At 36.7% G+C, this 288,358-nt stretch overlaps 1 protein-coding gene, 4 long non-coding RNA genes and 1 pseudogene across 6 annotated transcripts, besides 11 other annotated features; 4 read left to right on the top strand and 2 right to left on the bottom strand.

The window, feature by feature from the left end:
- Nucleotides 26,770-26,926: a silencer, noted in NCBI's record as "fragment chr4:121118839-121118995 (GRCh37/hg19 assembly coordinates)". NCBI's record gives its function as "represses an EF-1alpha promoter that drives an FKBP-Casp9 reporter gene in an ReSE screen in K562 erythroleukemia cells {active_cell/tissue: K562}" and the evidence as "EXISTENCE:reporter gene assay evidence [ECO:0000049][PMID:32094911]".
- On the bottom strand, nt 57,406-157,652 carry MAD2L1-DT (MAD2L1 divergent transcript). Its single transcript, NR_187429.1, has 4 exons — nt 157,609-157,652; nt 141,279-141,325; nt 73,989-74,067; nt 57,406-59,120 (listed from the first exon to the last, which is right to left on the bottom strand). It is a non-coding gene; the product is annotated as an MAD2L1 divergent transcript (long non-coding RNA).
- Nucleotides 132,349-133,561, top strand: LTV1P1 (LTV1 ribosome biogenesis factor pseudogene 1; annotated as a pseudogene).
- Nucleotides 157,147-157,586: an enhancer, noted in NCBI's record as "active region_21860". NCBI's record gives its function as "activates an Ori minimal core promoter by ATAC-STARR-seq in GM12878 lymphoblastoid cells {active_cell/tissue: GM12878}" and the evidence as "EXISTENCE:reporter gene assay evidence [ECO:0000049][PMID:35858748]".
- Nucleotides 157,679-158,184: an enhancer, noted in NCBI's record as "H3K27ac hESC enhancer chr4:120987581-120988086 (GRCh37/hg19 assembly coordinates)". NCBI's record gives its function as "activates a minimal SCP1, AML or CMV promoter by ChIP-STARR-seq in primed H9 embryonic stem cells {active_cell/tissue: H9 hESC(primed)}" and the evidence as "EXISTENCE:reporter gene assay evidence [ECO:0000049][PMID:30033119]".
- MAD2L1 (mitotic arrest deficient 2 like 1) lies at nt 157,762-168,987 on the top strand. Its single transcript, NM_002358.4, has 5 exons — nt 157,762-157,948; nt 158,792-158,938; nt 162,515-162,635; nt 163,633-163,736; nt 164,320-168,987. Exons 1-5 carry the CDS (start codon nt 157,876-157,878, stop codon nt 164,490-164,492), a joined length of 618 nt encoding a protein of 205 aa, NP_002349.1. The 5' UTR covers nt 157,762-157,875; the 3' UTR covers nt 164,493-168,987.
- Nucleotides 157,837-157,996: an enhancer, noted in NCBI's record as "active region_21859". NCBI's record gives its function as "activates an Ori minimal core promoter by ATAC-STARR-seq in GM12878 lymphoblastoid cells {active_cell/tissue: GM12878}" and the evidence as "EXISTENCE:reporter gene assay evidence [ECO:0000049][PMID:35858748]".
- Nucleotides 158,185-158,691: an enhancer, noted in NCBI's record as "H3K27ac hESC enhancer chr4:120987074-120987580 (GRCh37/hg19 assembly coordinates)". NCBI's record gives its function as "activates a minimal SCP1, AML or CMV promoter by ChIP-STARR-seq in primed H9 embryonic stem cells {active_cell/tissue: H9 hESC(primed)}" and the evidence as "EXISTENCE:reporter gene assay evidence [ECO:0000049][PMID:30033119]".
- Nucleotides 174,532-174,911: an enhancer, noted in NCBI's record as "active region_21858". NCBI's record gives its function as "activates an Ori minimal core promoter by ATAC-STARR-seq in GM12878 lymphoblastoid cells {active_cell/tissue: GM12878}" and the evidence as "EXISTENCE:reporter gene assay evidence [ECO:0000049][PMID:35858748]".
- LOC124900770 (uncharacterized) lies at nt 184,895-189,577 on the top strand. Of its 2 annotated transcripts, none has more exons than XR_007058254.1 (2): nt 184,895-184,992; nt 189,412-189,577. It is a non-coding gene; the product is annotated as an uncharacterized LOC124900770 (long non-coding RNA). The 2 variants fall into 2 exon arrangements; XR_007058253.1 differs by lacking the exon at nt 184,895-184,992 and adding an exon at nt 188,080-188,352.
- Nucleotides 189,578-216,896: 27,319 nt separating this feature from the next.
- LOC124900769 (uncharacterized) lies at nt 216,897-218,666 on the top strand. The gene is made up of 2 exons (XR_007058252.1): nt 216,897-216,979; nt 218,174-218,666. It is a non-coding gene; the product is annotated as an uncharacterized LOC124900769 (long non-coding RNA).
- Nucleotides 224,585-225,159: an enhancer, noted in NCBI's record as "OCT4-NANOG-H3K27ac hESC enhancer chr4:120920606-120921180 (GRCh37/hg19 assembly coordinates)". NCBI's record gives its function as "activates a minimal SCP1, AML or CMV promoter by ChIP-STARR-seq in primed H9 embryonic stem cells {active_cell/tissue: H9 hESC(primed)}" and the evidence as "EXISTENCE:reporter gene assay evidence [ECO:0000049][PMID:30033119]".
- Nucleotides 225,160-225,734: an enhancer, noted in NCBI's record as "OCT4-NANOG-H3K27ac hESC enhancer chr4:120920031-120920605 (GRCh37/hg19 assembly coordinates)". NCBI's record gives its function as "activates a minimal SCP1, AML or CMV promoter by ChIP-STARR-seq in naive and primed H9 embryonic stem cells {active_cell/tissue: H9 hESC(naive and primed)}" and the evidence as "EXISTENCE:reporter gene assay evidence [ECO:0000049][PMID:30033119]".
- Nucleotides 225,735-226,310: an enhancer, noted in NCBI's record as "H3K27ac hESC enhancer chr4:120919455-120920030 (GRCh37/hg19 assembly coordinates)". NCBI's record gives its function as "activates a minimal SCP1, AML or CMV promoter by ChIP-STARR-seq in primed H9 embryonic stem cells {active_cell/tissue: H9 hESC(primed)}" and the evidence as "EXISTENCE:reporter gene assay evidence [ECO:0000049][PMID:30033119]".
- Nucleotides 230,283-231,124: an enhancer, noted in NCBI's record as "OCT4-NANOG-H3K27ac hESC enhancer chr4:120914641-120915482 (GRCh37/hg19 assembly coordinates)". NCBI's record gives its function as "activates a minimal SCP1, AML or CMV promoter by ChIP-STARR-seq in primed H9 embryonic stem cells {active_cell/tissue: H9 hESC(primed)}" and the evidence as "EXISTENCE:reporter gene assay evidence [ECO:0000049][PMID:30033119]".
- On the bottom strand, nt 260,317-285,070 carry LINC02502 (long intergenic non-protein coding RNA 2502). Its single transcript, NR_121639.1, has 2 exons — nt 284,935-285,070; nt 260,317-260,822 (listed from the first exon to the last, which is right to left on the bottom strand). It is a non-coding gene; the product is annotated as a long intergenic non-protein coding RNA 2502 (long non-coding RNA).
- Nucleotides 269,595-270,169: an enhancer, noted in NCBI's record as "H3K27ac-H3K4me1 hESC enhancer chr4:120875596-120876170 (GRCh37/hg19 assembly coordinates)". NCBI's record gives its function as "activates a minimal SCP1, AML or CMV promoter by ChIP-STARR-seq in naive H9 embryonic stem cells {active_cell/tissue: H9 hESC(naive)}" and the evidence as "EXISTENCE:reporter gene assay evidence [ECO:0000049][PMID:30033119]".
- Nucleotides 285,071-288,358: the final 3,288 nt, after the last annotated feature.

Raw genomic sequence — 288,358 nt, 5'->3', positions numbered from 1 at the left:
GAGAGAGAAAGAGAGCAATTGAATGTCTATATGTATTAGCTGTTATTCTAAACACTAAGAATACAGTGACAACTAAAATCAGCAAATTCACTGGACAAACAGATGGGGCGGGGGAGGAGGAGACAGACAACAAGTAAAACAAGTCTAAAACAAGATGACTTATATTGTAATAATTGCTAGGACGCTATGAGTCAGATAAAACCAGGTGACATGACAGGCATGAAGGTGATAGTTACATTAGATTGGGGGTAGAAGGAATCACAGAAGACATCACAAGTGTCTTTTTAAGAATGTGATACGTGGCCGGGCATGGTGGCTCATGCCTGTAATCCCAGCAATTTGGGAGGCCAAGGCAGGTGGATCACCTGAGGTCAGGAGTTCAAGACCAGCCTGGCCAACATGGCAAAACCCCATCTCTACTAAAAATACCAAAATTAGCCAGGTGCAATGGCACATGCCTGTAATCCCAGCTACTTAGAGGCTGAGGCAGGAGAATCGCTTGAACCCAGGAGGCAGAGGTTGCAGTGAACCAAGGTCACGCCACTGCGCTCCAGCCTGGGCGATAGACTGAGACTCTGTCTCAAAAAGAAGAAAAAGAAGAAGAATAAGAAAAAAGAATGTCATACAATATGAGGCTGGCTTCTTTCACCCTGCATGCAGCCTTTGAGATTTGACTAAGTTGTTATATTTTTTATTTCAACCATCAGACATATTTTAAAGAAGAGAACCAATCTATTATATTTACACAGACAATTACCATTTCTGCTCTTCCTTCATCTTGATGGTCTAAATTTTCTTCTGGTAGTATTTCCCTTCTGTCTGAAGACTTTTTAAAATAATTATTTTAGAACAGCTTTGCTGCTGAATTACTTCTCCTAGTTTTCCTTCATCTGAAAATGTTTATATTTCAATTTCATTCCTGAAGGATATTTTACTGAATATGGAATTCTGGGTTGAGAGTTCACTCTTTCAGCTCCTTAAAAATTTTGTCCTACTTTTTTCTTGCCTCCATAGTTTCTAAAGACAAAACAAAATCACTTGAATTATTGTTCCCTATAAGTAGTGGGTCACTGTTCCTCAGTACCATTAAGGTTATATATATATAAGTATAACTTAATAAGGTTCTATATATATAACTAAATATATATATATATTTATTTCAAGAATTTAATTATTATTTAGTTCAAGAATTTAATTACTATGTGTCTGGGTTTGGATTTCTTTGAGTTTGTCCTGTTTAGGATTTGCTGAACTCCTAAAATCTGTAGATTCATCTCTTTACCCAAATTTGGAAAATTTTCAGCCATTATATCTCCAAATACTTTTTCAACATCATAGTCTTTCTCCTTTCCTCTGAGTTTTTAATGGCATAAATGTCTTACCTCCTGTTATTGTGCCATAGGTTCCATTTATATTTTTTCACTATTTTTCCTTAAATGTTCACATTGGATAATTTCTATTAATCTATCTTTGAGTTTACTGATGATTTCTTCTATCATCTTCATTCTGAAATTGAACCTGTTTATTAATGTTTTTGTTGCTATTATTGTATTTTCAGTTCTAAAATTTCCACTTATTTCTTCTTTGCATCTTCCATTTCTCTGCTGAGATTTTCTATCTTTTCATTCATTTTAAGAGCCTTCACCCTTACTTCTTCAAGCTTTTTTTTATGATAGCTGTTCTGAAGTATTTTTCAGATAATTTCAAAACATATGTCATCTTGGCATTGCCTTTTCCCATATAAGTAGAAGTTTTTATGTTCTTCATGTCCCAAATAATTTTAGATTCCATCTTGGAAGTTTCAATATTATGTTATGAGACTCCACTTCTTACTAAAATTCTATAAAGAATGTTCATATTGTAGTATTAACAGGTAATATATATAGTTAACATCCAGTCACAAGTTCCAACCAGATTTCTGTGAGTGTCAGTTCTGTTTTCTAACCTTTCCAATGATTACTCATATCTCTCCCCTGTGTAAGCCACTCAGTGGTCAGTCTGGTACCTGGATGATCATTGGTGATTTATCTGTTACTTCATTCTCAATGTCTTTGGCATGTGTTTATGATGAGATCTGATTCATGAATTTAGAGCTCAGGAGTGACCCCAGGTGTTTATAAATAACTTTATAGTTCTCTTTTCCAAGCCCCTTCCATTTTTGAGCCTTGGTCAAAAGCAGAGGTTCAGTTGCCCCCATTCTGCTGCACGCTTCTATGACTCTATGCCTGTATAGGGCCAATGGGTATAGGCCCTATCGGGGCCTGCATAGGGCCAACGAGCATAAGGCCAGTGGAAAGGGGTTTACTCAACCTTTTTGGAACCATAATTCCTCCAACTGGAGAAGATCTTCCCTTTGAATTTTTGATACCTCTAGGCTTCTGCTATCACCACTGTTGCTGCTGTTTCCATAGCCAATGTGGATTTATGTGTTAGAAAAATGGTAAAAGAACAAAAACAATGAAAAACAAATGGGGGCTTTTTCCCACTCTGAGCATTTGGAGACCCCTTTCTCATTGCTCAAGATACAGGATTTCTCCCAGAACTCTTCCTAACGACATGAGCATTTGGAGACCTCTTTCTCATTGTTCAAGATACAACTAGAGGCCTTCTCCCAGAACTCTCTCTAACTACATCTTGGTGCCCTCCTTTGAGTTTGGGACTTCTTTGCATCAGGCCAGGATATACCAGAAGAAAATGGGAAACTCACCACCAATTTGGTGTACTTTGAATTTGGGTCTTCTTTCCTTATCTGTCAGCTACTCCTTACTTTTCAAGGGCCTGAAATATATACTACATAATTCTGTCTAGGTTTTAGAGCTGTATTTGATGGAGATACAGATAAAATATACCTACTTCTCTACCCATGATCAGAACTTCCACTTACTCCTTTCAATTATTAGGTTTCAAATAATTTATGTACTTGCTGTTGATTTGAGTGAGTCTTTTTTTTCTTAATATAAAAATATAAGATATGGCCATGTCAAAAAAAAAAAAAAATAAACGAATGCACAGAGATCCAGTGAAATAAGTGGATCCTGGCTTCAAGGACCAAGGTGATATGTAGATTCGGAGTACCAGATCAAAAAGCTAAAGCTTACAAACCATGAGTTCCTCATGACAGATATGAAGGCATATCCATACTTGTGCATACAACACACAATCAATTTAAAGACACCAATATGATACTCAGCAAACAGCTGTTTCTTGTTCGATTGCTTCAAGATATGGTAAATGAGTATTGAGACAAAATGTGCTCCTAGAATTCCTGAGGTTTGGTACTCAATCACCTAATAATTTACCTAATCACATTATCATTGGACTGCATGGAAAATAAACTGGCTTCTGAATAACTTTTGGGCAACCAACAAAATTAAGGCAGAATTTTTCAAAAAACAATCTTTGAAATAAAGGAAAACAGAGACACAACATACCAAAATATCTGGGATGCAGCAAAAGCAGTGTTAAGAGGAAAGTTTATAGCACTAAACACCTACCTAAAAAGTTGAAAATATCTCAAATTAATGATCTAGAGGAACAAGAAAATCACACCTAGAGGAACAAGAAAAGCAACAACAAAGTAGCTCAAAACTAGCAGAAGAAAAGGAATAATGAAAATCGGAGAAGAAATGCATGAAATTAAGACTCCAAAATGCTTACAAAGAATTGATAAAATCAAAAGTTGGTTTTGTGAAAGCACAAACAAAATGGTTAGATCAGTAGCTAGATTAACAAAGAAAAAAGAGAGATGATACAAATAAGCACAATCGAAATGATAAAGGTGACATTACAATTGATCCTACTGAAATACAAAAGATCCTCAGAGGCTATTATGAACACTTCTATTCACAAAAACTAGGAAATCTAGAGGAAATGGATAAATTCCTGGAAACACACAGGAATCAAGAAGAAATTGAAACTCTGAACAGACCAAGATTGGGTCCCAAAATTGAATCAGTGATAAAAAACCTACAAACCAAAAACAGCCCTAGACCAGACGGATTCACAGCTGAATTCTACTAGATGTACAAAGGAGGAGCTAGTACCAATTCTACTGAAACTATTCAAAAATTCAAGGCTGAGGAACTTCCTAACTCATTCTACAAAGCCAGCATAATCCTGATACCAAAACCTGGGAAAGACACAAAGAAAAGAAAATTAGGCTGGGTATGGTGGCTCACAAATGTAATCCCAGCAATTTCAGAGGCCAAGGTAGAAGAATTCCTTGAGCCCAGGAGTTTGAAACCAATCTGGCAAGATAGAGAGACCCTAACACTACAAAAAATAAAAAATTAACCAGGTGTGGTGGCACATGCCTGTAGTCCCAGCTACTTGGGAGGCTGAAGTGGGAGGATTGCTTGAGCCTGGGAGGTCCAAGCTGAAGTGAGCCATGATTAGGCCACTGTACTCCAGCCTAGGCAACAAAGTGAGATCCTGTGTCAAAAACAAACAAACATACAAACAAACAAACAAAAAAAAAACAAGAAAGAAAAAAAACTGCAGGACAATGTCCCTGATAAACAAAGATGAAAAAATCCTCAAAAATTGCTAGCAAATCAAATCCAGTAGCACACATCTGTATTAGTCAGAGTACTCTTAGAGAACCCTGGAACCTAGAACTAATAGGATATATATAGATATATATATCTCTTGATATATATATCGGAGTTTATTAAATATTAGCTTATATGATCACAAGGTCCCACAATAGGCTGTCTGCAAGCTGAGGAGAAAGGAGAGACAGTCCACGTCTCAAAACTGAAGAACTTGGAGGCCAATGTTCCAGGGCAGGAAGCATCCAGCCTGGAAGAAAGATGTAGGCTGGGAGACTAGGCCCATCTCGGCTTTTCATGTTTTTCTGCCTGCTTTATATTCGTTGGAAGCTGATTAGATTGTGCCCACCAGATTAAGGGTGGATCTGCTTTCCCCAGCCCACTGACTCAAATGTTAATCTCTTTTGGGCAACACCCACACAGACACACCCAGGATTAATACTTTGTACCCCTCAATCCAATCAAGTTTACACTCAGTATTAACCATCACAACATCAAAAAGCGAATTCACTACAATCTAGTAGGCTTCATTCCTGGGATGTAAGGTAAGCTGAACACACACAAATCAGTGTGCTTCATCACATAAACAGAATTACAAGCAAAAACCATATGATCATCTCAATAGATATGGAAAAAGTTTTTGATAAAAATCCACCATTCCTTCATGATAAAAATTCCTAACAGACTAGGCATAGAAGAAACATACCTCAAAATAAAAAGTATTAAAAGAAAAAACCATATGATCATCTCAATAGACATGGAAAAGGTTTTAGATAAAAATCCAACATTCCTTCATGATAAAAATTCTTAACAGACTAGGCATAGTAGAAACAAACCTCAAAATAAAAGAAGCCAATTATGACAAACCCACAGCTGACATAATACTGAATGAGCAAAAGCTGGAGCATTCCTTTTGCGAACCAGAACAAAACAAGGATGCCCATTCTCACCACTCCTATTCAACATAGTACTGGAAGTCCTAGCCAGAGCAATGAGGCAAGAGAAAGAAATAAAAGGCATCCAAATAGGAAGGAAGAAGGCAAATTGTCTCTCTTCACTGACAATATGATCGTGACCTATAAAATCGTAAAGACTCTGCCAAAAGGCTCCTGAAACTGATAAATGACTTCAGGTAAGTTTTAGGATACAAAATCAATGTACAAAAATCAGGAGCATTTCGAGACTAATAACATTCAAGCTGAAAGCCAAATCAAGAACACAATCATATTTACAGTAGCCACAAAATAAATAAAATACTCAGGAATATATCTAACCATGGAGGTATGTATTAGGTCGTTCTTGCATTGCTATTAAAAAAACAAACAAAAAAAAAAACCCAAAAAACAAAAAACCTGATACTGGGTAATTTAAAAGGAAAAGAGGTTTAATTAGCTCATGGTTCTGCAGGCTGTCCAGGAAGCATGGCACCAGCCTCTGCTCAGCTTCTGGGGAGGCCTCAGGCAGCTTTTTCTCGTGACAGAAGCAGGAGTAGGCACTTTGCATGGTGAGAGCAAGCGCAAGAGGAGGGGGAGGTGCCACACACTTTCAAACAATCAGATCTTGTGATTCACTATTGCGAGGACAGCACCAACCCATGAGAGAATCTGCCCCCATGATCCAATCACCTCCCACCAATTCCCCCACCTCCAACACTGGGGATTACAATTCAACATCAGATTTGAGTGGAGACAAATATCCAAACTACATCAAGGTAAAAGATCTCCACAAGGAGAACTGCAAAACACTGCTCAAAGAAATCAAGGTGATACAAATGATATTGTTTGGCTCTGTGTCCTCGCCCAAATCTCACCTTGAATTTATAATAATTGGCTGGGCGTGGTGGCTCACACCTGTAATCCCAGCACTTTGGGAGGCCGAGCTGGGCAGATCACGAGGTCAGGAGAGCAAGACCATGCTGGCTAACAGGGTGAAACCTGGTCTCTACTAAAAATACAAAAAATTAGCTGGGCGTGGTGGCGGGCACCTGTGGTCCCAGCTACTCAGGAGGCTGAGGCAGGAGAATGGCACGAACCCGGAAGGAGGAGCTCGCAGTGAGTGGAGATAAAGCCACTGCATTCCAGCCTGGGTGACAGAGCAAGACTCTGTCTCAAAAATAAATAAATAAATAAATAATATAATAATCATCCCCATGTGCTGTGGGAGGGACCTGGTGGGAGGTAGTTGAATTATGGGGGCAATTTTTTCCTATGCTGTTCTTTTAATAGTGCATAAGTCTCACAAGATCTGATGGTTTTATAAAAGGGCAGTTCCCCTGCACATGCTCTCTTGTCTGCTGCCATGTAAGACATGGCTTTGCTTCTCCTTCACCTTCTGCCACGATTGTGAGGCCTCCCCAACCATGTGGAACCGTTAAGTCCATTAAATCTCTTTCCTTTAGAAATTACCCAGTCTTTGGGTATGCTTTTCATTAGCAGCATGAGAACAGACCAATATAACAAATAAAAGGAAAAACATTCCATGCTAATGGATTAGAAGAATCAATATCATTAAAATGGCCATATTGCCCAAAGTAATCTACAGATACAACACTATTCCTATGAAACTACCAACATCATTTTTCACAGCGTTAGACAAAAACTATTCTAAACTTCATATGGAACCAAAAAAGGAGAGCAGAAATAGCCAAAGCAATCCTGAGCAAAAAGAAAAAGCTGGAGGCATCACCCTATCTGACTTGAAACTATCCTATTAGGCTATAATAACTAAAACAGCATGGTACTGGTACAAAAACTGACACACAGGCCAATGGAACACAATAGAGAACCCAGAAATAAAGCTGCACATCCACAGTTATCTAATCTTCAACAAAGTTGACAAAAACAAGCAATGGAGAAAGGACTCCCTATTCAATAAATGGTGCTAGGATAGCTGGCTAGCCATATGCAGAAGAATGAAACTCCTCCCCTGCATTTCACCATATACAAAAACTAACAAAAAATGGATTGAAGATTTCAATGTAAGACCTCAAACTATAAGAATCCTAGAGGAAAATCTAGGAAACATAATTTTGGACATTGACATTGGAAAACAATATATGACTAAGACCTCAAAAGCAATTGCAACAGAAACAAAAATTGACAAGTGAGACCTAATGAAACTACAGAGCTTCTGCTTAGCAAAAGAAACTACCAACAGCGTAAGCAGACAACCTACAGAATGGGAGAAAATATTTTCAAACTATGCATCCAACAAAAGTCTAATATCCAGAATCTATGGGGAACTTAATTCAAGAAGCAAAAAGTAATATCCCGTTAGAAAGTGGGCAAAAGACATGAATAGGCATTCTCAAAAGAAGGCATAGGAGAAGACTATAAATATATAAGAAAATGTCAACATCATTACATCAGAGAAATGCAAATCAAAACCACAATGAGATACCATCTCACACCAGTCAGAATGGTTATTGTTAAAATGTCAAAAAAAAAAAAAAAGATACTGGTGAAGCTGTGGAGAAAATGGAATGTTTATACACTGTTCATGGAAGATTTCTCAAATAACTTAAAACAGAATGACTGTTCAGCTGAGCAATTTCATTACTAAGTATATATCCGAAACAAAATAAATCATTCTATAAAAAAGACACATGCACTCATATGTTCTTTGCAGCACTATTCACAATAGCAAAGACATGGAATCAACCTAGGTGCCCGTCGAGAATGTACTGGATAAAGAAAATGTGGTACATATACCCCATGGAATACCACATACCCATAAAAAAAATTATGTCCTTTGCAGCAACATGGATGCCGTTGGTTAGCTTCTTACATTACACTGATCATTTCTTCTCCAGTTTTCATAGACCATTGACCAAATATTTATCCATTTCTATTCTCTCCCAATTTAAAAATGCTTAGTTTCTTTTAGATTTGTACATTGTTATGAAAATAGATACATTTTTCTGATTTTGAAATTATTTATGTTTGCTTTAGTGTTAGCCTTAGCTTAGCCATTAGTTCTCCCCTCCCCCTTTGATGTAGAAATGATGAAAGGTAAAACGAATCTTGAGGAGCCCATTTATGTAAGTCTGAAATATTCAGGAATGGACAATGTTCCTTTTCAAGGCAATGACCCTTCCTGATTTATTAGCTTCTCCTTCTGGATTTATCCATGTGGGAAAACATTGCCAAAGCTCATTTGTCTTTTCCTGCCTGTATCCTTATGCCATGACATTGAGGAACTTTGTACTGCAAAAGTATTTTTAAAAGGTGACAAGCCTTTCCCTGTGGAACATTTAAATAATAATAAAAACCAGTTTTAATTAGGATCTGGAATAACTTCTAAGAAGGAAGTAGGAATGGAGCACAGCTCTCCACAGCTCTTACACATGATTGATTTTATGTTTCTTGAGTTATCCTTGTCTACACTTGAATGTAGCTCTGGTATATTTAAGATGTTTTTCTTTGAGAAAAATCCAGCTCTCTCTCTTCTCTCTTCTCTCTCTCTCTCTCTCTCTCTCTCTCTTTTTTCTTGGTAGGGTAAACAATCTCTTATGCAAGGCTGTGAAGATCACATTTCATTATTCCCAAAACTACTCACTAAGATAATTAAAAACATTTCCACTTTAGTTCTCAAAATCATAGTTCCTCACAATATTCAATTCAGAATATCAAGAAAACTAAATAGCCCAGATATTTTTTACCATTCTAATATTCGAAGCAATGTCTTCTTATAGGTATAGTTAAACATTTAGAATATTTTTGTTGGACAACATATTAACAATATTAACAAAATAATAACAAGATAATATAATCTATTTTACCCATTTTATGGAATACAAAGCCAACGACAAGAAACACAGAGTGGAAAATTTAGTATAAACAATGTTAAATCTCTTGCTTTCCATTGTAGTGCACACATTTGATGAGTATAATGATTTAAGACTGTATAATAATCTTTTGTTTCAAAAAAATTAACGATAGACAAAAGAACTTAGAAATAAGAAAATTCAGGAAATTCAGAAAAAAAAATAATAAAATTTTGGCCTTATCTATACAATAGTTTTATGAAGAACATTACTCAGAAATCTGCTTTTTCTTTATAAATGAAATTTTTTTCACACACATAAAAATAAGGTTTCTTACTTCTTACTCTCACCACTTGCATATATCTGATATCCCAAGCACAGACAATTGTCCTGTCATACACCTACCTGAAGAAGTTACTCAGTCTTTAGGAGGGAATGCAAATGATGCCTCATCTATGAAGTCTTCCCAGACACCCCAGTTTGTTCTGCCACTACACTTTGAACTTCCATCTGCTCATATTGTACTGTAATTATTGGTTCATATTTCAGTCTTTTCTATCAAAATGTGAGATTCTCCCAGGGAAGGGAACATATCATTACTTTTTCTATGGTGACAGCATTATGGTAGTCATTCAATTAGTATTTGCTAAGTGAATCAATATATAACTTATTGCTTTGTGGTAATTTCCCTGAAGTATTCTTGAGTCTCTCACATGCATAATTTTTGTTTTATTTTTCCAAAAATGTTCTGTGTTAATGAATCCACCTACCTAGGTTTTAGAACAATAAAACATCTATTTTCCATCCCCCTTCTCCCCTGCATATAACCATAATCTCAGCCTCCAAGGAGAATTATTAAAAGGTATTCACGCAGTAATTACACTTTAGCAAGCTATGGAATTTCAAATAGAGATATATTTAGGTTTGCTTCTCCCTTTATTATGTTGTCAAATTATTTCCAGTATGCTTCAAAAACTAATAAATTGCACTAATTGATATTCTGATGGTTTAAAAGGATTAATGTAACCTCAAAATTTTAATGTACTACCAGGGAATAACAAAGGTCCAAAGTAAAAACATATAGAATCATTATTAACAATACTACTAAGAAGATATTTTACTGAGTTGGGGTTTCACAATTTAGAGATACGAAGAATTTAGAAAGTTTACAAAAAAAAAAAAAAAAGAATTGTGATACCAGAAGATAAGAAATTAAAAACTAAAGAAGAGAACTGTTAAACAATATGGAGAAGCATGCCTAGGTATTTTTCTTTTTCCAGTGAGTATAGAACTAAAGAATATGATACCAACAGGAATTATTTTAGCTATACAGAAGTCACCAGTAGGATTATGAGAGTGGAGGTGTTAACTCCTTCCTTGTTAATTTCTGTACCTTTCAAAATATCAAATAAACATTTGTTATTTTTTATAATTATATGAAAATAAGATAAATAACTAGAGAAATTGTTCAGTACTCATGGTTCTTAAGCATTGAAACATTTTACTAAAAAATGTTCTGAAATATCCATCCCTGGAGATTATTAGAAATAGAATAGAGACAGATTAGATTGGAAAAGGTCAAGTAAAACTTGCTTAAATAGTGACCTCTACATCTGCCTTCCATTTCATAATGTCTATGATTGACTCTAAGTGTTGTTTAAAACAGTAAAATTGCTATTTAAAGATGCAATAGAAATAGATTTTTGTTTTGGGAACTAGTAAGATTTATAAATGCATACCTTACTGCATTATCAAATAAATCTTTTTTTCTCTTGTTTTCTGAGATTTTCCTAAATTTCAGATTGTCTTTTCCTTTTCTCCCTTTCAATAGATATTTCCTTTGAGAAAATTCAGGACAAATCATCATAAAACCATAATAATAATAGATTGTTTAATGCAAATCCCTATAAGGTACAACTATTGCCATAAAGTGGATAAATGGTCTTAGCCATTAGTTAACTTAAATTTACAAAATGCTGTGCATGAAAAATATTATGAGCCAAAGAAGTCAAAGATTTCCCAATACTCCCATACTACTACACAACGGAAATACAAAAAGAAAAAATGAAGCTCTGATACATACAAAGGTTGAATATTTTGAAATTGTTGGAACTTGGTTGTTTTGACTTAAACAAAAGTCATGTAATTTTTCATGTAATTCAACATAAGGCATGGCTCTTTCAAAAATAATTATTATACAATATCATATTTTACAAAATAAATAGCGTTAAGATAAATACTATACAGATGTGAAATAGGAAATTTTTGTTTGACTCTTTAGCTTTTTTCATGTGGAAATTTTGTTTTATCTTTTCTCTTAGCATTTTAACCAAAAATTGCTTTCTGATAAATCCTAAAAAAATAAGTAATAAAGAGAAAATACATGATTTAATAATTTTATAATAGATATAGATATATTAAAAATTAAAAAAATTAAATAAACCAGGCAAAATTTAGTTTTTATAAATAGGTAATTTGCACTTCCTATGGCATATTTTAGTTTTCAAATCCCAAATGAACCTTGGTTACGTTTCACTTTTCTGGTTATTTTCAGGTCTCTGATACTACTACTGCAAATATATATTTATCAAAACATGGAAATACATACATGCATGAGGATTTGTGTAAGGATTTAATCTAAATTTTTTTTCTGCATTTCTTTATTTCACATGTATATAACCTTAAAAATTTAAAATTTACAAAAGACATTCTAAATGAAAATTCTTAAAAAACAAAGTAAAGATATATTAATTCATTAAAATTTAATGTACTTTAAATATGCAACACAATTCCTCCTACATGGCAAGTAATATTCATAAGTAATGTTATTTTATCTTCAATTCATAGGAAATACATACTATACTTGACTTTGAGATTAACTAAAATTCTTCAGCTAGAGTAAGAGGTTAGAAGACTCAGCTCTTGTAAATTCACATATTGACAGCATCTTGCTTTATTTATAGAGAGGATACTTCTACCTCATCTATCAAAATGGAATCTGATTTCAATTATACTTGATCAGGTTCCTGTATCAAATGTTATTTCTGCCAAAAAGAGAAAGTATCTCAGAATATCTTGGCAAAATTCATACACCATATCAACTCCCGCCAGTACTTCTCAAACTGAAAGCATAAAGCCATTTGTTGACATTTAAATCTCCAAAAACTCAGGACAGGATAGGACACTAAATAAAACCAGGGAAAGGGAATATTGAACACATCCCTGCATTTATTAACCAACTCACCCTTATGACAAAGTTTGGGAACTCCGTTCAATTGCCTTTTTGATTTCCAATCTCCTTACGTTTTCTATTTTCTTCATGTGTGAGAAAAATAAAACAACTCTTCTGCCTGTTCTAAGTGACTCATTGTAATTTCATTACTTCTTTCGCACTATTTTTATTCCTGACATCTTGGTATATCCAAATTCTTTCCCCCCATAGAAATGCTGAAATTAGTCTCTTTCACCAATTACAGCAGGGCACGAGATAATGTCCAATCTCACTATTAAGCCAGAGATAAGCAAAATACCTAATGAAACACGACTCAAATAAAAGAAAGAGAGGGAGGAAGGAAAGAAGGAAGGAAGGAAGGGAGGGAGGGAGGGAGGGAGGGAGGGAGAAAGGAAGGGAAGGGGAAGGGGAAAGGGGGAAATGTGTAGGCAGTTTAAGTCTTCTTATTTTACTTGTATGTTGTATATGTGAAAACATCTACATTAAATGAATTACCTCAGACCAAAACTCCTTTATATGAAGCACAAAGATTTATGCAAAGTCATATGAAGTTACAGAATAACAACCACAGCAAACAAAATCAACCATAAAACTCCTTGAACACTTTGTCTGTAGCAGCTATGAGGCCAGAAATATTTTAGTGCAGACCTTTTACTTATCTCTTGCTTAGGTGAATACTGAATATCCAATTTATGCCAAACTGTAAATCCTCTTTCTAGGTTTCCATAGTCTCCACCCTTCTTTTCCTGTGTCCTTCCTCCTTTCGTTAAGATTTTAGCCCTCCCCAATGCCTTCTTGATCTTTTACTGTCTCCTGACCTTCCAGTATCAGTTTATACGTAAGGGCACGTTACCTGTGTAAAATAAACATCAGTCACAATAAGATGTTCCCTGAACCAGGTATTTGTAATTTGAGCCTTTTGATCTCATAAAGGAAGAAGTTATTTTTGTTTTTGATGTTGTATGTTTTTGTTTGAAGTATTTTTTTCTGTTCCTCATCATTCATTGAAAAACTTCTAGTCAACCTCAGCCTAAGAAAGTGAAGATAATTACACTTAGCTGGGCTGAAGAGAATAAGAAAAAAAATTCTATAATTTAAAAATGTTTCTCAATCACAGATCACTTCGATGAGGATTATCTGGAATATCTGTGAAAATGCAGATTACTGTGCTCTATCCCATACCCACTGAATCCTAATCTCCACTGGAATGGTCCAAGAACCTCCACATCTCATGAACAATCCAGATGATTCTCACATATTTGAATATGGAAAACTACTACCTGAGGGCAACTATTCAACTTGTATTCATATAAAAAGGCAATGTCACACTAAAGGCATTTCTTCTAACGTAAACTTTTTCTAAGATTGTGTTTTTCTTTAGTATGTTATTTCTATGTATTCTTTTTGAAGTGTACTGTTTAGTGCAGGAATATTGTTACTAATAATCCTCTCTTGATTAAAAAAATAAAAGAAAGAAGTCCCTCACTGGGTTGGTTTTATAATGGAAAAATGATGTCACTGGCAGCTCTTTTAGCATCTCTGATCTCAATATGTAATGGAAATCAAATTACTGAAAACAAAAGCCATGAAAGGGATTATAAATTAATTTTCTCTTCACTTAAATAAACAGCAAGAGAAAAATTTGTCCTGTGATTAAAAATGACATCATGCTATCTTCTACAAAATAATATCCCCCAAAGTAATTATATTTTTAAAAAATTTTATTTAGTCCTTTATTATTTAAACTACAATAGATTATTTCAAAAGATTCTTCATCTTTTAAATAAAGTTAAATATTACGGATTATACCATCTGGTGCCCAAAGTTGGAGAAATTAATGGGTTATTTGACTTTCTGCTATATTATTTCAAGCTGAAAGAAAACCACTTTATCTGTAATTAATTCCTTAGGTTAAAGAAAAAAACTAGTAAAAAAGATTGTTAAAAGCTTTACACAAAACAAAATGAGCAGAGCTTGAGCAAAGAATGATTTATAAATTGGGCAACTCTCAAAACTGGGAGTTTATTGAGCTCCACTAAGCACTGCAGGCAGGTAGTATTTATAAACAGAAAAAGGAAATGACATTCAGAAACAGCCAATGACATTCAGAAACACCACCGCGTGGTGTTTACCTTATTTGTGCATGGCGTGATGAGATATTTGCCTTATATGGACATGGTCTGATTGGGGGTTGCCAGCCTGTGATTGGCTGAAGCTCTGCTGCTGTGAGTGGCTGAAACTCAAGCTATTTGTTACAAGACTAAACTCTTAAGCTAGGTCGCAGTTGGCTATGTAGGAACTAAAAGTATGGGGGCAGCCTCAGACCAAATTTAGTTTAACAAGTGGTATGCAAGTATTTAGCAAAAATATACCTTCATCAGTTTATACTCAGGCTTCCACTTCTGTTGATTGACTGAAGAAATTACACATACCATTCCTGTTACACGAATTTGAAGAAAGTTAAAAATTCCACATTGCTCTCACTATAGTCTCTAATCATTTGCAACATAGGAAGTTTGTGATTATGACTCTGTGTGTGTGTGTGTCCATGTGTGTGTGTGTGAGAGAGAGACAGAGAGAGAGAGAGAGAGAGACAGAGACAGAGAGAGATCGTGGTGGGAACAAAGTAAGTAGGGAGGGGAGAGAGAAGTGAGTTGGAAAGGAGAAAGAAACAGATCTCTTTTCTCAAAGGAAGAAACTATTCAAAATCTGTACACTGAAAGTACTATCATCTCCTCATTCTATATGTGGTCAAAATCAAACTCTTGAATATAATGAAGTATGGACAATAGTGATATCCTAGAGCCATCCCATATGTTTGAAGACAAGGAAGAGGATCATGTGCATAGAAACTTCTCATGTGTTATCAGGGGAGCCACTCCCTGTGCTCTGCAGTGTTTCTATAGCTGGAGCATATATCACCTGCCCCCCACAAAACACACACACACACACACACACACACGTATGCACACAAAGTACACAAGCTGGGAAACAGTTATTTTAAGATCAATCGATAATTTTCTTCTTGGATTATTCCAGTGTTAGAGTCTGTGAAACTTTCTTCTCTGGCTAAATATTTGGGAACAGCTAATTTTACCCAGAGGCAGGTGAACTTAGAAAGGAGTTCCAGAAAGGCTAAAAATTTACCACTGTCTCAAACCAATAAGCTATCTTTAGAAGCAATTTAACACTAGCCCCAGACCTATATATCCCAGATATATAGCAAAGAGAAAATGCAGATGCTAACTGGACCCACATGCCTTATGAGGCAATTAAGTTGTAAGCTGATTGTTTATTGTTATTGCTGCAAGGTCTTTGAAGTTGTCTCAACCTTCCTTCATCCCTTCAACAACCCCAAGCCTCTTTTTGAATTATTTCTTCCAACACATCCCATGTTGGAAGGTTAATGTGTGATTTCTATTTTCAAATGTGCCTTCAATGCTGCATTAATCATGTTGTATTTATTTCCTTAATCTATTCACTATCTCTCCCATTCATTCAAGACAGACAATTACTGTGGCCTTCATGGAGCTTATATTCTACCATAGGAAGACAAATTAAAAATAAGTAAATTATATAATATACCAGAAAGATTTAAGTACTATAAAAACATTAAGTAAGAATGTGGAAATGAAATATATGTTTGTTGGGAGGAAACTATTTCCAAATTTAATAGTTATCTCAGGCACCTAGTTATGTCGACATCTGTGGGAAGTGGGTCAAACAGTGTGAAGGCCCTAAGGAAGAAACACATTATACATGTTCCAAAACATTAAGTGTCCAGTCAGCACGTGGGCCAGTAAGGGGTGATGCCTTAGAGGGAGCAGGGGCTGAGACCATGGAGGTCCCTGTAAGCCCATTGCAAAGCTTTGGTTCATGTTCTGAGTATGAAGGGAAGGCACTGGAGGCTTTGAACACAGGAATGATTTGATCTGACATATGCTTAAATGCTCTATTTGGCTGGTTTTATCAATAAGCAATAGAGGGACCAATGGTGAAAGCAAGGACACCAAGTAGGAGGCTACTGGAATAACCCAGGAGAAGAATAATATAGCTTGAACCAGTGAGGTAGTGGTATAAGTGGGTAAAATATGGTTGGATTTTAGGTGTATTTTGGCTCAGAATTTCATGAAGTATTGAAAATCTGTGAGAAGAGGAGTCAAAAATGCCTCCAATGTCCTTGGCCTGAGTGCTGGCTTTCTTCAAACCCAAACAAGACCAATCCACTCTCATTCTTTGTTGATGACATTACCTTCTATTTCACTGAAAATTTAGAGCACAACTAGCTTAAATTCTTACCAAATGTACGTCACTGCCTTTACCTGTGCTCATATTTCTCTGCCTTTCCTCCTGTTACTATGGATGAACTATCTGTGCTCCTAAGGCCAAACTTCGCATTGGCACAGGACGTCCCATTTCTTCGTGCTTACCTAAGAACATTGCTCCAGGTAATCTGTTCTTTCTCTCTCATCATTTTTTTCCCCCGTTTTTACATGATCTATCTCTTTCACATTCTTTTACCATTTTGATTCCCTCTCTCCCACCAGAGCCTCATTTCTTCCCTCTGGAAACCTATTTATTTACTCTCTTCAGCCCTCTTCTAAAACAGTTGTGCGCATTCATTGTTGGATTCTTCTTTCTCTCACCATTTCATGAACCCACTTCAATTATGTTTCCCCTCTACCACTCCATTGAAACTACTTCTATCAAGGTCCCCAGTTTCTTCCATTTCACTAAGTCCAAGGTCAACTTTCAGTCCATATTCCTCTGATATAACAAGTAAGCATTTCATAATTGGTAACTTCCTCCTTATTGGACCACTGCCTTCAACTGAATCATAACACCATACTCTCCTGATTTTCAAGCTGCTTGATGTCACAATGAATCCTTTCATTATCTGCTGGAACAATGACCCAAACTTAAAGCTATATATAGCTTTGATTTTTTTTTTTTTTTGAGAAGGAGTCTTGCTCTGTCACCCAGGCTGGAGCGCAGTAGCGTGATCTGGGCTCACTGCAAGCTCCGCCTCCCAGGTTCAGGCCATTCTCCTGCCTCAGCCTCCTGAGTAGCTGGGACTACAGGCGCCCGCCACCATGCCCGGCTAATTTTTGTATTTTATTTAGTAGAGACGGGGTTTCACCGTGCTAGCCAGGATGGTCTCAATCTCCTGACCTTGTAATCCACCCGTCTCGGCCTCCTAAAGTGCTGGGATTACAGGCGTGAGCCACTGCACCCAGCTTATAGCTCTGATTTTTACTGGGACTTTTATTTTGCCTCCTGGTAAGGGAAGGGAACAAAAACTTCTAGACCCATGAAGCTTAAAGTTGTAAAGATGGATATACAAATTCCTCCCAGTTGAGTCACTGAGGATAACGTGAGCAAAACGACTCCTATTTTCATTTTTTGGTTGCATCCAGGACAGCTCCTCTCCTTCATAAGGTGTTGACTCCAACTGTGCTACTCAGCAATTCCTCCAAGATGTTGATCCATAATTTATTTGGCTTCTGGGTGGTACAGGAGGTCATAGGACCATTGCAAATCATGATCCTCACTTTTTAGTCTACTTGTTCCTCTTTTGCTTTTTGATATCTTAATATTAAGGCATCTTTGAGATTCTTCTCAGTCCTTACATCTCTTTATCTACACCCTAGTCATTATAACCAGTCTCATGGCTTTACATACTATATTCTTTTCCAGATTCACATCTCAAGCTTAGACCTTTGCACTTAAATTTATATATCCAGGCTTGGATATATCTAAAGACATCTGAAATGTAATATGTAAAAAACTGAGTTTAGATGTTCCCTACTACCGCCAACAAAACAACAAGAGAAACAATCTGCTTAAAAAAAACACTCTCAGTTGACAGCCACCACATCCTTCATGACAAAAATCTGAGTCCTTGATTCCTCTTTCTTTCACATACTACATCTAATGTATTAGCAAATCCATGTAGATCCATCCCCAAAAATATATCTATAATCTGCCTAGTTCCTTTCAAGCTCACTACTACTACTCCTTAGATCCAAGTCACTGTCATCTGTCACATGGATTAGATAGCTTTCCAACTAATTTTTCAACTTCCACCCTCTTCCTCTTCAGTCTATTCTCAACATAGCAGCCAGAGTGGATTTGTAAGTCAGATCATTTTTCTCTGTTCAGAGTAAAATTCAAAGTCTTTACATTCAGTGCACAAGTCAAATCAGCCCCTTTTACTCTTCCATTAATGATGCCTGGTATGCTTCCTATCTCAGAGCCTACCTATCTGACATTCTCTAAGCCTGGATCACTCCTCTCTCAGATATCCTCATCACTAGCTCCCTCAGATCCTCAGATGTTTACTGAAATGTCTTCTTCTTAGTGAGGCTTTCGCTGACCACCATACTTAAAATTACCAGCTTTCTCCCCACAAATTCCCAATCCTACTCCGTTGGTTTTTCTCCATAGCACTTATTGCTAACATTCTACATATTTTACTATATTTTTACACTCTACATGTTTGTTTTTTTTAAACTAGAATGTAAGTTTCCTGAGGGCAGGTTATTTGCCTGTTTTGTTCCTTTCTGTATCTTTTATTCCTAGAAGAGAGACTGTATAGTAACTGTTCAATGTATGTTTGTTCAATGGATAAATATTGTTTGTTCAGTGGATAAATAATAAAATACCCTCCCCGAGAAATCAAATGAGGGTTTAGTTTTCTTACACCTCACCCACTACATTCCCTAATATCTTCCTCCCATTGAGTAATATTAAGCATATCATTAACTAACTAATCATTACTAACATTACTGTGACTATCTTAAAACCATTCACTACAGAGACCAACAGTGCACTATGACTGTGTTTCCCTTTTTGTTCAATACTGGAATTTTTGCTGGAGTAAATTACTTATTGTTTCTTCAATTTTCTTACTTATAAAAATATACTAACTAATACCAATTTGTTACCTTCTGCAATGCATCTGTCAAGCACCTATCCATATTATCATCTGAATGCTCACATAAATCAATGATCTATCATTGCTTTGTCTCTTTTTCATTTCCCTAAGATCTGCTCCCCAAAGTCTTATCTTCTTGCTCCAATTTGAACAGAATATTTCCTGAGCCTGTTGCTCAGCTGTCATTCTAGAATTACCTACAGTCTTCATCTTAGTTTTGGTTTACCACTTTGTGGTTTGGAATCTCCTGTTTTCCTGATAACCTATCTTCTTTCATCTTTGTTAACTTTATCATTTTGCTGGAGTCAATCCTTCAATAATTTCCTATGCTAAAATTCAATGGGAGGTTTAATCCTTGCATGCAATTGTTCTATTCTTATACTTGATTGGGAGTTTCGCTGGGTAAAGAATTACAAGATGAAAATGCTTTTCTATCCAAATTATGACATCATAACTCACTCTCTTCTATCTTCTCAATGATACTGTTAATGACATTATGATTCCCTATTCTTTGTATGCCTACCTGACTGTTTACTTTGGAAATATTCAGTAGATACTTTAGTCTGTATTCTAAAATTTCACAATTATGTGCTTTGGTGTCATTTATTATTATTATTTTATTTACATAATGAAGCTTTCCACCGACCCTTTAATTTGAAAAGTCAAGTCCTTCATTTCTGGAAGTATTTTTCTATTTCCTGTTTGAATAATTCTTCTCATCTGTTTTCTTTGATCGTCCTTACTAAAATTTTTATCACACCATTAGATTTCTTGGTGTTTTGTATTCTTCTATGAGATGGTCAGTCAAGAGAAGACAGGAAAGAGGTTCAGGAAAACAAAGTTTATTACACCAAGAGGTCTTAAACACAAGAGGCGCAACATGAGAAATACACCAGTGCAGCCAGATGGAAGAAGACAGAATCAAGGGGGAGGTCTAGGCCCGAGTCTTTATTATGGTTTCATGGGGAAATGCAAGGCAGGGTGAACAATTTAGGATTGGATAGTGAGACAATGCAGGGAACCCTACTTAGGGGAATGCAGCTCCCCTCCCTGCACAAAGCATGGAAATAAAAGAAAATCGTGAGTTCTTTCAAGTGAAATTCCAAGCACCTAGCTAGCCCTGAGAACTAAGTAAGCAACTTGATAAACTAGAACGTAATAGTAGCCTGAAACAGTAGCCAAGGAAGCTAGAATTGTTAGAGTAGATAGTCAGACATAAGCAGAACAGGGGAGAGGCCCTACCTCTCCCCTTTTTCCCCCACCAATAGGAATAGGAATGTCAGGCAACCATCAGGTAATGGTCAGGCAATTGTTAAATTGTCTCTCTAAAATAGTAATTGGTTGCAGCCAGCACCAGGGAAAGGCAGTCTCCCAACAGATTAAAAAAAAACAAAACAAACAAAAAAACACCTGAAACTGCTGAGCAGCAGCTTCCTGAAAAGATCTCAGGAGTTGGGTGAGTGGGCTCAAGCATGCACACTAAGATGCAAAATGGCAGAGTTTATCTGGTATATGAACTTCCTCCAGGAATACTTGACTGGTAAAGGAAAAACAACTCAAGTGAGCATGTGTAAAACTCCAGTAAACACACTGTGCATGCAGCCCCTCCCAAGTGTTGGTAGGCCACTATTCATGCGACAGCCCACCTCAAGGGAAGAATCAGGGAAGAAGTAATGCAAGACCCCAGAAACACGCCAACGCATAAAGCCCCAAGTCAAAGGTCAAACAGCATGCTTGAAGCTCTCAAGTCACCTGCTTGACCCACTTACAAGTATACTTTCCTTCCTTTCGTTTCTGCTCTAAAACTTTTTGATAAATGTTTACTCCTGCTCTAAAACTTGCCTTGGTCTCTCATTCTGCCTTATGCCCCTTGGCTGAATTCTTTCTTCTGAGGAGGCAAGAAATCAGGTTACTGCAGACCTGTAAGGATTCACCACTGCTAACACAATCAGCAGATGCTTGGTTTCCCTATATGGAGTAAAGATAGCATCTTCAAGTATGTCTCTGAGTTGTTTTCAGAAACCCCAACCTCCGTTAAACAGATCTAATGGCACATGGGCCTCAGATAAGGGGGAATGGGGGACTGAACTCTGACCAACATTCTTTGTTTTAAATTTCCTCCTGAGGTGCCTGGAGAAAGTCACACCCATGAGCCAGGCTAACATTCGTTTCTGCTGACCCTAATTTTTTAAACAAAGCTTTTCTTCCTAAACAAATTGAAAATCAGAAAATATTTGAATCTACCTACGACCTGTAAGCCCCAGCTTCAAGATATCCCACCCTTTTAGGCCAAAACCAATGTGTAACTTCCACGTTTTGATTTACAACTGTGCTTGTAACTTCTGCTTTCTGAAACTTACCCTTGCCTTTAAAAACCCTTACCTTAAGCCATCAGAGAGGCCAGGATTTAAGCATTAGCTGCCAGATCCTCCTTGTTAGGCACCCTACAAAGAAGCACTTTCCTGTATCTGGCTGCAAACCTCAGTGTGACTATCTGGTCTTACTGCACTGGGCGGATGAATCCCAGTTCAGTTCCATACCTATAGCGTGAATAATTTCTGTGGACTCTAAACTATAGAGGTGGTCCCTAGTTGCCTGGTATCTGTTCCTGGGATTATTAAAGCAGAGGAATATTGACTTCTGAGGGCCTCAGGCCAAATAGAGGAGGTATGACTCTGGATTGGTTAGTCTGCATAACAAAGACATGTTCCTGGTTGAGCCCTTTGCTGTCTCTAATTGGCTAGCCCCAGGAAAGGCAGTATCTCCCAGGCAGAAAGGTTGGGGTTTTCTTTGGAGGGGGGGGAGGGTTTTTTTTAAGATGTCAAAATATAATATAGAAAAAAAATATATATATATATATGTACTCTCTCTCTCTATCTATCTGTCTATCTATACCTGGTCTGATCTTTTAATATTCTGATATTCTCTCATCTGTTTTCTGCCTCTTTTTCTTTTCCATTTCTCTTTCTGGGGGAATATCTGCCATTATTTTCCAAAATTTCTGGCACTCAATTTTAATTTTCAAAGTGTTTTTACTGGTTATTTTTTATTTTCATGGCTTCAGATCTTGATTTATGGATAAAATACATTATGGGGATAGTAATTCAAGTTTTCCTTATTTATCCCAGATCTACTCTTCTATTTGTTTGTTTTGATCTCTTTGTCTCAGTGGAGGCTCTCCTAGAATATATGGTTATCTTTGTTTGCTCATTCGTATTTAAAAGTAAAGCATTAAGAACCTACTGGAAGTACTGTATTTGGAGTATTTGGAGGTGGTGATTGTTCACTTGGGGCTTCACTGTAAGATCTTAATGTGAAGCCATTTTTTTTCCTTTCTTTACTTCAGGGGTCCTTCTATGTCAGCATTTAAAGGCTGTTTTTTCTGTGATTATTAAAAGAAGATGCCTACTCTTTCTTACCTTGGGGGACATAGACCCTATTGCCACCTGATATTTTGAAATTTTATTAGTAAGAAAAAAGGGCTGATGTTCCCACTTTCAGACTGGCTCTTAATTCCCATTTTTAGAGATGTCATTTGGCCCTGCAGTATCTACTGTGGTTAATGTTTCTTCAACAACCAATCCGGATGAAGCCACTCAATCACTATAAACTTTCCTCTTAATACTGCTTTTGCTGTATCCCAGAGGTTTTGGTATGTTGTATTTCCATTATCATTTGTTTCAAGAATGTTTCAATTTCCTTCTTAATTTCTTCATTCACCTACTGTTTGCTCATTCATGAGCAAATTGCTTAATTGTTGTGTGTTTGTATAGTTTCCAAAGTTCCTCATTACTGATTTCTAGTTTTATTCCCTTGTGGTCAGAGAAGATATTTGATGTTATTTACATTATTTTTTAATGTTTTAAGACTTGTTTTGTCAGTGAGAACACATGGACACAGGAAGGGGAACATCACACTCTGGGGACTGTTGTGGGGTGGGGGGAGGGGGGAGGGATAGCATTAGGAGATATATCTAATGCTAAATGACGAGTTAATGGGTGTCGCACACCAGCATGGCACATGTATACATATGTAACTAACCTGCACATTGTGCACATGTACCCTAAAACTTAAAGTATAATAATAATAAAATAAAAAAAAAAATACACAGGAAAGTTATCACGGGTTACATACAGGGAAGGCAATTCGGCTAGATGCAGTGCTGCAATGGGCTTGTAATCTTGTTAAGACTATTGTTTCCAACACATGGGACACAATAGAAAGCAATTTACAACAGGCTAGGTCTGGTTGGTATAATGATGCAGGGGAAACACAAAAGAATAAAAAAAAAAAAAAAAAAAAAAAAAAAAAAAAGACTTGTTTTGTGACCTAACATGTGATCTATCCTTGACAATGATCCATGTACTAAGGAGAAAATGTGTATTGTGAAGCTGTTAGATGAAGTGTACTGTAAGTTTCTATTAGGTTCATTTGTTTTATAGTGCAGATTAAGTCTGATGTTTCTTTGTTCATTTTCCGTCTGGGAGATCTGTCTGATACTGAAAGTCGGGTATTGAATCTGCAACTATTATTGCATTGGGATCTATTTCTCTCTTTAGCTCTAAAAATATTTGCTTTATATGTCTGGGTGCTCAATTGCCGGGTGCATATACATTTAAAATTGTCATGTCCCTTTGCTTAATTGACCCCTTTATAATTATATAATGACCTATGTTGTCTCTTATTGTTCTGGTCTTAAAATCTATTTTGTCTGATATAAGTATATCTGTTCCTGCTTTTTTTTGTGTGTATTGGCCTGGAATGTCTTTTTCCATGCCTTTATTTGTAGTCTATGTGCCTCTTTAGAGGTGAAGTGTGTTTCTTGTAAGCAATAAATAATTGAATCATGTTTATGCATCTATTCAGCCACTCTATGTCTTTTGATTGCAGATTTTGGACCATTTACATTCAACGTTATTATTGAAAGACAGGGACTTACTCCTGTTATTTTATCATTTGTTTTCTGGTTGTTTTGTGGTCTTCTCTCTCTTCTTTTCTTCCTTCCTACTTCCTATCTTCGTTTTAGTAAAGGCGATTTTCTCTGGTGGTATGCTTTAATTTCTTGCTTTTTATTTTTTGTGTAATAAAAACTCTACATTTTGACTTCATCTCCCCTACTTTTTAACTGTTGTTTCTCCTTGTGTCTTATTGTACTGTCTATGTCTTGAAAAGTTGTTGTAGTTATTATTTTTGATTGGTTCATCATTTAGTCTTTCTACTTACATCAAGATGTTTACATACTGAAATTACACTGTTATACTATTCGTGTTTTCCTGTGTGCTTACTATTTCCAGTAAGTTTTGTACCTTCACATGATTTCTTATTGTTCAACCTTTTTTTTCAGATTGAAGAACTCCATTTAGCATTTTTTTGTAGAACATGTCTGGTGTTGATGAAATCCCTGTTTTGTTTGTCTGAGATCTTTATTTCTTTCATGCTTAAAGGATATTTTCACCAGATATACTATTCTAGGGAAAAGTTTTTTCTTTCGGCAATTTAAATACATCATGCCACCCTCTCGCGGCCTGTAAGATTTCCACTGAAAACTCTGTTGCCATATGTATTAGAGCTCTGTTGTATGTTGTTTGTTTTTTCTTCCTGCTTGAAAAATCCTTCTTTATCCTTGACTTTTGGGAGTTTGATTATTAAATGCCTTGAGGTAGTCTTCTTTGGCTTAAATCTACGTGGTGTTCTGAAACCTTCTTATATTTGAATGTTGATATCTTTCTCTAGGTTTGGGAAGTTCTCTGACATTATCCCTTTGAATAATCTTTCTACCCTCATATCTTTCTCTTTCTTCTCTTTAGGGCCAAAAACTCTTAGAATTGCCCTTTCGAGGCTATTTTCTAGATTCTGCAGGTGTGCTTCATTGTTTTTTTTGTCTTTCTCTCTCTCTTTTTTTTTTGTCTCCTCTGACTGTGTATTCCCAAATATCCTGTGTTTAAGGTCACTAATTCTTCTGCTTGATCAATTCTGCTACTAAAAGACTCTGATGTATTATTCAGCATGGCAACTGCATTTTTCAACTTTAGAATCTCTGCTTGACACTTCTGAATTATTTCAGTCACTTTGTTAAATTTATCTGATAGAATTCTGAATTGTTTACTCTGTGTTATCTTGAATTTCTTTCAGTTTCCTCAAAATGCTATTTTGAATTCTGTCTCCAAATGGTCTAAACAAATTCTGTTTCTCCAAGATTGGCCTCTCAGTGCCTTATTTAGTTCATTGAGTGAGGTCATGTTTTCCTGGATGGTGTTAATGGTTGTACATGTTCTTTGGTGTCTGGGCATTGAAGAGTTGGGTATTTACTGCAGCCTTCACAGTCTGGGCTTGTTTCTGCCTGTCCTTCTTGGGAAGGCTTTCCAGGTATTGAAGGGACTTGGGCCCCAAGCCCAAGAACGCTGTGGTTTTTGCAGACTCATAGAGATACCATTTGGTGGTCTTGGATAAGATCCGAGAGAATTCTCTAAATTACCAGACAGATTCTTGTTATTTTCCTTTACTTTCTCCCAAACATACAGAGTCTCTGTGTGCTGAACCACCTGGCACTGGGAATGTAGTGATGCAATCACCCCTGTGGTCCCCACCACTGGAACTTCACTGGATCAGACCAGAAGCCAGCACAGCACTGGGCCTTGTCCAAGGCCCTTCCCTTCAGGGTGGCAGGTTCCTCCAGGCCTTAGGCATGCCCAGAAATGCTGTCTGGGAGCTGGACATTCAAGTCAAAACCCTTACCAATTTACCTGATGTTCTATTCTACTGAGGCCAAGATGGCATGCAAACCACAATATAAAGTCCTTCCTGCTCTTCTGTCTTCATTCCACAGGCAGAAGAGCATCTCCCTGTGGTCACAACTATCCCCAGTGCATGGAGGTGGGGCATTCTGCCAGGCCATCACCAATGTTTGCTTAAAGGCCAAGAGCTCCTCTGTCAGCTTGTGGTGAATGCTGATAGACCTTGGACTCACCCTTCAAGGTAGTGGGATGCCCTCTGACCCAGAGAAGATCCAGTAATGTATCCAAGATCCTAGTCTGTACGCAGTGCCCCCAGGAGCCTGGTTGTTCCTCTACCCCACTATGGCCAAGTTGGTAGCTAGGATGCAAAACAAAGTCCCCTTTACTTTTCCTTCTGCTTTTCTCAAACAGAAGAAGTCTTTTGCCATAGCCACCAGAGCTGGGAATGTGCTGGGGCTCCCTTGAAGCCAGTATATCTCTGAACTTGAGGCTCAAGGCATGCTCCCTGGCTATTGCTGGTAGTTATCCAGGGCCCATGAGCTCTTCAGTAAGCACTTCATCAATCCTGCCAGGACCAGGTCTTTCTCTTCAAGGCAGTGGATTACCTTTTGGCCCAGGGTGTGTCTAGAAATGCCATTCAGGAGCTAGGGACTGGAATGGGGTCCTCATGACTATGCCCAGTGTCCTATTCTACTGTGGCTGAGCTGGCATCCAACAGGCAAGACAGAGTTTCTCTATTCTTCACTCTTCCCTCCTTAAGCAGAAAAATGAGTTCACTTTTGTTCGTACAAGCTGCACTGCCTGGGGTTGGGGGAGGAATGACACAAGCCCTCCCTTAGCCATGCCAGCTGGTGTCTCCCTAGGTCATGTGCTACTCTAATTCACCAGCTCTAAGCCCAGTCTAGCACTGGGAGTTGCCTAGGAATTAGAGTCCTTTTATCCTAGACTGCCTTTCAAGTTTATCTAGGACCCCAGAGCACTTCAGCCCACGATGACAAGGCCTCCTGAGAAACTCAAGTTTCGACCACTGGGAGAGCAATTTACCTCTTGCTAGGGTTGGTCCAAATATTCCCTCCATGTGCGGATGAGCGCATGCTGACTGAGCACAGCACAGCTTTATTCTCCACTATAACATGGCAGCGCTGAGTTCAGTGTAAAATCCCCCAGTGCCTGTACTTTCTCTCCCCAAAGTGCACAGATTCTCTCTCCACACTGCAGGCCTACTGCCAAGAGATTAGAAAGGGATATGTTGGTGCTTCAAGACTGTCTGTCCTGTTTTCCTGAATGCTTCTTTCCACAATGTGAAATTAAAACCAGGTACTGTGATTGCTCACCTGATTTTTGTTTCTTGTGACAGTGCTTTTCTGTGTACAGATGGTTGTTAAAATTTGGTGTCCCAGTGGCAAGGATGAATGGTGTAGGCTTCTATTCTTCCATCTTGCTTTGCCTCCACCTTTCCTTAGATTTGATTCAAAACAGGCACACGTTTTGAAACTGTTAGATTTGTTCATTTGTGGAACCAACAACCAAAGAAAATTAGCCCTAAATTTTTTAAATTGCTCAATTCTATCATTTCCACTATTATGTACCATTGCACCATTAGTCTCTCAAAGAAAGTCTTATTTGAATGATTTCCAAGAGTTCAAAAATGGGCCTGAGATGGTGATGTCAAGTATTTCATAATAGTGAATTAATTCTCATCTTAAAAAATACAGAATCTACTATTTTATTCCAAAATTAGAAGCAGAAGTCAATTTTGCTCCAGGGTACCATAGGAATTCATATCAGTACATCAGGTTGTCAACAATCTCACACTTCGTCTATCATATTTGGGGGAAAGTCCTCAGGTTTAAAATTCCCTTGTTGAAGAAGGTAATTTTCCTGCAGTGAAGAGTCTGGATGGTGTATTAGTCAGGGTTCTTCACAGGGGGTCAGAACCAATAGTATTAGTCAGGGTTCTTCACGGGGGGTCAGAACCAATAGGAAATATGTCTACATCAAAGGGAGTTTATTAGGAGGAATTGGTTCACATGATTAGAAGGCAAAGTCCCACAGTAGGCTGTCTGCAAGCTGAGGAAGAGAGAAGTTGGTAGTGGCTTAGTCCAAGTCTGAAAGCTTCGACACCAGGAAGTTGACAGTTCCCTGTGAAGCCAACAGTGCAGCCTTCAGTCTGTGGCCAAAGGCCCAAGAGGCTCCTGGAAGCCATTGGTGCAAGTCCCAGACTCCAAAGACAGAAGAACCTGGAGTCTGATGTCTAAGGGCAGGAAGAGTGGAAGCAAGCATCCAGTATGGGAAGAAGAAAGAGAGTCAGAAAGAGCCACACTTATTCCTCTTCTTCCCTCTGTTTTGTTGTAGCTGTGCTGGCAGCCTTTGGAAGGTGCTCTGAGGGTGGGTCTTTGTCTCCCAGTCCACAGACTCAAATGTCAGTCTCCTCTGGCAACAGCCTCACAGACACACCCAGTTCTTTACCAGCCACCTATGCATCCCTCAACCCAATCAAGTTGACACCTCATATTAACCATCACAGATGGTCATATGTTTACTATGTGAAATGAGTATACAAAATAGATCCAAGAAAAAAAAATTGTCTTTGATTAGGAAAGCTTTGGAAAGGGCTCTTCTTTTCTTGGTCTTTGTTTATTATTTATCATTTTATAAGAAATAAATGGATGAGTAAAATTGAAATGTAAACTTATTCAAGGAAGTCTCTGTTTTTAGGTATTTGCCTGGGTTTTGTTAATGAATATTTTGAACTAACAGAGACATTTTTGTGGTGATTATTTCCAGAATTTCCCCTGAATTACAAACAACCTTGCTTAGACCTTGACTTGAAGACATCTATGTGTAACTTGCCTTCAATATATGAGGTTCATACTTTGCCTATTTCATTAGTACATGATAATGCTATTCTTTTGTGAGACAGAAATCTTGAGTTCATTACAAGATACATGCTTAATAAATTAATAATAAGATCACTTGGGAATTATACTCAATGCTGAAGTCTTATATTTTAATAATGTAAATCATGTACTTGGCATGCTTTCATATAATCAGGTCTTAATCAGGCATGAAAAGAATAAATACCTAATTTGAAGGCTGATTTTTGAGCCACAGATGTATTTGTGTAATGCTCACAGCCTGATTTGAACACCTACCTATGAAATGACAGAGAATCATTGAAGTAGATTTCTTTGTTTCACCTTGAAGCTTTTCAGAATGTATAACTTTGACAATCATAAGAGAAAAAGAAACTGAGTTTGATTTGTGACTTTTATGTTATAGTTAAATAGCAACATGGTTCTTGAGTTCACTGGGGACTTGTAGGCCACTCTATCACTTTCCCATGCTGTCTGACATCTTAAAGGAAAGACAAAGAGTAGATGAAAGAAAGTACATGAACCGAGAACTCCAAGGAGAGTACCAAACGATGTTGACTTTCAAGGAAGGTGAAATATTATTTCTATGTAGATTTTTCTGATAAAATTCTGCCTTTCTAGTAACTCAGCACTTGATCGAGTAATCTGTCATTGTGCCCCCACAGTGATATTTTACCCAAATGCAGTGTATCATAAGAAAAACTAATTAATTTTGACTTCTCTGCATCTGTCCCCAGAAGACTCAGGTCTCTTGTTTGCATGGAATAATTAAAGAAAAATAAAATTTCCCCAAAGAGAAGAACTTTTGGTTCTGTTACTGTAAAACATAGAAATAAAATAATTTGTTACCTTGGAAAGAAATGAACTGCAAACTCTTTCCATCTGTTTATTTAGGAGGGAAGGCAGGTTACTTCATGCTCACTGCCATACATGATTAGCTTTTTTGCTCTGGCTTCTGCAGTATGGAGGATTATTCATCTATCAACAGCTTCACACACCAGGCCTGGCTATGCCTATCCTTACTACAGGATGGGCAAGTCATGTATGATGCCCAGAGTTGTAGGCAATAATGTTATCTAACCAGGCAAATTTGTTACATGTTAGCTGCAGCTCAGAGGGAGACATGAAAATTTAAACCTCCTAGGCAAGAGGCAATCACTGAATCTCCAGCCCAAAGCTTGACATGTCATCCCCAATCAATCAGTTGTAAGGGATCACAGAATATTTTCTAGGCTTTTATTCTGGAAGAGGTTAGAGACTGAGTATTACTTGAAGAAACCAGAGCTTATCACAAATTCCATCAACATCACTTTTGCAAGTAGGATAACAAATGAGTAAACTTTGTCATGGGTGGCCAAAGTCTCGTTAATTGGACAGAGGACTTACAGGTTGGGTAAAAGATAAATAATTATTCAAATTAGAAGCAGTTTCATAAAATTAACATTGACTTTGTAAAAAATACCTTTGAAAAGCTCTAATCCACTTTCACCAAGTCTCATGAATTGCAGGACTTTCTGGAATTGTTAATTTAAGATAATTGCAGCACTTTGGGAGGCCGAGGCAGGTGGATCACAAGGTCAGGAGATCGAGACCATCCTGGCTAACACAGTGAAACCCTGTCTCTACTAAAACTACAAAAAATTAGCCGGGCGTGGTGGCACATGCCTGTAATCCCAGATACTCAGGAGGCTGAGGCAGGAGAATCATTTGAACCTGGGATACAGAGGTTTCAATGAGCCAAGATCAAGCCACTGCACTCCAGCCTGGGCAACAGAGCAAGATTCTGTCTCAAAAAAAGATAATAGGAAAGGTTTATGAAACTAATGTCTTTGATTTACTTTTTATGCTATAAATAAAATGTATACAAAACAAACTTATCACTCACATTCAGAATGATTGGCAAGAGTGAATACAGAAGGATTAAAAATAAAATTACCCTGCACGTTTCAAAAGAATAAAAAGAATTTTTAAAACATGTTAAGCATTCTTATTGAGACTGGCAATGACTTGGGATAATCAGTTTTGACTTGAAAACAGATAGCAGGTTAGCAATTTTTTGTCTTCACATTCTGAAACTCATAAAGAGAAATGTGAGATCTCTGAATGACGAAATTTTATCATTTCAGTCAAATCATACTTGAGAAAAAATATAGTGCTTTTGATATTGCTGTGAACAGCTGAATTACAGGAAAGTTTGGTATTAAAATTCTCTTTCTTCTATATGTCACTTTTCCTTCATAGCTTAAACATGAAATAAATTTCCAGGCCTTCAAATAATTGAACAAAACATCATATGTCTTGCTTAGTGGACAGTGTTTTCGGTTTTTCTGTTCTTAATTTTAGCTGCATTTTATCAGGTGGGGCCTCATACCTGTGGAACCTCATTCGTTTGCTTTTGCTCACAGAACCAAGGACCCACTAAATGAATGTAGAAGGGAAACTAGAAATCAATGTTGGCAATATATAAACCAAGCACAGTTACAGGATATGTTAACTTCCAAAGACAAAAAATTGAAGAAAAGCCATGAGAATTTTTGGCTATCTGCCTATTTGGGAGATATGACAGGGAATATAACACATTCTACCTATATTCTTTTGTTTTGGGATTTAACATTAAATTCTGTACTCTTTTTTTTTTTTTGATAAGGAGTCTTGCTTGTTCTATCGCCCAGGCTGGAGTACAAGGACGCAATCTTGGCTCACTGCAACCTCTGCCTCCTGGGTTCAAGCGATTCTCCTGCCTCAGCCTCCCGAGTAGCTGGGATTACAGGCACCCACCACCGCACCTGGATAATTTTTGTATTTTCAGTAAAGATGGGGTTTCACCATGTTGGCCAGGCTGGTTTTGAACCCCTGACCTCAGGTGATCTGCCTGCCTCAGCCTCCCAAAGTGCTGGGATTACAGGCGTGAGCCACTGTGCCCGGACTTAAATTCTGTACTCTTAAGTAAAATGTTTCCAAGGCATTTTCCTGTGGATTTTGGAGTGTGCCTCAACTCACCATAAGCTGAGTGTACAACCATTCAACAAGGTACAGGGGCAGATACAGCTGTGCTATGTTAAGGTAATATACTAAGCTGAGGGATTATTTGTGGTCCCATTACTTTTTAACCCATTCACAGATAAGAGAAGGCCCAGTCTAGCTCCAGGATAGAATTTTTAAAACATTGTGCAGAGAGGAGTAAAAAAATAGAGCCTGTTTTCAGCTTCTGCCTTTCAAAATTGATATTGGAAACACAAAATGGGGCAATTATGTTAAAGTTTTTGAATCTCAGAAGGCTAGATGCTGAGGAAATCAAAGCATAAAATTAATGTCAAAAGAACATATTTGGAAGAATTTAAAAAATATAAGAGCAAGTTTTTACTACTCCAGTGATGAAAAAAAAATTCCTCTGAACTGGAAGTGAAGCATCAGTGAGGAAAACGGTCATGTGTGAGGGGGTGCTGTGGGCTCTGAGAAGAGGTTAGAGTGGGCAGCAGATCCCTTTCCAGGTTTGGGGTCCAAAAGTCGAGGACCCCTCGTGATCCCTGGAGATGGCAGCCCTGCAAGACTCCACCCACTACAGTGTGCAAGCTTCAGCATAAAGATGGCTGCATGCATGACAGTGCTAGAGAGTTTCTCATAATCCCAGTGGGGTATAGTAGAGCAAGTAAACATTCACAAACCTCCAAACAGAGTGGAATTTAGATAAGAAAGAGTTGGTGAGCTTGGAGAGGCCTCATAGTACAGATGACAGGTCTGTAGAAACAAACACAGCCATCACCAAAGATGAAACAGGGAACTGAAGTCCAGCACATCATCATGGTGAGTCAACAGTGACTGTGGACTAGAGGAGACATTTCAGCAGATGCAAGCATGGAGCAGTGCCACACAAGGCCCACAACACTCTGTTTTTATGCTCTGTGATCCTCCAGAATTTAGATATAACCTAGGACAAGGGGAAGAGGGAAGGTCTTGAACTACTCAAGATGAAGGAAGTGTTAGAGTTTTATGGAAAGGATTTTAAAATATGAAGAAAGTTCAGTCATAGAGAATATATTTCTCCTGAAACTGAAGTTTTGGCACACATGTGTTTGTGTCCCAAAATTTCACACCACTTTATATATGAAAGACTAACTTCAGCAAGATTAATTGCTGTCTAACTAGATACAGGAAGCAATTCCTAAAGTTTCAAAATTATAGAGATACAGGAAAAGGTTGACATCTGAGGAAGAAAATTGTGCTGTTTTCATTTATATAAAGTCTTTTCTATAAATGGTTACTTAACATATTTGCTCATCTAACACAGAGTTTAGCAATCTATGGCCCCTGGACCAAATCTGGCCCACAAGTTGCCTATTTCATTATAATTCACCAGCTAAGAATTAGCTGAGTATGTTTAAAGGATTAAAAACAAACCAAAAGAATAATAGTATCCTGTGATATTTGAAAATTATATTAAATTCAAAATTTCAATGCCCCCAAATAATGTTTTATTGGAACATGGCCAAATCTATGTGTTTATATAAAGTAGCAGTTTGCTACAATAGCAAAGTTAAATAGTTGCAACAGACCATATGACCCACACAAATATTTGCTACCTATCCATATATAGAATTAATTTGAAAACCCATGGACTAGTAGCAAACTTCCTGGCTGAACAGAGTCAGAGGACCCAGAATGCACCAACCAACTCTTAAAATACATTTGTTAGAATTCCCTAGTGGTTGCATATTAAATTAATTAAACCCATGCTTCCTTGAGTGAGCTACTGTGTGGAAAGGCCTTAGGTGAAGAATCTAAGTGATACATAGTGGTCTTCTCATTTGTGATTTTGCATAACCTGAAACTAGAGCTCTAGGTACTGCTAGTATTTTCTTCTATGGGTTCAATATTAATATTTTATTTTTTATTAAAATAAAATATTCTATTCTATTCAATGTATTTATCAATTAAAGTTAAAAAGTTACACCACTTTATAAGTAAAACCAGTACATTGTAATTATGCCTTGTTTGCCACTGAAATAAAGACCTACATTATTTTTTAAATGCCAGTATTTCTCCGTGATCAGTAATAGATAAATGCTTTGAGTTTTTTGTGTCCAATAAAATAACAGAAGTAATAATTAGAATTTATTGCATTCCTTCCATGTGTTAAGCATTTTAAATGCATATTTTCACTTAATTCTTATCACAACAGGTTAGTGCCATACCCACTCTATAAATGAGAAAATTTGAGCTCAGGGAGAAAAAGGAACTCGCTCATAATTATCAGTCATAAGCGGCAGATCCCAGACCCAAACATTAGTCATCTCTGCTTTCTCCACTGAACCATATCATGTTTCTTTATAATTTCTAGTGTATTTCTAATTTCTTCACATATCATTCACTCTTTCCTATTCAGTCTTCTTTTTGACCAAAAGCTCACATTTACAAGGTGGTTAAGGAGAGCCAATTGGTGACCTGCAAATTTAATTCTCTGAGTGAAGACCCTGGGTAGGACCTGAGCTCACAGCCTTGCCCCTTCCACACCATGTTTGTAAGAACTGCTTCCTTGGGCAGTAGCAGCAGTTTGTGTTGCCCATTGACTTCCTGTGATGACAGTTTGGAATATGGCAAATAAAGTACTTACTGTGATTTGTTTTGTGACTTCTACACAAAATTTTCCTGACCTTTGCTCACAGAGATGGTGCCACCATCGTTCTTTCAAAAAGGATAATTTGACTGAAAAAATTAATGAATATGCCTGTCTTTTGACTGTAAACATGAATTCTGGCTTCTCTTTGCTGAACATTTTCATTTTTATAACCCCATTTCTTTGATCCCCAGTCAGCATATTCCAGGCATGACAGGGGTCAATGTTCTTTTAAAAATTCACTACTTCAAAATGAAGACAACACAATAATTGCAACCTAATTTTCGAAGTTAGCCAACTTATTAGCCCATCTGAAAAAAAAACTCAACTGATAATTATTTTCTTCCTCACTCATACCTCCCAAAATTGAATTTGCCAGTCTCTGTTGGTGCATTTGAAACTTTTCTCTCTGCCAAATTGAGATTTTAAAAATGTGTTAATAACTACTTCCATATTTGAGGCTTTATAACATCTCACATATTATTGATGCTTAAAAATAAATATTTCATGGCATCCTCTGAATACTTTTGTGATCTTCCCAAATATGTTTAAATAAACAATTGGATTCAGTTCAGAAAAAAAGTTGAACAATGAGTAAATTTCATGTGCACAGCAGGTACAAAATGAAGATGATATCATTCCCATCCTGCAGGAGCTTTGCTAGTCAGAGTGGTAGTAAGGTAAAAATGAAGATGAAAGATGAAAAATGATGCAATGTTTATTCTCAAGTATGCTGCATATTACTTGAATTTTGTCCCCTCAAAAAAACACAGTGAGGTCCTAACCCCTCGGTACCTGTGAATGTGGCCTTATTTGAAAAACAAGGTCTTTGCAGATGTAATCACATTAAGACGAAGGCATTATAGTGGGTCCTAATCCAATATGGCTAGTACACTTTTAAAGGGGGGAAGTTTGGACACAGACACATAAGGGGAATGCCATGTGAAGTCAGAGACACACAGAGAGAACATTAAGTAAGGACAGAGATTGGAGTCATACTGTCACAAGCCGAGGAACACCTGGGTACTTTCAAAAGCTGAAAGAGGCAAGAAAGGATTTTCCCCTGGAGACTTCAGAGGAAAAGTGGCCCATCCAGTCCCTTGACTTTGGACTTCTTGCCTCCAGAACTGTGAGAGAATAAATTTCTTTTTTATTTTTAACTTTTATTTTAGGCTCTGGAGTACACGGGGGTTTGTTATATGGGTAGACTTGTGCCATGGGGGCTTATTGTACAGATTATTTTATCACCCAGGTACTAAGCCTAGTACCCAGTTGTTTTTTTCTGTTCTTTTCCCTCCTCTCATTCTCCACTCTCAAATAGGCCCCCATGTCTGTTGTTCCTTTCTGTGCTCATATGTTCTCATCATTTAGCTCCCACTTACAAGTGACAACATGCGGTATTTGGTTTTCTGTTCCTGCATTACTTTGCTAAGGATGTTGGCCTCCAGCTCATCCATGTTCCTGCAAACAACATGATCTCATTCTTTTTTTATGGCTATGTAGCATTCCACAATGTATATCTACCACCTTTTCTTTATCCAGTTTACCATTGATGGGCATTTAGCTTGATTCCATGTCTTTGCTATTGAGAATAGTGCTGTAATGAACAAACATGTACATGTGTTTTTATGGTAGAACAACTTATATTCCTTTGGGTATATATCCAGTAATGGGATTGCTGGGTCAAATGGTATTATTGTTTTTAGCTCGTTGAGGAATTGTCACACTGCCTTCCACAATGATTGAACTAATGTACACTCCCACCAACAGTGTATATGCATTCCTTTTTCTCTACAACCTCTCCAGCATCTGATATTTTTTGACTTTTTAATAATAGCCATTCTGACTGGTGTGAGATGGTATCTCATGAAGGTTTTGATTTGAATTAAGAGAATAAGTTTCTGTAGTTTTAACATGCCCAGTTTATGATACTTTATTACAGCAGCCCTAAGGACCAATATTGTGGAATATGCAAGTCTTCAGACATAAATGACTATGGTAAAAAGTGAGTGCTCAAGATTCTAAAGGTGGTATAAAAAATGTGAGGAAGACTCAGAATTGGGAATCAGATAAAGGTTTCTGGGGCACAGACACAAGATCTAGACATGCAGGAATGATAAAATCTAGACATCTGGAAATAGGGTGCAGGGCATTCTAGATGGAGGGAAGAGGATGTGCATTTGCTTAGATGTTTGATAGCAAAGAGGGGAAGAATAGTGTGGTAATGGAAAAGGAGAATTGAACAGGTAAGCAAGAAGGAATGTGGGACTAGATGACAGGTGTAGAGAGTTTCAATATTAGGCTGAGGATTTTGGTCTTAGGGAAATAAATCATTGAAGGCTTGGAAGAGATGAGTGGCAACACCAGTACTGTTTTAATAAAAATACCTAATCACTTTTATATAGATAGGTTGAAGAAGGGAGAGATTTGGAGGCAAGAACACCAGTTAATAAGCTACCACGATAGTCCAGAAAACAGGCAATGAGAAAATTGACTAGGGTAGTTGTAACAATAATTGAAAGGGAATGAAGTGTGAATGACAATAGCACAGAGATGTCATAGCTATCACCGAACAACTAATTGGACTTGGGAAATGAAATATGGATAGATAGGTGTTACATCTGTTATCCCTTGCCATAATCTATGTAACAAAAATTATAAAACTTTGGTGACATACAACAATAAGAATTTGTTTTTGCTCATGTGTCTATGGGTTGGCTGGATAAGTCAGCTCCCTGAGTTGGGCTGTGGAAACGAGGTGCTCACTCAGGAATCTGCTTATCTTGGCGGGGCTCTAGACTATGTATGGAGCCTATCTGGGACAGCAGGGCTGACTCTGCTCTTTCTAGTCTCTCATCCTCCAGCAGGCTGATGCAGGCATATCCTAGTAGTGAAGGCAAAGAAGCAGGAGTGTGAGCAGAAAGGCACAGAGAGCTTCTAATTCTATGTAGCATATTTGGTCTCATTAGTCAAAGCAAATTATGGGATGAAGCTCTGGGTCAGACTACAGAGATGAAGCTCTGTAGTCAGGAGGGGATTACAAAGTCAAGGAGTCAAGGATGATTTCAAAGTTTTGTGTCTTCCTTCAAAATTCAGTTCAAGCATCACTTCTGTAAAATCTTGCCCACAGCTCATCTGGGGTTTCACTGTTTCTTTTGCATGTTTGCAATATTTAAATGATCATACATTACACTTGTCCATTTGTGTGTCAGAGGGCAGAGACCATACTGCTCTGCAGTCCAAAGGTCTAGTTTCAAATGCCAGCTCTACCCCTTACTAGCTATGTGATTAGTTCTTCTTGTGTCTCTATCTGTAAAAGGGACATAAAAGCACTGCCAACCACATGGGTCATTTTGTGCATGACACAAAGTAATGTGTGAGAAGCCTAAGAAATGTAGATGGTTATTATGATTATGTGTTTTTATTTTCATTGATACATACTTTGTGCAGTGCTTAACACATAAAAGTCATTTTTTAAAAGACTTGAAGAAATGAATGGAGGAACAAGTAGATGAAATGTATGGGATGAAGCAGGTGATACTGAACATGAAACACAGCAGAGGGATATTTGATTAGATGGGCACTAAAGAGGCAGAAGGAGATTGAATTAAGAGAATCAAAGAAAAGGCTGGCCTTCAGTGAGGAAGAACATTTTTGCCTGAGCTAGCATGTTTATTTTGAAAGCCTCTTTCAATATCAAGCATTTTAATTAATCACAGTTATATTTTTGGTTTTTGATTTTTTTTTGCTGTCTTAATATGGTTTATGGTATAGAGTGCACATCAAGTGGTACTTTCTCTGGATCAGTTAAGATCAAGGAAACCCAATCTATCCCACCAGATAACACGTTGTTTTAATTTCTAAATGTAATGGGCTGGAGGAGATATTTATCAAGTTCACAGAATGTTTCTTAATAAACATGCCTAACTTAAAATATAAAGAAAATAATTTCTTTTTCCAAGATATTAAAATATTTCAGTCTTCTAAATCTGTACAGCAGATTTCACAAAACACAATGCAATAATTCCTTTGCTTGACTTGTTGAAACAGCCATTCTCTTGACTTGACCATTAGGGAATAAGTATGTTTATTCCCCATGTAATGAGGCCACAATGCTTATAACTAGGTGAGAAGTTACTTAAGAGCAATACTCCTGGATAATGGTCTGCTAGGAGCAATAAAATTTAACATAGCACATGAACAGTTGAGGTTCATGTATTAAAACGCAGTATCTAAGAGGAAAAAACCTACTACCTATTATCCAGGAAATGAGCACTAAGTGAATGGGAAGCCATATTGAACTTTCATCAGCTTCCTATTTTAGAAAAGGATTCCTATTAGAGTTAAATGTGTGATATTTGACAATCACAGGATAAAAGAAGTTACAGTTGGATAGGAACTTAAAGTGTCCCATCATTTCTCTGATAGTGTTAGGGCAGCCAGGCAATTTTTCCCAAGGACATGAAGAGAAAAAGCCAAGTAGGATTGTGCTAGTTGACTGTTGTAAGGCCAGCACCCCAACAATAGCTGGTGCTCAGTAAGTATTTAGAAAATAATTAAGTAAATAACTGACAAAAAACTATGTGTTAAAATAAAATATTAATATTAAAATATAATTCTATTGAAAAAATGAAGAGTTATAAAGAATATGTAATATGCCATCTTTTAATCAAGAAGAGATATTATTTCTCTAACTCAATATTTATCTCAATGATGCTTTAGGAAATAAGCTAAAATAGGAAAAGTGCAAAAGTGAATTTAAGGATAATTAGTTTGCCCCCAACAAAAGATCATTTTAAGTGAGTTCATAAACAGTGGAGATGAAGAATTTTATATTACATAGAGAAAAGAAATCAACTAGCCCTTAGCCTTGAAAATTGAAACTAAGAATTAAGAAAATGAGTTGATTTGGATCATATCTCTACAATCATGTTATAATAGAAATTTTGCAATAGTTTTTAGAACAAATCAGAAATGAATCATTGATTTGTGGAAGGAATATTTTTCTAAGAAAATTGTGTTATAGCACATTCTTCCCTTCAAATTTGAACTTCATATCACAGATGCCAACAGGCTCATTTTTGTTTCCTAGACTCATCTCTTCATCTTATCATTCTTAAATCATTGTATATTTTTATAGGATGTATCAGTCATTTAATTTTATTTTATTTTATTAATTTTTGTGGGTACATAGTAGGTATATATACTTATGGGTTACATAAGATATTTTGATACGGGCATACAATGCATACTAATCACATCAGGGTAAATGGGGTATCCATCACCTCAAGCATTTATCTCTTCTTTGTGTTACAAACAATCCAATTATACTATTTTAGTTATTTTTAAATGTATAATAAATTATTATTGACTGTAGTCATCTTGTTGTACTATCAAATACTAGATGTTCTTCATTCTACTTAACTATATTTTTGTAACCATTAACCATCCACATCACGCCTCCCCAACTACCCTTCTACACTCTATCTCCATGAGTTCAATTGTTTTAATTATTAGATCCAACAAATAAGTGAGAACATACAAAGCTTGTCTTTCTGTGCTGGGCTTATTTCACTTAATTTAATGACCTCCAGTTGCATCATGTTGTTGCAAATGACAGGATCTCATTCTTTTTTATGACTGAATAGTACTTGATTTTGTATATTACCACATTTTCTTTATCCATTCATCTGTTGATGGACCTTTAAGTTGCTTTCAAATCTTGCCTATTGTGAATAGTGCTGAAATAAACATGGGAGTGCACATATCTCTTTGATATACTGATTTTCTTTCTTTTGGTTATATACCTAGCAGTGGGATTACTGGATCATATGCTGGATCATATGGTATTTTTAGTTTTTAGTGGAACCTCCAAACTATTTTCCATGTGGTTGTATTAATCTACATTCCCACCAACAGTGTACAAGGGGTCCCTTTTCTCCACATCCTCGCCAGCATTTGTTACTGACTGTCTTTGGATAAAAGTCATATTAACTCAGGCGTGATGATACCTCATTGTAGTTTTGATATGCATTTTCTCAGGTAATGATCAATGATGTTGAGAACCTTCTCATATATGTTTGCCATTTGTATGTCTTCTTTTGAGAAATGTCTATTCAGATCTTTTGTCCATTTTTAAATCAAATTATTAGATTTTTTTCTGTAGAGATGTTTGAGCTCCTTATATATTCTAGTTATGAACCCTTTGTCAAATGGATAGTTTGCAAATATTTTCTCCCATTCTGTGGGTTGTCTTTTCACTTTGTTGATTGCTTCCTTTGCTGTGTGGAAGCTTTTTAACTTGATGTAATCTCATTTGTCCATTTTTGCTTTCGTTGCCTGTGCTTGTGTGGTATGGCTCAAGAAATCTTTCCCAGTCCAATGTCCTAGAGAATTTCCCCCAATAATTTCTTTTAGCAATTTCATAGTACAAGGTCTTAGATTTAAGGCTTTAATCTATTTCGATGTGATTTTTGTATGTGGTGAGAAATAGGGGTCTAGTTTCATTCTTCTGCGTATGGCTATCCAGTTTTCGCAGAACCCTTTATCGAAGAGACTGTCCTTTCCCCAGTGTACGTTCTTGGCACCTTTGTCAGAAATGAGCTCACTGTAGATGTATGGATTTGTTTCTGAGTTCTCTATTCTGATCCTAGGTCTGTATGTCTGCTTTTATGCCAATACCATGCTATTTTCATTACTATAGCTTTGTGGTATAATTTGAAGCCAGGTAATATGATGCCTCCAGCTTTTTTTCCCTTTGTTCGGGATAGCTTTGGCTATTCTGGGTCTTTTGCAGTTTCATATAAATTTTAGAATTTTTTTTCTATTTCTGTGAAGAATGTCCTTAAATTTTTGATAGGCATTGCATTGAATCTGTAGATTGCTTTAGGTAGTATGGACATTTTAACGATATTGATTCTTCCAATCCATGAACATGGAATATCTTTCTATTTTTTGTGTGTCCTTTTCACTTTCTTTCATCAATGTTGTATAGTTTTCATTGTAGAAACATTTCACTTCTTTGGTTAATTCCTAGCTATATTACTTAATTTGTAGATACTGCAAATGAGATTGCTCTATTGATTTGTCAGATTGTTCATTATTAACATATAGAAATGGTACTGATTTTTGTGTGTTAATTTTGTATCCTGCAACTTTACTGAATTTATCAGTTCTAACAGCTTTTTGGTGGAGTCTTTATGTTTTTTCAAGTAAATATAAAATCATATCACATGCAAACAAGGATTATTTGTCTTCTTCCTTTCCAATTTGTATGCTTTTTATTTCTTTCTCTTGTCTAATTGCTGTAGCTAGGACTCCCAGTACCATGTTGAATAACAGTGGTGAAAGGGGGCATCCTTGTCATGTTCTAGATCTTAGAGGAAAGGCTTTCACTTGGTCCCATTTAGTATGATACTAATTGTGGGTCTGTCACATATAGCTTTCATTATATTGGGGTATATTCTTTCTGTATCTATTTTTAGGGTTTTTAATATGAAGGGATGTTAAATTTTATCAAATGCTTGTGTAGCATTAATTGAAATGATCATATGGTTTTGCCTTTCATTCTGTTATGATGTATCATATTGATTGATTTGTGTATGTTGAAACACCCTTGCATCCCTGGAATAGAAGAATGATCTTCTTAATGTGCTGTTAAATGCAGTTTGCTAGTATTTGTTGAGGATTTTTGTATCCATATACATCAGGAATGTTGGCCTGTAGTTTTCTCTTTGTTTATGTGCCTTTGTCTGGTTTTAGTGTCAGGGTAATACTGGCCTGATAGAGTAACATTGTAAGTACTCACTCCTCTTCTAGTTTTTTGAATAGTTTTCAGTACACTTAGAATTAGTTCTTCTATAAATGTGTGGTAAAATTCAGCAGTGAAGCCATCAGGTCCTGGACTTTTATTTGCTGAGAGACTTTTTATTATGGTTTCGCTCTCAGTACTTGCTATTGATTGGTTCAGGTTTTGGACTTCTTCATGGTTCAATCATGGTAGGTTATATGTGTCTAGGAATTTATCTATTTTTTTCTGGGTTTTCCCATTTATTGGCATATCATCGCTCATAGTAGCCTTTAATGATCCTTCAAATTTTTGCTATAAAGATTGTAATGTCTAACTTTTCATCTTTGATTTTATTTATTTAGGTCTTCTCTTTTCTTAGTTACTCTGGCTAAAGGTTTGTTCATTTTATATTTAAAAAAAACAACTTTTCATTTCATTCATCTTTTACATTGTTTGTTTCCATTTAATTTATTTCTGCTCTGCTCTCTATGATTTCTTTTCTTTTGCTTATTTTGGGTTTGGTTTGTTCTTGCTTTTCTAGTTCATTAAATTGCATCCTTGGGTTGTTTATTTGAAGGTTTTCTACTTTTTGGATGTAAGTTTTTATAGCTATTAACTCTCATTTTAGGACTGCTGTCCTTGTATCCCATATGTTTGGGTATGTTGTGTTTCCATTATCATTTGTTTCAAGGAATTTTTTGCTTTCCTTCTTAATTGTTTTATTGGCCCACTGGTCATTCTGGAACATATTGTTTAATTTCCATGTGTTTGTACGGTTTCAAAAAATCCTGTTGTTATTGATTTCTAGTTTTATTCCATTGAGGTCAGAGAGGATACTTGATATACTATCAAGGTTTTTGAATTTTTTAGGCTATTTAGTGGCCTAAAATATGGCATATTCTTGAGAATGATCCATGTGCTGAGGAGAAGAATGTGTATTCTGCAGCCACTGGATGAAATGTTCTGTAAATATCTATTAGGTCAGTTTTGTCTACAGTGCAGAATAAGTCCATTTTTTTGTTAATTTTCTGTCTGGATGATTTGTCTAATGTTGAAAGTGTGGTGCTAAAGTCTCTTGCTATTTGTATATTGGTATCTATTTCTCTCTTTAGCTGTAATCATATTTCATTTATATGTCTGGATGTCTATATGTTTACCATTGTTATATCCTCTTGTTGAGTTGACCCCTTTATTATTATATGATAATCTTCTTTGTCTCTTCTGACAGTTTTTGTCATGAAATCTTTTTTGTCTAATATAAGTATAGGTACTCCTGTTCTTTTTCTGGTTTCCATTTGCATAGGATATCTTTCTCCATCCCTTTATTTTTAGTCTATGTGTGTCTTTATTGGTGAAGTGTTTTTCTTGTAGGTGACAGATCATTGGGTCTTTTCTTTTCTCTCCATTCAGCCACACTATGTGTTTTGACTGTGAGTTTAGTCCATTTATATTCAATGTTATTAGTAATAAGGGCTTACTCCTAGCATTTGATTATTTGTTTTGTGGTTGTTTTGTGATCTTCTCTTTCTTCTTTCCTTCCTTCCTATCTCCGTTTCAGTGATGGTGATTTTGTCTGATGGTGTATTTTGACTTCTTGCTTTTTATTTTTGTGTATCCATTGTATATTTTTTTATTTGCAGTTACCATGAGGCTTGCCAATGATATTTTATTTATTTATTTATTTATTTATTTATTTATTTATTTATTTATTCATTTTGAGCAGAGTCCTGCTCTGTCACCCAGGTTGAAGTGCAGTGTCATGATCTCGGCTCACTGCAACCTCTGCTTCCCAGGTTCAAGCAATTCTTCTGCCTCACCCTCCTGGGTAGCTGGGATTACAGGCATGCACCACCACTCCCAGTTAACTTTTGTATTTTTAGTAGAGATGGGGTTTCACTATGTTGGCCAGGCTGGTCTCGAACTCCTAACCTCAAGTGATCCACCTGCCTCAGCCTCCCAAAGTGCTGGAATTACAGGTATGAGCCACTGTGCCCAGCCACAAATGATATTCTATAACCAATTATTTTAAACTGATGATAGTTTAAACTGATTGCATGAGTAACAAACAAGCAAAGAGAAAACTATTAAAAACTCTACACTTTGTCTTCATTCTACTATTTTTTAACTTTTTGTTGTTTTTAGTTATATCTTATAGTAATAAGATATATGTCTTGAAAAGTTGTTGTAGTCATTATTTTTTTACCTTTAGTCTTTCTACTCAAGATATGAGTAGCTTGCAAGCCACAATTACAGTGTTACAATATTCTGTTTATTTACTATTACCAGTGAGTTTTGGACATTCAAATGATTTCTTATTGTTTATTAACATCCTTTTCCTTCAGATTGAGATACTTACTCCCTTCAGCATTTCTTGTAGGACAAGTCTGGTGTTGATGAAATCCCTCAGCTTTCATTTGTCTGGGAAGGTATTTCTCCTTCATATTTGAAGGATATTTTTACTGGATATACTATTCTAGGATAAAATTTTTTTCCTTCAGCACTTTTTGTCATGCCACTCTCTCTTGGCCTGTAACGTTTCTACTGAGAAATCTGCTACCAGATGTATTGGTGCTCCATTGTATGTCATTTATTTCTTTCCTCTTGTTGTTTTTAGGATCCTTTCTTTATCCTTCAGCTTTGGGAGTTTGATAATTAAATGTCTTGAGGTAGTCTGATTGGGTTAGATCTGCTTGGTGTTCTATAACTTTCTTGTACTTAAATATTGATATCTGTCTCTAGGTTTGGGAAGTCCTCTGTTATGATCCTTTTCAATGAACTTTCTACCCCTTTCTGTCTCTCTACCTCTTCTTTAAGGCCAATAACTTAGATTTTCCTTTTGAAGCATACCATCTGTAGGTATGCTTCATTCTTTTTTATTCTTTTATCTTTTGCTTCCTCTGTATTTTCAAATAGGTGTCTTTAGGATTACTAATTCTTTATTCTGTTTGATCAGTTCTGCTGGTATGAGATTCTGATGCATTCTTCAATATGTCAATTACATTTTTCAACTCCAGAATTCCTGCTTGATTCTTTTTAATAATTTCAATCTCTTTGTTAAATTTATCTGATAGAATCCTGTGTTCTTTCTCTGTGTTATTTTGTTGAGTTTCCTCAAAAGAAGTATTTGAATTCTCTCTCTGAAAGGTCACATATCTCTGTCTCTCCACAATTTGTCACTGGTGCCTTATTTAGTTGGTTTGGATAGGTCATGTTTTCCTGGATGAGCCGATGCTTGTGTAAGTTCATGTCTGTGTGTTGTAGAGTTAGGTATTTATTGTAGTCTCTGAAGTCTGGGCTTGTTTGTACCCATCCTCCTTAGGAGGGCTTTCCAGGAATTCAGAGACTTGGGTGTTGTGACCTAAGTTTCTGGTCACTACATCTGTATCTGCATTAGGGGCACACCAAGCCCAGTAATTCTGTGGTTCTTGCCAACTCACAGAGGTCCCAACTTGGTGGTCTTGGATAAGATCTGGAAGAATTCTCTGGATTACCAGGCAGAGACTCTTGTTCTCTTCAGAAAGAAACTGAGTCTCTTTCTCTGTGCTGAGCTGCCTGGAGCTGGGAGAGGAGTGACAGAAGCACCTCTGTGGGCACCATCATTGAGCCTGCTATAGGTCAGACCTGAAACCAGCACAGCATTGGGTCTTGCCCAAGGCTCACAGTAATCACTACCTGATTATCACCTATGTTCACTCAAGACGCTAGGGCTCTATAATCAGCAGGTGGCAAAGACAGCCAGGCTTGTGCCCTTCCTTTTATGATGGTGAGTTCCCCCTTGGCCCCCGATGGGTTCAGAATTGCCATCCAGGAGCCAGGGTCTGCAGTTGGAAACCTTAATTTTTGACCACCAGAGTCAAAATCTACCTAATGCTCCATTCTACTGCAGTTGAGCTGGGACCCAGGCCACAAGACAAATTCCTTCCTACTCTTCCCTCCCCTTTCCACAAACAGAGGAATCTCTCCCCATGGCCACCACCACCCCAGGCCCATGGTGAGTATTGCCTGGCTCCGCTAATGTTCACTCCAGGCCCAAGAGCTCTTCAGTCAGCTTGTGGTGAATGCTGCCAGGCCTGGGACTCTCCCATCAGGGCAGTGTGTTCCCCTCTGGCTCAGGGTGGGTCCAGAAATGCCATCCAGAAGCCAAGCCCTGGAATCAGGGCCTCCAAGAGCCCACTGTGGCAGAGCTGGTACCTAAGCTGCAAAACAAAGTCCCCTTTAGTATTCCCTCTCCTTTTCTTAAGCAGGAAGAGGCCTAAATTATTTTCTATTGAAAGCCCTTCACATATAAATCTTGTTGCTTTTCTCCTCTGACCTAAGCTACCACAGCCTCATGTTTTATTGGCTGTGTATGAGATTCAAGCAGTTCTCCCAGGTCACTTTATAAATCTTGAATCTTTTGCACTTTTAGTCATCAGCAAACTGAATTATATAATTAGACAGCATAAGCAGCTGATAATCTTCAAAGCACCGATTGACAAAGATGTTGTCTGACACCACTATTGGTACTACAAAAGAAGGGATATTTGAATGGGCATTAATTTTATGGTGCTTAGTTACTAATTAATACTTTTTTATTTGTATAGTTTGTGTTCCTAAACCAAACATAGCTGTCCGTCTTCAGGCAATCAATATAATAGATGAATGATATTATTCATTTTGAGTACTTTATCTGAATAGTAGTTAGGGGATGCATTGGCTGTGTACAAAATATCAGTAGGCATTAGATTCAAATGGAATTTTCTGAGAAATATTACTGTTTGGATCATCTTAGAAACTCCTAACTACAGCTTACCTGCTCCTCTAAGAGCCTCCATTCAACATATATAAATACAACTCTCTAAAGCCTGTTATCCCTACCACACCTGACTTCATCAGATTCACTCATCAAATTAGTCTTTTATGAAAAGTCGCCACTGTTTCAATTAAACCAAGTGTGAAGGCCATGGGAAAAAAGAGAAGTTAAAGTATGTGATATTTCTTCCATCGGACTCTAAAAATAAGGCCTTTTCCACCTATCGTCAGTTCAGTTCTGATTTCACTTTCTAAAAGTTTGAAAGTGAACTCAGGAAGAGATATATATTCATTGAGACTACTTTTTAGGGCTAGATAAAAGTTAAATGTATACTTACTACTGAATATACAAAATTATGCATATTAACTTCCTACCCAGTGCCATAGTTAAAAAATGACAGGCTAATTGCTTAATGGTAGAAATTATAAGCCTTCAAATATCTTAAATGACTACCTACAAATATAATGACTTAATTTATTATATCCAAAACAAGCATAGACTACAAGTTAAATGAAATAACATTTCCCTCTTCCTTACATAACTTATGTGGTTATATATCATATGGAGAATGAGAACATTAGAAGAATGTCATCAATGTGTTCAAACTCTATGAACCATAATTCTAACAGCCATAAAGGCAAAGCCTTGTGATTATTCTATATTCAGTAGGGGGAAAATATTTTCTGATCAGTTTATTTTATAACAATTTTGATAGTACAGTTTCATTTGTTTTCTAACATAAATGTTCTGAAAGTCTTACAAAATTAGTATCCATACTGTAAAATGGTTGACTCCACACATAACATTTTTATATTGGCAATACTATTTATAGCCATTCTTGTTATTATGAAAAACGAGTCTCTTAACTCAACTTAATTTGCTGCAATCCAAAAGTACTTATTGAGCAACCGACCCCAGGGTAGCAATTGTGAAGATTTAAAAGGTTATAAGATTTATTTGCTCCTTTAATTAGATTATAATCTTGTGGTATAGATAACATTTACCAATATGAAAATATCTCAGACTTAAGAAATAAATTGAGGTTGTTTCAAAATTGTGTGACTTCCATAGACAGCTACTTGAGCATTCCCAACTTTTTGGAACCCCCTTTCCTTTACTATTTAAATATAATATTATAGCATTGCTTCGGTCTCATGTACTATAAAAAAACCAATAACCACTCCAATACCTGAGAATTATTAGTGAGGCATTTCTCCTAGTTTCCTCTTGCTACATTTTCTGATTCTGCTCTTTCACTATTCACACTCAGCATCTCACCTCTGCAGCCACTGCCTGTGGTTGGCATACCTGTGCTCCCATTGGCCACAACTGAGTCCTTCGCTTCTCCAGAATACCAAAGACACAGCGTAGCTGTGTGTAACAGAATTTCACTGAGGATTTAAGATAGTAGAAGGTGGGTTTACAACATAGGACAGCCTTCAATTTAAAACTAAATGTTTATACTCTTTAGTTAGTCCTAAGCATGAGTAACTTCTCATTGTCCACTCTTCCCTAAAGCTATTGAATTAGCTACATTTTCTCAAACTCTCTGTCACCTCTTCTTCTCCAGTTCCTACAAGTTTTCTACTCTCTCTTATCCAGGACATCAGATAATCTCATTTTCTACCCTTTAATTTTGAAGATCAATTTGGCACTCTTGTAATTCATCTCCCAAAGAATCCTTATTTTCCTAAAAAAACAAGAATCATCTCTCCTAATGTAATAATGCCACTTGTCTAGTATGTCAAAGTGGTTGTAGTCAGTTCGTGCTTTAAACAGAATTTTTTAAATGATCATATTACATGAACAAGTGAGAATCAGTAAGCGAGACCTCTCTGCAGGTTGGACTTGTCAATCAAGCTTCATGAACAATAATGGTAATTAGAGCAGACTGAAGGGTCCTTAGTATTTCAACAGATTGAAAAGAAACAGGAAGATATTACATGATAGCAGAACAGAAAAAATAAGGGTTGGGATGTGGAACTGTGCCTGATTATGTGGGAGAAGGAGAGAAGAGTTGCTTGACTAGAATTGTGACATGGTGAGTAGTAGAATATGAGCTCAGAGAAATGGTTTGTAACCAATTATAGGATAACTAGAGAGGACAAAAGGAGTTTAGATTTGGAACAACAGAAAACAAGAGATAGATGCTTTTCAGGATTCTTTAACAGAAGTGAGAAATGGTAAAAGAAATATTTGTAGAAGATTAATCTGGTGATATAATAGGAGATATGTTGATGAAATAAAAGGCTGGAGGCAGAGAAATGAGTTTATATGATTTGACAGTAACTGGGAAGGGCACTGAGGAAATGAGTGAGCCTCGTGACACAGGAAGGGAGGAGGGTGGTGGGAATTGAGAACTAATGCAAAGGACCCACCATGTTCAGGCTTAAGGCTGCTGATCAGCAACGCGACCCCCGATATATTTAGTGATAGCTGGGACCCGGAGGTGAATAGGGGAGGAGAAGAAATCTTTCCTCTGCACGGCTGGGGTCATGCCATGAGCTAGAGTGGTAATTTTCCACCTCATCTGTCTTTTGAGACATCATTTGTACCTATCAAGACTTATGTACTACTGTTTACTAATATAGTTATGAAAAATTTTTAAATATTTAAATATCTTAATCTTTTACAAACTATTGTTGTTGCTTTTTATAACAAAGGTAATCAATGTTTAAAAGGAATAAAAGGTAAAAAGGATATAGGATAAAAATGTCAATGATCTATTATCTACAAATATACCCTGCTAACATTCTGCAGTAAAATGTACTGTATTTTAACAGATTAACATATAACATATTAAAGTCAGTTTTGTCTTGTGCCTAGTTCATATCACTTTTTATATTATGTTTTCTATAAAGGCTTTAAAAATAGAACAGTTATTAAGCTTTCTGCATTGTTTTCTCCCATTTAAACTAATAAAGAAAATGAACACTTGGTATTAGTATTGACAGGGTAGAATGGTTAAAATAAGGAAGCTGATAAAATAATGCACATTTCTCAAATAGAGCCCCATTAACAGAAATGTGTCTCAGGTTTTGATTCCATTCATTTTGGCCCATGATATTAGCTGTCTCAGAAACATCATATTTGCAAATCACTCATGTTTAATAAAGACAGGCATTGTGCAAGTACTGAAGCTGAGGAAGATATCTTGCATTCTGAGTTTACACTGGCCCCAAGATCCACAAAGTATTTGCTTTTTAGGCACTAGCCATTTGAAAAGCGGTTTTCTTTCTGCCACTTATGGCAGCGAAGAATGAAAAAATATAGTAAAATACATTATTTGAAGCCAAAGACAAAGCAGAGTGCTCTCAGATGTCATTTATTTTACTTAATAACTCTAGCCATAAAAAACTCAGCAAATCCTATAGAGAGCTATTTTTTTACAATTGAGAACTATTTTCTGTCCATAAATGATGACATATGTATAAAGAAGAAAAAATGACTTGCCATTATCTCCTTAGGGCTCTAAACATAGCTAGAAGTAAATTTTAAACTGTTATAAGTTTGCAAAGTTTTTGATACATAGCAGTTTAGCCATTGCTTTTCTGGGCTTACATCTGACAACAAAATATATTTCCTATTTAGTAGGAAAGTTTTGTAGACCTTCACTACTCCCTGGAAAATAAGATGTCTAGGAAGAAAGAATGAGCTAACCTGGTATAATTGTGTGGGGTTTTGGAGATGAGATCTGGTCCATATTTGTCAATGACCAGTGTGTTGACCTTGGGAAGGTTATTTAATCTCTCTATATTTGAACTTGATGCTAATATACTTACAAGCATCCTTCTCATTAGCCAAGTCATTACTTAATATGGAATACTAGAAGAAAGCAAACCAACAATGATTATTTAAGCACAGAGTGTTGAAAAGACTGTTTACATATTAAGCAAAATTATCTACCCATCACAGAGGGAAGCCAAGCTGCCCAGTCATTCCGTAGGATCACTTCATTTTGCACATTTGCAAATAGATTCCCAGTGATCAAGCAACAAAACAGAACAGCACACATCTTTGACATTTTCAGTAGCCAAAAATGCTTGGGAGTAATTTTAACTAGAAATAGTATGAATAAATTGTTTCAAGGACGATGTCATATTAGAAGAGAGGTCAAAACAATGTACATGTAGCTCTACATGACTATCTATTGATGCTTTAATATTAAAAATAACTTTCAAGGCATAATCCTCAGCCTTCTGTTTCCTCCTCACCTTCCCTTGAAGGGTTTATGACTCCAATACTTTGGGCTATGCAGTACTTTTATTTCTATGAGTTGAAGAAAGCAATAGTCCTAGAAGAAGATAGGAAGAAAGAAGCAATCGTAGATTTGTCATTAAAGTTTCCTAAATAACCAGAGAAATGACCAGATAAATAATTTCCAGAATCTGAAAATAGTCTAGTGACCCAAATAGGTACGTCTGGCTGCCCTTTCCAAGTTCTGTGGCTTCTAGTGTAGTTCTTACAAGTTCAAGTTGCTACTCTCAGACAATACCACTATCCTGAGTTGTACTAAATAAATGTAAAAGCTGAAAAGAAGCCTCCTTGGTTGTTCATACCTTCTGAAAGAAAACAAAAATTAGATCATCAGAGAGAGATATGTCTTCTACTCTTGCTTTATCTTCAGATAAGCAACACATATTTGTGGAGTACCCATTAGATGCCTAGTGCTGTGCTTGGCACTGCTGGGGAAAAAATGAAGATATGTCAGGTCTCTTTCTTTAAGAGATTTCATTTAATTCAAGATGAAAGATAAAAATACATCACAGAGCCTGCCTATCAAAGTAAGGTCCAGTGGGCCAGCAGCACTGGAATCGCCTGAGGTTGTTAGAAATGTGGAATTCCAGACCTTAACTCAGTCCTAATAAAGTGGAATCTGCATTTTAACAACCACCCCCAGGTGATATATATGCATATTAAAGTTTGAGAAGCAATGACAAATACAGCAATATTTTCTCCCCCTACAAATATATTCCCCACAGTTATAAATGGCCACGGGCCCAACTACATGCCAAGACTATTAATGTGCATGTTCATGGAAGACAAGGAATCACTTAAATAAAATTTGCTCAAATGTATCTAATATACATTAGACAATCTTAGCAAAGAGGCTGTTGTTTATTTTTAAAGCTACTGTAGTACAAAAAAAAAAAAGACTATTTTATTTAGTGTGCTATTTGTAGACTTCCAAAAGGTAAAAATGATTTTGTTAAAGGGGGACAATATCTACTATCTGAAATATCTTTAGTTTACAAGGCTATGAACATAGCACCAGAGGATATACAACTCTATTTACTAAAGATTTTGTGATTTGGTGATTAAGATTCTTGTCTCTTTATCCTTTTTCTGGAACTAGCATATCTCTAGGATATGTCAACAAAAAGAGATACCAGGTAGGGAAGGATTTTACTCAAAAGATGTTTAAGTTTGTGTGTAAGATTAAAAAAGTATCAGGCTGAATTGTGGAAGGCTAGAGCATGTAGGTTAAGTACATCATAAGTAATATAATATGAAAGCATTTTTATATTTAAAAGTTATTTGAAATCAATGACAGTCCATTTTTGTATTCAATAAAGGATAAACTTGAAATCAGTTTAAAAGTGATAGTGATATTAGTATAAAATGTACATTTGCTTTGTATCACTGAACCATGAAGCAAATACCTAAGAATTCTTAATGATTACTAAATTGCTCTTCACCATACTGATTACACGTTGTACTGTATTGTGCAATTAGGTCGATGTATAATTACACATTACATTCATATTACTATTCTTACACATTTATTCTTTATTCTTTTAGATCCCTTAAAGAATCAATGACATTCCTTGAAGTTAAAATAGATTTCATTTACATTAATGAAGATTTTGATTAGTTAATGGAAAATAATTATATGCAAGTTCCTGTACTGGATTACCCTTTACAATTTTTTACATGACTTTCCACTCTTTGTTTGATATTAGCAATTGTGGTGTGAAATGCAGTATGAAAGAAGAAGAAAGGTGTTCTTACTTTCTTTTTTCTAACTCCTTTTAAATCAAAGTTATAATTTCTGAACATCACATTTGGGTCAGGCTCAGTGGCTCACACCTATAATCCCAGCACTTTAGAAGGCTGAGGCAGGTGGATCGCTTGAGCCATGGAGTTCAAGATCAGCCTGGGCAACATGGTGAAACTCCGCCTCTACTAAAAATATTTTTTTAAAAAATAGTGGAGCATGGTGGCATACATCTGTTGTCCTAGCTACTTGGGAGGCTGAGGTGGGAGGATCACTTGAATCCAGTAGGTGGAGGCTGCAGTGAGCCATGTTCATGCCACTGCACTTCAGCCTGGGTGACAGAGCAAGGCCCTGTCCCAAAAATAAAATAAAACCATGTTTTGTCATTGAAGAATGATTTGTTTTTCTCCTTTACAGAGATCAGTTCCCAATAGTGATGAAATCTTACCATTAACTATGAGAAATAAATATAGCTATGATCCTAAAATAAACTTAAAGTACACTTACATCCCTCTAGATCTGTAAAAATGGGAGTATACATTTGTGAGAACACTGCAAAGGCATTTGCTTCCATCCAAGGTGTTTGTCTTGCTTATTCTGATGCTCTGGGTTACAGGTTAAGAGACTGAAAAGGTAAGAATATAAATAGCCAATGCATTCTCAGACTACATGTTTTGTGCTGTTGTTCTCTTTGTTTGGTTTTGTTTTTAAATAAGAAAATTATCACTACCTCTAAAGTATTAAGTGGTTCTAAAATGCAAACGCTTTGGAAAATAAATATAAATATGTAAGTATATAAGGAGAAATATAAAATACATATAAAAATGTGTTTAAAATTTTATCACTTAAAATGTCAAAACATTAGGAATTTTTGTTCCAGAATATAAAAGTTCTGATTTGTCATATACCTTAATTAGGTACAAAACTCTTTTTCCTAAAACAAACACATTTGTTATAAAAATATTATTTCAATTTCATTTCTAGTAGGAATGTCTTATAATTTGAGACACATAAAAAATAATTTTACTCATATGCATGAAAGAATCAATATCCCATCTTTTTCAGTATGAGGTAGCCAGTTTTGTGGGACAGCTCCATACAGACTTATGGAGATGATTTTTCAAGTTTTATACTGAAATGTATACATTGGACAATGCCAATTTTATTAGAATGAAATAAAATAAAAAATTGGAAAGGAAAGACAAAAACTATTCCAACAGCCCTCTGCAATGAGGCCAGACTCAGGACAGAAGAAAATTCTTAGAATTACAGGTTTCATACTAAAGTTTCTCTGTTCATTTTCTTAATGTTTATTCAGCCAAGATTTTCCCTTACATAATGTTTTGTGAGTGGAAATCTGAATCATCGTGGAATGGTTACACATTTTTTAAAACAGTGCCCTGCCATTAAAGACTTCTATAATGATGGGTAAGGAAAATGGCATTATGAAAACATAATGATTACCCATGTGGAGCCACAAGACGCTTCACCTGCTTTACAGAGCTTGGAGTAAATTTTCTGCAAAACTATCGCAATGTCACAGACAGAATTTTGCTAATATTCCAATTATGTCAGTTAAATGTTATGTTTGTGTTCCAATCCACTCAAACATGTGATAAGTGGTATGTGATACCCCCTTGTCTTATAGTGTGTTGTATGAAAGGATCTTTTCTGGAATACAAACTAAATGGTATTTCTTTCTTCACAATTCTGTTAATTTCAGAGTATATTATTAAATATACACAAGTGCCTACTATGTGAGTAGTACAAGGCACTGTGTTAGGTTCCACAAGGGATGGGGATAGAACAAGACAAATTGGGACACAAACAGACAAGAAAATTACAATCTAAAAAAGAAGAACAAGCAGCTAACATTAGTTAGTCTAATATATTCTCCCCCCAACCAAAAAAAAAAAAAAAAAAAAAAAAAAAAAAACACTGCCATGAGAAAGGTTCAAACAAGGAGCAGACATGTAAAGAAGACAGACAATTTCTTCATAGAGAAGACTGAAAGAGGAGACACGTGATCCCGTGATCCATATAGCAGTTGTAATGTTTTCAAGTTACACATTCAGGTTCACATTAAAAAATTATTACCACCTTAGTTCCATGATTTTCGGTCATCAGATAATGCCTCATTGGGATCATCTAGGATGTGCAAAATTCTCCCACGGTCTACATCATCGGTTCTGTGTTCAGTCTTCTCTCATCCTTATTGCCAGGGCTCTTTCATAGCCCCTCCATGCCATGGAAGACTCTGGCACTATTACAGGCCCTCTCTTCTTAGACACACTGAGCTGCTCTGGGGATTCCTAATGAGAAGTTGGAAATTCCTCCTTTAAACTTCTCCCTCTAATTTCTGGGGTCCTGTAAATATTTCTGTAGTTATTATCACCTCTCTTCTAAGGATGAAACAACCTTGGGGTGGAGAGATTCGGTGGCAAAGATCCTCACGAGTGTGCCCAAATGTATAGCTTCTTGAGAAATGGCTAAGATTTTGCCATACTGAGATGACAGAATGAAGCACTCCCGGGAGATAGCAAATAGGTAACTTTAGAGGTCAGCAAGGCATCCAACTTTCCTGGGTTTGTGAGCAGGAGGTGGCTCAGTCAATTACTCCACTCACAGTAAAATCAGAGTACAATTCAGTAAAACAGCCATTCCCTCATTCTGTTTTACATGAACCTAGTACATCTATCTTATACTTTACCCAACCACACGTCTCTTTGAGGTCATGCCTGATTATAACCACCCTCAGCATCTATCTGAGTACCTGGCCTAATCTAGGTTTATAATTGATTAATCAATAGTTCCTATAAAGGGAGTTTGGGGATTTATATTAAATGGTGGTACTAAGTATTAAATCATTGGATACTTGGAAGGAAAAGGTAAAGAAAGATTATACAGCTCCGATAATGTTGCTTATATATTATCCATTTCATTTCCACCCCCTCACCAACCAGTTTTGCTGAGAAGCTTTCACCCTGAATAAGCACAGAAAACCTAGTGGACACTGCTATCATTGACCCTGCACCTTAAAAAATGTAAAAGCCAGATTGTGACAATGTATCCATATGAATCAGCAGTCAATGCAGCATACATTTAAATACATAATGCTCTTGTAGAGTTAGGTGGATTCTTAAAACATTCCCTTATAATAGGGTATACCTCATGTACATCTAAAGGTGCACTGAACAACTAACTACTTTTTAAATAGAACCTAACCATTGATAAATTTATGTAATCATCTACGTAGAAACAATACATAATTTCCCTCTATTTAGCGGATGACATATCTGAATTACCAGTGAAGCATTTAAAGACCACTGATTTATAATATGGCCTTGACTTTTCCACTATTCATGTACAAACATATTTTTTACCAAAACAAGAATATTTTGCACGTTGCACTTTTTTACCTCTACACATTTATCCATGGCTCTCCTCTGTTCTCTTTTCTCTATTACTGAAACTGAAATACTCCATATCCTTCAATGCAGTGCAGAGACCACCTCTTTCAGCATGCTTTTGAGGATTACGCCTCCTTTGAACCCCAAGCACTTGTTACATTAATGATTATTTGGCATTCAGTAACTACTTGCCTGTGTTCAGGCCTGTGTGTTTGTGCATGCATGTGTGGTTTGTGCATTTAAGTTCACACATATTTTATTTATCTAAGATCAAAAATAATAATTATGTTTATTGTGTCCTTTCCATATGCTATGAAGAGTCCTATGCATTTACATGATTTAATACATTGAATTATCACAACCTTTCATTTATTGCATATTGTGAATCCCATTTTATGGATGTAGAAAATGAAGCATACAAATTTGGTAATCTACTATAGCAAAACTGAGGTATGTGAAAATATAATTACATTACTTACCCTTAAAATTAAGCCCAATATTATTAATTAGGTTGTCAAAATAGTATTTTAAAAATTAGAGACATCATAGCCTAATACTTCTCCTTCACATACATAGTACTCATTTGTACTTTAGCCAAAAAGCACCACGCAATGACTATGACAAGGTGACTCTGGCCTCAGTTCCTCACCTTAAGCATGTAAAACCTCTGGGCATCCCAGTCTGAAATGAGAAAAACAAATTACTGTGTTTCCTAATTCATTGTATTTTTTTTAATTTTTATAGAGTCAGGTAGTACAAGTGCATTTTTGTTACATGGATATATTGTGTAACAGTGAGGTCGGGGCTTTTAGTGGAACCATCACCTAAATAGGGTACATTGTACCCAACAGGTAATTACTCATTCCACACCCACCTCCCACCCTCCCACCTTTTCGAGTCTCCAGTGTCTACTACTCTACTCTGTATGTCCATGTGTCCACATTGTTGCGCTCCTACTAGGTGAGAATGTGCAGTACTTGACTTTCTGAGTGATTTAACCTAAAAAAAAAAGGTTCCCAGTCCCATCCATGTTACTGCAAAAGACATGATTTCATTATTTTTTATAAATGGATAGTATTCTATGGTGTGTGTGCATGAGTGTATGTGTATAATATATGTGTGTGTATTTTGTGTGTGTGTGTGTGTGTGTGTGTATATATATATATATATGTTTCTCCAAGAATGTATACACATTTTCTTTATCCAATCATCTGCTAATGGACATATATTGATTTCATGTCTTTGCTATTGTGAATATTGCTGTGATAAACATACGAGCACAAGTGTCTTTTTAATATACTAATTTCTTTTCCTTTGGGCAAATACCCAGTAGTGGAACTGCTGGATCAAATGGTAGTTCTATTTTTAGCTCTTTGAGAAATCTTCACACTGTTTTCCATAGAGGTTGTACTAATTTACATTCCCACCAACAGTGTATAAGCATTCTCTTTTCTCCTCATCCTCACCAATATCTACGTTTTCTTGACTTTTTAATAAAAGCCTTTCTGACAGGTGAAAGGTGCTATCTCATTGTGGTTTCAATTTGCATTTCACTGATGATTTGCGATGTTGAACTTTTTTTTCACGTTTGTTGCTGCCTGTATGTATTCTTTTGAAAAATGCTCATGTCCTTTGTCCACTTTTTAATGGGGTTATTTGTATTTTTCTTGTTGAGTTATTTTAATTACTTGTAAATTCTAGATATTACCCTTTTGTCAGATACATAGTTGGCAAATACTTTTCTTCCTTTTGATAGGTTGTCTGTTTATTCTGCTATTTCTTTTTTTTTTTTTTTTAATCATACTCCATGATTTTTAATATATTTCTGAAATCTGAAATACATACATATTTATTTAGCATTTTTAAATGTAAATTCACTGATGATATTATCCTACAGATTTTTTTTTTTTTTTTATTATACTCTAAGTTTTAGGGTACATGTGCACATTGTGCAGGTTAGTTACATATGTATACTCTGCTGACTATTTCTTTTGCTGTGGAAAAGCTTTTCAGTTTGAGTCTCATTTGTCTATTTTTGTTTTGTTGCATTTGCTTTTGAGATCAGTCATAAATTCTTTGCCTAGGCCAACTACTTCATTGCATTTGTATGAGAAAAAAAGAAAAACCAGAGGAGAAGGGTTTCATTAGTTATCAAAGATCATACAAATGTAAATGGTATTCTAATATTTTCCCCACACTACTGTGCATTAAGCAAGGACTTAATTGTGAACATTGTACAGAGGAGGAAAATAGGTTCAGTGAGGCTAAGAGACTCTTCATGGGCCAAGGAAAGAACCAAAGGCTGCAGTGAGGCTGGACCTCAGTGATCTGAGTTTCCTTCCAGTGCGCTTCTACAGCAACATGCCTCCGCTCTGCAGATGGAGATTTTGGTAGAGTTTCACATCACCATGATCAACCTTCACCTTCAAAATCAAGAGAAAAAGAGACTGAAACTTTGGGATCTAACTTAGGGATCTCAATGTTGGATGAATAACTGAATAAAAATGACAGCCTGCATTATCAACTTGTGAGTGTTATTTTTCCATTACACAAAAGTACCGCTAACCACCACTTTGCAAGTTTTCACATGCTACCATGATGATCAGTTTCAGACCTCTCTGCCAAGTGGGAATGGATTTAAAGCTTTGTGTTAATTTAATCATTTTCTTCTCTCTTGAGAGAGGCAACAAGGCCACCAGTTGGCATCCTTTTGATTTAGCATTTAAAATAGTTCATGATAATAGCAGAAAGATCCTGTCATCATTTTTACAAGGATAGTTTTATTGGTGGCTTTTGTTCTAACTCCAGTCTTTTACACATTGTGCCCCTACAATAAAGCAGTTGAACCCACTGCACAGACTGATTTGATAGATGGAGAAAAATATATAAGTGCTTCTGACATGTCCTGGGGCCACCTGAGTCAGGTTCCCCTTCTGGTAAATAAAGACCAACACATTATGCGCAATTAGATTAACCACACAAATATGTTTACATTTTTCACTCTCACACACAAAAATAGAACATATTTAAATTTTTCACCGAGTAAGCCAATAAGAATAAAATAATATGTCTGCTAAGTATGTTTGCTTTGTCACCTTCCTTGAAAAGCCTGGATTATACTTCCTTTTTGGTACATCAAGTGGTATCGATTTTTCCTTATTCTAATTAGGATCTAGTTTCAACTGTTCAGTTCCTGTGGAGTTTGGGCTCCATCATACAATATTATTAAAAACAAGAGACGGTATTAGCAGTAGGGTGATGCATCCCATTTCCATCTCCCCCAGGGAAATAATGGAAGTGCCGTTTCCCAGAGGCTGCAAGTGGCCTCTGGATTTTCATACTCTGCTCTTTCCTAACTGTAGAGCCATTTTGGCCAAGTCTTTGAACATCTCTGGATCTGAATTGTTTAGCTTTAAAATGGGAGGATAAGTTAACATCTTAGACCTCCTCCACTTTTAAATCTTCTGGGAGCCTATGAAATATTGAAAAATCTACTATACACATAACATATGGTGGGGAACACAAAGATGTCATCATTGTCCTCAGAGAGTTAGTGGTAAATGTAGAAAAGATGTAAGAAACTGAGGATGCAGATATTGGGAGTGAAAAAGCTTAGTTTTTCTATTAGTTATCTGAGGCCGTCATAACAAAATACCACAGACTGGGTGGCTTAAACAATAGAAATTCATTTTCTCAATGTTTTGGAGAATGGAGGAATTCCAAGATAGAAGTCCAAGATGGAAATGACATCAGGGTTGATTTCAGGTAAAGCCTCTTTCCCTGGTTCGTAGTTGGCTGCCTTCTCACTGTGTCCCCAGAAGACCTTTCCTCTGGTCATGTGCAGAGAGAGAGTGGGAGAGAGAAAAAGAGGGAGCATGCACACTCTGGTGTCTCTTCTTCTTATAAGAACACAAGTGTTATCAGATTAGGGTCCCACACTTATGACCTCATTTGACATAATTACCCTCCTGAAGACCCTATCTCTAACTCAATACAGTCATATTGGGGGTTAGGGCTTCAACATATAAATTTGGGGTGGGGAGGACACAATTCAGTTTATAACAGCTCTTTTTCAGCACCATCACATACAGCTGAAGGGCTCAGACCAAATTATTTAACCAGAGATCTTATTTTCTTCCTGGAGAAAAGAATAATCATACATTCTTCAGAAAGAGGTTATAAGGACTGGCTAGAATAAAAGATTGTAATGTGCTATATTAGTTATAAAATGCTAAAAAAACACATTCAATATGATTATAAAAACTATTAGTGCTGAAAATATTAAGTGCATTTGGAGTTGAAAAATTAGCAAAATGTGTGGATTGGAATTGTCAAAAGGGAAGGTATTGGGACCGAAACAAATATAGAATCTTAGTTACAAGTATTGATTTTTAAATCACAAAGCCCAGAGTCCAAAATCTGTTCCTGATTTACTTCTTCTGTGAATTTGGGCAAGTTTTAAAAACTTTTAAGATTTAACTTTCTCTCAAAATGAAAATAACATTGCTGCCATAAGAGAGACAGTATTACAACTGAAAAGATTACTAACAAATAAATATTAGTTGTCATCAATAGGATCTTAACAGGATTTATGGAAAAATGGAAAAGTTGTGTCAATAGGAATGGAAAAGCACATTTAGAAAACAGAAAAGAGACAGGAAATAATGGGCTACGTTAGGCAGAAAAAAAAATGATATATTTGTAAACATAAGACGGACCTAAGGTAACAGAGGTTAACTATCAGTCAGCTGTTGCTGTATAACAAATCACTCCAAAACATTGATGGCCTAACACAACAATTATTTATTCGTACTGGGTTTGCTAGGCTTTGGCTGATGTATGCTGAGCGCAGATCAGTAGCTCTGCTTCAAATTGTAGGTCCACCTGGGCTTGACTCCTCACACAGTGTTGGGCTTATGTATATTCCATATTTCTCTCATCCTTCTCAAACCAGCAGTCTAGCTAAGTGATGTGCTTCTCACAGGAATGGCAGAGTACAGTCAAGCAAGCCCAACAAACTATATGCATTTCATGGCCCTGTTTATGTCAAGTCTGCTAAAAATTCTACTGCCAAAATAAGTTACATAGATGAGTCCAAATCAAGGGGTGTAGAATTATACCCTGTTTATCATGAGGTCAAAGCAAGTCTCAGGACCAAGCCCAGTATCAGATGGACAGGAAGTGTCCTCCCATGGAGGAGGAGGAGAGGGAGTAATATTTTTGAATGGGAATCCAATATACCACGCTAAGAAACACAAGGTTTTATCTTGAAGGTAAATGAAAACAACTCTAAAGTTTTTGGAGCACTAGAACTATATGGCGCCCACGTATTTCAGAGAAAAATAAGCTTCTACAGGTGTACTATGGAGACTAAAAGAAAAGAATCAGGGAGACTGGTCAAAAGGCTAAGCAATACAGCTATGTGGGAGGCAATACTTTCTGTTAAATTTGGGGTAACATGGCAATTACATTTCAAAGAAGCAGATACCAAAATCACTTCAAAGTAAGAAGGCATGAAACTTAAAAATTCTTCATATACGGTCATGTGATGCAGAAAGATGTTTTGGTCAATGATAGACCACCTATATGATGGAGGACCCATAAGTTTATGATGAGTTGAAAAATTCCAATTGCCTGTGATGTCTTGATGATCCTGACCCTGGGAATGCCTAGGCTAATGTGTGTGTAGATGTCTTCATTTTTAACAAAAAGTTTAAGAAGTAAAAAAAAAATTTTAAATACAGAAAAGAGCTTATACAATAAGGATATAAAGAAAGTAAATACTATTGTACAGCTGTACAATCTGTTTGTGTTTTTATCTAAGTGTTATTACAGGAGTCTAAAAGTTTTTTTAAAGTTTATAAAGTAGAAAACTTATAGTAAGCAGTTTATTTATTATTGAAGAAAAAAATTGTATAAATTTAGTGAAGCCTGTGTACAGTGTTTATAAAGTCTACAGTAGTGTACAGGAACCTCCTAGGCCTTCTCATTCACTCACCATTCCCTGACTCACCCACAGCAACTTCCAGTCCTGCAAACTCATCTGTGGTAAGTGTCCTATACAGGTATACCATTTTTAATCTTTTATACCATATTATACTCTACCTTTTCTATATCTGGATATATTTAGATACACAGATACTTAACCATTGTGTTACAACTGTCCACAGTATTTAGTACAGTAACATGTCATATAGGTTTGTAGCCCAGAAGCAATAGTCTATACCATATAGCCTAGGTGTGTAGTAGGCTATAGCATCTAGGTTTGTGCAAGGACACTCTACAATGTTCGCACAACAAAATTGCACAATACATTTCTCAGAATATATCACTGTTGTTAAGCAATGTATGACTGTATAAGAAATGAAGTGGCTGTTGGAGGAGTGCTAGAATAGCTATCTATTGCTGCGTAAGCTACTACCCCAAAACTTTGTGGCATAAAGTAACAATATTATCTCATAGACTTTCTGTAAACTTGGAATTCAAGAACAATTTATCTTGGTGGCTCTGGCTTAGAATCTCTCATGTGGTTACTGTCAGATGTCAACCAGGATTGTCATCTAAAGGAATGACTAAAACTACAAGATCACTTGCAAGCTTGCTCACACAGCTGGCCTGCAAGTTGGTGGAGCCATGATGGAAAGGCCTTAGTTGCTGTCCACATGGACATCTCTGTAGGGCTGCTTGACTATTCTCATGATATGGTGGCTCGTTTCTACCAGAGTGAGTGACCTAAGAGGAAGCAAGGCAGAAGAGGCAAAGTTTTTTTTTTTTTTTTTTTTTTTTACCATGTAGCCTCAGAAGTCACACATGGCCAGTTCTGTCACATTCTATTCACAAGAAAGGATTATTAAAGTTGGTACACCTTCAAGAAGAGGAATGTTAGGCTCTATTTTTTCTTTTCTTTTTTTCTTTTTTTTTTTTTTTTTGGAGACAGAGTCTTTCTCTGTCTCCCAGGCTGGAGTGCAGTGGTACGATCTCAGCTTACTGCAACCTCTGCCTCCCAGGTTCAAGCAATTCTCCTGCCTCAGCCTCCCGAGTAGCTTGGATTACAGGCCCGTGCCACCACGCCCAGCTAATTTTTGTATTTTTAGTAGAGACGGGGTTTCGTCATGTTGGCCAAACTTGTCTTGAACTCCTGACCTCAGGTGATCCATTCGCCTTGGCTTCCCAAAGTGTTGGGATTACAGGCGTGAACCACCGCACCCGGCCCAGCTCTACTTTTTCAAGAGGATTGTGTCAAATAATTTTTGAACACATTTAAAAACTACCACATGAAAATCTTTTATAGTACCTAGTTTCAGACTTACCAAGATTTGTAATAAGTATAATAACCAATAGAAACACCAAATGAACAACTTAACTCTTGGAGTAGAATTGAGGTAAAATTATCATTTTTGGAATTACCTACATCGAGGTATTGGATGAAGACCTAAAGGCACTGAAAAACATGAAAACGGGGAATTTAGAAAGAGAAGAACACAATTGTATGTACTATTTGAGAGTGGTTAGAAGAGAAGAGAGATACCAGAAAAGAAAATAAGAAAACAGAGAAGGGACAGTAATAGCAAATTTTATGTAAAAAATCAAGGACAGTGAAGCCACCAATGTTCTCTGCAGGGGCAATAACAGTTCTTTGTCAATAGTACCAAATAAAGATGGGATCTAGAGATCAGAATAGCTTCTTTTGTCAGATGGACTCTTACTTGTCTTCTTCCTTAGAAGCTGAGAATTAGGAAGACAGGTAATTGGAGGAGAATCAGGAAACTATTCAGAGCTCTGATCAAAACAATTAAAATATGACTAACCCAGCGTCACCTATATTAAAGACAATTTTATACCCTGTAAGTCATTCTTGAGGTAGCCATAAAAAGATATTCAAGCAGACATATGTCTGTATTGCATAGAAAAAGAAAATTAATGACAAAATCTAAAAGCAAATCAGTATGTGAGTTAAAACAAAGCAGGGTTAAAATGGGCATTTAAGAACACAATACCTTGTAGTTGCATGGAAAAATATGTCACTATATCACAAGTAAAACTGTGAAGAAGAAATACTGCTAATGCTGACATTTGCAGTTACAGCACTCTCACAAAGATGTTTGCAAATGTGCAGTAGTAGAAAAGGGCAGTAATATCAAAACATGGCCTTCTTTTTATCTTGTGTCTTCAGAGGGTTGCAATTAACAAAATCAACTACATTCTAAAAAATAAAGGAAAACGTTAACTTTTAAAATTCTCCTCAGGAAGACCAAAGCATTGCTAGACAAAAAATAAGAATGAAATCATTTTTTCCAAATAACTCTTCAGCAAAATTATGAAAGGCTCTGTGTGACAAGAACTCTATTTCAAGGACAAGAACTGAAAGCCATCAAGGCAGCTTGGCCAGGTAGAAAATGACATCACCTTATAAAATCCCTTTGATATCCACAGGCTGGTTTTCAAATAATGATTACATGCTTAGGTTAGCTTCTCAATAGCTAAAAGAATCATTTATTGTATACTTTTTCTCCAGGAAAAAGGGTTCTAAGTATTTTGCTTAAGAGTTTTGTTTACTTTGGTTCTTTAAACTAAGGAACCATAGTGCAGATCCCAACCCCATGAAACATACTAAGACAAGCTTCACCATTCCTAAGAAGCTGCCTTGCCACAAAGTGGCCATGTGGTGTCTGTCCGTCTGGGTTCTGTGCAGGTTCAATCGCTTCATTTAAAACATAATAAAACTATGGAGAATTGAACTTGGTGACCCTGTTTCACAGTTTTCCAAAGCACAAAAAAAGAATTGAATCGAGGGCATTGAAAAGTGAGTCCAAACTTTTATGGGTTTTCTTTCCCCCAGACCTCAGACAACAGCATTGTCATGAAGCAGCAGTATTCCTAAAGGGGAGTCTGGGTATTGATATGCAAATGTGGACTACAAACATCCCATTTGGCCTCAGAATTCCTGTGTCTAGCACTGTCACACAAATAGTTTTTGAATCTGTGCAGTTTATTCAGGACCATAAATATGTGTTTCACCCTGTGAACAAATTCTGTTTGCTCACAGAGTTCACAGCAGTAAAATACAAGGTAGACTACAAAACAGCCTCTATTTGACGTGATGCGCCTCAAAGTAAAGTTACTTTTAAATGGTCCAGATATATATTTACTACCCAAGATTTCAGTGCAAATGTAGTAGAACCCAGATGGTAAGGGTTTTCTTGTTTTGTTGTTGTTTTTATTTATTTTAGATTCTCTGTATTGAAATAATTTACTTGCTTTTTAAAAATAGAAATGTAAAGACAACTTTAGTTTACATTGTTGGTAAAATCATAAAAGTCATACTATTAATTCTGAATAGATCTGTGATAGTGGAAAGAAGAAAAATAAGTTTTGAGATATCTAAGGAGCAGATGGAATGAGGGGTAGATGTTTGCTAGTTCTCTCTCTCTCTCTCTCTTTCTCTCTCTCTCTCTATCTCCCATCCCTCTCTCATTTTAAAAAATAATAAAAACTTATCCCTGGAAAAAAATGTAAATTAACTTTCAAAATAGTTTGGATAAGCATTCCAACCACCAGAATTCTATTTAGCCCACAAAATTTGTATAGCCTCTACCCACATTTCCCGATGCTATTTCCAGCTCCTCCTGGCCATCTCCACTTCTTTCATAACTGCTCCACCTCTAGGTAACTGCTAGCGTGGAGCAGACACACTGAATTCTCACCACACTTTCCCCCTGAACATGCATAGAAGAGTGTAAGGCAGAGGGTGGGAAAGTTCTATTTTTCTATTATTTCATCCTGATTCTCTAATGCACTGGACCTACCAACCATGTGTCTATTTTCATAACAAACTAAAGCTGAAACAATTAGCCAAAAAGCAGATGATTTCAGAGGAAAATATAAAGCATTTGCCTATATGGATAAGCCAATGAGAGCATATACTATCAGAATAGAGACTAAACTGCCTTAAAACACCTATTGCCAATGTCTTACCACATGTCTTTCGTATGTGAAAGTCCAACAAACCAATTATTCTTCAGATGACTATGAAATAATTAAAGAAATCTAGAGTCTGTAACTGCATGTTCTACATTGGTGACCACATAAACTCACAGCATACTTTTTGTTGTTGTTTTGTTTTGTTTTTTTTCTCTTTTTTTTGATTTTATAACTTGATATATTTTTATTTAATTTTCAATATGAGATTGTATGGTACCTTGTCCTCTCCTAAGGCACACATTCTTGATTTTTATTCCCTCTATTTTTTATTTGCTCAAGATACTGACAACAGACATGAAGTAAAACTGGATAAGTCACTGAGTTAGAGAGGGTGAGAAGAAAAGGAGATAGGGAAGTCATGATAGGCTCCTCCCACTTTTGAGACTAGATGGTTCTATTCCTTTCTTTGAACATCATAATTAAATTACAGAATTAAAAAATCAACAAATTAAAGCCTTATGTTTTTACATATTAATCCTTATTAATCCTTAATAATCTTTAATAATTATTTCACCAAAAGCATGATTGAATGATAAAATCTCTCTATATAAATAGCTTCTCAGAGTATTTCTTAAATTTCTTAAGTAGAGGTGCTGTATTAAAGATCCAGTTAAGGCAAATAAATGTTGTTTCTATGCTTCCCCCAAATCTTTACTTTGATCTTATTGAATAAAGTGAGAATAGTTATTACGTTAATACTATCAAACTACTCTGAGGAAGAAACAGGATATTATAAAATTCTGTTTCTTTTAAATGAGTTGTTAATTTCAATCAGCTAATAATATTTATTAGGTTTGAAAAAATAGATTAAAAGAAAGGGTGAACATATCAAATTTAAAAGTTACAAATAGTTAAAAACTAATATAGCCTAATTGCATATAATAAGAAATGAAGTAAAGATTTTTACTAATAAAAAAATGACATTTTAAGATATTATGAGTAAACATTTGTTCATTTCATATTTTAAAAGAAAAGGAAAACTGTTGATTACTTGATTGGGAAAAGGAAAATAACAATATTCAAGAAGGAGGATGTTATTATGAATCAAGGCTTTCAATGCCAAAAAGTCTTTCTGAACAACAATAATTTTCTCAAGTTAAGTTTTAGAAGTATTGCTTTATTCTTGCTTTTCTTCTATAATTTTCAACAGTATCTCACGCATGTCTCTTTCATAATTGTATACAATTGGTAGGGTACTAAAATATAACAAAGACAAGAGACAGCTTAGAAAAAGGAGAAATTGAATACTTTTTATTGCTTTTTGTGATTATTTTTCATAAATTTTGCAGAGAAGATATAGCCAAAAAGCATCTTGGAGCATGTCCTGACCTTGGAGGAACTTTTTCTTCTGGAATATTTCCCGTTTGTGTTTGTTTTCTCCCCCTATGTAGTCTTTTACTTTTCTAGAATAATTGCGATGAATTACAAACATAAAATTCAGAGAATTTTTTAAAAGATAAATACTTATTCAACAATTTCATGTTTCATTTAACTATACAGATCTGAATATTTGTGTGATATTCTCTTGGATTTTCATGACATCTGCTTAGTTTTAAGGTATGCGTTACCTTACATTTTCTTCAAACTGGAGTTTTATTTGAGGCACTAGTGCCATCTGCTGGACACAGATAAAATTAAAGACTTGTGAACGCAGTTTCACATGTGAAAAGTCCAACCAAGCATAGCCCTTGTTCCTTAAAACTTAACCTTTATGAAACACTTGCTATTCTTTTCAATGTACTCAGAAACATAGGTTCAGACTTGTTTCCGTTGGTCATCCCAGGAAACTTAATGAAAAGTCTTTTAGGACTATTTGCCATCACAAATACAGTTTAAAACTACATTCAACATTCAACAAAATTTGCACTGAGCATTCTGGGTACACAAAAATGAAGACGATTCAGAAGCCAACTTCAAGATGCTTGTAATCCCATAGGTTGATAGGTTGAAAAAAGTAATTACAATTGTGAAATTAAAATGCTACAATCTACCTCATTCAAACAACATGTGAAAATTGCTGTAAAGATATACTTATTCCTAAAATAACAAATATAATAGCTCTGGGAGAGATTTCAGACGACTGCCTACTTTTGCAATTGAGAAAAATGAGACTAAAGTGTTCATGTCTTATTCAAATCATATTGTTAGTTAGTGTCAAAGTTGAAACCAGAAGCTAGATCAACTAATGCTCTTTTCATGGTTTCCCTTTCTGCCCAATCATTTCTTATCAATTATTTAACATATAACAAAGTGAAGGTAAAATATTCAATTTTAATAAAAGCTTAAACATTTGATATGTCATAAAGATCATATTGAAAGCATAAAAAAGCAAAAGAAAGACCATTTCAAAATCTTCTCACATTTTTAATTTATACGCTTGTTTTGTTGCTCATTGGTTTAATATGTGTCTTTTGCCACAAGATTTTAAGATTGCACAACAGAGCTTAGCAGAAGGCTTGGCATTTCACAACAGGTACATGATGAATGAACGAATGAATGAATGAATGAATTCTAGACTCATTTATATTTTCTTAACCTAGTGAGAAAGGAAGGACTAAATTAAGCATGACAGATTGCTGAAAAAAAAGGAAAATCGATGCAAATGAATGGAATGAATAACACTTTGTAGGTTAATAAAAATGTTTAGAGCTGCTTGCTCTTACTTCTTTCAGGTACATATTGAAATCCCTGTGGATAACTTAGCTATATCTGAATTATTTGATAACTAAATATCAAAGGATTAACACTGTCTAAATGTTGACTTGATCAACATAAAAGATATTCCCTACTTTTCTATCTTTAAGACAAATAAATATTAATTTGGATAAGACACTGAATTCTAGGGATAGAGAGAGGAGCCCCAGATAGAAAAAAATGTATTGACCCTGCCATAAAATTGACTATTGCTAGTGCTAAGAACTGTTATAATTGCAAATCATGTATTAATTTATTTAACCCTCAAAACACAGCTCGAGATATATTATTGTTAATTCCATTTTGGAGAAGGAAACACCGTAGCATAAGAAGTGTAATAACCTGCCCAATATTACAGAACTAGGCGTGGAGAAGCTGATCTACACAAACAGGCAGTGGGCATCAAAGCCTAAGCTCTTAACCTCTATGTGAGTTGTTCTTAAGGTGTGTTCCAAGGGCCTGATTCTCTAATGCACGGAACCTATCAACCATGTGTCTATTTTCATAACAAACTAAAGCTGAAACAATGAACCAAAAAACAGATGATTTCAAAGGAAAATATAAAGCATTTGCCTATATGGATAAGCCCAAGAGGGCACATACTGTCAGAGTAGAGACTAAACTGCCTTAAAACACCTACCACCAATATGTCTTATCACGTTTACATTTTATCTAATTTACATTTTTTCCAGGGGGTGCCTGAGATATTTTCAGGGGGTCTGCAAACTCAAAACCATATTCATCATAATATTCAGAAGTTATTTTCTTTTTACATTTTCCTTCTTTCACAAATACATAGTGGAGTTTTTCCAAAGGCTATGTGATGAACTGGATACAGAAATAGGTACGAGGATCCAGCTATATTCTGTTAAGCAAAATACTGAAGAGAGTTGAAAAAAAAAAGTGCCACTTTCCTCACAAGTATTTTAAGAAAATGTATTTATTTATTTATGATTTTTTTGAGACAGGGTCTCAATCTGTCACCCAGGCTGGAGTGCAGTGGTATGATCTTGGCTCGCTGCAACCTCCACCTCCCAGGTTCAAGTGATTCTCCTGCCTCAGCCTCTTGAGTAGCTGGGATTACAGGCACCCGTCACCACACCTGACTAAATTTTTGTATTTTTAGTAGAGACGGGTTTCACCATGTTGGCCAGATTGGTCTCTAACTCCTGACCTCAAGTGATCTGCCCTGCCTCAGCCTCTCAAAAATGCTGTGATTACAGGTGTGAGCCATTGTGCCCAGACTAAGAAAATGTTTAATTTTGATGAAATTATGCACTCATGTTAACATATAATGAGTTTATTACTGTTGATTTAAATTAATTATTATTTTAAATATATAAAATACTCTAAATAAATTAATAGTTCTTGGTTTTAATTTCTAAAAGAGTAAATACCTATAGATACAACCTACTTAAACAAAAGCTTCTTGGAGGCCTCAAAATTTATTTATTATTTATTTTTAAATTGACTTTCTCTTATTAAGAGCTTTTTTTTTTTTGTGAGATAGGGTCTTGCTCTGTCACTTAAGCTGGAGTGCAGTGGCGCTATCTCTGCTCACCGTAGCCTCCATCTCCCAGGTTCCAGGGATTCTCCTGCCTCAGGCCAAGTAGCTGGGACTACAGGCACACTCCACCATGCCCAGCTAATTTTTGTATATTTAGTAGAGATGGGGTTTCGCCATGTTGTCCAGGCTGGTCTCGAACTCCTGGACTCAAGCAATCCTTCTGTCTCAGCCTCCCAAAGTGCTGAGATTACAGGCATGAGCCACTGCACCAGCCTAATAGAGTAAATATCTATAGATATAACCTGCTTAACTAAAAGCTCCTTGGAGGGCTCAATAATTTTTAAAAGTGTAAAGGATTCCTGAGACCAAAATATTTGAAACCCCTTACACAAGACTTGTGTATAGTGGGTACACTACAATTTGAGTGCTGTTTTCACATTCACATCAGCTTGCAATTCTTACAATACAAAGAGTGCCTCAATAATAACTGGACTCCATGGACCTTTGGGCATACTTATTCAATATCAACATCTCAAATGTTAAAAATCACAACTTCCTAAGTCCATTCTAGTTCAGGCTGAAGCTCAATTATGTATAAGTCACACAAATGAGTTGAAAAAAATAAGGTTGCAATTGTAGGTTGGATTGTATCACTTAAGGTTTTGGATGCCAGGCTAAGGATGTATTTGTCCACGCTGTAGAAAGTCAATTAAGATTCTGAATATGAAATAGTGGGAAACAGAATTTGAAAGAAGTGTGTAAAATCAAGTGGAGATACAAATATTGAGGGCAGAGGAGAAAGGAGAAACACAAGTTCTAATGTAATAAAAATTACTACAAGAAAGAATGTATGTTTTATTTTTTAAAAATTAAAGACATTTGAAAAAAGGAAAAGAAATTATTTTTAAATGCTGTAAGTATATAAAGAGTATTCTGTGCAAAGCATAACTTACTTTCTGTTGTAATGCATGAGTTCTTTTATGAAGAAATGAACTTAAATTTTGGTCAAGTAACTTGGTTAAATTATAAGTTAAATTGTTGATCAATGAAGATGATTATACATTGGAATAGATCATAAACAGACAACAACATCTCTCTCTGAAGATATTATAAAGATTAGTAGTCCATATGATTATAAGCTACAGCAGATCTCTAATCGAGGCAGTACAATGAAAAGTACAGTGAAACACAGCTGAGAAGATCTGAATTCTGGTCTGATTATGACATACATTAACTTTTTCATCAGTAACATAGACATATTCTGGGTATCTTTTTTCATATCTTATATGTTCTTTATAAGGGCCATCTTGTACATGAAGGTACATGTTGAATATAAAATACTATTCACCAATTGATAACTTATGATGATGAGATCTGTGACAACTAAAAAGCCTATCTATTACTATGACTTTAGGAAAATCTAGAATTCATTCTTCTTTTACTCATATGTTTTATTCCAGGGACTGAGAAAATAGCAGTGAGTAAACAGATAGGATATTTGATGCTCTCAAACTAACAACAGAAACACAAGTTTTTAATAAAAATACTTGGGTTTATACTGGAAATCAATGTTCCCAGATCTTATAACAAATATAAGTATAAAAGTTATACAAGGTCCTGCTAAATGATATTTTCTTGATTTTTTTGGTGATTTTGTAAAAAGTTCAGCAAAAGGATAATTCAGAAATGTCGAAGTTGCAGAAGTTTGCAATTTGTTGATGGTTATGTTCCAAAAGGTACAGTATGTATCCTGAATGTTATCCAGACAAAAATCACAAAAGAATTCATTAAAAATAAACAAAATCAAATAAAGTTGGTAATTTAATCAAGTTTTGTGGTTTGCTTTCCTAAAATTGACTCAAATATGTTAAAAGATAATCCCCTGTGAGAGGATTTCCTAGATTTGCATTCTATCCTGTAATGAAAAGAGGTAAGTATATTGTATACACAGACATAAACAAAACCTCTGCTTATACACAAATACATATGCTATATATACATGTTTTTAAAGAGAGGGATTTATTTAGGTGAAATATATTATAGTCTTTTGAAAAATGCCTTTAAAATTTTTCTTTCCCCATAATGAAATACAGTAGAAAAAAAGATAATTTTACAAGAGTGTTTCATTGTTGCCATCTTTATATTTGAATAGAAACAAAAAGTTAATCTTATGACAAGCCAGGCTTTGATAAGCAACTCTTTGCATTCTCACAGCACATGTAGCAATAGATAATAAGATTGCCACAATTCAGTTGAGTAAGCACATCAATTGACAGTGAGATCAATAACAGATATTAATAAGCTTTTCCCCAAATACACACCACACACAACCACACACATACACACAGAGCTATTCCACAAAGCTTTAAACTTAAGTCATTTGAGATCAATTCCCTAATAATCAACTACTTTGCAAAAGAGGAAGGGAAAACTATTGGCTTAAGTTGGTAACTTTGTGACAGTAGTCCAATGGCAGGTATATGTCACATTACACACACCAAGAAAGGAAACCTACTTGTTTCCTCAGGTGCCAAAGATGGAAAGATAAAGTTGCATATTGAATGTTCACGGTGATGTTAATAACATTTTAATATTATTAGACATAGACAATGTTTATATCATATTTTAATATTATTAAACATGTACAATGTTTATATCATAATATTTTAATGTTATTAAACATAGACAATGTTTACAACAGCAGACTTTAGGAAAAGTATTCAAACCTTGTTTACATTTGGGAAAGTGTCTCCAGCTACATATTCATAACAGGTCTTCAGGGGAAAAATATAAGACTGGTTTAGAAAAGCTCTATATACTCCAGAGATTTTCTTTGAAAAATCAGCAATTATTAAAATTATTATTTTATAATATTCACCTTCTCAAGCATGTTTCTATTATATATAATAAATTTACAGATCAAATTTAAATTCTCCAAACTAAGATTTTAAAATTTTTAAATTTTAAAAACTTCATTGAAAATAAAAAATGCACAGTTTGAAAGTGATATCTGAAATCTTCACCAAAAAACTTAAAGACATTATTGACCTTCACTGAAAAAATGAAGTAAATAACATATATGGCCATATTCAATAAATTGAGAATTTACCTCTTAATGATAGAGAAGAAACCGTTCAAAGCAGATGAAACCATTGAACCATTGCCAATAATTGTGAAATGATGCACACCTATAGAAAACAAGCAAACATTTTAACAGAAAAATTAAAAAGAAGTTACTCTTATTAAAGGCAAATGGTTTCCCATGGGGGAAAAGTGCTCACAGTAATTGATCAAAAGCTCTACTGGCCAAGAGAAAACTCAATAAAATAAGAAAAGAAAATACATATGACAGAAAAAAATTCAATGGGGTAGAGCTTAAATGTAATTCCTTGCTTAAAACAGGGCATAGGTCAAAAGTGGGAGAGGACCACCAAGTTATATTCTGGATTATCAGTCCACCAAGAAAGCAGTAGCATTAAGCTGTGATAGTTGAAGGACTGAGTGTCTGAATATATTGAAAACGTTACCTCAATGGAGCTAGAATCATAGGAAAATGGTTCCTCCATCGAGTTGCTATATTTTCCAACAATTTCTCCACAGAAGCCTTATGCAATTTATCCTACTGTGTCTAGCTTGGCATACTCTCCCTAGACCAGCAGAAACCAAAATTTACTGTCTTTTATTAACCCTTAGGATTGGGCATCTTCAAAAATTGAATCCAGTAGAAATGACCCAAAGGATGATCTCAACAACTTATGTACACCTAATTCAGGGCCAGTCTTTCTTCCTCTGCCTCTTACCCCGGTCAGAAGTCACATGAGAAAGAAGAGCTCCAGGGGGCAGTTCATAGGAAGAGAACTTTCTTTTCTACCTCTCCATTCTACACAAGATAATACGGGCATCCCAAAGAAGACTCATCATTGAGAGATACTCCTGGCCTAACATATTTTCCTTTAGCAAAGAGAAATGTCTTTATACCCAAGCACTGGGTATTCCCCCATCCCCCCACTCTGTAGAAGAATCCAGCCCTCCAATGAGCCTATTTTGGAAGATTCTGAACCACAGCAACATTTTATTGTTTCTTTTCTAAAGAAATTTTGTGTTTTTCTTTTAGTTTCATTACTATTAAGTGATTAGACCATTATTCAGATATAGCTTGATAGAATTCCAATTCAAATATTTTACAAATGCAGGATATTTAAATGTGAGCCTTAAGAGTAAATTGCTTCCATTTTAAATTTATTTTGTCTGTCTTTTGAAATAATCTTGGAAATTTTCCCTTTTAATTTTACTGCTGTTAGGTGAATACTCAATTTCTTATGCTGAAGCCTGATAGAATTATAATTTTTTTTTTTTGAGACAGAGTCTCAGTCTGTCACTCAGGCTGGAGTGCAGTGGCAAAATGTCAGCTCACTGCAACCTCCACCTCCTGAGTTCAAGTGACTTAGCTCCCCGAGTAGCTGGGATTACAGGCACATACCGCCACACCCAGGTAATTTTTGTATTTTTAGTAGAGATGGGGTTTCACCATGTTGGCCAGGCTGGTCTTGAACTCCTGACCTCAGGTGATCCACCTACCTCGACCTCCCAAAGTGCTGGGATTACAGGCGTGAGCCACTGCACCCGACAGAATTATAATTCTTAAAATATGATTTTATAAATATGGATTATTTAAATATGACATTAATACATTTACATTTTATTATATTTATAGCTAGTATAAATATAGCATTTTGATTTTAGTTTTTAATAAATCCCTATAAAATAAACTATAGTGACAATTTTACATGAACAGTTCAACAAATGATGATATTTGAAACTCAAAGGCCATGTCTATATAACCAAGGGCTACATTTAGTCCAATTACAAGATAAAATGAAGTAACTTGATATCTACCTGAATAAATGTTAATTCATTTTTAAAAACAAGTACTGATGGCTCCTACCTTTGCGTCTAATTCTTTGTTATGTCCTGTGAAGTATTTATACACACACACACACACACACACACATATATATATATGTAAAGGGAAGTATATGCTCTTAGGGAATTAACAATAAAAAGTAAGCATTTCAAATTTTCTAGTTAAAATAAAATTAAACTTTAAAATTTTACAAATCACTGTCTCCAAGAGCATATATTTAGGATCCATCTTCCCATATTGGAATGCCATCAAGTTTTCCTGACTAAACATCCCTTGTAGGCAGGGACAATGCTGCAGTACAGTATCTTGGAACACAGTAGCCCAGCAAACATTATAAATGCATTGATATTATGGTATTAACCTAACAAGCATTTAAAAAGCACTTACTTTGTGCAAAACTTAGTCCTAAGTACTGTTAAATAACTCATTTAACTTCATAACATTTTTGTGAGGTAAGTTGTATTACTACCCCTTATTTAAATATGGGAAAACCGAGTACTAGGGAGAATAAGTAAATGACCCAAGGACACATGGCTCTAAGACGGCTCAGCTAGGATTCAAGCCCAGATGACCTGGGTTTAAAGTCTACCCACTTAAACACTATACCATGTTGTTTGGATGAAGAAAAATAGCATCTAATGATTGAAGCTACTGTCAGCAATGATTATTGTGTCATTGTCATTAAAATTCTTACATGCCCCAGTCTGAATTCTTTTTTGATCCAGGTAATTTCTTTTACTCTCTGAGACTCTAGTTTTTGCCCAATTGTTTGCACATTTGACATGTAAGTTTTCTAACAATTCTCTGTTTATCATTTGAAAAGGAATGATATGACATGTTCCCTCTGATGTGCATAGGTTCATTTATGGAGTGTCCTTCTACTTGGAAGAAACATCCTTTTTCTGCCACACTCTTTAGAGGTGTGATCAAATGGTTGACCTTTCTAGTAAAATCATTCCTCAGAGATACTTTCTGACTTTCCAAAAATCAACTAAATATCTCAAGGTAAGACAGAGTCTCTGAGAAGGAGAGAAATTATCTAAAAGAAAAAGAATACATAACATTCTAAAACAACAATAGCATATAATAAGTCTAAGAAAACTTGGCACTTTCCATACCATAAAATGCCAAGGTTACCACTGATAAATTACCAAATGCTTTTATCTGTCAATGGGATAAAACTGCCTACTTGGAACTGAGCCGAAGACCCAGGCCCTCTACAGAAAGAAACCACCCAACATTCAAATGTGTAAGTTATCCTTAACTAGCATTTGGGTCATGGTTCACAGGACAAGGGCTCCTGCCTTCCCCTTTGATACTGGTGTTCCCACTTATCTTGAGTTTAGGCAAATGACTTGCTGGTGTGTAAATCCACATCGCTTTGGAAACTATTATATAATTCTGTCAGTTCTTAAAGATAGACTTCAAGGTGACCAGGAATACCACAGCCTGTGGGTCAGAGATTCTGTTCCTAGGGAGAATTTGAAAGCAAACAGAAGAAGGTTTTCTCATCTGCTTTTCAATATCATTTGGGTACCAAAGTTGAATCAATAATTGGTCTCTTTGGAAGATGTAGTTGAATGAGCTCCTAGTCCCAGAAAAAAAAAAAAAGTGTAGTAAGAGCCATATAAAGCCATGTAACATAATGATTCCACTAATGATTTTAAAACAGTAATAACTGTATGGAACAAAAAAAAATTATACTTGCTGAATTTTGTTTAAGAATAAGACCAAGTAGAACAAAGCCAGAAGTCACAGAATCAGAAAGTTTAACTGCTATAATAATATCACCACTCCTGAAATTACAATGAACACATTTACTCCAGAAACCAAAAAGAAAAATAAAATGTAGATTCCAAAGACATTTTTCAGTGAGACAATGAAGAAGGTGAAAAACAAAAGTTGTTTTTCTTGTTTTCTTCCTGTTTATTAAGAAGAAAAGCCCTTCTAATTAAAAAAAAAAAAAGCTGGGGATCATGTTAGATTCTCTAGACTAAAGAAGGCAAATCTTTAGATAAATAAATAAATAACTTCTAAGGGAAAGGATAAGAGTAACTAATAAATATTGGAATGGGTAACGTTTGGCTAGTAAATACTACCCTAGATGTTCCAGCGCAAAACTTACAGATTAATGAGCTAGTCACTTTGATAGCATTAAAGAAATAAAATGTATATGCATATCTGAAGTTGGAGGCAATATATGTACAGAAGAAAACACATGAATTTTGAAGCTAGAAGGACCTTTATTTAAATCTAACTTCTGCCTATGACATTTACAATTAACAAAGTAATAATACTTTGGAATTTTTAAAATTCTTAACTCAAATGATATTTTCAAATTCCGTATGGAACACTGGCATAATAGTGGTATGGATAAGTTTTATGATGGTTTCGAGAAAAGGTCCCTTCTGATTGAATTCCTAGTTACGTTTGTATAAAATCAGATAATGTTTTAAGTGAACAGTGCTTTAACAAAGTGTTGTTGCCCAAAAGCCATTTGATTCATTGACAAAACTTCTAACATTTATGACATTCATGTACAGCATTCAAAAGCATTCCAATGGAACCTCTCTCATCATCCATCAGTTACTTTGAAAACAGGCAGAGCCCTTTAGTGAGACATCTGGCTAGACCCCTGATCACCTTTGATCTCGTTATCTGGGACTCATCCACTGCAGCAATCACAGCCCTCCATGGCTTTCTAAGTTAATGCCTTAGTATGTTTCAAACAATCCAAATTTTGTATATCTTCAAATATGTTGTTAATTTAATGCTTTTATTATGTTGGGGCAGTGGGAAGAAGGGACAGGTTAGGTGGTACAGGTAAGTTACATCCTTTTTCTCTCCAGTTTATACTCACAGAACATCTAGAAAGTTCATTTTACTCCTTTACATATAAGACAGAATCAGTGTGTTAAAGTGGGATTTAGGAGTGAGATGAAGCAACATTTACTGGGCGTCTATGATATGCCAGGCACAGTAATTCTGTAAATTTAAATATTATATATTAAGTATCATATATAGTATGTAAAGATATGTCTGGGTATATATTCGTACGTATACATTCTGTCTTTGTGTGTGTAATTTAATTTAATAAAGATATAATTCCAATCTGCCTTCAAAGCTCAACCTTACTGTTTAGTTACCATGTGGTTTGGGGCAAATTATTTAATTACTCTGACTTTCAATTTATTCTATTAAATGAATATACCTACTTAACAAGATTGTTCTGAGAAGTGAATGGAATAAAACATTAAAAAGTATTTAACATACTTCTCAGAACACAATAGGCACTCAATAAAATCATGTCTATTATGCAAATACTTACCATTTAATATGTGCCCGGCACTGTTTTAAGTGCTTTTTAAATATTGACTTTTAAAATGTTCATTACAATCTTTAGGTCACCTACTATTATTATCCGTCCTTTACTGATAAACTGAGTACTTGAGAGGTTAAATGACTTGCCTGGGGTCACACAATTAGTGGAGACAGAATTAAAATTAAAACCCAACCATTTTCATCCCAGAGTCTCTGCACCTAATCTAACCATTATGTTCTACTGTCAGAGTTGACCCTGAACTCTCTAGAGAAAAAAAAAAAAAAAGTTTTCCTTTAGGAAATTTAAAACAAAATAGTATTTATCCAGTTAAATAAATTATCAGGGTAACTGCAAATCACATTAGTGTTATACAGACATATTCCAAATAACCAACTGCTCACTCACAAAGAAGATAAACAATACATAGGAAATGACTGGTACACTCAATTAGGATAATTCAAAGAGGATTTAATTGAAAGAACTATTTTTAAAAGTATGAGCTGGCCATAGAGAAGAGCGCAATTTCTCAGGCTACCAGTATTGAGGCTGTGTCCATCAAAAAGGACAAAGGGAGTGGGTGTTACTGGAACCCAGAAAGAGCAAGTCATGTGGGGAGAGGCAACCAACCCAAAGCGAATGGGCAGGGAAGGAGGCAGGGCATTTAGACCCTGACTTCATAGTTGCCCCCCTGGGGATCTCCTACCAGGCCCCTTACTAGCAGCTAGAAATCAAGGAAGCCGGCCAATGTCATCCATACAGGCCAGCCTGCTGGGGCCAGGACCAAGAGGGGAAGGCTGTCAGAGGCATTTTTCCAGATTTATAAAATGTTAACATTTTAAGTACCAAAACACAATTTTTTCTTTGTCTTATTGGATATCTTTTTTAAATTTCTGTCATACTCTTGGCTTCTAACATAAATTACACAGTCCGTTCATTTTTTCTGAACTAGCTCTAAAATAGTAGAACCCTCAAGCACATCAAAGATGTACAACTGCTGGCCCTGCACCAGCATTCAGAAGTGTGCTTTTGTCTTTCTCAAAATACAGCTTCCAAGCACATTTTCAGGTGTTATATGAAAAAGATTTTCTGATCAAAAGGACAACATGGGACAAAAACAAACTGAACAGATTTCTCAATTGAGGGATAGTTTCAGAGCTAGTTGCATGGCAAAAATGACAGATTGGAATACAACATGAAATGTATACATAACTAACTAGACCACACAATTCTTCATTTTTTTCCTAAAAACATATTGGGGCCTACTGTTGCAAGGAATATTCTTTGAGAAATGATTTTCTTCATGCCAGAAGGCCTCAGCATTCTGCAGTGTTTTCTAACACGCATTCATTTGTTCATCTTGTCAACAAAGACGTGTTCTCCTGAGTGCTGGGTGTTCAGTGGCGCACAGGTCGGATGAGGTCCCCACTGTCGTGGATGTGCTCTGATGTTGTGCTTTGTTTTGTTGGTGGAATCTCTGTCTTTCACCCTCACTGTCACTACCACTTGTTCCTGTTGCCACCCTCCTTGAGTGCTTACTTCTAGCAACATCTTTGTCCCCAATCCTCTAACTTGACATTTTGTAACCTTGCCTGTGTTTGGATAATCAGAAAATTAAGCCTATAGGAGTGATGGGATAAGAGGCTGTTCTTTTTATATAAAACATGAACCATTTTATGTGAATGCATACAGCTGTCAGGGCCTTTCTTGCATTCTTTCTCATCAGAGGCTTCTAATAAATAGTTAAAATTTCCAAGAAGGCAGCTTCTAGTTAAATAAGATGGTAGAGCAGAGTGGTCAAACACAGAATATTTGCCTTCTAACAGGCAGGCCTGCCTTCCAGGCCAAATCCTGCCCCCTCCTTCTGTTTAACCCATGCAAGTTCCAGTTTCCTCACCTGTAGAATGGTGGTAGTAATCATGCCCACTCACTGGGATTATTACAGGGATTAAATAAGACAATGTACTCAGAGCTCACAGGAGCCACTAACATCAACTATCATTTTTACAGAGCCTAGCACATAGTAGACATTCAACATATAGTTAGAAATAGGAGTTACGGGCCAAATGATGTGAACAGCTTTCTTAATTTCTTTCTTTTTAAAAAATATATTTTTCTTGTTTCCAGTGGGGTTGGAAGCTTTCTCAATTTCTTGAACCAAGATATTATAGGCAATTTTATTATGTTCTTGGAAGCACAGATAAAGCTTGGGCCCAAGTATGCTTACAGAGCTTTCTAAAATGCAGAACTGATGAGATTCCTAAAGATCAGGTATGATGGTGAAGTAGGTGCGGTGACTCAGGCACCACACATTTAGAGGACAATAAAGCAACACTGTGGCCCCATGCAAGTGATGAGAGAAGTCCCTGGAATATTCACCTTCAGTGTTGGGTTTTCCTTTCTTTCTTGCACCTCATGGCTGTTTGCTGAATACGCAGTGGTATTTCCATTTCCTACAGGAGCTTCGGGTCTTTCAAGATGTCAAAGAAGAAGTTTTACAAACTAAGCTTTTACAGGGAAAGTCCCTGCGGTGAACAGAGCATGAGTTGTATGCCATAATAAAGGCAGGTGAGAAAATGGAGATAAAGGCAGATACCCTGACACTTGAATCTCGTGAGGTGGACAGAACAGGTGAGGCCTGGCCTTGGAGGGCAGGGGTCCAGGAAAGGCAGGATGAGATCTGCAAGGAGAGGAGAGATCTCTTGTAATGTGCCAGGAGAGCCCCTGAGATGGCTAGCCAAAGGCCCTGTAGAACAAAGCCCTAGGCTACTGTTGACATGCACAGCTCCTCATCTACAGAAGGGAGCAGCCTCTGAAGCCCATCTGTGGATTATTCAGCAAAAGGAGCCAGCCTGTAGTGTCAATTGTGCAAGGCCCCATGGGAATTGACCCCTGGATTACAGGTTCCCTGCCAATCACCCAAAAAGAGGTGGTTCTTGTTAGCCCCACATCCCTCAGAATGATAGTGCTGGTACGGAAGGAAGTATTTCAGTCACTAATTGAGTCGGGACGATTGATGAATATATCACTCATTTTGGGCAAACCCTTCAAATTTAGAAACATTACTGCTGAAAGACAATGACTTTAGTTTTTTAAAATAATAGTAATAATGTGAAATAGAAAAGGCAATAAAGGTCAAAAAGCGCATAAATAAGAAAAATGTAATATTAATCATAAACTATGAGCTAGAAGCTTGTAGACTCCAACCAGCAAACTTACAAAGTAGGGATTTGTCAGCATTTTACACATGGCAAATGACAACTCAGAAAAATTAAGTGTCTTGCCCAAGGGTAGCAAGTCAGTTAACAGCGGTCATGAAAACAGCCAAATACTGAGTACTTTATGCCAAGTAATTTTAAGTAATTCTATCTATAATTAGTTATGATACCAAGTATATAATACAGATAATTACCAATTTTACATATATTCTCTCATGTATAACTCATGCCGTTCCTAGAAGGAAGGACTATTATTATTATTCCCACTGCACAGATGGGAAAACCAAGGTAGGAAATACTAAGTGACTTCCTCAAGGTCATATTTAATTAGTAGTAAACCAAGGCTGTTTGACTTGGAACCTGTGTCCTTGGCCGCATCCTTTCCATCCTCTGTTTTGTAAAGAAATTTCTTGATCATCAGAAATCACACTGAAATGGGAGAGTTCTCTGACCCCCATCACAGGACATGTGACGGGTGTGGCTCATCTGTTCGGTCACTGCCACTGCTCAAACCCCTTACTGGAGGGGGAGCACACAGATGGACAGATGCAGGAACCCAAGTGGGCGTGTGTTACAATGCACTCTTTTAGCCTGTAGACCCAAATCTCATCTTGAATTGTAGCTCCCATAATTCCCACGTGTTGTGGCAGGGACCCAGTGGGAGATAATTGAATCATGGGGGCAGGTCTTTCCCACGCTATTTTCATAATAGTGAATAAGTCTCAGAAGATATGATGGTTTTATAAAGGGTAGTTTTCCTGCCCAAGCTCTCTTCTCTTGTCTGCCGCCATGTGAGACATGCCTTTCACCTTCTGCCATGATTGTGAGGCCTTCCCAGCCATGTGGAACGATGAGTCCATTAAACCTCTTTCTTTTGTAAATTGCCCAGTCTCAGGTATGTCTTTATCAGCAGTGTGAGAACAGACTAATACAAGTGTTAACCAGCTCAATGGACCTTTTTGCAAGGGCAGAGGGCCAGTGTGACAGCTTTCTGTATCCTGAGCTCTTGTCCAGCATTCCGAAAGAATGGGGTCACACATGGACTTGAAGGATGGTGAATGTGGGGGTTTTATTGAGTGGTGGAGGTGGCTCTCAGTGGGATGGATGGAGAGCTGGAAGAGGGATGGAGTGGGAAAATAATCTTCCCCTAGGGTTTGGCCACCCAGCAGTCAATCTCCTCACCGACTGTCCCCAGCTGAATTCTTCTTGGCGTTCAGTTGCTCCTTCTCTTCTCTCTACCACACCACTCTGCTGTCATTCTGCTCTTCTGTTTGTCTCTTCATCTCTCTCTGGGGCTGGGGGTTTGGGGTTTATATGGATCTAGGATAGGGGGGCATGGTGGGCCAAAATGCAACTTTTGGGTGCTAAAACAGAAATGCCCATTCCCATTTAAGGCCGTGAGTATCCAGGCTTGAGGGTGGGACCTTTGCCAGGGAATCACCCTCTTCTACCCAATATTTCCCTGTCTCCTGTCTGTATCAACCCCTAGGTAGCTTCTGTACTGTAGGAACACCAGAAATGTACTTTCTAATTAGCCAAAAGTAAAGGATTCTTTTATATCGTATCTGCTTAGTTACATTTGTAAGTCAATAAATATATTGTCTGACAAAATGTATCAATGTATAATAATGTATAATGTATAATAATGCTAGGCAGGTAGACAGTCTTCAAATATTCTTGTGGACTGGGTAGAAGCACAAACTAAAGTTACCTGAAGTATCCAAATCATATTTTTAAGTGGCACTATTAATTTAATTTTAGGTAATGACTATTCCTATAATTATCTGTGAAATCTCTAAAAATTCCAGGAAAACAATTCTTACTACCCCTACAAAACTTATTATATTAGCTAGTAGCTAAGTGTGTGTGTCTGTGTGTGTTTGTGTGATTTCTAGCCTAAATATTTCCTTGAACTTGATATTCCTTTCATGTTGCTTTTGGTGAAACAAATGAAAAAAAGTCATTTTTCTCTCTAAAAACTGTCTATATATTTGAACATAGTTGTTAATCATTTTACAGCCTTTCTGCTGGGAGGCAAGCACATGTTTAGAGATGCACTGTAGTTCTAGCAAGGTTAATGGTAACAGCTTTAAGAAAAAAATATATAGTAAGAAAAATAAAGAATGATCATAAAAAGATATTTAATTCTGAGATGGATTCTATCTTAATACATTATTTTTAAAATAATAAACTACTAACTCTTTGTGACTCAGTGTATTTATCTATCTGTAAAATGGGGATAAAATGCTGATTCCATGATCTGTGCATAATATTTTAAATAAAAATGTAATAGAGAGGTTATCTTGCCCTCCAGTACATATGGTTAGGTTCAGAACCAGAAATATTTAACCAGGGTGCAGGGTGACTTTTCTCTTTTTCCAACAGGAACATCTTTTGTCTTGCTGTCCACCTTCCATGGACAGCCAACCCTTCTTCTTCCCCTACTTATTACTGTGGTGGCCCCAACTCCTTTCTTCTCTAGATAAGCCCTAATCTTTGTGCCCCTGCCCCTGGATGACTGGGCCATGATCTTCCCACCTGGTGTTACCAGCAAGCTCCATATCAACCCTGACTTCCCAGGCTGACTTCATGCACTTACTGAAGTTTCCAGTGCCTGTTTCTGCCCAGCTCCTCTCCCATTGTTTCAAGTAGTGAGTAGGTTCACAGTCACATTACAACAGCAAAAGCTCTGGTGGCCATGTGAGTCAGCTCAGTAACTAAATAAGATATACACATATCAGAGTAACATTTTATACCACAGAACATGTGTTAATGGGCAGCATGCTAATTAGTCATCAAAAGTAAACTATTTGTATATTGTTCTTCCATGATTTTGAACAATTAATCACAAGCATTGAACTGGTAAATGGGACCTGGGAGGCTGATATGGTTTGGCTCTGTGTCCCCACCCAAATATCATTTTGAATTATACTCCCATAATTCCCACATGTTATGGGAGGGACCCGGTGGCAGATAGTTGAATCGTGGGTGTGGTTTCCCCCATACTGTTCTTGTGGTAGTATGATGACGAGATCTGACAGTTTTATCAGGAGTTTCTGCTTTTGCATCTTCCTCATTCTCTCTTTGCCTGCTGCCATGCATGTAAGATGGAACTTGCTCCTCCTAGCCTTCCACCAAGATTGTGAGGCTTCTCCAGCCAAATGGCAAGTTCAAGTTAACCTCTTTCTTATGTAAATTGCCCGGTCCCCGGTATGTCTTTATCAGCAGCATAAAAATGGATTATTCCAGTAAATTGGTACCTATAGAGTGGGGCATTGCTGAAAAGATACCCAAAAATGTGGAAGCAACTTTGGAACTGGGTAACAGGCAGAGGTTGGAAGAGTCTGGAGGGCTCAGAAGAAGAGAGAAAAATGTGGGAAAGTTTGGAACTTCCTAGAAACTTGTTGAATGGCTTTGACCAAAAGCCTGACAGCAATATGGACAATAAGGTCCAGGCTGAGGTGGTCTCAGAAGATGGGGAACTTGTTGGGAACTGGAGCAAAGGTGACTTATGTTTTAGCAAAGAGACTGGCAGCATTTTGCCCCTGCCCTAGAGATTTTTGGAACTTTGAACTTGAGATAGATGATTTAGGGTATCTCATGGAAGAAAGTTCTAAGCAGCAAAGCATTCAAGACGTGACTTTGATGCTGCTAAAGGCATTCAGTTTTAAAAGGGAAAGAGAGCATAAAAGTTTGGAAAATTTGCAGCCTGACAATCTCAGAGAAATGAAAATCCCATTTTCTGAGGAGAAATTCAACCCTGCTGCAGAAATTTACATAAGTGACAAGGAGCTGAATGTTAATCCCCAAGACAATGGGGAAAATGTCCCCAGGGCATGTCAGAGGTCTTCACAGCAGCCCCTCCCATCACAGGCCTGGAGGCCTATGAAGAAAAAGTGGTTTTGTGGGCTGGGCCCAGGGTCCCCATGATGTGTGCAACCTAGGGACTTGGTGTCCTGCATCCCAGCCACTCCAGCCATGGCTGAAAGGGGCCAGTGTAGAGCCTCTGGGCTGTGGCTTCAGAGGGTACAATCCCCTAGCCTTGGCAGCTTCCACATGATGCTGAGTCTGTGGGTGCACAGAAGTCAAGAATTAGGATTTGGGAACCTCTGCTTAGATTTCAGAAGATATATAGGAATGCCTGGATGCCCAGGCAGAAGTTTGCTGCAGAGGCAGGGTCCTCATGGAGAATCTCTGCTAGGGCAGTGTGGAAGGAAAATGGGGGTTGGAGCCCCCACACAGAGTCCCTCCTGGGGCACCACCTAGTGGAGGTGTGAGAAGAGGGCCACCGTCCTCCAGACCCACAACTGATAGCTTGCACCATACACCTGGAAAAGCCGCAGACACTCAATGCCAGCCCATGATGGCAGCCAAAAGGGAGGCTGTACCCTGCAGAGCCACAGGGGCAGAGCTGTCCAAGACCATGGGAACCCACCTCTTGCATCAGTGTGGCCTGGATATGAGACATGGAGTCAAAGGAGATCATTTTGGAGCTTTAAGATTTCATTGCCCCACTGGATTTGGGACTTGTATGGGCCCTGTAGCCCCTTTGTTTTGGTCAATGTCTCCCATTTGGATTGGCTGTATTTACCTAGTGTCTGTACCTCCATTGTATCTAGGAAATAACTAGCTTGCTTTTGATTTTACAGGCTTCTAGGAGGAAGAGACTTGCCTTGTCTCAGATGAGATTTTGGACTGTGCACTTTTGAGTTAACACCGAAATGAGTTGAGACTTTGGGGGATGTTGGGACGGCAAGATAGGTTTTGAAATGTGAGGACATGAGATTTGGCAGGGGCCGTGGGTGAAATAATATGATTTGGCTCTGTGTCCCCACCCAAATCTCATTTTGAATTGTACTCCCATACCTCCCACGTGTTGTGGGAGGGACCCAGTGGAAGATAATTGAATTGTGGGTGCAGTTTCCCCTCTACTGTTCTCATGGTAGTGAATAAGTCTCACGAGATCTAATGGTTTTATCATTAAAACCATTTGCGTCTTCCTCATTCTCTCTTTGCCTGCTGCCATCCATGTAAGATGGGACTTGTTCTTCCTTGCCTTCTACCATGATTGTGAGGCCTCCCCAGCCATGTGCAGTTAAGTCCAATTAAACCTCTTTCTTTTGTAAATTGCCCAGTCTTGGGTATGTCTTTACCAAGAGCATGAAAATGGACTAATACAGGGGCATAACTAAGAGAACGCATTTTTCCTACCATTTATTGTGTTCCAACAATGTGTGAAGCACAGTAAGTACTTTTATACACAATATCTTATTTAAACATCTTTGCAAGTCGTAAGTTAGCTATTCTTTTTATTTATTTTTATTTTTTCGAGAAAGGGTCTTGCTCTGTCACCCAGGCTGGAGTGCAGTGGCACAATCTCGGCTAACTGCAACCTCTGCCTCCCGGGTTCAAGTGATTCTCCTGCCTTAGTCTCCCAGGTAGTTGGGACTACAGCCACCCACCACCACACCTGGCTAATTTCTGTATTTTCAGTAGAGACAGGATTTTGCCAAGTTGGCCAGGTTGTTCTCGAACTCCTGACCTCAGGTGATCTGCCCACCTCGGCCTCCCGAAGTGCTGGGATTACAGGTGTCAGCCACCATGCCCAGCCTAGCTATTCTTATTATTCTTTTTCAGATGAAGAAATTGAGGTTCAGAGAAGTTAAGAAAATTACCTAATGTGGTAAATGATAGAGCTAGTAGTCCAAACCCTATCTATCAATACCCAAAGCTTAAGCTATTCAATATCATGCCACAAAGCGACAAACTGTATTAGCATATTTTAGGTGGTTGTAGATATTCTTGATCCCTGCAAAGGCTTCAAGAAATCTATAAGGGTTCTTACTCAAAATTCAGGTCCATACAGCCAGTGGCATCTAGCCTTTTGTGGCTGTTTATTATAAGAAGGTGTACTAGTGGTAGGAAACAACCACATCTGTGAAAGGCTCAAAATAGTGACTCCAATCCCAGAAAATATATTTTCCTACAAGAAACAAGAAAGTGTTTTCACGAAAAATAAATTGTAATAGAAATTAAAGTTTCTGGATAATGTAAACTTTTTTGTTTTTTTTAATTAAGCATGTCATATAATGTAAATGCTTTATGTTGATTGAAATAAATGCCAAAGGTAATCATAATTATTTTCTTTTTCTAAGATCCAAAAAATAATTTAACCTTTATACCAGATGAATCAAAGTTATGTAAGACTTTTAGAAATGTTTTTATGTCATTTCCTGTTGATCTCATGATCAAATTACCACCACACAAATTTTTCATATCTATAATTCTAAAAAGCCAGATTTCCAAGAAAATCCTGAAATTCCCAGAAAATAATACTTGAAACTCTAAGTATTTCCCTTCAAATGACAACAGATAAGTGATAACTTTTTTGGCATTAGCACCTTCAGCATTTAACCTCTGATAAGCCTGAACACAGACAAATATTACAGAGATCTTCATTCAACACATAGCAGTAAAAATTTCACTAAATCCTGCCTTGGGATATGAATGTCTTTTTACTGAGCCATTGAAATCTGTATATATTTTCTTTGAGAAATAGATTTTTGTGACCATGGAAATGTTTTCTTCTATGAATCACTGAAAAACATGATATATGTTCCTCCAAATTAATGAATTATCCATAATTATATAACAACTTTAGGTCATTTATAGTATTTAAAATGTCTGCCTATTACACTGATAGTGTCACATCCCTGAATAAAACAAGGTCTTATTTTTCTTTTTGTCATTTCTTTTCTTTGCAGACCCCAAATATTTTATTTATTTCTCATTGACTACCCACTGTATTACTGTATCCCACATTAATTTCGTCCCATCGTTTTCCGGATGTATCTACTGAGTAGAAAGTCCAGAAATTTTGAAGGAAGCAAAGAAAAAATAGCAGCAGTTTGTAAAGATTCTAGATCGATTTCATCAGTGACATTCTGTCAAATGGAATTCTTATACCTCTCACTATAACTCAGTAAGGACTGGCTCCTGGAGACATGAACAGTTTTAGATACTCTGACATTTAATGTCAACCAATGTATTGAGGACAGCCATTGTAACCATAAAATTGTATTTTTACCCTTAGAAACAATGTTTCATCATTATAGGCTGTCACTATTATTCGCTAGTACAATTAAGGTATTTTTCTTTCTGAGTCTTTGTATGACCTAAAATCACATAATCATGACTTATACTAAACAGGACTGAACTGTCTTAAGTAGATATTTATGTCTGGTTTATAAGTCTGCGTGTCTATGAAACAGGAAGATACTTTTAACTGTTAAAATCTCCCTGCAACATGACTTAAATGTTCTCATATATTTCCTCTATTACTAGCTTTATTATTTGCTAATTGTTAATTCATCTATAAGTGTTGCTTTAAATTAACATAAAATTTTCTATATACACACATGTAGATAGGCCCACCTGTAATAAATTATAAACCCACCTTTTAATATGGTGTGTTTATTCCTGCTTTTTTCTGGATAAATTTAATCCTTCCTCATTCTAAATCGATGTTTTCCAATTTTGATCTATGACTCAGTCCACTTCAAATAAATCTGAGAAATAAAACATATCTATACTCCTTTTGAAAAACTAATGTACATTGTATATGGAAGGCCCTGATGACTCTCCAATAAAAGAAATTTTTTAAAAAATGTGGAATCCTTAACTTCCCACTGAACACTTTCATAGTATAACATGATATCCAGGAAAGTAACAATGCTTGGAGCACTTTTGAGGGCATGGGCTTGATACAAGAGTGGAAGATCATATATAATTTCTGTCACAGAGGAGGCATATCTATTTCTTCTAGAAAATAAATTGAATCACTAATCATCATTTCGCTATGTTCTAAAATTCCTGAAAATGTAACAGAGAGAGTCAGTCTGGTTACATTACATTGATTATATCATTTCGTTGAATCTAGAAACTACACAAATAATTATGATCAGGCCTAGAAATTGCTAAATATATATTTTATTTTATTGACAGACATGTATATATTCTTCTGTCACAGACCATATGCATTTAGAGATATATTTTGTTCATATATATTCTCTTCATAACCCAAAAAACTAGAATAACACTATTAAATCTTCTTATTATGAATGAAGACAGACATTGTGCTTTCCAAAGCAGCTACGGCCTCAGAAATATTCAACTTACACAGTAATTGGCACCTAAAAGCATTCATATATCAACCAAAATAATGAGGCAGTATGGGTTAAGGGTCTGAGTTCTAGATTCAGATCCTAGCTCTACCACCTTAATAGCTGTGTGATCTTGAAAAAAATTACCAATTTCTCTGAGTTTCATTAGGGAAATAACAACAGAACTTTTTTGTCATGGAGCAGTTTTCAGTAATAAATAAGATAATAAATGTGCAGCATGCAGCACAATAGTTGACATTATGAGCACCTGATAAGTCTTATATATTAATATTATCTAAATGGTCTGTTTCCACCTACAGAACACTCAGGGAAAATAAATTATTTTTCCTCCCCAAATACTTTCTATCATACAATTATGAAACCCAAAACAGCATGATGTCAAAATTATCAACATTTATAGGACTTTTAAGGAAACAAAAATGCATCTAAATTTCCATTGATTTGGTACAAATTAAATTTTATATTTAAAAACATGAAGATAAGAGAATATGCAAGCTTCTAAAAAGAAGCAATGCATGTCTATATCGGTACTCTTAAAAGTGCTTTAGGTTTATAAATCAAGATTGAATTCATGAGGCTAAACACATCAATCCTGAAAAATCCCTAATTTCTTAAGTGCTGTATCAGTCAGTTTTGCTGCATAACAGTTAATCCAAAATCTCAGTGGCCTAAGAAATAAACATTCAATTTTTTCTGATTTTACACATCACTGGCTAAGAGTTAGCTTCCTGGCTCTGGTTGTCTCTGCTCTATGTGTCTCCCCATTCCTGCTCCCAGGCTAAAGAAGCAGCCCTTTCTAAGACATTCTCATAAATACTTGAAAAGAAGAAAAGCAAGAGGCCTAGTTTAAACAAGACATTGCATTTAAAGCTTTTGTTTATATGTGGCATACATTACATTTCACTGGACAAAGTAAGCCACGTGGCCAAGGCCAAATTATGCAATCAGCAGTGATAATGTAATTCTCCTGCTTAGAAGGAGGAAGTGAGTTAATTGTAAATACAATCCACCTCGGTTGCCTTTGTTGGTCACAGATACTCACTTTGTTCACTGTACACACAAAATTTACTTACAGCCACATGGAAGACATCCTAAAAGTTTCAACAAATCCAAACATCAGCCTTGAAAGTTCATGATCTTATTGCCATCAGATCCAAATAGCAAATCTTGATCTGGACACATGAACTAAGTAAACAAATTATCTTCTTCATAAGCACCCAACATAAAATGGTAGAGAAGAGGCAGAATAAACACATAAACATTCCGATTTGAATGTGAAATTAAAAAAAAAAAGGAAAACAGAAAACTCATAGTAGGTAGCAGTTCTGAAATCCCACTGGGCAAACGTGCTGGCCTTGGGGATAGAGGAAACTACTTTGATTAAGAGTCTTTGATTAGGGGTCTGCAACTTGAATTAACTTTCCAGAGAATATTCTCCAGGGTTACAGGCACCAGCCTCTTTCTTCCTTGTTCTTTGCCCTCCGTTGCCAAATCTAAAAAAAGTTATAAAATATTCCTTTCTTGGGCTGAGCAGCTTTTTTGACTATCTTATCCTCAGAAAGTTGAGTGTAGGCAAGACTTTTTAAGCTATAAAAAGCCACACACTCTTCTATTTTTGGCAATACTCCTGGCATTAAAACTTTTTAAAATTTTAACTTTTCTCTTTTTTAATGTCCATTTGATCTGTTCTCCTCTATATACTAATAGACTCACTCTCTATTCTTTTACAAATCTGTCTCTCTCTCTCTCTAAACTTGATTACAGGTATTTGAGCTTATCAGACTTCATGAGATTATTCCTTTGATTTTCTTTTCCCACCCAAGCCATTTTGTCCAACTGGAACGATTTACTGAGAAACGGCTTAATCCAATCAGGTTTTGTGCACAGGCTATTAACTTGGTCTTTGTCCCTAAAATGAGTCTTATTCTGAGTCTTAATTAGCCTTTGCAGCTCAAAATATTTATCATTTCACCAGTTAGAGATGAGAAACAGTTTGGTTTTGCAGCCCTGCAAATCCTGGAGTTTCTCAGCTCTTTAGTCTTCTTTTCATCTCCTGTGTTAAACAACTCACTTATTTTTGTACTCATTCTTTTTCTTGTATTATCAAATGCAGTTTCTAACAACTAATTCACATTAGTAACATTTCAAATCCTCTTTACTGGAAGCCTTCAGTACATGATACATGTGTTGCCCAAAATATTTTGCTGCTGCATAAAATGTGTCACCCATTTTCTAGCCTTTAATAAGTTTTCTCACTGCTAGCTGTCTCTGGCCCCCAAAATCGATGCCATATATTTTAAGTTTTTTATTATGATAACACTCCACTTCTAAGTATCAAATTCTATACTGTTCAGCCTTCTACATAACAATCTTGAAATCCCAAGGGCTTACAAAAACAGGCATTTTGTTCTTGTTTGTGTTTTGTGTTTCATCTAGGCAGTTATTAGATGTATGCAGCTACGGGGGCTCTGCTTAACTCAGCTCTATAGGTTTTTTTACTCACGTAAGCTGAAGTGTGGAGCACACCCATTTATGGAGCTGAGAAGAAAACCAAGATGCTAAGCTAACCCTTAGAATTTCATTTAAAGCCTCTTATTGCAGGTAGCATAGTTATAGCTGTTCACATTGCAATGGCCAGAGAAATTACATGGTTAAATTCAAAAAGGAGGGGAAACATACACCTTCCACAACAGGAAGCAGGGAACTGCTGTGGCAATAAGCTGGGAGAGATAAACTGTATATAAGAAAAGGGCATCATGTATAATTGCGAACAGTAACACCACCTGCCAAAAGTGCAGTTTAACAATGTTTTCGAATGCTCTATGATGCAAACATCCCCCATAAAAAATAGTAAAAATAAGACTGTACACTCATAACACTTTCCCAGAAAAGCAAATGATTTATTCACCTTCAAAAATAAACTATAATTTCAAAAATGGCATTGGGTCTTGTCTTAAATTTCTATCATTAGTTGGCATCATTTTAGAAGCTATTTCTCTGCATAAGAAAACCTATTCTATCTTAATCAGACCAGCTCAGAGCAGCTGTGACTATAATTACCCTTATTTGCAACAATCTCTGACACACACCTGGAAGACTAGGGCCACCCAGCAAGAAACAGGAAGAAGTTCAGAAGCCAAATCTCTGTCATTCCTGTTCATTTGTGTCTCTATGGTTATTGCTGTCATTACCAATACGGGCACTGCAGTAAGACACACCAAGACCTCCGAGGCCAGCCAGTGGCTGGGATATAACAGGCATCTGTAACTACACCTTGTTGAATTAGCTAACATTATCAGGGCACTGGGATAGAATATTTAAATGGACTTCACTATAATGCCAATCTGAAGTTTGGAGTAGATAAGCCACATATTTCTACACATGGCCCTCACTCAGCAGCCCCTTTCTCTCCCAAACCATTGCCTGAAAACCAAGTTACAAGGTGATGTTGTTTACTTTCTAAAACAATTCACTCTGAGACAGACTTGAGGCCAGGCGCGGTGGCTCATGCCTGTAATCCCAGCACTTTGGGAGGCCGAGGCGGGTGGATCACGAGGTCAGGAGATCGAGACCATCCTGGCTAACACAGTGAAACCCCGTCTCTACTAAAAATACCAAAAAAAAAAAAAAAAAATTAGCCTGGCATGGTGGCGGGCGCCTGTAGTCCCAGCTACTCGGGAGGCTGAGGCATGAGAATGGCATGAACCCGGGAGGCGGAGCTTGCAGTGAGCCGAGATGGCACCACTGCACTCCAGCCTGGGCGACAGAGCAAGACTCCATCTCAAAAAAAAAAAAAAAAAAAAAAAAAAAAGACTTGCTTTGATCCTTTTAAGGGATATTTCATTTTAAAGGAGAAAATATTTTTATCCAAAAATATTTTTCTGGTGGATGGGAATTTTTTTTGTGAAAGAGAGCTGCTTTTTCCTCCCCAATTTCAGAGTTCTGTCCCATCAACTTACTACCACAGTAGTGTAGTTTTCTGTCTCAAAGACATGGTACATGAGGTTCTTCTCTCTGGAACAGTCTCTTCCACACACCACATACCAAACTTGCTCCTGTAGTTAATTCTTCATTGTCTTTTAAAGCTGAGCCCAAGGACGATTTCATGGCCCTCTAGATCTCCTTATGACCTTCTGATAGAGACTTTCATAGAAACATGAACTTCTTTATAACACTGACAACATTTGAAAATTTAAAATTATCCCTGTAATTGGTTACTGGTCGATTGTCTTGCCAACTAGCATTTTAGCTCCATAAGAGCAAAGACCATATCTAACTTCTTCCCAACTCTATCTCTAGTGCTTATCCTATTACATATTGAATATATATCATAAATATTTGTTGACTATATGCATGTATATATGACCAAATAAATAAATAGGAATTTGAAGCTCTCATTATATAATCCCTCTTTTTAAAGACAGCAGTGACTTTCTATATAGTCTCTCAAAGGAGTAAAGAATGCAGAAAAGCTCCTAGGTGCTTTTTTACTTCCTTTCTGAATTCATCTGCTCTGCCATCTCTTGGTGGACTCTTCCAGTTGGCCTGGTATAGTATATTCCCAGAGTATTTTTTTAAAGCCTTTAGCACTTTATGACCACCCACAACTATCTATGTCCTGAGAAATTCCTCTAGTCACATGATTTCATGTTATCTTGTGTGTTTGTGTGTGTGTGATTTAGAAACCATGTCCTAATTCATTTAGGACATGATTATTTAAGAGAAACAAATAGAAGGTGAGGGGTTTTTTTTAAATATTATAATCTAGGAGGTATTGAAAATGATGTCATTCCCTAATGATCTCATTCATGATGGGATTGTGAAGTGGACTATGACAATGAAAACATTTCTGTGAGAACTTCCAAAGCCATCTGGCAAGCACAGAGCCTATATTTTTAAAGTGATAGCTTAGTTTCTAAATATAATGGGCCAGGACTTGATGTCAAATAAGTGGGAAAGTAAACATAAAAGACAGCAAACATAAATGATTGGTATAGACCCAAAGCAAGAGAATATTTTATATTTTGCAATCTAGTTATCAAAGTTTTAATATATTAATATCATGAATGCACATTTACCATGGTAGTGAATTATTCTACTCTTTCTGAAAACTTTTAACAGATTTTTTCCATATAATGCAATTTTTATTATTATTATTATTATACTTTAAGTTTTAGGGTACATGTGCACAATGTGCAGGTTTGTTACATATGTATACATGTGCCATGTTGGTGTGCTGCACCCATTAACTTGTCATTTAGCATTAGGTATATCTCCTAATGCTATCCCTCCCCCTTCCCCCCACCCCACAACAGTCCCCAGAGTGTGATGTTCCCCTTCCTGTGTCCATGTGTTCTCATTGTTCAATTCCCACCTATGAGTGAGAACATGCGGTGTTTGGTTTTTTGTCCTTGTGATATTTTGCTGAGAATGATGGTTTCCAGCTTCATCCATGTCCCTACAAACGACATAAACTCATCATTTTTTATGGCTGCATAGTATTCCATGGTGTATATGTGCCACATTTTCTTAATCCAGTCTATCATTGTTGGACATTTGGGTTGGTTCCAAGTCTTTGCTATTGTGAATAGTGCCGCAATAAACATACGTGTGCATGTGTCTTTATAGCAGCATGATTTATAATCCTTTGGGTATATACCCAGTAATGGGATGGCTGGGTCAAATGGTATTTCTAGTTCTAGATCCCTGAGGAATCGCCACACTGACTTCCACAATGGTTGAACTAGTTTACAGTCCCACCAACAGTGTAAAAGTCTTCCTATTTCTCCACATCCTCTCCAGCACCTGTTGTTTCCTGACTTTTTAATGATCGCCATTCTAACTGGTGTGAGATGGTATCTCATTGTGGTTTTGATTTGCATTTCTCTGATGGCCAGTGATGATGAGCATTTTTTCATGTGTTTTTTGGCTGCATAAATGTCTTCTTTTGAGAAGTGTCTGTTCATATCCTTCACCCACTTTTTGATGGGGTTGTTTGTTTTTTTCTTGTAAATTGGTTTGAGTTCATTGTAGATTCTGGATATTAGCCCTTTGTCAGATGAGTAGGTTGTGAAAATTTTCTCCCATTTTGTAGGTTGCCTGTTCACTCTGATGGTAGTTTCTTTTGCTGTGCAGAAGCCCTTGAGTTTAATTAGATCCCATTTGTCAATTTTGGCTTTTGTTGCCATTGCTTTTGGTGTTTTAGACATGAAGTCCTTGCCCATGCCTATGTCCTGAATGTTGTTGCCTAGGTTTTCTTCTAGGGTTTTTATGGTTTTAGGTCTAACATTTAAGTCTTTAATCCATCTTGAATTAATTTTTATGTAAGGTGTAAGGAAGGGATCCAGTTTCGGCTTTCTACATATGGCTAGCCAGTTTTCCCAGCACCATTTATTAAATAGGGAATCCTCTCCCCATTGCTTTTGTCAGGTTTGTCAAAGATCAGATGGTTGTAGATATGCGGCATTATTTCTGAGGGCTCTGTTCTGTTCCATTGATCTATATTTCTGTTTTGGTACCAGTACCATGCTGTTTTGGTTACTGTAGCCTTGTAGTATTTTGTATATAGTTTGAAGTCAGGTAGTGTGATGCCTCCAGCTTTGTTCTTTTTGCTTAGGATTGACTTGGTGATGTGGGCTCTTTTTTGGTTCCATATGAACTCTAAAGTAGTTTTTTTCAAATTCTGTGAAGAAAGTCATTGGTAGCTTGATGGGGATGGCATTGGATCTATAAATTACCTTGGGCAGTATGGCCATTTTCACGATATTGATTCTTCCTACCCATGAGCATGGAATGTTCTTCCATTTGTTTGTATCCTCTTTTATTTCATTGAGCAGTGGTTTGTAGTTCTCCTTGAAGAGGTCCTTCACATCCCTTGTAAGTTGGATTCCTAGGTATTTTATTCTCTTTGAAGCAACTCTGAATGGGAGTTCACTCATGATTTGGCTCTCTGTTAGTCTGTTATTGGTGTATAAGAATGCTTGTGACTTTTGTACATTGATTTTGTATCCTGAGACTTTGCTGAAGTTGCTTATCAGCTTAAGGAGATTTTGGGCTGAGACAATGGGGTTTTCTAGATATACAATCATCTCATCTGCAAACAGGGACAATTTGACTTCCTCTTTTCCTAATTGAATACCTTTTATTTCCTTCTCCTGCCTAATTGCCCTGGCCAGAACTTCCAACACTATGTTGAACAGGAGTGGTGAGAGAGGGCATCCCTGTCTTGTGCCAGTGTTCAAAGGGAATGCTTCCAGTTTTTGCCCATTCAGTATGATATTGGCTGTGGGTTTGTCATAGATAGCTCTTATTATTTTGAGATACGTCCCATCAATACCTAATTTACTGAGAGTTTTTAGCATGAAGGGTTGTTGAATTTTGTCAAAGGCCTTTTCTGCATCTATTGAGATAATGATGTGGTTTTTGTCTTTGGTTCTGTTTATATGCTGGATTACATTTATTGATTTGCATATGTTGAACCAGCCTTGCATCCCAGGGATGAAGCCCACTTGATCATGGTGGATAAGCTTTTTGACGTGCTGCTGGATTTGGTTTGCCAGTATTTTATTGAGGATTTTTGCATCAATGTTCATCAAGGATATTGGTCTAAAATTCTCTTTTTTGGTTGTGTCTCTGCCCGGCTTTGGTATCAGGATGATGCTGGCCTCATAAAATGAATTAGGGAGGATTCCCTCTTTTTCTATTGATTAGAATAGTTTCAGAAGAAATGGTACCAGCTCCTACTTGTACCTCTGGTAGAATTCGGCTGTGAATCCATCTGGTCCTGGACTTTTTTTGGTTGGTAAGCTATTGATTATTGCCACAATTTCAGAGCCTGTTATTGGTCTATTCAGAGATTCAACTTCTTCCTGGTTTAGTCTTGGGAGGGTGTACGTGTCAAGGAATTTATCCATTTCTTCTAGATTTTCTAGTTTATTTGCGTAGAGGTGTTTGTAGTATTCTCTGATGGTAGTTTGTATTTCTGTGGGATCGGTGGTGATATCCCCTTTATCATTTTTTATTGCGTCTATTTGATTCTTCTCTCTTTTCTTCTTTATTAGTCTTGCTAGCGGTCTATCAATTTTGTTGATCTTTTCAAAAAACCAGCTCCCAGACTCATTGATTTTTTGAAGGGTCTCTCTATTTCCTTCAGTTTTGCTCTGATTTTAGTTATTTCTTGCCTTCTGCTAGCTTTTGAATGTTTGCTCTTGCTTTTCTAGTTCTTTTAATTGTGACATTAGGGTGTCAATTTTGGATCTTTCCTGCTTTCTCTTGTGGGCATTTAGTGCCATAAATTTCCCTCTACACACTGCTTTGAATGTGTCCCAGAGATTCTGGTATGCTGTGTCTTTGTTCTCGTTGGTTTCAAAGAACGTCTTTATTTCTGCCTTCATTTCGTTATGTACCCAGGAGTCATTCAGGAGCAGGTTGCTCAGTTTCCATGTAGTTGAGCGTTTTTGAGTGAGATTCTTAGTCCCGAGTTCTAGTTTGATTGCACTGTGGTCTGAGAGACAGTTTGTTATAATTTCTGTTCTTTTACATTTGCTGAGGAGTGCTTTACTTCCAACAGTGTGGTCAATTTTGGAATAGGTGTGGTGTGGTGCTGAAAAAACTGTATATTCTGTTGATTTGGGGTGGAGAGTTCTGTAGATGTCTATTAGGTCCGCTTGGTAGATAATGCAATTTTTAATTAGCTTTATTAACGTATAAATTATATACAGTAAAATTCAGCAATTTTAAATGTAAAATTCAGTGACCTGTAATGTAATTTGACTTTTTTTTTCTCCAAAATGGGTTTGCAAATTTCATGAAGAAGAAAAATTATATGATACAAAATGGCATTATATTTAAAATTATTTAGGTATGTGCTTGTATGTGTATACATTTTTATTTCATCTTACCCTGGAATTTTCAAACAGAACTAAGAGTATGAATTCTCACATATCAAAAATTCTTTTTCAAAGTGAATTTTCTGTATGTAATTTCTAAACAATGAATGTGATATTATTCATTATGAAAGTATTATTTTTATTTCAGCTTGAGAAAAACCACTCAGTTTATGAAGTCCATATCATCCACTTTATCAAACTTGACTCCTCACCCACTAAACTTCTCAGGTGGGAGTCAGACCCCAGTCTGCTATTCCCAGAGAGTACTTGACACTCCAAATGGTCTTTTCAAGGTCCCTTTCTCTTGAATGAGTGTAAAGGCACAGATTTCACCACCCTGCCCACCATGTGTTAGAAGGGTTACAGCATATAAATATTTCCCTCCCAAAAATCTTCCATTTAATCTTCAATTCTCCTAAATGTTATATATTTTTGAGTGAGTTAAAGAGCTTAAAAATAACAAAAATTGGTTTTTGACATCTCCTTTGACAATTTTGCATCAAGATTTTTCTCATCTCACTTTGGAGCCCAGCATATATTATCTTAGTGCACTAGCCAAAATTCCAACCTAATATTGTTTTTATACAAGTGCATTAGAACATCTCACTAAGACCTAGTCACTTATCCTCTGAGAACTTAACTAAAAGTTTGCTTAATTAATAATCCCAGACTATTCTTGGGATGGTTGCAGTAAACTACTAATGGTAGTGAACACTAGGATGTGGGAATAGAGAGGATCAGATAATTTTTACTTCCTTATCATGTGTATATATATATATATATATTATATATATATACAACTTTATACATTTTATACTTTTTGAATTTGCCTTCAGAAGCATATACTATTTATGTAATTTAAAATATGTCGAAGATTTAAAATATAAATAAAACACAGCCATTAAAAGTTTAAGAATAAAATAATTTCTTAAAGGAGAAAGCGAAAATTTTCCTGTAAGGTATGGAATAAGGATAAAATAAAGGGATATCTTTTGAAAATAAAATGTTGAAATTTTTATATTTGTACAGAATCATTCTGATACAGCCTCATCAAAACTGCTCTGTGAAGTTCTTCTCAGTCAAAATGATTGTATGAAAATGAAATTTTAAAGTGACTTCATCAAAGTGTCCTGCTTCCCTCACTATAGAGCCATCACTTGTCAACAAAAACAAGTAGGCACAGCCATAAAAAAGAATGAAATCATGGCCTCTGCAGCAACACAGATGTAGCTGGAGTCCCTTATTCTAGGCAAATTAACGCAGGAACAAAACACCAAATACTGCATGTTCTCACTTATCAGTGGGGAGCTAAACACTGGTTACTCATGGACATAAAGATGGCAACAATAGGCACTGGAGACAACTAGAGGTAGGAGGGAGAGAAGGGAGAAAGGGTTGAAAAACTTACTATTGGGTACTATGCTCACTACCTGGGTGACAGAATCAGTTGTACCCCAAACCTCAGCATCACGCGATATGCCCATGTAACAAACCTGCACTTGTACCCTCTGAATCTAAAATAAAAGTTGAAATTATTTTAAAAAGTATAATGTACTAGCACAATCATACAAATTTTTTTAATTCAGAAAGGAATACACAAAAGAAAAATAAGCAAAGAACAGATAATAGAGAGAAAGAAGCACAGTAAACAATATAAAACTGATAGTAAATACAAGAAAGAATAAGAAAAAGTTAGGAGCAAATGGTCATGATGATAAGCATAAACATACTTATCTATTAAAAGAAAAAGGTTTCCAAGTTGGCTCAAAGAGTAAAAGCCAAGGCATGGTGAATATAAAAGACATCTAAAATGAATTGTTTCAAAATGCTAAAAAAGGGATAGGCAAATTATATCAGGCAAAGGGAAACAATCAGAAATAAAGGTTATTATCCTGACATAAGACAAAGTAAAATTAAAACCAGTGGTCTGGAATAGAAAGTGCACAACAGCCCCAGTACACATGGACGCTTAGTGTATAATAAAGCTGGCATCTCAAATCACTGAGGAAAAGCTGGAATTTTTGACAAATGGCATTAGGACAACCGAAATACCTTTGAGAAAATGATAAATGTGGCTTCTTTCTGCATATTCAGTAGAATGAACTACAAATACATAAGAAATTCAATGTAAATGATGGACCCATACAGGTACTACCTGTGGGGAAAGGCTTTGTAACTATAATTGGAGATCCAGCTACAATGAAAAAAAAATGATTATTTAGCTGCATTAAAATAAACACTAATATGGCAAAAACACCTAAGTAACGTCAAAAGATGAGTGTTCAGGAAAGCAAGCAGTGCTCAAAAATGGATGGAAGCATGACAAAAAGGCCCAGAAGTCAGAGTAAAAGGTTCGTATTGGCCAAATTTGAAATAATCTGAGCCATAAAATTAATAAGGGAAAGTGATTGCCTAGAATTAGTGCAGTGCTTAACTAGAAAGGAACTTGAGGAAACTTTCTGGGGTGTTGGAAATATTCCATATCTTGATAAGGGTGTGAATTATCTGGATGTGTATGCTTGTCCAAACTCATCTGACATATATCTAATATCTGGACACTGCACTATATGCAAAGTATACTTCAATTTTTAAAAAGAATAATGATAGTAATAGATTGTAACATATTGAACTAAAATCAAGAATCTATGAGTCTGTAATGATACTAAAACACCAAAGTTGGGGAAAGAAAAGGTCTTTTTTACAGAAGAATGAGAGCTAGTAAATGTAAAATAATTATAGAGTTAGAAAATCTCCAGCTTTCAACCACCAATGTAATAATTGATTCAGAAGAATAATCAATCAATGCTAACATATTAAGTGAATGGGAGTGAATTTTTAAAATCAGGGTATTAAAATAACCTCAAAATATCACCCAACAGGTAAGGGGAAAGGTGCCTTTGCAATGAAGAACTCTGGAAGACACCAACTTAACCTAATGATTAAACTTCATTGGTAATGGGACACACTGACATTACATGATTCGTCCATGGCACTCTGATTAGGATGCAGCCCCACCTATATATTACGCCCACCAAAAATGCTAACCTGAATCTCATCATGAAGAAGCATTCAGACAAATCCAAATCATCAGGCATTTTTCAAAGGAAGTGATCTAGATTCTTCAAAAGGTCAATGCCATAAAAGACCAACAGAGAAGGGAAACTTCCAAATTAAAGAAGATTGAAAAGATATAAACTAAATGTAATGCCCGACCATTGATTGAATACTGAAAAAATATAGCCATAAAATACACTGTAGGAACAGTCATGGAAATTTGAGCATGGGTTGTAAATTCGACACAACTATGACATCTTTGTTAAATGTCTTAAATGTGATCATTATAATATATATAATACATATCATTATTATATATTATATAATATATATCATTATATATTATATAATATATATCATTATATATTATATAATATATAATTATATATAATATATTTTTATATATAATATATTTTTATATATATTATTTATATATATTTATATATACAAATATATATATACATATATATATTTTTTTTTTTTTGTGAGATGGAGTTTTGCTCTTGTTGCCCAGGCTGGAGTGCAATGGCAGATCTTGGCTCACTGAAACCTCTGCCTCCTGAGTTCAAGTGATTCTCCTGCCTCAACCTCCCGAGTAGCTGGGATTACAGGCATGCACCACCACACCGGGCTAATTTCGTATTTTTAGTAGAGACGAGGTTTCTGCATGTTGGTCAAGCTGGTCTCAAACTCCTGACCTCAGGTGATCCGCCTGCCTTGGCCTCCCAAAGTGCTGGGATTTACAGGCATGAGCCACTGTGCCTCGCCAGAAGAAAATATTTTTTCAATAAAGAGAAAGAAAGCAAACAGGGCCTCCAAAATCATTAATGATTGGTGAATTCATGTGAAGAGAATACGGGTATTCCTTGAACTATTTTTTTTCCAACGGTTGGTTTAAAACTTTTCAAAATAAATTATTAGGGAAAATACTATTTTAAAAAACTAGGAAAATAGCACACCCTTTGACAAACAGCTCAAAGCCATCCTTGCCTACTCTTAGCCTGCTTGTTGTACACATGATGCCCACCCTGTTTCCTGATATGAGTTCTACTTCTGTCTTTGGGATTTGTTCTTGTGTGATATCTAGTGCTATGAACTGAATTGCATTCCCCCCCAGATTTCTATGTTGAAGCCCTGACTCCCCATAGGACTCTATTGGAAATAAGGCCTTTAAGGTCACTACGGTTAAATAAGGTCCTGAGGGTGGAGCCCTGATCACATATAACTGACTTCCTTATAAAAGACAAAGAGACGGTAGGGCGCGGTGGGTCACATCTGTAATCCCAGCACTTTGGGTGGCTGAGGTGGGCGGATCACTTGAGGTCAGGAGTTCAAGACCAGCCTGGCCAACATGGTGACACCCCGTCTCTACTAAAAATACAAAAAAATTAGCCAGCATGGTGGCACACGCCTGTAATCCCAGCTACTTGGGAGGCTGAGGCACAGAATCGATTGAACATGGGAAGCGGAGGTTGCAGTGAGCCGAGATGGCGCCACTGCACTCCAGCCTGGACAACAAGAGTGAAACTCTGTTTCAAAAAAAAAAGACAAAGAGACACAGGCCCCTCTGCCCCCACTGTCACTCTGTCATTTTGAGGACACAGTGAAAAAGTGGCATCTACAAGTCAGGAAGAGAGCCTTCATCAAAAACTGGCCCTGACCTTAACCTGTGACTTCTATCCTCTAGAACTGTGAGCAAATAAATTACTGTTGTTTATGCCACACAGTCTGTAGTATTTTGTTACCTTGGCCTGAGACTTCTAGCCTCTAGAACTATGAGAAAATAAATTACTATTCTTTAAGCCACCCAGTATATAGTATTTTGTTACGGCAACCCAAGCTGACTTAGACATATAGCTACTTTATCTGGTAACTTAGCACTGATCCTGGAACAGAGAATCTAGAATGTTACTTCTATACCTGAATGCCTCTTGCTGCTCTTACAGAGCATCACAAACTGTTTCCTGAACCCTGAAATGTGAGCCTCATTACATGTTCCTTCTCTGCCTATACATGGGTCCAGACTCCATTTCTGAAATCATTTCTTCAGTTATTTTCCCTAGTTTTTCTATTTCTAGGGAAAGGGCACCTAGACACTATGCACATTCCAGTGTCTTCTTCATAATGCTAGCTGGAACACAAATGTACCTCATTATGGTATGGTCAGAAGGCACTGAAATAATATTGCCCACCATTGTTTTTTCCTGGTATTTGATTTCCATTACTCAGAAAGTGTCATGGTGCTGTGGCCAGTGAAGACATTTCAGGTTAGACTTCAAATATAGAGTGACCCGCACTGAAAGGAAATTTAAATACCTGCATCACCACTATGGCTCACATATACACAAATCCTGACAGAAACCCATAGGCTTCAAAGAAACCACAGTCCTTAGACTCCAGTGATAGATGAAGAGCCTTCCTGCATGCATGATTCCAGAGTTTGCACATAGAAACAACAACTAGGATTTACAATGGATATTGGTAAAGAATAGCACTTTTCTAAAAACAATTGATAAAATTTAGAACTTACAGGCTGGACTGCTTATCAGAACAGGACGAGTCTATACATAAAATTAACTGATGTCCATAAGTCGAGGCTTTACTGAGAACATCTACACCATGCTCTAATTTGAGATCTCCCTTTAGTTAACCATAGAAATGTTTATACCCAAACTGCCGTCTAAGCCACAGTGTAAGGATCTAGAGGGAATCTATCTCCTGTTATGTTTTGTTAAGACTTAGGGCTGTTTAGGAGAAAGTGATTAAGTGTCCAGGAGAACAAGTTGTGTTCCCTTATTGCAATCACAAGTTGCTTTTTTAACACTGACAATTTTGATGTGGTGAGTCATGAGTTAAATTAGATTTGAACTTTATCTCATCCCCATTGATTCCACTGTGATTACTACTGAAGCCATTTGGTACACATATGATATGGTTTGGCTCTGTGTCCCCACCCAAATCTCAACTTGTAGCTCCCATGATCCCCACGTGTTGTGGGAGGGACCCTGTGGGATATGATTAGATCATGGGGGCGGGTCTTTCCCATGCTGTTCTCATGATAGTGAATGGGTCTCGTGAGATCTGATGGTTTTAAAAGTGGGAGTTTTCCTGCACAAGCTCCCTTTTTTGCCTGCTGCCATCCACATAAAATGTCACTTGCTCCTCTTTGCCTTCTGCCATGATTGTGAAACCTCCCCAGCCATGTGGAACTGTAAGCCCATTAAACCTCTTCCTTTTCTAAATTGCCCAGTCTTGAGTATGTCTTCATCAGCAGTGTAAGAATAGTAAATTGGTACCAGTAGAGTGGAGCATTGCTGAAAATATACCTGAAAATGTGGAAGCAACTTTGGAACTGGGTAACAGGCAAAGGTTGGAATGGTTTGGAGTGCTCAGAAGAAGACAGGATAATGTGGGAAAGTTTGGAACTCCCTAAAGACTTGATGAATGGCTTTGACTAAAGTGCTGATAATGATATGGACAATGAAATCCAGACTGAGATGGTCTCAGATGGAGAAGAGAAACTTGTTGGGAACTGGAGCAAAGGTAACTCCTGTTATGTTTTAGCAAAAAGACTGGCAGCATTTTGCCCCTGTCCTAAAGATTTGTGGAACTTTGAACTTGAGAGAGATGACTTAAGGTATCTGGTGGAAGAAATTTCTAAGTGGCAAAACATGCAAGAGGTGACTTGGGTGCTGTTAAAGGCATTCAGTTTTAAAAGGGAACAAAGCATAAAACTTTGAAAAATTTGCAGCCTGACAATGGGATAGAAATGAAAAAAATCCCATTTTCTGAGGAGAAATTCAAGCCTGCTGCAGAAATTTCATAAGTAACCAGGAGCCCAGTGTTAATCCCCAAGACAATGGGGCAAATGTCTCCAGGGCATATCAGAGGTTTTCATGGCAGCCCCTCCCATCACAGGTCCAGAGGCCCAGGAGGAAAAAGTGGTTTTGTGGGCTGGGCCGAGGATCTCCATGCTGTGTGCAGACTAGGGACTTGGTGCCCTGCGTCCCAGCTGCTACAGCCATGGCTGAAAGGGGCCAAAATAGAGCTCAGGCTGGAACTTGAGAGGGTGCAAGCCCCCAACCTTGGCAGCTTCCACGTGGTGTTGAGCCTGCAAGTGCACAGAAGTCAAAAATTGGGGTTTGGGAACCTCTGACTAGATTTCAGCAGATGTATGGAAATGCATGGATGCCCAGGCAGAAGTTTGCTGTAGGGGTGGGGTCCTCATGGAGAACCTATGCTAGGGCAATGTGGAAGGCATATGTGGGGTTGGTGCTGCCACATGGAGTCCCTACTGGGGCACCGCCTAATGGAACTGTGAGAAGAGGGCCACCATCCTCCAGACCTCAGAATGGTAGATCCACTGACAGCTTGCACTATGCACCTGGAAGAGCTGCAGACACTCAATGCCAGCCCTGTGAACACAGCCAAGAGGAAGGCTGTTCCCTGCAAAGCCACAGGGGCAGAGCTGCCCAAGACCATGGGAACCCACCTCTTGCATTAGAGTGACCTGGATATGAGACATGGAGTCAAAGGAGATCATTTTGGAGCTTTAAGATTTGACTGCCCCACTGGATTTCAGACATGCATGAGCCTTGTAGCCCCTTTGTTTTGGCCAGTGTCTCCCATTTGGATTGGTTGTATTTATCCAATGTCTGTACCCCCATTGTATCTAGGAAGTAACTAGCTTGCTTTTGATTTTACAGGCTCAGAGGTGGATGGGACTTGCCTTGTCTTGGATGCAACTTTGGACTGTGGACTTTTGAGTTAATGCTGAAATGAGTTGAGACTTTGGCAGACTGTTGGGAAGGCATGATTGGTTTTGAAATGTGAAGATATGAGATTTGGGAGGGGTCAAGGGTGGAATGATATGGCTTGGCTCTGTGTCCCCACCCACATCTCATCTTGTAGCTCCCATAATTCCCATGTGTTGTGGGAGGGGCCCAATGGGAGATGACTGAATCATGGGGGCGGGCCTTTCCCCTGCTGTTCTCATGATAGGGAATGGGTCTCATGAGATCTGATGGTTTTTAAAATGGAAATTTCCCTGCACAAGCTCTCTTTTTTGCCTGCTGCCACCCATGTAAGATGTGTCTTGCTCCTCCTCCTTCCATGATTGTGAGGCCTCCCCAGCCATGTGGAACTGTAAGTCCAACAAGCCTCTTTCTTTTCTAAATTGCCGTCTCGGGTATGTCTTTATCAGCAGTGTGAAAATGGACTAATACAACATACAAGAACACACATTGCCCATCAGATTTCTTGTTGAATGCCGAAGAACCTTATTTGTACTGAACAAAAAAATCAGTCTTCATCTATGTGCAGGAGTGAGCAGAGACTAATAAAAGGAAAACTTTAAGGTCATTTATGGAGCTGACTTAATTGTGGCCGTCCGCCAGAATCCTGAATGTGCTCTTAATTTTCTTAGGCAAGGCTGGGCACGGTGGCTCATGACTGTAATCCCAGCACTTTGAGAGGCCGAGGTGGGTGGATCATTTGAGGTCAGGAGTTCGAGACCAGCCTGGCCAACATGGTGAAAACCCACCTCTACTAAAAATACAAAAATTAGCTGGGTATGGTGGCGGGCACCTGTATTCCCAGCTACTCGGGAGGCTGAGGCAGGAGAATTGCTTGAACCTGGGAGGTGGAGGTTGCAGCGAGCTGAGATCATGCCATTGCACTCCAGCCTGGGTGACCGAGCAAGAGTCTGTTTCAAAAAAAAAAAAAAAAATTCTCAGGCATTTAAAGTACTGTATATAAGAAGTGTTAAACTTTGTGTCTTAAGAAATCCTGCTGCTTCTGGAAAGTATACAAACCCACGCTCTTCAGGCTGAGTTTTACCAAACAGGCTAAAGACATCCTCCAGGATTTTGAACCTAGATAGATCTACTTAGTGGAGCCTTTTGTTGTTGTTGTTACCCCTAATTGTATCAGTCTATATATCTTCCATGACTCCTTTGATACAGTATTTAAACAGATATGAAAGAATTTTATTTTTTGAGACAGGGTCTTGTCTATCACAGCTCACTGCAGCCTCGACCTCCTGAGCTCAAGGCCTTCCATCTCAGCCTTCCATGTAGCTGGGACTATAAACATGCGCCACCACACCAGGCTAATTTTTGTATTTTTATAGAAACGGGGTTTTACCATGTTGCCCAGGCTGGCTGCAAACTCCTGAGCTCAAGTGATCCGCCCACCTCAACCTCCCGTAGTGCTGAAATTACAGGTGTGAGCCATCATGCCTGGCTACCTTTAAGATTTTAACAAATTGCTTTGTGGTGTTAGGTCTATATAGCAAAAAGAATACCTAGAAAATGAAACTATTTCTGGTTCAGTTAACTTGATGGATGTATTTGTTATTATAAAGTTATATCATTTCTTCTAATTTATAGCTGTAGTTGTGCTTTACAGAAGCCTAGTCAAAGTGTCAAATTTTAAGTGCAGTATTTGAAATAGGTTTTAAATGGAATTTTCCATTTTAAAAGCAAGCTAACTGTGAGACAACATTTTTATTTACAAATATGTTACATACATAATTCTGAGGCAGTCTATTTTTGCTACTACTTTATTGTTCAATTATGTACATAAAAGAAAAATATGAAAGCTTTGAGAAAATAATATGAAAACCTAATAATTTTTAGTTTATAATCTATAATCTCACACATGACATTCATTATATGGTTATGAAAAATTATTCTTCTCAAATTTATGCCAGTAAAACAGATAAGAAAATTCTTGCATTTTCAGCAATAAGTTGATATGATGAATTTTTGAAATTTTATTCCACATCTCTTAAGTAATTTTTTGCTTTGCAAGCCATATGTGTGATTTAAGTCCATATGTGTTGTTGTAAGTCCCATAAATCTCTTTCTTTTCTAAATTGCTATGGTTAACATTTATTTTAATTATCATTGATTAATTTTTTTTAACAAAAGTCCAATTATCTTAGTGTGAGATCCCATTCTGTGTGTTATAGGAAGTCCACATCTACTAAGATTTCTTAACCTTTGTGTTTTTAAGAATTCCCAGGGAAGGATTACACTGTCCAACAAATATGTCTTGGCTATAGCTTCTCACCTCTGGTTCCAGACATTCCTCTGTTGTCACTTGGGACCTCTCACAGGAGCTTCCCTAGTAGCTGAACACCCACTAAGTTCTGATTTGCCTCAATGTATCAAGAGCATCTCATCTTCTACAGAAGGCAATCCTGTTTGTTCATTTAATTCTGCCTACAGTCTGGGCTCCTACTAACTCTTTAGGACTCCAGAAAGGAAATCATCCTATTTCTCACATTTCACATCTTATTCACTGCCCAGTGATAGGATGGTTGACCAAATGCCAAGTGTGTTTAAGCAGCTTAAATAAATTCCCCAAATCTGGTTTATCTAATCTATCATAACCTTAGTAGTGGAATACCAGCAGTTCAGCCCAGATTTCACTGTGCCAAGCCTAATCAAATCCATTCAATTTTCAGTCTTATTTCTAGTATAAAATAAAGAGAAATTCACATATTTATTTCCCTCCTAGTTTGGTCTAGTCTTACAGTTTTATAAGTGCAAACACTTATAGTGAAATAATGTACATGTTCCCAAAAAATTAATCCTTTTTAATCTGCAGTGCCTTCAATTTTGATTTGGGAAGTCTTCAAGCAAATCCAATTCAGACTTAGAAATAAAAAAATAAAAAATAACTTTATAGGAGCAATGTTACTAAAATGACACCCAACTTATTTTATTAAACAGAAAATTTAATTTCTCAGCCAGAAAAATGATTTTGGAGTTTTTTTTGTTTTTGTTTTTGTTTTTTGTTTTTTTTGCAGGCGATGAAGGCCCCTTACGGGGAGTTTTAAAATAATACTTTATGTGGTGAAAGAGTTCTCCAAAGATACAACCAAATTTCACTGCCTACTTTTAAGTTTTAGGAAAAAATTTTAAACCTTTAAAATGGAAGTTTGAGTCTACTTTTTAGCCATTAAGTTTTTATAAATATTGGGATTATTCTCAGAGTATCCTGCTACTATAAAATAATTCCTATAAAATTTCTTGAAATGGAGTGTAACAGTTGTTTACACCTTAGGTATGGACTCAAGTTTCCCTCCTGAGTCCAAAAGGCTCAGGTCCAACACATTTCTTGTGAGTCCAACGAAAAGGGACAGTGCTCTGAATGTTGCCAATGCTATAGCACAGTTGCTCTGATCCCAGGGTAGAAATACCAAGAAAATGAAGCTGGACATGTATTCTTTTGGATTCAGTGTTGTCAATTGTGGTCACTCTACTGACCTTCTTTAGCTCCATCCCTGACAATTTCACCAGTTTGCTGCTTCACAAGAACACAGATGTAGTAGACTGTCATAGTGGCGTGATATTTTATCTTAGGTCTGTCCAGACTTTTTAACCCAATAAGAACATTCAAGAACTTGAGAGAATCTGCTTTAGTATCAAACCTTAGATATTCATAAATTCAGGTGAAAAATAAAAAAAAAAATTTATTCACAAAATTGCTATTATATGAGTATAACATTGCAATATCTCTAGTGATATTTAACCACTGTTGCCTTTAATTTTTAGGTCCAAAATAAGGTGAGGATAATGATGACAATGTGGTAGCTTAGTCAAGCGTCTCACACTTCATCTGCTGCAAGCCAGTGTTTAATTTGCAACCTTTACAGCCTACTGTACTTATTTGAAAATAGAGGCCGGGTTAATAGGGGAAATGCACAAACCTCAGGTGCATATACCTGTTTGATGTGACGCAGGTGTTTGATTTTTCCTCTGAAAGATCCACAGCAGCATGAGGAGATAACCTTAGGCTAGCAGCAACCCGTTGGGGACTTTTTTATATTTGGTCAGCCATTTATCTTGTTGGCACATGGCACCACATGTATGACTTTTACTGCTTTGTTTTTTTATTTTCTGTAGATAGCCTCATTACTTGAGAAAGTGTAATAAAACCTTTGTTTTCCTGAGATCAGTCTTATCCTTCACTTTCAATAGTACCTGAGGGTTCTGCAAACATTCTAAAGGAAAACTTACAGCCCAACAGCTTTCTCGGCTCACACACTGCAGCAACACACAGTGGCCACATAAGACATGTATTTCCTGGTATGAATTAGACCCAACAATTCAGTTACAACAATATGCCTCATGAGACAAAGAGGTCAACATGGACAAAGAAAGCCCCCTCCACAAGATGTCAGAAACATAGTTCTATACAATAATCCCTCTATACAATCCACTGAGACCATATGAGTAGAATAACATCCTGCTCCTTTATCCCAAAGAAAACAAAACTGAAATATTAAATTCTAGAAATTTCATACAAATGAAAAATCAGTCATCATAACAGGAAGAGTCAACCAAATAGAGGAGCTTAAAGGGCTATTACAGCATTCAATTTTTTTAATCAGTTAAAGTTGGAAGGAGTTCCCATATAAATGACTGAATATATGCCTTTAAGGACCGTCTTTGAAATAAGAATCTTCAATTGATCCTGATTTGAGCTACAGGCTAAAAGCAATAATGTAAGCTTGAAACTGAAATAGCATATTTAGTTTACATAATTTACTCATTATCTCAAATACTACATAAAGAAAAGAGGGAAGAAATAAGAAAAAAGTAGCAAGACTAAATAAATACTGATAAAAATGAGATAAAATATTTTACTATAGTTGGCCAAGCTTTTGGGCTTGGGGTTTCAAGGTTTTTTAAGCTAATACTCAGAATCAGTCTAAAAAGTCTGTATATTACCATTTTCTTCACTCAAAGGAAATCATAAACTGGTTGCCTTTAGCATCAATAGCCCCTTCACCTTCCACACATGCACACACGCAGGCATGCATACACCAGCTTACCCTCTACCATCATTACCAAGCAAGGTGTAGGTCCTTACCTTGCTTCCCCTGTCCTTACAGACTCCTAGGCAGCAAAGCTGTAAATTGGAGGGGAACACGGAAGATCCTGAGGCACAGATGGGCAACACTCTAGCTAGTCAGTCATCCAAAAAGTTCTAGAGATCATGGAGTGAAAAATACCTTCACTGGACATCAATTGGAAAAACATCCAGCCTATTTAGTCCCTGGGCACAAGAACTGGACAGTATTTGGACATTAGAGTATTACATAAGGAAATAATCAGAAATGCAGGCAAAGAATTATGTACCAAGATGTTCACAGAAGCAGTATTTAAAATTGCTGAACAAGCAAAAAAAAAAAAAAAAAAACAATTGGACTGAAAGCAAACAACCCCACATAGGATATACTTAAATAAGATAGACTATTAAACAGACATTAAATGTCATGTTTTCAGAACATATTTAATTAAATAAAAAATACACAATACAATATAAAGTTAAAAAACATACACAGATATATATATACGTATATATACATATACACACACAGAGAGAGAGCGGAGTATGTTTTAAATCAGTGTTAAAAGTGCTACATTCAAAATGAGCTGAGACTTGTGAAAGACACTTAGGATAATAAGAAGTATTTTTCCATCATATTTGAAGCAATAAGAAGAGAAAAGACAGGAAAGGAAGAATCTTACTAACTTGGGGAAAAGAGTAATTTGCTAACAGACAATAGAATCTATTTTTCTTTTATAAGCAAAAAGACCTTCAAATTCTAAAAATAGAATATACAATAAAAATGTATGAATTTCAACCTAAAGTAATGAAGAGGGCTAGTCTATAAGCCCTGTAAGGGCAAAATCATCTGTTTCTGTGTCTATAACACCTGGCACACCTATGCATAATAGTATTTCAATTAAAATTGTGAAAACCACATGAATATAGAAATGAATACATAATCAGAAGAATCAAGGGCTTTGAAAGGATTCAGTAATGTCTCAAGTTGCTAAATAAATGTACAGTATATGTAGGTAAGTATTCATAGTATGTGTAGATAAGTTATGAAAGGTCAATGGATCTCGAGTGGTTTCTAAAGAGTGTATAGAGCAGATTTCCCAAGTAACGATTTATCCTGGAAATGGAAGAGTGATTTGATCCTGATTCCCAAGGATATTTTACAGCAGGTTGACTAATCAGATGATTTGTAGGAAAGGACTGTGGTGCTTAATGCCAGAATACTTCCATATCCTTTCATCCATTTGTGACCCAACGGAAGTTGATGTTGGGCCTCTGCTGGTAATTGCGTTTTATTATTTGGTAAAAGATAATTTTAAAAGAAAAAAAAACAGGGAATTTCTAAGATATTTGAACAGGGAAGTGGCAATCGCAGCTGTGCCATGAGCAGAGTGATCTGTCAGCTGTGCTGAACACACCGAAAGAAACTGAAGAGACTGGAGACCTAGTCAACATTCATAAGGCAAATGAAAATGTTCTAGGCAATGGCAATGATAAGTCTTTTTAACAGAGCAGAGAAAGTAGAGATATAAACAGGTAAGCAGAGGTACAACCGACAGACCTAGCTGGAAGGCTGAACATGGAGAAAATCACAGATTCTGCCAAGATTTCATATTTGGACAGTTAAAACAGAAGCTGTGCCATGAGTATAAAGAAGAAAGTGAGGAGGAGAAGCAAAATGAGGCAATGCTCAATCCAAGCATTGATCAGAATACATTTGAACTCCAGTCAAATCGTGCAGTAACTGATGCACATTTGAGAGCCCTGTGCCTGAGGTGGTGATGGAATCCGGAGGCAGAAAGCCCCCAATGTCTGCTATAACTGATATTCAAAATGAGTCTATGTCTTCAAGAGAAGGCAAAAGTTCATTTATTTTGAGTGCAGTCCATTTCCACTGACTGCTTCCACTTATCTTACTACCCATCATGTACCAAAGATGCATCAACAAATGAAGCTGTTTCTCTCTTGAGACTGCCACATAAGACAAAATTTTAGTTTCAATTTTCAGTATGCTACATCTAAGAATAACAGCAGGCTGGGCGCGGTGGCTCACGCCTGTAATCCTAGCACTTTGAGAGGCCGAGGCGGGCGGATCACGAGGTCAGGAGATCGAGACCATCCTGGCTAACACGGTGAAACCCCATCTCTACTAAAAATACAAAAAATTAGCAGGGCATGGTGGCGGGCGCCTGTAGACCCAGCTACTCGGGAGGCTGAGGCAGGAGAATGGCGTGAACCCGGGAGGCGGAGCTTGCAGTGAGCCGAGATTGCGCCACTGCACTCCAGCCTGGGTGACAGAGTGAGACTCTGTCTCAAAAAAAAAAAAAAAAAAAAAAAGCAAGATTTGTTACAGAAATATTTCCATCAGAAATAGTAAAGAAAAAAAGTTTAAGGTTTGGAATTTACACTTCTATCCTTCAATTATCTAGGGGATATACTGATATAGAACAAATTTTGGGCAATGCTGGGAAAATGAGGTGTTACTATATTCACTTAGAAATATTAAATTATAGATTACATATAGACAGTGAAGTGATTTAGAGGTAATTTTGGTTTCCTCTTTAGAAAGAGGGATCAGAGGGATTTTCTAAAAATAATAACCATCAAATACAGCAATAGCAAACACTCTGAAAATATTGAGTGTTGCTAGGCACTTATGTCTATTCCATCTTAGGAAAGACTATCAGTCAATATTGCAATCTTAAATATAAACTTGCAGAGTGCTAAATCCTCTTCCAAAATAAACTTCAAAATCCTCCAAAATGATTGTCTATAATAAACAGACAAAGTGTTTACTTATGGCCCAAAGTGAGACTTTGAAGTTCACTTTTAAAGAACATATTTGGAAGTAGTCCTCAAAAAGAATGTTATTTATGGAATGAAAGGATATTTTAAATCCTTTTAAAATTTATTTTCCAGTCTCTCCTAAAAATGCTTTAATGCCTCCTTTGATATGGTATGATTCATATCATCCCTTTAAAAAACATAACAACAACAAAAATTTTGCTAAAATTAGCAATTTAAGAATTTTGTATTCCCACAATCTGCGTGTGTATCAGAATCAAGATACTGTACTGATTGTGAGGATGCTATTATTTTATGTAACATAGGGGGGAAAATACTGCCAAAGAAGTTATAGCACAATGTTTTCTATGACCCAGAAAACACTTCATACTTCATACTTATTGAAAAGGTTCTTTTTCTTTTTAGTACTTATTGAACTATAGGTTATCTTATATCACCCCTAGACCTTTGTAAAAATTAAAATATAAGCAAAACAAATTGGTTAAGGTCTTCCTGAAGTTTACCCACCTTTTTGGGTCTAGTCTTCCCAAGTATTTTTAACTCAAATTCGTTTAGACCTTTGTAAAAATTAAAATATAAGCAAAACAAACTGGTTAAGGTCTTCCTGAAGTTTACCCACATTTTGGGTCTGGTCTTCCCAAGTATTTTTAACTCAAATTCGTTTACTACACAATACTGTTCTCTAGGCAGTAAGAGTGTTGTTGATGCAGTGCTGTTTCTGGAATTTCTCTCCAAGCTGCTGACATTCATTCTGCAAGTTTTTGATGCACATGGACAGGCAGTGATGAAATCGGGGCTGCCACAACACACAACCTGGTTCCAGAGATGTTAAAATGTTCAAAAAAGAATAAATATTCATGTTATATATCTTAAGAGCTTGGAGATATTGTAAAGAAACATGTGCTACAATTTTGTTTTCTATAGGTATCTTGGAATTTCTTCACTGTTCATCTGAGCCTTTACACCAGGAATTCGAAAAAGTGTTAACTTTAAAATGGGAAAAGGATTCCCTATTTAATAAATGGTGCTGGGAAAACTGGCTAGCCATATGTAGAAAGCTGAAACTGGATCCCTTCCTTACACCTTATACAAAAATTAATTCAAGATGGATTAAAGACTTAAATGTTAGACCTAAAACCATAAAAACCCTAGAAGAAAACCTAGCCAATACCATTCAGGACATAGGCATGGGCAAGGACTTCATGTCTATAACACCAAAAGCAATGACAACAAAAGCCAAAATTGACAAATGGGATCTAATTAAACTAAAGAGCTTCTGTACAGCAAAAGAAACTACTATCAGAGTGAACAGGCAACCTACAGAATGGGAGAAAATTTTTGCAATCTACTCATCTGACAAAGGGCTAATATCCAGAATCTACAAAGAACTCCAACAAATTTACAAGAAAAAAACAAACAACCCCATCAAAAAGTGGGTGAAGGATATGAACAGACATTTCTCAAAAGAAGACATTTATGCAGCCAAAAGACACATGAAAAAATGCTCATCATCACTGGCCATCAGAGAAATGCAAATCAAAACCACAATGAGATACCATCTCACACCAGTTAGAATGGCGATCATTAAAAAGTCAGGAAACAACAGGTGCTGGAGAGAATGTGGAGAAATAGGAAGACTTTTACACTGTTGGTGGGACTGTAAACTAGTTCAACCATTGTGGAAGTCAGTGTGGCGATTCCTCAGGGATCTAGAACTAGAATTACCATTTGACCCAGCCATCCCATTACTGGGTATATACCCAAAGGATTATAAACCATGCTGCTATAAAGGCACATGCACATGTATGTTTATTGCGGCACTATTCACAATAGCAAAGACTTGGAACCAACCCAAATGTCCATCAATGATAGACTGGATTAAGAAAATGTGGCACATATACACCATGGAACACTATGCAGCCATAAAAAGGATGAGTTCATGTCCTTTGTAGGGACATGGATGAAGCTGGAAACCATCATTCTCAGCAAACTATCGCAAGGACAAAAAACTGAACACCGCCATGTTCTCACTCATAGATGGGAATTGAACAATGAGAACACTTGGACACAGGAAGGGGAACATCACACACCAGGACCTGTTGTGGGGTGGGGGGAGGGGGGAAGGATAGCATTAGGAGATATACCTAACGTAAATGACGAGTTAATGGGTGCAGTACACCAACATGGCACATGTATACATATGTAACAAACCTGCACGTTGTGCACATGTACCCTAAAACTTAAAGTATAATAAAAAATAAAAATAAAAAATAAAATGAGAAGAGCAAAAAAAAAAAAAAGAGTAATACAGAGCTTTAAAAAAGAAGATGGCAGCCTTTCTACTGCTCCTTTTCTGCAAAGATAATGTCAGCACCTTCACCAAAATGGAACCAGCAGCAGACATCTTTACCAGCAGCAGAAAACCAGAAATGTGTTTGTAGTTACTTTTTCGGGGTTATTAATTTGCCATGGAATTGCATTCATCCTATTCCCACATTTTCCAAATTAAAAAAAAGGGAGAGACCTTGCTTCTAAGAGATTATAAGTACTATATACCTGGGAGAGATGGTTTTTTCTTAAACAACAATATTTTCATCTCCTTAAGTTTATAGACTGATTTCTGGAAATTAGGTTCAAACATTCTGGGGTTATAAACATTGAGTCAAATATATAATCTTAAAGTAAACATTCTAGGAGTTAGACTCCTAGTATGATATATCTGATCGAGATATTGCTATGCCTGTTCTTAGAAGTTTATACTTAAACCAGAGAAAATTAGCTAAAAGAAGAATATAAACAAATATGCTTCAATATGTTATCCACACTGAAATTTTAGATTTTCAGTTTTCATAGCAGTAGTAACTCAGACCAGCTTTGAGGTTCTTTTAACTTATCATCAAAAATCTCACAAGATAGAAAACACAGAAATAGCTAAACGTTTTCTAAAATTTATATGTAAATATTTTTAAATGTTAAATTCTGATCCATGTGCCACTGAGAAAATCATGTAAATCTGCAACTTGATCTTGAGGTAGGAAGATTGGGAAAAAAGAAAATAGCAAGTGATGTATTAGACAATTTTCTTACATATATTTATTGTTTCTTTAAGACATATCATTACTATCAATCTTTGATTGACAGCAAGCAAAGCAACCCGAGGTGGGTCAACTGTAAATAAAAAATGAAGTACCTACAAAAAAACTAAAACTTATCATACATTAACGTGTGCCTTTATTTTAAATAAGAAATAGATATAGCCAGAGATGATATTCAAAGTATTTAATAACTGCTGGGTGTGGGCACCAATCAATCAGGATGGGCACTGCTGTCAGCAGCAGAACAGCCTCATGGCTATCAACTGAATACCACCTCCACGGTTAGCATGATGTCCTCCACAAGATTGCTCGGTATCCTAATGTGTAAAATAAATTAATGAAATATTTCATTTATTTATTTATTATTCCTTTGCTTACTTACTAGAATATTTTTATATTTCCTTGGACTAATCAGTTAATGTGAAAAATCTGACTTTTTTTGTTTAGAAAAAGATGTCTACTTTTTCCATTGGTGGGACAAGGGGTGACTGAGATATAGCAGCCAGTTAGTTGAATCCTAGAAATGAGAGAAATACCTGATACAGAGAGAATAATACATTCAGAAAAATGACAGCCAAGGGAAGAGATGACTAGTGAGAAATTCCTACTAGCCAACATGGCCAGAGGACTTTTAAAAACTACTGTTCTAAGTTGAGTTTTTGTTCTTTCTGTGGTTAAACTCCCTATGTTAACCATCAAACCCAAGACAGTTACATAGATAACCTTGTTGCACTATAACTTTGGGGAACTGAAAAACCAGGTCTGGGTCCTATACTTAAGAAAGAAGCAGAGCAGAAAAAGGTCAGAACCTAAAGAAAATAACAATCTAGGATGGAGACATCTATAGGAACAGGAATTTAGTACAGACTAAAAATTATGCCACCCCAAACCAAGAATCGATAGAAATACTGGACAGAGTGGTATGCCTCTCACAATGCTTGAAATAGGGTTTAGTTTAATACATCTGGATATATGCCCCCACAAAAGATAAAAAGTAATGCCAGAAAGCAAAAGTACTTAGGACGACATCTTTACAATATAACACTTTACTATATAATAATGCTTGTCATTAGTGTTTTATTTTTTAATGTCAAAAAATCTAAAAAGCCATTTTAAAACAGGTACAAATTTATGCCTATCTAGTACATATGTTGCTTTTCTTATTTTTCTTTAGAAATGTAGATTTTCTAAGGATTTTACATGTTTTAACTTTTATGGGTACATGGTAGGTATATATATTTATGGAGTATATGGGATAGTTTGATGCAGGTATATTTTAAATTGCTCATATCTTTGATTCACTGTTTTCTACCATATTTCATCATTTAAAAATATTAAATATTTCCATCAAGTAAAACCAAAAAAACCTCGTCACTTATCCTAAAAGATACAGTCAAATCAGTGTTATTCTCACTCAAATACATGAACAGGCTGCCATGTATTTATGAACCACTTGGATGGAAATACAGAAAAGGAACATTCTTGAAGTCTGTTAAGCATAACTGCCCATATGGACCATAATTGACACTGAAATAATTGTTTCATGAATGGTTTTTTTATGAATATAAGAGATGGCTTGGAAACAGGCCAACTCTTTAAGGCCCACCTGTGTCAAATCAGACCCTGGGAACTGTTCTAGTGGTAGGAATTATGGGATGCAGATAAAATTTTTATTTACTTCTTGGAATTCTATTCTATGTCTAAATACCTAGCATAAAAATTCCTAGGATATTGCTGGTTAGAATATTTGAGTGAAGTAAGGAAGTCAAACAAAACAAAAGGTTGAAGAACATTATGAATCTCCACATTGAATAACAATCCTTGATTTTTGCAAAGTAATACATTTGTGAATAAAACAGTCTGGAATGCAAGAATTAGATGAAACAAATAAAGAACGGATATAAAATGGAACAAAGTTGAAAAGTGGCAGAATCCTAAGAATAATTCCAATCATTGCTATTTCAGAAGACAGGTTATAAAGACTATCAATAGAGAAAACAAGTAGATTTCAGTCTTTGTGTTGCCATTACCAATCTGACATTCATAAAAAAGTGATGCATTCTCACTGGGAGATACTTGACATTCAATGGGTTGTTTCTCACCTTTTGTTGATCCTAAACCTAGTTTAACAAAAATTCTACTGATAGAGACCATTTTTTCTAATTTACATATACACAAAAGTATTATGACACACATAAATTGGTTGGGTAGAGTTAGATAGGATGACAATGAATCAGAATTGATGAACTAAACTTGACACCTAATTTGAAGGGAAAAGAAGCACAAGCACATGTAGCAAACTCAAGTCATTGGTATGGTCTACCTTCCCTTCCCTATAATTTTCATGTTTATGACAATGAAAAAAGCTCTGTAACAATTTGCATTTCTGTATCTAGAGTAAATACTAACTGGTGACATCCTTTTGTCAGATTATTTGATTATTGCTATTTGGAGACTGTTTCTATTGGTTAGATAGCAAACCATGAAATTATTTCCTTTCCCCATCTTTGATAGGCAGGATCTTTGAAAAAGTGACACAACAGTATCTAAAGATAGTAACTGTGGATGCCCAGAGGCCTCAGTAACACAGTGGTTAACAGAGTGGGAGCTCCAAAATCAAAAATTAAGCGTTCAAAGATCTCTTCTTTATCAGCTACATCATCTTATGTAAGCTACTTATCCTTTCTGTGATCCAGTTTCATCATCTGTAAAAAGGGCATAATCTAACACATAGGGTTGTTTTGAGCATTGGAGGAGGTAACAGGCATAAAACATGTAGAACAATGTTGGACATACAGTCAGTGCCCAGTGCACTGGCCAGAACCTACAATATTGACTAGAAGTGGTAAGAGCAGACAACTTTCAACGATCTTAAGGAGAAAAACATTCAGTATTTCATGGAGTATAATTTTAATTGTAGGTTCTACATAACTCTTTATCAGATTAAGGAATTTTCCTTGTATTCCTAGTTTTCTAAAAGGTTTCAGTCAGGAATGGATATTGGAATTTGTTAAATGCTTTTTCTCATATATTAAGCTAATCGTGATGTATTAAATTGATAGATTTTCAAATGTTAAACTAACTTTGCATTGCTGGGTTAATCCTGGTCATGATGTGTTATCACTTCTATATAGTGTTGTATTATTGACACTCTAAAATTTTGTTAAGAATTTTTGCATCTATGTTTATTATAGATATTGGTCTGTAGTTTTCTTTTTTATGTAATGTTTTTGATTGGGTATCAAGTAATGCTGGCTTCATAGAACAGGTTTGGAAGCATTCCCTCCTCTTCAAATTTTGGAAGAATTTACACAATATTGGTATGATTTCTTCCTCAAATGCTTGGTAGAATTCACCAGAGAAGCCTCTGGAAATGATGTTTTCTTTGTGGGAAGGTTTTTAACTGTAGATTCAATTCCTTTAATAAATTTAATAGATACAGAACTATTCCGGTTATCTATTTCTTTTGAAGGAATTTTGATAATTTGTATCTTTCAAGGAATTTGCCCATATTATTTGTTATCTTAAATATTAGCACAAAATTATATAACATTATTATCTGTATAATATCTGTATAATCTGTATTGATATTGCCTCTCTCATTCCTGATATTGGCATAAGTATCTTCTCTTTTTTATCTCTGATTAGTCTTATTAGAGTTTTATCAATTTCATTGATATTCTCAATTAATCAATTTGGGGCCCTATTAATTTTCTGCTTTTTTGGGTTTTTTTAATTTCATTGATTTGTGCTATTATTTCCTTATTTCCATTATGTTCTTTCTTCTACTAACTTTAGCTTTAATTTGCCACTTTAATAGTTTTTTTTAATAGTTTCTTAAGATTAAAGCTTAAGTCATTGATGACATTTCTTCTTTCTTAAAATATGTGGTTAGTGGCTGGGTGCAGTGGCTCACACTTGTAATCCTAGCACTTTGGGAGGGAGAGCCAGGCAGATCACTTCAGCACAGGAGTTCAAGACCAGTCTGGACAACATGGCAAAATCCTGTCTCTACAAAAATTATAAAAATTAGCCAGGCATGGTGGCAAGCACCTGTAGTCCCAGCTACTTGGGAGGATGAGGTGCGAGGATGGCTTGAACCCAGGAGGTCAAGGCTGCAGTGAGCCATGATTGCACCCTGGGTGCATACACACACGTGTGCGTATTCCATCCCGGGTGACAAACATACGTGTGTGTGTGTGTGTGTGTGTGTGTGTGTGTGTGTGTTTAGTGCTATAAATTTCTCTCTACATACTCTGGCTACATCCTGTAAGTTTTAACTGCTGTGTTTTAATTTCATTCCATCCAAAATATTAATCACCCTTTTGATTTCTGTGACCCATGGTTTAGTTAAAAGTATGTTCTTTAGATTCCAAATATTAAGAGATTTATCCCAATACCTTTCTATTATTGATTTCTAATTTAACTCCTTTGTGGTCAGAGAACATACTTCATTTAATTTTAATCTCTATTAATTTTACTGCTCAGCATATGATGTCTCTTAAATACTTCTTGTGCTCTAGAGAAGACTGAATTCTGTTGTTGTTAGATGCAGTGTGCTATAAATGTCAATTAGGTTAAGTTGGTTGATGATTATCAAATCTATAACTTTCTTATATTCTGTCTTTCTATTAATTATTGAGAGCAGGTATTGAAATCTTTATAACTGTGGACATATATTTCTCCTTACAGTTCTATCAGTTTTTGTTTCATGCATTTGGAAGCTCTGTTATTGGGCACATTGACATTTAGAATTGTTTTGTCCCAGTAGTACCAAGAAGTGGGGTGATGCTGTGAAAAATACCTAAAAATGTGGAAGTGGCTTTAAAACTGGGTAGTGGGCAAAGGCTAAAGGAGTTTCGAGGTTATGCTAGAAATATGGACATGAAAAGGGGAGATTCTGATGAGGGATCAGAAAGAAAAGAGAAGAGCTATAGAGAAAGCATCCATCTTCTTAGAGAATACACAAATAATTGTAAACAGAATGTTGGCAAAAATATGGATTACAAAGGCCATTCTGGTGAGGTTTCAGATGGAAATGAGGACTATATTATTAGAAACTGGAGGAAAGGTCATCCTTGTTATAAAATGGCAAGGAACTTGGTTGAATTGTGTTCATGTCCTAGCTTTTTGCAAAAGGTAGAACTTGGAAGCAATAAAATTGAATATTTAGCCAAGAATATTTCTAGGTAAAGTTTTTAAGCAATGGCTTTGTTCCCCCTGGCTGTTTATAATAAAATGTGACAGTAGAGAAATAAATTGAAGATGTAGTTGTTAAGAAAAAAGGAACCAGAACTTGAAGACCTGGAAAACTCTCAGCCTATTCCTATTATAAAACATGAGAGAGTTTGTTCAGAAGAGACTATTAAGGGTATGGCTGAGCAACCATTTGATAAAAAGACCATGAGTGTGGCTCATAAACTTATTCAGCCATTTCAGCAGAGGCCAGGAATACAGATGGAATTATGCCAGCAAAGACATTGCCCATTTGAATGAAAGGGGACAGAAAAAGTGGGAGGGAATAAAAAATGTCTGCTGGGTTTTTCTGATTCTACAAATGGGACCACAGAGCTATTCAGCCGTGAACAGGTACCATCCTTCAAGAAAAGGAAGAAGGACCACAAACGCTATTTAGATATCGTCAGGAATGCCACTATCACCACGGGCCCAGAGCATACAGGCCCAGGGAGCAAGAGTACCTCCATGTCAGTTTCAAAAGGAAAACTGCAGTCCTGCAGAGAGCTGCAGTGTAGGTGGGCCGCTGCAGAGAGTTGCAGCTCCACCACCAAAAAAGGCAGGGCCACACTACCCACCCATGGGGGTGATGTTGCCACCCCCGTGGGCCCACAGGACAGAGCATCAAACCAAAGAGGATTATTAATAGTCACACCTTACTATTAATGTTTAGTGAAATTTGCCTTGCTAGATTTTGGACTTGCTTGGGACCTATTACTCCTTTCTTCTTCTTATTTCTCCCCTTTGGAATGGAAATGTTTGTCCTATGCATAGCTCACCACTCTATTTTAGAAATGCATAATTTGTCTGATTTTACAGGTTCATAGCTGGAGAAAAATTCTGCGTCAGAATGAATCATACTTATAGTCTCACTCATATCTGATTTAGATGAGACTTTGGACATTAGGGTTGATGCTGGAATGAATTAAGCATCATCTTATTAGGGGATGCAATGACTATATTTTGCATGTGAGAAGGACATACATTTTGGACTATTATGGACACATACATTTGGAATGTTATGGACTACATACTTGTGTTCTCCCTTCAAGTTTATATACTAAAACCCTAATCCCCAATGTGATGGTATTAGGAGGTGAGGTCTTTGGGAAGTAATTAGGTTTAAATGAGGTCAGAAGAGTAGAGCCCCCAAAGTGGGACGAATATCCTTCTAAGAAGAGGAAGAGACACCAGAGAGTTTTCTTTGCCATGGGAAGACACAGCAAGAAGATGGCCCATCTTCAGGCAGAAAGAGGGCCTTCACCAGGAACTGAATTACTGTCACCTTGATCTTGGACTACCAAGCCTCTATAACTGTAAGAAATATATTTGTATTGCTTAAGACTCCCAGTATATGGTATTTTGTTGGCAGCATGAGCAGTCTAATTCACCCAGTAAAATGTATAGTATATTTTGTAACTTAGGAAATACAGAGGTTGGAGCTTATTACAAAAAAAAAATACTCTTCCCTAGCACCTTTCAAAGTGCCTGAGTAGATTCTAAATAAACCTGTTACATTGAAAAATGCAGATGAAAAATTCTCACAGGAAGGTAGGGTAAGCAAATATTAAATGGATAAGAAGAGGTCTGGTGTTAGAAAAAGGTTACTTTGTGCTGAAATAAACAAGGGGGATATGAATGGCTGCCCTGGATCTTATAGAATTTTGATAAGTAGAAAGAATTAAGAAAGGGTGATCCAGGAAAAGACAATTTTTTAGAAAAAGAATGGAAAATGGAAAGCATAAGGTGCACGAGAATAGTGTATAAATAAGTTGCTTACAAGAGTAAGTCCATGTAGAGAACTGTAAAAGATAATAAATTACAGAGCCATTTGACTAATATTGTGTAGGGACTTGCATAGTAGGCCACTGCATTAGAACGTTATCATAAAGAACACTGGAGAGTTTTCAAGAGGAAAGAGACACTTACGAAACATCTGCTATACCCTGCTTCATTTTCCATGCTTCTTCCCCTAAGCTGAATCAACTACTGCAGGTTCCGCCCCATAGTAGTTTACAACCTCACTGCCACTATCAGATTGGCCTCTCCAGGTCTGATGATCCAGCACTTACAGCTGGACTATCATTGCCTGAAGCCTACAGCCTCTTTCATCACCAACATACCTAGGGTCCAGTGAACTAGGTATAAGCTTGGGGTGATCATACAGCCATATCCTGTTGTCCTAAACCATCGGACTGAGCTTCTGGCTCTAGTCTCCCTCTTTACTTTCTGCCATGTTACCAGGTTTCTGCCACATTCGGTTTATCCCACTCTATCCCATACACAAACTATAGAACTGAGATCCTGCCCTGAACCTCCATAAGTAACTAGGGGTTCCTAGTCCTCTTTCTCTATCATGATAAGCCCTTTTCTTTACCTGATTATTGTACACTCAACTTGTCCCCCAGTGGCAAGGGACCTACTAAATGGGAAGACTTTGTGATGTGCACTGTGACCCTGCCCTCTGACTTCCATGATTGCTACATATTTTTATTGCTATTCCCCAGCAGGAAGAATGATTCCTGCTACTATAATTGCCTATTTATTACATGAGTTTGTGAGCTTCTCATGGACCAGACTATACATGTAGGCCAGAATTCCACGGCTCCGTTTTAACTGTAGAATTTTCTTCCCTTTCCTCACTTGCTATCCCTATTGTCCCAGGATGTCACATACCTCTGCCCATCCAAATTTAACAAGGCTATCATCCATGCCATTTTAAAAAGTCCTTCAATAACTTAAAATATATACTGAATAAGTAAAGTCCAAATGACTTGATCCAAATTTAAGTTTCTCAACAATCCGGTCACAAGCTTCCTTTTCAATTATCTATTATTATTCAACAAAACTGATCACTGAGCTGTCCCCAGAATATTCCTAACATTCTCTCTATATTTGAGCTTCTACTAACAATTATTTCTTAACTAAGCATAATCAACTAACTCCCCTCCCCATACTAAAATCATATTCCCATTACAAGACCCAATTTAAATTCCCACTTCCCTCCAAAGTGACTGATTTTAGGGTACCCTCTCTGGGCTGAAGTAGGACTGAATGAAGGGTAATAGAAGCTAAACTTGAAGAAGGTCTACAAGGGAAGGCACTCACAGTAGACTCTAAGGCCTCTTGAAAGCCAAGACATAAAGAGCATATCCTTAGCCTTTGTCCAATAGCCTTATCTCCTTTATTATCAGACCAAAAAAATAGCTTCTAGTATAGCCAGAGTATTGTTTAAATTACCCTAAATTCCCATTTTAATTAGAAATAGAAGATCAGAAGCAGTGCAATGAAAGTGGCATCAAAACAAAGCCTATCACTTTTAGAAGTGTAAATGAATGCTCTGTGGATTTTTTTTTTTTTTCAGTTTCATGAGAGGAGACAAGGAAATGTCTCCATAAAACTGTCACTTCTCAGGGAAACGTGTTAATGCTATGTAAATTAAAATTTGGAAGTCTACTTAATTGAAATCAGCAACACCAAGAGTTCTGCGTATGGAAAAGCACAATTCATCAGCCTGAGAGCAAAGCCATCCCGCCTGCTGATAGACAGTCATATCTCTAGCTTCTCCATTTTAGGGAAAGCACTACTCACTTTATGTTACAATGTAAGCAAGGAGTTCTAATTGACTTCAAAGAGATTTTCCCTGGTTGGGAACTGGGAGGGTTGAGAAAGAGGAAACAAACATAATTTCTCTCCCTGAGAAAATTTAATAAAAGCTAAAGGATTCTTATGAAATAGAAGTTAACTGCACATGGATCCCCTGAAGAAACTTTTGGTCCAATGTGATTCATAAATTACTCTGTAAAATAAATATAATTTTTAAAAAGCATGAACTTAAAAATGTGGCTATAAATATTACAATATAAATTAAGTAGCATACCTATTCTTCTTTTTACATTCTTTAAATGCTAAAAAAAAAACCAGTTATATTTCCATTTTATCCCTCATTTCTTAAAAGCTTCAGGCAAACATTCTTTAACTATGTTACTCTCTAGGAGCACTGTTAAAAGAAATGATTAGTCACAGTGTGTATAATCTTTATAAATTTTAGCTTTGTATTAGCTAAGAAAAGCCTGAGGCTTTCTGACTCGGAAAAGAAATATGACTCTGTTAAGAGTTAATAAACAATACATTGACTTGCTAATGAATGTAAAATTGATTTAGATGACCAGCTACAATGACTGAAGAGAATTTAAGGAGTGCTTTATATTTAAAAAATGCCAAATCAATAATTTAAGCTGAAAAACCCCATGTTTTTATTTGCTGAAGTAACATTTGCTGTACAGAGTGATTCACCATTTTCAGAGATACACAACACAGCATTATTTATTCATTTATTTATTTGTGTAAGGAGCTGTGCAACTTGCTGAAAAAAACAAAGACACAAAACTTGACCTCAAGGAGCACTGTCCTCCAAGGAAGACCAACAATCTAAAAGTTAGCAGCAGTACAAAATGACACACACTGTAATAAAAGCTATTTACCAAATACTATGAGGAAGGGAGAAAGCAAACATTTGGGAAGCTTCAGCGGTGAATCAAATGTGTGTTTGAAGAAAATTTCATAGAGAAAATGACCTCTGAGTTAGATAGGTCTTGAAAGATAAGAATGATTTCATTAAGTAGAGAAATGAGGAAAGGCCATACCAGACAGTGAGATCAGATTAATTAGTAGAGTAAAAGTTATAGGGACACAAAATAACCTTGCAGGAACTTTAAGTACTTAGTGCTACTTCTCTAAGTGTGGTCCAGTGAGAAGAAACATCTGTAGGAGCTTGTTAGAAATGCAGAACCTCAGGCCTCACCCAGATCTTTTGAATCAGAGTCTACATTTTAACAAGATGCCCTGGTGAGCTGCAGGCACATTAAAGTTTGAGAAGCATTACTCCAGTGCATACAGTAAATGGGAGAAGAATGATGTGAGAAGTGAAGATGCAAAGACAGATGGATGGATATCTTTTCTACATGCTATGAAGTTTATAATGATCAGAAGAAATTAAGTGGTTTCTTAAGCAAAGAAGTGATATAATCTGTGACTTACAAAGATAGTTCTGGTGGCAATGCAACAATATTGTGTGGTGTAGAGAGAGAAATGGACCATACGGAGATCAGTTTGGGGCTACAATAACATGATAAGAATGATAGCTACTATTTACTGAGTGCTTAATACATGCCAGACATCATGGGACAAACCTTATATTTTATGTGTTATTTTAATATTCCCATAATCGTCATTCTGCAAATGAGAAACAAGGTAGGAAAGGTTTTTAAAAATGTCCAAAGTCATATAAGTAGTTTGCAGATAAATGCTAGCCCAAATCTGATTTCAAAATTTGAGTTCTACTTCCAAAATACACTCCAATTTACTTATTTCACTTCGTCTCCACCCTAGTTCACAATACCATCATCTTCAGAATTACCACAATAGCCTGCTATCAGCATCCACTCTTGCTTGCTACAATCCATCTTTTATGCAGCAGCCTATGTCATCTTTTTAAAATAGAAATTCTTTATCTATTTAGCATCACACAGAATAAAATCTAATTTTTAACCACAGCCCACAAGTCCCTAATAATTCAGACCCGACCACATCTGAGGAGCTCATCCTGTAACACATGGCCCTATCACTGCATTCTGTCACACTGTACACTGAATGACATTAAGCTCTTTTCCCTCTCTGGATTTTGCATTTGTAGTAAGCTTCACCTAGGTCGCTTTTGTCCCAGCTCTGTGCATGATGGCTGGTTCCAAACCCAAGAAAACTTACTGATCTGAGCCAGTAGGGCTCATCTCTCATCCTGTCTGCGCTGCATAACTGTTTACATATCAGCTGTCAACACCTTTCCTCCTCTTTTAAGGGCATTAGAGCATCTTGTTACATCCATTCAGTGGCTATTTTCACAATTGAGTAAAAATTATCAGTATAATTTTTCATTTCCCATTTTTGAGACAAAATGGGAGAGTAAGTGGAGAAAAAGGGGACAATGATAATGAATATTAAAACTCCCCTTTTAACTATGATAATTCTCATTTTGGATTAAACCTGAAGATCAACCATTACCTGGCCATTTGTTTTTATAAGCTGGTAGAAGAGTTCTTGCCTGAGTGAAACTCAGTAATCTGCCTTGGTCTAGGATGCAAGGATGAAAGATCAAGAAAAATGTGCACTAAATTAAAATTAAAACTCTCTTTTGCATGCCGCCCTGTGATTTAAAGCCTGTCTGTATACCTTTTATCCAATTTGATTGCACACTGACCCTAACAATTAAGCATGAAGCAACCAAAATTTTCTACTGGGATGTTCTCATCATCATATATTATCTTATTTCCCATATATTTAAAAAATCTAAAGGTTTCTCTTAAACTCACTTCTTTCCAGATATTACCACATTATGTCCTACCCTTTGTACCAAAACTCTACAAAAAACCTCTTAAATTCCTTTGGTCTGGCTTTTGCCTTCAGCACTCCATAGAAACAGTCTTGGCAATTTAGACAAAATTGACTAATTCTTTAGAAGATGCAAAATATCAAATCAAAAAAGGAAAAAGATGATCTGAATAGTCTTATATCTATTAAAGAAATTGATTTTGTCATTAAAAAACTAAAGTTAACTGTAGTTCCAGATATTATCACTGGTAATATTTACCCAACCGTTAATAAAAAATAATATAAATTCTATACAGCTTGTTCCAGAAACTAGAAGAGGAGAAAACACTTCTCAATTCTTTTTATGAAGGTAGTATTACCCTGACACCAAAACCAGATAAGGCATTACAAGAAAGGAACAGACCAATATCCTATATGAACACAGACACAAAAACTTTCAACAAACTCTTAACGAAATCAATCTAGCAATATATAAAAAGAACAACATATCATGACCAAGTGGGGTTTATACTGGAATATAAGCTTTGTGCAATACTTGAAAATTGATCAATGGGACTTCCACTACCATTCAAGACTTAATAATAGCAGCTAGGTTTATATTCCGTCTTGAAAAAAATGAAAAAAAGACAAAATACATGAAACAATAACACTCAAAACAATAAATATCAGGCAGTGAAGGACAGTGATTCCCGAAAGATGGCAAAAACTAGAGGCGAGTCTTTTGATTACCCAGCTTACTGTCTGAAGAAACTTTCTAGGATATGGCACAAGGAAAGAAAACCCAGACAGAGCCCAGAACCCAGACATCTCCCTGAGTTGAGGAGGCAGAGCTGACAGTCCATAGAAGTAGAGGTGGCTAGACTTCACATCACAGGGTACTGGAAGGGAAAAAGTTTTACAAAGAGAAAAATGCTGAAATAGGCAGAAGGCTCAGTGAGCATTCAGTCAAGTACTAATCAACGCATACATATGAGGAAACTACCTGAGGCCAGGTAAAGAATCACATGAAAATATTAGAGAAAACAGTATCCAGGGGCCAAACAGCATCAGAAATAATGCCTAACTCAACAGCTGGAGGGTAAGACCTCATAATCAAGGGTCATAGTCAAAGAACAAGGGTCTTGCTTCAGTATTGGCAGAAACTTAACTCTAGATTAAATGCAGCCCTAGTTTTGCTAACAAAACTTAAAAGCAAGACCCACAAAGAATCAAGTAGTTCCCAATTCACCCTGTCCAAAAACAAAGCTTAAAAATATTTTAAAGACTACAAAAATATAACGCACCCAAGGTGAAATTCACAATGTCTCATGTTAAAATATGATCAGGAATACAAAGAAGCAGGGAAATATAATCTATAATGAGGAAAAAATAAATCAATCAAAATTGACACAGAAATGACACAGATAATAGAATTGGTAGTCAAAGATATTAAACCTAAAATACATAAAACATAATATGGTTCTTATAACTGTATTCCATTTGTTGAAGCAGTTAAGAAAAGATTGAACATGTTAAGTAAAGATATAGAGGCCAGGCGAGGTGGCTCACACCTGTAATCCCAGCACTTCTGGAGGCCGAGGTGGGCAGATCATGAGGTCAAGAGTTCAAGACCAGCCTGGCCAACATAGTGAAACCCCATCTCTACTAAAAATACAAAAAAAAAAAAAAAATTAGCAGGGTAGTGGTGGCAGGTGCCTGTAATCCCACCTACTCAGGAGGCTGAGACAGGAGAATCACTTGAACCTGGGAGGCGGAGGTTGCAGTGAGCAGAGATTGCACCATTGCACTCCAGCCTGGGTAACAGCACAAGACTCCATCTCAAAAAAAATTAAATTAAATTAAATTAAATAAATAAATAAGTCTACGTCTGGAATACTCCGACTCTAGAAATCAACTTTATCTTTAATAAAAGTGCTATATTAAAATATTATTTTCTTCTGTTGAAATCCTGCATCTGTCTCTGGATTGGTTCAAGGATTAAGATGGGGAAAAAAGGGATAGATCCTCACTAAACTCCAAAATCTTGGTAGATATACAAGGAGTCTTGAGTAATAAATAAGAAATGGACCAGGTGGGTAGGTTTTGGGGGACAAAATCGCATAGGAAATTACAGTATTTTAATGCAGGGCTGAGGGCTTTAGGTGATAACCTATGTGGGCTTTCAACCCTGAGTGAGGCACAGAATCTGGCAGATAATTTAAGACTTTGGGTTGCTTTGGTTGACCTTGCGGGTGTGGCTGAGACAGAGTGGGTGTTTTCAGGCATTGCTGGGTGGAATATTTGCAGCTTTCATTGTGTCTCTGAGCCAAGACTTCAGGTTTGTGCTACAAAATCCAAAGGCAGCACTGTGGCAAGGCCTTAAGATGTGGCTATTAACTGGTCCTTGTACACTCCTGGGATGTAATGTTACCTGCTCTGTCTGGGACACTAAGGTATATAGTTGCTGTTTTGAGGGGAAGCCCTACACAGTTGCAGAATGAGTTTGGGGAGGGGGACCTTTATAGACGAGAAAACTGTGTCTTTTCACATGGTCCACTCAAGTCAAAGAGATTTTCAGTAGCAGATACCAATGTATCCCAGAGGAGTTGTGTTGTCCACACATTAAAAAAAATGATAAACAAGGTGAGTAAAACAGAGGAAGTTATGAAGTGTTTTTGATGATGGTTGTGACTACCTAAAGCATCTGAAAGAACCATCTGGGCCCTCAGTGCTTATTCCCCTTATTCCCAAAAACACATCAGTACATGCAGGAAAAGAGATGAGAAAGAAGGAATTTTGTAATTCCAGGCCCTGAAATTAATTTGCCTTAATCAATGTTTACATCAGAGTTTGAGAAAGATATTAGATAGTTAATGGATTATGGATGAGAAAAAAAAAGTGAAAGCAAGGAATAATGACTGATTTTCAAAGCCCATTTTCAGATGAAGATTATTTGTCTGCCTGGGAAAATCTCACAAAGTCATAGAAAGCCACTTTTTTAAGGAAGAGGAAATGTGTTGTCATTTCATAGAATATAACTTCCTGAGTCCTAAAAAGAAAAGAGTAGCTGACCCTATAAAAAGAGAAGTTTGAGAACTTTTATGAACAATATGATGATTTTAAGATTGTAGCTCTGGATGATGACAAATTGGAGGGTTTCATTCACATAGACAGAGTGGACCTGAGTTACTTGAGCAATCGTTTACACAAAGTTTTGAATGACTGATACAAAGAGAAGGCAGCAAATTGTGTAAAGCTGAATACTCTTTAAGCCTCTGAGGATAAAATTGTCTGCCAGTAAATGAGATTGATGAGTTGGGGGAGGTAGAGATAATTCCTATAGTTCTAAAAGAAGCAAAAGCAAATTGATGAAGAATCCATTTGCCGTGCATGCTCACATTTATATAACCATCTTTAGTTTATCCAGCATCAACGAAAGCCCAACAAATCCAAAAATGAGAAACAGGAATATCTCTCAATGGCTTACCAAAGAAAGAACTCAACGCAAATCAAATTGAATATGTGCAGATGATTAATGGCAGGGATCTGCAAAGGGTATCAACCCACATTCTAAAAATGAAAGCAAAGAAAATAAAAGAGAAAGAAAGCAAGCTGTAAAAGAGCACAAGAGAATGGAGAAGAAAGCTAACAAATGAACCTTCAAACTAGAGAAAAGAAGGCAGGAAAATGAACTACTGAACCTGAAGAAGAATGTTGAGGGTCTAAAGTTATCACAATGGGACATTTAGAAAAAGGCACATTCCCCATTAGGAACTCCTCATTATATTCAATTATGAACCAGAATATTTTTACTGCCATTTTTTACTAATGGGTATTGAAAAAGAAAGTACGGTATTTAAATTAATTCTTTACCAAGTTTTTCCTGCTAACCCTCTTGTACATATTTTCATATTTTTATTTTAATTTCTGTATTAATGTTATTTTAATGTTTAATTTTCAATGTTGACATTAAAATTAGTGTTATAATATAACCTTAATTAGAATGTAAGCTAAGCTTACATTAGCTCTAAAATAATTTGATTTAATGAAAATAAAATAACTGGACAAATTAATAAAAAATATTTTCAGAACTTGAAAAAAAAATCCAAAGGTAACAGAGCTCCAGAAGGTCGACAGTACTAACGTGTAGAGTTCTAGCTTTACATTCTTAATGTAGGCCCTTGATAAGCAGCGGTAGATGAGTTATTCCAAATCATTTTTCTTCTTATTCTGTTTTAAACCATATTCACAGCCAAAGAAGAATGTGTGAAAGGGGTCACTTCTGGAATCATGTAGCTTTGTCTACGGCTTCAAGAGATACCCCCTCATCACCATATCACAAGTTGTCTTTGATACACAAATTCTCATGATAGTTTTTGATATTCAGGACCTAAACTTTTATTTCACCAAGAGAATGGTGATATATTTTAACAATGAGAAAATAAAAATGGAGAAGGCTCTTATTATAAAGAGAATATATCATTTTTTTAAGGTAGAGAAACAACTTTGAAAATAAGGCAACCTAATGTGTAAGAAAGCAATTTAACAGCATTGTTCCTAGACTATTCTGAGTCTAGACATCAGGGATGCTCTAGAAATTAAGAAGGAAAGGGAGAGATTTGAAAATTATGCTAGAGTCTTATCAGCAGAACAGGAGCAGTTTGAGAATAATAACAAAGAAAGGGAGACAGTATCATAAAACAGAGAGTACTAGAAGAAAGGTTGAGCTCTTAAAAAACAGATGAGATATAGGTGAAAAGGGAAATTAAATGATCAGAGGCCAGGCTAGATAGATATAAAAGGCAAAAAAGAGATGCACCCAAGTATAACAGCTACTACTTTTAATGAGTCTATTAGATAAAAGCAGTGATGGTTTATCAGTATTATCAGATCAGACAGTGAGATTTATGCCCAAAGACATCTAATAAAGAGTGGCAATATATTTAAGAACAGACTGAAATAACTACCTAAGGAATCAAGATGCAGAAAGCAATGGAGAAATGTGCTCTTAGTATACCTATCAGTGCTCTATAGATTGTATTCAGAAAGACTGGAAATAGGTACTAGGGCACTATAAGAAAGACCACCGTAAGTAAGACATTTCAAGTACCATTAAGTGAGTTACATGGTAACACAGCTACTATAAGTCGGACTCCGTTATTATCTGTGTCCTGAGGAAGAGATCCACAATATTTCTGAAATTAGAATTCTAAGAAAGTACAGGGAAGGTAAGACATTCTAAAACCATATAAATATTAGCTATTATGTTGCTATGACTACTACTACACTACAGCTACTATTACTTCTATTGCTGCTGCTACTAAAATGGTGCCATGAAAAAACAGATAGACTTAGTCTGGTTCTGTCTGGATGATGAAGTAGAATAGGATTTGTATGATACCTTTGGTCAACCTAGAACGCTTTTATATCTTTTATTATGAGAAGACTGACAGAACAGAATCTAGAAAAGAATGTTAGAAAACCACGTCTGGGCCCCAAACAAAGACAAAAACTCAGATTCAGCAAACAGCACTATCTCTGCATGAGATAAAAAAAGAAACAAAATAAGCAAGTTACTTCATTAAAAATTCAACTGACCTTCCTAAAAGGATTATAGGAAAATAGAAAGTCAAACACTGGTGGTATAGTCTACTATTCAAGTCCTGGCACATTTAAAAAGTAGTGTCTTGAGTCAGGGATATTGATTTTAATATGCCCTAAGGAACGTCTTCAAAAACCCCCAGAGTAGCTCTGCACTATGAATCAGCTGTGCAAGTCAGCCTCAAAAACACCCCAATGATCCCTGTTTTGTGATATTCACACCTTTGTATGTTCCCCTTCCACACTGCATATGAGTTGGTTGGTGTGACCAATAGAATATAGCAAAAGTAATGATATGCCACTTTGAAGGTTAGGTCAGAAAAGGCACTGTTATATTCTCTTTGCTTTCTCTTGAATCACTTCCCTGGATGGAAGCCAGTTGCCATCTTGTATGAATAATCAGGGTGTCCTGAAAAAAGTCTAATGTGGCAAGGAACTGAAACCTGTCAAAGCCAGTGAGGATCCAACAGGTCCCAGTAACAACCACATGAGTGAGCCATCTTGGAAGTGAAACCCCGGTCCCTATCAAGCAGTCAGATGACTGCAGTCACACACACACACACACACACACACACACGCAAAGACTAAAGAAAAGGTTTATCTCTGGAGTCTTATGATCACAGAAGGTTTTTGTTTTCTCTATAATTTTCCACAATTGGCATTGTTTTAAAATTTAAGAGAAGGCAGAGAAGAAAGAGACACAGAAAGTATACATTGCTGATATGGTTTGGCTGTGTCCCCACCCAAATCTCATCTTGAATTCCCAAGTGTTGTGGGAGATACCAGTGGGAGGTAATTGAATCATGGGGGCAGGTCTTTCCCATGCTGTTTTCATGAAAGTGAATAAGTCTCATGAGATCTGATGGTTCTATCATGGGGAGTTTCCCTGCACAAGCTCTCTTTTTGCCTGCTGCCATCCATGTAAGACATGACTTGCTCCTTCTTGACTTCTGCCATTATTGTAAGGGCTCCCAGCCACGTGGAACTGTGAGTCCATTAAAACCTCTTTTTCTTCTCAGTATCAGGTATGTCTTTATCAGCAGCATAAAAACAGACTAATATAACTGCCAAGAAACTGACTTGAATAAAGAGTCAGGAATGGAATCATTTTGCAGCTGAGTGACATTGGAATTGCCCAAAAAGCAGACTTTAATATTAAGACTTGATGTAAACTGACCCTGGAACGAGCAGTAGAAAAGAAAAGACAAGGAAAGAAGGAAAGGCAACACAGGCTGTGGTAAAGATTATTTATCAGTGTGTGTAACTAGGATTCAATTCCACTAGAGACCTCTGGGGGACCCACTCAAGGGAGAAAAAAGTTGTGGAATTTGTCATTGGATAAGAGCTATTACCAGTGGTATTTATAACACTTACAGCAATCCTGCAGTCAATGTACATGTGGTAAGAAGTGTATAGGAATGCAGACTACTGGAGAAAGATGGTCACACATACCAACAGACTCTGCTGGTCTGTCACATCAGCAGAGGATATATGTAGGTGACATTGACCAATGACATTGGAAACACAGACTAGGATTGGTTTGTGTCTCTGAATTCCTAAATAAAGAGCCTGGATTCTATTTTATAAGCACTGAAAGAAATAAATGATTGACTTATTTTTTATTATGCAGAATTTCAAATGTAAATGTGTGAGATTGTAAAGAAAAGTATAGTGAACTTCCATGCACCCATCATCTAGTCCCAATAAACAACAATTCTGGCCGATCTCACCTTATCTATACTCCTATCTGTATTCTCCCATTCCATATTACTTGAATCAAATTCCAGACATATCAATTTTTCATAAATATTTCAGTATGTATATATAAAAATAACGACCTCTTCTTAAATACAATACCACTTTCTTGTTTGGGTTTTTTTTTTTTTTTTGGAGATGGAGTCAAACTCACTCTGTCACCCAGGCTGGAGTGTAGTGGAAAGATGCCAGCTCACTGCAACTTCTGCCTCCCGGGTTCAAGCAATTCTCCTGCCTCAGCCTCCCAGGCGCAGCCTGGGATTACAGGCATGCGCCACCACGCCTAGCTAATTTTGTATATTTAGTAGAGACAGGGTTTCACCATGTTAGCCAGGATGATCTCAAACTCCTGACCTCAAGTGATCCACCTGCCTTGGGATTACAGGCATGAGCCACCGCACCCAGCCCAATACCACTTTCAAACCTGAAAACATTAGCAATAATTCCTTAATACCATCAATTATCCAGGTAATATTCAAATTATCCATTGACAAAGTTTTAAAGAGAATTGTGTGATTAAAAAAATGACTGAGAAAGGTTACTCTCCCATCTGTGCATAGGATGGATTAAAGCCAAGAGGGCCAGAATATAGAGGGGCAGTGTAAAAGCCACCACAACAGGAGAGAAATGAAACAAGATAGCCACGGTGTGAGCTAATGTGACTGGGATGAAGACATGGACCCTGAGTGAGAGACATGATAGGACTCAGGGAAAGCAAATATAAAGGAACACAAAAGTAGGAAGAGCAGAAATTCTGCTGGGACACACAGGAAAGCACAGGGGATTATTGGTTTAGTAGGGGAAATGACAAATTTAGTCACGGACCTATTCAGTTTAATAGGATGGACATCTGGTCGAAGTATATAGGTAATACCTCAAAGATTCAGAGCCACAGTTTGAGGGAAAGACGGACATTCAAGATTTCAACTTGAGAATCACAAAGGTTATGACTAATTGAAAGATAGTTTGTAAAAAATAAATGTAAAGGGCAAGACAGAACTTCATGCTTTCCTTAAAGAACTGGAAATTAAAGCAAAAAAAAAAAACATGAAAGAAGGCAAGAATGAAGTAGTCAAGGAGGTGGGAAAAAACACAAGAACTGAGATTTATCAGAGTAGCCAGTTTCAAGAAGGATGAAGAAACTCATAAAAGGTGCAGAGAAATATTCTGGAGAATCTAAAGTCCATCAAATGCTCAGTGGTATTCATTTATATTCAGATATTCAGCAAGTATTACAGAGTTCCTATTATGTGTCAAATACTGTCCTAGGTCCTGGATATATGATGGTGAAAAGAGCAGGCTCAAACCCTTCCTTCTTAGAGTTTACAGTGTAATGAGGGAGGCAGACATTAGTCAGTTGATTGTGCAAATAAATAATTATAAACCAAACTGAGTGCAACAAGGGGAAATCCAATGTGGCAGAGATGAGAATGCACAATAGGGGAACCTGATCTCTTCTGGGACAGTAGCAGAAGGCAAAGGATGGTTTCCTTGGGATGTTGAATGTACTAGATAGCCACAGCCTCTAGTACTGCTATTTGACCTATGAGTAAAGAATGACATCATTGTTTTTGTCATTCAAAAAAGAGGTCTGGTAGAGGAAATAACCAGACCTCAATTTTGAAAGAAAAGGCATTTTTACAGAGTTCTTATAATCAGTTAATTGTTGCAACACTTTGTACAAATGTTTACTAAAGAAAGGAAACATCATCAAAAGCAATACGTGAGAACATTCTAAATTATTTTTAACAATGTCTGACATACTATTTGAGTGTCTTTAAAATAAAATGTGTATTTTGGCTTTAGTTTCTGGTAATAAACCGTTACCACTGAAACAAAAAAAATTTTTTTTTTGAAATCAGTATTTCGGTTCTCAAGCTCAAGCAAAGGTTTTGTTTGGAAATTACTTTCTTTAGTACTTAACAGAAATCTAGAATAGTGGAGCACCATGCCAAAAAATCACTAATCAAACCTTTATTTTTTCCTATGCTGTTTACATCTGCTTAATTAATATACAAAAACTTACCTCCAGAAAGTCACAAAGCAAAGACTTTAAGAGCTAGAACATCTAATAAATAATAAACTTTAAATTCAATTAATCTAAACATTAAGAAATCAGGATCAGAGACTTAAGCAGTGCTTGAATATTTTATAAAGTAACTTTGATGAAAAGTAAACTTAAAATATCCTTCAGAATGTGCTTGAGATTGTCTTACTATGATTTAAATTTTACAATTTATTTTTTTAAAGCAAAAGTTAGACACCTTTCAGAAATCTTCCTTAAGAAACAGGCTAGGTTCAAAAGTCTGAAAAGTTGATTTATATGGTTTCAGATTTCACAATGCAACTAATCTGTAACAGACTATCATTTGTTGAGATTCACTGTAATATTAAAGAATATCCACAATCAACTGAAAAAGTTATTAAAATACTCCTTCCTTCTATAATTACATATTTGTGTAAAGACAGATTTTACTTTAAACAAAATACCATATTGCATCCAATTGAATGCAGAAGCAGGTAAGAGAATTCAGCTGTCTTCTATTAAGCCTTATATTAAAGACATTTACAAAAATGTAAAACAGTGCCACTCTTCTCGCTATATATGTATACATACATATTTGTTTATTTTGTTTCAGAAAAACTATATTACATATGTTAACATGTAATATGTTTTCATTGTTTTTAAATGATTTAGTAAATATTTTTTAAATTTTTCTGTTTCAATTTCTAATATGATAAATACCAACATAACCTGCATAAACAAAGTTCTTTGCAAGGGTCTTCAATAATTGTTAACAGTGTAGAGGAGTCCTAAGATCCTGCAGAGGTATAATTTCTGTTTACCATGTCTGTGGTTTGTCTTGGATCATTCCTGGGATCCTTTAAGCATAACATACCCCTTGCAGTTTACAGTTATTACACTGTAACTTCCACTGAGTGGTTTATATCAATACCATGAACAAATTAGTAATGCCAAGGAAAGAACAGGATATTTGCTCTGGCAGGTTTTTACAGATTCAAGAGGATAGGAAAAAATTATTGTCAATATTTATTATAAAATTTTTGTGAAAACAATGTATCACCTATACTGGGATTGTCATATATATGTTTTTGAAAATGAAAATAGCTATACTCTACCGAATTATAAAGTAATCATTAAAAATTTAAGCCTGTATAATACAATAAAGAAGGTTCTACAGATCACTCAAATCTATACACTGTCCAAAAAATAGTAATGTATTTGTATATTTTCTTTCAGACTTTATTTTTTCATATTATGGGGTGTGTGTGTGTGTGTGTGTGTGTGTGTGTGTGTGTGTGTGTGTAAAGAAGAAATAACCCAAGTATAAACTTAGCCACAAGAGCATCATGACAAAAAAAATTTCAGTTTGAAAATCTCTGCATTCTGAAAATCACTGATACCTGAGTTAGAAAGCTATCATAAAAGCCTAAGTGTTAATTTTATTAAATCAAATGTAAACTGCCTTACATGCTATACAATTAAATTTGCTATAAAATTAAATTAGCTATAAAATTAAATTAAGTTTTAAATCTAAAATGTTGCTGAGTAACAGATCTATACATCAAACTGTTTTCTAGTTAAAAACTTTAAGATTGTAAATATGCTGAAGCCATTCTACTGACCATATTAAAATGCTGTTACAAATTAGAATAAGAAAAAGTGAATTATCACAATGCTTTTTGGTATTTTTGTGTGACTAAGAATGTCTGTATTTTTCAAATCTTGTATGAACATCTAATTATCTCACTAGATCTCTACTTTATCAATTTAGCTTTAAAATCTCACTTAAAAAGTAATGTAATCCTATATATTAACCAATATTTAAGTTGTGTGAAAAGGTAAGAAGTAATTAGCATCAAATGTTTCTTAAATTAGAGATCATCTGTTTTTAATTCTTCCTCAGATGTCTTATCAGCCTTCACTATGGAAAATATTAAATTTCCATAGATTCAGCAGATTGAAACAATTTTTAGAAGGAGACAAAAACTGGCAGAACTGACCATAGGCAATAAAGTCAAAATGATAAAATCCAAAATATGCTGACGAATGCTTTTTTTCTCACCTACCTTGCAAATGTTTCAACTTGGTGCTTTTGATAATGTAATCTGCTCTCCTAAAAAAGGAAATAGGTATTTATGTAGCCTCCTGAAGTGTTTTATGTATTCAGGTATCACTGACAAGTTCCAGCAATCAGATTCTGAACAACGATTACCTAAAATAATTTATTGAGGCTTAGGGTTTTTGTTTTAAGTTATACTATATTGAAAATTATTTCATTATATTTCAATTTATCTTAGATCAAATGAGATTCGAGCAAATTAAAGTCAATCTATTATTTTGACTTAATATACATTGTTTATAACATTTAATTTTATATTTTTTTTCTGGTTTCAGAGTTATCTCACACACTGCCCATTAACACAAATTGCAAGTATGAACAGAACAGGCATCAGATAGGAAGAAACGCACTTATAAACTAATGTAAAGGTAATCCAAACAACAAATATGAGAATCATATGAACTTGTCATTATATTTTCAGTTCAAACAATGCTACTGTAATAATTAAGTTATTGTTATTAAGGAGCATACTGAATAAACATGAAAGCACCTACTCAAAATATATAAATTCATTTTAGATTTTATCAAAAGCATAGTTTAATTCAAATGGACATAAATATTTTAGACTGTAAATAGTTCCATTTATATGCATATAGATGTTCTCACAGACTGTATTAAGTCCCCACCATGTTCATTTGAAGATAAATATATACAGCATTTACTTCAGTTCACAAAGTGTGGGCATAAAACAATCTACAGAAGCTTTTTATAGGGTTTAAAAGAGTTCTAATCACCCATGCCAACTGCAGTCTTCTCTCAACACAAAACTTCTTTTGAAATCAAGCATTCATTTGCTAAAACAAGGCATCTGCTGTTAAGGAGATTGATTATCCTGGGGCCTGACCTAATTGGGAGATTAGATATGGTTCTCTACGCTGGATAGCATGGTTTATAGAAAAAAAAAAAATGAGACTGAAAAAAGAGCAAACTTCTTTCAGCTTCCAATGCTCTTTATTTAATTCTAATTTTCTTTAAATAGAAACAAACAGAATTACAAATGTTAGGTTGGTGAAATTAGTGTGTTATGAGTTACAAATTCATTGAGCTCACCAGGTCTTTTCTTTAGTAACAGATACATATTTGTTCTCATTACATAAGTCAAACATTGACAAAGAAATGAGTTTTTTTGCCATATCCCACTGAGTGAAGATGACTACATAATAGGTACACACACACACACACACACACACAAATCTGGCCTTTTGCTAATGGTATCATTCCAGTGTTTTCCATTGCCATTTAGGTATTGGTTCTTTTTCCCCAAACATAGACATCACCTCATTGCTGTGGCTAATTGCATTTTTCTTCCTAGCCTTTGACAACCAGACCTTTGTTAATGCTATTCACCAATATATCAGACTCAGGTCATCCATCCAAAACATGACAAAAGACCCAGATGCTCATGTAAATTGCACTCCCCAAAAGTACTGCCCTCTTCCTCAGGGCAGATAGATTCATGACCCCCTCCCATTTTTGTTCACTCCCTTTGTTTTCACTTAATCTGTCATGCTTGAAAAAAGTGGTTATTTATGGACTGTAAGAAACATTATGCTTTTTTACACTGTAAATCAAATAATCAAGATGATTATGAAGATATAATTTTCTATTCAAAATTGTAAAACAGCCTGTTTTAGTTGAACTTCAAAATGAGTCCCTTTCCAGAATGAAGACTTCCTTCTATTCATTTTTTTCACCCCTTCTTGAACTCTTGAGTTAAAACCAAGTTCAATTGTCCTCTTTCACTGAGGAAAAAAGGAAGAAAAAACTTTCAAGTAGAAGTGTTCAAGCAGAAGTGCAGGACTGAATCATTAATAAAATATTTCATTTATAATTAAAAAGTCAATTTTACTTGATGCTTTCTTATTGCCTTCAGTAAAATTTGCATTAAGCATTAATTACTCAGAATTTCTACTTTCTAAAGCCTTAAGTAACTTTTTTTTAAGTAACATAAAAATAATTTCAAGATACTTTCAAGAAACTGCTATAATGATGCTTTTAAAGGAAGGTTGTTATAGATTAAATGGTTTCAGAAACATACTATGTTTGTGTAAATATAGCCATATTCCAGAACCTAGATTTCTTTCTATTCATTCTTCATCTCTTATATATTTTCACCTTATATATTTTAATATTCACCATTTTTGGAAACTAAGTCACTACAAGAGATGGCAGAAATAGATAATTAAATAGAAAAACAATTTATCCAGATAGAAATAAGCACTAATATTTTGATATTTTAAGAAAAGCACCAAGATCAAACTAATACATAAGTTTCTGACCTTAATTTTAAAGACTTTCAAATTTAATTAAAATTGAGTGAAAACTTAGTAAAATGGTAAGAAACTTATAGGGTTACAAGTGCTACTATCCTTATCTTCCACTCACAAATACAACCACACTGAATTTAATATGCTCACCGGTTAGTCATAATACCAAAAAAATCAGAAATCTTATTGAGCTTATGTAATAGGATAGCATAAAACATTAATAACCATTAAAGCTTAGCAAATATTATGGAATATATCAGTAACATTAGGAAATGAATGACACACAGCATCATCATTTTATTGGAATTCCCTATTGTGAAGCTGAAGTGTGCAGGTCTACTCTGAATAAATTCAGAACAGAAAACAGGAAAAGTTCATACAAAAAAAGAGCACAGAAAAACAGAGGAGGTCAAGAAAGGACCGGAGCTAAAGAGAAGACTGAAAATTTGGCAGAATTAAAGGACTAAAAATCATCAGATATGGAAGATGGATAAAAAGGTGAAATTAATGAATCTATGATAATGAGGCAAAACCAGAGATTTTCCTGGCAATTATAGCACTTACTGGAATTTAAATAGTGAAGATAATTAAAATAGTGAAGTCTTAAGTGCCTCGACCTGGACTGTCACTATAGCTTTCCAATCTGTACTTCACCTGTGCTACAGTAACGTTACTAAAACACAACTTTATATTGTCCCCAATATAATTCTATAAAAACTTTTAGTGTCTCTCTAACGTCTCCTGAGAAAAGTCCAAACTTTTAGCCTGTCACACAAGGCTCTCTAGAAAAAGAACCCAGATGTAATCTGATCACATGAAGACTCTGTCCTGGGGAAAAGTGAGCTAATTTGATGCTTCCATATTTTGTCCCATAGATTTTTAAGTTCTGTGCCTGTGACGTCCTCTCTCTACACATCTATACCTATAAAGGTTTTTATCCCCACCTTTACTTTATGGTCCAGACTGGACTTTAATCATCTCCGTTAAACCTCTAATTGACACCCATCTTTGCCTGCCTAAGTTCTAAGCACTCTTCAAGTTCTAAGTACTCTTCAAAATGTTTATAACATATACTATACCTAACACTGTGGAAAATGTTTATAACTCTTCAAGTTTTACATCCTCCAAGAATATTTCTTTTGCTATCTTTGAATTTGTTTGGCAATTACTGCATACATTCAATTGTTTCTCATCCTGTACCTTCTTATGTGCAGCTATTTTTGTGTAATAATTCCCCAACTAGATTCCCAGCTAGATTTTTCCTCTTGCATCCATACAGCACCGCACTGTAAGATAAATAGTACTCAATAAATATCTATTTAGGAAAACAAATATCCATTTATTTCTCCTTCATTGACTTATCATCCCACTCCTCATAATGGCTGCTTTAAAAATCTTTCCAACTCTTGGCGTGGCGCAGTGGCTCACCCCTGTAATCCCAGCACTTTGGGAGGCCAAGGCGGGCGGATCATGAGGTCAGGAGATCGAGACCATCCTGGCTAACACAGTGAAACCCCGTCTCTACTAAAAAACACAAAAAATTAGCCTGGCGTGGTGGCGGGCTCCTCTAGTCCCAGCTACTCGGGAGGCTGAGGCAGGAGAATGGCATGAACTCGGGAGACGGAGCTTGCAGAGAGCCGAGATCGCGCCACTACACTCTAGCCTAGGCGACAGAGCAAGACCCTGTCTCAAAAAAAAAAAAAAAAAAAAATTTCCAACTCTTTTCACTTATGTGACATTATCTTTCCCTTCCTCCACTTCCCTATCTCACCTCCTCCTCCACTGAGAAGCTAAAGATTATTCTTTACTTGCATTTCAAGAAAAAATGAGAATTTATCTGCATCCTCACATCTCCCTTCTTCCTTGTTTTCAATTTCTAAGAGGGAATTGTCTCTTCTGTTTATTCTCTACTTGGGTCCTTGATGCCATTGCTTTCTGTGGCCTCAGGTGTCTGGCTCTATTAGTTAGGCCTTTCCAACTTTCAACTTCAGTATTTATATTTCTTTTGCTCTCTTTCCTCTAAATATCCTAAACATAAAATTCCCAAGATCCAGCAATTGCTTATGTGGTTTCTCCACTCTCCATTTCTCTTGCAAACCTTTTACTTCTATCTTCTTAGCCTTACTTCCAAACTCCTTGTAAAAGACTTTTATACCCTACCGTGTGACCCAAATTGTCTCCTCTTAGTTCACCAAAAATCTTTCAAGTACAAAATCTGTGACTCTTCCTCAGTCATTCTTATTTGTGCTGAATTATTTACTAAACTACTAAAATAGTATTTTTCTACCTAATCCAAATTCACTAAATAGGTTCTGACATTCCTCTCACAATTTGCCTCCTACTTTTCCATTTCTTCTGAGTTTCCTTCACTGCCTCTTCTTCCTCAATGTGTCATTTTATTAGCTATTACCTCAAAAAAAATTTTTTTTTTTTGCCTGGCCTAAAACCACTTGAAGGAAAATGAATCGAATGCCACAAACTTATCTATATCATCTCCATGTATAACAGCTCCACACCATGATCCCCCAAAACCCAGGCTGTTCTTCAGAGTACAACCAAACACATCTCAACACATTTTTAAAATGTCTCTCAAATTTGTCATCTTTTTACATTCCTGCTGTATTGCATATTCTCATTTCCTTTTGTCTGAGCTATCAATAAAATTGGCAGGACAAAGAGTAGGCTATTTCAAATGCCATTCTATCCCTTGGCCAGAATATTTGTTTAATGCCTCCTCTTAGTTCACTGAAGATCTTTTAAGTAGAAAATTGACAAGATCTTTTAAGCACAAAATTTTTAAAAAATTCCTGTTTTTGCAGCCCTAGTCAGGGTACCCCTTTTGGCCATCCACTCTTAGCCAGATGAGCCAGTATTGCACCCTGGATCCTACCTCTTGTTTCTTTTCCTCCAGTTTTGGACTCTTTTCTTCCACTTTTGGATTATTTTCCTTGTTCCAATTCTGTGACTTTCCAGCCATTCAGCTCCATTGGTTTCCATTGCTGAATGGGTCTCAGGAGTTACATAGCAAGGATGGAGGAATATTAAGGACCCACTATAGTTTGCCTCAAATTAGAGTTATCTAAAATATAGTCAGATCTTTGATGCTTTCAGGATTCATATTCTGGTACCATCTAGATTGCTTGGATTTGACTCCAGTTCTCCTAGCTGGGTGACCTTAGCTAAATTATTCAACTTCCTTCTGTAACTTAATTCAGGTAATAGTAGTATCTAACTCTTGAGCTAATGAGGGATTAAATAAAATGATTCTTGTAAAGCACATAGAAATGTGCCTGGCAGATAGTATGTGGTTAATAATGTTGGCTATCATTATTATATATGTTATAAGAGTTTCTATCTCATCTGTGCCTTAAGTTGTATTATCTAAAGCCTCCTTTAGTTATGCTAAACTAAACATGTACCAACCCAGGAAAGGTGCGTGGAAAAGTGGTGAAAAGCTGTCTTATTAACAACAACAGTAACAATATAATAATAAAACAATAACAATAACATATTAGCATTAAGCCAAAGCTTCATTTAAATTATCTCATGTAATACTCAGAAAAATTATATGTGACAAGTACTATTGTTACATCCATTTTACCGATAAGGAAAATAACTCCTATATAATTCTTCTTAAATTGTCCAGATAGTCTGCTTCTAAGAAGTTTCTCTGGAACATGCTAGGCTAACATCTTTTTTTGACATATCTGCATGTGATCTCTGCTGTTGGTAGATTGCTTGGAGATTCCTGCTTCTTTTAGACAAGACCATGACACTCCCTCATTATGCAACCAGTAATAAAGTTTTTTTTTTTTATGTGATCTAAGTGGACTTTTATGACAGGATTTGTTGAAACCCCTAAGATGGCTTTTATTCTGTGCTTTGGGCAGTGGTAAATAGATGGGGTTCAAGAGTCTGGAGCACTCCTTCCCAATAAGAATGTATTTTCCTTACAGGATTGTTCTGCAAAGTCCATTATAAAGAATGATAGCTCACGCCGGGCATGGCGGCTCACACTTGTAATCCCAGCACTTTGGGAGGTCAAGGTGGGTGAATCACTTGAGGCCAGGAGTGCAAGACCATCGAAACCTTGTCTCCACTAAAAAATACAACAATTAGCTGGGTGTGATGGTGCATGCATGTAATCCCAGCTACACAGGAGGCTGAGGAATAAGGATCACTTGAACCTGAGAGGCGATGATTGCAGTGAGCTGAGATGGTGCCACCACGCTCCAGCCTGGGTGAAAGAGCAAGACTCTGTCTCAGAAAAAAAAAAAAAAAAAAAAGAATGATACTTCAAATTTCCACATAGGCATGCAGGTCAGCCATCCTAACTAGGTCTATTCCATATTTACCTAGAAGAGAGGACAAGCACGGAACACTACTATTCCCAACTCAGGTGCCTCATCCCCTAATCAATAAGGTTTCTGCAAACATCCTCAAAATCAGTGGCTTCCAAAGTGGAATATATGCAAAAAACAATCCTTTTGGGAGTATAGGAAGGAATGTTACAACTTCTATTTAATTTATGTTTTAACCTAGGAAAATAAGCTTTACTAAAAAAATGGATTTCAAAAAATGGACTGACATTGCACACTCACACAGTCTCCATGTCAGAAGGTCACGTTCTTACTCATATGTGGAAGTTAAAAAAGTTGATCCCACAGAAGTAAAAAGTACAACAGAGAATACTAGAGGCTGGGAAGGGTAGGCGGAAAGAGAGGACAGAGAGATTTGTTAAAGGAAACAAAATTACAGCTAGATAAGAGTAAGTTCTAGTGTTCTACAGCACTTGTAGGATGACTACATCCTACAAGTTAATAATAGTTTAAAATAGCTAGAATGGGGATATTGAATGTTTGAAACACAAAGAAATTATAAATGTTTAAGATGATAGATAGGCTGATTACCCTGATCTGATCACTATACATTGTATAGACCACAACATCACTATGCACCCTGTAAATATGTACAATTATTATTTGTCAGTTTTAAAAATTTAGAAAAAAAAGGGAGTCATAGGCCATGATTGGTACCCTGAGGAAATGCAAGTCAGCTGTGCCAGATTTACTGGCTCTTTCTCTTTGCAGTACTGTGCTAACAAGAACTTCAGAAAAATTAACATTCTTCCATTCCGTTTTTCAAAAGACACTCATGTTATGGAAGGAGCACGTTTGAATAAACTTTTTTTTTTTTTTGAGATGGAGTCTCGCTCTGTCACCCAGGTTGGAATGCAGTGGCACGATCTCAGCTCACTGCAAGCTCCAGCTCCCGGGTTCATGCCATTCTCCTGCCTCAGCCTCCTGAGTAGCTGGGACTACAGGTGCCCGCCACCACACCCGGCTAATTTTTTGTATTTTTTTTTTTTTTACAGGGTTTCACTGTGTTAGCCAGGATGGTCTCAATCTCCTGACCTCGTCATCCGCCCTCCTCAGCCTCCCAAAGTGCTGGGATTACAGGCATGAGCCACCGCACCTGGCCTGGATAAACTATTTTTTAAAAAAGTCTCATCTGTACAATTGAAAAGTTTGGAAACAGAGTTCTCTAAACTATAATTTTTCTAAATTACAAATTAGTTCCAAAACTAACTAAAAGGTCAAACAATGCATTTAATTAGTTCCCAAACTAATAGGAAGGTATTGTTTTGATATTTTTTTAAAAAAAAAAGGGTTAAAAAACTGCTTAAACCATTGTTTTTGAACACATTCATTAAAATTATTAAAATATCATATGTCACTTTTTAACCAGCTTGTAAGAACACCTAATTGGTACCATTAAATTGAAATTTAATAATCCCTTTTCAGCAAAAACTTTGCATAATTGCTAATACAGGTAAATAAAAAGAATAAGAAGTCAACAATGTACTTTCTTCCATTTGGACCTTCATATCTTTGTGGTGTATCTCTTTTAGCTCTGCTGGCCAAAAAACACAAACCCCCCAAAACAAACAAAAAAACTATTAAAATAAGCTGAATTATTAGACTTGTAAACCACTCTTTCAAAAATAATTAAACCATGATTTTTAAAAGCAATGAAACATATTCACTGCAAAAATCTTAATATGGTTATTAATATATTTAGTGAAAGTAAAAATAATTTATTTTCTAATAATATAAACAGAATTATTTTAAAAGTATTTCTCATCTTTCTTAATTTCGAACAACTGGTATGATTTAAACACATATGCTATACCTAACACTGTGGAAAATGTTTATAATTTAGAGATAAATAACCAACATTTACATAAGTATATTCATAACTTTTTCTGTTACTGATAGTACACACTATTTTGGAAAACAAGACCTTTGAGAAAGAGAAGAGAAAGGTGCATTCACATTTCCAGATTGCTTCAAATAATCTCCCTACAAGTTCCAGTCTCCCAGGAGGTACAGGCAAGTGTACTTGGGGCATAAGTAGAACTATGACCTGCCTTTCCCACACTCCTGATCTTTTTCCTAAGTCAGGCAGGCAAGCATTGTAAGTGTGGAATGCTACACCTACAATGTCCCGAAGATGTTCATCTTCTATGTTATGAGTACTTTTGGCTGCTTTTGGGAGTTAAGTATTATAATTTCTTCTTATTTCAATGTAGACTAACTCAATAAGAATCTTATTATTCTTAAAATAGCTCAAAATTAATGAATCTTAATGTAAAATTCCAAAAACAAAAAGAGCCTATCTTATCGTCTAACTATACAAATTAATAACCACACTTTACATTTAAATCTCAAAATTCTGTGGATACATTTTAAAATAACTAAATGCTATGATCTATTGTTTCTCATACTATAGTCTACAAGTATACTCTTGGAAATATTCTTAATTAAATAAAACTTCAAATTTTCTTTTATTTTGATGATGTTGTAACAGAGATTAAGAAAGATCCTTAAAACAGAGAATTGCCATCTACCTGAGTGCAAAAAGTTAGAATCTGTATTTGTAAACATATTAGGATTAAGCAATCATGAAAGACACCATTTATTTTTAATCCACTTGATCTCCAAGTTTAAACCAAAAGCTCTCAAGTTCAGTAAGCCTTTTTGTTGTTGTTGGCTGATGTTAAAAGGGTACATTATTCAAGAATTTTAAAAAAGTCATATTCAATTTATAAATTGAAAAGTTCAGCACAAATAATGGAATTAATGTGCATGACTGATCTGAAACCTGATAAATATGGCTTGACTACCTTATTGTTTGAATGAGCTATAAACACAAGGCAAGTTATGAGAAAACCGTTCCAGTCAAAAAAGCTGAGTTTATCTAAATAGAAAAATATAAACAAATATAAAGTGATTTTTCATGCTTTCAGAAAGCTTTTTCAACCTACAAATGTCTTATAAAATGGTATTGACAAATATTCAAGAAAGACCCCAATTTGTAGTCTATTTATTTTATGTATGGAACTCTTTAAGAAATATTTTCCTACTTACTCAAAGAACACCTTAGTTTTATTATGAGTTGACAGATTTAGCAGAATTCACCAATATTTACATATTAAGCAATAATAAAAATAATCCTACATACAATGTATTTAGAAGAAACCAGCGAAAATTTACTACAGGCATAAAATGTCTGACCAAATTTCGTAAGTAATTATAAAATCATTTAACTCATTAAATTTATTTGTATTCATTTTAATAGGACTGTGGTTTATTATTGCTTCACAAAGGTTTTGTGTTGCCAGTTTCCATATCTGCAACTATTCTGAGCTGTTTTGAATTTCAATTATATTTTAAAATATTTTGTGCTGTCAAATCCAGTTGATTGCACCCAGGTTTCATATATATTTATACATATACATATACACATAGTCTATATAATATATATTCCATATATATTCAACATATATATGGCCCACATATATATTCAACATATATATGGCCTACAGATATATTCAGTCTCTGAAGATCACATATTAATAAATTATCATCTACCTTTCAAATTCTTTCTCTACCTGTGATTGAGCTATGAGAAGACTAAGTGACTACATACCACTGACAAAATAAAATTATAATATCAAAATAAAATCATACTATAACATGGTACCGCTTTCTGGAAAAAAAAACTACCTGTAATTTTCATAACAAGACCTTATGGAATTATTATTTTTTCAATAATATTTAGTATTTTTTACTACAGCTAAAATCTTAATAGCCTATATATGCAACTGGATCATTAAAAATTATGAATTCTGCCAGTATGGAGACATACCTGTTGACTTTATTAAGCCATGGCTTATTGATAAAATGTTATTAATCAAATTTGTGGTGCTATTTTTTTGAGCATGCAAACCCAAATCAAAGAGGCCTTAGGAGAAAAGTATGGGAGAGGAGGGGACTTTAGGAGATGTAGATTATGCAATTTAATTCTTAGGCCCATGAAAAAAATCTACAAAATAAACCCTAAGTAATCAAAGTAGAAAATTACAGATTTAATTATTGCCCTCACATAAAATGAAAAATAATCTGTATGATACAACAAACAGAATAACACTAAGTTTTATGAAAGATTTTTTAAAAAAGCAAATTTTCAAACTGACATAATCAAATATATATGGGCAAAAATATTTTTTCAAAATTTGTTCTTATTAAAATTATCATAAAAATAAGTATCCCTTACTGTTTTATAAAATTTAAAAGAAACTGCTCTGTTTCAAGATGTTGGCCTTAGGAATAAAATAACTTCTATTTGATTAAAAAAAAACTCTGTAAGTTTATGAGAATAATAATATACTTTAAAAAATGTTTTCTAAGTAAGAAGCAAATTAAATGGTGTATGTGTACACACACACACACACACACACACACACACACACATATATACACATATACATAAAACCTCACACAGGATAAGTACCCTTTTATCTGAAATGCTTGGGACCAGAAGTGTTTCTGAGTTTGGATTTTTTCGGATTTGGGAATATTTGCATTATATATACTTACTGATTTAGTATCCAAAATTTGAAATGCTCCAATGTGCATTTCCTATGAGCATTATATATCAATGCTCAAAACATTTCAGATTTTACAGCATGTCAGATTTCAGATTTTCAGATTAGGGATGCTCAACCTGTGTATGTATGCTTTCAGTATGTGTGTGTGTGTGCATCTATACTAAATGCTTAAGAGGATATTAAATGTTTAAAAGGATACCAGTTCTGGGCCAGGCATGGTGGCTCACACTTGTAATCCCAGCATTTTGGGAGGCCAAGTCGGGCAGATGACAAGGTCAGGAGTTGGAGACCAGCCTGGCCAACATAGTGAAACCCCGTCTCTACTAAAAATACAAAAACTGGCCGGGCATGGTGGCACGTGCCTGTAGTCTCAGCTACTTGGGAGTCCGAGGCAGGAGAATTGCTTGAACCTGGGAGGCAGAGGTTGCAGCGAGTCGAGATCATGCTACTGCACTGCAGCCTGGGCGACAGAACAAGACTCTGTCTCAAAAAACAAACAAACAAAAAAGGATACCAGTTTTGTAATATATTATGATTCCACATGTCATTCTGAAGTATTCCACACATATTAGTACCTTAGAAAATAACAAATTCATTTTTCCTTGAACTAAAGCACATTCACATGTACTATTGGTATTAAAAGGTAGTATTTCGCATGCATACGGTGCCACCTTGTGGCAGTTGTAAGTATTTGTGTATCTACATAAAATTATGGTTCGTATTAAATAACTGCCATTTTTTTTGACAAGTTATGTGTATAGGTTATTGAGTAAAAATCCTTAGCCTAAAAGCCGTTGTTTTTTTTCAAAATAACCTTTGAAAAAGAACATTTTTCAGAATGTCTTCAGATGGATATAATTTAAAAGGAGACTAAGTCAGAAACCCTAGATTGTCTGCTAACTATACCACTGTCAAGATACTGAATCTTAGACAAACTGTATAGCCATTCTGGACCTCAGTTTCCATATCTTTAAGGTTGTTCAACTAATCATTAATTAAGTCACTTTCAACCTAAAATTTTATTTGATTTTAGCTTTAGAAAATTGTTTCTATTTTTAGCACCTTAATATGAAATAAAGGGCTGTTTATGACACACCTTATCTCTTTTACTAATATGAGTTTGTTTGGTTATGCATTCTGCTTGAATTTTCTTCAGAAAAAAGTCTTAATTTATTCTTCTCCCTGTCCAAATAGGCTTCCCCTAAATAATACACATTAAAAAGATTTCATTGAATTATAAAGAAAAGTAAGTTAAAGTAACTGAAAACAAGTTTTGAAACATTCTGTAAAGATAAGTGTGCATGTATTTGATAAGATGCGGTCAATGGCAAATCAAGTTCCCAAAAGTTAATGTGGAAGAAGTCCCTCCAAAGCTTTTAGAATCTTGGGTGTTACTTTGATAAATAAGAACTAGTACGAGTTCAGAGTTTGGGCAGCTCTTTCTACCATAATGTGGATCAAATACTACCCTGTATTGCAGATGTGGCACCTCAGATTTATCTGAACTACCGCTTCATTCTTCCATTATCAATCATCAACTCAGTCCTTGTTTCAAAATGTCTTTTCCTAAAGTATCTCTTCTTATTCAACCTCTCTGGCATCCATTTATTTCAGACACTCAACTTCCTAGCCCTGCAGGCTAAAATATCCATCACAGTATCTTGTTTTTTAGAGACTGGTCTAAGAACTTGCATCAGAATCACTTGGAATGCTTGTTAAAACATGTCATTCTCTATACCCCACACTGTAGACAAATACTGTCCAATAAAAATATACGAGTCACATACATAATTTTAAATGTCATGGTAATCACACTGAAAATAAACTAAAAAGAAGCCAGTGAAATCATTTTAATAATACATTTTATTTAATTCAATGAATGTAAAATATTATTTCAAGATGTAATCAATTAGAAAACATATTAACATAATACTTTATATCCATTAGTTTAGATGTCTTTGAAATCTGGTATTTTACACTTGCAGCATGTTACAATTTGGATCAGCATACTTCAGGTGCTTAAGTGTGGCCTGAACCAGTTCTGGGGAAGGTGGAATAAAAGCCAGGAATTTACAAAACACACAGGTAATTCTTCTACATGATCAAGTTTGAGGCCACTAACCTAGACTGTCCTGTACACAATCCATTCTACAACCATTACTGAATTAACATTTGAAAAAAAAAATGCCCCTTTAATTATGTCAATCCTAAGAACCTAGAAAACCCTGGTACCTCCAATTCAATCAACACAGATAGGTATTCACAGTTCTCTAAAAGTGACCTCATTCATCCATCCAACCTACTCTTCAATTAGAAAATGTTTTGGATTCTTACATAAAGCTTTCCTAAGCAAATATTCATTCATTCAACAAATATTTGTTGAGAACCCACTAAATGCCATCATGGATCTTACAGGTGTTAAAAAAAAATAAAATAAAAATGGAAGTCACAGTTTAGATATACATCAAGACCAACTGCCCATAACCACATAAACCAAAACTTAAGTCATCCTGATTTCCCTGAAATGCTCTAATCATAAATATAAAACATAAGCTTTACATTTTTGTTAGTATGATTCCGTGAAATTAAGCCAATCAACTGTAGACAAATCAACTTAAACAGCTGTTTGCCACCCCCCAACAAAATCTTAATGTATAAGGACCAATAATGGAAAAGCTCAAAATGCTTCCTCCTTTATCCTTATAAGCTGTGCTGTTACTGGTGAGTGCAAGCTTCTTACCACTCTTCCCACTTGATTTGAAGTCTCCTGGATTCTGATCTGTACTTTTTCTATGACAATAAACTTTTAGATTCATCCTAATTTTATTTTTGATACAGGAAAACAGATCAGGTATAACACAAACCATTACACAATTTTTTACAATAAAATAAATGCTCTGAAATAGCACTATGAGATGCTATGAAAATACTTCAGAGAGGTCCTTATACAGTCTGAAGGGCCAAGGAAAATGTCTTTAAGCAAAGTAACATTTAAGTTAAGAAAGAGTGTGAATATAATTAGGAATCTGAGCAGATAAAATGAAATTTCTAGGTAGAGAAGGAATATACATTATGGAAAGCACTAAGGTGGAAAAGAACATTGGAGGGCCAAGTTACTGAAAGAAGCAGACAGATGAGGAAAGTAATCTGATAGGGGGCTTCCCAGGCAGGCAGAAACCAGATAAGGCCAAACTCATGAGCTTCCAATTTTCCTTTAAAAAAAAAGTATAAATATTTAAACCAAAGTAGACTACAAACTCCTCAAAAGACACAGACCATTCCTTCTAAACCTCATGTCTTATGTCTCCTCATAGAGTACAGATATTTAGTACTTCCTCTGTACATAGAAAAATCGTAATTGTGCCAGCCTTTTAATTTCTAGAATTTCCAGGTTATACTAACAATTATGTGTAGCTTCAGGTAACTTAAAAAGCACATCATCATGAAACTCAAGAAAACCTTTCCTAAAGTGCTGAGTTTTAACATAAAATTCCTTAGAAAGAGAGGGAGTTTTTATGTGGAAAGACATGGGCACCATGGTCTACCAGCGTGACGCCAAAATTCTAGCTCTACCCAAGCTCCCAGTGGAAGGGGTGAAGGATATCCAACTCCCTTGCTTCTTTACTCCTCACTTTCCCTGACATTGCTCTTCATATCAAAGATTGTGATTTATACACACACAGAGATTAAAGGATTTAAGGAAAAAAATTTTACTGGGTCAAGTCAACCTGTTACCTATCACACCCATGCCTTACTCTTCCAACTAATCGAAACATGATATATACAACGCTGTACAGGCAGAATTCTAAGCTAGTTCCCCACATTCCTGGCCCCTAGAGAGCGCATCTACATAATCCCCTCCCCTGGAGTTTGGGTAGAACCTACAAATATGAGCAGATATCACTTCTGGGACTAGGTTCATCAAAAGGGAGATCTGACTGAGTCTTACTTAATCAGGTGAGCCTTTAAAAGGGGCTGGGGGCTCCCGAAAGCCACGAAGATGGGAAGTGTTAGAAGGCCTGTAAAAGGTCTAGCTGACACACAGCTGGCCTCTGGCCAACAGCTGGCGAGACAAAAAGGGACCTCAGTCCAACAACCACAACGAAATTCTGCCAGAGGGCTTAGAAGGACCCCAAACCTCAGATGAGATCCCACTTGCAGACCCTTTGATTTCAACCTTGTGTGACTGAGCAAAACCGTCAACTATGCCACGTCCAGACTTCTGACCTACAGGACTGAGAAAACGAATAGGTGTTTTGAAGCCACTGATTTGTGGTAATTCGTTATGCAGCAATAGAAAACTAACAACACTCAAGTATTTCTCATATAACGTCCGGCAGACATGAAAGTTTTTCAGGCGTCATTTTACAAATATCTTCCTAGCTGCTTTAAGAATAATTTTTTTTTCAAACTTGACATGAACATTAATTGTGCAATATCTCCTTAATAATTCTCACCCTTTTCAATGAAAAGTCACTGAGCTTGGTGAGTCAAGATTCACTGAAATATTCTTCCATGTTGATGGGCCTCTTTGGTGAGGTGACCTTATTCCTGTCCTGCCCCCTAAGGGTGGGCAGGGTGGACAGAACGCAGCCTGGACTTCCGGACGCAGCCCCCTACCGCCCCGGACTCGCCTACCCCTCTGGCCTCTGAGGAGGGCCCTAAGCCCAGGACAGACGTGGAAAAAGGGCAGTAAAAAGGATGCAGTTCTTCTCTTTAATCCCTAACCCAATTTCTCGGGAAAAGCTGCGTTCCCACACAGAAGGCGAACCCTGTAAAGCTGTGGCTTGGCTGCCGCGCACGCAGTCGCTTTACGAATTCCCAAAGCATCTAGCGGAAGTTTAGACCGTTCACTAGGGGTCACATGGGCCACTTCGCGAGCAGCTGGCGAACAGTTCCTTTCAGTTTGAAAGTATCTTTGAAACTCGGAAATTGTGCTCCTTGGTCTTTCAGTTCATAAGCCTAGAGAGTGGCTACTGAAATTGGAATCGTCATCTTCTTCCCTCGGCCCCAACTAGTAGACCACGACCAGAAGACACATCCTAACCTACACCTACCGTAGTGTCACACCCGGCACAGCGCGACCAGGTCCACCAACTGCGCCTGCGCGAACCGGCCGCTCCCGCGACATCACAGGAAGGCTGAGAGAAAGGGCAGGTCCCCGCTGCGTGGGGCTGGGCTTAAAGGCTCGTCGCGCCTGCGCAAAGGACCTGACGACGTGCTGCGTCGTTACTTTTGAAACGCTTGGCGGGGAAGTGCTGTTGGAGCCGCTGTGGTTGCTGTCCGCGGAGTGGAAGCGCGTGCTTTTGTTTGTGTCCCTGGCCATGGCGCTGCAGCTCTCCCGGGAGCAGGGAATCACCCTGCGCGGGAGCGCCGAAATCGTGGCCGAGTTCTTCTGTAAGTTCTCGCGCAGGCCAATATATCGGGGGGAACGGAGTCGTGACGGCTCAGTAGGCCCACAGCTCGGCCTCTGATACCAGAGAAGTAATCTGGGGAGAGGCGGCTGCAGGCGCTTCCTCCAGACGCGTTGCTAACGTGGAGCTGCAGGCCTGCGTGCTGCTGGGGCCTACCTCGCGGCGTAGCCTCTTCCGGAGCGTTTCTTCCTTTAAGTGCAGATCCGTCCCACCTCCCACCCCTTACTTTCCGATACAGGACACGGTGTGACTGGGGTGGGCCCCAGTGTATGCGTATGTGTGTGTTTTTCTTTTTTTTTTTTAACTGCGAGAGCACCCTCACCCTCCCACTCAAAGTGATTATTGGGCATGAGGCTGGCAGTAGACAAGACTTTGGGAACCCTTGTTTTCGAACAGGCCAGCTGCACGTTCTAAAGGAACCTGGCAGGATTTGGGAGGGAAAGGGGAAGATAAAGGCTTGTCTGGAGCACAGTGACTATTCAGTCAGTTGCTAACTCGAATGCAACAGCCTATTTTGACATCCTCTAGCCTCATAATCTGAATTTGGACTTGGATTACAATGAGGTGAAATTTGGCAATAATAAGTTGATACACTTTGGCTTTTTTTTTTTGCCACGTGAAAGCAATTATCTGTTTTACTTAGAAGCAAGACTTTTAAGGATTTTTAATGCCACTTTGTACCTACTCTGCTTTCAGCAAGATACACGTGTGTTCAGTCATTTATAGCTGTATAGCCTAATGAAAATATAGCAACATCTAAATATATTTTATTTTCCAGAGTTATGCAGGGATAATGAATTTTCTGTAACATTTCTTTTGCTTGCAGCATTCGGCATCAACAGCATTTTATATCAGCGTGGCATATATCCATCTGAAACCTTTACTCGAGTGCAGAAATACGGACTCACCTTGCTTGTAACTACTGATCTTGAGCTCATAAAATACCTAAATAATGTGGTGGAACAACTGAAAGGTATTTTAATCATTGGAAACAATTTGAGTCTTGCAGATTTTCTAGCATCTTAAGCAGTCATTTTTCCGCTCTGCACATAGAAGTGTACTGACATCTCAAATATATTTTCAATTGAGAGGAAGAAAATAATATATAAAATGGAAGAAATACACTCTTCCCCCACCCACTACATTGTGAGTGGGCTGAATATTTTGATGTTAGAAATCTGATATGGCTAAAAAAATAGTCTTCATCAACTCCCTTAGAAGTGGCTTTTGCAGTAAATGTGGCCAAATGGAACAGGTTGGAATTTTACATAATTATAATGGTGTTCACTATCTGAGACAATATACACTACATATTCTCAATATAATGTATTAATTTTCTGTAACTAATTAATTTTCTGTAGTCTAATGTTATCATTACATTAAGATCAAGGAAATTGGATTCAACCAGAGAACTAAACTTCAAAAAGAGAAAAGATTAGCTACTAAATAACAGAACACTCACAGTTTTTTTGTTTGTTTGTTTTTCACGTATTTCTATTTGTCGTTTTCAAAAATTCTGCCAGTGATTCAGTAAGCCTTTTCTGTCTGAACACTCGTTTTTCTTTAGCTGAAGACATTGATGTATTACCTGTTGGGTGAATACTTGTTCTTCATCGATTTCTTTTTCCTTTCTAGAATTCCTGTTAGTTTTTCTTTCGTGTTACCCTCCACTTAGGATTCTCATTTCTAATTGTTCAAGTGTTTCTCCCATTTGATCTTCTAAAATTTTAAAAAGTACTACAGCAGCCATCTTTTTTTTTTAATTTAGAAATTATTTCTTTTGTTGTTGACCAGAAATGTGTCTTTTTTACCGTTTTTATTGCATTTTTACTAACCCATTTTTAATATGCCCTTCCAATGATGGCCATGTGAACTTTTTTAGCTTGGTAACTCTCTTTCAAGCTATACTATCCTCTAGATAAACTGTTAACATTGCCTTGCCATTTATGTGTACAGGAGGGGAATCCCACAACAACCTGTGGATGTCAGGTCTCAAATTAACAGGCAAGGGAAGATAGCCCTGTTGACATTTTGGCCTGGGTATTTCTTTGGTATGGGTGCTTTTCTTTGCTTTGGTGTGGGTGCTTTTCTGTGTGTTATAGAATGTTTACCAACAACTATGGCCTTTACTCACCAAATGCCAGTAACAAACCCCCTTGCTCTGACAACCAGAAATGCCTCCATGTATTATATTGCCAGATGTGCCCTAGGGGACAAAACTGCCCTTGGTTGAGAACTTCTGCTATAGTAGATTGGTATTGTCAAAATAGCAAGATGAGACCTCTTTTGGTGTGGGAATAGACCTCTGTTCTCAAGTGTACACAGGAAAGACACTGATAAGAGTGTCCACCTCTCCCAGAGTTGCATCCAAAATTGGGGGTCAGGAATAAATCATCTATAGTGATTCATAGGGCTGTACTCAGGTCGTTTGGCCTGGAACCTCTAGACAACTATGGATGTGTGTTTTTATCTTAATTTGCTGGAGAAGCAAGCATTGCCTAAGCCAATGGTTTTTAGGTTGTCTCCTTTGAGACTGCGTTAATGACATTTCACCTTATTTGTGTCTAGACCTTCCTATTTAACTTGTCCCTTTTATTTTAGTTAAAGTGGAAAAATTGCTCTTCCCTAGAGGCAAGTTGTTCGGTTTGTTTTTTGTTTGGAGTCTCACTCTGGCACCAAGGCTGGAGTGCAGTGGCGTGATCTCCGCTCACTGCAACCTCTGCCCCCACACCACAGCCTCCCGAGTAGCTGAGATTATAAGCGCCTGCCACCGTGCCTGGCTAATTTTTATATTTTTACTAGAGACAGGGTTTCACCATCTTGGCCAGGCTGGTGTCGAACTCCTGACCTCGTGATCCACCCACCTCTGCCTCCCAAAGTGCTGGGATTACAGGCATGAGTGGCTGCTCATGTTTTGTTTTGCTGGCCAATTGTTTTGTTTTGAATGTAATTTCCTCTAGCCTTTTTCAGGGTCTTTATCCTGTTCTCTCTTATATTTTCTGCTTCTGTGTTTTGATTTTAATTATCCCCATTGGTTTCATCTCTCCAGTTTTAAAGGAAGAGCAAATTACCACCCAGTCTCCTTTTCAGAGTGAAACTAATAAAAAGTTGTTGATAAATGCCAGGGATCACAAGGCCCACAGGCCACATCCAACAAGTGGCCTGTTTTTGCACTGCCCACAAGCTAAGAGTGTTTTTACACTTACAGGTTTGTTTAAAAATAAGCAACAGAGATCTTGGTGGCCAATAAGCCTAAAATATTTAGTAATTACTCTGTTTCTTTACAAAAACTTCGCTGACTCCTGAATATGCTGTTTCAATTTCCAAGATTACTTCAAGGCTCAATCTGAGCCCCCGTTCTGTGTTTATAATTTCTCTATAGGTGATCTCTGACCTGTGTATAGCTTCACTAACAACCTCTGTGTAGTCAGCTCACAAACTTACATCTATCCCAAGCCTCTTTCTCCAGACTCATATATCCAGCAGCTATATCTTTATGTAGCTATCCCAGAGACAATGTACACTCAAGTATACTAAAAACTAAATTTAGGATCATCTCCAAGACTGATACTCTTTAATTCTCTTTTTTTCTCTCAATGAATGACTAAACCGTCCAGCCAGAAATAAAAGAAACTTGGAAGCTGTCCCTGAATCATGCTTCTTCCTTACTATCGTGACTAAACCCAATACGTTTTAACCATGAAATCTCTTAAATCTACCTATTGCTCCATATCTACCAGTTTATCCTCCTACAAGCTTTCATTAACTCTTGCTTGAATTACTGATTGACTAACTAGTGTCTCTAGATCCCCTCTTTAACATCTCCAGTCCACTTTCCGTATCACGGCTAGAATGATAGTTTTGAAATACAAGTCTAATTGCTTTACATCCTGTTCACACACAGTAATGACTTCCCTGGTCTTGAAGTATATATTTTTTTAATTTGATCCACCAGGCTTTGCATGGTCTGGCTCCTGTTAATCTTGCAAGGATTACTTTGTTTTATTTTGTTTGTTTGTTTCTTGATTGCACTTGTAGTGGGCTGCTTCCAGCCCTCTATATGCTCTTCCCTTGGCAGTATTTGAGGCCTGTATCTTCTTTCGTATCCTTTTGCATATTTAATGCTGTTTATCCCTAGAGCTAAACTCAGACCTTTTCTGACCTCCCTGAGTGGCTCAAATTTTCCTTTTTTTATGCTCTCATTGCATCTTACATCTTTCTTTCATAGCAGCCATTACAATGATAATTTCTCATTTATTGGTGTGATGAGTAGATTAATGCCCATCTCCTATGCTTTTATGTTGGATTAGGATGAAACTACCACATGTTCAGTATTCTGTCCTCAGCACCAATTACTGTACCTGATACAGATACTGAGAATTTGAAAACAGAAGTTAGATTATTGATGGTGCAAATTTTCTTGCACATAGGAGGAGGTCCCAGATAGCAGTGGTAGGAATTTGCTGAGGATAGGGAGTGGGACCCGAGAAGAGAGCTACTTTATGATGCAGTGGACCAAGAAAGATGCCTTCCTTTTTATATGTTGCAGATTGGTTATACAAGTGTTCAGTTCAGAAACTGGTTGTAGTTATCTCAAATATTGAAAGTGGTGAGGTCCTGGAAAGATGGCAGTTTGATATTGAGTGTGACAAGACTGCAAAAGATGACAGGTAAATAGGAATTACATTATTTCTACTTTGATATATTTTTTTTCAAAACTTGTTTTTATTACTAATTGAGTTCTAATTGTATTGAACTAGTTTTATATAAAATATAGTTTGTTTCTAATTTATATTTTCTAAGATATCCTCAGTCACCTATGGAAAAGAATTGTGCTCAGTTTAGCATATCATTGATTTGTATATATAATATAATTTTAACATAATTGCCTTTAGTCTAAATCAGTAGTTTTCAAACAGTATTTATGGTGATATATACAAAACTACACATGATATACTAGATGAACCATTTAATAATTGTTCTAAGATATTTTTAACTATAAGGAATGATATTAGACTCACACAATTTAAGATGTAGCTCTGCTGTACTTCCTTTAATGCCATCTACTTCCTAAGACACTTCATAAATTTCTGAAGGTTCCAGACTCCCTGGAAGAGAAATGCATTGTCCTAGGCATGCTCTTCTATAAACTGAGAACCATTTCTTATAGTGAAATGTAGTTTGCTTCTGAAGGCTTTGGTGTATTTTAGGAAATTTTTAGCTTATAAAATAATTTGATATACAATTTAATGTTTTATTTGAGAAAATAGGAAATTAGACATTTAGGCATTACTAAAAATGCTGAAATGATTATACCAATACATATTTTAGATATCACTTATTTTTATTTCAAGAGATGCTGAAGTTTCCTGAACTTGAAGTGATTGGCAAATTTTCTAGTCATCTGATACTAAATGACCTGACACTAAGACCAGCTCTAAAAGATGACTGGCAGGATAAATGAAGTAATAAGGATGAATGTTGTGCCTACTAGGTTGTAGGTCTGAAGGATACTTTCACTCACATTTTTTACAAACCTCCTTTCTCAAATAAGCCCTGCTTATTTGATGTTGAGAGCATTTAATCAGATAAATAATCTAACCACTATGTTTGAAATAATTTGTTAAGACCTGAAATGAATTAATTGATTTGATTTTTTTTTGACAGTGCACCCAGAGAAAAGTCTCAGAAAGCTATCCAGGATGAAATCCGTTCAGTGATCAGACAGATCACAGCTACGGTGACATTTCTGCCACTGTTGGAAGTTTCTTGTAAGTATTATACAACTTCTTGTTGAATTAAATTGATTGGCAAAAAGACTAAGCTACTGCCGTAATCACCCCTTTATTAAATTTTGTCTTATTTATCAGATTTATGTAATATAAATTGAAGGAAAAACATTATCATGCAAAAGTAATGTATCGTAGTCTCCCTTTCCACAGGGAGACCCACAGTGAATACCTGAAACCATGGATAGTATGAACCCTATATAATGTTTTTTTCTTATGCATACATACCTATGATAAAATTTAATATGTAAATTAAGCATAGTAAGAGTTAATAATAAACTGGAACAATTATAACAATATGCTGGCATCACTATTCTTGTGCTTTGGGACCATTATTAAATAAGATAAGGGTTACTTGAACACAATCACTAAATTGCACGGAAGTTAGATACAATATTTTCTTTACTGAAATAAATGTTCATTGAGCAAAATAAATTAACTAGTGATTGGAGACCAAGCCAAATGACCTTTTCCAGCAGTGAGTGGTTCAAAATAGAAGAGAGGCAGCAAGATTAGTTTTACTTTTAGAAAATAATATACTTCAATGATCTTATCCCCAATTTAGGTTCATTTGATCTGCTGATTTATACAGACAAAGATTTGGTTGTACCTGAAAAATGGGAAGAGTCGGGACCACAGTTTATTACCAATTCTGAGGAAGTCCGCCTTCGTTCATTTACTACTACAATCCACAAAGTAAATAGCATGGTGGCCTACAAAATTCCTGTCAATGACTGAGGATGACATGAGGAAAATAATGTAATTGTAATTTTGAAATGTGGTTTTCCTGAAATCAAGTCATCTATAGTTGATATGTTTTATTTCATTGGTTAATTTTTACATGGAGAAAACCAAAATGATACTTACTGAACTGTGTGTAATTGTTCCTTTTATTTTTTTGGTACCTATTTGACTTACCATGGAGTTAACATCATGAATTTATTGCACATTGTTCAAAAGGAACCAGGAGGTTTTTTTGTCAACATTGTGATGTATATTCCTTTGAAGATAGTAACTGTAGATGGAAAAACTTGTGCTATAAAGCTAGATGCTTTCCTAAATCAGATGTTTTGGTCAAGTAGTTTGACTCAGTATAGGTAGGGAGATATTTAAGTATAAAATACAACAAAGGAAGTCTAAATATTCAGAATCTTTGTTAAGGTCCTGAAAGTAACTCATAATCTATAAACAATGAAATATTGCTGTATAGCTCCTTTTGACCTTCATTTCATGTATAGTTTTCCCTATTGAATCAGTTTCCAATTATTTGACTTTAATTTATGTAACTTGAACCTATGAAGCAATGGATATTTGTACTGTTTAATGTTCTGTGATACAGAACTCTTAAAAATGTTTTTTCATGTGTTTTATAAAATCAAGTTTTAAGTGAAAGTGAGGAAATAAAGTTAAGTTTGTTTTAAATTTGTCTTAAAACATTTTGATACTGGTTTGGTGTTGATATAGTTAAATGGTAATTAGAATTGATTCAGCATAGCTAATGAATTCTTGTTCCTACGAAGTTATAGAACTTAAGGGTCCAAAGTTGAGTGAGTCTTGAGGTGTCTTCAATCTAATGGATAAACTTTGATCACATCCTGTTCATCTCATAGCAATAGACTTAAGGCTATTACTTCATCATTGTGAAAAGATAAATGTCCTTTGGAATTAGTCCAACAATTCCAGTTGAACAAGTGTTGATTTTAGTACTTTACTATACTCTTAGCCTTATTGTCAGCCTACTTTTCCTTATATACTTAAATACTATGCTTATTCCTGTGCTTTCATTAATACCCTCATCTGGTACATGCTTTCTATCCAGTTCTCACCTGTTTTTCCAAGGTCAGTTTAAGGCAGATTTGTAAAGTCTTCTCTAATCTCTAATCTAAATCTGACCTCATTTTGTAAAAATTCAGTTTATTAATGTTTATTATTAGACACTAAGTTCTTTATGTGTATTAACTTATTTAACCTTCACTATTTTTAAGTAATTGCACATAGTCTGAATCTGTTCATTCAGAAATTACATATTGAGCAAATACTGTGGATCAGTGGCAGTTTCTGGGTTCTCAGTGACAAATTTGTAGACTCTTCATATCTTTATGGAATAAGTGGACCACTGGTGTTACCAACCTAGATGATTTCAAGAAAAGTGGCAATTAAATGCTTCATTTGTATTTTAACTATTTGAGAAGTCAGACTAAATTCTGCGAAATCACTTTTCCCCCCCAAGATGGAGTCTTATTCTGTCGCCCAGGCTGGAGTACAGTGACGCAGCTCAGCTCACTACAGCCTCTGCCTCCCGGATTCCAGCCATTCTTCCGTCTCAGCCTCCTGAGTAGCTGGGATTACAGGCACGTGCCACCACACCTGGCTAATTTTTATATTTTTAGTAGAGAGAGGGTTTCACCATGTTGGCCAGGCTAGTCTTGAACTCCTGACCTCATGATCTGCCCGCCTTGACCTCACAAAGCATTGGGATTACAGGCGTGAGCCACTGCGCCCGGCTGAAATCACATTTTTAAAGGTTGTGTGTATACTCTGGTCATTTCAACTCAGCTACCAATATTAACAGGATTAAATTCTTAGATTTTTGTATCATTTGCATGCTACTATTTACTCTGAGGTTTCTGGAGAGCTAGTCATGATGAGTCATTTTACCCCTTACAGATTATATAATCAATTAAGAAATACACATTTTGGGCTGGGCGCAGTGGCTCGCGCCTGTAATCCCAGCACTTTGGGAGGCCGAGGCAGGTGGATCACGAGATCAGGAGTTTGAGACCAGCCTGGCCAAGATGGTCAAACCCCGTCTCTACTAAAAATATAAAAATTAGCTGGGCGTGGTGGCGGGCGCATCTCAGCTACTTGGGAGGCTGAGGCAGGAGAAATCGCTTGAACCCATGAGGTGGAGGTTGCGGTGAGCCAAGACCGTGCCACTGTACTCTAGCCTGGGCGACAGAGCAAGGCTCCATCTCAAAAAATAATAAATAAAAAAGAAATACACATTTTGGAGCTGAGTGGGAGCCAAACTATGAGTTTTATTGAGGTGAAGCTATACTGGAAAAGCTTTGCCCTGTAGCTCCAAGTGGACTGTCCCATCCTCTTTCTAGACCTTGAGGCTTACCTCAGGAGGATGATGTTTAAATCAACAGCTGAAAGACTTGTGAGTGGTTTCTACACCATGTTAAAGAGAAGGTTCTAAGACAGCATGATAGGCCTCTAGGCCTGGCCTGGACTCTGGCTCAGTGTTGCTTACCATATGTAGAGGATGAACAGAGGTTAAGCCCATCAAGGTCTGAAGTAGAGCCCAGGAGGAACTGAACTGTATCTGGCTTTCAGGATCCTTTTCCCAGTGTCATCAATCAGAGAAGTCAAACCTCTGTGAGAATGCTTGTGCAGAGGTATAACAGTCTCATGTATTGGTTGGCTTTTGCTGCACCTTTCTCATTCTGTTGGAGGGACATTGGTTAGTCAGGACTCTGAAGGCCAGCTTTTTCACACTGACCAAAGCAAGTGAAGGTCAAGCCTAACTTTAATGGGACCAGGAAGTATACTCCTCCCATGGAGGTGGTGGGAATGGCACCGAGAAGTTTGATGACAGTTATCTAATGGACTAGAGGTTGGCAAACTTTCTGTAAATGGCCAGGTAGTAAATAGTTCTGCTTTTGAAGGCATATGGTCTCTTGCACCTACTCGAGGCTGAAAGCAGCTATAGACAATACATAAATGAATGAGCGTGAGTGTGTTCCAATAAGAAAAAAACATGGCTGTTTGCTTCGGCCCCAGGGTTGTAGCTTACCAGTCCTGTAACAGATCACAGTTTGCTCTTTTGGTCACAAATACTTGAACCCCTCCCTAGTTCAGAGCATTTGATACCGTAATATTTAAAGCTCACTTGTAAAACATCGTTTGTTGCCTCCATCCATAGTATCTCAAACAGAATGTCTCTCCCAAATATACCTAAATTCCATATTCTCTGAAGCACAACCAGCTATTTTCTTGACATACTTCCTAACACACCCCACAGTTCACAATTTGATCTGAAAACTTGTTAAGGGAGGTTCTTTGGCATGTGATGCCATAAAAAGAGAGGTATGGGCTCTCCTTTAAAAAAGAGACCCTTTTTATGAGACTCACAATAGGATAAAGAGCCCATGCCTATTTTTAATCATTTTTTCACTATATAGACATGCATGCTGAAAAATGTTTTTATTAGTATAATGCTAATTATACTGACTTCCTATATATTTTAGCATATAGATTCAAAGATTATTAGCACAATAAGGTAGATAACTTCATAGACCATTTCTTCATCTTGTTTTCATTTAGTATGTAAAATTTATCTAAAATTTACATGAAAGATCAGAATAGCTATGTAATGCTACTTTGTAACTCTTATATTTTCCACCAGATGTCACTAATGCTGTAATATTCAAATTAAGATGACTTTCTTTTGGTTCTAAAGGCTGTAAGCTTATTGGAAAAGCAAGGTTACTCAGCATTGGAATTCCTGGCAACAAATATATAAATACATTAGGGGAATAAACACTTAGCATTTATTATTTACTAGTCACTTCACATGAATTTTTATTTAATTCTCATGCTTTTGTGCACAAGTAAAACTGGGGGTCAATGGGCATGCAAATTGTGTCGTGGTTTTTGAAGTTTAGTGGTCTCTCCTATCCCTGGCCAAGGAAGTATGCAAATTGTATTGTGGTTTTTGAAGTTTAGGTGATCTCTTCCTTCTATCCCTAGCCAAGGAAGTTCATCCTGACTCCCCAACAAGCATATCAAAAGGAGTGTTTCGTCACCTTTTTCCTCTTACCCTTTACATCCTTTTAGCAATAAAGTGTTCAGAACAAACTGGTTTTCCTTTACTGTGCTTTGCAAAACTTATTCATGTTTTATTGGGTGACTTTGTATTTACACTTTCCTCAGATAGTCTGTTGTCAGATGACTTTGACCAATGATTGGGAGGAACCAAATACAGAGGATTTTATCCTATGCCTAATCTATATTGTCTACAGAGTAAATCAGGTATGAATTTGTGAACAGTAATGAAACAATTTTCCAACTAATCAGAAGAATTGTTTGTTAAGTAACCTTAATTACTCAGTTTTTGGTGAATTGTTTGCGGCTTAACTTGTAAATAATTTCTTATTCTTTTTTTAAATGTATGAAATATTTCTAGTTATTTTGTTCAATGTGACTGATAAAAGTTTATATTGGAATAGCTGTGAAATGGAAACTGTCTACTCAATTTTAAATTTTATTAGTTATATATTTTTAAAAATAGATCTTTTAGAGATATTTCCATTCTTCATAATTATGACTTTTAAAGCCAGCAGTATTCACTGAGGCTAAAAAAAAAAAAAAAAACAAACGTAGTTGGGCAAGCTACTTAATCTTCATTAGAGTTGACAATTCTGTTCCAATCTGGCAAAAACATTGTAGCCCTAGCAACAAGACTATTAGAAAAGGCCTAGAGTGAAAAATGTCAGAGTTGACCCTCTGATTACACAAGTTGGTTTATGTTACCATGTCACCTATTTTTGTCCTCCACCATGTGATCTATTTTTATACCAGAGAAACATAATATAGTTACATTTACTTGTACAAAGCCCATTTCATCTACATTTATCTGCACCATTTTGCTATGCAAGCTTGTTTGCACAAAGGAACTTACATGAGATCAAAATCTTATTTTCTTGGAATTTTATCTGTGTGGAAAAAGGCATCCCAAATATAAGCTGGACCACCCATAGTCCATTTCCTTGCAAGGGAAAGAGTCCAAACACTTTAAAAAACTTTCTAGATATGGACATATCTAGTGGATGCCTAGACATGGATATGAATTTCTTTCTGAAATGGCAGTCTCACTGACCAAGTACAGATGCTAGTGGTTTTAAAGATTGGGTCTGTGATGTGCAAAATATTTCATATCTAACATGCAGTTATTGGATCACTGTGTTCACACTCATAAGAGTCAGTACAGCTCTTTAAAAACAGGCTGTAAAGCTTACAGCCTCCAAGTCTAGGAAAGGAAATTCATGGGTATTGATCATCTACTGTATGCCAGGCACCACTGAAGTGCTTTACATCTGTTCAGCTGACTCCTAAATGAATGGAGGTTGGGGTTAGTGGGGAAATGGAAGACTTGGGCCACAAGCTGTGGTCTTAGAAACTGATGATGGGACATGGGGAGAGCCATGAGATAAAGGAAATTAAGTCTGAGTTCCAAATGAGGAGTCCTCTGGAGCAAGGAACAGCCCCCAAACCTCAATTTAGGGCTGTGAGGGAGAAGAGGGTGGGGAGAGAAGGACTGCATCCAAAATGGAAATTCTACAACTCCGCTGATGCCTCCATCGCCCCAGAGGAGACCCATAAAGCAAAACCATGAAGAAACACTGGGGAGTCTGAATCCTTTATAGAACATCTTTAGCTCAGTTTGTGGGCAGGGAAGGGATCAGTCTTCAAATTCATTCATTACATGCATTATCTCAATCCTTGCAACAACCCTGTGAGAATTGATATCCCCACTTTATAGATTTAAGAACTAAGATTCAGGAAGGTTAAGTAATTTGCCCAACTGCAAACATCCAGAATCCATGTGCTGGCCCAATTCCCAAACCAATAGGAACCAAATCCTTTTATTATATCTTGTTTCCTCTCAGAGTCTAGGGGACAGAGGAGGGTTCTCCTGCTCCAGACTTAGCTACAAAAAGACTAGAATACCGTGTGAATCTCACTCCAAATTGAGGAAGTAAGAACTTGTAGTCAAAATATTTGAATATTGCATTAACTTTTCATAATACTGCCATTAAATGTTCACACAGGGCATTTTGCTTTAAAACAGGAGCATTCATTTTCTTTCCAGCAACATTTCTTCTCTAATTCTTTCACTTGTTTTTGTAACCAAAGGTGTGTTGGAATTTGTGTTTAACATGTAATCCTGATCCTTCTACTTTGTGAGTTTTAACCAACTTGAGACATAGATGCAGGAAACAGAAGAAGATTGAAATTTATTATATGTATTATTACCCAAATTACAGCACTCTATAGTAAAGCTGGATTGGAGAATGAGCCTTACACTTAAGTCAGAAATAGGGTTTGCTACTCCTTCTTAAGTGAACCAAGCAGCCTGTGTAGTCACAGGTGGAAGGGCCAGACAACTTCATTCTTCCTTCTCCAGCCCAACTCCAACCTAGGAGGAAGCCTTGCATGCTGAATTGCCAAGGGCAAAATTAGAAAGCACTGTACTCGAGCTGCTACAAGCCATGGAAAAATTTCTTCTTTGCTGCTTGGGATGGGCTGAGAGAAAAAGTGGAGAGAGGGCCCCAGAACGTTACTCCAGTGCTGTTTTCTGTCATCAGGATTGGAACAGAAACCCTAAGAGTGGAGTAACAAGCATCCCTCCTGCTATTTGCCAGCTTTTTCATCTCTTGGTATATTACAGTGTGTGTTCCACTGGCATTATGTAAGTTGATTTTAGGTAGCATGATGACAGGCATTTTTTTAAAAAGTTTTAGTAATATATATGTTGTAATCAGAAAAATATGTAACATTGTTTATCATGAGTAAAAAATTGAGCGAAAGATTTTAAAAGTATACACAATATTTAAGGAAAAATATTATATCAGTATTAGTGTGAGCGATATGCAGACACGAAGGCCACATATGAAGGAAGGCTGGGAAACAATGTCATAACCCACTGGACTTAAGCAACTTGGAAGTAAGCCAGGGTGGGCTGTTCCTCTCAGCAGGGAAGTTGCTTGCTCACAGGGCCGTCATGTTCTCACTTTCCTAAACCCTCCTTCTTTCCACACTAATTCCCTCCAGAGCTGCCAATGGGCATTTCGCTTTTTGCCAACAAAAGTCTCTAGCAACATGAGTCAGACAGAACTGCATGCAGCACCCTAAGCAGAAAATGTATTCCCCATTCTATTTCCTATTACTGATTATGCTCAGTCATGTTGTCCAGAATTAATGAATGTATTCATTTTATATTCATGTATACATTCATGAATGTATTCATGAATGCCAAGACCAGATCAACAACATAAAAATATTCTAAAGTTGAACAATATGAAACTCTTCTCATTTTTTAACCCTCCAGACTAAATTCCCTTGCAAATGAAAAGCCCATAGAAATTAAGGTCAAATTCCTTCATTCCCAATTCTATACAATTGGCTCATTCTCAGCCAGAGGGTCTTACACTGATCTCTGGGTTCCTATAAGTTCAGCTATAACCTGGGCCGTCTTTCATAGGAATGGTTACAGCTTCTTCAGTCTTTTCAAAATTAATTCAAATTTCTAAGTAATTCAGCTCTCCAAGGGGTAACTAATCACAAAAGAAACTGTGGCTCCACTATGTAAGTTATTACAAGCAAAATTATGGTCCCCAAATTAAGTGAATGGTGTAATCTTTTTTGACACGGTTGTCGCCACCCAAAGAGCATGGCAGATAACTTAATGGTACCTGTGTTGTAGACAGAAGGACCTGAAAACAGCTGGGTTTCTGTTCCAGGGAGGGCCAGCCAGCGGTGCCAGTGTCAAGAGTTCACAGGCTGTAAATCTATATACACTGAGCAGAAACTGCCCATCAACAATTATGCTTCCACATGTTTAGTGTGTGTGTGTGTATGTGTGTGTGTGGTGGTGGTGGTGGTAGGTGTAGTGGCAATGCTTCTGGCAAACTCCCCATGTATATTACCTACTTTCTCAGTGAATGACATTTGAGACATTATTCCTTCTTAGAAAATTTAGATGTTTTGATTTCTTCATGTCTTGCATTTCATGCTTTTAGCACTTCAGTGCAAGACTGTGATTAGTCTAGATTAAACCTCTATTCCCAAATATCTTCAGGTGCGTTCTCTCTAGGAGCGTGAAGTCTCTCCTTTGTGGAAACATGAGGAATGGAGTAGTGACCATCACTCTACTCCCTTAGCACTATTTTAACTTAATAATATATCATATTGTATTTATTCAGATAATAGTAATTGTCACCACTATTCCATATGCTTTTCATTCCTACCTGGGCAGGTCAGGTTGGTCCCAGCTGACCAATAGTTAACCATAGTCAAAATTAAAAAAAAAAAAAAAAGAAGTTAAAACTCAAGGATCACAGAAAGAGCCAGGGAGTCAAGCTTACTCTTCTCAAGAAATAAGAGAATGATGTCAAAGTTTAGCAAAGCTTTAAGGAGATTCTAGATCTGATGGACTGAAATAGTCAAAAGTTAGTATTCCAAAGAATTAGGCCCCTGTAAAGACAGAACACAGTAAATTGAAAGAAGACCCCAGAAACCCTGAACTTCAGGGCAGGTACTTTTTCTGTTGCCCTTTAATTTCTTCCTGTCTCAATTGGACCTAACCATGAGTATGAGGAGAGTGACTGCAGCTGGGGAAAGAAATAGTGCCAAGAGCTGCAGCTGCAGAAAGTTTTGTTTTCATTTTTTTAACTTTTATAGTGTAAAATTAATATGCTCATAAGTTAATAAAATCAAACAGTACAGAATGGTACCAAGTGAAGAGTAAATTATCCACCTGTCTTCATTCCCCCACTCCCCACGTCTAATCTAGCTCCTTATTTTCAAACATGTTTTGTTCTGTTAGTGGTTATCACCATACCTTTAAGCATATGTTAATATTACTATTTTTTTTGTTGTTGTTTTTCAACTTTAGGTCACATCTATTGAAAGATGAGAAACTTAGTTCGTATTTCTTTATCCATCTACTCCTGAGTTTTTCTAGTCATATTATTTTCTTCTGGTGGTTATCTTTATAATTTTAAAGAATATGTTCAAGCTCTATATTTTGTTACATCAATTTTAGTATGTTGATTCCTTGCTATAGAAGGTACAAGAATTTGTGTCTGACATTGCTGGCCACATCTCTCTGCTACCTTAACATTCAGACTTTTGTGTTTTTTCCATTATCAATTTTAATACTAGTTAGATTCTCTTTTATAGTTATTATTGTCTTCCAGTTTCGTTGATTTGTTGACTCTACAAATTGAAATAGCATTTTCATTATCCTGATTATTGAATTACCCCTTATTGATTGATCAAATAGCATGAGTCTACCTATTAAGGGGAGAAAATGTAATCTAGTTCATTAATACTGAACGATGAATGTTCCAAGTGACAAGATAGAAAAGGAGTCCATAAACTCAATCTTCAAGCCTTCTTATGAAATTATTCATTTAGCCTATATCTTTAATATCCAAGAAATTAAACATAAAACATAAACATTTTTTACTGTGCTTGATTCTAGCCACCCATTCATTTGCTTCTTAACTATGAAGATGTTAATATTTGTTGAAAGATCAATTTTTCTTCTGTTCTCTTAATTACCTACTTTCTTCAGGAGTCACCTAGTATATCTGCTCCACTTGGACGTTCTCATTTTTGCTGTTTATTTCTTCTAAATTTTGTGAGTTTTAAAAATCTATGTGAATGATGGAAAAAAGGTGATCAATACTGGTAGCATGGTTTTCTACTGTGATACTAGGACTTTCCCTTTAATAAAAAGACAGATGCCATGGCTTGTGTACACAGAAGCTAGGAGTATGATTTAGGGTACATTTACATATTTTGTTCATCATGTATTTTTTACAGTTATTTTGACTTTTAAAACTATTGCATTAAAATATTATTTATCTAATTTAGTTAGTTTGGGGGCTCACCCTCAAAATTTTGTGTTCCAGGCTTCGTTCTTCTCACTGTAGTACCTGCCTTGAGACAGGGCCTGAAAGAGTAACCATCATTTCCAGTTATGGTCAGCAGAGGGCAGCAAAGGGCAGTGGAGTACGTGCTTGCTCTCAGGGCCTGGGCATCCTTCACTTTGTGGAGGCAAAAATCAGGAACTGGGAAGTAGAGGTCCAGATGGCCAGAATTAGAAGCGAAACTACTCACAGTGGCAGTGACCCAGGATAGAGACCAGGCTAAGCAGGGAGTGAAAAGGTTTAGTCAAAAGGGAGCCACAATTCGCAGCCCGGTATCTGCCATAGAGATGTGAGCAAGTAGACCTCAGGAGGTGAATCATCACTTGAGTTCTTTCGCAGTCCTGACTGCGACTCCCAGCGTCTCTCAAGCCCGCGGTGTGGCTCCTTAAAGTCTCAGGCATCGACTATCAACTGTGGAAGAGAATGAAAACTTCCTGTCTGAGAGTTGGTAACATGCTGCCAAGTGCTTAGGGGTTCCAGAACCAGCCATTTTGGGGAGGAGAGATTGAGTGGAGTATGAGCACCGAATACAAACGCTGAAGGATGATGACGATATTCGCATGTACATGCCAGCTAAATAATTTAGGAGCCTGCCTAAATGCGATGTGCTTTAAAATATAGTCCTGCCCCCCGAGCCAACACACATCTGGGAGGAAACAATGTTTCGTTGTGGAAACACCATGTGACTTTGGAATCAGACACACTGGACTCTCTGAATTGTTCGGTATGTGGCTCTTGGTTACTTAACTGATGGAGCCTCAGTTTCTCCATCTGTAAAAATGAAAATTCTTATCTCATAAGGCTACTTCGAGGAAATGCAAATGATGTACATGAACTACCTGGCAAAGAGCTTGGCCACCTGTAGTTGCTCGATTGACTTTACTACCTTTTCTCTCTGCCTTCCCTTTGGTCATGGAAGAATATCTGTAATATTGCTTGCTATTTTGAAATGTAAAGTCTTCCCATAAGCATAATTGACATTAGCTGAGAGATTGCTATGTTGGGTACCATAGAAAGTTTTCTATGGTATTATTTAAAATTCATAACAACCCTATGAGGTAACTTATCATCATCTCTGTCTTGCAGATGAGGACATGGAGGCTTTAATAGTATAACTGGTTTTCCCAGTGTCACATAGGTAGTGAGTAATGATCAGGGGTTCAAAACCAGGTAGTAGTTTGATTCCAGAGCTCATGCTCTTAACAGTATACAACCTCCTTTTCTATACAGACATTTTATCATCGATTAAAAATTTTAAGAGAAAAAATAGAATTAAGAAAATAGAAAAGAAAGAGGGAGAAAGAGAGAGAGGGAGAAAGAGAGAGAAAGAGAGAAAGAGGAAATAGTGTAGTTTTGTCTTTGTGATGTGCTTAAATGTTGGTATTACTGGCATAGCATCACCTTGTACTATCTCTTCTATGTGATTTTTAGGGTGAAAATTCAGTTTAAAGAAATAAATGAGAGACTGCTATGGACTGAATTGTGTCCCCCTAAATTCATATATTGACGCCCTCACCTCTCTCTCTCCCTGCCATGTAAAAATATAGTTAAAAAGTGGCTGTCTACAAGCCAGAAAGAGAGCCCCTACCAGAAACTGAAAATGCCAGCACCTTGATCTTGGACTTTAAACCTCCTGTGAGAAATAATTTTTTTCTGTGAGAAATAAACTTTTGTTGTTTAAGTAACCCAGTCTATGGGATTTGGTTATGGTGGCTTGAGCTGACTGAGACACAGACTCTGTCACTGTTATTCTATTAAGAGCTCATCTATCAAATTAAAATAAATAACAAGAATAATTTTTATTGGCTTTTTTCTCATTTTTTTCTAGTTTTTTAAATTGTTTTTTACATAACATAAATTTGCCATCATATTATTTTAAGTGTACAATCAGTAGTATTAAATACATTCATAATGTTGGGCAACCATCACCACCATCCATCTCCATAACCTTTTTCATCTTGTAAAATGGAAATGCTATTACCATTAAACAATAACCCCTCATTCTCCCCTCCCTCCAGCCCCTGGTAACCACCATGCTTCTTTTTGTAATCATAATTTTGTCTGATAGATATAGCTGATTCATGTGTTGTTTAAGTTCACTATTTCCTACCTATTTTTTGTCTGGTTGTCCTATTCATTATTGACAGTGGGATATTAAAATCTCCAACTATTATTGTAGAACTGATTATTTATCCATGCAATTTTCAGTTTTTGCTTTATGTATTTTAATTGACTGTTTTTAGATGCATGCATGTTTATACTTGTTATAACTTCTGCTGGGTTGAACCCTCTAAGTGTGCAATGTCCTTCTTTGTCTCCTCCTTTGTCTCTTGTTCTTGTCTTTTCTGATTTAAAGCTTTTTTAAAAAAATATTTGTATAGCCATCTCTTCTCGCTTCTGGTTACTGTTTGCATGGAACATCTTTTTTTCATTCTTTCACATTCCATCTATTTGTGCCTTTGGATCTAAAGTGAATCTCAATGTCAGGCGCAGTAGTATATGCCTGTAGTGATAGCAACCCGGGAGGCTGAAGCAGGAGGACCATTTGAGCCCAGGAGTTCGAGTCCAGCCTGGGCAACATAGTGAGATCCCATATCTCATAAAAAATTTCAAAATTAAAAAAAAATAAAGTGAGCCTCCTGCACGTAACATATATTTGGATTATGGTTTTTAATCCATTTGGCCAATCCTTTAATTGGAGTGTTTAATGCATTTACATTTAAAGTAATTACTAACAACAAAGGGACTTCTAACAGTTTGCTACTTGTTTTCTATATGGTTTGTAGTTTTTTGTCAATAATTTTCTGCATTACTGTCTTCTTTTGTGTTCACTTGATATTTTATATTAAAACGTTTACATTTCTTTCTCATTTCCATTTTTACATATTTTATAGCGATTTTTCTTTGTGGCTACCATGGGGATTACATCTGACATCCTAAAGTTATGCCAATCTAATTGGAATTTTTACCAGCTTCACCTCAATAACATCCACCTCTGTGCTCCCTTACAGGTTCGTCCCTACTCCTTTTGGTTGATGTCTTAAAATCATATTTGTATACACTGTGTGCCCCAAAACATAAACTAATACAGGCATACCTTGTTTTGTTGTGCGTTTTATCACACACACAGATACTGCATTTTTCACAAATCAAAGCTTTGTGGGAACCCTGCATAGAGCAAATCTATCAGTGTTTTTTTTACTAACGACACACAGTCACTTTGTGTCTCTGTCACATTTTGGCAATTCTCACAATATTTCACACTTCTTCATTATGATGATATTCATTTTTGTGATCAGTGATCTCTGATGTTACTATTGTGATTATTTTGGTGTCCTGTGAACTTAAGATGAACTTAATCACCTCTAAGTGTTCAAGTGAAAGTGTTGCATGTCTTTCACTTTAAATCAAAAGGTACAAATGATTAAGTTTAGTGAGGAAAGCATGTCAAAAGCCAGGAAGACTGAAGAGTCTTGCAACAGTTAGCCAAGTTGTGAATGCGGAGTAAAGATTCTTAAAGGACAGTAAAAGTGCTAATCTAGTGAACACATGAATGATAAGAAAGCGAAACAGCCTTATTCCAATATGGAGAAAGTTCTAGTGGTCTGGATGGAAGATCAAACCAGCCACAGCATTCCCTTAAGCCAAAGCCTATTCCAGAGCAAGGCCTAACTCTCTTCAATTCTCTTAAACCTGAGAGAGGTGAAGAAGCTGAAGAAAAGAAGTTGGAAGCTAGCAGAGGTTGGTTGATGAGGTTAAAGTGAAGAAGCATCTCCATAACATGAAAGGGCAACATGAAGCAGCAAATGCTGGTGTAAATAAAAGCTGCATCAAGTGATCCTGAAGATCTAAATGAGATCACTGAAGATGGTGGCCACACTAAACAACAAATTCTTCAATGTAGATCAAACAGCCTTTATATTGTAAGAACATGCCATCTAGGACTTTCATAGCTAGAGAGTAGAAGTCAATGCCTGGCTTCCAATCTTCACAGGACAAGCTGACTTTCTTGTTAGGGTTTGATGCAGCTGGTGGCTTTAAGTTGAAGCCAATGCTCATTTACCATTCAGAACATCCTAGGGCCCTCAAGAATGATGCCAAATCTACTCTGCGCACTAGAAATGGAACAACAAAGTCTGAATGTCAGCACATCTGTTTATAGCATGGCATTTTAAGCCCACTGCTGAGAACTAATGCTCGGAAAAAAAAAAAAAAAAAAAAAAAGATTGCTTTCAAAATGTTACTGCTTACTGATAATACACCTGGTCACCCAAGAGCTCTAATGGGAATGTGCAAGGAGATTAGAGTTGTCTTTGTGCCTGCTAACACAGCATCCATACTGTGGCACGTGGATATTATTTAAGAATACATTTTTTAAGGATATAGCTGTCATAGATAATGATCCTTCTGATGGATCTGAGCAAAGCAAACTGAAAACCTTCTGGAAAGGACTCACCATCCTAGATGTCATTAAGAACATTTATGATTTCTGGGAGGAGGTCAAACTATAAACATTAACAGGAGTTTGTAAGAAGTTGATTCCATCCCTCATGCATGAGTGTGAAGTGTGCAAGACTTCAGTGGAGGAAGTAAGCACATATGTGGTGGAAATAGCAAGAGAACTAGAATTATAAGTAGAACCTAAAGATGAAACTGAATTGCTGTAATTCTATGACAAAACTTGAACGGCTGGGTGCAGTGGCTCACGCCTGTAATCCCAGCATTTTGGTAGGCCGAGGCGGGCAGATCACCTGAGGTCGGGAGTTGGAGACCAGCCTGGCCAACATGGTGAAACCCTGTCTCTACTAAAAATTAGCCAGGTGTAGTGGCAGGTGCCTGTAATCCTAGCTACTCGGGAGGCTGAGGCAGGAGAATCGCTTGAACCCAGGAGGCAGAGGTTTCAGTGAGCCAAGGTCGTGCCATTGCACTCCAGCCTGGGTGACAAGAGCAAGATTTTCTCTCAAAAAAATAAATAAATAAATAAAAATAAAAAAACTTGAACAGATGAGAAGTTGCTTCTTATGGATGAGCAAATAAAGTGGTTTACTGAGATGAAATCTACTCCTGGTGAAGATGCTGTGACTTGTTGAAATGACAGCAAAGGATTTAGAATATTTTATAAACTTACCCGATAAAGCAGTGGCAGAGTTTGAGAGGATTGACTCTAATTTTGAGAGAAGTTATAATGTGGGTAAAATGCTCTCAAGCACCATGAAATGCTACAAAGAAATCTATTGTGAAAGGCAGAGTCAATCAATATGGCAAACCTTTTTGTTGTCTTAGTTTAATAAATTACCCCAGCAATTCCAATCTTCAACAGCCACTACCCTGATCAGTCAGCAGCTAACAACACTGAGGCAAGACCCTCCATCAGCAAAAAGTTCAGGACTCATTGAAGGCTCAGATGATTGTTAGCATTTTTCAGCAATAAAGTATTTTTATTTAAGGTAAGTAAAAAGTAATGGCAAAATCTGCAATTACTTTTGCACCAACCTAATACATTGCATTTTAGACATAATACTATTACACACTTAGTAGACTACAGTATAGTGGTATAAACCTAACTTATGCACTGGAAAACCAAGCATTTTGTGTGAATTGTTTTATTGTGATATTCACTTCATTGCCACAGTCTGAAATCAAACCTGCAATACCTCCAAGATAAGTCCATAATTACTTTAAATGCATTAGTGTCTTAAATTATGGAGAAAACAAAGCATAGAGTTACTAATTATAATAATGCTACCTTTTATACTAGTAGCTGTTTTTTTAAAAAATTTATTTGTCTCTCTTTTTTTTTTTTTTTTTGGAGACGGAGTCTCGCACTGTTACCCAGGCTGGAGTGCAGTGGCGTGATCTTCGCTCATTGCAACCTCTGCCTTTCAGGTTCAAGCAATTCTCCTGCCTCAGCTTCCCAAGTAGCTGGGATTACAGTCACCCACCACCATGCCTGGTTAATATTTTTGTATTTTTACTAGAGATGGGGTTTCACCATGTTGGCCAGGCTGGTCTCAAATTCCTGACCTTAGGTGATCCACCCGCCTTGGCCTCCCAAAGGGCTGGGTGTGAGCCACAGCGAGGAATGTTGCAGTTTTGGTTTCACTTTTCAAACACGGTTTTGCAAAATATAGGATTCTTGGTTGACAGCTTTTTTTTCTCTTAAAACTTTGAATATATTGGCCTATTGCCTTCAGAGTCCAAAGTTTCTGTGGCTATATCTGCTGATAATCTTATTGAGGATCACCTACCTGTGATGAGTTGCTTCATTCTCACTGAGTTCAAGATTCTCTCTTTTTTTCGAAGCATGGTATAGGCTAATTAAAAAAAATCCTTTTCTTTGACTTTTCGAAAATTGATTAAATATGTGTCTCAGTGTTGGTCTCTTTCAGTTCATCTTGCTTGGAGTTTGCTGAGCTTCTTGCATATTTTTAGTCAAGACTTTCATCAAACTGGGATGTTTTCAGCCATTATTTCTTCAAATATTCTGTCTCTTTCTCTCCTTTTCTTCTATTTCCCACAATGTGTACATTGGTTCACTTGACGGTATTCCATATGTCTCTTAGGCTCTGTTCACTTTTATTTAATCTCTTTTCTTTATATTCCTTAGACTTGATGTTTTTCACTGTCTTTTCTTTACATTTGCTGATTCTTTCTTCTTCCTGCTCAAATCTGCCTCTGAACCCACCTAATGAACCTTTCTGTTCAGTTAGTGTACTTTTCAGCTCCAGAATTGCTCGTTTCTTTTTAGTTCTTCTATCTCTTTATTAATATTTCCATATTGTTCATGCACTGTTTTCCTGGCTTTCTCCACATCCTCCTTTAGTTCTTTGAGCATCTTTTAGACAATAGTTTTAAAATCTTTTTCTAATAGATTTGCCATTAGGCCTACTTCAGAGGACAGGTTCTATTGAACAATTTTTTTTCCTTTGAATGACAGTGCTTTCTTGTTTTCTTGTACACCTTTTTGGGGAAAACTGGACATTTGAATGTAACGTGAGAATCCTAGAAATCAGATTCTCTCCCTTCTTCAGGTTTTGCTGTTTTCTGTTATTCATTTTGTGTATTTTTAAAAATTGTTTTAGGTTGTTTCTACAACAAGGATCAGCCTGAAGTATAAATTTAAGGTCTTCTGAGGTATTTTCTGAGCCTGTATTTTTCCCTGGGCATAAGTGTTCACTTTCTCATTTTCCCCATTTTGCAGTTGCTTTTGAATGTCCTAGTCTATATTGTCTGGCTCCCAAAGGCAGAAAAAACAGAAAAATGAAGGGGTATGGGGAAAGGCCAGTGGTACTTTATATCCCTCGGAATTAACTTCAGCCTGAGGGGCAGGGGCTTATAACAATTGCGGGGAGGTGTAGATTTTTGGTGGGAGACAAATTTCTGGTGCTTCCTAGTCTTCCCAGAATTCTCTGAACAATTATATTTTGGAAGAGATTGAACTTTAGCTATTACATGTAAAAGTAATTATTACATGACTAAGGAAAGCTCCATTCATCTTTTTTTTTTTTCTGAGACCAAGTCTAACTTACTCTGCCGCCCAAGCTGGAGTGCAGTGGCACAATCTCGGCTCACTGCAACCTCTACCTCCCAGGTTCAGGAGATTTTCCTGCCTCAGCCTCCTGAGTAGTTGGGATTACAGGTGTGAAACACCACACCCGGCTAATTTTTGTATATGTTTTGTGGAGACGGCGTTTCACCATGTTGGCCAGGCTGTTCTCGAACTCTTGACCTCAAGTGATCCACCTGCCTCAGCCTCCCAAAGTGCTGGGATTACAGGTGTGAGCCACTGCACCCAGCAAGCTCCCTTCATCTGTCTAAGGAAATGTTTTCTCTCCTTTGCTTCACTATGAGAAGATGTTATCAGAATATCACATTTTTTTCAATATATGCCTAAAAACATCATTCACAATACTGGTTACATGTAAGAATCACCTGAAAAGCTTTTTAAAAATACAGGGTTTTTTTGTATTTGATAAATCAGTACCTCTGGAGTGCAGTCGGGGGGGGTGCATAAAAACTCCCACAAGTAATTATAATGCATATAAGATTTGGTTGCCAGTGACTAGTTCTAGAAGGAGAGAGGTCTCTAACTCTGTGTAACAGAGGAGCAGGGAGAGGAAGAGTCACCCTGAGATAATTCGGGAATTAGGAAAGGTACAGAGGTAAGTCAGCCTACATTTCTTACCTTGAATGTGTTCTGACAGATGTTTCATGGGAGGCCAGAAAGTGTTACCAATGAAATTTCAAGATTCTAAAAGTCAGGCTGGTCCCAAACTAGTACTGTCCCTTTAAAAGCTGTTAGATGTCTGTTGAGGCCACTATCTAGAAGCCGTTTCTATGCCAGCTTGTTTTTAGGATAAAAGGCCTTAACAAGGTCTAAATGGACTAATGGGATTTGCATTTTTGGCCTCTACCTACCTACCACTATAGAATTTTTTCACTTTCCTGTACTTTCAGTTGGTGTCTCCAATTCAGCAAACTATTTTATGTCTCTGAAACTTGATATAATCAAATTATATCCCTTCTTCATTAAATTATGAAATTTCTCCTCTCAACACATTTTCTCCTCCCACCTGTCTTCTCTCTCTCTCTCTTTTCCCTATCCACCACCCCACCCCAGTTAATTCCAAATTATTTTTTTAAAGCTTATTTCAAATGAGCTCTTCAAAGAGGCCTTCCTTGCCTGCCTCTCCATAATCTAAGTAAGGTATCACTCCCTCTTTATATCTTGTGCCTCACTCTTTCATTTTTCTTTGCAGTATTTACCAAAGTTTGATGTTAAACAGTTATTGATGTGAGTATTCGGTAAATGTTTACTTTTCTCATTTAAATCTAGTTTTTGTGAAAGTTTGACCTGGCTCCTTTTTGTTCCCTGCCACCCAGATCTAACCAAGTGCCTTTCTCCTGCTACAGGTTCAAACACTATTTGTTAAATGAATGAAGTAAACAAAATAGAGACTTTCTTGTCCCCATCCATGGAATAAAACAATTTATTCATTCAACAAAGTTTTTCAGATGTCCCTAAAGTGCCAAAGTCTGTGAGAATTAAATAATAAATCCGATATAGCCTCTTTCCTTCAAGTTTTCAGAGTCTAGAGGGGAATGAAAAATACATATTCAAATAAGTATTTAAGGAACTGTAAGGGAAACCATAAACTTTATTAGTAAGATCAAATTTCAGTCCTACAAGGATGCCAGAGGAAGGAGACTCTCCACATGAGAAGACTGAGGTGGCCTCACTGCCCTGGGCTTGTGACCTCTCACATCAGGTGGATTTGAGTCCCCACGTTATTTCATGGTTGCTTGGCTTCCAGACATTTCACCTATTTGTGCAGCCACCCCCTCCTCTGTGAAAAGGTCAGTCTTCTAGTGGAAAGGCAATGCTGTTTTTACATAAAATGTTTTTAGCAGAATACTGTAAGTTCTATAATACTGAAGAAGATATACAGAAGACAAATCAACACATGAAAAGAAGTTCAGCATAATTAACCATCAGGGAAATTCAAGTTAAGTCCACAATGAGATATCCTACACACCTGTTAGCACAGCTAGCATGAACAGTGACACCAAATACCGGTGTGGACATGGGGAAAGTGGATCACTCATACAGTGCTGGTGGAATTGTGAAGTGATACAGACACTCTGGAAAACCGATCGTTTCTTTAAAAATTAAACATGAGACTACTACCCAGAAATCACATTCCTGGGCATTTATTCCAGAGAAATGAAGGCTTACATTGATTCAAAAACCTGTACACAAATGTTTATAGAGGATTTATTTGTTATAACCTCAACCTGGAAACAAACCAGAAGTCCTTCAACAGGTGAGTGGTTAAACAAACTGAAGTACAACCATACCATAGAATACTACTAAGTGAGACAAATAGATGAGCTATAAATATCTGCAAAAATCTGCATGAATCTCCAATTATGCCAAATGAAAAAAAATCTGCAAATGTACCAAATGATTGTTTACATAACGTTAATGAAAAGACATAATTATAGAAATGGAGAACAGATAAGTGGTTGCCAGGGATTAAACGTGGTGGAGATGGGAAGGAAGTTGGTGTGGCTGTAAAAGGGAAATATAGAAGATCCTTGCGGTAATGGAAATGTCTATTATCTTGATTGCATCAATGTTAATATCCTGGTTATGTTATTGTACTATAGATTTGGAAGATATTATCATTAAAGGAAACTGGATGAAAGGTTAATGGAATCTTTCTGTATTATTTCTTGCAACCACATGTGAATCTATTATACAATGATCTAACAATAAAAAGCTTAGATTTAAAAAGTTAAAAGATGAGCGCAATCTGGGAAAGAAGTATGTCAGTTTGTCAGTTGTCGGATGAGCCTTAGAACCTTGACATCATAATGGTGAGTGATCCTGACTACTGAGGAATCCTCGGGCTTCAAAGATTTGCCTGTAGTGCTCTGCAAGGTGCCGCAGACATGACTGATTTTCAATACCAAGAATGGAAGAATGAAGGATGTTCACATCAATCAAAAAGGTGGTCATTTAAAGCATCATTGCACAAGATATTCTTTTAATATATAATTTTTGATCATCAAAAAAGTTTTCTGTCTTGTTTCCTCTAAAACATATGTACTTATTCTTAACTTTAGAACTGGTTTCGTGGAGTTAGTCATGTTCATGAGATTTAGTGCTGCTGAGCTCGAGAGAGGTGTCTTTGTATTCTCAGGGAAGATACTTTCTTGGCTCTATAGGAGACAATTTTCTGTAGGTCTATGAAAATGTCTGCCCTATTTTTAAGAGTTTTTATGCTCTATTCAATCTAGCTGGTATTGCCTATTATGACCACAGAGTACTGTTGGAGCTTGACTATAGCTCAACCAAATAATATTTAAGCACTTTGTTCAGTTTAGCAAGTTTTTGATGTTTCCAGTATTATTTGGTGTTCTTTAGTAATTTTTTTTACCAAAATTTCAATATTTATTTCAGTAAGATGGGAGTCAGTTTTCCAGGATCCTCAGTTACCTAAATTTTCATGCTGATGAGGAGCCAAATTTTAATTACTTGTTTGCAAGCCTCTATATAATTTTGTTTTGTATATGTTAGGATGTCTTGTGTCTGTGTGCTTGTTTTTATTTTTATTAGTAAATGCTTGGTATGCAAAAAATATCAGATCCATCTGAGTCTTTTTTTGCACAGTGCAGCATAGGGCTTAGGTAGAGTAAATGTTAGGTGATTCAGTGGAAAGATGCTTCTAAAAAATATAAATTGGTTTAAAACATTAGGGAAATGTGATTATATTTTTAAAAATACAGTGAAACCCTATCTCTAAGGATGACATATCTGTGACTTTTATTCAGAATTAACTAGTAATAAATATTTATGGAGAGCTTTACAGTTTAAGAATGCTTTTCATAGCTTACTTCATTTTAAGTCTCATTATAACCCTATGAAGATACTATTTTTCCAGATTATATGTTCTATTTTATTACTATCATTGACATTTTGCCAGATTAGAGACCTGGTAATTTAAATTGTTTTAATGGTCTTTTGACATATATTACATATGCAAGGCATAGTGTATATTATATTATTAACTTTAAAAGTCTCTCCAAGGATACTTCAAACATAATCCTCTGTGGCTCTTGGCTCCACCCTCTGGGTCCTTGGTTTTCCCTCCGGACTTTGGGCACTGCTTTCTGTGTCATGTTTACATGCTCATGAAAAGTAGCACTTGTTTGCAGCTGAGTAGTTTTGTCTGTCTGTTTTCTGCCAATAGGATTTCTGAGTCTGACAGCCTTCTGTTATTCTGTACTCTTTCTGTCTTTTTCAAGCCAACCTGATGGTGCTTCTGCTAATATAAAATTCTCAAGAACTTTATGGGTCTCCATGGTTACCATTCCTACCGATCACTTCATTAGCTAGAAGTTATGTGTACCAAGTTTTCTGACATACTCGCTTTGTATTTTTGTCTGCTGCCTAGATGGCTGCAAGACAATGCCCCTAAGCTTTTTGAGTCCTTCTGGCTATATTGAGGGGATCTATGACCCACATCCTTAATCTCTTCAAAGAGCTTTTTCTGTGCCTGAGTACTATCATCATTTGATCTTTATGAAGGTTTAGTAACAGATTGTACAATCACACTCTGTATTTTTTATGCCACATTTTCTGAAGCATCCTCTTAATTTTGCTGTCTTTGGCATCTGTATAGGGTGAGAATCTCCCAACTCATCAAGTGTGGGTTCTCTTTCATTGAACAAGTTTGGATTATCTTTTGTTTAACAATTTCTCTTTCAACTTATCTTTCTCTTCTCACATGTTACTGTAAGTAGCAAGAAAAAAACAAAAAGCCACTTCTTTCAACTATCTGCTTGAAAATCTCTTCACCTAAAGATCCAAGTTCATCATTTAAAAAGACCACTTTCCACATAACTAGAGGGCACTATTATACTAAGTGTTTTGCCTGCTTATAACAAGGATCTCCCCTCTCCACTTTTCAATAACATGTTTCTTCTGAGCCCTCAGCAGCAGTGCCTTTAAAATCTGTATTTCCACCAACAGTTGTTTGTTTGGGGTGATGTAAGTAGTCTCTAAGGCAAGTTAGATTTTTCCCTATAATACTCCTCAGTATCTTCTGAACGCTTACTGGCAGAGTCTTTAATGTCCATATTTTTGCTAGCAGTCTGTTCAAGACAATCTAGATAGTTTTTTCCATCATGCTCCTCAAAATTCTTCCAACGTCCACTTGCTGCTGATTCCAATGTTGCTTCTGCATTTTAAGTGTTTATTACAGTAGCACCTCACTTTCAAGTATCACAGTCTATATTTGTTTTTTAGCCATTATAACCAATTACCATACATTTAGTTGCTTAAAGCAACAAGAATGTATTATGTTGCAGTTGTGTACATCAGAAGATTATGTGGGCTTGACTGGGTCCTCTAATTGGGGTCCCATAAGACTGATCAAGGTGTTGTCAGGGCTGCATTTCTTATTGGAGGCTCTCCAGAAGAAATTGCTTCTGATGAGCTCAATCAAATTTTGGGGTAAATTCATTTACTTGAGGTTGTGTACTGAGGTCCCCCTTCCTTGCGAGCTGTCACCCGGGGCTGGGTTTGTTCCTAGGGTGTGGCGGTATTTCTTTTCATGCTTTCCTTGTGGCTCCTGCCAGCAATGATAGATTGACCATAATTTTTAGCATTGTATCACCCTTGAAATTTGGCATAAAACTCTATCATATGTTTGACTACTGACTCTTCGTTTTGTTGTGTGCAATGTGTTGCAGGAAAAGCTCTTTTTCTGAGATGGACACCCACAGTGAGAAGGGTGCCAATTGTACCCTGCCAATCTATGGCTCTGTAGAACTCAAAAGAGGCTGGAGGAGGCAGAAGTGGCACCTCTTTCTGTTTAACGATTTGTTGCTTGTGTCTAATAGCAAGTACATATACATGACATGCTCTCCTGATTATCATAAGATGCATTTTTACTAACAAATTGCATTTTCATTAATCCTTACTATATGAAAATATAATTTTTTCTTCTGCTTTTGCAAATGCCTTGATCCTTCATTTACTCAACAGGTATTCTTGGAGGTCCTGTTGTGTGCAGCACCCCTGTAGAGAATATCATCAAGAATGTGACAGGCAGGGTCCCTTTTGCCTGGGACTTAATGACAGATGATAAAACTAAGAGAGGGGAAATTGCAGATTGTGAATAGTGATTCTAAGAAGAAGACAGATAGGGTACCATGTGGAGAAGATGTCACAGGGTAAGAGAGGTGTCATCCAAGAGGGCCTCTGTGAGGTGATGACATTTAAACCTGAGCTCTGGGATGAGAAGCAGCAGCATTCCTAGACCAGGTGGCTGAACCTTCTAGGCTGAGGGGACAACAGGCTTATGGTGGGTGCAGCTTGGTCCTTTGGAGGGAGGGGCTCCAGGAAGGCTGATGTGACTGGAAACAAATGCCTGGAGACATGATGTCAGACACAAGAGTGGTCACACAGGTCTTCATAGGGCATAGTGAGGGGTTGGAATATTATTCTGAAGGGTCAGTAGGGGAATGACCAAATCTGGTAAATATTTTTCGTATATTGTTCTGGCTGTTGGTAGATAACGGATTGGAGGGCAAGGAAAAGTGGAAGCAGGGAGACTAGTTAGGGAGGCAATTGTTCTGAAATATGATGACAATGGCTCTATGTTGGGAGCAACAATAGAAACGAATGATGCAGAAGGCAGAATTAGAATCTATGTTGGAGGCAGAACCAATTGCAGGTACTTTCCTCTCCACACGGAACACAAATGCAATATTAGAAAAATGGTGATTTCTTAAGAAATATCTGACATCAGGGAGATGGAAAGAACTGAATGGATGGCCATCTGTTTACCTGCTACATTTCTGTTTTCAATATTTATAAAATATCATGAAAACAAATAATATTTCAACACATAAAATCTCATCACAAAGCTTTGTCATCACCAGGGTGGAAAAAAAAAAAAAAAAAGGAAGAAAGAAACACCTTTTCTCTGCTGCCCTCATCCTGGTTTCCAATTAATCTGTGTCATAGATAAGATATGCAAGATCAAGTGATAATATTTGTAAATGCCATATTTAACCAGGGTGACAGTAATGATAGGTATGATTTATCAGGGGCAGATTATGTGTCAGGTCTTATGCTAAGGACTTTATGTGCCCAATCTTGTCTAATCCTTACAGCTGCTCTTGTGAGATTGAGATGGGGCTATTTTCCGTGTTTTACAGAAGGCCTTGAGGCTCAGAGGTCTAATGCTTCCCCCAGGTCACCACATTATTAGTTAGTGGAGTTCACATTTGAAATTCGATCTGTTTATTTCAAAGCACAGGCTGTTACCCAACATGTAGTGCTCCTGCCTCTATTCTTTATTTCTTTTCTTTTGGATTTTATAGAAGATTCCACAACTATTTGGTTTTTCTCTTACCAGCAAAATCAACCTTTCCCTTGCCGTGAGTAAAAGACCAACTTGCATCTGCTTGGTATGCAGTAAAAAATGGAGCAGATTGCACAGTGACTGGAGAAATGAATGAGAAGTCCAGCTATGAAAAAAAGTCAGAGACAAAAATGAAGATAATAAAATATATTTTGGATGAGTGCAATTGCCTAAATATGTAACTGTCAAGCTGGTGAGGTCATAAAGAGAACAGAAGATTATCTAGGTCTGGGCGTGAGGTCCAAGTGAAGTGCCCTGAAAGAGCCACTGATAGAGAATAAGTTACTACTGAGAAATATTTTTAGATTAGTTACCATTCTCTGTATTTAACCCAAGTAAGTACATATAGGAAACTAAAATTTACTGGAGAGATTCACAGGACCATACTAGAAACATCACCGAGGGCTCACCTAGTTTTCCAAAGTGCCTTCCAAGGCAGGTATTATCATCTCGAGGTTTTAGATATGAAAATGGAGGCTGAGAAAGGAACAGTAAGTGGCCCAAGGTCAAACACTGGGAAATTGCAGGAGAGACTGGAGTTCCTTGGACTGGAGTCCAAGGCTGTGCTCTTCCTGCTACCCCTCATTGTAACCAACCATGCTCAGCCTGAGAGATAAACAAGCAACTGGAGTTCTCATTCTCTGCTTCTTAGGACCTTGTGACCACTCATGTTTGATTTTTAAGGGACACATGTTTTACTCTACTTCTTTTTTCTTAACCTTTGTAATTATGATAGTATTTAGGGAGAGTAGACCTTAATTTTCTTACCAGAAGCCATTTATGTCCTAGACACTGATAACCCGTTAATGGGTTTTATAGAACCCGTAGTATTTTGCTAAAGACATTTCCTATAAAGACAATGTTCCCTTTCTGCTAGAAAATTTCATATATTTAAGAGCTGAATTTTTATTTTCCTTGGCTCATTATTACACACATGTGCAACATTTTTCATTTTTTGAATACTGCTTTGAGATAGTTCTTTGTATCCACGCAAATGTTTTCATGATGTGATGAAATATATATAAAGTTATTTAATAATATCCTTGTTTAAGATGTGCTGTTCCTGAAAGATCATTTTTATATACATTTTACATTCATTGGGATTATTAGAAAGTGTAAGTCATCTAAAACATCTGAAATTGGTTTGTAAGCCCAAGGTCTTTGAGATAGAGAAAACAGATTTTTTGAGAAAGTGGCTATCAGCACTGAATGCTACCACCTTGTACAAGTTTTTACCATAATTTTTACATTAGAAAATTCTGCTCTCAAATATTAAAGTCAGATGAGGACTTCATGATTACTCTTTATATTCATTAGAATGATAAATAGAAAGTTGTTTTTCCAATAAAATTATGACTTTTATTTATTTATTTATTTTCTTTTATTTATTTATTATTATTATACTTTAAGTTTTAGGGTACATGTGCACAATGTGCAGGTTAGTTACATATGTATACATGTGCCATGCTGGTGCGCTGCACCCACTAACTCGTCATCTAGCATTAGGTATATCTCCCAGAGCTATCCCTCCCCCTTCCCCCCACCCCACAACAGTCCCCAGAGTGTGATGTTCCCCTTCCTGTGTCCATGTGTTCTCATTGTTCAATTCCCACCTATGAGTGAGAATATTCGGTGTTTGGTTTTTTGTTCTTGCGATAGTTTACTGAGAATGATGATTTCCAATTTCATCCATGTCCCTACAAAGGACATTAAGACAGAATGTGCTTTATAAATATTAAGGTATTAATACTACTGGAGGTCCACGAAGAACTTACAAAAAGAAAGAGGCTGTACTTAGCTCACACCCTCTTTAGCCACCACTGCCATCTTATTTAAAAAATAGAGAATGAAAAATGAATTTTGTTTAGGTCAAAAATGAAGATGACTATTGACTTATTATCAATGGAATTACAAACAGATACTTATGGAATATGCCACGACCCTTACTCAGAAGCATCTGAGGGAACATCTCTATCTTAGAACTGGGGAAATATCCTTAGAATCCTGTAAATTTTCATGGTTCACTGGGGCTTCTACTCCAGTATAAAGACAGGTAGATCTCCTCCTCATCCTCCTCCTTCTCCTTTTTCTTCTTCTTTCTCCTCTTTCATCCTACTTCTTCTCTTCCTCCTCTCCCCCTTTTTTCTCCCTCTTCTCTTACTTCTTCTTCCTCTTTCCCTTCTTTTGCTGCTACTCCTATGCTTCCTCATCTTCCTCCTCCTCCTATGAGCCAGTTTATGTTAGACTCATACTTTCTCATTTCTACTGAAATAGTATAACAGTGTCAGTGATTGAAGAAACAGAGGGACTCTACAAGAATCCATTTGAACACAAAGCTATGTTGTAATACATTTAAAACATTTCCAAGGTATCTAGCTTTGTTGATATAATGTCATAAGATTTATCCCCTCATTCTCAAAGAATAATTCCATCAGCAAACCTGATGACTCTGGGGAAAAGAAGGGCAAGGGCAAGAATGATGAAGGGACTATTCTTCAACGCAAGAGCTTTAGAAGGTGGGTCAACACCTGCAGACGTTAAGTAATTTTGAGGATAGGCTTGCAAGTTAGGTCGTCTGTATTACAATGTGGGCAATTTACTTAACCTCTCCATGAGTTTCTTCATCTATAAAATGGGGCTAATAGCGACTATTTCATGTAGCTATTTGAGGAGTAAATAAAATAATGTGCATTAAATATTTAGAAGAGTGATTAGCACATGGTAGATGCTTAACAAATATTGTAGGAGAATGGAAACTATGTTCTGGACTTTGATAACTCCTTGGTTTGGTTTCAAGGAAGTAGATAATCTTAGCACTTTATTGAACTAAAGGGAAAAGTACTCAAATAAGTTACTCAGGTCAATATATATGGAAGTTTCCATACAGAATGTTAGGTATTTGTACAGATAGATACCTACATTAGAAAATTTAAAAATCTGTAAAAACAAGCAAGTGTGTGTCTGTATTCTGAGTAGAACATACATTTTTAGTTTGATTAGTACCTTTAGAGCTGCTACCTAGAAAAATAATTTTATCTGATAATTTATTGTTTCATAAAAATCTTCAATTACACAAACATAGGGTAAAAAATGTTAAAAAATATAGAAAGATGCCCCCTTTTATCACAAGACACTTTTCTTATAATCAATATGCCCTAAGCTTTGCATCTAGATTATTTTTCATGTATGCTTCCAGCAAAGTTATTTCCATTTCATAAATTCCATTGAAGAGTTTTAATGTTAAGTGTCCCATGAATGAATGAAGTCACAGGGAGATTTCCACATGAGATGTCTTTGATCTTGTTGTAGCTTTAGTGTTTCCACAAGTACTTCTGACTAGTGGGAAGTCCCCGAGTGCTGTGCCCACAGTGCCTGTGAATCCTTCATCAGGCTTATAACTATTTAAAACGCAGGTCCACCTGAGCATTAAATATGTAAATTAACCCAGGAGATATGGTGGTTTCTATGTTAGAGGGCTAAGGTGGATTAGGCAGAAATGGTCAAAAAGCAATTTCACTGCTGACAAAGTTGATCACCTTCTTACTCTCCATAGATAAATGGGAAGTGTGTCCATTACTTACATAGAAGACCTGCTGGCCTCTGGTTGGGATTTGTTTGGTTTTGTTTTCTAAGTTAGATTCAGTCTGTAGGCTATAGTTTTTCAGTTTTAATCAGAATCTATAAAAAAGTGGTGTGAACAAAATCTTAAGAAAGGAAATTTAAAATAACCTATGCTTTAAAGGCTAGAAAGTATTACAAAAATCAAAGTTAAAATGTATTTTACATCCCTGTAATCCAAGGTTATATTTTTTAGTCTAAGTACGAATTTTATAAATACTTTTAAAAATCGTGTACTTTTAAATTTTTGTTGAGAACCTAAATTTTTTGAAGCAAGACATAGATAATAAATGAATTAATGGTTCTATAAAAAAGCAGTATCTTTATAAGATAAAGTATGGTCCACAGCTGTTTTCTACCCTCCGTAAAGTGTGTGGCCAGGCTTCTCTCAGGACACACTTTGCAAATGCCCATCTGGCTATTCCATGGCGTGTGTCCAGTAATAGAGATGAATGAGAGGCATGCTTTGCCCTGGAACAGGGAGAACTGGTGTCTTCCCATGAGCAGAGCTGCTCCTACAATATTTAAGAAACAAACAGAGATCTTGCTTGATTGTCTTTCTAGGTATAGAAATTTTTCTGATAAAAAATAAAATACCTCTGAATAAGCTGTGTGCAGCTGACTGTGCAGACAAAGTTGGGAAAGGCCACACCTGTGCCAAGGGGTGCCTTCTCTTGGGCTGGCCCATGGTGAATTTTGTGGCCACCTTCCGGTAAGACCCCAGCTACTGGTAAGACCCCAGCTTGGCCCTGTGTTTATAGGAGTTAGCTATGAAAGAACACAGTCAACTTCATAGTGTCTAGGACAGGTAGAAAAATGTAATTAAAATTTTCTCTGAACTTTCTTGAAATGCAAAACATTATAATATGATGTCTATTAAGCCAGTAACTCACTTTTGACCTCCTCTATGACACTTATATGCTTTGTACTTTCCCCAAAGAGGTTTTTATGTGCAGATATGTGTAAATAGTCATTAAAGTGTGGAACCATTGGAACAATTTTCTTCGGCTTTGGTCAGTTGTTTTTCGACAGTGCTCTTTGAGTACTTGGGGAGTGAGTGTGCAGGGGTTGTGGAGAGTTGAGGGAACAAGGCTGTAGGCCTCCCTCTCCAACATCCTCCTTCCATTATGCCCAGTCTTATCTGTGTTTTTAAACTTCTAGAATAGATCATTCTTCACTGAGTATTATTCAATAGTCCATTTAAGTTTGAAAAAATGCTTTTATACTCCTAAACTGATTTCCCAAATAAATAGTATTTAATGATACAAATAGACCTGGTGCCATGTCTTATGTTTGTAATCCTAGCATTTTGGGAGGCGAAGTGGGAGGATCACTTGAGGTTAGGAGTTTGAGACCAGTCTGGGCAACATAGCAAGACCCCATCTTAAAAAAAAGTATATACATACAAATAAAATTAATGACATCACCAAATACTGGGTTGCCTGAATTGTTATGTAGCAGACTATCATATTTGGTATCCATAGAGAGATAACAATCGAAAAGAATAGTTTGACTAATGGAGCATAGGCTAGTTTTCCAATACACATTCTTAGTCTGGTATGAGGATGGGTAATGTGGCTTCCTACCCTGGATATCCTTTCGTTGACATCGGGTTCAGGTTCACAGGGATCATGCAACATGTATCTCCTGCTCTGAGCAACCACACACCAAGTGTCATACTTGTTTTACACAGCAAGGGTTCAACGTATGCACTCTTCTTTCCTCCTCACTCCACTCCACCAAAATCTCATGCATCATCATAAAGTTGAAACAACTAAAATGTTTCCAAGTTCTTAATCTACTAAATTCTATAATTCACCTACCTACTTAAGGAAAACATTTCCAAAGCTTACTGGGAACAAATACATGTTTGTATCATTCCCTGCATATCTTGTTTTCCATGACAGATTTCCGTAAAGGTGATTAGTTCCTATTGCTTAATGCCTTCTCCATGTTGCAGGTGAAAGCAAGCAGTTTAAATACCTTTTAATCAAAGAGAAGCCTTTGATTAGAAGGTTTCTAAGAAACTTTTTTTAATGATGGAGGAAATGTGGAAACCAGGTTTACAAATGTCATATTGGCTATAAAGCCATATGGATATGTAAAAGGCAATTACAACAATGCCTGGCAACTAGTTCTTTTGCTATTTGCTGTTATTACTCTTCTACAGTTTGGCCTGAGTAGTAAGACACTGTATCCATATAGGTATGCAGATTGGGGGCAGTGGGCAGTGGCAACTGGGAGTGGGAGAGCTGTTGCTAGTGGATATATAAAATGTGGCAGACCCTGCGGAAAAGTTTGATGGTTCCATAATAAGTTAAATACAGAATTACCATTTGACTTGGCAATTTATTCCTAAGTATAGACCGAATAAAAATAAAAAACATAACATCTACACAAAACTTTGGCACAAATGTTTATAGCAGTATTGTATTAATATATAATTGCCAAGAAGTGGAAACAAACAAATGTTCATCAGCTGATGAATAGATAAACAAAATGTGGTACAGGTGCTGAGGGCAGCGGGGAATGAGGGGTGAGTGACTGCTTGACAGGCATAGTGTGTGCTTTAGCGGTAATGAAAATGTTCTGAAACTAGAATGTGTAGCTGGTTTCAAAATATTGTGAATGTACTAAATGTCACTAATGGACAATTGCATGCTATATGCAATTTGCTACTTTTTTAAAAAAAAAGCTAGAGGTTTATAAGTCCTTACAAATGAGCCTTAACATATTCTCAATTTGGATATGGAACACTGCAGTGAAATAGTGGAGAAAATATTACTCATTAGTAAGAAACAGGTGAATTGATCTCAATCAGAGAATTGTAGCAATGAGGAGTAAGTTTTCTAGGAACCAATTAACCTATTGCAATTTATTTATCTTGTAAAGAAATAAAATATTGGCTTTTTTTCTCTAAAAAATGTATTGTTTCTTGGCCAAGAGTGTTCCATCCAAATGCCAAATTTCTTGTCTGATTTAACCTGAAAAATAATATTCTTTATATTTGAATAGCACTTCAAGCTATAAGAACAATTGGAGGTTTAATTAACACGCGTTTCAGTTGTGGAAACCGGAGCTCAGAGCAGTTAAGTGACTTGCCTGTGATGACATAGCTTGCATCACATAGTTATAATTAAGTGTTTAACTTCCAAACCAACCTGTCTTGCACTCTGAGATCTATTTCCCCTCACTGTAATACTGCCTGTGAAAGAGCAGGGCCCATCAAGGCCCAGTTATGAGGAAGGTACAATTTACACATGTACCCACATCATAACAACCAGCTGCCGACATTTTTATCTAGAATGACAGTCTTAATATGTTGTTATAAATATTTTATGTAGTTTAACTTTTTCTCCCATTTTTAAAAATTGTAGTTCTTCAGAACTGAAGGAATGCTGGTGCTCTTTCCTAGAAAGGCATTTTATTCTGTCAGTATACATATTTTAAATATTTAACTTGTGATAAAAATGCAAATCTCTATTCACATTCCCCTTTTTATAATAGAAATTTTTAGACTATCCTCAAACAATTTATCCTGGCTGCCTTGTAAATAATGTTCTCTCATTTACCTGCATATTTTTTTAATTTTTATTTTTGAGGAAGTGCTGATTACCACTCTCATCTTTCTCTTCTCTCCCCATTATAGATGGGAGATAACATTATTCTTTTATTTATTTTTGAGACAGAGTCTCACTCGGTTGCCCAAGCTGGAGGGCAGTGGCGGGATCATGGCTCACTGCAGCCTCAACATCCCTGGGCTCAGGTGATCCTCTCACATCAGCCTCCGGATTACAGGTGTACACCATTATGCCTAGCTAATTTTTTGTATCATTTTGTAGAAGAAGAGTTAGACCATCTTGCCAAAGTTGGTCTCAAACTCCTGGGCTCAAGCAACCCACCCACCTCGGCCTCCCAAAGTGCTGGGATTACAGGTGTGAGCCACCATGCCCAGCCTATTCTTAAGACATAGAGTAAATTTCCAAGCCAGGAATGGTGGCTTGTGCCTGTAATCCCAGCTACTCCAGAGGCTGAGGCAGGATGATTGCTCTAGGCCAGGAGTTCAAGACCATCCTGGCCAATAGTGAGACTCCATCTCTCCATTAAAATAAAAATTTAAAAATAATGAAAGAAAAAATTTTCATAAATGTAGGTTACTCTACTGAGTGATTCTCAAAGCAGCTGCTACTTTCTACTCCTGAACCCAGAAAGATGGTAGGCCTTCCAATCCAGGCAGGAGTGCATGAGAATGAGATTGGTTCTGCTGCCCATATATTTTATTACAGAGCAACCTGTTATTTTCTGGGACATGTCTTATTTCCTGAAATATTCTGCACATTTTCCCAATCCACAATTTGATCTTGCTTAGTCTAGTCGTACATTTTAAAAAATAACATAAGGTATACTAAAAATATTAGCAACAAAGATTGATTCAATAATAAGCTCTTAGCTAATTTATGCTACTCTGGCATTATTATTAAATCCAATTTATTATTAGATTTATTTTATTTATTAGATACATCTAATTTATTATTAGATTTAATATTATTAGATTTAATTTATTATTATATTAGGTACATAAATCTAGCCAAAGAAAAGGACCACCCGAAGAACATTCCCCTTCAAATCTTCACTGAGGACATCAAGAAATGTGCCTCTGTAAGTGTTTTTAAGACCAAAAATTAAATTCAAAATTCCAGACTTAGGCAGAATGAAAGGGAGAGACAGAGTTGACAGAGCTAGAATGGGGAGGAAGGGAAGGAGAGATAAAGGGAGGAGAGAAAGAGTATTTAAAAAGTACCAAATGGAAAACTATATTTTTATATATTCGTGTATGCTTTTGCATGTATAAAAAGAAAGTGCTAGGCAATATGAAGCAAGAGGATCCATTTTAACTACAGTGCTTAAGCTTGAAAGGAATATTGCATGTTAAATATCTGTAGACTCTAGTGGTTTGTTGTAGTAAAGTGATTTTCGCAAGCAGGAATTTCTTGTTGAAATTAAACATTTTTTTTTCCAATTGTCACTACTTACAGACACAGTAGTTTTGGTTGTTTCCAGGTTTTTAAAAAACGTTTATTTTATTTTTAAAAGTTATTCACTTGGAAATAATTGTAAACATACAGAAAAATACAAAATAATGCAAAGAACACCCGTATGCTATTTACCCAGATTCACCTATGTTGTACCAGTTTACCACATTGATTTTCCATGTATTTTCATTCTCTGTCTGTCTCTGTCTCTCTCTCTTTTTTCTCCATTTATGTGTATGCGTACACCTGTTTCAAAGGACAGTTATGTACACTATGGCCCCTGATTCTTAAATACTTACGCATTTCCTAAGAATAAGGTTATTCTCTTCATAACCATCATTCAGCTGTCAACTTTAGTAAACTTAACATTGGTCGCATATTTTAATCTCCCATTCACGTTCCGATTTTGTCAGTTGACCCAAATAATGTTCCCTTTCTAGCCCAGGTAATGCAGTTAATTGCTATGTCAAATACACAGAGTTTTGAGTCTTTCATTCTGAAGAATGTCAGAATTGAACTGAGCTGAAAGGGACATCACTTTTAAGTGATCAGCATGTTTCTACCTCATTTCTTTTATGCTGTTGGTTTTTAAAAAAAATCAAACTTTTACCTTCAAATATTGTGTAAGTTTTGATATCTGAAGTTGTAGTGCAGTAGCCAGGTTGTTCATAATGATGACAAGATATTCTTCATATATTTTTATGGCACCTTACTCTTTACAGCAGCTCTGATCATGCAAAATAGTATCTGTAGGAGGAAAAAATGATATTTCAAAAAAGTTATTTCCTGGCCAATAGCAAAAGCCATGCGAATGTTCTGACCTATTTCCAAATACCAGATGCATTGCTTGAGGGAGCTGAGACTAGAGAGGCCTCCTGTGGGGAAGGACACTCTTGTCTGCCTGCTTTGATTTCATTGTGGCAAATGATAACATTCAGCACTTTTCATGAAAACTTGCCCTGAAATTTAAAAAAGTAAACTTTATTTAGTTATAATTTAGATGAAAGAAACATTTCTAATGCTCATCACTCATTTCCAAGTTCCACTCATCACTCATAGCTCCAAGTTTCCCTTTAATACTGTTTCATTTCATTTTATAGAAACTTTTCTTACCATTTCTTATAGTGTAGGTCTGGTGCCAACAAATTTTCTTAGTTTATTTTTAATTTAAAAAATGTCTTTATCTCACCTTCACTCTTGAAAGATATTCTCCTTAGATATAGAATTTTCCTTGCCAATATTTTTCTTTCAACACTTTAATGCTACTTCACTGTTTTTTGGTCTCTTTGCTTTCTGATGAGTAGTCTAACATCATTAAACATTGATCTTCTGTCTTTGATTTTTCATCTTATTTTTACTGCTTTCAATATTTTCTATTTATTTTTGGCCTTGAGTAGTTTGATTATGATGTGTCAAAGCCCAGTTTTCTTTGAATTTATTCTAGTTGGCATTTTCTGAAGTTACTGATTTTGTTAATTTTTATGTTTTACCAAATTTGGGAAATTTTTAGCCGTTATTACTTCAAGCATTTTTTTTCCATCCCATTTTCTTTCTTCTGTCATTCTGGGATTCAGTTACATGTAAAACTTTTTTTTTTTCTTTTGAGACAGGGTCTCACTCTGTCACCCAGGCTGGAGTGCAGTGGCATGATCTCGGCTCACTGCAACCTCTGCCACCTGAGTTCAAGCAATTCTCCTGCATCAGCCTCCCAAGTAGCTGCAATTACAGGAACTCACCACCATGCCAAGCAATTTTTGTATTTTTAGTAGAAACAGGGTTTTACCATGTTGGCCAGGCTGGTCTTGAACTCCTGACCTCAAGTGATCTGCCCTCCTCGGCCTCCCAAAGTTCTAGGATTACAGGTGTGAGCTACTGCACCCATCCCATGTAAAACTTTTTAAAATTTCATTTTTATTTTTAGACACACAATTATACACATTTATGGGGTAAATAGTGATGTTTCAATACATGCCATGTATAATGATCAGATCAAGGTAATTAGCATATTCATCATCTCAAACATTTACCCTTTTCTTGTGTTGTGAACATTCAATTTTCTCTCTTCTAGATATTTGAAAATGTATATTATTGTTAACTATAATCATCCTACAGTGTGATAAAACACTAGAAGTTATCCCTCCTATCTAGCTGTAATTTTGTGTCCTTTAACAAATCTCTTCTTATCCTTCGATTTCCCCTGCCCTTCCCAGCATCTAGTAGCCTCTATTTTCCTTTTTAATTTCTTAAGATCAAGTTTTCTTTAGCTTCCACATATGAGTGACAGAATGCATTTATTGAACCTGTTGATATTGTTCACAGGTCCCTTAGGCTCTGTTCATTTATTTTTAATCCCTTTTTTTTTCTCCTTCTTCAGATTGGACACTTTCTATGGATTTATTTTCAATTTCACTGATTCTTTCATTTGTTATCTCAGTTATGCTATTTAGCACATCAAGTAAATATTTTCATGTATTTGTCAGATTTAAAATGCCTGTTTTGAAATATATACTATGTCTATGATGAGATTGTCTATATTGTTACTTGTGAAATTATTTTTCTTTACATAATTGAGCATAATTATAACAACTGTTTTTTGTTTCATAATTTGAACATCTAGATCACCTTAAAGTTGGCCTCAATTGGAATTGGTTACATTTTCCTAGATTTTCATATGTTAAGAAACACTTTAGCTCATATGAAGAAAATAGCCACATTTCAATTTTTTAGGAAATTATTTAATAGTTTATTTTTTTAAAATACTTGTTTATAAACAGCACTACCTACTGGAATTTTTCTGTTTTGTCTACAAGGAGAACAGCATTAGGAAGAAATACACATATCTTTGTAATTATTATTTGGGACTTAATATGTTCCTTATGCCATGAAAACCCATTATCCTACAAACCATATTAAGAGATGCATATTGTCATTTTAAAAGAGATTTTTACTTCACCAAAGATTTCATGGTAGAATTTTAAAATTATATGAAAGGACTTTCAGACATTTTAAAAAATAGCAGAACCTTTCCTTCTAATTAAATCCCACACTAGAGCCCAGAGCTTGCACCCTCCTAGACACTTTAGCGTAAGCAGCCCTGATATCCCTGAGTTTGGGTGCTCTGAGCCCTGCTGTTGGGTTCTGAGACACTTGTTCACAATCCTTAGATCTACAAGCAGCACAGTTTGAAATCGATGAATATAAGATGACTTTGTTCATAAAAATCCAATTAATAACTTTCAGCACCATCTGTCCTGTCAAGCAGTTAGTCCATAAGAAAGAAAAATCCAACGAAAAGAATAGTAATGAATTGTAAAAGAGTTTCCTCTAATTTTGTTTTTAACATCATCTTTAAGGCGCATGAGAGTCCACTTATGCTTTTTGTCTTCTTTAAGCACTGTTTATCAGAGAAAGGAGCCCTCATTATGGATGCATATGCATAGTAAATGTTCTTAGTTACATATTTACTTATTTTAAAATAATGTATTTTGAAATTCAGAGTGCAATAGTTGTCATCTCAGAATCCTATTAATCCTTTTGGGTTATTTTCTGCAAATTGTCTTCCTGTTTTTATGGAGCAGTTTCTCAATGTGAAGTGCAGTAGAGAGCTACTATAGATACCCTATTCGTTGGCAGAGTTGGAAATGGAACTTAAATTTCTAAAATTTTATTTAATTGCCTCAATAGATTTCAACAATGAAGTTCTTAGTAACCATGATATCCAGCACAGAGAAAATGCTTGCCACACAGGGGTTTAAAAGATGTCTTTTATAGCTAGTTCTTATTCTGATTGTACTAGAACTGCATTTGTGATGTGCAAAGATATAAGCCATATGATAAAAACACAACCCAGGAAGAGAGAAACAGCCCAGCTCCTCCTTTTTAAACTGTTCTCTCCATTGCGGAAGTAGCCTCCCGAGGCTGAGGGGCAGCCCCTGTGCCCTCTGTGAATTCTCAGTCTTTCTATTTCTTGACTGTGCTGTTATCTCACAAGCGCCACAAGTCCTTTATTTTAAGAGAGAGATATATGTTTTACTGAAATTCTTTGTACTGGCTTCATGTTATATAAAGGAATGAAAATAAATTATAATTAAGGATTCAGGCTCTACATGTGCTTAACTTTGTCATTACCTGGAAATAAGCTGTGTCTTTGGAATACAGCTAATAATTTGACAATAATTATTTAATCTTATGCAATAAATTCCAAATTTATAGTAATTTTTCTCATTTCTTTTTTACGGTCTATAACCATAGTGATAACAAATTCAGACACAACAAATGACATAATCGACATGTCACTACTAAAGCTAGGAATAACTGTAAGTTATCTATAAGTTATTTTTGTTAAAAACCAACTTTGATTTTTGAATTTATATACATTCAACTATATATGTGTATATGTACATGAACACACATACACACATGTGTTTGTATAATGCACCTCCCATGATAAGACAGCTATTATAGATATCAAAGTCATATTTTGTACTCCCACATTTAGGAATGGAAGGCAACAAAGGTATTTTTTTATTTTTTTATATTTTAGATGGAGCTCACTCTGTTGCCAGGCTGGAGTGCAGCAGCGCAATTTCGGCTTACTGCAATTTCTGCCTCCCAGGTTCAAGTGATTCTCCTGCCGCAGCCTCCCAAGTAGCTGGGACTACAGGCACCCGCCACCACGCCCGGCTGATTTTTGTATTTTTAGTAGAGACAGGGTTTCACCATGTTGGCCAGGATGGTCTCCATCGCTTGACCTTGTGATCCACCCGCCTTGGCCTCCCAAAGTGCTGGGATTACAGGCATGAGCCACCGCGCCCGGCCTAACAAAGGTATATTTTAAATTTGGTGTGAACTGAAAGTGAAAACATAATGAAATCAGGCTACAGTTTTAGAGCACTAACATATATGTGTAAATATATATGTTATTGGTGCTCTAAAACTGTAGCCTAATTTCAATATATGTTTGAGTATATATTGAAATTTGATATATATTCAACTATATAATCAAATATATATTGAAATTTGATATATACATACAATTTTAGAGCACTAATATAATTATGCTAGTACTTTCAGTTCACACCAAATTTAAAATGGAAATACAAGAAGTGTACCCACATATAAGCTAATATTATATTATACCTTTGTTGCCTTCAATTCCTAAGTGTGGGAGTACAAAATATGACTTTGATATCTATAATAATCAGCTTTCTTATGATGGGTACACATATACAATAAAATTTTGTAAAATTCTTGATAAAAAGTTCCAAACTCTTCGACTGCACTGTTCTTTCAATATCTTTTTTCCTGGTTCCTCTCCTCTCGTACTTATTACTCACTCTGATTATCACCAAGGGCTCAATCTCAGTATGAAGAGTCCTAAAGCATACATTTTGTTGTAAGTTTGGCACAAAGAACACCTGGCTAGAAACCACATCCCCTGGATGCTGATCCTGAGAATTCGATATCTGATGCCTCTCCTGAATTTATAAAGGAAGAGTGGTGTGTCCACCAGTGCCTACAAATCCATGGCCTCCAGGTTTGCATGACTTTTGTTTTCAAGTGTATGTTTCTTTATGTTTTGATGGAGCTAGTATAAGTTGTTGAGTTTTTTTAGTGGAAGAGGTTGACATATTTGAGGATGAAGATGAGGGTTGCATAAGAGGAAAGAGGTAAGTCCACATAATTGAGAACTTTTATTGAAGAGTGACATTCAGATGGACAGAAACAAGAAAATACTTGTATAGCATGGCTTCTTATATAAAACTTCCCACCAACATGAAAACATGTTGTTGTGGTGACATGATGTGAATATTTTAAGTTTTGTTTGAGTGTTATAATAAAGCCCCTTAAAAACTCAAAACAACCAGAATTTTGCATAAGAAATCAATTATTTCTGAACTAGCGGATTTGTGTAACACATTTAAAACAAAATTGAACTTGTATGTACTAAGTAAAGCAGACACTTCTGCATTGCTTTCTAACCTATATGATATGTGTGACCTATAAGAATGTAATCTTGGGCTGGGCACGGTGGCTCACGCCTGTAATCCCAGCAGTTTGGGAGGCCGAGGTGGGTGGATCACCTGAGGTCAGGAGTTCGACACCAGCCTGGCCAACATGGTGAAACCCTGCCTCTACTAAAAACACAAAAAAAATTAGCCAGGCGTGGTAGGGGGCACCTGTAATCCCAGCTACTGGGAAGGCTGAGGCAGGAGAATTGCTTGAACCTGGGAGGCAGAGGTTGCAGTGAGCCGAGACTGCACCATTGCACTCCAGCCTGGGCGACAGAGCAAGACTCTGTCTCAAAAAAAAAAAAAAAAAAAAAAGAATAAAAAAGAAGAATGTAATCTTGTCTTGAAGACAGCAAGTGGTTTTAGGTGTGGGATTGGGGAGATTAATTAAAAATAAAATGTAGCTTAATTTATTTCAGGTTTGTGATTTTCCTTTTTTAAAAAATGACCAGTCTTACTAGACAACAAAGGAATCCTATTGCAATCAAGAATTGAGGTTATGGCCGGGCGCGTTGGCTCACGCCTGTAATCCCAGCACTTTGGGAGGCCGAGGCGGGCAGATCATGAGGTCAGGAGATCGAGACCATCCTGGCTAACACAGTGAAACCCTGTCTCTACTAAAAATACAAAAAATTAGCCGGGCGTGGTGGCGGGCGCCTGTAGTCCCAGCTACTCAGGAGGCTGAGGCAGGAGAATGGCGTGAACCCAGGAGGCGGAGGCTGCAGTGAGCCGATATCACACCACTGCACTCCAGCCTGGGTGACAGAGCGAGACTCTGTTTAAAAAAAAAAAAAAAAAAAAAGGTTATTTGGCTAGATATGTATACCTGACTTAAGGGATTTCAACAGAACGCTTCCAAACTTTACATTAAAAGATTTTTATTAGATCTTACTCCCTATTTGCAATACAATTTTGAGAAAATATGCTCTCTCTCTCTCTCTCTGTCTGTGTGTGTGCGTGTACATGTGTGTGCATGAGAGAGAGAGAGACAGAAAGGCAGAGAGCCTCCCTACCTAGGACACTCCATAAGGACAAGGCCATGATTTTTATTAAGGAATGAAGGGCAATCATAGCGCTTATCAAGAATAACTCCATTTGAAACATGCTTTCGCTTTAGCCTTTCTTGAAAGACTATTTACAATAATTCAGCATTCTACATAATTTAGATATGTCTGTGGCAAGATTGCCAGTATTGCTGGGCAATACTTCTGCTGTGGATAATTGTTCTTTGCATCTGGCCTGGTCCCCAGGTCAGTGTTTGTCCCTTCTCTCCCCACAGTAGGGCTTATCTGAATGAAAGCCAGAGGCCTGACTTCACTCTCACATCTCTTCAAGACCTCTTGGGCATTTGTCTCTTTGTGCTCAGGTTTAATGAGCTTCTGATGCCTTCCATGTGGATGTATCGCTGTCTGTGCAACAGGCTTGTCTGGGCAGGGAGATGTGAAGGCAAAGTTCAACATTCTCCAAAAAGTCTGTATAGCAGAAAGCATGACTCCCCAGCTAGCCTTTTCTTTTTTAGTGAGGGAGTGTATATGTGATTTTGTATTCCATGGGTCACTCAGAAAGTGAGGGATTGATTGCACTGTGGTTTCACAGATCCATGGCCTTTCAAAAGGGACAAGGCAAGAATCTGGAATAGTTTATTAGAAGCTGGGTGGAAAACAGGGGTTACTGAAATCAGCCCTGTTAACTCAAAAACCATGGCCAGCCCCATAGATAAAATTGCATTTTGACTGGTCCTAGTTCCTTTCCTTTCTGAAAATGTAGAAATCCTAAGGAAGTGTGATCCTCTTCAAATATTTACTGTGAAAGATTTGTTGTAATTCTTATTAGTTCATTTTGTCTTTAAGGGTGCTGAGAAAGATTACCAGTTATGGGTCAGGTCTGGCAAAAAAGAGTCCCCATCCCCACTTTCCTAAGTGTCAAGGAAAATCTAAAATGAGATTGATTGGGTTCGAAATTGTAACTCTAAAGTCTCCAAGTATTGATTGTTCGTTGCTTGGTCTTAAGGTTGAACATGTTTAAAAGCAACAATCTTACGCAATATTTATTCATACATTCAACAAATAATGGCCAAACACTTACTTTATCCCAGGTACCTGATAACATCTATTCATTCAGCAACTTATGGTCTAATTGGGAAGAAAAATGTTTTGTTTTGTTTTTTTTTGAACTGTCTGCTCTTTTAATTGACAAACAGCTTTCTTGAAAGAAACTATTTTTTGTCACGAAATTAGCATGTATTCGAATTTCTTTTTCCCCGTGTGAAAACTCTGTTTCATTTCCTAACTACTAGGTAACTTCTACTTTGTAAGGAATTTCTAAAATCCAGTCATGCCTCTGAATCCAAGTACAAATATTTATTTAACACCTGCTTAATGCCCAGAACTTTTCTCAGGATAATGAAAATATGATTCAGACTTCTGAAGAGCTTTCCTGACTGACCAACTTGGACTTTGCTGTTTCTTAGGTTGAATTTTCTAGCATTTGTCCTTGAGGTTATTGATGAGTAGATTATGCCTATCCTAAAACAGGTATTAGGATAATTTATCTAATGAAAGATAATTCTTACATTACCAACATTTTTAAATGTGATTAATAGAAACAGAGTGATTAAAACGAGGGAGGGGATTGGATCTGTGGCTGACCTTGCAATAGCGTGATGGTGATGATTTCTGCTAAAAGTCATAGAGCATTCCCTCTTACCTGCATTCTTTCTCTCTTTTCCTTTATCCTTTCAAGAATCATGTGAGGCCATTACTGTGTAATGCAGGATGTTTTCAAGTGATTCAAAAAAATCTAAACTACCAAGTTGTTTTCTATGTAATATACATTCTCATCTAGAAAACAGTGTCACCAAGTACATAGCTGAGAACAAAATTCACTCATCCATTTCATTTTTGAAATTAATGTTGACATCTTTGCAAAAATATTAGCAATAAAGTAAGTTAAAAAAAGTAAATGAATACTGGAAATATATTTATTTAAATAAAATGTTTTAATTTAGCTAAAACAGTGTCTAAATGACAGATAACTCTTAGGCCTAGAGCAGCACCACTCATCATGGCTAGCACTAAGAAATCCGAAGAGTCTATCACTCATGATGGCTCCTGAGTAACCATGCTGAATGCATATTTTAAAATGTTCTCAATCATTGATTGTGGATTAACTGCTGGTTATCCTGAGGAGTTGGTTTTATTGTGTAGCTCTCATAGAAGCTTCTTTTGCCTTACAAAATGCAAATTGTAATTCATGTTCTAAACAAAGTATTGACATACTATCAATGCCAGATGAAAAAGAAAAAACAAGAGCTCACCAGGATAAATTCAGTGAAAAATGGGAAAAGGGAACTTTATTCTTAAAAAAAAAAAAAAAAAAAATCTTAAGAGCTGTGAGACAGAAACACCAGGTAACCTACTTATAAAGGAAAACATATCAGATTAACAGCAGATTTCTCAGCAGAAACCCTACAAACCAGAAGGGATTGGGGCCCTGTCTTCAGCCTCTTCAAACAAAACAATTATCAGCCAAGAATTTTGTATCCAGCGAAACTATGCATCATATATGAAGGAAAGATATAGTAATTTTCAGACAAACAAACCCTCAGAGAATTAACCATTACCAAGCCACCAATACAAGAATTGCTAAAAGGAGCTCTAAATCTTGAAAACAAATCCTGGAAACACATCAAAACAGAACCTCTTTAAAGCATAAATCACACAGGACCTATAAAACAAAAATACATGTTAAAAAGCAAAAGCAAAAAAAAAAAAAACCCAAAGTACACAGGCAACAAAAAACACCATGAATGCAATGGCACCTCACATTTCAAAACTAATATTGAATTTAAATGGCTTAAATGCTCCACTTAAAAGATACAGAACCACAGAATGGATAAGAATTCACCAACCATCTGCTGCCTTCAGGAGACTCACCTAACACATAAGGATTCACATAAACTTAAAGTAAAAGGGTGGAAAAAGGCATTTCATGCAAATGGACACCAAAAGCAAGCAGGGGTAGCTATTCTTACATCAGACAAAACAAATTTTAAAGCAACAGCAGTTAAAAGAGACAAAGCGGGACATTATTTGCTAGTAGAAGATCTTGTCCCACAGGAAAATATCACAACCCTAAACATATACACACCTAAAACTGGAGCTCCCAAATTTATAAAACAATTACTAATAGACCGAAGAAATGAGATAGACAGCAACACAATAATAGTGGGGGACTTCAGTACTCCACTGACAGCACTAGACAGGTCATCAAGACAGAAAGTCAACAAAGAAACAATGGATTTAAACTATGCCTTGGTACAAATGGACTTAACAAATATATACAGAACATTTCATCCAACAAACACAGAATACACATTCTATTCAGCAGCATATGGAACTTTTTCTAAGATAGACCATATGATAGGCCATAAAATGAGCCTCAATAAATTTCAGAAAATTGAAATCATGTCAAGTGCTCTCTCAGATCACAAGAGAATAAAATTGGAAGTCAACTCCAAAAGGAACCTTCAGAACCATGCAAATACATGGAAATTAAATAACCTGCTCCTGAATGAACATTGGGTCAAAAACAAAATCAAGATGGAAATTTAAAAATTCTTCTAACTGAATGACAATGACACAACCTATCTAAACCTCTGGGATACAGCTAAGGTGGTGCTAAGAGGAAAGTTCATAGCCCTAAACGCCTACATCAAAAAGACTGAAAGACCACTAACTGACATTCTAAGGTCACACCTCAAGGAACTAGAGAATCAAAAGCAAACCAAACCCAAATCCAGCAGAAGAAAGAAAATTACCAAGATCAGAGCAGAACTAAATGAAATTGAAACAAACAAACAAAAAATACTAAAGGTAAATAAAACAAAAAACTGGTTCTTTGTAAAGAAAAATTAAATTGATAGAACATTAGCAAGATTAACCAAGCAAAGAAGAGAGAAAATCCAAATAACCTCACTAAGAAATGAAACAGGAGATATTACAATGGACGCCACTGAAATACAAATGATCATTCAAGGCGACTATGAACACCTTTATGCACATAAACTAGAAAACCTAGAAGAGATGGATAAATTCCTGGAAAAATACAACCCTCCTAGCTTAAATCAGGAAGAATTAGATACCCTGAGCAGACCAATAACAAGCAGCAAGAATGAAATCGTAATTTAAAAATTACCAACAAAAAAAAGTCCAGGACCAGATGGACTCACAGCAGATCTACCAGACATTCAAAGAAGAATTGGTACCAATCCTTTTGACACAGTTCCACAGGACAGAGAAAGAAGGAATCCTCACTGATTCATTCCACGAAGCCAGCATCACTCTAATACCAAAACCAGGAAAGGACACAACCAAAAAAGAAAACTACAGGCCAATATTCTTGATGAACATAGATGCTAAAATTGTTAACAAAATACTAGCTAACTGAATCCAACAACATATCAAGAAGATAATCCACCTTGATCAAGTGGGTTTCATACCAGGGATGCAGGGATGGTTTAACATATGCAAGTCAATAAATGTGACACACCACATAAACAGAATTAAAAACAAAAATCACATGATTAGATGCAGAAAAAGCAACAAAATCTAGCATCCCTTTATAATTAAACTCCTCAGCAAAATCAACATACAAGGGACATAACTTAATGTAATAAAAGCTATTTATGACAAACCCACAGCCAACATAATATTGAATGCAAAAAAGTGAAAGCATTCCTTCTTAGAACTGGAATAAGACAAGGATGCCCACTTTTACCACTCCTCTTCAACATAGTACTGGAACCCCTAGCCAGAGCAATCAGACAAGATAAAGAAATAAAGGCCATTCAAATTGGTAAAGAGGAAGTAAAACTGTCCCTGTTTGCTGATGATATGATCATTTACCCTCAAAACTGTAAGGACTCCTCTAGAAAACTCCTAGAACTGATAAAAGAATTCAGCAAAGTTTCTCGATACAAGATTAATGTACACAAATTGGTAGCTCTTCAATACACCAACAGCGACAAAGTGGAGAATAAAATAAAAAATTCAACCCCTTTTACAACAGCTGAAAAAAAAAAAAAAAAAAAAAACTTAGGAATATACCTAACCAAGGAGTCGAAAGACCTCTACAAGGAAAACTACAAAACACTACTGAAAGAAATCATAGATGATACAAACAAATGGAAATGCATCCCATGCTCACGGATAGGTAGAATCAATTTTGTGAAAGTGACCATATTACCAAAAGCAATCTACAAATTCAGTGTAATCCCCATCAAAATACTACCATCATTCTTCACAGAATTAGAAAAAAACAATTCTAAAATTCATATGGAACCAAAAAAGAGCCCACATAGCCAAAGCAAGACTAAGCAAAAAGAACAAATCTGGAGGCAACACACTACCTGATTTCAAACTATACTATAAGGTCATAGTCACCAAAACAACATGGTACTGGTATAAAAATAGGCACATAGACCAATGGAAGAGAATAGAGAACCCAGAAATACACCCAAATACTTACAGCCAAATGATCTTCGACAAATCAAACAAAAACATAAAGTGGGGAGAGGACACTCTTTTCAACAAATGGTGCTGGGATAATTGGCTAGCCACATGTAGGAGAATGAAACTGGATCCTCATCTCTAACTATATACAAAAAGCAACTTAAAATGGATTAAGAACTTAAACCTAAGACCTGAAACTGTAAAAATTCTAGGAGATAACATTGGAAAAACCCTTCTAGATATTGGCTTAGGCAAGGATTTCATGACTAAGAACCCAAAAGCAAATGCAATAAAAATAGAGATAAATAACTGGGACCTAATTAAACTAAAGAGCTTTTGCACAGCAAAAGGAACAGTCAGCAGAATAAACAGACAACCCATAGAGTGGGGGAAAAATCTTCACAATCTATACATCTGACAAAGGCTAATACCCATAATCTACAACAAACTCAAACAAATCAGTTAGAAAAAAACAAACAATCCCATCAAAAAGTGAGCTAAGGACATGAATAGACAATTCTCAAAAGAAGATATACAAATGGCCAACAGATATATGAAAAAATGCTCAACATCACCAATGATCAGGGAAACGCAAATCAAAACCACAAAGCGATACCACCTTACTCCTGCAAGAATGGCCATAATAAAAAAATCAAAAAACAGTAGATGTTGGTGTGGATGTGGTGAACAGGGAACACTCCTACACTACTGGTGGGAATGTAAACTAGTACAGCCACTGTGGAAAACAATGTGGAGATTCCTTAAAGAACTAAAAGTGGAACTACCATTTGAGCCAGCAATCCCACTACTGGGTATCTACCCAGAGGAAAAGATACTTGCCCACACATGTTTATAGCAACACAATTCACAATAGCAAAATTGTGGAACCAACCCAATTGCCCATCAGTCAATGAGTGGATAAAGAAACTATTTTATATATATATACACACACACACACACACACACACACACACATATACACACATATGTATATATATATGTATATATGATGGAATATTATGCAGCCATAGAAAGGAATGAATTAACAGCATTTGCAGTGACCTGGATGAGATTGGTGACTATTATTCTAAGTGAAGTAACTCAGGAATGGAAAACCAAACATCGTATGTTCTCACTGATATGTGGGAGCTAAGCTATGTGGATGTAAATGTATAAGAATGATACAATGAACTTTGGGGACTTTTGGGGAAGAGTGGGAGGGGGATGAGAGATAAAAGACTACAAATATGGTGCAGTTTATACTGCTAAGTTGAAGGGTGCACCAAAATCTCACAAATCACCACTAAAGAGCTTACTCATGTAACCAAATACCACCTGTACCCCCAATAACTTATGGAAAAATAAAAATAAATAAATAAAATAAATAATGGATCATATAATTAAGAAAAAAAACTACCTCACAGCACGTATTCTATGGAAAGGAAACTATTTAAAACATGAAAGGGGAAAACACATCCCTTGGCAGGCAACTCCTGATGATTGCAGTGTGGTTTTCCATTCTGCAAAAACTGTTTTGCATGTTGTGTCTGGACTTCCAACACCCTGCAGCCTTCCCTCTGTCTGGTACCTATGAGGAGCTCCTTCCTCCAATTAGGGCAGAAGTGGGAGGAAAGGTCAGAGGCAAACACCCTGCTCCTCTGCTCTTGAGAAGCCCTGGCTACAAAACTGACTAAGGGAAGTAAAATCTCCGTTAAACTGACATCATGTGTAAGAGAATAGCGATCATAGCTATTCTTGACATGGAATTATTTAACACATACTGTATATATGGAGTTATTCAATAAATATTAACCACCAGTGTGAAGGAATGTATTTACTTTTATCTTCATAAGTCTGTATGATAGGAAGGGTAAGTATTTAAAATGATGACTGTAAGCGTAAAGGGGTCATTTGTCTAAGATGTAAATATCTAGATTTGTCAAGACAGAAACTAGAAGTTCTTAAATATCTTCAAATGGAAACAGAGCAAAAGTCACCATTGTGCAAGGCACTGATGCATCTATGCATCCCAAGTGACACAACATGTTCCAACTTTATTTTTCTCTGTACTTTTAAAAACTCTTCTGCTTGCATGCCTGCTTTATGTGGGGACTCTCCAGAGAGAGTGCACGTGATGCTTGCTTGGGAGACAAGACTTCCTTATTCTAGAAGCTCCCAGATTACTACAGCAGGCACCAGTGGGGTGCATTCACCCACAATAGGTAGGTTTGATCACATCCATCACCATCAGCCTGAACCTGTATTTAGATTTTGCTTCAGGCAGGACATGAACATCCCTGTGGAACTGAAATGAGCCACCTTCAAGGCACTATGCTCCTGCCACAGGAACCAGGGTGCTCCACCTCTTCTTCCACACTCCAGGAGCCCTTCCAGGAGCAGCCATCCCCAGACATAGAAGGCGGGTTCATTCTGAAGCCCAGGCAGCCAGCCAGAGGCCAGCAGGGGAGTGGTGAGTGCCTTTCCTTCTTGCAAGTGCCTTCTCTCAGATCAAGTCTCCATTCCTAAAACCAAGCCCATGACACAGACACGTTCTCCATGCAGAGGAAGGAGGACAGTATAGGCAGGAAGCCAATACCTGTCCAGAATCAGACTTAGAGAAACCTGAAATGTCTGAAGTCAAGGCCCAACTTACTTCTAGGAAGATTTCTTTCATGTGTGTAAGTAGGTAGATACACTCTTCTGTGTATCCTCAGAACAATCTACACATATAATTATGTGTGTGCAGTCTGTGTGTCTGGTGAGAATATGGCTTTTGAAGGCCTGGAAACTCAGGCATTTTCTATCCCAGGGTTTTGCTGATGAGCTGAGCCCAAAGCAGGAGGTGATCAAATGATGGCATGGTTTAAACACATCTGGAGTGGCACATCTAGAGAGAAGCAGTTATAGAACTGAACTGCAGTCTACTCTGGACTGGGGCTGAAGTGCCCCTTGGGTTCTATCCTGAATTAGACTCTCAATTCTACTCTCTCCCCACCACCACGCTTACTTTCCAAGTCGGCTTCAGATCCAGGTTTAGACTGGAACTGGCATGAACATTTATGATTGTGGGCTTTTTTATCTCCCTTTTCGCCATTTTCCCCACTACCATTTCAGTATCCTGCCATTGATATTTCTTTCTCTGAAGAAAATGTGTTATTAATTTGGGAAATATTTTGGCAAGAATGGAATTTCTAAATAAAGCATTTTTATTGTTGTGACTGTTAGTCTATAGGCAGAAAGTTTCAAAAGTTTTATATATATCCTAATTTGAGCCTGCGGAAACCACTATCCCAATTCTTCCAGGGCTATTTAAGAAAGGCTAGTTAGCTTGTTTAATCATCTTGCCTTTTACATGGTAATAGCATATACTTTTATTGTTTAAAGAAGTGATAGGAACTCTTGCACCAAATAATGTGCATTACGAAAGGTGCAGCTAAGCCAGAAAATATTTTTGAGAAAGTACAGGATTCAATGTCTACTTTCCTCTTGGCCTTTATTCAGAGAGTAGCTAGTTATATAGCTTTGCATCAAGGGTTAGAGAATTCTTCCTAAGAACATTCTCTTATTAAAGCTAAATAACTGAATACATTTGGATAGTTCTAGAAAAAATAAAATCAAATTAAGAATAGGGAAACCAGGTTATGTACAACAACTTAACCTATATATTAATGTGTACTATAATAAATATTTGCACATGATGACATACAGATATATCCTTCTGGATTGAAGGATGACTTTGCTTCTTCCTTACCTTCTTTTAAAACAACAGGGGCATGACTGTTAGGTAGGGTGGTGGCATGCCTTTGTGACTGCATACCTTGCAAAACCAAATGGAGAATGGTGGTGGGATCTGTTCTGGGGGGAGGAGACTGATGTCTAGTCTGCCTTAGGCCATCTGAATGAGGGATAAAATTACTTTTATCAAGACTGCTCTGAACCATGGTTTGTCCTGAGCAGTCCATTCTATTACTCAGTCCAGTAAGCTGTAGGTAGCATCATTCATGCTAAAGTTGAGCAAACTGAAGCTCAAAGACTTCTGAGGAAGTTGTCTGACTACATAGCAGAACCAGGAGCCCATCCTGACCTCTGTGAGTCAGCATGAGTATTGCCACTATGTGTGTGTACAGAGAGATGCACTCGATGTCCCAGGGAAGCCAAGTGGATGGGTGTTTAAGAAACATTGAAATGGTGAAATGTTGCTCATTTGTTTATCATTCTACAACTTGCCTCCTCTGTTGACTTTTTCAGTACGTGGTATAAGGAGGTTATTTATAAGAATATTAAAGTACCTTGTTAGGAAAACACCTATAGTTGAGCAGTGGGAACATTCAACTCAACCTTTTATTGCTGATCACTTTTCCTTGAGAAGCTCTTCTTCAGCATTTCTTTGGTAGGGTCGTTGGGTAGGTAAAAATTATTTCTAGATAGCTGGTCAGGGTGTCACAAGGACCAGGGCCACTAGGGATCTTACCACAGAACCAAGGACTGACTAGAGAAAGTGGACTCAAGTCATCCATGGAGATGCCTAACAGTTGCAGCCTCCAAAACAAAGAAGCCAGAGGCTGACTGAGAAGTGGGGTCAGGCAGGTTGTGTCATGAAGGACAGGATCCTTTTGATGGGAGAGAGTTGGCCATGGTTGAGTATTCGGAAAGTCCAACAGGAAATCTGAGTGGCAGGAGACATACTACGAAAGTAGATAATTACTGAGCTCTACTTTATTTGAATATCCAGTATTTTTAACTTTTTATTTTCTCGTAGAGACTGGGTCTCCCTGTCACACAAGCCAAAGGGTCGTGGCGCCATCACAGCTTCCTGCAGACTCTAACTACTGGGCTCAAGCAATTCTCCTGACTCAGCCTTTTGAGTAGCTGGGATTACAGGCATGAGCCACCATGCTGGCTATTTTTAGGTTTTAAAGTGGGATCTGACATGTGACTCCACTGATTACAATTAATATCAGTAAACTTGAACAACTAGATCTTAAGTACCTTATGATAGAATGCAAGAGGTGGTAACTAGTACTGTCTAGGAAGTATTCCTACTGGAAGAATGGAACATAAGTCTGATCAAGCCTCCAGGTTTAACTGCAGTCTATGGGATATAGGGAAGAATAACACATTAACGCCAAGTATGCAGTTAGCCAATTTCAGAATGTGGGAAAATCTACACAACAAATGATTGTTTCTCTTCTCAACATCACAACAAACATGTTGTAAAATGGAAATAGTGAAAATAAAGTTAAGCGGATTAAACTACTACATCAAATAATCTCACTTTTTACTTATGTATTCAGACCAGAAGGGAGTTAAAAGAAGATGTTCTATGATAAACTGGGCCTTTTGGTGGGCTTCTAGCCCTTGCCAAGACAACCTGTGAATGGCTCCACCTGCCCCAAACCCAGGACAGCTGTTTGGAGCTTCTCCCACGGATGTTTGTGAGAATGACAAGCTGCCTGCCCCTCTGCTAGTAGGTCTCATTTTGTCTGGTCTTCTTTTTGGTAGCCCTCTTGAAGAGAGAGAACTCTGGGGGAGTCAAGTGTTTTCATCCAAATCTATCGCAAAGTGGAGAAATCTTTAGACAATGATGAACCCTAGCTTTGATAGAGAAGATTTGTCAATTTTACTTCAGTGACTAGAAATATGATTTAGATGCTGCAGGATCATAAGGCAAAGACAATAGGGAAAGATACTCTTTCGATGGTTTCAGCCAAGACCCATGTACGCGGGCTTGGATGAATCAAAATGGGCTCTCTGTTATGAATCTCTGGGACTTCCCCTTCCCTTCGCATCCTCATTTCAGCTCCTTTCTTCAACTCCACACTAGTCCCAAATCTCCTGTAATTATGTCTTCATCTTACACTACTCAGTCTTAAAACTCAAAATATCTCCCGTGAATTGATAAAATTCATCCTTTGGCATATAGTAATCCTTTAATCTTAACAGAAGTGGAATTTTTATCCTTTTTATGCTTAAGTACTGGAAACACTGTAGTGGTTACAAGGAAATATTTTCTGATATATCTCCTAAGACACATTTTAAAATGCTGTCTTACTACATATGAAGAACATATTTCTCTATTCTTTTGTATTTTCACTGAGTTATGTAAATACTATATGAAAAAAAAAACTTGCTTTATTTCTCTGTATTTACAACTTCCTGAGTAAAATTCCTGGCTTTGAGAGTGCATATTTTTGTGTTTAGGCTTTTAGACCAGCTGCCAAAGGCCAATGTTGTTCTCTTGTGATGCCTTTTTGGCGTGTTACATAACATTGAGCAGCATTCCTCAGCCAATCAGATGACAGCTTATAATTTATCTGCGTGTATAGCCTCAAGCATTTTCCTGCCTACTCCCTGCAGCTCAGAAGTGGTAAATGAGTTCACCAAAAAGGTAATGAGATCTCTCATTTTTATTCCCTGGGGAACAGAGTCCTCACTTTGAACCTGAAATTCAGGATATTAACTCAAAGGAACCACTTTTTTTAAGACGCACACTTTAATTACACTTCTGAAGTGGCAGTTTCATTAATACTATTCTAGGGATTGTAGAAGGTAGAAGGTGTATGAGAAGGTAGGTTATTAAATAGGAAATTGAGAGCAGTGAGTCACTTCTCCTTTCCCATCTAGGAGAGAAAACACTAGATTGACTATACCACAGAGAGATAAGAAAGTGGTGTGACGTAATAGAAAAAAAAATCTGTTCTTTGGAGTTTGACAAGCTAAGATTCAACTCTCAGTCTCATCACTGAGGGATGTGTAACCTGGGGCAACGATTCCAAGCCAAGATTTCCTCATCTCAACAATGGCAGTAGTGATAAGGCCCAGCTCCTCTGGTCATTACTGACACTTCTTTGGTGGTTTGGATAATATGAACACTCATGGCTCCACACATATTGCCTTTCTCTGTCAATCGGGGCTCACAATTGGCATTCAGGGAACTACTTGGCTACTATTTTGTCTCTGCCACTCGAATGAGAAAACTAGTAAAACATTCTAGAATATCCTAATGGAGCTACAATGTACCTAATAAAAAGACCCCAGCTCTCTCCGAAGATCACCCAGAGAGCAATCCTGAGGCCAGGCAATGCATGGAGAGGTACTGCACTTAGAAGAGCAGAGATTTTCTCTCCAGCTGCCTCCTTCCTTCACAAAAGACCCTCAGAGAATGTCTGCTTCCCAAGTTTAAAATACTTAACAAGTGAATTTCACAAGTTTTTATCCATTGGGTGCTTTATAAATTTAGAGAATATATATCCTTACCCCAAACATCATATATGAGTTGCTTGAAAATTATCCTATTTTTAAGGATGTGACCATCGATATAAAATGTTAGCTATTAAGCTAAGCTATAAATTATAACTTTAGCCCACTGATTATAAGTATTTTAAGATACGTGCCCTAAATGCTGTTGAAAAGATCGTAGTTTTTTCTTAGAGAAAACTGGTTCATATCTTTCTACATCTACTCTGATTTTTTCTTAGAATTCTGAATTTCATGTTTTTTCACTCCAAGATTCATAGATGAAATATGACTTATAGCTATGCCAAATGAAAAGAGCACCCTATTTTTCCCTTTTGTGTTACAGGTTTCTATTGTACAATTTCTCATTGAAAACTGCCTCAGCATATTTGGAGAAGACATCACTTCCCTCTTGGAGAAGAGCTCAATGACTTGTGACAACAGTGATGCTTCAGGTACCTTGAAAAATTCAGTTGGTTTTGATGAGAAACAGTGAGTGGGGATGCCAGGAGTCATGAGAGATGCTTAGGCAGTGGCTGTCCTGGAGTCCAGGGCAAGCCCCAAGCACAATGATGCAGGACCCAGGACTCCATCTGCTCATTCTTCATAAGGTTGGCTCACAGGTCATCTGCTGAGAAGGTCACCTGCTCCTCCTTCACTGTGCTCACTGAATGAGGACATTCCAAGATCCCAGCTCCTCCCATTTGAACTTTCCTCTTCCTAATCCCATGCATCTATGTTTGAGAAAATATTCCCACATGATTTTCTATCTTCCCATTTCTTCCATGTTGTATTACTTTATTATTATTAATAATAAATGCACATATTGTGTATATGCATATTAGTCTGTTTGGTGTTGCTATAAAACAATACCTGAGGTGTGGTCATTTATAAATAAAAGAATTTTATTTGGCTTAAGGTTGTGCAGATTTTACAAGAAGCATGGCATCAGCATTTGCTTCTGGTGAGGGACTTAGGAAGCTCTTACACATGGCAGAAAGTGAAGGGAGAGCAGGTGGGTCACATGGCAAGAGAGGAAGCAAGAGAGATGGGAGGAAATGCCAGACACTTTAAGCCATCAGTTTTCCTGTGAACTAATAGAGCAAGCCCTCACTCATTACTTTGGGGAGGGCACCAAGCCATTCATGAGGGATCCACCCCCATGACCCAAACACCTCCCACTTAGCCACACCTATCACATTTCAGATCAGGTATCAAAAAGAGATTTGGAGTGAACAAATACTCAAACTATCTCATTATGTGATGATTTGATACATTCCTAAAATATAATCAAGATAGGTGGAATATACATCATCATTGGGGCTCACAACTGATATTCAGGGTGCCACACCCTGATATTTCTCTGTTCAGGGATATTTTTCTCTTTCATATTGGCAAAGAGATTTTTTTGTAATTTGGCTGTTGAATTTCTTACTTTTCCAAGTCATTGCTATTAGTCATCTCGTTCTCAAGCTCCATTGTTTTTTTCTTTCAGCACTTCGCAAATGTCTTCTCACTCCCTCCTGGCCTGTATGGATTCCATTGTCACTCTGTTGCCAGATAAATTGGAGCTCTTTTCTATGTTATTTGCTTCTTTTCTCTTGCTGCTTTTAACATCCTCTCTTTGTCCTTGACTTTTGAGAGTTTAATTATTGTGTGTCTTGGGGTTGTCTTGTGTGGGTCAAATATGTTTGGTGTTTTCTCACTTTTCTGTACCTAATACTCAGATCTTTCTCAAGTTTGGGAAATTTTTTGTTATTTCTTTGATTAAGGCTTTCTACACCTTACTTTTGCTTCACTACTTCTTGGGCAGCAATATTTCTTAGATTTGGTCTTTTGAGGTAATTTTGTCTTGTAGATGATTTTCATTCCTTTGTATTCTGTTTTGGTTTTTTTTCACCTCTGACTGCATAATTTCAAATCGTCTGTCTTTGAGCCCACTGATTCTTTTCTTTGCTTGATTCATTCCACTGTTGAGAGCCTGTAGTGAATTTTTCAGTTCAGCAAATATAAATGTATTTCTCTGTTTCAGGATTTCTCTTTGATTTTTTTAAAATCATTTCAATATCTTCGTGAAATTTATTGGTAAGTTTTAAGTAGCTTTTCTGTGCTATCTTAGAGATTAATGAGTTTGCTTAAAATTGCTATTTTGCATTCTTGATCAGAAAGCTCACATATCACCATCTCATTAGGGTCAGTCACTGGTTCCTTGCTTTGTTCATTTGGAGAGGTCATGATTCCCTGTTTGCTGCTGTTTCTTGTGGATGTATGTCTGTGCCTTTGCATTGATGGATTGGTTATGTATTCTAATCTTCTCCGTCTTGTTTTGGCTTATATTCAGTATGCTTGCTTAGAGATTCTTTGTAATTTGACTGTTAAATTTCTTTTTCCCCACAAGATTGTTGCCTTCTTTTTGGCACTAGATGACACCTTAAGCCCAGGTTTGTCTTGGCTCTAGCAAGCAATCAGAGCACTGCCTATCCTGAACATGGAAAGTCCTAAAGGGAATATTAAGGCTGCGTGGAAAGACTGGCTAAGGGTTCGTATCCAGGGTCCCTGTGCAACATACATCCTATAATGTGGTGCTGCTGAACCACGACTCTGATTTAACGTCTGCTTTGGTGGAGTCACAAAGCAGAGTTTCTAGGGCTGGGGATAGTAGTCCCACTTCCTCCCTTTGTCTGCAACTGTCCTCAGGGATATTTCTTTCCTCAGGCACCCTAATGCTTCCCGTGGGGTGAGGCAGAGACTGGCCTCCTGCCAGGGAACCCAAGATGATGAGGAAGCTGGTGTCCACCTCAATCTCATGTTTTTCAGTGTAGAAACCATGATTCATGGGAAATTTTCTGCATTTTGGTGCCAGATAGATTAGGGGTTGGGGAGGGTCATCACAAACATGAAAATCCAATATTCTTACCATTTGCTCAGATGTTTTTCACTTCTTTGTGGCTCTGAGAACTAATGCATTCTCACATTTGGTTCCTGAGAGTGAAGCCAGCTTGAATCTATCATGGCATTTTTAAACCAGGAGTCTGTTGTACTACATTTTATTGTATTGTATTGTGTATATATTTACTGATGCAATAAAAATTACTCTGCAACTCGATATCCTAGGCAACCATTTTATTTGTTCATAACTCACATTAGAGTTTTGGTGGAGGCTCAGCTGTGCAGTTCTTCTTCTGGTCTTACCTGGGTCCTCATGCATCGTCAGTCAGCTCGCAGCTCCACTGAGGCTAACTTATGTGTCTATTGGTTAGTGTTTGCTCTCATTTGGTCCTCATGTCTTTAATAAGCCATCTCAGCCTTATTTGTTTGGAGGAAGAAGTGTATACAGCAGCAAGAAAGGGTAAATGCTGTTCAAGCCTCTGTTTGCCTCACATTTGCTAATGTCACGTTGATCAATGTCCAGAGTCACATGGTCAAGCTTAGAGTCAATGCAGGAGATGGCACAAGGGATGTAAAGACAAAATACAAAGCTATAAAACAAAGTGTAATTCATTGCTATTGAGAGCTATTAGTGTAATCTGCCACATATAATAATCACAACTCAAGGCAGCATCACTACTACACACATCCTTTTACTGATCAGTTTATAACCCTCCATTCTTTAGCATTTCCTAAAGAGTATTCCGAGTGGAAGGAAATATCTTTAAAATAATAACAAACTTTTTTCTCAGGTATTTCTTGCTCCCATCCATCTTCCTTTATGGTAATTGGGCCCTTAGCTCAAAGAAGAGAAGTTATAGCAGAAATATGAGAAGAAAAGAGCTCTTGTGGCTTGTGAGTTTGGAGCTCTGCACATTCATACAGTTTCTTGTACCTCATCATAGAACAAATCAGGACAATTATTCCATCAGCCCAAGAATAGTATGGAAGTAAAGAGAACCAGTGGATTTGAATGAGACATGTCTCAGCAACAGTTGTACAGACCAATTGTTCGGGACCGGATAGTGGTTAGACCATCTCACAGATGCCAACTTATGTAGATGACAGAGAGGACCAGATAAGTGCCACTCTACTATTCTACAACTCTCTAATTCCTTGGCACAATTAGACTCCAGAACACACCCTCATGGGGAAAAAGAAGAAATCTTGAGGTTCTACAATCTGAGAAGAAAGGATCAAAGTAGAAATTAAATGAGCTACTTAAAATGTGGAACAGTACATTTCTTACATATCTCAGTTTATAGAGTTAGATTGGTGCCACTACATATGGGATCCTTGATCCATGCATGGTTTTCCTAGAAAGGGTTCCCTGGTCACATTGGCAAAATCCTGTGTTTTTGTTTAGGAGAGTCAAAATATCTATTAACATCTTAAAGTCGTAGAGAAAACTCGCAGTATTTTCTATTTTCACATGTATTTGACCTTGCAGACACTTTTGTAGTAACCCCATTAATTACTATTCCTGAGAACATACATGAATAAATATTGCTCTAAATTTATTTCTTAAATCACAGATTTTACCATTTCATTTACCAACTCAAAACCTCTAATGGATCTCTGCTTTTTTTTTTTTTCCAGTAAAATGTCCTTTTTAAGATCCTCCACAATGCAAACTGCTCTTTTGATCTAATTTTAACTTTGCTATTTCCCAGTGTAGATCTTTTGCTTTAGTAAAGGTCAGACACTTTACTCTTCCCTAAACAAGACTTACTCTATTTTCTAACTATAATCCTCCAGTCCGCTTGGTCTCTATATATCCACACACAGGGTAAGCTATTTGGGCTCTTTTCACTATGTTTTCCCTGAGCATTCCAGCTCAAATTAATTGTTCCCATAGAACACATGAGCACCCTACCCCAGTAGGCAATGGCTTACATGCTGCTTTGTACCACTAGGAATATATTAGTATGTTTATATATTGTCCAGAACAATAAAGTTGTTGTGGTAAAGGACTATATCTTATATTTTGTTATTTGTTTTAGGTTATTTTTACTTTTTGTTCTAAGAATGTTACTTAAAATATATTACTTTTAAAGGCTTGCTCAATGTTTGGTAAAAATATATTAATAAATATGTGCACATTTCTAAGAATGTAGAGATTTTACATGGATTAGTAATGTCTGTATACTTTAAAATGGAAGAGGTAGAAGAGCATATATAAAATTTCAGTGAGTGGTAATACATTAATTTGACTAATTTAATGTGTTTTAAAAACATGACTTAGCCTTTATTTATTCACAGGGACATACTGGAATATAATATATGTATTCAGCCTCCAAAAAATGGAAATATTGATGTGGTGTATTTGGGGATAATGGCATTTTTGTGAAAAATCTTTTAAATATGTTTGCATTTGTGTGAAAAGAATTTTAGACTATCTTATCCACAATTGCAAAATACAACAGGCAAAAAATATGCTTTGCAAGCATCTGTGAGTTTTTGAGTTGGGAAGATATACAGAATTCTCTGAAATGTGAAAAGGAGATAGAAAAAAAGGAAGTAAAGAAAAGCTGAGATTCCATCGATTTGTCAGTTGCAACTCATAGAGGAGATTCTTGCCATATGGAAATACTGTACTTAGTAAATGATAGTTTTCCCCTCAGGGTATTCAAGCACAGTATCTCCTCGAGAAAGGTAATTTAGTTGTTAATTTTAAAGAAAGATCCTAGGGACTGATAAACTGTAAAAGGACCCAACAGTGTAATCTAGAGTGAGTCAAAGGCAATTAGACTGGCTGATAGTGGCCTTTACCACAGCTGGGAGTAAGATTGTGTAATCATTAATCAGTCTGTATGTACTGTTGTAATTAAAATTAAAGGTTTCCAAAAACAGGGGAATGGTACATAAAATGGATATCTTATTTTATTACAGAGGGAAAACACTCATAGGCTACCTGTGTCAGAAAACGAATTTTCATCGATGGTGGGGATTAATTACTATGATATCTTTATTGAGTGGAATATATATGCACACACACTCAGTTACATAAAAGCAGCCTGTAAGTCTTTGGGGGATGGAGTATGTAATGCAAAAAGCCACCTTTTGTTCAGAAAGCACTGGGCACTGACTTTCGCCGAGCACTGCCTTTCTACACTTCTTTCCACGTTGCCAAATGAGCCAGTACTCTCAAGATCTGTAGTGAATGGTGATTGCATTTTCCATTTCTGTTTCATACTTTATTTGTCCATAATATTATTGGTACTATGAAAACACTGATTTCATTTTGGCCTTGGGCCTCAATGCCAGCATTAATTTGCTGGCTTTTAATCCTTTCAAAGAAGAAAACAGCATCTTGGACAAGTAAAACAAAATGCTGGAATATAAAATTGTCAAAAGAGAGTTATAATTTCCTAAAACAGAAAAAGAGAAACTATATTGTGAATTATTTTCACAAACATTAAGTTACAAATCCATTTGGGAGGTAATACGTGATTATCAGTATCTTAATAAACGTCACCCTATTAGTTCTGCAGCAAAGAGCAGAGCTCCATGGGAGTTCTGAAATAATTTGGATTGTCCACAGTGGGATTAGGGAATCTAGGAAGGACCAAAAAATGAGAAAAAGTATAGAAAACGAAGGTATATGGTGTAAATTACAAATTTACTCTATTTTCAATCTTTTTTCAGAAGGCTAACGATAGCTGAGAATGTAAGGGAAGGATCTCCAAAAATTCTTGATTAAAAAGAATGAGGTTAAATCTCGGCCATCTTGATCTTAGTGTCCAATATCACAAAACATAAAAGCGCCAGCAGTGAAACATTTGATTATTGCCCAGTATTTAATTAAGTAATACCTAATACAAATGTACAATACTCCTTATTTTATATGTCATTTCTAGATACTATGGCTTCTTTGTGAATAAGACTATTTAGTACTTACTCTTTCAACTATTAGCAAGTTTTGTCCAGTTCCCCACCTTTCCCAAAAAGCTTGTATAATTGGATACCTAAAAATAATCAACATGCTATATTTTCTGCTTTGTGATGTCAAGATTAGGCCAAGATTAAACCGTGCTTTATGCTACTCCTAATTTGAAAAATAATTGCATATTAAATAATCTAGATAATTGCCCAATTTAAACATTTTATATTATACTGTGCCCCACAAAGGATAAATTTAAAACTTTCTAAAGAAGGTAAATCCCCACTTTTCTATGCTATTACTTTTCATGCGCGTCCGTGTGAAGGGACCACCAAACAGGCTTTGTGTGAGCAACATGGCTGTTTATTTCATCTGGGTGCAGGCGGGCTGAGTCCAAAAAGAGAGTCAGCGAAGGGAGATAAGGGTGGGGCCATTTTATAGGATTTGGGTAGGTAAAGGAAAATTACAGTCAAAGGGGGTTTGTTCTCTGGCGGGCAGGAGTGGGGGTCGCAAGGTGCTCAGTGGGGGTGCTTTTTGAGCCAGGATGAACCAGGAAAAGGACTTTCACAAGGTAATGTCATCAGTTAAGGCAAGGACCGGCCATTTACACTTCTTTTGTGGTGGAATGTCATCAGTTAAGGTGGGGCAGGGCATATTCACTTCTTTTGTGATTCTTCAGTTACTTCAGGCCATCTGGACATATACGTGCCAGTCACAGGGGATGGCTTGGCTTGGGCTCAGAGGCCTGACATTCCTGCCTTCTTATATTAATAAGAAAAATAGAACAAAATAGTGTTGAAGTGTTGGGGCGGCGAAAATTTTGGGGGGTGGTATGGAGAGAGAATGGGAGATGTTTCTCAGGGCTGCTTCAAGCGGGATTAGGGGCGGCATGGGAACCTAGAGTGGGAGAGATTAAGCTGAAGGGAGGTCTTGTGGTAAGGGGTGATATTGTGGGGATGTTAGAAGAAACATTTGTCTTATAGAATGATTGGTGATGGCCTAGATACGGTTTGGGATGAATTGAGAAACTAAATGGAATAACAGAAGGAGAAAAACAGGTATAAAAGGTCTAAGAATTGGGACGACTCAGGATATCTGATTAGAGAGTGCCTAAGGAGATTCAGCATATTCCTGCCAGCAAAGATTATTTATTTACTTCAAGAGTTAAGAGTGGCAGTTTGGGGATAGCACCAGGAGATATTAGCTGTGATGGCTTGGAGAAACAGTGTAAACCGGCAGTGTAAACAAGAGCAGGGCATGTATGAGTAGTTGAGAACGGTGAATAGGAGTATGACTAGACAGAAGATAGTAGGGATGACAAGTTTTTTGGGGTGCAGTCTAAGTTGGTCTGGTGTCTGGAATGAGACTGGGGCCTAATAAAAAGGAGCGTCCATACAGGAGCTTAAATGGGCTGTACCTTGTAGCATTCTGAGGACAGGCCTGAATTCTGAGAAGGGAAAGTGGTAAAGGTATTGTCCAGTCCTTTTTAAGTTGGTGGCTGAGCTTGGTGAGGTGTGTTTTTAAAAGACCTTTAGTCCATTCTACTTTTCTTGAAGATGGAGGACCGTAAGGGATATAAAGGTTTCACTGAATACTAAGAGCCTGAAAAACTGCTTAGCTGATTTGACTAATAAAGGCTCGTCTGTTATCAGACTGTATTGAGGTGGGAAGGCTAAACTGAGGAATTATGTCTGACAGAATGGAAGAAATGACTGCAGTGGCCTTCTCAGACCCTGTAGGAAAGGCCTCTACCTATCCAGTGAAAGTATCTATCTAGACTAAGAGGTATTTTAGTTATCTGACTCAGGGCATGTTGAGTAAAGCTAATTTGCCAGTCCTGGGTGGGGGCAAATCCTTGAGCTTGATGTGTAGGGAAGGGAGGGGGCCTGAATAATCCCTGAGGAGTAGTAGAATAGCAGATGGAACACTGATAAGTTATTTCTTTGAGGATAGATTTCCACGATGGAAAGGAAATGAGAGGTTCTAAGAGACGGGCTAGTGGCTAGTACTATAGTATAACCTGCCTTTTCTGGTGTGTGGCGATTCGGCCTGGTGGAACCACCATCAATAAATCAAGCGTGATCAGGGTGAGGAACAGGAAAGAAGGAAACTTGGGGAAATGGGGTGAATGTCAGGTGGATCAGAGAGATACAGTCATGGGGGTCAGGTGTGGTATCAGGAATAATGTGGGAGGCCGGATTGAAGTCTGGGCCAGGAACAACAGTAATTGTGGGAGACTCAACAAAGAGTGAGTACAGCTGAAGGAGCTGCGGAGCAGAAAGTATATGCATCAGGTATGAGGAAGAAAATAGATTTTGGAAGTTATGAGAACTATAGAGAGTGAGTTGAGCATAGTTTGTGATTTTGAGGGCCTCTAAAAGTATTAAAGCAGCGGCAGCCGCTGCACACAGACCTGAGGTCTAGGCTAAAACAGTAAGGTCAAGTTTGGACAGAAAGGCTACAGGGTGTGGTCCTGGCTCTTGTGTAAGAATTCTGACCGCGCTAACCATGCCTAGGAAAGAAAGGAGTTGTTGTTTTGTAGAAGGTGCTGGGGTTTGAGAGATCAGTTGGACACAATTGGCAGGGAGAGCACGTGTGTTTTTTTGAGAATTATGCCAAGATAGGTAACAGATGAGGAAGAAATTTGGGCTTGATTGAAGTAATGGGGGCTGTCTGTGAAGCTTTGCGGCCGAATAGCCTAGGTAATTTGCTGAGCTCGATGGGTGTCAGGGTCAGTCTAAGTGAAAGCAAAGAGAGGCTGGGACAAGGGGTGCAGGGGAATAGTGAAAAAAGCATCTTTAAGATCAAGCACGGAATAGTGAGTTGTGGAGGAAGGTATTGAGGACAAAAGAGTGTACGGGTTGGGCACCACAGGGTGGATAGGCAAAACAATTTGGTTGCTAAGGCGCAGATCCTGAACTAACTTGTAAGGCTTATCTGGTTTTAGGACAGGTAAAATCGGGGAATTGTAAGGAGAGTTTATAGGCTTTAAAAGGCCATGCTGTAGCAGGCGAGTGATAAGAGGCTTTAATCTTTTTAAAGCATGCTGCGGGATGGGATATTGGCGTTGAGTGGGGTAAGGGTGATTAGGTTTTAATGAGATGGTAAGGGGTGCATGATCGGTCGCCAAGGAGGGAGTAGAGGTATCTTATACTTGTGGGTTAAGGTGGGGGGATACAAGAGGAGGATGCAAAGGAGGCTTTGGATTGGGAAGAAGGGTGGCAATGAGATATAGCTGTAGTCCAGGAATAGTCAGGGAAGCAGATAATTTAGTTAAAGTGTCTCAGCCTAATAAGGGAACTGGGCAGGTGGGGATAACTAAAAAGGAGTGCTTAAAAGAGTATTGTCTAAGTTGGCACCAGAGTCGGGGAGTTTTAAGAGGTTTAGAAGCCTGGCTGTCAATACCCACAACAGTTATGGAGGCAAGGGAAACAGGCCCTTGAAAAGAAGGTAATGTGGAGTGGGTAGCCTCTGTATTGATTAAGAAGGGGACAGGCTTACCTTCCACTGTGAGAATTACCCGAAGCTCAGCGTCCGTGATGGTCTAGGGGGCTTCCGAGGCGATCGGGCAGTGTCAATCTTCAGCCGCTAAGCCGAGAAGATCTGGGAAGGAGTCAGTCAGAGAGCCTTGGGCCAGAGTTCCAGGGGCTCTGGGAGTGGCTGCCAGGTGAGTTGAACCGTCCGATTTTCAGTGGGGTCTTACACAGATGGGACGCAGCTTAGGAGGAATCCCGGGCTGTGGGCATTCCTTGGCCCAGTGGCCAGATTTTTGGCACATGCAGCAAGCTCCTGTGGGAGGAGGTTCTGGAGGAATGCCTGGCCGCTGTGGTTCAGGTGTTTGGAAGTTCTTGTGTGCTGGAGATGTGGCTGGGGTTTGTCTCACAGTGAAGGCAAGGAATTGCAACTTTTTTCTGTTATTGTACACCTTGAAGGTTGAGGTTAATTAAGTCCTGTTGTGGGGTTTGAGGGCCAGATTCCAATTTTTGGAGTTTTATTTAATGTCAGGAGCAGATTGGGTAATAAAATGTATAGTGAGAATAAGACGGCCTTTTGACCTTTTAGGGTCTAGGGCTGTAAAGCGTCTCAGGGTTGCTGCCAAAGGAGCCATGAACTGGGCTGGATTTTTATATTTGATGAAAAAGAGCCTAAATGCTTCTGATTTGGGATAAAGAAAAGGAACATTAACCTTGACTATGCCTTTGGCTCCAGCCACCTTTTTAAGAGTAAATTGCTGGGCAGGTGGGGGAGGGCTAGTCACGGAAGGAAACTGTAAGCCGGACCAGGTGTGAGGAGGGGAGGTGATAAAAAGATTATAGGGTGGAGGAGCGGAGGCTGAGGAAGAATTGGGACCTAGCTCGGCCTGGCGAGGAGCAGCCTGGGGAGGAAGGGAGAGGTCAGATGGGTCTGTAGAAAAGGAAGATTAGAGAGACTCAGTGATGCTTGGGGTTGGTACTGAGGGGACAGGCGGGAGGGAAAGAAGGAAGATTTGGGACAAGTTGCACTGGGCACAGAGACTAGGAAGGGGCTGATGTGTAAAAGAATGCCTGGACGTCAGGCACCTCAGACCGTTTGCCTATTTTATGACAAGAATTATTTAGATCTTGCAGGATAGAAAAATTCAAAGTGCCATTTTCTGGCTATTTGGAACTACTGTCGAGTTTGTATTGGGGTCAAGCGGCATTGCAGAAGAAAATAAGGCATTTAGGTTTTAGGTCAGGTGTGAGTTGAAGAGGTTTTAAGTTTTTGAGAACACAGGCCAAGGGAGCAGAAGGAGGAATGGAGGGTGGAAGGTTGCCTATAGTGAAGGAAGCAAGCCTAGAGAAAAGAGAGAAAAACAGAGGGAAGGGGTTCGGGGGTTCTTACCTTCCAGAAAAGTGGGAAAAGGGGTTGGGGCGCAGAGATAAGAGGTCGGGGCACAGAGATAAGAGGTTGGGATGCAGAAATAAGGGATGGGGCGCAGAAATAAGGGGTCAGGGCATGGAAATAAGGGGAAGGGGCACGGAAATAAGGGGTAGGGGCACAGAAATAGGGGGTAGGGGCACGGAAATAAGGGGTAGGGGCACAGAAATAAGGGGTCGGGGCACGGAAATAAGGGGTTGGGACACTGAAATAAGGGATTGGGGTGCAGAGATATAAGAGGTTGGGGCACGGAAATAAGGGATTGGGGCACAGAGATACGAGGTTGGGGCACTTGTCCCTCCTCTAGAAAAGCGGGACTTGCCACTAAGAGTGAAGGAGAAGGGGTTGAGGGGTACTTGCCCCTCTCCCAGAAAAGCAGAGAAGGAGTAGAGACAAGGAGAGAAGGGGTTGGGATACTCGCCCTTTCCTCGGAAAGCAGAGAAGGGGTAGAGACAAGGAGAGAAGGAGTTGGGGTACTTGCCCCTTCCCCAGAAAAGCGGGACTTGCCGCTAAGGGTGAAGGACCAAGGCAGGCGTCCATGCGTGGTCTGACACCTTTGAAACGTGGGTGAATAGAGAGGCGTCCCTGCAATGATTAAACACCAAGGGAAGGCTGTCTTCCCAGTCCGTGACCGGCGCCGGAGTTTTGGGTCCATGGATAAAACATGTCTCCTTTGTCTCTATCAGAAAATGAAAGGAATTGAAATTAAGAGAAGGGAGAGATTGAAGTGTGGCGCCAAGATTGAAAGGAGAAAGAGGTTGAGGGATAGTGAGGGAGGTTGGAGAAGAGGGTAAAAAGAGGCCGCTTACCAGATTTGAAATTGGTGAGATGTTTCTTGGGCTGGTCGGTCTGAAGACCTAAGGTCATAGGTGGATCTTTCTCACGGAGCAAAGAACAGGAGTACAGGGGATTGATCTCCCAAGGGAGGTCCCCCATCCGAGTCACAGCACCAAATTTCATGCGCGTCCATGTGAAGAGACCACCAAACAGGCTTTGTGTGAGCAACATGGCTGTTTATTTCACCTGGGTGCAGGCGGGCTGAGTCCGAAGAGAGAGTCAGCGAAGGGAGATAAGGATGGGGCCATTTTATAGGATTTGGGTAGGTAAAGGAAAATTACAGTCAAAGGGGGGTTGTTCTCTGGCGGGCAGGAGTGGGGGTCGCAAGGTGCTCAGTGGGGGTGCTTTTTGAGCCAGGATGAGCCAGGAAAAGGACTTTCACAAGGTAATGTCATCAGTTAAGGCAAGGACCGGCCATTTACACTTCTTTTGTGGTGGAATGTCATCAGTTAAGGTGGGGCAGGGCATATTCACTTCTTTTGTGATTCTTCAGTTACTTCAGGCCATCTGGGCGTATATACGTGCAAGTCACAGGGGATGCGATGGCTTGGCTTGGGCTCGGAGGCCTGACATTACTCAGTATTTTGTTTCAGATAACATTCAAAATAAAAGATTTTGTTTGCTCAAAATACAGAAAGAACTAGCTGGAAAAGAAAAATAAACAACAATATTGACCTCAGCATAATGGCTACTTCTGTTGGGAGGAAAAGACAATATGACAGAAAAGAGATGGAAAAAAAAACTTCAAGCATATATGTATTATTTTCTTACTTTAAAAAATATTTTAAAATTCTAACATTATGCCATATGGTTCAATTACTAATAAAAAGTTATAGGCAATTTTATTACATGAATATCTACAACATACATGTGTATGCATGTATATGTATGTATGCACATATATATACATATATAAAACATCAGTAACTAAACAAGCAAACTACAGAAATTTTAATCACAACTTTATTTCTTAATACATGTTTTTGTGATTTCTCTATATTGCTACATATAAACACATAAACATTTTTCAGTTAGTAACTCAACCAGTAAACTACAGAAATTTTAATTGCAACTTTATTTCTTAATACATGTTTTTGTGATTTCTCTATATTGCTACCTGTAGATATGAGTCACTCAGTCTAGTTGATGTATGATAGTATTCTGTTACATGAATAATGCATTAATCTTTGCATGTATATATATATATATTTTAATAAAACTTCTTAGAGGCTTTCCTAGGTTAGTAGCTTTCAAAGGAACTGTTTTAAAAATCATTTTCGTCATTGATTTTCTCGGTTATTAAGTTGTGTTTTGTTTTTATAATTATCTTCAACTTTCTTACTGTTCTTTTCATTGCATCTAGCTTCCTGCATTAAATGCTTAACTACTTTATTTGTAATAAAGGTATTGAAACTTTTAATAACGTCCAGATATTGTTTTAGCTGCATCTCACAAATTTTGATTTTGCTTTTTATGTTTTTAGTATTTTAGTATTTTTCAGTCATTCAATCATTGTATTTTATAGTTTTCTTTGGGATTTATTTTTTTAAGCCATTTATTGTTCGGGCTTTTGTTAGGTTTTCTAAACTGTGACCCTTTTATTACTATTTGTAATAGTAAATTTCTAATGTAATTGTCCAGTGATCAGATAATATATTTTTAATAATTATGATTGTGACTGAGTATACAGTTAATTTTTTATGGTATATGTGATAATTTGATACATTCACATATTTGTAAAGATCAAATCAGTGTACTTGGGATATCTATCATGTTAAATATTTTTCTTTTCTTTATGCTAGAAATATTCAAATTATTCTCTTCTACATATTTTGAAATGTACAATAATATTGTCAATGATAGTCACCCTACCAGTCTATCTAACACTAGCTCTTATTTCTTCTATCAAACCATGTATTTGTACCCATTAATCAACTCTTTATCATCCCACCTATTACTCTGCTTTCCAGCTTCTGGTAACAATCTACTGCCTATCTTCAGAAGATTCACTTTTTGGCTCCCATGTATGAGTGAGAACATGTGATTTTTGTCTTTCTGTGCTTTGCTTATTTCAGTAAACATAGTGATCTCCAGTTCTATTCACGTTGCTGCAAATGACAGGATTTCATTATTTTATGGCTGAATATTTTTTCTTGTGATATCCAACATTTTCTTTATGCATTCATTCCTTGATGGACATTTAGGTTGTTTCCATATTTTGGCTATTTTGAATAGTACTGCAGTCAACATGGGAGTATAGATATCTCATTGATATATTGATTTATTTTCCTTTAGATATATATTCCATAGTGGAATCGGTGTGTCCGATTCCACTATGTAGCTCTATTTCCATACTGTTCTCCACAGTGGCTGCAATAATTCATGTTCCCACCCACAGTGGACAAGAATTTCCCTTTCTCTACATCCTTCCCAGAATCTGTTATTTTTGATATTTTTAATAAAGACCATTCTAATTAGGGTAAGAGGATATCTCATTATGGTTTTTATTTGCATTACTCTGATGATTAGTGATGTTGGGCATTATGTCTTATGCCTGTTGGCCATTGTATGTCTTTGTAAAAATGCATATTCAGATCTTTTGCCAAATTTTAAATCAGATTATTTGTTTTTGCTATGGAGTTGTTTGAACTCTGAATTTATTCTGGTTTTTAATACCCTGTCAGATGGGTAGTTTGCATATATTTTCTGTCATTCTGTAGCCCGTCTTTTATTTGTTGATTCCTTTACTGTACCAAATTAGCTTGATATAATCCCATTTGTCTATTTTTTGGTTTCCTGTGCTTTTGAGGTGTTAGAAAAAACATCTTTGCACAGAGCAATATCCTGGAGTGTTTCCCCAAAGATTCTTTCAGTAGTTTCAGAGTTTCAGGTCTTAGATTTAAGTCTGTAATCCATTTTGATTTGATTTTTGTGTATGGTGAGAGAAAAAGGTCTAGTTTCACTCTTCTACATATAGTTACCCACTTTTCCCAGCACCATTTCTTGAAGAGACAGTCCTTTCCCTATTGTGTTCTTTTTGGTGCCTTTGTCAAAGATGAGTTGGCTGAAAATGTGTGGATTTATATCTGTCTCCTCTGTTTTCTACTATTCATCTATGTGTCTGTTTTCATGCCAGTGCCATGCTAGTTTAGTTACTGCAGCTTTGTAGTAAATTTTCAAGTCAGGTAAAGTGATGCCTCCAGCTGTGTTGTTTTTACTCAGGCTGGCTTTAACTATTCAGGTTCTTTTGTGGTTCCATATAAATCTTAGGATAATTTCTTTTTCTATTTCTGTGAAAAAAGTAATTGGTATTTTGAATAGAGATTGCATTTCTGTGAATTTTGGGGAGTACTATTGTCATTTTAACACTATTCATTGTTTTAATCCATGAGCATGGAATATCTTTCCACTTTTTTGTATGTATTCTTCCATTTCTTTCATGAGTCTTTTATACTTTTCATTGTATAGATCTCTTACATATCTGGTTAAACTGAATCGTAGGTATTTTATATTCTTTGCAGGTATTGTAAAAGTGATTGATTTCTTCATTTCCTTTTCAGATTATTCATTATTGGTGTATATAAATGCTACTGATTTTTATATGTTGATTTTGTAGCCTGCAACTTTATTAAATTCATTTGTCAGTTCTAATAGTTTTTTGTGTGTAGTCTTTAGGATTTTTTAAAACTTATTTTCACTTTAAGTTCTGGGATACATGTGCAGAACATGCAGGTTTGTTACATGAGTATACATGTGCATGGTGGTTTGCTGCACCTACCAACCATCATCTAGGTTTTAAGCCCTGCATGCATTAGGTATTTGTCCTAATGTTCTACATCCCCTTCCCCGCAACCACCTTTGTCCATGTGTTTAGGATTTTTTAAGTATAAAATCATGTCATCTGTATACAAGGCCAATTTGATTTTTTCCTTCCCAATTTTAATGTCCCTTATTTCTTTCTCTTGTCTAATTGCTCTAGTCAGGACTTCCAGTCCTGTGTCAAATGAACATGTTGAAAGTGGGCACCTGTGTCTTCTTGTGGTCTTAAAGCAAAGTCTTTCCATTTTTTTTCTGTTCGCTATGATGTTAGCTGCGGTTTTGCCAAAATTGTCCCTATTATTTTGAGATATGTTCCTTCTATACCCAGTTTGATGAGAATTTTTTCTTAAAGGGATGTTGAATTTTAGAAATGCTTTTTCAGCATCTATTGAAATAATCACATGATATTGTTCTTGATTCTATGAATGTGGTGTATTACATTTACTGATTTGGATATGTAGAGCAATCCTGACATTCCTGGGATGAATTCCACTTGATCATAATGAATTATAATTTTTAATGTGCTGTTGAATTACATTTGCTAGCATTTTTTGAGAAAATTTACATCAATATTCATCAGTGATATTTACCTATTTTTTTGTTTTATTCATGTCTGGTTTTGGTATCATGGTAATGCTTGCCTCATAGATTCAATTTGGAATCATTCCCTTTCCTTCAGGTTTTTTTTTTTAAAGACTTTAAGTAGAATTGGTATTAGTTCTTCTTTAATTGTTTAGTAGAATTCAGCAGTAATGCCATCAGGTCCTGGATTTTCCTTTAATAGAAGACTTCTTATTATGGTTATTATCTCGATACTCATCATTGGTTTGTTGAAGTTTTCTATTTCTTCACATTTCAGCCTTGGCAGGTTAATGAGTTCAGGACTGTATCTATTTCCTCTAGGTTTTCCAGTTTGTTGTGATATATTGTTCATAATAGTCTCTAATTATTCTTTCTATTTTTATGGTCTCAGTTGTCTCCTTTTTTGTTTCTAATTTTATTTATTTGGACCATCTCTCTTTTATTCTTAGTTTGGCTAAAGCTTTGTTAATTTGTTTATCTTTTTAATGAACAACTTTTCATTTTGTCAACCTTCTGTATTTTTGTATCAATTTTATTTCTCCTTTGGCCTTTATTATTATTATTATTAATTTTGCATTAATTTGGGGTTTGGTTTGTTCTACTTCCTTGAAGTACATCATCTGACTGTTTCTTTGAAGTATTTCTACTTTTTTATATCAGTGTTTATTGACATAAATTTCTTTCTTAGTACTGCTTTTACAGTATCTCATAAATTTTGGCACGTTGTATTCCCACTTTCATTTGTTTCACGAAATTGTTAAACTTCCTTCTCAATTTATTTATTAACCCATTGGTCATTCAGAAGCACGTTGCCTAATTGCCTTGTGTTTGTAGTTTCCAAAGTTCTCCTTTTTATTGATTTATAGTTTTATCCCATTATGGTCAAGAATAAACGATATAATTTCTACTTTTAAAAATTTATTCAGATTTGTTTTGTGGCCTCCGATATGGTCTATTGGAGACTGTTCCACGTGCTGATGAAAAGAATGCGTGTTTTGCAGCAGTTGGGTAGATTAATCTGTAAATGTCAATTAGGCCTATTGGTCTAGTGTGTAGTTTAATTCTGATGTTGCTTTGTTGATTTTGTGTCTATGATCTGTCCATTACTGAGATTGTGGTGTTAACGTCTTCAACAGTTACTGTATCACAGTCTACTCTCACTTTAGGTCTATTTGTATATTTGGGAGCTCTAATGTTGGGTGTATAGATATTTAAAATTGTTATATCTTCTTGTAAAAGTAACCCCTTCATCATATAAATGGATTGAATATGATGAACTATATTGAACTATAAATATAGTGACCTTTATCTCATTTTTACAACCTTAAATTGTAATCTGCTTTACTAAGTATACCTATTCCTGTTCTGCTTCCAATCACACAGAATGTCTTTTCCTACTCCTTCACTTTCAGTCTATGTGTTTTTTTTTTAAGTGAAGTAGGTTTCTTGTAGGCAGCATCTAGTTGGGCCTCCTTTTTTTTTTAATTTTTATTTTACTTTAAGTTCTGGGATACATGTGCAGAACGTGCAGGTTTGTTACATAGGTATACGTGTGCCATGGTGGTTTGCTGCACCTATCAACCTGTCATCTAGGTTTTAAGCCTCATATGCATTAGCTATTTGTCCTGATTTTCTCCCTCCCCTCCTCCCCATGACCCCTGACAGGCCCCAGTGTGTGTTGTTCCCCTCCCTCTTTCCATGTGTTCTCATTGTTCAGCTTCTGCTTATGAGTGAGAACATGCGATGTTTGGGTTTCCGTTTATGTGTTAGTTGGGTCTTCTTTGTTTATCCATTTAGGCATTCTGTGTCTTTTTATTGACAAATCAAATCAATTTATATTCAAGGTTATTGATAAGTAAAGACTTATTATTGCCATTTTGTTGCTTGTTTTCTGCTTGATTTGTAACTCCTGTTTTCCTTTCTTCTTTCTTACTGCCTCTTTTGTGGTTAAGTGATTTTCTTTGGTAGTATGTTTCCCTCTTTTTTTTTTTTTTTTTTTTTTTTTTTTTTTTGAGATGGAGTCTCACTCTGTTGCCCAGGCTGGGGTGTAGTGGCATGATCTCAGCTCACTGCAACTCTGCCTCCCTGGTTCAAGCAATTCATCTGCCTCAGCCTCCCCAAGTGGCTGGGACTACAGGCGTGCACCACCACACCCGGCTAATTTTTTGTATTTTTAATAGAGATGGGGTTTCACCATGTTGGCCAGGCTGGTCTTGAACTTCTGACCTCAGGTGATCTGTCCACCTTGGCCTCCCAAAGTGCTGTGATTACAGGCATGAGCCCCTGCGCCTGGCCTCACTTTTTTACTTATTATTTTTAGTGTATTATAGGTTTTTTTGCATTGTGGTTACCATAAGGCTTACAGAAACATCTTATAGATAGAGCAAGTTATCTTAAAGAGATGACAACGTGTCTTAGATCACAAAAAAAATAGAACCAACAAAGGAAAAACTAAAAAAAAATATAACTTTAATGTTATTCCCCTCACACACACATTCTGACATTTAGTTGTCTCAACTGACATATTTTTATATTACCAATTTTCCTTTTACTTTATATTTGGTTTTTGGTTCTCTGTCTAGCAGTGTGAAGCCAGTTTGCTTCTATTCCCCCATTTTGGAAGCCAAAGTCCTATGGTTAATTTTAAAATATTTGAAAATGTTGCATTCATGATTTAGAATATGTATTCTTCTTGGGTTCTCTGTTGGTTGCAGGAAAATATCTATGTTGCAGATAGTTGGATAGGCATGAGGAGGGCAGGAGAGCGCTCTCCCCCACCATCCCCCACCTCCCACTAGGAATATCAGGTGAGGGTTCAACACTGATCACACTGCCTCTCTCATAATGTTAACTGACAGGCGCCAGGGCGTCAGGGAGGGATCATCTCCTGATGATCCACAGCTACTAACATTAACATTAAAGTGTTAATTGAATACAGTTACCAGGAAAAAGAAACTTCCTGGGCATGTGCACTAAGAGACAAAATGGTGACGTATGATGTTCTGCGTGCATTCCACTGGAAAAGGGAAGAAAGTCTCACATCCCCAGACAATGGGGGTGTGAAGCCAGTTTGCTTCTATTTCGCCATTTTGAAACCCAAAGTCCTATGGTTTAATTTTATAAATATTTGAAAATGTTGCATGCATGATTTAGAATATGCATTCTTCTTAGGTTCTCTGTTGCAGGAAAATATATACATATATATGTACTATATATATAGTACATACATATATACTATACATACTATACATATATGTAATCTATATATACAAATGTTTATATTAAATATACATATATAGTACATATATGCATATATATACACATATGTATATATAGGTACTATATATATGTAATAACTATATATGTATGTACTATATAGTATATAGGTACTATATATGTGTTCATTAATACTATATATAGTACATATACATATACTAATACATACATAGTACCTATGTACATATATGTACTATATATGTACATTATACTATATATATAGCCCAAGCATGTTATATGTGTCACTCAAATCTGCTATATATTCTCCAAATATGTGGTTTCTGAGAGAGGTCTTAAATTCTTTCATTATAATTGTGAGTTTGTCAATTTATTTTTTAATCTGAGTTTTACAGTTTTTTGATGTTTTAAAGTTCATGTTGTTTAAAGATATAGAATTTATAATTTTTATAGTCTTTTCAAGGATTTTGGTTTATATGCTTTATTCATATTAATGCTTTTCCTTCATTTCCTATTTTGACTGATACTGCTGTATCAAATTTTTTGGTCCATATATGCCAGCATATTTCTTAGTCTTTTTAATTTTGAAATTTTCTGGTGTGTGTGTGTGCGTGTATGTACAATTGTCTATCATAAGCAGCTCATCACTGATGTTTTTATACCTAAGCCAATGATTTCAGATTTTTAATAAGGTCATTTAATCCATTTACATTATTGTTACTATAATGTATTTGGAGTTACATGAATCATCTTGGTTCATGTTTTTGTTTCATCAAAGACTTTTCTTGGCTTCTTTTTTCCCCTCTAATTTTTGTTAGATTGGTAAACTAAGGGTTACTCTTTTCCTTATCAATTTTTATTTATATATATTATAATTTCTTTGTCATTATCTTTTTGAATATGCTGTTCCAACATTCCTCTATTATCCTTTGCTGGTATCCTATTAAACTATTAAATAAGGTTCTCAAGGACTCTCCAGATCTCAGTTCTTTCTTCCAGTTTCTTAATTCTTTCCTTACTTTTGTTGATTCTATAGTTATCCTTTCAGTTTTGAGTGTTTTTAGATGCCTATATATTTTCTAGGATTAGTAACTATTTTTCTATTCATATAATTTGTTTTTTAATAGAGAACATTCCTTCCTTTGCCTCTCCGAGGACTTTAAACACTTATTTTAAACTCATTTTAGGGTTGCTCCATTTTAAAACTTTATCTGGAATTAATTCATCTCCTGAGTAGTTATTTTTTGGCCAGCTATCTTCACATCTCTCATTTTGTTATTTTCATTTGTTGGCTCTTCTCAAGTGGGAAATTTTTTAAAGCTCCCCCTCTCTGTGCTCTTACCCTTTCCATCTAATGTTTTTCAGCTGCTCCCATCTGCCCCGCTGAAGCTACTATTCTCAAGAAAGGCTTTTATATGAGTAGCTTAGAGTTTCATTTAGCACAGATGTTGGGATGTCATGGAGTCAGTCCCAGTGCTTCAAGGCTTAGTCTGCTTCTTGCCTCATAATTTGATCCCTAGGTAGTATTTTGGTCTTTTTGGCTTTCTTTCACGTTTGTTGATAACATCTTAGGATATTCTGGGCTACATTTAGTAGACCAGACCTATGTGCCGGGTAGCCACAGCTTCTGAATTGAAGTTATTGCATCTGTGATTGAACCATGTCTTTTTATGTTCTGTATTATGATGATTTGATGTGCAGGGCTTGCTGAGCTTGGAGGGACTGCTCCTCCCAGGATTAACCAATTCCTAGAGATAATGTGCAACTCTCCCTTGAGCACAACTTTCAAATGCAAACCAACCAATCCAGAGCCCATAACTCAGCCACCTCCTTTATCAGGCCCTTGTACTTCAGGTCACTATCCCCCTGTCCTAATAACCCCAGGGCCAGATATCAGACAACTAGAGAGAGTGCCTATGCCCCAGAGTCTGCTAAAAGTATTCAAATTAGCTAATTCTAAACCATTTACACTACCTGGCCCATACTTTCCCAAGGAAACCACAGTAAAGACTTCTACCCCCATGTTCTCCCACTCCCTCTGCCTTCTGACCAATCCCCTTGCATGGTCGCCAGCCCCGTTTCTAGGGATCTATGAGTATAACAAACTTCTTCCTTCACGACAGTCGTTTCTGAGCATGTGTGTCTTACTATAACTAATTAAGGCAAATCCCAGGTATCATTAAAGCAGTGATGTACTACTTGAATGACAGCAAAATAAAGTGATTCATAGTACTGGAAAACATGTCTCTGTGCTTGCTTAGTTCTAGTCAATGTAACATCTTGTTACAAAGTTTTGAGTTTTGGGGAATATGTGATTTTATAATATTATGAAGGCAATAGTTTGAATCAGTATGGGATTGTTTAAGAATGTAATTGCATGAACGGTTTAAATATGAGACCTATGGGAGAAAATAACCCAAGGTACTTTTCAGATTTTTTTTTTAAAAGAAATTGCCCTCCCACTACTTCCTGTATCTAGCAAAATTCACTTTATATTTAATTGTAAACGCCCAATGTATCAAGGACAGTTCTAAACGCTGGATGTACAGAGATGATCAAACTCTTCAGGTGTTCTGCCCACGATAATGCTTCTCAATCAATCTAAATTTATCTCAGCTACTCACAACCCAGGCTCTTCATTCTACACTGCTCAGTACCCAGGTTCTTCATTCTACACTGGTCAATTTCCCAAAATCAATATCAGTCATTTCTGCTCCAGCACTTCTGCTCATACTGTTGCCGCTCCCAAACAATTCCCCCTCTTGTCCTCTTTTCCTGTCACCTTCCCTTTGAAATCCATCTCGATTTGTTCAGTCACATTGTTGCTATTCTCTTTTGCATCTCTATAGTCTTATGACCTTTTACACATAATATCTATGAAATTTTGTTTTTAAAGCATGCATTTTTTAAGAATTAAAAATTTCTGAAATTGAAGTATGTCTCCCTCTCTCCATATGCATGTGTTTGTATGTGTGTGTATACACACATATGTATTCACACATACACAGGTTTTTTTAGTGGTTCTCTGTGCTCCAAATATTTTTAAATAGATAACATACCTATAATCCATGCATTCTAGGAATTGAGGAAATAGGGAATCTTGACTTTTTGATGGTTTTTGGATAGTGTTCCTGGAGCTCCAGGAGCAGGGCTTCAGCAGTGGAAAATTGAGATGAACTAGTGGGGGCCCGTTCTGGTCATTCCTATAACCTTGAACAATCAGCTTAACTTTTTGGGTAATTTTTGTTTTATTATTTTATTTTCAGATCTAAACAAAAGGTTTGGGAACCTGAACGTATTGACATAAATGCTTAATATTTTAGCTTTGTCTCTCTCATTAGATTACAGCTTCCGCACCCAAAGGGCCTGGCACAGTTATGACTAGATAATTGAGTCAGCTTGTTCCTGATTGGTTTGTGTGCAAACATGCAGACTACATCTACAGTGATCATTTCTCTTAATTTTTCAAACAACTATTTGCTACTCTCTAAATGTTAGTTCCTTTCTGTGTTCTATTTTCTTAAAAAATGATGTATTGGGCCTCCCAGAATGAATGTGAATTACAGCTCTATTATGTCTTTATAGTTAGCAAGTTTTAGGTTTCTTTCCAAAGTACACAAATGAGTTTTAATGATATTTGTAAATGGCTATAATTTAAGATCACAAGGTATTATCTTTGAGATAACATTAGAATTTGGCAGGAAAGAAAACTTTTATTTAGAAACTTGGCTTCTTGAACACAGAATTCTGCTGCTATAAGATTTCAAGTTAGACATTTAGTTGAAATGGAAAAAATAAATGTTGGAAAACTGGAAGTAGATGAGTTTGAAAGGACTATTCAGTGAGTGAATTTACAATTTAAACTGTTGTACACTTCTACACTTCATTTTGTTGGATTATAAAAATAAGTGAACAAAACGTCTTTTCTTATAACAATCACAGCAGACCTGTGTTAGAGTTTCTCCAGAGAAACAGAATCAATAGAATATACATGTACACACATATATGTATACACACTATACATACATATATATATAGTGGGAGAATGTGTGCACATGTCTGCGTATGTGTATATGTGTTTACATATGTACATACACATAGATGGAGATACATGTGTACATATCCATTATATATATCCATTATACATATATCCATTATACACACCTATAATCCATGCATTCTCAGAATTGTGTGTGTGTGTGTGTGTGTGTGTGTGTGTGTGTATATATGTATGTATGGAGAGAGAGAGAAAGAAAGAAAGGTTTATTGTAAGGAATAGGCTCACTAAATTGTAGGGGCTGAGAAGTACAAAATTTGTAAGGCAAGCTAGCAGGTTAGAAATTCAAGTAACAGTTGATCATGCAGTATGGAGTCCAAATTTCATGGACAGGTAAGAAACTCAGATAAGGTTTTATGTTCCAGTCTTCAGGCCAAATTTCTTCTTCTTTGGAAAACATGTATTTGCTCTTCAGGCCTTCACCTGATTGGATGAGGCCCATCCACATTATGGAGGTTAATATGCTTTACTTAATATCTACTAATTTAAATGTTAATTTCACCTAAAAATTATCTTCATGGCAACATCTAGATTAGTGTTTGCTAAAACAACTGGGCACTGTGGCCTGCCAAGTTGTCACATTAAATTTACCATCACAGTGTCTTATTGTTTGTTAGGCTCCTTTTTCTGACATCACCTTCTCAATCAGCTCTGCTCAGTTTCAGCTTACTCTGTGAAATAAAATGCAACATGATCTCAGACATTTGTTTAAGGGGTCTCCAATTTTCTGCAGAACTGAAATCCCTGATTTGTATTTTGGAGAACTCTCCAGATGAGAGCCATTTGGACCAAATCATAGAGTAAATTCTAGAGTAGCTTTGTTTGTCAAAGGTTTGGTGAATGAGGTAATGAGCGACAGAAGAGGATAATATTAACACAGATTTGTCATTAAATTGATGTTATTGTCGATGGAGTATCCCTTGTGTCATTATTGCTATTAGTAAATTTTCATGAAGTTCTTGAGGAGTCCATTGGTCAGATACATACATCAAGCCTGATAGAGTATGAGTAAGGGTAGATCTGGACCTGTCCAAATTCCTACCTCTGGAATCTCAGTGGTCCTCTTCACAGGTTTGTTTAGAGCAGAACTGAGGCTTTCAGCACTAAATTCAAGCTCTCAAAATGCCAACTGCCCATACAAATGTAAGTGGCTGCACAAAGTGAGCAATAAAAAAATGAAGTTAACCATTGCAACTCTTTATGAACCCTTGCATGCTGCTTGAGTTCTTTTAAAGCCATGATAGTAAAAAGTTTTATTGTAATAAAACTTACATTGTAGAGTTTATTGCAATGTTTAAAAAGCAGCACATGTGCATTTACATTTGATTCTCCTTTCAAATAACATTATGGGCAAAATATTGTTGTTTTACAGATATGAAACTGGGAGTTCAGAACTCAAATTTCACTTGCTAAAGAACAAATAGTAAATATTGGGGTCAGAACAAGAACTACATCATCTGGTCTGTTAAGCATTCATAATTGCTGTTCAGGAGAACAGAAAACATTATGTTTCTAAAGTAAATTATTGGCCAGTGGCACTGAACTACTTGTTTTAGAGGTAAAAGCTCTGACAGGAAAAAAAAAAAAAAAACCATATGAAATCACTTTGAAAGGCTTTATTGTAAGTTGCCAGAGAAAAAGTAAAATTTACATGAAACGATTTAAAATGTAACATTAAAAAAAACTGGAAGAAGAAAGAAATGTGTTTTTTCGTTATGATAATAAAGGAAGTAATTTTCTTTTGTGCCTGGTAATTATACTGAAAACATAACTGCAACTCAAATTTAACTGCATCTTTGAAGAAGGTTTCGGGGGTGAAAGACATGCATTTGTGGATTCTGAGGATCAGTTTGATCTTTCCTGCTGTACAGAGATCAAAAGATTCATTGTTATTTGAGAAAAGCAGGATTCAATTATGGCTGAGATGAAAGACAGTGAGAGCTGAGTAGCTGCCTTGGCAATAGTTGTTAATTGAGTATCCAACTACAGACTCTTCCAATTGATTCTTCAAAATCTTAATTCCAATAATTATGCCATTTAGACATCAGAAGAATGCTAACAAAGAAACAAAACTCAAAATCACTGCAAATGACTACAGTGGCTAAGTAATGAAGAAATTGAAAGAGAAGAACCATTTTCCTGGCCCTCCAAAATTAGTGTGTAATGCCCCAAATTAATTAATTTATCTTCCACAGGTCAAATAATAGGTCTTTGGCATCCCAGAACTTGTTTCTCTTTATGTAAATAAATCCATCCTTTGTCTCAGGTACAAAAGCAAATTATTCCATCTCAGTTATCCATTCTGTCATCACCTACACCCTGACCTCTGAGCCCTGACCATTAAGGGACTCTTTTCTGATAGTTGAATTCAGTGATAAGTTCCTACTTCTATACAGCCTGTAGAAGGTTCAGTTTAGTTCAGTTTAAAATGAGTGGCTTACTATTTCTTATATTGCAGGTTTTTAGAAGTTTTGTCAAAAAATATTTGTTCTGAGAAATTACCTAGTGAAATTAATCTGTGTACAAATAAAAATATGGGCAATTTTTTAATTATTAGTTTTTTTTCCAAAAGAATGTTAGCAGCTCGAATTATGTGAAAAAATTTTCTCAACTCTAAGTCAAACCCATCAAACACAATAAAACAGCTTCTAGAGATTAAACACACACACACACACACACACACACACACACAAAACCATGACAAAAGTAGGTGATAAACCTCTAACTGTATTTAATTTGCATGACATGAACAATTAAATGTTTTCTAAGAGAAGATCAGACATTCTACAGAAAATAACTTCAGAAGGAAGATCTTAAATTTCTTAATCCAGAAGCTTAATATTAGGGCCATGTATTTATATATGTTTTTAGCTGCCATTGTTACTTGCACTCACTGTTTGCACCTGCCTGACATAAATAAGCAAGCATATTCTTAATGCAGTCTTTTTTTTCCTGTGTACTAAATACCAATCATATAGGGGTGAGAGTCAGGATGGAAATGAGTATTTCTTGAATAGCAGTCACTTTCTTTCATATCGACTGGTTTTATTTACTTCAGAGCCTTTTATCACACCTGAAATGACTTTGCTTGTTTATTGAGATGTTCGTAGTTGATTTTTCCTCAAAAGAAGCTAAAAGCAGAACGCTTCTCAGTCAAGTGCTCCTCTGTACCATGAGTACCAAGGAGAGTGACTGGCATTTAGTAGGTCTTCATGTTTTTTAATAAATTCTAGGCACAGGACTAGACGCGGTGTGATTATTACCTCATAAATTCTCAAAGTGATCTTCAAATGTAAATATTATTATCCGTCTTTTATGATTAAGAATCAAGGCTTAAAGGAATTAAGTATCTTGCCAAAGATCAAACAGTTAAGAAGACATGATATAAACTCAGGTCTGATGTGTGTTCTGTTTGGAGGTCATGGGATAATGCATGCTTCCCAAAGTGGGCCATGGCTGTAAGCAATATTATAGATAGTAAGCAAAATGATATTAAGTAGCGCACATTAGATAATTTCAAAAGTTACACCCTTTAAAGCTTTCTTCCAATTAATCTAATTATGTGAAGGATAAAGTCTCATATTAATACCAGTGTGTATGTCATGTTTCTCTAATAATTTCTACTCTCTCTCTCTCTCCCCTCAGTTCAGTTAAGGGCAGGTAAGAATATAAAGCTAGAATTTTGTTTTCAGTGTATTAATTTTTACCAATACTTATTTAAGGCAAGATATCCACTTGCAAGTGTTCCACAATTCCATCATAGACAGCATTCTAGGTAAGGCCGTGAGTTTATTTAAAGAAAATATTACTCGATTAGATAATAGTGTAAGTGACATATTTGGCAAAAATTATGGAAGAGGTGTACAATGTCTAGTTTTAAAAATCCTTCTCTGAAGCAATTTACAAGGCTCTGGAAGAAAAACAAAAAATAGAAGGTATTGCTATGATAGAGAAACTCAGATATGTATCTCAAAACTATTTTAAACGTACTGTACTTCAGGTATAAAATTTAAAGACTACTAACCTCTCAGCGTAACTAGGATAAATACCACTGTGGCACAAAAACTAGGACTACAATTAGGTTACAGTCCTTACCTAATTGTTCTTATAATATAGTTGAGGAGATACATAAATAATCAGTATACAAATTAGGAAGCAAAAAATGTGTAAAAGAAAAAAACACATATGGGAATTTACGGTTCTATAAAATACTAATTACTTCCTGTTATTAAATTTATTAATTATAATAATTATATTATTTCTGTAATTATGAACTACAACATACAAATTATATACCTATATAAATGTTAAAAGTTATACATAATTATAATGAAAAATTTTGTCATGCATGCTCATAACAATAGTAAATATCCTTGCTGATTCTAATATATAAACATAGAAATGAGAACATGGAGCTGCAACCCTGTTTTGGATGGGTATACAATAGAGAAATAGTCACACTTGCAGAAGTGAGGAGTACCTTTTCTTATAGTTTCAAGAAAAGCCTTAAGGGGTTGGCAAATATGACCTGCTAAATTGCCAACCATTTAAAAATAATCAAATTCGTAACCCCAGTAAAGCTAACATATCTTTAATATGGCACAAAGTTAGAGCTTTACTAAGGGATGGTGCTGCCTGAGAAACTGTCATCACTTGGTATACTTTAGGGTAAACTTTTAACAATGGAGGGACTGGTTTTCCTCTTAAATTCTTTATGCTGACATCTGTTTATAGGGAGTATTAGAGTAAATTCATATGGTTCAAAGGCTTGGGTCTCATGTGGGGCCACTTGTCAGTCCCTCACTACTTTCCAGAGCCAACGTTTAAAGGCATAAATTTCCAAGGACATCTGGTGCTTTCTTAAGAAGGGGAGGATGTCTGTGTGGTCACGAGAACGTGGCTCCTAAAAGCACGAGCCCAAGGTTCAGATTCTGACTCTCATTTACTGGAGCAAGCTGCTTGATTTCTGTAAGACTCAATTTTTTTCAACTGTAAACTGTAGGAAAGAATAATGCTTACCTCAGGTTGTTTTGAAGATTAATTAAAATAAAGCAAGAGAATTGTCAGTGAATTGTCTGGGATGTAATAGGCCCTCAGTTAGCGTGACCTGCTATTGGCCTGTGTTATGAACTGCAATGTTCTCTTTTCGGGGCTTTTCCAGAGACCTCAGGTAACATGATCCCTTTAACTTTACAGTACTCTTTAGGGTTGGGACTCACTCCAGTGCTTCAGACCAGTTCCACACGTGTGAAATTTGGGCTCTTTCCTGAGCTGCTTCAAGCTTTTTTTTTTTTCTTAGCCGAGGGAAGTGCAAAGCCCATGACCCATGACTCAAATCCATCTCCTTTTCTTAGCACAACCAAAGAGAAAGTCTACATTCAAACTTAAACAGGGACTGTTTGAATTCTGCAAACCGAATACCTCTTCACCATATCCCTTGTAGATAAGTGTGGAACATCCATCTCATTTGCCATTCTTTAGCTGGATTTTCTTGCTAAGGGTAACATTTAATACAAGACCTGTCTTCATCTTTTTATAGCCACTGACTGTAGTTCCCTGGCAACTGTTACATTTTGCCTCTGACAAACATTATGTCAGGTATTTTCCCAAACAAAACATAAAGAAAATGTTTGAACTTGGCCTGTGCTATTTTTACATACCTTTTCTTTATAGCCAAGTGTTAGGATAAAGAGGATATATAAGTTCAGTGAGATAAAAAGAATACAAGAACTTTAGACTCACTCATTCACCTGTGTATAAATGTTTTAATTCTTTGGAACCCCTATTTGGAGGAAGAAACGTGTGAAATTCATATTTTCTCATGGATATATTTATCCAGTGCAAAGTAGCCTCCTACTGCTCTAACTTGCTGCTCTTCTCTATGGCCCTGCCAGGCTAGCCAAGGCTGATGGATCCAACAGTGAATTAGATTCCTGAGAATGGAACTGAGAAGACACAGGACTCTTATTTCTGAGGTCCCTGGAGCTTTCGTCGTTATTATTACTCTTCCTGGGTCTTGATTGTTCAAGTAACCCTGGGAATTCCACCATCCCTGAATATCCTTATTACAAATTCCCTCTTTTGGTTTAAGAAACCCAAGTGGATATCTGTTGTATGTAACCCAAACAACCCTAATATATGATTTAAATTAAAAAATTAAAAATATTAAGCTTATTAGCTCTATTAAATTGGGCTTTTGTATGTGTTTAAGCATATTAAACACAGGACTAAGAGGATAGTACAATTCTTTTCATTATAAAATGCATGCTACTTATTTCAACAGCCAACAGGTAGTTGTGTTTAAATATGCGATAACACATACTTAAAAAAGAAAAACATACACACACATAGTATTTCAGACTTTTCCATTTTATCCTCACCAAAATTCTTTTTTAAAATGATCTAAATCTTTTGAATTAAAATAGTAGGAATTTCTTGGGATGTTTAAGCAGTTAGTAATATATGTTACCTCTAGAATTTCAAGTAGTCACATGACATTCTTTTGCAAATGAGTTATCATTTCTTTCAGCAGTGGATTTAAAACAATTTGATGTACTGGTAATTTCATAGTAGCTATTTTACTCCTTCTAATATCATACATATCATTCAATTTAGCCATGTATATGTAGACATGGGACAGGGGTCTTGCTCTGTTGCCCAGGCTGGTCTCAAACTCCCAGCTCAAGTGATAGGGCCACCTCAGCCTCCACAACAGCTGAGGTTATAAGCACACACCACTGTGCCTGGGTAATTTCTCAGCTTCTTCTTTCATCACTACACAAACCCCATAAACATACCATGCACTTTCTTATCTTCGAAACTTTCTTCCAGTTGTTGATGCTATTTAAAATTCTATCTTCACCCCTCCTCAGAAGCTATTTGCAAGGAAAACGCATATTCATCCTACAAGATCATACTTAAATATCACATCTGGGGAGTATTTTCTGGGCACCTTCTGTCCATACCTCTTTGAGCAGAATTAGCAGAATTAATCTTTATATCCAATTTATTTTTCATCATATTCCTTTGTAAATACCTATGGTACTTCCATATTCTTATCTATTAGTAGTTTCAGGTTTGTCCTTGAAGTTGTCCATGAATCCCCTTATGGCATGAACTCTGTCTTGTACATAATCGTGTGTTTCCAGCATGTTGGACAATTCCTCACTAATTATTGACACTCAGTAAATGTTTGTTCTTGTAAATAAAAAATTTCAGTTCAGAAAACTGAGAGGAAGAATTGAGGTGTTTGTGAATTATTAGAACATTCTTAAATGTAATACTGAGATATTCTTTCATTTGGATATATTTCCCAATTTATGAATTTATTAAAATTTGCTAAGAGATTTTCAAAGTGTTTTTTAACAATTTCTCATCCTAGCAGTGGAGCAGTGTATAAAAGTTTCAGTTGTTCCATATCCCCACTGACACTTAGTATCTCAACATTTTAAAATGTATATATTCCTTGATTTGTTTTGACATTTCATACATTTTTGTTTCTAATGTTCATAAGTAAAATTGACCTATATTAATTTTTGTTCTTAATTTGATCATTTCCTTCATTCTATTTTCCTCGTGTACACAGTTGCTTTTTTCTATTTTCTTATATTGCGTACTTAGGTCACACACTTTCATTCTTTCTTTGTTTCTAATAGATGCATACTATATGCAAAGCGTGATGTAAATCTTTCTCTAGTACTACTTTAGCACCATTGCACAAGTGTTGAGATATGGTATTTTCATTTTTTTCTATATATATTCTGACTTTTATTATGTATTCTTTCACTTGAGACTGATTTAGAAGTGTAGTTTTCAGTTTCCCAAATATATATGTTGTGGGTAGATAATTATATTGCATTTTGCCAATACGTCACATTTCAATTGTTGAGAACTGCTGTAAGAACTGATACAGGTATCCCGGAAATGAATGTGCTCCCTATCTGTCGGGTACTCTACATGCTTGTTAGACCAGGCTTACTGAGTTTTGACTGCTTGATCTAACCTTTCTAATTTCTTTGTCTGCTTTATCTATAAATATTCAAGAAAGGTATATTAAAATCCCTCTCTATAATTATGGGTTTATCAGTTATTCTTATTGTATACCAGTTTTCTTATTTTATACCAGTTTTCTTTGTAAGCTTCGTAGCTATGTTTTAGTTTTACACAGATTCAATACTATTTTACATATATTAAAATATTATTAGACATTAAACTGCTTTTTTATTTTTAATTGACAAGTAAAAATGTTATATATTTATGTTGTACAACACAATGTTCTGTTATATGTATATATTGTGAAATGGGTAAATTGAGCTATTTTACATTATACATTACCTCACACGCATTTTTGTGTGTGGCGAGAACATTTAAAATCTACACTCTTAGCAATTTTTAAGTATACAATTTATTGTTATTAACTATAGCCTTCATGCTGTACAATAGAGCTCTTGAACTTTTTCCTCCTGTCCAGCTGAAAGTTAATACACTTTGACCAATAATTCCCAATCCTCCCACCTGTCAGCTGCTGGTAACCACCATTTTACTCTTTGTTTAGACTTTTTTAGATTCTACATGCAAGTGAAATAATGTGGTATTTGTCTTGCTGTTGCTGGTTTATTTCACTTAACATAAAGTGTCACAGGTTCATCTATGTTATTGCAAATGGCATGGCAGAATTTCATTCTTTTTTATAGCTGAATAGTATTTCATTATGTATATATACCAGATTTTCTTTATTCATTACCCATTATGGACACTTGGGTCGACACATATCTCACCTATTGTGAATAATGCTGTAATGGACATGGGAGTGCAGATCTCTTCAGCATACTGATTTCATTTCCTTTAGATATATAACCAGCAGTGACATTGTGGATCACATGGATACACTTTTAATTTTGGGGGGAACATTCATACTGTTTTCTGTAGTGACTCTACCAATTTATATTTCCATCAGTAGTGTGCACAAGGGTTCCCTATTCTTCACATCCTTATCAACACTTATCTTTTGTCTCTTTGATAATAGTAATTCTGACATGTGTGAGATGATATACCATTGTGGTTTCAGTTTCCATTTCTCTGATTACTAGTGATGTTGATCTTTTTTTTCATATACCTGTTGCCCACTTGTATATCTTCTTTTGGAAATTATGTATTCATATTCTTTGCCCATTTTTTTGAGACAGAGTTGTGCTCTTGTCGCTCAGTCTTGAGTGCAATGGCACGATCTTGGCTCACTGCAACTTTAGCCTCTGGGTTCAGTCGATTCTCCTACCTCAGCCTCCCGAGTAGCTGGGATTACAGGCACCCGCCACCACGCCCAGCTAATTTTTCTATTTTTAGTAGAGACAGGATTTCACCATGTTGGCCGGGCTGGTCAACTCCTGATCTCAAATGATCCACCTGCCTCGGCCTCCCAAAATGCTAGGATTACAGGTGTGAACCACCACACCTGGCCCTTTGCCCATTTTTAATCTGGCTATGTTTCTTACTATTGAGTTATTTGATTTATTATATGTTTTGTGTGTTAACACCTTATTATATGCATAGTTTGCAAATATTTTCTCCCATTTTGTAGGTTGTCTCTTCTCTATTGATTATTTACTTTGCTATACAATTGTTTCAGCAATTGTTGATTGTTTCCTTTCCTTTCGTTTCCAATACACAGGTACCTCAGGATATGAACCTCATGAATCTATAAACATTTTTAAAAATTAAAAAAATAGTATTTAACTAAATTTAAATATAATTCTGAAAAACTTTTTATTCAACAGTAATTATGTTAAGTGGTAAGGCTGCTTAATTTTCAAATTTTTTAGTTAACTTTAGGAACCTAGTCTAACAGTAAATTAATGGATAATCTTTGAATGTTTGGATAATTTCTATGCAAGATAGAATACTGAAATATTAGACCATAATTTTTGCTCATTATTTGCATATGTTATAAAATTTTATTCCTTTTGATTATAATTTTGAACATGTTCATTTTTTCCACTTTAAGAAGGTGTAAAAATGGCGAATGCAGCTATAAGTAGTTGTTTTGTGTGCTCAATTACTTCCAAACTTTTTGTAAAAGAGAAATTAGATATTTTGGCTAAAGATGAATGTAGAAGTTATCCTGGGAGCAATGGTTTCAGAAAAGACCAAGTATGTATGCAAAGTATTTGAACGTGTTTTTATTCATCAGTGGGAAAAGAGAGTAGTTTTATCTTAAAACAAAGAGTCTGGTTGTTGAGAAAGCTATGGAGGGTAGTGAAAGAAAAATCTTTATGGACAGAGAAAGTTTAGAAGGTTTATATAAAGCATGCTCGTCCAACCCACGGCCTGCAGGCCACGTGCAGCCCAGGATGGCTTTGAATGCAGCCCAGCACAAATTCGTAAACTTTCTTAAAACATTACGAGATTTTGTTTGTGATTTTGTTTTTTAGTTCATCAGCTATCGTTAGTGTTAGTGTATTTTATGTGTGGCCCGAGAAAATTCTTCTTCTTCCAATGTGGCCCAGGAAAGCCAAAAGATTGGACACCACTTGTATAAACTTTATTTGCCTTAATTTATAACACTTGCAAGTGAGTCTGAAGAAAAGCAATGAAAGCCATTAAAATTTTGGCAGTGTTAACTCAGCTTTTATGAGTTTAATTATAAGATAAAAAAGCCCCATGAATTCTGTACTGCTAAAATATTATGTTAACATGGTTTCCTCTGTTAAAATGACAAACTGATGTGGGAGTATTCAGTCTGCTTTTAAGTGATGTAAAATTATAAACACCTGAGATTCTCTTTCTTAGCAGATTAACATTGTATGTTTATGTTACTTTATGTCCTTGATTACTTAAAAAAACAAAATTTTCTTCCTTCCAAAAGAGCTAAGTTTTCTTACACATGTCCTACTTTCCATTTATGTTTGTTTAAAAATAGTATGTTGTCATTTGATTAGCAGGAGATCCAGCTGCCACCATTCATTGTTCTCAAGCACTTATGCTCCCATCTTAATCAACTGAACAGTCTCTTCTGTTAATGCTTTGGATATGGTCTCCTTAAGGTCATACACAGAATTTGAAAAAATAAAATATAAATAAATAAATGAATTCAAGATGTCTTTTTAAACTATATAACATGTTCTGTTTTAACTATACATAACATGTTTTGTTTTCCTTTTTTAACTTTATAAAAGGAACACTAATAGAAATGTTCTTTTTTTTGTATGCTCTATATTTTGTACTTTGTACTATACTATTGTAAAAGCTGGAGGAGAATAGTTGTGAAACAGAGAAGTTTCACCTTTACTGGTTGAATTGCATTCAGATAAGTATATTATCAATCTAAATATATTTCAGAGATTATATACTTTATAGGAAAGCTCTCACATACTCATAATGTGTTACTACCCTAAAGAGAAATATTGATTAAATGAATTCAGTAAAGTTGCAGGCTACAAAATCAACATGCAAAAATCAGTAGCATTTATATACACCAATAGTGAGCAATCTGAAAAATAAAGCAAGAAAGCAATTCCATTTACAATATCTACAAAGAATATAAAATACCTAGGATTCAATTTAACCAAAGATGTGAAAGATCTCTCAAGGAAAACTATACAACACTGATGGAAGAAACTTAAGAAGACATACACAAAAGTGTAAAGATATTTCATGCTCATGGATTGGAAGAATTAATATTGTTAAAATGACAATAGTACCCCAAACCATTTACATGAAATATAAATTGATATAAATATTTATATGAAAATGTATGACTATTTATATAAAATACATATGAATATTTATATAAATATTTATATGAAAATACCAATGATATTCTTCACAACAATAAAAATGATCCTAAAATATATGGAATCACAAAAGATCCTGAAGAGTCAAGTCAACCCTGAACAAAAGGAACAAAGCTGAAGGCATCACATTACCTGACTGCAAAATTTACTATAAAACTCTAGGTACCAAATCAGCATGGCTGTGGCATGAAAACAGACACATGGATCAACAGAAGAGAACAGGGAACATAGATATAAATCCATACATTTACAGCCTACTCATCTTTGACAAAAGCACCAAGAGCATACAATAGGGAAAGGACGTAAGTGGTGCTGAGGAAACAATAACCATACGCAGAAGAATAAAACTAGACCCCTTTCTCTTACCATACATAAAAATCAAATAAAAATGAATTAAAGACTTAAATCTAAGACTGAAACTATGAAACTACTGGAAGAAAAGTTAGGGAAAACACTCCAAGAGATTGATCTGGGCAAATATTTTTTTCAAACACCTCAAAAGCATAAAAAACTAAAGCAAAAATAAACAATCGGGATTACATCAAGCTAAAAAGTTTTGGTACAGCAAAGGAAACACTGAAAATGAAGAGATAACCCACAGAATGGGAGACAATATTTGCAAATAGCCCATATGACAAACGATTAATAACCAGAATACATAAGGTACTCAAACAACTCAATAGCAAAAAAAAAAAAAAAAAAAAAAAAAAAAAAAATCTGATTTAAAAATGAGCAAAAGATCTGAATAGACAATTTCCCAAAGAAGACATACAGTTGGCCAATAGGAATATGACATAATGCTCATCACTAATCATCAGAGTAATTCAAATAAAAAACATAATGAGGTGGCTTCTCACCCTTGTTAAAATGGCCTTTATCAAAAAGACTATAAATAACAGATGCTGGCAAGGATGTGGAGAAAGGGGACCCTCGTACACTATTTTTACAACCACTATGGAGAACAGTATGGAGGTCCCTCAGAAAACTAAAAATAGAGCTAGCATATGATCCCTCAGTTCTACTACTGAATATATGTCTCCTCAAAGAGGAAATCAATATATCAAAGAGATACCTACATTCCCATGTTGATTGCAGTCCTATTCAAAATAGCCAAAATATGGAAACAGTCTAAATGCCCATTGAGGAATGAATGGACAAAGAAAATGTGGTATATATATACAATAAAATCTTATTTAGCCATGAAAAGAATGAAATCCTGTCATTTGCAGCGACATTAATATAATATGAGATCATTATATTTAAAGAAATAAGCCAAGCACAGAAAGATAAAAATTGCATGTTCTCACTCATACATGAGAGGTAGAAAGTGGATCTCACGATTATAAAGAGTAGATTGGTGGTTACCAGAAGCTGGGAAGGTTAGTGGGAGGTGGGATGACAAAGATTTGATTAATGGGTACAAATGCACTGTTTGATAGAAGAAATAAGAACTAGTGTTACACGAGTGGGATGGCTATAGTTTATAATAATTTATTGTACATTTCAAAGTAGGACGAAGAGAATAATTTGAATATTTCTAGCATAAGGAAAAGGAAAATATTTAAGGTGATGCATATGCCAGATACACTGATTTGATCTCTACATATTATATGAAGGTATCAAAAAAAAGTATATGCTCTCAGTCACAATCATAATCATTTAAACTGTATTATCTGATCATGAGGAAACTAAATTAGAAATTAACTTACAAATAGTAATTAAAAGGTCACAGTTTGGAAGACATAAAAATCAAAGCCCAAAAAATTAATGGCTTAAAAAAAAGTCACAAAGAAAACTATAAAATGTAGTAGGTGAATGATAGTAAAAATACTAAAATATGAAAAATATTAAAAACAAAATCAAAATTTGTGAGGTGCAGCTAAAACAATATCTAGAAGTTATTAGTAGCCCCAATATCTTCATTACAAAAAATAAGCATTTAATCTAAGAAGCTAGCTAGAGAATTGAAAAGAACAGTAAGAAAGTTGAAGATAATTGCAAAAACAAAACACAATCTAGAAAAAAGTTAATGGAGATGATTTTTTAAAACTTCCTTTGAAAGCTAACAATCTAGGCAAACCTCCAGGAAGTTTGATCAGTATATGTATCTATATTGATCTATCTATCTATCTATCTATCTATCTATCTATCTATCCAGAGATTAATGCATTATTCACATAATGGAATACTATTGTATAGCAACTAGGCTGAGTAAATCAGATCCACATGCATCAATATAGAGAAATCACAAAAACATAAGACAAGAAAGTTGTGATAAAAATTTCTGTAGTTGTTTAGTTATTGAGCAATGTTTTGTATGTTTATACACATACATGTATGTACTTACGCACACACGCAGTCATGCATATGCTATATTTATGTGATATCTATTTTTATAGGTAACTGAAGCATATGACATAATGTTAGAATTTTTAAGTCTTTTTTAAACTAATGAAATAGTATACATATGCTTGATGTTTCTTTTTCGGCTTTTCTCTATCCCATTACCTTTTTACTCCACAGAGGTAACCATTATTCTGTCAGTGTTTTTATTGTTATTTCTTTTAAAATTTCCCAGCTAGTTCATTTTTTATTCTGAAGAAACAAAACTTTGTATTTCCCAGTTTTATCTGAAACATAATCATGAGTAATAGCATAGAAAAGTAGAAATTTGCCTTCTTTAGAAAGTTTTTAATTTGTTCTTTGTAGCACACAGTATAATATAAAATGTTTAAATCGGGCAATGATCTAGATTATTTAATTTAATATGTAATTATTTTTCAAATCAGAAGTACTAGAACACATATTTAAATATTGGCCTAATCTTGATATCACAAAGCAGAAAATACAGCATGTTAATTATTTTTAGGCATCCACCTTTACAAGCTCTTTTTGGGAGAGGTAGGGAACTGGACAAAAACTTGCCAATTGAAAGAGCAAGTACTAGCTTACTCACAAAGAGAAGATACCATAATATCAAAAAATGACCCATAGAATAGGTAAAATAGTATGCACATTTATATTAAATATTGTTTAATTGAACATGGGACAATAATCAAATGTTCCAATGTTAGTGCTTTGATGTTGTATGATATTGGACACTATGAATAAGAGGTCCAAGATTTAACTGCTTTTTTTCTTTTCTTTTTCTTTTTTTTTTTTTTTTTAAATTTTGAGACAGAGTCTCAATTTGTCACCCAGGCCGGAGTACAGTGGCATGATCTCAGCTCACTGCAGCCTCTGCCTCCCAGGTTCAAGCAATTCTCTTGCCTCAGCCTCCCCAGTAGCTGGGATTACAGGGGTGTGCCACCATACCCAGCTAATTTTTATATTTTTAGTAGAGATGGGGTTTTGCCATGTTGCCCAGGCTGGCCTTGAACTCCTGGCCTCAAGTGATCCACCCGCCTTGACCTCCCAAAGTGCTGGGATTACAGCCATGAGCAATCGCACCCAGCCTAACAACATTTTTTTAATCAAAAATCTTTGGAGAGGCTGGGAGTGGTGGCCTCTTCCTAGGTCCTTCTTCCTAGATCTCCCAACCTTACTGTAGATAATCCAAATTATTTCCTCCCATGGAGCTCTGTTCTTTGCTGCAGAACGAATAGGGTGATATTTGTTAAGATTCTAATAATTATGCATTTCCTCCCAACAAAATTTATAACATCTGTGGAAAAAAAGCTCACAATGTAGTTTCTCTTTTTCTATTTTAGAAAATTATAATTCTTCTTTGACAATTTTATTTTCTAGAATTTTCTTTTACTTGTCCAAGGAACAATTTCATTCTTTGGAGGGACTAAGCCAGAAAAATTAAGATTGACATTGAGGACTATGGGGGAAAAAATGAGTGTTTTCCTAGATGCTATGGACAAATAAAACATAGAATAAAAATGGAAAATAGAATCGGCATTAACTACAGATCTTTAGAGCACGGGCTCATTTGGCTAATGTGGAAAGAAGTGTAGAAAAACTTGAAAGGCCGTGCCCAGTGCTTTCTGATCAAAAGGTGGCTTTTTGCATTAATATACGCTCCATCCCCCAAAGTCTTACATGCTGCTTTTGTGAAATAAAAATTGTGTGTGTATATATATTCCACGCAATATATCATAGTAATTAATCCCCACCATCAACAAAAATTAGTTTTCTGACACAGGTAGCTTATGAATTTTTTCCCTCTGGAATATATGTTATCCATCTTATGTACCCTTCCTCTGTTTTTGGAAACCTTTAATATTAAGTATACCAGTACATGCAGACTGATTAACGATTACACAGTCCTACTCTCAGCTGTGGTAAAGGCCAGTATCAGAAAGTCGAATTGCCTTTGACTCACTCTAGATTACACTGTTGGGTCCTTTCACAGTTTATCAGTCCGTAGGATCTTTCTTCAAAATTAAGAAATAAATTGCCTTTCTCAAATAGATATTGTGCTTGAATATCCTGAGGGGAAAACTATCGTTTACTAACTACAGTATTTCCATATGGCAAGAATCTCCTCTATGAGTCGCAATTGACAAATTGGTCAAATCTCAGCTTTTCTTTATTTCTTATTTTTTTCATCTCATCTTCTTTTCAAATTTAGAGATTTTGCATGTCTTACTTTCTAGCTCAAAAACTCATAGATGCATTTAAAGGTATTTTTTGTGTCCCTTTTAATCTGCTGGTGTGGATAAAATATTTAAAAGAATTTTCACACAAATGCAATTATCCCCAAATATATCACATCAATATTTCACTTTTGGCATGCTGAATAAAAATAGTATATTCCAGTATATACTTGTGAATAAGTACAAGCTGTGAAGTCATATCTTAAAACTGTATCAAGTATTACCCTGGGCAAAATAGCGAGACCCAGTATCTGAAGAAAATTTAAAAAATTAGCTGGGCACAGTGGCACATACCTGTGGTTCCACCTGCTTGGGCGACTAAGGCTCCCTTAAGCCTGGGAACCAGAGGTTGCAGTGAGCTATGATTGCACCACTGCACTCCAGCTTGGGTGACAGAGCAAAAACCTGTCTCAAAAAAAATAAATGCACTAAGTTAGTCAAATTAACGTCTTTTTACTATTCACTGAAATTTCCTATGCTCTTCTACCTCTTCAGTTTTGAAGTGTACCAATGTTAGCAATTCATGTAAAATCCCTACATTCTTAGAAAACTGCATATATTCATTAATAATACATGCATTTTTAGTAGACATTAAGCCAGGCTTTAAATGTAATATTTTAAAATATTCTTAGACCAAAAAAAAGTTATATAAAACCCAAGATATACTTGTTTACCACAACAATTTTATTTTTCTGGACAATACGTAAATATACCAACATATTCCTCGTGGTACAGTGTCTACTGAGGTCAGGTCCTCATGTGTTATATGGGAACAACTAATTTGAGTTGGAATGCTCAGGGGAAACATGGTGAAGAGGAGAGTTTAAATGGCTTACCCAGTGTGTGGATATATAGAGACCAAAGGGAGTAGAGGATTATAGTTAGAAATTTGAGTAAGTCTTGTTTAGAAAAGAGTAAAGTGTTTGACCTTTATGAAAGCCAAGGATCTACACTGGGAAACAGCAAAGATACAATCAGACTAAAAGAGCAGGTTGCATTGTGGAGGATCTTCAAAAGGACATTTTACTAGAAAAAAAATAGGCAGATTCATTGAAGGTTTTTGAGTAGGTAAGCGCAATGGTAAAATCTGTGTTTTAAGAAAATAAACATAGAGCAATGTTTATTCATGTATGTTCTCAGGATTATTAATTAATGGGGTTACTCCAAAAGTGTCTCCATGGTCAAATACATGTGGAAAATTGTCGGTTTCTTTACTGCAAATTTTCTCTAAGATGCTAATATGTTTATAGATATTTTGACCATCCTGAAGAAAAATACAGGATTTGGCAAGCGTGACCATGAAACTCTTTCTAGAAAAACCTTCATGGATCAAGGATTAATGGCAAAAACTGTAATTACTTTCACACCAACATAATATAAAGAGAGAAATATTTAATATGATAAATATTCCAACCAATTACCTTGATTAGATTTATGAATATATCAAGTTATCACCTGGTGATATAGTTTGGATATTTCTCCACTTCAAATCTCTTGTTGATACATGATCCCAAATGTTGTAAGTGTGGCCAAGTGGGAGGGTTTTAGTTCATTGGGGTGGATTCCTCATGAGTGGTTTGGTGTCCTTCCCAAGGTGATGAGCAAGGGCTTGCTCTGTTAGTTCACAGGAGAGCTGGTGGATTAAAGAGGCTGGCATCTCCTCCCATCTCTCTTGCTTGCTCTCTTGCCATGTGACCAGCCTGCTCCCCCTTTACCTTCTCCCATATCTAAGAGCTTCCTGAGTCCCTCACCAGAAGCAGATGCTGATCTGTACAACCTTAAGCCAAATAATCCTCTTTCCTTTATAAGTTACCTCACCTCTGGTATTGTTTTATAACAACACGAAACAGACTAATATGCATGTACACACCAAAAATATGTGTATTTATTATTATTAATAAAAAAAGTAATACAACATGGAAGAAATCGGAAAATAGAAGATCTATCACTTGGGAAGATTTTCTCAAACACAGATGCATGGGATTAGGAAAAGGAAAGCTCAAATGAGATGAGCTGGGATCTTGGAATGTCCTCATTCAGTGAGCCCAGTGAAGACGGAGAAGATGACCTTCTCAGCAGATGACCTGTGAGCCAACCTTATGAAGAATGAGCAGATGGAGTCCTGGGTCCTGCATCACTGGGTTTGGGGCATTCCCTGGAATCCAGGACAGCCACTGCCTAAGCATCCGCCAGGACCCCTAACAGCCCCATTGACTGTTTCTCATCAAAACCAGCTGAATTTTTCAAGGTACCTGAAGCATCAGTTTCTTCAAGTCATTGAGTTCTTTCTTCCCCAAGGGGGAAGTGATGTCTTCTTAAAAAATGCTGAGGCAGTTTTCAATGAGAAATTGTACAGTAGAAACCTGTAACACAAAAGGGGAAAATAGGGTGCTCTTTTCATTTGGCATAGCTATAAATCACATTTCATCTGTGAATCTTGGAGTGAAAAAAAACATGAAATTCAGAATTCTAAGAAAAATTCAGAGTTGATACATAAAGACATGAGCCAGTTTTCTCTAAGAAACAGCTATGATCCTTTCAAGAGCATTTAGGGCATGTAAGTTAAAATACTTATAAGCAGTGGGCTAAAGTTATAATTTATAGCCTAGCTTAATAGTTAACATTTTATATCAGTGGTCATATCTTTAAAAACAGGGTAATTTTCAAGTAACCCCTGTAGGATATTTGGAGTGAAGATAAATATTCTTCACTTCTTGTAAAATATGCACAACTTTAAAGTACCCAATAGAATTATAAAGCACCCAATAGATAAAAACTTGTGAAATTCACTCGTTAAGTATCTTAAACTTGGGAAGCAGATACTCTGAGGGTCTTTCATGAAGGAAGGAGGCAGCTGGAGAGAAAATCTCTGCTCTTCTAACTGCAGTCCCTCTCCATGCATTGCCTGGCCTCAGGATTGCTCTCTGGGTGATCTTGGGAGAGAGCTGGGGTCTTTTTACTAGGTACATTGTAGCTCCATTAGGATATTCTAGAATGTTTTACTAGTTTTCTCATTCCAGCAGCAGAGACAAAATAGTAGCCAAGTAGTTGCTTGAATGTCAATTGTGAGCCCTGATTGACAGAGAAAGGCAATATGTGTGGAGCCATGAGTGTTCATATTATCCAAACCACCAATAAGGTGTCAGTAATGACCAGAGGAGCTGGGCCTTATCACCACTGCCATTGTTGAGCTGAGGAAACCTTGGCTTGGAATCTTTGCCTATGGTTACCCATCCCTCAGTGATGAGACTGAGAGTTGAATCTTGGCTTGTCAAACTCCAAAGACCAGGTTGGTTTCTATCATGTTACACAACTTTCTTATCTCTCTGTGGTATAGTTAATCTAGTGTTTTGTCTCCTAGATGAGAAAAAAGTGACTCACTGCTCTCAATTTCCTATTTAACAACCTACCTTCTCATATACCTTCTACCACTCCTACAATAGGATAAATTATCTGCTACTCCAGAGAACTGTAATTAAAGTGTGCACCTTAAAAAAGGGTTCATCATAGTTAATATCTTGAATTTCAGGTTTAAAGTGGGAGCTCTGCTCCCCAAGGCATAAAAGTGAGAGACCTCATTATCTTTTTCGTGAACCCATTTTCTACTTCTGAGCAGCAGGAAGTAGACAGCTAAAGAATGCTTGGGGCTATACACATGGATAAATTATAAGCTGTCATCTGATTGGCTGAGGAATGCTGCTCAATGTTATGTAACACTCCAAAAAGGTATCACAAGAGAACAACATTGGCCTTGCACTACTGTGCCCTGGGTGTGAGACATGGAGTCAAAGGAGATTATTTTGGAGCTTTAACATTTAGTGACTGCTCTGCTGGGATTTGGACAAGTAAGAAGCCTGTTGCCCCCTTTTTTGGGCCAATTTATCCCTTTTGGAATGACAGCATTTACTCAATGCCTGTACCCCAGTTGTATCTTGGAAGTAACTAACTTGTTTTTGATTTTACAGGCTCATAGGCAGAAGGGACTTGCCTTTTCTCATATGACACTTTGGACTTGGAATTTTGAGATAATGCTAGAATGAGTTCAGACTTTGGGGGATGGTTAGGAAGGCATGAAATGTGAAAGGACATGAGATTTGGGAAGGGCCCAGGGCAGAATTATATGGTTTGGCTCTGTGAACCCACCCAATCTCATTTTGAATTGTAATCCCCGGTGTTGGGGGAGGCACACGGTAGGAAGTAACTGGATCATGAAGATGGTTTCTAATGGCTTAGCATCATCCCCGTAGTGCAGTCTTGTGACAGAGTTTTCAAAAAATCTGCTTCTTTTAAAGTCTGTAGCACTTCCCCTTTAACTCTCTCTCTCTCTCTCCTGCTCCACCATGGTAAGACATTCTTGCTTCCCCTTCACCCTTCTGCCGTGATTGTAAGTTTCCTCAGGCCTCCCCAGCTATGCTTTCTGTGAAGCCTGTGGAACTGTGAGTCAATTAAACCTCTTCTCTTTATAAATTACCCAGTCCTAGGTAGTTCTTCACAGTAGCATGAAGACAAACTAACACAATCACTAATTTTTCACAGATGTTGTCAGTTTAATGGAGATTTCTTTTCCCTTTGTCAAATTTTTAGGCAGGGCTCCTCAAGAGCAGGAGGGCATGGTGTTTGCCTTTGGGCTTTCCTCCCACTGGCTCTACCTGGGAGGAGGGTGTCCCCATAAGTACCAGCCAGGGAGAAGGCTGCAGGGTATTGGAAGCCCAGAAACAACCTGCAAAACAATGTTTACAGAATGGAAAAACACAATGCAATCATCAGGAGTTGTCTGCTAAGGGATGTGTTTTCCTCTTTCATGTTTTATGGCTTCCTACCATAGAACACTTGCTGTGAGGTAGATTGTTGTTTAAAGTTCCCTTTCTTTCATTTCTGATCTATCACTAAGCGCATATTGGTGAGCTCTTGCTTTTCCTTTTTATCTGGCATAGATAGTATGTCAATATTCCATTTAGAACATAAATTAAAATTTGCATTTTGTAGGGCAAAGGAAGCTTTCATAATAGCTATACAATAAAACCAATATAACCTACACAGTAAAACCAAATCCTCAGGGTAACCAGCAGTTAATCCACAATCAAGAATTGGGAACATGTTAAAATATGCATTCAGCATGGCTGCTCAGGGGCCATGATGAGTGGTGCTGCTGTAAGCCTGAGTGTTATCTGTCATCAAGACACTGTTTTAACTAAATTAATGCATTTTATTTAAGCAAATATATTTCCAGTATTCGTTTACTTTTTTTTTAACTTACTTTTTTTTAACTTACTGTTTTTTTAACTTACTATTGCCCAGCAATACTGGCAATCTTGCCACAAATGTATCTAAATTATGTAGACTCTGCTGAATTACTGTAAATATTCCTTCAAGAAAGGCTGAAGCAAAAACATGTTTCAAATGAAGTTATTCTTGATAAGCATTATGATTGCCCTTCATTCCTTAATAAAAATCATGGCCTTGTCCTTATGGAATGTCCTAGGTATGGAGACTCTCTGTCACCTTCTCTGTCTCTCTCTCTTTGTCTCTTTCTCTCTCTCTGTCTCTCTCTCTCACACACACGCACACACACACACACAGAGCAAGAGAGAGAGAGAAAGAGAGAGAGCTAATCTGCTCAAAATTGTATTGCAAATAGAGAGTACAATCTAAAAATCTTTTATTTTAATGTAAGGCTTGGAAGCATCACGTTGGAATCTCTTAAGTCAGGTATACATAAATATCTAGCCAGATAGCCTCAATTCTTGATTGCAATAGGAATTCTTTCTTGTCTGGTGACATGAATCACTTTAACAAAGGAAAATCACAAACCTGGATGAGCCCCATCCCTCTTCCACTCACCCTCTTCTAGATTAAATTTTTATTTAGGACACACATATCATATAGGTTAGGAAGCGAAGCAGAAGTGTCTGCTTTAATCAGCAAATATAAATTCAATTTTATTTTAAATGTATTACAGAAATCCACTAGTACAGAAATAATTGATTTCTTATGTCAAATTCTGGTTGCCCTGAGTTTTTTAGAGGTGTTATTACATCATACAGTCAAACTAAATTTAAATAAAAATATTGGACTTCATGTCACAACAGCCAGAAATTTTCACATTTTTAGGCAATTTTATAGAAGGAACAATGCTATACAAGTATTTTCTTGTTTTTGTCTATCTGAATGTCACTTTCTTTAATAAAAGTTCTCAGTTACATAGACTTCCATCTTTCTTTTTCTGCAACCCTCATCCTCATCCTCACATATGCCCACCTCTCCACTAGAAAACCTCAATAAATGACACCAGCTCTATCAATGTAAAGGAATAGACACTTAAAAGCAAAACAGGATTGAAGTGGTGTGCACACAAATGCCCCCAAATCCATGGTGTCATGAAAGCCTTGTCTTCTTTTTCACCAATTCAGGAGAGGCGTCAGTTACCTAATTATCAGGACCAGCATACAGGGGATGTGGTTTCTAGTCAGGTGTTTCTTATGTCAAAATTTACAACAAAACATGTCCTTCAGGACTCCTCATACTAAGATTGAGTCCTTGGATGATAATCAGGGTAAGTAGGGATGGGAGGAACAAAGAAAGAAGATATTGAAAGAACACTGTGGTAGAGAAGATTGGAACTTTCTTATTAAGATTTTTACAAAAACGTTACTGTATATGTGTAAATATATATGCTATTAGTGCTCTAAAATTGTAGACTGATTTTATTATGCTATCACTTTCAGTTCACACAAAATTTAAAATAGGAATACAAGAAGAGTACCCATATATAAACTAATGTTATATCTTTGTTGTTTTCAATTCCTTAATGTGGAGGGACAAAATATGACTCTGATATATATATATATCAAACATATATATATTTGAATATATATGAATTCAAAAATCAAAGATGATTTTTAATTAAAAATAGCTTGTTGGTAACTTAAAGTTATTCCTAGCTTTAGTAGTGACATGTTGATGATGTCATTTATTGTGTCTGAATTTGTTACTGTTGTGGCTATATACTTTAAAAAGGAGATAAAAAATGGCTGTAAATTAAGAATTTTAATGCATAAGATTACATAATTATTTTCACATTATTATCTGTATTCTAAAGGCAAAGTTTGTTCCAGGTAATGACAAAGTCAAGCACATGTAGAGCATGAATCCTTAATTAAAATTTATTTTCATTCCTTTATATTACATGAAACCAGAAGAAATAACTTCAGGAAAACATATATTTCTCTTAAAATAAATGACTTGTGGCACTTGTAATATAACAGCTCATGCAAGAAAGAGAAAGACCGAGAATTCAGAGAGGGCACAGGGGCTGCGCCTCAGCATCAGGAGGCTACTTCCACAATGGAGGGAACAGTTTAAAAAGGAGGAGCTGGGCCCTTTCTCTCTTCCTGAGTGGTGTTTTTACCATATGGCTTATTTCTTTGCACATCACACATTCAGTTCTAGTAAAATCAGAATAACAACTAGCTATAAAAGACATTTTTCAAATCCCTAGGTAGCGAGCATTTTCTCTGTCAAGCATCACAGTTACTAAGATATTCGTTATTGAAATCTATTGAGACAATTAAATAAAATTTTAGAAATTTAAGTTCCATTTCCAACTCTGCCAGACAGTAGAGTGTCTATAATAGCTCTCTATTGCACTTCACATTGAGAAACTGCTCCATAAAAATAGGAAGACAATTTGCAGAAAATAACCCAAAAGGATTAAGAGGATTCTGAGATGACATCTATTGCACTCTGAATTTCAAAAGATATTATTTTAAAATAAGGCAATATGTAACCAAGGATATTTTCTATGCATATACATTCATAATGAGGGCCCCATTCTCTGATAAACAGTGCTTAAAGAAGACAAATAAAAAACCTAAGTGGACTCCCATGGACTTTAAAGATGATGTTAAAAAATGTATAATTCATTGCTTTCCCTTTCATTTTATTTTTCTTTCTTATGGACTAACTGCTTGACATAACAGATGACCCTGAAAGTTGTTAATTAGGTTTTTATAAACAAAGTCATCTTAAACTCATTGACTTCAAACTATGCTGCTTGTAGCCCTAAGGATTGTGAAAAAGTGTCTCAGAACCCAACAGCAGGGTTCAGAGCACCCAAACTCAGGGATGTCAGGGGCTGTTTATGCTAAGGTGTCTAGGGGGATGTAAGCACTGGACTCTAGCATGGGATTTAATTAAAAGGAAAAGTTCTGTTTTTTTTTTTTTTCAAATGTCTGAAAGTCCTTCCATATAATTTCAAAATTCTACCATGAAATATTTTATAAAGTAAAAATCTCTTTTGAAATGATAATATGCATCCTTTATATTGTTTGTAGGATAACAGGTTTTCATGTCATAAGGAACATATTAAAGTCAAAATAATATTCACAAGGATATGTGTACTTCTTCTTGATTCTGTTCTCCTTGTAGATAGAGCTCTTTGTAAGCAAATAACTTTTTAAAATAAATTTTTATCAAATCATTTTTTAAAAAATGAAACGTGACTATTTTTTTCCCATATGAGCTAAAGTGTTTCTTGATGTATTAAGAGCCAGGAAAATGTGACACATTCCCAAGGGATGAGGCCAACATTAAGATGATCTAGACATTCAAATTATGAGACCAAAAGCAGCAATTACAATTATGCTCCATTACGTAAAAGAAAATTAGCTCATGAGGATAAAAATATATGAAAGTCTTACCATAGAAATATAAATATTTTAAAATGAAAGTTTTAGATCTGGAAAGATCTGCAAGAAAAAATTTCCTGGATGAGCTAAATAGCATAATTGAAATGACAAATGAAAGAGACAGTGAATTTGAAGACAAATCAATAGAAAGCGGCCAGTCCCTGGCCAGGCATGGTGGCTCACGCCTGTAATCCCAGCACTTTGGGAGGCTGAGGCAGGCGGATCATGAGGTCAGGAGATCGAGACCATCCTGGCTAACACGGTGAAACCCCATCTCTACTAAAAATACAAAAAATCAGCTGGGCGTGGTGGCGGGCACGTGTAGTCCCAGCTTCTCTGGAGGCTGAGGCAGGAGAATGGCGTGAACCTGGGAGGCAGAACTTACAGTAAGCTGAAATCACACCACTGCACTCCAGCCTGGGCAACAGAGTGAGACTCTGTCTCAAAAAAAAAAAAAAAAGTATCCAGTCCGAAGTCCAAAGAAGGGGGAATGAAAGGATTGAAAAAAATTAACAGATCCTTGGGGACCTGTGCACAATAGCAATAGGTTTAATAACTGCATGTACTCACTCACATGTAGAAGCTAAATAAAATTTGATTTCGCAGACATAAAAAGTAGAACAGGGCTTACTAGAGGCTGAGAAGAAACAATAGGTGGAATGGAGGGATAGAGAGATATTGGTAATGGACACAAAATTACAGATAGCTAGGTAATGGACACAAAATTACAGATAGATACATCATACCACTGTATGATGACTATAGTTAACAATGTTATATATTTTCAAATAGCTAGAGGAGAGGATACTGAATGTTCTCGACACAAAGAAATGATAAATATTTGAGATGATGAATATGCTAATTATTTTGATTTGGTCATTATATATTTATGTATCAAAAGATCACTATGTACCCTATAAGTGTGTACAATTATGTGTCAATTAAAAAATAAAAATTAGGCCAGGCGTGGTGGCTCACACCTGTAATCCCAGGACTTTGGGAGGCCGAGGTGGGAGGATCATTTGAGATCAGGAGTTCAAGACCAGCCTGACCAACATGGTGAAACCCCATCTCTACTAAAAATAGTAAAAATTAGCTGGGCATGGTGGTGAGTGCCTGTAATTTCAGCTACTTGGGAAGCTGAGGCAGGAGAATCACTTGAACCTGGGAGGTGGATGTTGCAGTGGAGCCAAGATCATGCCACGTCACTCCAGCCTGGGCAACAGAGCAAGACTCTGTCAAAAAAAAAATTAAAATTAAATTTTAAAAAGTTTTAATATACTCATAACTGTAATCCCAGAATGAGAGAAGAGACAAAATGGTCTAGAAAAAAAAATGCTTTAAGTAATAATGGCTAAAAGTTTCCCAAATTTGGCAAAAGATAAAAATTTACAAATTCAATAACTTCAGAAATGTCAAACACAATAAGATTCAAAGAAAACCAGGCTTTGACATATCATAGTCAAACTACTCAAAGCCAAATATAAAAAAGAAAATCTTGAAAGTAGTAAAAATGAAATGAAAAATCAGATAGATGATCAGTGCTGAATGATCATATGCTACTCATCACAAAGCACAGAGACCAAAAAACAGTGAAATAGCTTTAAAGTGTTGGAAGGAAAAAAATGGCAAGCAAAATTCTATATTTGAAGAAAATATCTTTCAAGAGTGAAGGTGAAAGACATTTTTAGATAAAAGAAGCTAAGAAAATTTGTTGGCACCAGACCTATACTGTAAGAAATGCTAAGAAATTTTCTATAGGATGAAATGAAACAGTATTAAAGGGAAACCTGGAGCTTCAGAAATGAATGATGAGAATTAGAAATGTTTATTTCATATAAATTATAACTAAAGTTCACTTTTTTAAATTTCAGGGCAATTTTTCGTGAAAAATGCTGAATGATAGCATTTGCCACAATGAAATCAAAGCAGGCAGACAAGAGTGTCCTTCCCCACAGGAGGCCTCTCTAGTCTCAGCTCCCTCAAGCAAGGCATCTGGTATTTGGAAATAGGTCAGAACATTCGCATGGCCTTTGCTATCAGCCAGGAAATAGCTTTTTTGAACTATCCTTTTTTCCAACCTACGAATACTATTTTGTGTGATCTAGACTTGCTGTAAAGGGGAAGGTGCAAAAAAAAAAAAAAAAAAAAAAAAGGAGAATATGTTTATGAACAACCTGGCTACTGCACTACAACTTCAGAAATCAAAACTTACACAATAATTGAAGCTAAAGGTTTGATTATTTTCCCTAGTAGCATTAAAAAGAATGAGGTAGACATATGCTGATGACTTAAAAGTGATGTCCCTCTCAGCTCAGTTCAATCCTGACATTATTCAGAATGAAAGACTCAAACTCAAAACTCCTGTGTGTTTGACACAACAGCTAACTGCATTACCTGACCCTGGAGTGGATTCTGTGCTGGAAAAGAAACATTATTGGGGTCAACCAACAAAATTGGAACATGAATGGGAGATTAAAACATGCTACCAATGTTAAATCTACTGAAGTTGATAACTGAATGGTGGTTATAAAGAGAATAACCTTATTCTTAGGAAATGCATAAATATTTAATAAGAGGCTATGGTGTATATAACTGTCCTTCAAAAACAGGTGTACACATACATATATATGGAGAAAAAAAAAGAGAGACAGAGAAAAAAATAAATGAAAAAGCAGTGTGGTAAACTGTTAACAAATAAGTCGGGAGGAGGAGCCAAGATGGCCGAATAGGAACAGCTCCGGTCTACAGCTCCCAGCGCAAGCGACGCAGAAGACGGGTGATTTCTGCATTTCCATCTGAGGTACCGGCTTCATCTCACTAGGGAGTGCCAGACAGTGGGCGCAGGCCAGTGTGTGTGCGCACCGTGCGCGAGCTGAAGCAGGGCGAGGCATTGCCTCACTTGGGAAGTGCAAGGGGTCAGGGAGTTCCCTTTTCGAGTCAAAGAAAGGGGTGACGGACGCACCTGGAAAATCGGGTCACTCCCACCCGAATATTGCGCTTTTCAGACCGGCTTAAGAAACGGCGCACCACGAGACTATATCCCACACCTGGCTCAGAGGGTCCTACGCCCACGGAATCTCGCTGATTGCTAGCACAGCAGTCTGAGATCAAACTGCAAGGCGGCAACGAGGCTGGGGGAGGGGCGCCCGCCATTGCCCAGGCTTGCTTAGGTAAACAAAGCAGCTGGGAAGCTCGAACTGGGTGGAGCCCACCACAGCTCAAGGAGGCCTGCCTGCCTCTGTAGGCTCCACCTCTGGGGGCAGGGCACAGACAAACAAAAAGACAGCAGTAACCTCTGCAGACTTAAGTGTCCCTGTCTGACAGCTTTGAAGAGAGCAGTGGTTCTCCCAGCACGCAGCTGGAGATCTGAGAACCGGCAGACTGCCTCCTCAAGTGGGTCCCTGACCCCTGACCCCCGAGCAGCCTAACTGGGAGGCACCCCCCAGCAGGGGCACACTGACACCTCACACGGCAGGGTATTCCAACAGACCTGCAGCTGAGGGTCCTGTCTGTTAGAAGGAAAACTAACAACCAGAAAGGACATCTACACCGAAAACCCATCTGTACATCACCATCATCAAAGACCAAAAGTAGATAAAACCACAAAGATGGGGAAAAAACAGAACAGAAAAACTGGAAACTCTAAAACGCAGAGCGCCTCTCCTCCTCCAAAGGAACGCAGTTCCTCACCAGCAACAGAACAAAGCTGGATGGAGAATGATTTTGACGAGCTGAGAGAAGAAGGCTTCAGACGATCAAATTACTCTGAGCTACGGGAGGACATTCAAACCAAAGGCAAAGAAGTTGAAAACTTTGAAAAAAATTTAGAAGAATGTATAACTAGAATAACCAATACAGAGAAGTGCTTAAAGGAGCTGATGGAGCTGAAAACCAAGGCTCGAGAACTACGTGAAGAATGCAGAAGCCTCAGGAGCCAATGCGATCAACTGGAAGAAAGGGTATCAGCAATGGAAGATGAAATGAATGAAATGAAGCGAGAAGGGAAGTTTAGAGAAAAAAGAATAAAAAGAAATGAGCAAAGCCTCCAAGAAATATGGGACTATGTGAAAAGACCAAATCTACGTCTGATTGGTGTACCTGAAAGTGATGTGGAGAATGGAACCAAGTTGGAAAACACTCTGCAGGATATTATCCAGGAGAACTTCCCCAATCTAGCAAGGCAGGCCAACGTTCAGATTCAGGAAATACAGAGAACGCCACAAAGATACTCCTCGAGAAGAGCAACTCCAAGACACATAATTGTCAGATTCACCAAAGTTGAAATGAAGGAAAAAATGTTAAGGGCAACCAGAGAGAAAGGTCGGGTTACACTCAAAGGAAAGCCCATCAGACTAACAGCGGATCTCTTGGCAGAAACCCTACAAGCCAGAAGAGAGTGGGGGCCAATATTCAACATTCTTAAAGAAACGAATTTTCAACCCAGAATTTCATATCCAGCCAAACTAAGCTTCATAAGTGAAGGAGAAATAAAATACTTTATAGACAAGCAAATGCTGAGAGATTTTGTCACCACCAGGCCTGCCCTAAAAGAGCTCCTGAAGGAAGCGCTAAACATGGAAAGGAACAACCGGTACCAGCCGCTGCAAAATCATGCCAAAATGTAAAGACCATCGAGACTAGGAAGAAACTGCATCAACTAATGAGCAAAATCACCAGCTAACATCATAATGACAGGATCAAATTCACACATAACAATATTAACTTTAAATATAAATGGACTAAATTCTGCAATTAAAAGACACAGACTGGCAAGTTGGATAAAGAGTCAAGACCCATCAGTGTGCTGTATTCAGGAAACCCATCTCACGTGCAGAGACACACATAGGCTCAAAATAAAAGGATGGAGGAAGATCTACCAAGCCAATGGAAAACAAAAAAAGGCAGGGGTTGCAATCCTAGTCTCTGATAAAACAGACTTTAAACCAACAAAGATCAAAAGAGACAAAGAAGGCCATTACATAATGGTAAAGGGATCAATTCAACAAGAGGAGCTAACTATCCTAAATATATATGCACCCAATACAGGAGCACCCAGATTCATAAAGCAAGTCCTCAGTGACCTACAAAGAGACTTAGACTCCCACACATTAATAACGGGAGACTTTAACACCCCACTGTCAACATTAGACAGATCAACGAGACAGAAAGTCAACAAGGATACCCAGGAATTGAACTCAGCTCTGCACCAAGCAGACCTAATAGACATCTACAGAACTCTCCACCCCAAATCAACAGAATATACATTTTTTTCAGCACCACACCACACCTATTCCAAAATTGACCACATAGTTGGAAGTAAAGCTCTCCTCAGCAAATGTAAAAGAACAGAAATTATAACAAACTATCTCTCAGACCACAGTGCAATCAAACTAGAACTCAGGATTAAGAATCTCACTCAAAGCCGCTCAACTACATGGAAACTGAACAACCTGCTCCTGAATGACTACTGGGTACATAACGAAATGAAGGCAGAAATAAAGATGTTCTTCGAAACCAATGAGAACAAAGACACCACATACCAGAATCTCTGGGACACATTCAAAGCAGTGTGTAGAGGGAAATTTATAGCACTAAATGCCTACAAGAGAAAGCAGGAAGGATCCATAATTGACACCCTAACATCACAATTAAAAGAACTAGAAAAGCAAGAGCAAACACATTCAAAAGCTAGCAGAAGGCAAGAAATAACTAAAATCAGAGCAGAACTGAAGGAAATAGAGACACAAAAAACCCTTCAAAAAATCAATGAATCCAGGAGCTGGTTTTTTGAAAGGATCAACAAAATTGATAGACCACTAGCAAGACTAATAAAGAAAAAAAGAGAGAAGAATCAAATAGACACAATAAAAAATGATAAAGGGGATATCACCACCGATCCCACAGAAATACAAACTACCATCAGAGAATACTACAAACACCTCTACGCAAATAAACTAGAAAATCTAGAAGAAATGGATACATTCCTCGACACATACACTCTCCCAAGACTAAACCAGGAAGAAGTTGAATCTCTGAATAGACCAATAACAGGCTCTGAAATTGTGGCAATAATCAATAGTTTACCAACCAAAAAGAGTCCAGGACCAGATGGATTCACAGCCGAATTCTACCAGAGGTACAAGGAGGAACTGGTACCATTCCTTCTGAAACTATTCCAATCAATAGAAAAAGAGGGAATCCTCCCTAACTCATTTTATGAGGCCAGCATCATTCTGATACCAAAGCCGGGCAGAGACACAACCAAAAAAGAGAATTTTAGACCAATATCCTTGATGAACATTGATGCAAAAATCCTCAATAAAATACTGGCAAACCAAATCCAGCAGCACATCAAAAAGCTTATCCACCATGATCAAGTGGGCTTCATCCCTGGGATGCAAGGCTGGTTCAATATACGCAAATCAATAAATGTAATCCAGCATATAAACAGAGCCAAAGACAAAAACCACATGATTATCTCAATAGATGCAGAAAAAGCCTTTGACAAAATTCAACAACCCTTCATGCTAAAAACTCTCAATAAATTAGGTATTGATGGGACATATCTCAAAATAATAAGAGCTATCTATGACAAACCCACAGCCAATATCATACTGAATGGGCAAAAACTGGAAGCATTCCCTTTGAAAACTGGCACAAGACAGGGATGCCCTCTCTCACTGCTCCTATTCAACATAGTGTTGGAAGTTCTGGCCAGGGCAATCAGGCAGGAGAAGGAAATAAAGGGTATTCAATTAGGAAAAGAGGAAGTCAAATTGTCCCTGTTTGCAGACGACATGATTGTTTATCTAGAAAACCCCATCGTCTCAGCCCAAAATCTCCTTAAGCTGATAAGCAACTTCAGCAAAGTCTCAGGATACAAAATCAATGTACAAAAATCACAAGCATTCTTATACACCAACAACAGACAAACAGAGAGCCAAATCATGAGTGAACTCCCATTCACAATTGCTTCAAAGAGAGTAAAATACCTAGGAATCCAACTTACAAGGGATGTGAAGGACCTCTTCAAGGAGAACTACAAACCACTGCTCAAGGAAATAAAAGAGGACACAAACAAATGGAAGAACATTCCATGCTCATGGGTAGGAAGAATCAATATCGTGAAAATGGCCATACTGCCCAAGGTAATTTACAGATTCAATGCCATCCCCATCAAGCTACCAATGACTTTCTTCACAGAATTGGAAAAAACTACTTGAAAGTTCATATGGAACCAAAAAAGAGCCCGCATTGCCAAGTCAATCCTAAGCCAAAAGAACAAAGCTGGAGGCATCACACTACCTGACTTCAAACTATACTACAAGGCTACAGTAACCAAAACAGCATGGTACTGGTACCAAAACAGACATATAGATCAATGGAACAGAACAGAGCCCTCAGAAATAATGCCGCATATCTACAACTATCTGATCTTTGACAAACCTGAGAAAAACAAGCAATGGGGAAAGGATTCCCTATTTAATAAATGGTGCTGGGAAAACTGGCTAGCCATATGTAGAAAGCTGAAACTGGATCCCTTCCTTACACCTTATACAAAAATCAATTCAAGATGGATTAAAGATTTAAACGTTAGACCTAAAACCATAAAAACCCTAGAAGAAAACCTAGGCATTACCATTCAGGACATAGGCGTGGGCAAGGACTTCATGTCCAAAACACCAAAAGCAATGGCAACAAAAGCCAAAATTGACAAATGGGATCTAATTAAACTAAAGAGCTTCTGCACAGCAAAAGAAACTACCATCAGAGTGAACAGGCAACCTACAACATGGGAGAAAATTTTCGCAACCTACTCATCTGACAAAGGGCTAATATCCAGAATCTACAATGAACTCAAACAAATTTACAAGAAAAAAACAAACAACCCCATCAAAAAGTGGGCGAAGGACATGAACAGACACTTCTCAAAAGAAGACATTTATGCAGCCAAAAAACACATGAAGAAATGCTCATCATCACTGGCCATCAGAGAAATGCAAATCAAAACCACTATGAGATATCATCTCACACCAGTTAGAATGGCAATCATTAAAAAGTCAGGAAACAACAGGTGCTGGAGAGGATGTGGAGAAATAGGAAGACTTTTACACTGTTGGTGGGACTGTAAACTAGTTCAACCATTGTGGAAGTCAGTGTGGCGATTCCTCAGGGATCTAGAACTAGAAATACCATTTGACCCAGCCATCCCATTACTGGGTATATACCCAAAGGACTATAAATCATGCTGCTATAAAGACACATGCACACGTATGTTTATTGCGGCACTATTCACAATAGCAAAGACTTGGAACCAACCCAAATGTCCAACAATGATAGACTGGATTAAGAAAATGTGGCACATATACACCATGGAATACTATGCAGCCATAAAAAATGATGAGTTCATATCCTTTGTATCGACATGGATGAAATTGGAAACCATCATTCTCAGTAAACTATCGCAAGAACAAAAAACCAAACACCGCATATTCTCACTCATAGGTGGGAATTGAACAATGAGATCACATGGACACAGGAAGGGGAATATCACACTCTGGGGACTGTGGTGGGGTCGGGGGAGTGGGGAGGGATAGCATTGGGAGATATACCTAATGCTAGATGACACATTAGTGGGTGCAGCGCACCAGCATGGCACATGTATACATATGTAACTAACCTGCACAATGTGCACATGTACCCTAAAACTTAGAGTATAATAAAAAAAATAAAAAAAAAAACCAAAACAAAACAAACAAACAAACAAAAAACAAATAAGTCAATCTGGGTAAATGGCATATGGGTATTCTTAGTGTTATTTTGTACTTTTCTGTATGCTTACAATTATTTCCAAATAATTAAAAGCCTTTAAATTGAAAATGAGCAAACATTTTTAAAAAGTGGAAATAACCAAAATTACTCTGTATGTAACTAGTGATGATTGGGAAAAAAGTTTAATTTCAGTAAGAAATGTCTGCTTGTGAAAATCACTTTATTACAACAAACCATTAGAGTTTATTGACTTTTTTTTTTTTTTTTTTTGAGACAGAGTTGCACTCTGTCACCTAGGCTGGAGTGCAGTGGCATGATCACAGTTCACTGCAACCTCTGCCTTTCAGGTTCAAGCAATCCTCCTGTCTCAGCCTCCTGAATAGCTGGGACTATAGGCCAGCATCACAGTGCCAGGTTAATTTTTTGTATTTTTTGTAGAAATGCAGTTTTGCCATGTTGGTTAGGCTGGTCTCGAACTCCTGAGCTGAAGTGATCTGCCTGCTTTGGCCTCCCAAAATGCTGGGATTACAACCCTGCACCTGCGTGCCTGGCCCAAGTTCATGAACATTTAACATGCAATATTCTTTTCAAGCTTAAGTATTGTAGTTAACATGGATTCCTCTTGCTTCATATTGCTTAGTCCTTAATTTTTAAACATGTGAAAACATACATGAATATATAAAAGTACACTTTTCCACACAGTATTTTCTAAATGCTTTCTTTCTCTCCTCTCTTTGTCTCTCCTTTCCTTCCTCCCATCTCTATATCATCCCTGTCTCTATCTCCTTTTCATTCTGCCTAAGGCAAATACTTGGAATTTAATATTTGGCCTCAAAAACAGTTACAGAGACACATTTCTTGATGTCCTCAGTGAAGATTTGAAGGCGAATGCTTTCAGGTGGTCTTTCTCTTTGGCTAGATTGATGTACCTAATCAAATTTAATAATATCCCAAAATAGAGTAGGATAAATTAGCTAATTGCTTATTTTCAAATCAATCTATGTTGCTAATATTTTAAATATACTTACAGTATTTTTAAAAACATGTGGCTAGATTCAGCAACATCAAATCATGGGTTGAAAAAATACGCAAAATATTTCAGGAAAATAAAGCATGGCCTCCAAAATAACAAGTTGCCCTGTGATATCAGATTTGGGCAGGAGTCAGTCCTCAAACACTCCGCCTGGATTGGAAGGCCCAGCATCTTCTTGGGTTCAAGGGTAGAAAGCATGTATAGGAACTTTTTCCTTTTTTTTTTAGAGACGGTTTGGGTCTGTCACCCAGGCTGGAGTGCAGTGGTTCAATTATAGCTCATTGCAGCCACTGCAGCCTCTGTAATCTTGATGTCCTGGCCACAAATGATCCCCCTGCCTCAGCCTCCCGAGTAGCTTGGCTAACAGGTCAAGCTACCATGCCTGGCTTGGAAATTTATTTTATTTATTTATGTGTTTGTTTTTAAAGGCTAGTCAAGTGAAGTGGTGGAAGTGGAGAAGGAATAAATAAATCTGTAGCTCGTTGTGATCAATTAATTATAAACACCACTGCATTCGGACTAGCCTGGCTTGGAAAATTTATGTCTTAAGAACAATGCTAGCTCCAATCTATAGGATGGAGAGAAGGAAAAGATGAGAGTGGTAATCAGAGCTTCCTCGAAAATAAACAAAACATACAGATAAATGAGAAAACAATATTTACACAGAGGCAGTCATGTTAAATCTAAATAAAAAGTTGTTCGAGGATGGTCTAACAATTTCTATTAAGGAAAAGGGGAATAATTTGGGAATACTGCTTTGCAGAGATTTACATTCTTTTATTGCAAATTAAAGATTTAAAATATATATACTGACAAAATACCTTGGAAGGAAAGAGCACCAGTGTTCCTTTAGTTCTGAAGAGCTACAGTTTTTAAAAATGGGAGAAAAAGTTAAACTACATAAAATATTCATAACAACATATTAAGACTGTCATTCTAGAAAAAAATATCAGCAGCCTATTGTTACTGATGTGGGTACACGTGTAAATTGTACTGTCCTCATAACTAGGCCTCTGATGGGCCCTGCTCTTTCACAGGCAGTATTACAGTGATGGGAAGTAGATCTCAGAGTGGAAGACAGGTTGGTTTGGAAGTTAAACACTTAATTGTAACTATGTGATGCAAGCTATGTCATCACAAGCGAGTCACTTAACTGCTCTGAGCTCCGGTTTCCGCAACTGAAAACTGGGTTAGTTAAACCTCTGAGTGTTCTTGTAGCTTGAAGTGCTATTCAAATATACAGAATATTAGTTTTCAGGTTAAATCGTACTTATGAAATTTGGCATTTGGATGGAACACTCTTGGCCAAGAAACAATACTTTTTTTAGAGAAAAAAACACAATATGTTATTTCTTTATAAGATAAATAAATTGCTATATATGATTTGCTAAAATTGGTCCCTATTGGTTCTCAGAAAACTTACTCTTCATTACTACAATTCTCTGATTGAGGTCAATTCACCTATTGTTTACTAAAGATTAATATTTTCTCCACTATTTCACTGCAGCATTCAATATCCAAATTGAAAATGTTTTAAGGTTCATTCATACATGGACTTATCACCCTCTTGCTATTTAAAAAGTCGTAGTATAGTTACATATAGCATACAATTGACCATTAGTGACATTTAGCCCATTCACAATATTATGTACCCATCAACACTATCTCTTTTCAGAACATTTTCATTACCCCAAAGCAAACTCTATACCCATTAAGCAGTCACCCTCATTCCCCTCATTCCTAGCACCAATACCACATTTTGTTTATTCATTCATCAGTTGACAAACATATGATTTGTTTCCACTTTTAGGCTATTATGAACAATGCTGCTATAAACATTTTGTATGAATGTATGTTTTTATTTTTCTTGGGTCTATATGTAGGAATGAAATTGCTGAGTCAAAAGGTAATTCTAGGTAAAACTTATTATGGAGCCATCAAACTTTTCTGCGGAGGCTGCCACATTTTATTTATCTACCAGCAAGAGCTTCCCTACTCCCCATCTCCACACCACCTCAGGATCAGGAGAGTGGCCCACCTACTTGGCCCAAAATATGCATAATTACATATATTCCATGTCTAATTACTCATGCCAGTTTGTAGAAGAGTAATAACAGCAAAAGAAATAGGTGCCAGTCATTGTTGTAAATGCCTTATACATATTCATATAGCTTTATAACAAATACGACAATGTAAACCTGGTTTCCACTTTCCCCCTCATTAAAAAAAAAGGCTTTTTGAAAACTCTCTCATCAAAGATTTTACATGTTTCCAGTTTGAACTTCCCTCTTTTACCTGCAACATAGAGAAGACATTAAGCAACAGAAACTGAAAACCTTTACAGAAATATTTTACGAAAAAGAAGATATGCAGGGAATGATACAAACATATATTTCTTCCCAGTGAGCTTTGGAAATGTTTTCCTAAAGTAAATAGCTGCACTGAAGATTCTGTTAAATTAATAACTTGGAAACATTTTATTTGTCTCAACCTTTTATGGTGATGCATGAGGTTTGGTAGAGTGGACGGAGGAGGAAAGAAGAGTGTTGAGTGCATACGATGAACCCTCACTATATAAAACAAGTATGAAACTTGGTGTGTGGTGGTTCAGAGCAGGAACTACGAATTGCACGATCCCTGTGAACCCAAGAGTGTCGACCCTGGATGTCCACGGTAGGAAGCCACATTACCCATCCTTATGCCAGCCTAAGAATGTGTATTAGAAAACTGACCTGCATTCCATGAATCAAACCTTTGTTTTAGACTGTCACCTCTCTATAGACACCAATAGATAATCTGCTATACAAAAATTCAGGCAATCCAGTATATGATTATTTGATTAATTTCATTTGCATTTTTTTGGTGTGTGTAGAAGGCATCCTGCTATGTTGTCCAGGCTGATCTTGAACTCCTGGCTTCAAGTGATCCTCCCAACTGGGCCTCCCAAAGTGCTAGGATTACAAGTGTGAGACCACCCTGCCCAGCCTATTTGTATTGTTAGATTACATTTATTCACAGAGTTAATTTGGGAGTATAAAAGCAATTTTTCAAACTTAAATGGGCTATTGAATAATACTCGGTGAAGAAGGATCTATTTTAGAGGTTTAAAAACACAGATGAGACTGGGCATGAGGGGTAGGATGTTGGAAAGGGAGTTCTAGAGACTTCCTCCCTCAACTCTCCTTCCACAGCCCCTGAACACCCACTCCCCAAGTACTCAAAGAGCCGTGTTGAAAAACCACTGATGAAAACTAAAGGAAATTGTTCCAATAGTTACCACGATTTAACTACCATTTGCACATATTTGCACAGAAAAACCTCTTTGGGGAAAGTACAAAGTACGCAAGTGCCATAGAGGAGGTCAAAAAGTGAGTTACTGGCTTAACAGACATCATATTAAAATGTTTTGCATTTTAAGAAAGTTTGGGGAAAAATTTAATTACTTTTCTCTACCTGTCCAAGACAATATGAAGTTGACTGTGCCCTTTCATAGCTAACCCACATAAACGCAGGACCAAGGTGGGGTCTTACCAGAAGATGGCCATTAAATTCACCAGGGGCCAGGCCAAGAGAAGGGATCTCCCAGCACAGGTGCGGCCTTTCCCAACTTTGTCCACACCATTGGCTGTCCACAGGTTGTTCAGTGGTATTTTATTTTTTAATCCAAAAGCATTTTCTATACTTAGAAAGATAATCAAGCCGGATCTCTGTCAGTTTGTTTCTTAGATGCTGTGGGAGCAGCTGTACTCATGGAAAGATACCAGTTCTCCCTGTTCCAGGGCAAAGCAGGCCTAATTCATCTCTATTACCCTATACACATGACACAGGGGATAGACGAGCGTTTACAAAATGTGTGCTGAGAGAAGCCTGGCTCAAGAAGGTGCTGCACACACTTTATGAATGGCAGCAAATAGCTATGGACTGACTGGTCTATTGAGTATGAACCATACTTTACCTTTTAAAAATACTGCTTTTACAGAGAACCATTAATACATTTATTATCTATCTCTTACTTCAAAAACATTTTGAGGAACTGAACAAAGACTAAAAAATGCATGACTTATAAAAATATTAATATTTATAGAAGTTTTACTTAGGAGAGACAAACTAAAAAATATATAACCTTGAATTAGAGGGATATAAAATACATTTCAACCTTAGTTTTTATAAGTTTTTTTAGCCTTTAAAGCAGAGGTTATTTTAAATTTCTTTTCTTAAGATTTTGTTCATACCACTTTTTTTGATAGATTGTGGTTAAAACTGAAAAACTATAGCCTACAAACTAAATCCAACTTAGAAAACAAAACCAAACATATCCCAACTAGAGGCCAGCAGGTCTTCTATGTAAGTGATGGACACACTTCCCATTTATCTCTGGAGAGTAAGAAGGTGATCGATTTTGTCAGCAGTGAAACTGCTTTTTTGACAATTTCTGCCTAATCTGCCTTAGACTTCTAATATAGAAACCACCATATCTTCTGGGTTATTTTACAAATTTAATGCTCAGGTGGACTTGCATTTTAAATAGTTATAAGCCTGATGAAGGATTCCCAGGCACTGTGGGCACAGCACTCAGGGACTTCCCACTAGTCAGAAGTACTTGGGGAGACACCAAAGCTACAATGAGATCAAAGATGCCTCATGTGGAAATCTCCCTGTGACTTCACTGATTCATGAGACAATGCTAAAACTCTTCAGTGGAACTTATGAAATGAAAAGAATTTTGCAGGAAGCATACATGAAGAATAATCTAGATGCAGAGCTTAGGGCACATTGAATATAAGAATACACGTTGAAAAAGTGTCTTGTGATATAAGATGACTTTTTTCCTGAAATTTTTTTAAATGTTTTTTACCCTATGTCTGTGTATCTGAAGATTTTTATGAAACAATTAGTTATCAGATAAAATCATTTTTCTAGATATCACCTCTAAAGGCATTATCAAACTAACACTATATGGCCCATTGGAAATGTGACAAACACCTGCTTGTTTTTATAGATTTTTAGATTTTCTAATATAAGTATCTATATGTACAAATCTGAAGATTCTGTGTGGAAACTTCTACATATGAGGACTTGGAAAAATTTATTTGAGTAATTCTTCTTTTAGTTCAGTAATGTGCTCATGCTGTCCAGTTTTTTGAAACCAAATCAAGGAGTTATCTAAAAGCCCAAAACAGGAGGCTAGGTGCAGTGGCTCATTCCTATAATCCCAGCACTTGCGGAGGCTGAAGTGGAAAGATCACTTAAGCCTGGGAGTTCAAAACTAGCCTAGGTAACAGAGTGAGATTCCCATCTCTATAAAAAAAAAATAAAAAATTAGCTGGGTGTGGTCGCATATGCCTATAGTCTCAGCTACTCCAGAGGCTGAAGTGGGAGGATCCCTTGAGGCCAGGAGGTTGAGGCTGTAGTGAGCTGTGATCATACCACTGCACTGGGTGACAGAGTGGGACCCCAGAACAAAGTTTATATTCTCCTACAATATTTACTAAGCATCTACCATGTGCCGATCACTCTTCTAAATATTTTATTCACATTGTTTCATTTAATCCGGAAATTGCAAAAACAGCAATTACTTTTGCACCAACCTAATACATCAACTAGTCTGTATTAGCCCCATTTTATAGATGAGGAAACTCATGGAGAGGTAAAGTAAATTGCCCACATTATAACACAGACAACCTAACTTGCAAGCCTATCCTTGTAACCACTTGGCATCTGTGGGTGTTGACCCACCTTCTAAAGTTCTTGAGTGGAAGAATAGTTCATGATGTACTCCCTTCATCTTTCCTACCCTCAGCCTTCCTCCTTTCCCCAGGACCATCAGGCTTGCTGATGGGATTGCTCTTTGAGAATGAGGGGATAAATCTCATAACATTATATCAACAAACTAGATACCACCTTGGAATGTTTAAAATGTATTACAACATAGCTTTGTACTCAAATGGATTTTCTTAGGGTCCCTCTATGTTTCTTCACTCTCAGTCATTGACACTATTATACTATTTCAGTAGAAATAAGAAAGTGTGAATTTAATATAAACTGGCTCACAGGAGGAGGAGGAAGATGAGGAAGAGTAGGAGTAGCAGCAGAAGAAGGGAAAGAGGAAGAAGGAAGAAAAGAGGGAGGAGGAGGAGGAGAAAGAGGAGGAGGGGTGAGAAATCTATTTTAGTGTTTATACTGGAGAAAAAGCCCCAGTGAACCCTGGAAATTTACAGGATTCTAAGGATATTTCCACAGTTCTAAGATAGAGATGCTCCCTTAGGTGCCTGGGAGTAAGGGTCATGTATCATGGTAAATTTCATAAGTATTTGTTTGCAATTCCATAACTATAACAAGTTAATAGTCATCTTCATCTTTTGACATAAACAAAATTCATTTTTCATTGTTTCTGTATTCTTTTACAAGTAAATATAATGGTAGTGATGACAAGGAGGATGTAGGCCAAGTACAACCTCTTTCTTTAAAGTTTTCATGGATCTCTGCTAGTAATAATATATTAATATTTATAAAGCAGATTCTGTCTTTAAAAAAAGCCATAATTTTATTTGAAAAAATAACTTCTCATTTAACATTCAAATGAATACCAAGAGTGCTCACAAAGGCCTCAACTGACTTTAATGAGAACAGAAGTTTTTAATGTCATATAAAATAAATGACAATAATCACAGAATAATTTTTACTATTAACATCCAGCGAAACTGGAGCAAACATAATGCCTTTGTGAAGAAACAAACATTTAAATCCCTTTTGTTATAATACACAAACTAAAATTTACTTATTTTGACAAAATACAAATGTGGCAATTGGTCAACTATTTTTTCCACTTGAGTTGATTACTGTAGCATCAACATAAAAAGCGAGAGAGCTTCCAACCAGAGCCTGGAGGTGAGCTGAGGCCCAGTGCAACCTACATCATTCCACTCCCTTTTTATGGATAGTGGAAAAACTAGGCACCAAATTCAGATTATTAATTTGAACAGATTAATTGATTCAAGGTATAATACAATGCTCCTTTTTAGAGTGAGATGTGACAGGGAAGAAATATTTGTTGTTGCAGGGAGCTATTTCTTTTTAGTAGTTGTTTTTCCCTGAAAAAAAAATTGTCACACTAATGGTAAACATAAATGTCCTCAGATGTTTACTGTGGGAAGGCTTGTACCTAATTTCCTAAAAATTATGATAAAAACTAGTACAAGGCATCAGCATTCATTACTGACAGAAAACTTTAAAAAAAAATCTGTTTTCTATCTCAAGGGCCTTGGACTTACAACCAAATTAAAATAACTTCTATCACTTTCACTTTCTAATATTCCCAATGAATGTAAAAAGTATACAAAAATAATCTAGGAACTGAGTCTCTTAAACAAAGATGTTATTAAATATATAGATACAAATTTTTTCACATCATAAAAAGCCTTGCTTGGATGCAAAGAGCCATCTCAAAAGCAGTATGCAAAAAATGAAAAATGTTGCACATCTTTTGTGATAATGAGCCAAGCAAAATAAAAATTCAGCTCCTCCATAGATACATTTTTTTTTAGCAGACAGAAAGGGAACATTGTCTTTATAGGAAATGTTTTTAGCAGAATACTATAGATTCTATAAAACCCATTAAAGGGTTATTGGTGTCCAGGACAACAAATGGCTTCTGGTAAGAAAATAAAGGGCTACTCTTTCTAAATACTAACATAACTACAAAGATTAAGACAAAATAAGTAAAGGAAAATATGTTCCCCTTAAAAATTGAATGTGAGTGGTCTGCAAGGTCCGAAGAAGGACACAATGAGCACTCTTGTTGTTTATCTTTCAGGCTGAGCCCAGTTGGGTACAATGAGGGGTGGCAGAAAGAGCACAGTCTTGCCTTGAAAGCTGGCCTGGACTCTAGTCAGTCCCTCCCTGCAATTTCCCAGGGCCACTTACTGACCCTTTCTCAGCCTCTGTTTTCATATCTAAAACCTAGAAATGATGAAAACCTACCTTGGAAGGCAGTAGAGAAAACTAGATGAGACCTCGGTAATGTTTCTAGTATGGTTCTGAGAATCTCTCCAATAAATTTTAGTTTCCGATATGTAGTTCGCTGGGTTAAATACAGAGAATGGTAACTAGTTGTAATGCTTTTAAAAATAGAGACTTATCTTTGTCAGTGGCTTTTTCAGGGCACTTCACTTGGATCTCATGCCAAGGCCTAGACAATCTTTGTTCTGTTCTCTTTATGACATCACCACCTCAACAGTTATATTTGTAGGCAATTGCTCTCATCCAAAACATATTATCTTCATCTTTGTTTCTGACTTTTTTTGATAGCTGGACTTCTCAATTATTTCTTCTTTCATTATGCAATGTGCTCCATGTTTTACTAGATTCCAAGCAGATGACAGTTGTTTTTTTATGCACCACGAAGGAAAGGTTGATTTCAGTGGTGATGGAAAACCAAATGGTTGTGGAATCTTTTATAAAATCCAAAGAAAATAAATAAAGAATAGAGGCAAGAGCACCACGTGTTGGGTAAAAGCCTGTGCTTTGAGATACACAGATCAAATTTTAAATGTGAACTCCCCTAACTACTAATGTGGTGACCAGGGCAAAGCCATTAGACCTCTGTACACCAAGGACCCCCGTAAAATATGGAAAATAGCCCCATCTCAATCTTACAAGAGCAGCTGTAAGGGTTAGACAAGATTGGGTACATAAAGTCCTTAGCATAAGACCTGACACATAATCTGCCTGTGGGAAATCATACCTATCATTATTATCACTCAGATTAAATATAAGATTTTTAAAAATTAGTACTTAATCTTGCATGTCTTATCTATGACATGGCAAAACTGCAAGCCAGGATGATGTCAACAAAGAAGCACTTTATTTTTCTCCAGTGACTAAAAAGCTTCTTTATGAGATTTTGTGCATCAAAATATTCTTTGTCTTTCATGATATTTCATAAATATTGAAAACAGAGATGGAGCAGGTAAACAGATGGCCATACACCTCAATTCTTCCCATCTCCCTGCCTTCAGACATTTACTAAGTCATCAGCATTTTTCTAGGCTGGGTATTGTTTGTGTACAGTGTGAAGAGGAAAGTACACCCGTTGGTTCTACCTCCAACATAGATGCCAAATCTCTCTTCTGCGTCTTTCATTCTTATTGCCACTCCCAGGATGAAGCCTTATCATAATTATCAGGACTATTGACTCCCTAACCAGTCTCCCCTCTTCCACTTTTGCCTGCCCTTCAACCTATTATCTCCCAGCAGCCAGAGCAATATACTAAAAATGTTTACCTGATTTGGATACTCCTATAGAGGCCCTTCAGGATAATATTCCAACCCCTCACTTTGCCCTGTGGACAGCTGTGTGACCACCCTCATATCTCACATAATTTCCCCAGGCATTTTTCTCCAGTCACATCAGCCTTCCCTGAGCCCCTCCCTCCAAAGGATCAAGCTATACCCACCTTAAGCCTGTTGTCTTCTCAGCCTAGAAGTTTCAGGCCCCTGGTCTAGAAATGCTGCTGCTTCTCATCCCAGAGCTCAGGTTTAAATGTTATCATTAAATGTTACCTCAGAGAGGCTCTCTTGGATGACACCTCTCTAACCCTGTAACATCTTTTTCTCCACATGGCAGCCTATCTCTCTTCCTTTCAGAAACACTAATTATAATCTGCAATATCCCATCTTATTTTATCATCTGTCATTAAGCCCCAGGCAAGAGGGACCCTGCCTGTCACATTCTCAATTATGTTCTCTACAAGGGTACTGCACATAACAGGACCTCCAGGAATACCTGCTGAGTAAATGAAAAATCAAAGCATTTGCAGAAGCAGAAGAAAAATTATTTTATATTTTCTTATAGTAAGGATTAGTGAAATGTAATTTGTTAGTAAAAATGCATTTTATGATAATCAGGAGAGCATGTCGTGTATACATACTTGGTATTAGACACAAGCAACAAATCACTGAACAGAAAGAGATGCCGCTTCTGCTTCCTCCAAACTCTTCTGAGTTGTCCTGAGCTATGGATTAGCAGGGTTCATTAAGAACCTTCCAATGATGTGGTTTTCTCATTGTAGGTGTCTATCACAAAAAAAAAAGTGCTTTCCTGCACACATCAAATACTAAAGAACAAAAAGTCAGTGGTCAAAAAACAAATGATAGCATTTTATGCCAAATTTCAAGGGTGATACAATGCTAAAAATTCTGGTCGATCTATCACTGCTGGCAGAAGCCACATGAAAAGCATGAAAAGGAATATAGCCAGCCCCTAGGAGCAAACTCCAGCCCTACGTGACAGCTTGCAAGGAAAGGGGACTTCAGTATACAACCTCAAGTAACTGAATTTACCCCAAACTTTGAATGAGCTCATTAGCAAATTCTTTTCCCAACCCTCCAGTAAGGAGTGCAGCCCTGACAACACCTTGATCAGCCTTATGGGACCCTAAGCAGAGGACCCAGTCAAGCCTACGTAATCTCCTTATTGTGTAACATAATAAATTCTCATTGGTTTCAGCCACTAAGATTATGGTAATTTGTTATAAATGCATAAAAACTTTATACTGTGGTACCTGAAAATGGTGTGCTGCTGTGATAAGCACCTAAAAACTCAGAAGTGGCACTGGAATCAGAATTAAGTGGATGCTAGAAGAATTCTGAGGAGCATTAGAGAAAACACCACCTAGATTGTCTTGAACAGACTGTTAGTAAAAATACAGACATTAAAGACTCTGCCAGAAAGGGGTTGGAAGTTATGGAGGAGCATTATAGAGAAAACCTAGCTTGCCTTAGAGAAAAGTTAAATCAGAACAAACAAACTTTGGGTAGAAATATGGATTTTGAAGGCATTGCTGATGAGAACTCAGAAGAAATGCATTGAAAACGGGAGGAAGGGAGATCCTTGCTGTAAGCAGGCCAACAAAATAAAACTGCACCCTCTAGTCATGTAGAGCACGGACTTTTTAGATGGTGAACTTGGATATTTAGGTGAAGAGGTTTTCAAGCAAATAGATGAAAGAAGTGCTTTTTTTTCCTGCTTATAAGAAAACGTGAGAAGAGAAAGATAAGTTGAGAGAATTGTTAAACAAAAGAGAACCTGAACTTGTTAAATGAAAGAGAACCAGACTTGATGATTTGTGAGATTCTTTCCCTATCCAGATGCCAATGATGGCAAAATTAAGAGGATGCTTCAGAAAACGTGGCAGAGAAAAACAAAAGTTGAATATGTGATTATACAATCTGTTACTAAACCTTCATAAAGATCAAACAATGAGAGTACTTAGGTACAGTAAAGGCTCTTTGAAGAGATTAAGGTTGTGGGATACAGATCCCCTCAATATAACTACAGGCACTCAAAAAGCTTAAGGGCGTTTTCTCGCAGCCCTCTACGCAGCAGACAAAAATACTATAGTGA

The sequence above is a fragment of the Homo sapiens genome, chromosome 4 (assembly GCF_000001405.40).
Source record: "Homo sapiens chromosome 4, GRCh38.p14 Primary Assembly".
NCBI lineage: Eukaryota > Metazoa > Chordata > Mammalia > Primates > Hominidae > Homo > Homo sapiens.
This window is presented reverse-complemented; position numbering and strand designations above follow the sequence as displayed.

What these genes read in the sequence shown, in the direction of transcription:
- MAD2L1 (NM_002358.4), top strand. Translation starts at nt 157,876, where the DNA reads ATGGCGCTGCAGCTCTCCCGGGAGCAGGGAATCACCCTGCGCGGGAGC. An exon ending in AATCGTGGCCGAGTTCTTCT is followed by an intron (nt 157,949 to 158,791) that starts GTAAGTTCTCGC and finishes TTTTGCTTGCAG; the next exon opens with CATTCGGCATCAACAGCATT. An exon ending in GCCACTGTTGGAAGTTTCTT is followed by an intron (nt 163,737 to 164,319) that starts GTAAGTATTATA and finishes TCCCCAATTTAG; the next exon opens with GTTCATTTGATCTGCTGATT.